Source organism: Sciurus carolinensis, chromosome 15, assembly GCF_902686445.1.
Source record: "Sciurus carolinensis chromosome 15, mSciCar1.2, whole genome shotgun sequence".
NCBI classification, from domain to species: Eukaryota; Metazoa; Chordata; class Mammalia; order Rodentia; family Sciuridae; genus Sciurus; species Sciurus carolinensis.
Genome location: NC_062227.1, coordinates 68,338,709 through 68,627,066, shown reverse-complemented (window position 1 = coordinate 68,627,066; position 288,358 = coordinate 68,338,709). Strand labels below are relative to the sequence as shown.

The 288,358-nt window shown below is 39.1% G+C and overlaps 1 protein-coding gene and 1 long non-coding RNA gene across 2 annotated transcripts; one reads left to right on the top strand and one right to left on the bottom strand.

Annotated features, from left to right (window-relative positions):
• Positions 1-52,947: 52,947 nt before the first annotated feature.
• On the bottom strand, positions 52,948-268,622 carry Phlpp1 (PH domain and leucine rich repeat protein phosphatase 1). Its single transcript, XM_047526484.1, has 17 exons — positions 266,856-268,622; positions 164,768-164,964; positions 158,099-158,224; positions 141,576-141,742; positions 107,913-108,059; positions 107,198-107,428; positions 101,858-102,060; positions 99,850-99,910; positions 97,271-97,366; positions 93,450-93,605; positions 80,700-80,900; positions 78,888-79,050; positions 74,153-74,283; positions 69,830-69,934; positions 61,271-61,465; positions 58,032-58,260; positions 52,948-55,111 (listed from the first exon to the last, which is right to left on the bottom strand). Exons 1-17 carry the CDS (start codon positions 268,399-268,401, stop codon positions 53,978-53,980), a joined length of 5,088 nt encoding a protein of 1,695 aa, XP_047382440.1. The 5' UTR covers positions 268,402-268,622; the 3' UTR covers positions 52,948-53,977.
• On the top strand, positions 77,210-79,808 carry LOC124965502 (uncharacterized). The gene is made up of 3 exons (XR_007105187.1): positions 77,210-77,263; positions 79,259-79,300; positions 79,479-79,808. It is a non-coding gene; the product is annotated as an uncharacterized LOC124965502 (long non-coding RNA).
• Positions 268,623-288,358: the final 19,736 nt, after the last annotated feature.

Below are 288,358 nucleotides of genomic sequence, written 5' to 3'. Positions count from 1 at the left end.
CCATATTTAAATTTCCTCTTCAAAATGTCTTGTATAGCTTTTAAAAATGTTAGCATGCAATTGAGTTTCCTCTATTAGTATTTTCACTTAGACTATACCCCCAGCCATTTGGTTTGGTTTGGCCTGTCTGTGTTTTATTTTGGGGGTTTTCTTTTTTTTTTTTTTTTTTTTCTTTTTTTTGTCTGCAACACTGTCCTATAGAGTCTCCCACACCTGGGTTGACCTGATTGCTCTCTAGTGATCAGACTCAGGTTAGACAGTTGGCCCAGAAATGCCATCCAAGTGGTGTGCGCACAGAGAATCTGTCAGAGCAGCTACAATAGACATCCAGATGCTAAGTTTGATCACATGGTAGCCAATTCTTTTTTAACTAAAATAAGCCACACAGTGAACAAATTTTCTAATTGCCTCTGTGTGACGAGAGCCTAGTGTGTCTTTCAATACATTTCTCATGAGCAGCAGCTTTCGTGATTTTTAAATCCCACTAAAAAAGCCTCTTTTGAAACCAAATAGTACCTTGCAAACAGAAAAAAGCCAAAATCTTCATAAGCTCTGAGTTTACAAACTGAATTCCAAACTGAGACAGGTAGCTGAGGGCAAGAGGCAGTGGGGTCACAAATCTGGTTTTTGTCATTGTTTGGAGGTCACTGGTCACTGACCCAGGCACATATCCCCCAACCTACTGCTGGTCCAGCCCAACCAGGAGTCCCAGGGCTGAGCTGCTGCTCCTATTCTGGAAATCACAGGAACAACCTGTGGACGCAGCTGTCTCAGTGTGTAGCCAGGTGTTGTCAGAAGGCACTTCTCCGGTTGGGGCGAGGTGACTGGACTGTCACCCAGGCATTAGGAAGAACTGGGGGGAAAGGGAAGATTTTGTCAATGTACTTTGAAGTGGTTAGAATTCCTTCCTTGTTGAAATTTCAGGCTTGAAAGATGTTTTATCTGAGTGTGCACATCTTACGACTGTGAATTTGATCTGACTTTATTATGACCAACTGTATAGATGAGATGTTTTCTGTTGGGCCGTCATTTCCAACTTCAGCAGCTCTTCCTAAGTGGGTCCTATTTCTCCCCATGGGTATTTTAGGGCAAGGGGCTTCTTATCACCTCTTCTCATTTTGGGAGATGTGCTGCTGATTTTTGAAAAGGGCTGAACATTCAATCAATAAGAGTTGCATAAATGAAACTGCTCCTAAGTGAACTCTATTTTCAGCCTCTAGCAGCAGTAACTTGAGAAATGCTCTTTGGGGGAAAATAGTCCTACAAATATTAAATTTGAAAACAAAAATTGGTGAATTTGAGATATGGCATGAAGTCCCTGAAGATTGACCTTATTGGACCTATTTTCAGCTGCCGTTTCTGGTCTCCAAACTAATGAACTGTCCTACTAATTGAATTTGAGATTCCCCTTTTGATTATGTATCAAATTGCAGAACCAAAGGACAGGCAGGTAAATGTGAAATGATGGGCAGGCGTGTCTCAAGTCAGACAAGCTTTGTTCCATCATTTGTGGGCACAAGAGCTTCACGTTCTTTGTAAAACCCCCCAGCCATGTCCAAGAACATGCTGTTCCCAGGCATCTCAGGGTTGTGCCTGGGGAGGGAGAAAGAGCCGCGGAGGGTCCCTTTTATTGCATTTCCCCGTGTTCGCACTACATGAGAATATGGTCTTCCTGTGACAGAATGAGTTGTAGAGAAGGCCTCTGTTTATTTTCTTCGACTTTGACTCTGAGGGAAGTCAAACTGAGTGGTGGTAAATAACTCTGCAATTGAGATTGCCCTGCGTAGTGCGACCTCAGGAGTGGCTGGTTTTGTAGAGATTTATTGAGACAGATTACACTCCAGTGTGTAAATCACTTTGTAAAAGTAAATCAGGCAGTTTTCCATACTTCCTTTAGGCCTCTGGGGAACAATTTAATACACTAAAACAATAATTTACAATTAAGAGGGACCCCTTGAGGTGGTTTTTGCTTAAGGAACTGTCTTCTCATTGAAAGACTCTGATTCATTATACTGCAATAAAGATGCCTCCCTATCCTGCCCGCTCTGGTCAGTCTTTGTTTATTTGTCCAGAAGGGGAACGTCCAGGCTCCAGGTTTGGAAGGTTGAAGGTTAATTCTCGTGTCTCTGGCACAGAGAAGGCGTAATCTATTCTCAGGAAGGACCAGGCAACGCCACCTGGGGATGCGTGTGTCTGTCGCAGGATTGGATCTAGCAAGGCTTCCCGCTTCAACCATCCGGACTGCACTTGACAGTGTGAATAAAGGCCAGCCTAGGATCCCAGCATTCAGCTTCCTTATGAAATCGTGAATATAAAACATTGTTTCTCGAAGATGTTTATCTTGCGTTTTTGTTTGATTTGGAATATGCCAATCTTTTAAATGCTCCAACATTTCTGGTTTGCAAAAATAATAATAACCAATCAGTCACTTAATCTTCAACTGCTAAGATGAGGAAGCAGAACTTGAGGAGATAATTGTTAACTATTTATAAAATTATACATCGAAATTAAGAAGACTCATTTAGGAATTGGTGGCTTAATTCTATTGAAAATGTAATCACTTTTAGCCTTCATAGTTTCATTCTTCTTTGGTGGATAAAGACAAGCATTCCATAAACAATGCCATTCAGTGCAACTTCATGTTCAGGAGAGGATTTGGGTGGTTCAAGATGAAATTAAATCACATGCTTGGGTAGGCTGCATTACCAGTGACCTCTGAACTTTATTCTTGGATTTCATCGTTTCTCATTTCTTCTACAGCACGGTGACTCTCCTCTCTACTGGTAGCCAGTGGCTGCACCGCCACTCTGTCCAGCTTTGTAATCCTCCAAGCCTACACTTGCCATCCCATCAGTAAATGAACAGGATTGACACAACCCTACTTCTTTTCTGTGCTCACGGCTCTGCTATTTTACTTCTGAATTTAATTTTTTTCTTTTCTGGCAGTTTCCCATTGTGCAATTCGAAGAGTAAGGAGCAAGCAAAGAGGCCGTGTGCATTGCACTCGGTTCTGCAAGAGGTCAGGATTCGCCTCCTTGCTGAGCAGCCTGGGCACCACTTCCCCGAGCCACAGTCGGGGAATAAGTTGGTAAGAGCAGTTAATTGTGTTGCTTTAGAAAACTGGGCTGGATTACAGCAGAAGCAGAGAACGCTCCAGCAAGTGATGGCAAGACCATGTGCAAACCAAGGCCTGATTTGTACATTTGTCAAAATATTATCTCTGCCTAGTAATAACATGGAAACCCTGTGCCATCCCGGTCCCTTTATTTTTCAAAGACGGGAATGTACAATGTGTACTGCTTAGAGCTGGTTTTTTCTTACTGTATATTATGAATGATTTTCTACCAGATTAAATGCTGTGACACCTCCTACGGTTTCGCACTGCTCCATCCTGCGGGTGGCTCCTCACTGCTCGGATTGTCAGTGTTCTCGGATTTTCCTTTGTTGAACGATACCAGGAGGCATGAGCTGCTGTGCTCTACGCTGTGCTTCCTGGCTTTCAGATTTCCTCCTGCATATTGTGGGCCGAGGCACTGCCCTGGCATAGAAGCTGCTGGGATGTCCTGACAGTGTGGTTTCCCTCACCCAAAATGACAGGCTTAGAAGTGATCTCAGGAACCCTCAAGTGTAGAAGTGGCTTATTTGACAGGTGCAATTAAGACCCAGAGAAGTCAAAAAATTTTCAAAAAATCTCACAGATAAGGAGATCAAAGCGCAGACTGTAACTCAGCTGCCTGGACCCCATCCAGGGCTTTTCCCATCCTACCCAATCACCTCCCAAAGTGCCCTAAAAGAGAAACTTCCAGAATCACACGAAAGCAAAACACATGCATGTGTGTGTGTGTGTGTGCATGTGTGCGCACACACACATAAGTACATTTCTAATTAAGCAAGAACTAAATGTGATTTGCAGTTACATTGCTAGCTACTTAAGAAAACTCACCACAACATTACATAGATCTCACTAAAATATTATAACGTGACATAATTCCGGGCTTACATTCATGTTCCTGAAAAGTCTGCAAAAGAGTCAGAGGTACAGACTGCAAAACTCTTGTCAAGGCCAGAAGCCCCTGTCTCCAGGTGCTGGTAGTGCGAGGCACCTGCTGGTGTGAATGCGGCGGCGGTGCCTGGAGTCTGGTGTGGAAGCACTGGCGTGAACTTCCTCCCACCCTCGCACCAATTCTTGGAAGACTCAAGAAGACACTACAAGTTTGTCCAAAGCCAGTGGAGTGAGAAAGCAACCAAATTTTGGTGACTCTTCACAAGTGTTGGTGTCTTCAATGTTGTCCCCAGCTCACAGTCAATCAACCACACAAAAAATATGCTTTGAGGCCTAAAATGACAATCACGTAATTGAGATGCTGCTGTTTTTAAGAGGTGCACATGTTCGAGAACCACAAAGTTGCCGACACCCCTCAGAAGATCTTTGGCAACAAGTTGTTATGTACAGAACAAGCTCCCGTGGTTGGGGTTCACTGGGGACAGCGGCGGCCCCCGTGACTTACTCTGAACAGCCACAGTTCCATGCTGGAGGGTTTCCGAGTAGTCGCAGAGGTGACTTCAGCTCTCATTTGCGCAGTGTTACCAGCACCGGCATGACTTCAGCAGGATGGACACACCTGATGACATCACTCTGTTGTTTTCCAGGGACTTGGGGGTTTTGCTGCTTCTGGAAAATAAACAAGCACTTACCATCTCGAAGTAGACAGATCTGTACAGTCTGAATCACTTTAGACCTTTCTTTGCAAGCAGTTATTGCAAGCCTGGAGTGTTTCAAATATCTAATAACCCGGTCTCGTTTTACAGAATCGCCTTCCTTAACAGTGGTAGAGGACTGTAACTAGTCCCCTTGATGTGCACACAAGTGCTCAGCTTCCAGATACCCCCACGGGGAGGGGCCTCGAGCTCTCATTGCCTCCTGCTTCAGAGACAGGGAAGCTGACCAGCACCTTCTTTTCTCTTTGCTTTTCCCTCCTGCGGTTCCCACCATTCTATCCTCCACACGGGCACTCAGGACAGCTCCGTGCCCATTTGCTGTGGGGCTCCAGGCACTCGCTGCAGCAGCTCCAGGCCTTTCTGCTCCCATGGAAAACCCTCCTTGGAAAAATGCCTGACCTTGGCTCGGGGACACGTGTTTCATGTGCCCTTTGCTTCCTGGTGTCTTTTTCTCAAGGCCGGGTGACAGAGGGCTTCCTGGGGCATCTTCCTTGGTTTGCTTTCTTGATTACTGTGTTTCATGCCTGGTTACAAAACCACTGATGTGTGATTCTGGAAAAAAAAAAATTCTCCATGATTTGGTTAGAACCCTGACCAAAATTATTTTGAATTTTTTTAAGGTTGAGCTAAAATTCACAGTTCTATTTCAGCAGACCTGTTGTCCACCAGAACTGGAGCTGTATTTTAAATCACCCTGGCCTCCACCTGCGCCCTTCAACGGCCTCCAAGTCTCATCTTCAATGGCACCACGGACCCGATTCTTCCCAGCTCCGTGCTTGTGTTGAAGAGGGAACGGGACCAAGGTAGGGTAGAGGAAAGATCTAGAACCTTCTGGGCCTCATCCACACACCCTGTGGAATGGACAGAAGTTTGCTCTGCCAACCTCTGGGTGGGATGAGGAGCTCTGTCAGGTCTATCAGTATCAGGCAAGATGTCCAAGCAAGTTGGGGGTGGGGGGACATATTTCCATTAACCCAACTCTGAGTACCTCTCCCCAAAAGTTTCTGGGTCCCCGCCAGCCTCCAGAGCTGGGTTACAAAGCAAATGAATTTCCAGACAGCACCTTCCTTGGGAATCCTTCCTGAAGCTGACCTGCCTGAACCTGGCCAGGTCTGCTTGACCCACCGCCCTTCCAAGCCCTCTCTTCTCCCTCCTTACAAAATGGTGCCCCAGAACATGAAAACTAGAGGGCCAGGCTCAGGGCCATGTGGCGCGGGAGTTCAACCAACGCAACAGGAACTCGCTGTTTCACGTCTTTCTATGAGAGGAAAGCACCGCTTTGGGGTCGGGAGGGGTTGGTCCGAGTTAGGTGTTGGGCTATTTTACAGATCTCTCCTCTTTTATTACTCAACTGTGGGGAGTCCTCACCTCCAGAGGAAAAGGATGCAGGGCGAGAAGCCCAGGGCAGGGGAGCAGGCCTGCGTGCGGGTCCCCGCAGCTCTCTGAAGGGGGCGCATCGCAGAGGCAGCTGAGCGCAGGCGTCCGCCCTGCGGAGCGGGGAGGCTTCTTTCCCACACACGCCGCAGGCTCATTCCGTGGATGGCTTGGACAACGAGAACCGACTTGATTTGTTTATAATGCAGAACTTTCCATCCATTAAATGAGCTAAATCAGTAGCTCCAATATCTTAAAGAAAATACGTGTAAAGCCCTTGATATGGTAAAAGCATTGCATTAAAAATACTCTATTAGCAAAGGCACCCTCAAGTTAACCAAATTTACATTTTCCTAATCCTTCCTGGTAACAGGGTGAAATAAAATACCATAGTGAAAAGCAAATAGATATGATTAATCATCATCCTCTAAGTCTTAGCATCGCCTTCCTCATTATATTTTCCCGAAATTGAGAAAGTAGATGACTCCAGTGACTGAATAACAAATCTTTTGAATCTTTTGCAAATCAGACGGTTTCCTTTTTTAGGAGGGTGGGGAGGCTTTTAATAAAGTTAATGGAGGACCTGAGTCATCAGCTAATAGATTACTAAAAATAATTACTGATGGATTTTTAAGGGATTCTTATAATATCCCTTGAAGAAAGTTGGAAAATGGAGACAATTGCTATACAAAAAAATGCCTGCCATTTACTTATGGACACGAAGATTTTTAGAACTTGCATGTGTAAAAATGAAAACTAGGGCTGGAACTGAAGCCCAATCCTGTCTTACTCTATCAATAAGTAGTAGTCACCTAGGGCCGGATCTGTCTGTTTGAGAGAGGCATTTGCAGCAGGAATTACTTTCATATGTGCTGATTATATATCAACATTTGAAATAATTTGTGGTTTTGATCAATCGTGGACTCATAATAGTTATAGTGATAAATCAATTCAGATAAAAATCAGTGCTTAGCACCCTATGGTCACTGAAAATGTTGCCAGTCTTAAATTCGAATTTGCATGCACATTTCTGTGGCAGAGACGTGCAGCAGGGTGGTGATCGAACACCTTGAAGCACAGGGATATTACAGCGGGAGAGCATTCTGCAGGAGAAGTGTGGGAAGGGAAGAAGAAAAAGAAACAAAACAGAAGTTCTGAGAGTTGAGCAGAGTGGATCAATCCTTTACAAAGGCCTAATGGTGGTTTTCAACTCTTGAGGTATTTAGATTTCCTTATTTATAATTAAAAGAGTTGGCCCAGTGCCCACTCTCCGGCATATACCCAAAGGACTAAGAATCAGCATACTATAGTGACGCAGCCACATGGATGTTTATAGCAGCTTGATTCACAATAGCTAAGCTGTGGAACCAACCTAGGTGTCCTTCAACAGATGAATGAATAAAGAAATGTGATATATATATATACACAATGGAATATTACTCAGCCATAAAGAAGAATGAAATTATGGCATTTTCTAGTAAATGGATGGATCTGGTGACTATCATGCTAAGTGAAATAAGCAAGTCTCCCAAACTAAAAGCCAAATGTTCTTTCTGATATGTGGATGCTAACACACAGTAAGGGAGGTTAGGGAATGGAAGATTAGTTCATTGGATTAGACAAAGGGAAATAAGGAAAGGGAGGGGAGAGGGGAATAGGAAAGACAGTAGAATGAATTGCACATAACTTTCCTATGTTCATACATGAACACATGACCAGTGTAACTCCACATCATGTACAACCACAAGAAGGGGATCCTAATTAGGATGAGGTAAACTCCATATCTGTATAATATGTCACAATACATTCTACTGTCATGTATATCTAAAAGGAATAATTTTTTAAAAAAGAAAACAGCAAGAAGAGTAGTAGAGTAGAGGATGAGTATTGAGAAAGGAAGGAGAGGGAAGTATCAGATATGGGGGAATAAATTTGACTGCATTATGTTCTGTACAAGTACATAGCATATTATTATATATAATTATAATTCATCAACAAAAAATTTTTTAACTAGAAGCCACCCCCTAAAAAGAAGTCGGGTAATAGTGTGTTTTTAAAATGTCAATATTGCCGGGTACAGTGGCTCATGCCTGTAATCCCAGAAGCTCGAGAGGCTGAGACAGGAGGATAGTGAGTTCAAAGCCAGCCTCAGCAATTTATCAAGACCCTAAGCAACTCAGTGAGACCCTGTCTCTAAATAAAATACAAAAAAGGACTGGGGGTATTGCTCAGTGCACCTCTGGGTTCAATCCCCAGTACCGAATAAATAAATAAAATAAAATGTCAATATTTACAACACATTGGAAAGAATATCTTTTGCAACTATTTTAACTTATGATAAAAAATTTAAATATCAACTGAAAAATGTGGGGAGATGTCTAATTTTATTTTGCTTTAATTGATATGCCAGCTACAAGGGAAAATCTTGGAGTGTATGGCTGCAGGAGAGTCAGGTCCCCTGGTGTTAAAGAGGAGCGCTTCTTCCTGTCCTGAGTGTCACCTGCCCAGGGTGTGGCTATGTGTTCCCTCCTTGCTGCCTGCAGGGGTGCATTTACATTCTCACACTACATGGGCATTTTTAAAGTATCTTGTGGACTCCTGTTATTGGTTTAAATTGTTTTTATAGAAATGTGACTGTAAACTATAAAGCTCCACATTTAACCCTTGGTATTCCTAGGCTTTATACATTAATTTTTAAAATTTTCTTTTTTAGTTGTTGATGGACCTTTATTTTATTCATTTATTTGTCTGTGGTGCTGAGAATCGAACCCAGTCCCTCGCACTTGTAGGCAAGTGCTCTACCTGAGCCACAACTCCCGCCCCTTTATACATTAATTTATAAAACAAATTCACAAATCAAAAATAGACTACAAAACCAACAAAATTAAAATTTTATCTAAGGGGCCGGTGGCATTACTTGCCGGTGATACATACTGCTCTCCATGGAAAGCGGCACCGGCTACCTGGGCGCCTGGTTTTGTTTCGTGTGTCATTTTAATTTGACATACTCGTATTCCAGGTGGGGGCTGGTATAGTGGCTCAGTAATGTCCTTGTCTTGTCTTAGTTCAGATGCTCCGGCCCCTTGGGACAGCTGGCACCAGTGCTGATCCCAGGGTGCTCTCTCCATTGCCCAGGATACCCGTATGATCCCTGGTGACAAAGATTGCAGACATGAAGGTAGGCGTCCACTCCTAGAGGAGGGGGGTTCCAAAGTGGTCTGCAAATGACCCCGAATTCACTTTCATTAAGATTTTTTTTAAGTTAGCATAAAAAAAAAAAAAAAAAAAAAACTACATATTGTAGGAACTTGTGGGTCCTTTCACTTCTTCGGACCCTCAGGGTCCCATGGGTCACAGTTGGAGACCCTGCCCCCACAATCTCAGCTATTGCCTACAACCCGAATGGGTGCAGATCCTACAGTTCAGGCAGGTCCAAGACACAGGAGAGAGAAGACATGGCATGGAATTTTCCATCTTGGCCACTGGACACGTCTGGAACTGCTTATTGTACCTGGCGAGGTACCTGGTATTTGCAGCAAGTACTTAATAATTTTTTTTGTTAAAATGATTTGAATAACAGATCCAAGTTATTACATCACTCACGATGAGCCTCTGATGATTGGTTTTGTTTCTAAAGGGCTCAAAAATAGTTTTTCTGAGATTTAGAGGCTTAGGAGCTTTATAGATCTCAACTGAACCCTCTGCAACCAAACTGCTGTAGTTCCTAAGCTCTCCATAGTTACATGAAATATAACAATATGTTTATGATCATAATATATTTCATATATGAAATGATGTAAAATATATAATATATTCCAAACTCCTCCCATACATATATTTGTATATAATGTGATAAATAGTATATAATATGTAAAATAGTAAGACTCTTATGTCTTATACATGAGTATGATCACATAATGTCATACAACATGTAAAATCGTTCATTTTCTGTGACTTAACCCCTTCCTGGGTCCCTCTAGGGCACAGCAGGGAACCAGGTGCACATGTCCATTCAGTCTCCTGAATTAGAGTGGCAGGCTCACTGGACAGCTGCTCATTCATTAAGCAGCACATTCTTGGTGCCGGCTGTATACTTGAGAGAAAGAAATTTACGGATCACTCAAAATAACCTAAGGTTCTGTTGGGCTCAAGAGCTACCCTGCTGTCCCTTGCTCATTAGGCCTAGAACTCTCTGATGTGAAAAACCCAAATTCTTTCATGCTTGATTCGTTCTCTCTTCATTTTTAAATTACAGAATTTCACTTTTAAATTAAAGACATGCCAGAAGTTTCTGAATTGAAATCTTTGAGCCCAAACAGGACCAGCTGGGTGGAGCTGTCTTACCGGAAGGAACACTGGGTAGTCTGGGACCCGGCCTCAATGTCCCCTCAGACTGGCTGTGCCATCCTGAGTAACTCAGTGGCCTTCTTGGGTCTGCTATTTCCTCTTCTATCAAATATGAGGATGGACTATATGAATTCCAAGTTCTCGATTACCATCATTGTAAAGGCAACAGGTAAAGGCTCCTTACAACCCCATGAATAAAGTAATTAAGATATTTATAGGGCTCTACCGTTTTTGAAACACTGTCCCTTTGGTTCCATGACAGTGCTTTGAGTTGTCACTGTTCCCATTTTGCAGATGAGACTTCTGTGATAATGAGGAGTGAAGTACAGCTGCTGAGCTAAGATCTAGGAGCCTTCTGTCTAGGATGTTGGCTCTCTAAATTTCCTCCCAATATATTGCTGATTTGCAGAGAAATGTTATAATTCAAACTCACAAAATTCTCTTTCTCTTCCTGGCTACTGTCTCTCCACATAGTCATGGACTTTATGGTTTCAGTCACTGGTTCACCAGGATTTATGGGCCACACTGGTGCAGTATTTGAAGTGCTGTGTGGGATCCATGTGAGGGCTGTGAACCCGAGCCATCCACAGGCAGCTTGGGAAATGGCGTCTTCACGTTGGGGCTGCTTCATGTGGGGCTTCTCCTTGTGGGTTTGGGACGCCTTGGTGGAACACTGTTTAAGGCCACATTCCAGGCCTGCTCACTGCCGCAGTGCCTGCTGCTTGGCAGATGAGTGAACGAAGGAACAGGTGATTATGCAGCCACATAATCATGACCAAAACTCGTCCAGGAAGGCTTCCCTTCCACCTCGCCCACAACTCTCCACTTCTCCCCTCCTGGAATGGTTAATTTGAATTGTCAACTTGATTGGATTAAGAGATACCCATGATTAAGAGGGTGTGTCTGTGAGGGCGAGTCTAGGAATGATTGTCATGTGGGACAGTGAACTGAAGTAGAGACCCTCCCTAAGCATGAGCAGCACCACCCAATAGGATGGAAGAAAAGAGCAAGAACAAGGAAGCAGATGCAGATGCAAGCTCAGCTCTTCTTGAACAGGGTGTTGATTGCGGCTTCGATAGTCTGAGGATATTGGACTCTCGCTTCTTCACTCTTCCAAAGTGGACTTGCTAGTGATTCTCCAGGGAGTTTCCAGAAGCCTTGGTCTCAGACTGGGTAGCACTGTTGACCTTTCTTGTTCTGGGGCTTCTGCCTCTTGGACTGCACAGTTGCTGGTTTGTCCAGCTCTCCAGCTGCAGACGACCATTGTGGACTATCCAGCCTCTGGTTCTGTAAGCCAATCTCATAAATCCCTTTTTCATAATCATACTTCCCATTGATTCTGTTCCTCTAGAGAACCCTGACTAATACACCTCCCCTCTGCCATGGCTTATACCACGTGGTGGATGCTTTCCTTTGCATTGTTATCAAAGTCATACCCACAGAGAGTTAAAAACCAAATGGTGCTGGAAGGCTGGTAAAAAACCACAGCAATCCCCCCCATCCCTCCCACCCTGATTTGCATAGCTTGGGGCACCCACTTTGAACTCTTCTAGCTATTGCTTCTGGCAATGACCTTCCATTACTGCATATACTCTTAAGAGGCTAGTTCTTGATTTATCCTTTTAAGATAGTATCTATCATCTGCTATGATGGATCACTATTTTAAAGTATATTATTATGACTATAAGAATATTACTTATTCTGTTGCGACTCTCCACCGATTCTGCCATCTGTCTTTTGTCTTGCACTAGGGAAGCAGCACCTCAGATAGGTCGGGGCTCCCCCTTTCCTCCAGAGCCCTGCTCCCTAATCCTGCCCCTTCCCCAGGTGAGCCTGGGGTTCCTCCTGTTTCCGCAGCTTCCCTTCCTGCTCCCAGGTTGCATCCACGCTTTCTCAACCCTAGTGCTTGTCTTCCTTGGTTTACTCCTTGGACTCTCCAGAGCTCCTTCACTTCCATGACAGAAAGAAAGGGAAGTCGAGATGGAGTCCTAGCACAACTGAAAATCTCTTCAACCTCACATTTGAGTGAGTTCTGCAGAGTGGAGATTCCAGGCTGGGCTCATTTTCCTAGGATTTAAAGGAAATTGCTCCTCTACCTTCTATAGCCCAGGTAGACAAGCCTAATGCTGATCTGGGTTTTTTTCTCCTTGAAAAGCTTTTAGGAACATTCCTTTATCTGTGCTGTCCACAGCATCATGCCTTGATGGAACTCTTCCCTCTGCCCACGGATTACTTGAGCAGCTGTTCCAATAAGGAGATTTGTGTTTCAGTTCTAGAAAATGCTCAGTGTATTTTTTTTTCTGTCCATTTTCTCTGTTGTCTTGTTAACCAAATGTTGGACCTTTAGACATAACCTTCCATGTCCCTTATCTCTTCTCTCATAGTTTCTATCTTTTTATTATCTGTATTCACTTATTCAACTTTATTAATCACCATACTGAATATTTTCATTTTGGCTATCATATTTGTTTTAAATTTCCAAGGGCCGATTCTTAATCCCTCATTGTTCTCATTTTACATAATTTTGTCTTTGTTTTGAAACTAGTCTCTTCTTGGTTCTAAGAACAGGATTTGTTCTTGTTTGTTTTCATTTTTCTAATTTTTCTCTCTTCCCTGATTAGTTCCCTTTGCACAGGTTTCCTTGGGCTTCAGGCTGGGCTTCTCCTCATGTGTTTGGGAATCCCTGGTGGTCCAATATTTAAGACCATAAAACACTAGAAACTCTGCACTCGTGGGTGGAACTTGATGATTTCTCAAGAGACCCCAAATGTCCACTTGTGAGTTCTTTCTCTGGATCTACTCAGGGTCTCCTGTCCCCTGAAAATAGCAGTCCTTGGAAAGGTGTTTGGCTAGTCGTGACCTGCCTTCAGTCGAGGACAGGCTTCGAGTACTCTCCTCGTCTCAGCCAGGCGCCTCCCCTCCGTCTCCACCCTATGGGATGGCAGATGGCATGAACTCAGGACCTCCTATCGGTTCTTCCTGAAAATAAGTCTCAAGACCCCAGGGAAGAAACAAATGGCTGGCAGAGAGCCCTGCGTCTCCTCCGCTGATGAGGGGTAGATGCCCCTCAGTTTTCACCCCGTGCCTCTGCTTTCGACTGAGTCCCTCGGCTGCCCTCGCCACTCTTACCCGCTCCCCAACTCTCAGGGTTCTTCAGGACCTCCTGCCTCTGATCTCAATCTCCGCATGTGCTTTGGGTGCTGGTGTTCTTAGTTCTGCTGAGTCAGACAACAGCTGTCCATCTAATTGTTCTGCAAAATGTCATTGAACTCCTTCTTCTGCTGACATCCTGTCTTTTGCATTCTGTGTCCTTCGGGTGTGTTCCTTGCTAAACTTCTTTGCTATTATTTTATCAAAAGTGTGAGATCCGAGTTGGGGGGATATGTGCTGACTGTGCTAGCTTTGCTCTGGCTGTGGCTTGTCAACCTCCTGCTCTTGCTTGTGACTTCGCCCTCTTTTCTCTTTGAGAAATAACTTTCTGGTTGCCATCTGGTTTTTAGTTTGGGGAGCTTCATTTCTCCCAGCTATCGGCGGTACTGCTTTTTCTCTTTTTTTTTATTTCTGTCGACTTCGCTCACTGGTACTTTAAATTTTGTGTTCACACTCTTCTGGAGCCTTCCCCACTATGTTTACTCCTCCTGTTATGGTTTAGATATGAGGTGTCCCCCAAAAACTCATGTGTAAAACAATGCAAGAAGGCTTAGAGGTGAAAGGAGAGTTTGAATCTAATCAGTACCTTAATCCACTTGAATGGACTAACCAGGTGGTAACTGTAGGTAGGCAGTGTGTGGCTGGAGGAGGTAGGTTCCTGGGGTGTGCCTGTGGGGTGTACATTTTGTACCTGGTGAGCAGAAATCACACACACACACACACATTCCCTCTCTCTCTCCCTCCCTCCTTGTTGTCCTGTCCAGAGCCGCTGCTTTCCTCTACCACAATGTTCTGCCTCATCTTGGGCCCAAGCAATGGAATGTGAACTGTGAAACCGTGAGCACCAAACAAACCCTTCCTCTAAAATTGTTCTTGTTGGGTCTTTTGGTCACAGCAGCAAAAACAAAAGCTGACTAAAACACCTCCCTACCCAGAAGTTCTGAGTGTTCCAACACCCCCCGGAGTGCAGACCAAACCCAGGACTCACACCCAGTACAGCCAGGGTCTCTTCTCTGGAAGGCATCCTGTTTCCCGTCCAGAGGAGATGCGAAGCTCACGTCCAGAGCCGCCTCCTCCTTCCTCCAGGCAAGCTGCGTGTTTCTTAGCCCCCTCTCCTGCCAGGTAGTGGGGCTTTTCCAGCTCCATCCACAGGCAGAGAACAGACATAGGCTTGCTCCTCTGGCAGAGGAGCCACCTGGCTTTGACCCTCACTGTCTAAGGAGGCTAGTCAGCCTGCCCTCGCTCCTCCAGGAGGCTTGACTCTCCAGATTGCTCCGCGCCCGGCCCCCACAGCTTCAGCCTCTGCTCACCACACTATTTCTGGCTCACAGAGGTTTTTATCTGTTTTGTTCAATCTCCCTGTTTCCATGGAAAGTAGTTCCCCAACTACCCTGTGCCTACCCAGTCCTTTATCACAGAAGTCTCTGCTGGGATTTCATGATTAAGGAGGAAGGTGCCAGAAAACTGGTCCCCCCGCACTTCCACGGCGCTCGGTGTGTTAAAACCGGGTGTAACTTGCTTACCTTGTGCTTGTGTTTGAGGTGGTTAATATTTGTAGGTGGTACATATATGTGCATAAGTACTTTTCCCCCTCTCACCATGGGCTTAAATATTACAAACGACAACCCTTATTACTGTAAGAAATTGTAAATGAGAAAAAATTTCTCATGTGGTACACTCACACAAAATGACTTAATCGATCTCTCCTTGACTTACGCAAAGGGAGTTTGAAGTTCATGCTTTCTGAAGGTTTTCTGTACGAGGCTATTTTTTTCTCCCATGCTGCGCATCAAACTGACTTTTTATTCAACTGCTAATGATGTTGGGATAATTAAGATAAGCCTCTGAAACACAGTGTGAGGACAAATAGAAATTCCACTTACATAGTTGAAAAGAGAAGATTGTCGTGTTTATTGTCAATGGATGCATTATGCAATCGCGGACCGTTCTAAGTCAACTCCTGGCCTGTGCTGTGCCTATATACATTTCACTTCACTCATTCCCATAATGTAGAGTAAATTGGCTCATCTAAACAGAACAAAACAAAAACACAAAAGAAACAAAGGCGCTTAATTGTAGGTGTCCCTTTTTAGGAATGACATCCTTTTAGTTGCAGCTTGTAGTAAAATCAGAGGGCTGGCTTCTTTTAGGCTATTTTCTCTCTGCTTCTTAAAGGTTATTTATGGCTTTGACTCTGACAAATCTTAACTTTATCTGGTGGTGTGGAAAGGAATTTGGAAACTTGGGAGTAAGTGGTAAAAAAAGACAGCACAGAATGCAGGATAGAATCTACCTAAAAAGACAGTCTCTGTGCAGAGGATGAAGATGGTCAAAGACCTTGCCCCACAACGTCTACGTCACCTAGGGGAGGCGACTTGTTAGAAATGCAGGTTCTCAGGTCCCACTCTGACCCATGGAGTCAGAACTTGCATTTTAACAAAATCTCCATTAAATGTGGAAAGCATTGCATTAAGAGATGTTTGAGATCAGACCTAATTGACATATTTTGTAAAGGAGAGAATGGACTTCTCCCAAGTCTCTGACTAGCAACATGACCAGCCACTGTTGTTTATAATAACTCTGAACCATCTGTAGTTACAATTAACCTGTAGTTAAGTTCCTATTTTTTGTCCTATTTTTGTTTACTTGCATTTGTTTTCTTTTTTTATTGATTGATATTACTAGATGTTTATTTAGGTTTCTTTTCTCTGAAAACAAACAAAACACACAAACAAACTTTCAACTTTATTGATCCCCTCTAAAACATAATATTTCTTATTTCATTAATGTCTACTTTTGTCTTTATAATTATTTTTTTCTTTCCTGGGGCTTATTCTGCTATTTTTTCAAATTCTTCAGTTGGCTTATAGACATTAAATTTTAGATTTTTTTTCTCCAAGGATATACACATCTAAGGCTACTAATTGTTCTGTAAGTACCACTTTAGCTGCACCTGACAAATATTGATGCAGAATTCTCAGTTACTGTTTAGTTCTAAATATTTTCTAATTTTCCTTTAGATTTTTTTGGTATATCAACAAGTTTAAGGGGTTTTACCATAAGCTTCCAGATATATGAGATTTTAAAGGTATCCATTTTAATTCTAATTTAATAGAATGTGATTAAAGATTAGTGACCTAACAAAATAGGTATGTTAAATTTTCCCACAGAAATAGTGAATTTGGTTGTCTGTTAATTTTCGTTTTAGTATGTTTGAGATTGCTTGTTTGTTTGTGACTTGGTTCTCAACCACAACTCTGCTTCTTTTATATTCACAAGGGTGGACACTTCAGGTGACTAAAGTGATAAGGAAATATTTACAGGAGGAAATGATATCAAAGCCAAGATCTGAAGGAAAGAATTCATCTATCTATTGATACATATGCATTGAGCAATTCCCGTATACAAATATGGATGTGGTAATTTTTAGTGATTATCCTATTCAAATACTGGTAGTCAGCAGTTAAAAACAGACTAGTGGCTGCCTTCATGAAGTTTACGTTTTAGCAGAGGAAGATAGACAACAAACATACAAGTAACTAATACAGGGTAAGTGGATGGGGAACACCTCATAACACCTGAGTGTCAAACCTCAGAGGAATTTGAAGCCACAAAAGATGACTAAAGAGGTCACTGAAAAGAGGGCACAGATGAGTTGTTTTCAGCTCTGTCAGACTCGACAGCCCTTTGGTAATAAATATTTCATAATACTCCCTTGTCTAATATTAAATCACAAGTAATATATCTACCCAAGTGCATAATATTTTAAATGGTACCTAATGGCCTCATTCTAATATAAATAAAACAAATCAAATCAAATTATAAGCATTTTTAATCCAGTCATGTCTGGTCATGAAAGCAACCCACTCTAGGAATCTCAACAGAGGTGAGTTAATGTAGGGAATTGGTTTTCAAGGTTTCAGAAAGGCTGGAAGAGCAAACAGAGAAAGGTAGGATTCTCCAGGATTAGTGACTTCAGGAAATCACTCCCTGCGGAAGAAATAACAAAACGGTGTTGTTCCAATCCCCCAAGGACCAGGAAGAGCTGTGGCTCCCAGTTCACACCACAAAATCAGGAAGAACCCACAGGTAGGACAAATGGTGTCTCCTTTTTACACCACCCTCACCTCTATTATTAGAAGACCCCCATGGGAAGTCAAAAGAAATCTGGAAGCTAGAACTTGGTTTCCAGGCCCTAAGGCGGAGGGCAGAGTTTAAAAGGGGTACAGAGTCAAGAGATGACTGTTACAATTTGCAACTTTTAGGCACAACAATATTTGAAGTTACAATGATTTTTGAATCTGCTTTTCAGTAAATTGGGTCTTAAGAGAAGGGAAACAATGTTCCACTAACTATTGTAGCTACTTTATACGACATTTGGAAATAAAAGGCTAGATAAGCACGTTCACCAGTCCCTGCAGTTTCCATGAACCCAAGGACTGCGTGCCGATTGGCACAGGTGAGGCAGTACTGGCTAGATGTTGTCACACGTGGCCAAGGCTGCTGAGACCTTCCCCAGGGGTAGGCCAATATTTTGTAGCAAAAAGAGTAAATCAACTCAGTAGCATTGTTAGAAGGTCCAGTGTTTATTATTAACATGCCCCAAAACTTTGTGTTTATGTGGGACTTGAAGTTAGGTTTGGGGCTTAAATAATTATAAACAAGTTTTTTGTTTTTTCTTTTTTCCTTTGATTTATTTTTTTACTTGCATGAATGTCCATTAGGACATCTAGCTTTTGGGTTCCTTGCCTTTTAAATGCCACTTGCATATCTCCCACCCCCCACCTGGACCCCCATTATTAAGACAACTAAAAATATCTCCAGAGATTTTCAATTCCCCCAAGGGACAGTACCACCCCTGTTAAGCCCACTGAAGTAGTTGTATACTTCGAAATGGAAAATTATTATGATCTGTTAAGTGAAAAATGGGTTGGAGAATGGTATTATAGGATGATTCCCTTTCATTACTTTAAAAAAGCATTTAAACATACATGTGAGAGAAAGGCTGGCAATCATCTTAGTCCATTTGGGCTGCCGTAGCAGAATATCATAGACCAGGTGACTTTTGAACAACAGAAACCAATTTCTTGGGCTGGGGTTGTGGCTCAGTGGTCGAGGCTTGCCTACCATGTGTGAGGCCCTAGGTTCCATCCTCAGCACCACATATAAATATATAAATAAATGAAATAAAGGTCCGTCGATGACTACAAAAAAAGAAAAATATGTAAAAAAAATTAAAAAATTAAAAAACAGTTTCTCACAGTTCAGACACTGAGAAGTCCCAGTCGAAGGCTTTGGCGGATGCTTCCCTTGTGAGGGCCCTCTTCCTGTTCAGAGGTGACCTCCTCCCTGTCCCCGGGGTCTCTTATATAAGGCACTCATCTGAGGCTCCTCCTGGTGACCTAGTCACTTCCCACAGCCATCACATTGGGGGCGAGGGTGTGGACTTAAGAAATTAAGAGGAACTTAATCTTTCAGTCCATTGCAACAGTATATAAACCAAAGTGTTGACAGTAGTTAGCTCTGATTTTTTCCTTCTGTGTTATTTGGTTTTTAAAATCACCTACTTAAGAAATGTTTAGGGTTGTTCAAGGGGAGGCTCAGCTGAACAAATCATCAGTGAGGACCCTGCTTCTCAGGTCAGCCCTGGTCCACAGGACTGGAGCACCCCAGATCTGACAACGGGGGTGGGCGCTACCGAAGCACCCAAGACACGCATATTCTCATAGTCTCCCAGAAATGCCACCTTCCTTCCTGTACACGAACCACTCTTGGAGCTTGCCCGCCTTCAGGGAGGGCGAAGAGAACATTCCCTTCTGTAGGCTGCTGGTCTGAACCAGGCCATGCACATTTTTGTCTTTGTATCACGTAGTTTTCCCTAAGACGAGGAGGTCCCTAAACTCAGAACTCGGCGATGCAGAAATATTTCACCCCCATGCCTGTACCATAAATCTCAGTTATAAACCCTAAACTGGGGGACCCGGTCCCAGCCTAAGATAACCATTTCTCATTTATCCACCAAGGCCTGACGGGGGCGTCTGTGAGATGCAGCCAGAGAAGGTGGGCTGCACGCTGGATGCAGCTGACAGGCCTGGCACTTTGAATCGTACCAAGAAAAACCTAGGAAGGATGCTAGGATAGGAACACGATGTGATGTTGGCCCGTGATCCCAGCATTTTCCAAAATGACAACCTATTAGGATTTAACCCAACACACTGTCTCCAAGCCAGACGCCAGATGCCAGCCCCAAGCCCTCTGCCCTGCCCTGGTCCTTGTCTCTGGATCAACAGGCAGGGTGTGGTTGTACCTGAAATGCACATTCCCTAAGCCGAATCAAGCCTGGACCAAGATCAGGGATCGTTTCCAGATGTGGGCTTCACATCTGGGCCAGCCATCAGGAGGCTGCTTATTTGAACAAAAGAGCCCCAAGGTCCAGAGGAGGCTGCCAAGACCTGGCGAACAGATGAGCGCAGAACAGACCTTCATCTAGGGTTGCAGGGGAGAAAGCGAGCTGCTCTCCCAGGGCCCAAGTGATGCTCGCCAAGCGAGCGCTCCGCTCTCCCAGGACAGGCACGCTCGGGAGGGCCCGGCCTGCAGAGCCCGACCTCTCACCCCTCCCTTCTTTCCATGTCACCTCTGAGTTGTCATTTTCTGGAACTCTTTTCAAAACATAGACTTTTACAACTCTGTAGTTGGTGGGTCCCGCCAGACCGCACCTCTATTCGTATGAACAACATGACTCAAGAATTTCCCCGCGTGAGGTGGAGAAGCAATGAACGGGCCTCTTAGCGGTCATCTTTGGAAGAAGCCAAGATGACAGGAACTTGTGAGCGGAATCTCACACCCAGGCAAGGGGAGATGTGCTCCTTTGCTGGGTTGTAATGGACTGAATTACACCCTCCTGCCCCCAAATTCATGTGGCAAGTCCTACACCAGGTACGACTCCTGGTGCCTGCATTTGGGGACCTCAACAGAGGGACTCAGGTTAAAATTAGGCCCTTCAGGCAGGCCCTCACCCAACATGACTGTGTCCTTATGAAAAGAGGTCAGGACACCAGAGGGAAGACGGCGGCCACCTGCAACCCAGGAGAGCGCCCTGGGAAGAATCTGGCCCTGCCAAGCCCTTGGCCTTGGCCTTCCAGCCTCCAGAACTGTGGGAAGACAGGTTCTGTCCTTTAAGCTCCCTGCCTGTGACATTCTGTTACGGCACCAGAGCTGACCTTTCGGCACCTGCCGACAAGAACAGTGAGCTGCCCACAGGAAGGAAACCAGGGTCCAGGCCGCTGAGAGGCAGGCGTGGCCCACGAGGAACTGAGTCCAGGGCGTCTGTGATTTATTTTCTTTGTGTCCTCATTGTCCTCGAACTGTCAGTAAAGTTCTACCAAGTGTCACACGCAGGTCATGGTTCCACAGCAAACAGTGAAGAGGGTCCTTGCTGAGGAAGGCCTGGTCAAGGGCGAACCACGAGCCTTCCTCTCCATGCAGAGGTGGGCAGCCATGCCACAGGGCAGGGACCTCTGAGGACAGGCCCAGGACAGGTGGAGGAGCCCACGCATGGCAGGGCAGCATCCTCAGGGTACACAGAGCCACTGGAAGGAAGTTTGAGGAGACCTGACTTCCTGGTGCAGGCTTGCTCCAGCAGTTTGGGTTACGCAGAAAGCATAGAGTGTCTAGCTGTGTCATCTTAGGGAACTTACTGAACCTCTCTGGTCCTGTCTTTTAGCAATAAAGTAGGGATTAGTACCCCTCATACAATGGGGAAGGCCTAGTGCTTCTTCATTCACCATGTATTTTTTGAACACCGACCACGTGCCAGGTAGTTTCATGCTATGAGGCCATCATGGAAGACAAGAGGGAAACGTCCCCACCGTGGTCGTAGAGAGGGAGATGTGCCCACAGAAACAAAGAGGGAAGCGATTCTAGAAGGAAATGGTGGCCCGGTGGCCAAAGACTTGCGAAGTTGGGGAAAGGAGAGGGGAAGACACGTTTCATTTACTCCTGAGCCAGGGCTTTGGGCTTGTTAAGGTGGAACTACAGCTGAGGCCTTGACAGATGACCCTGGAAAGGCTGACGCAACGGGAAGAAGAGGCTGGAAAATCCTGCTTGTTGGCGCAGGAAAATCAGGAACTCTGTGTATGCCCAGGATCCCGAGTGAGGAAAACATCTCCGGCTTAAAAAGAAAGAGTTTGGCAGTTCCTCCAAGTTGAACACAGAATGACCCTAGGATCCAGCCATTCCACTCCAAGGCAGATACTTCAAAGAATAAACGCAGGACTCAAGCAGACACTTGTACACCGACTCACAGCTGCATCATCCACGGCAGCCAAAGACGGAAGCAACCCGGGTCCACTGGCCGCTGAGTGGAGAACATGAGGTCCCAACGTACAATGGAAGACGACTGAACCCTAAGAGGGAATGCAATTCACCCAAATAGGTGGTACACGCCTGTAATCCCAGCAACTCGGGAGGCTGAGGCAGGAGGATGGAAAGTTCAAGGCCAACCTCAGCAACTTAGGGAGGCTCTGAGCAATTTAGTGAGACCCTGTCTCAAAATAAAAAATAAAAAGGACTGGGGTTGTGACTCAGTGGTTAAGTGCCCCTGGAGTTTAAGTCCTGGTACAAATAAATAAATAAATAATAAATTTTTTAAAATAAGATAAGGAATAGAGTGGAATTACGCACACCAAGCAAGGACAGACCTTGAAAACATTGTTAAATGAAATAAGTCAGATACAAAGTGACAAATACTATATGATTCCACCAGTATAAAGAACCTAGAAAACTCAAACTTCTAGAAAGTAACATGGTGTTTACCAGGGAAGGTGAGAATGAGTTATTGTCTAATGGGGACCAACTTGCTGTTTGGGGCAATGAAAAATGTCTGAAAATGGATAATGGTGATGGTCCTGAACGTACTTAATGCCACCAAACCGGACGCTTAAAAATGGAGGGAATGTAGTAGATTGCACGTCATACACATTTTCCCACAGAAAGAAAGAGGAAGGAGGGAGGGGAGGAGAGGGGAAGAAAGCAAAAATAAGGAAAAATGAAGTGAACGGGGGAGGCAAAGAGCTCGGCCAGGGTGTCCAGGTCTCTCCACCTCTTTCTTTTTTATGGGCGGGGGGGGGGGGGGGGGGGGGGGGGGGCACGGGTACCAGGGATTGAACTCAGGGGACGCTTGGTCACTGTGCCACATCCCCAGACCTACTTTGTATTTTATTTAGAGACAGGGCCTCACTGAGTTGCTTAGTGCCTCGCCGTTACTGAGGCTGGCTTTGAACTCTCCATCCTCCTGCCTCAGCCTCCTGAGTGGCTGGGATTACAGGCGTGCGCCACCGCATCTGCTTCCGCCTGTTTCTCTGTAATGGTTTCTCCGCTTCCCTTTCCATCCTGCTTCCTCTTCTTAGGTTTTGAGTAAGGTCAGGAGCACATGACCTGGATTCAAATCCCGGCCCTGTCACTTCCTGGGTGCGGTCTGGGGTCTGTTTCTGAAACTCCCTGACCTCAATTAACCACAGGCGATTGGGAAATAGCAGTCTGTGCCTCCGCGGGTGGTGTGAAGATAAAGTGAAGCCATTCCCTGGCCCCCTGGCAGGGAAGTGCCTGGAGAGCTGCTTCAGAGGCAGGCTCTAAGCTTGCGGAACTCCTGCAGTCCTGTGCAAGTTCTCACAGGGCCAGGACCCTGCTGGACGGTCACATGGGCTGGGGGGATGAAAAGGTGCAGCGGGACACATTGTTGAATGGATCCGTTTCTGTAGGACATGTATTACAAGCTACTGGGCTGTGGTCAGTTTAGTCTGAAATCACACGAAGCTGCTCCAAAATTCCAACACAGACGCGAGCGCCTGCCTTGCGCCCAGTAGGGGTGCCCCTCCAGGAGGCGGGGAGGACGCTGAGGCCCGGGGTTCTGATTGGCCAGCCAGCCCGCTGGATTCTGCTCCCTCTGTTCTGCCGTGGGTCTGTGCCATGCCTCCAGCGCTCGTGTTCCATGAAATGAGGCTGAACTGAAGGAAAATAAGACACAGGAGCTGCTGTGTGCATCTGTGACCTGGGGACAGGCCGCGTGGTCAGGACTGTGTGGTCAGGACCATCGGCTGCACCTTTCTGATCCCCCAGAGCAAACTGGCTTCTAGAGGCCCAGGACAGGTTGCCTCCTGAAGAACATCCTTTTTGAACAGTGACTTAAAACCCTGAGACATACAAGAAAAGACTGGAATGTTCAGCTATGTTTTTAAACCCTTTCTGTGGAAAGGAAAAAATGACTATCATATGCTAACGGCCTTAAATGATAAATGGGGGGAAAATTTACTCGCAATTCTTATGACCAAAATGTCCTGATTTCCTAATGTATAAAGAGCGCTAGAAAAGAAGGAAGGAGAGAAGGAATCCAATAGAAAATGTGGGTACCTTTCACAGAAAGCAATACTGAAATACGATTTTCACCCAAATTGGCAAAAATCCTAATGTTTAATACTACTACCCCCTGTGGCCATTCTGTGGAAGGACACACTCCAAAGTGACTTCCTTTGAAAGATAAATTGGTGTGGCCATTCTGATTGTGGAATTTGGCTGTATTTATCAGAAATTCACAAATACAGCATTCTATCCAGGAAGTCTTTCTTTTCCTGCACATTTAATGCCAGAATCCCCCTGGACATCTGGAAGACTTTATCTTAATTCCCACTCCACTAGAAAAGTGGACAAGGTCATTGATAATGCTCAATAAAAATGCACAGAAGGAAAGGCTAAGAAACCAGAAACAAGACAAGAAGAAAAAGAACCCTTGGAAAATACTAGCTCCATGGCCCCTTATATTGAGTTATAAATAAAATTCTCAGAAATTCATTTTTCAAAAAAAAAAAAGAAATTCAATTTTCACTCTCCCACTGAATGTGCTTACTACTAAATACAGAAAGATTCACAAATATTTCTAGAGAAAGTTATTTCCACTTAAATAAAAAGAAGAAAATAAAAGATTATCCCCCTTTCTGTATTTTTAAAAAAGTTATGAAAGGGTAAACTTGAAGGCGAAACCGTTTTACTTTTGTGTTTTAATCCTTAGTTCAGTATTTAGCCCAGAGGTACTCGATCAATTCTGAATACTTGTGATAAATGGATGGATGATTGTTTAGGATGGATGGATGGATAAATGGAGGGATGATTAAGAGACACGAACTAAAGAGGGGGGGGACGAGGGAAGGAAAGAAAAGAAGCAAGGGAAGGAGGAATGAATGGAGAAAGGAAGAAGGTTGGTTTGGGTTGGGTTGGTTAGGTGATAGATGGAAGTATGGATGGGATGGAAGAACAGATGGCTGACTGGTTGGCTGGATGGTTTGCTGGAGGTGATGGTTTGACGGGTGGTGGATGAAGGGGTGGATGATAGATGAACGTATTAGGCGGGTGATGCTGAAATTCATATTAAAGGACAACAAGACTCTTAAGTACTGAGACCTGGTTAGGGACAGAGGAGTTGTTGACATTGTTCTCTTCTAGGAAGGGTGGAATCACCACAGCTTTTTTTTTTCTTAATTAGTCTCATTAGCATCTGCCAAGACAGATGCCGGGCTCTCAGCAGTCATTCCTCTTGAGCGAGAGGAGGCCGAATCAAGAGAGCTTGATTGTCCAGATGCGGCAATTAACTGAACCCTCCTTGAGAATAATGAGTGTCCATGCTATTAGAAACCTTATAAAATAACAAGCAGTGAAAGTAAAATTGCAGACCATAGAAATGAACAAAAGAAGAGAAATAACAGGGTCATTAAAGTCAATCCGTGGGATGGGACAGGTCACCACACTGGTTATGGCCGGGGCTAAATTACAGCGGGCAGTGCCATCTGCCCCCGCATTGTTCTTGTCCCTCCCGAAAGCTTTCTATTTTAGGAGTGCCAAAGGTGTGCTTCTAATTCTGTTCCTCTCTACTTCTTTTTATAGTACTCAAATCTGGGTAAATATCAGTAATATAAAAGTGTGTCCTCCGCTGTGTTTTATCACCAATAAGTTGAAGCGTCCTGAATTTCCCACTGCTCTGGAGTTTGTCACCTGCCGTTTTCAGTGCCAGCTGCACCTGCTCGGTTTTCAGAGCACGTGCCACTTGCTGGACCACCTGCCAGGCCATTAGCAAAGTCAGTGCACAGATGACACACTGAGGTCTTTTTAGATTCTCTCACTTTAATGATAGTGAATAGCTCCTGGTTGCCAGCAGCCCCTCCTGATATTGACCAGAGAACTGGGAGCTGGGACCAGGTTCTTTTAGAAAATGGCAACCGGTGACTGGAAGTCCCAAGGTCCCCTTCGCCTATGAGGAAGACAGCCAGTCATTGCCCTGAGTTTGTTAGGGTCTCTTTGCTTCACCTGTAAAGGTGCATTCTCCTAAGGAATTAAATCAAGGGGCACAACAGAAGTTGCTGGAGCCCCACCCATATTCCCTTGCCCTTCCCCTTCAGTGCTGGCCGAGTCCAGCACCAACGGTCAGCATCCCGTTTCTGGGTGTAAGGACTTTTTCTTGCTCTGGTCCTCCTCTGCCACCTGTTCGGTGGCCAAAGCACCTGGGAACCCATGCGCTGGGAGCAGCCTTCCACCAACAACGGACAGGAGTCGGAGTCGAACTCTCAGCACCTCACTCTGAAGGTGGGATAACTCTGAGGGGCTTTCTTTGGCTTCTGCTCTTCTGGCTGCCTTTTCTTCCATATTCCATTTCCCTGTGGCAATTCCTGGGTTTATCTTCAAATAACTCAATCTGCCATCTTGGTAATTCAGAGGGAACCCAAACAAAGACAGTCATCCACCTCTACCAGTGGGATATTGTTGGGGAAATGGGGGGGCAGTTACTAGACTTCTGGCAGATTCCCTCACAAAGTCAGAAAGTGTGATCACTTCTACAGCCAGACCTGTCTGCACCGTTGTCTTCCATCTGGATGCCACAAACATCTTTGGCCCCAGAATGGTGACTAGTATGGAACCCCAGCTAGGTGTGTTCAGAGCACAGTAGGCATAAGTAGATGGAGGTTAGTGGGTGGTGGGACAGGGGCCAACAGAAGGGCCCATTCCAAATCCTGCTGTCCCCAGCTGGTGGGCATTCTCCCTGCGAGTTCCCCCTAATTGTGAGACAGGAGGTAGAGAGGGAAGAGTGACAGGGAAGCAGAGTTCTTCCTGTGTCCTACTCATCCCTTTTAGAGTCAGCTCGTCATTTCTTCTCTATATATTTTGATATTTCTTTCAAGGAAGGCCTGCGAGGAGTAAACTCAACTTGTATTTAATTTAAGTTTTCTTAATTTTGCCCTTACTCTTGAATTATAGTTTAGCTGTTTTGAAGTCTATATTGTAGTCTGCACTATAGTGTCAGTTTGTACATTGTCCTTTGTCTTCTGTCATACTAAAAAGGTTATTGTTAATCCAGCTGTCATTTTGTAGGTAATCTCTTCTCCCCTCTCCTCCTTCCCTCCTGTGTCCTCTTTCTCCTCAACCCCTCTCTCTCCCTCTCACTTCTTAATCCAGAGAGATTCAACTTCTTTTTCCTTTTCTAGCATCTGAAGGTTCAATCTCATGTGTCTAGGTGTGTCTTTACTTTTAATTTCAAGATTCCCACTACTTGAATATGAGAAATCATATATTGTATTAATTCTTTTTTAAAAAAATCTCAGCCATGATGTCTTTGAGAATCACCATTCTTTTTCTTTCTATTCCCTCTTGAAATTCCTATCAGGGATATGACAGCTCTTGTTATTCTATCCTCAATGTCTTTTAAGTTTTCCTTAATATTTCCTATCTCCTTCCTGGCTCCACCTTCCAATTTACAAACTCTTTCTTTAGCTGTGTCTAAATAGCTGCTTAATCAGTAGCTTAATCAGTTACTCAGTCACTGAGTGGTTTAAATGATCCTATCTTTCATTGCTAAAAATTTTACTTGTTCTTCAAATTCATATGGTTCTATTTATCCTCATTAATCTCTATGGGGTTATATTTCAAATAGGTATATATACTTTATCTGAATATTTTACTATCTGAAGTCTCAACATTCAGTGTGGTTGCTTATTTTCACTCATGGTAGAATGTGTCCTTTTGTGTTTGGTAATTTTTGTTACTGTAAGCATGTGTTCCACGGGGAGATCTTGTTTTGTTCTGTTTTGTTTTCTGTAGGAATCTCAGGAAGCTTGTTGTCAGATACAGGAGGATAGTTAAGATGTATTAGTCAGCTTTTATTGCTGTGACCAAAAGACCTGACAAAAACAGTTTAGAGGAGGAAAAGTTCATTTTGGTTTAGTTTCAGAGGTCTAGTCCCCAGTCAGCCAACTCCATAGCTCTGGGCCTGAGGTGAAACAGAGCATCATGGTGGACGGGTGTGGCAGGGGAAAGCAGCTCAGGTCATGACCACCAGGAAGCAGAAACAACTCCACTCCCCATTAGACAAAATATAAAGCCAAAGTCTTACCCCAGTGAACTGCTTTCTATATCCATTCCCTACCCACCTACGGTTAGCACCCAATTAATCCATATTGGTGGATTAAGCCATAGATTAGTAATCATTTCACCTCAAAAATGTCTGCGTTGTCTCACACGTGAGCTTTTGGGGGACACCTCAAATCTAAACCATAACACAGAACAACTAAGCCTCACCACCTCTGTAGCCTCCATGGCCCCTTTCGATCAGCTGAGCCTTGGAAACTTCGCTCTCTGCTACACACGGCCTGTGCGCATCGGTATCGCATCTCACACCACACTCCATTTTGAAGCTCGTGTCTGTTTCCTTGATTGACCTCGGAGCCCCTTAACATTCCTCAGGTTTAGCACAGAGCTCATAGTTCATTCATTCATCCATTCATAGTTGTTGAATTAATGAACTTGGAGAAGTAAATCCTAAAACCTCAGCTTCTTGGACTGGAATGTTATTTTTCATCCTCACCTCTTAGGATTTAGGGAAGTTCATAGACTCTAAGATGGTCACAGCAAATCCTTAATTCCCTGAGTACCATGGTGGACTGCAAGGCCCTCCTGAGCTGGAGGCTCCAGCAGAAGTAAATGACTGGGTTTTCCATGCTATTGGCAGCTGTTTGCTGTAATATTACTGTTGAGCTTTGTACTTTGTGAGCCAGGAATGGGTCCAATGGAAAAGATCCATGACGTGGTAACAATTTCAAAGTTTTCTGCATCCAGAACAAAGCTTCCACTGAGGCTGGCTCCCTTGGGCATATGTTGAACTTAAAATCCTTCAAACTCGATTGGCCACAACCAGGAGAGCATCTGTTGAGTTTCACAGTCTACCGTCCACTCCTCAGTTTCCAGCTCGACCCAACTCTCACGGAGGCAGTGACCCTAACACACGTGTATCTACACCTTCCTAGGGTCAAGTTGGAAGCACAGTGCTAAGTCGTAGGCTTAATGGAAATTTGACTCATTGAATTTCAAGTTACGGGTGGAATTATATTGGATGCTCAGCACTCTAAATGTAAAATATAAGGTACCTTAGAATACTAGAAATGTTTGACATTGGTAAAAACTATTTTTGGTTTGAGCTATATATTTTTTTCTTTTTTTGCTCAAGCCCTTTTTGGTGGAAAGAAAAAAGCTATGCTTTCAGTAGCTCCCAACAGCTGTCTTTCACTGCCCCCTAGTGGCTTCAGGACAAATCCTGAGAACGCTCACAGTCTCACTTTCCCTCATGGCTCCGTCGCTGATCTCTCTCCTTGCTTTTCTATTGCTTGTGCAAAAGATGTTCTTACATTTGCACAACTCAGAGTTACCTGAGGTAAAAGTAAAATGAGTTTAAGTGTATTTTTTTAAGAAAATATGTGTGCAGTCAGAGGTGCCTGCTTAGAAATGTAGGAAGGGACTTAGGAAGTAGAGCCCTCTCAGTCCCCTTCTCCAAGGCCATTTCATTGGAGGAAAAGCTTCTGGGACATGAGGTCACCACTCTGGGAACCCTTTCTCCACATCTGTTCCAACAGGACATGCCATCCCAGCTGCATTCGAGTACCTGGAACCTCCCAAATTAGACCCCAGCCTGCCTTCCCACCATGGTCACCCAGGCTGAGAACAGTCCCTTATCCTCAGGTGCTTCGATCCTGGTCCCACCTGCTGCCAGTGCTGCATGCACAGACACTAATGGGCTGGAGGCCCGATAGACCTGGATCCTGGACCCAGGTGCTGGTCTATAGTGTGGCCTGATCAGTGTCAGCACAGCTACTTCTGGTGAAACCCAGACCATGCGACCATGACTTCATCTGTGTCACTTTCGCCTGAATTTGTTCCTTTATCAAGACTCCACCTGGCTCCTGTTGGTTCTTCTGTCTGCCTCTCCTGTTCTGTCCTTGTGACACTAGTGTGTTCCTTACTTTTAAATAGCATCATGGGAACTTTATTCTCATCTCCTTTGTTCGCCAGCAGCATAGGAGAAACTCCAACCTGGTGAACTTCAGCCATGGAGGAGAGAACTTGCTGGCAGCAAAGAGCAGGGGCCTGAGGATCAGGAGTCTTGTTCCTTTGGTCCAAGGTCAGGGACGCATGTGCCTCTCGTGACCCATCACTAAGGAAAGCCCACAGTATGTGACTCCACTTCTATGAGGTGCTCATAGTAGTCACACTGATGAAGACAGGACATCTGAAGAATGAGTTCTGGAGATGAATGGGGACGATAACGGCACACTAATGTGACTGTGCCTAAAGCCACTGAACCATCCACCGAACAGTGATGAAGATGGGAACTTTTATGTTATGTGCATTTACAAGTTACCACAGCAACTAACGCCGTGAGATAGAGGCAAAAGAATAAATGAACCCATGAAACAGCACAGAAAGCACAACCAGCTCATACACAGGGTCGCCCAAGTGATGACAGGAGTAACAATGAGTGCGACAGGGAAAGACTGGTCTTTTCAACAAGTGATGTTGGGTCAGTCGAGTAACCCGATGAGAAGAAAATGAGCTTTAACATCGAGCTCACACCACGTGCAGAAACCAGGTCCAGACAGGCCACAGATCTAACTGTGAAAGACAAACAACGCCAAGTTGCTTAGAAGAAAGCAGAACATCTACAGAGCACTAACTCGAGGGAATGGAATGGTAAATGAAGCTTAACTGAAATTAAGAACACTTGTTTGTCAAAAGGTCACGTTAAGAAGATAAAAGGGCAAGCCTCGGAGTGGGAGAAGGGATGTGTGATACACACACCCACTAATGTATACAGTCTTCCATGAATCAGCAAGAAAAAGACAACCCAACCGAACACGGACTTGAGAAAAGACTTGAAGAGGCACTTCACAAAGAATGTACCTAGATGATCCATAAATGTATCAAAATGTGCTCAGCATCAAAAGAAAACTATAGTAGGACATGACAGTAAAGCTGACTATACCATGGGCTTATGAAATTTTGGAAAATGTAAAACTCATGTAGCATGACTTGGAAAAAAAATAGTCCAGAAAAAATTTTCAGTTCTGGGAATAAAGCTAAGGGCCTTGGAGAAAATATTTGTTTATTATCGCTGAGCATGTGCATACAACATCAGTTGCCCTCCCGTGTACCAGCAGTGAATAACTGGAATTTGAAATTAAATATACATCATTTATAGTAGCCCCCCCAAATTAATACTTGGGTATATAAACTTATGCCCAAGAAACAATAATCATTTAAAATAATCATTTTAAAATACACAGCTATAAGAGGAAATTACAAAACTCTGATGAGGTGCTGAGGCCGTGGCTCAGTGGTAGAACCCTTGCCTAGCATGAATGAGGCACTGGGTTCGATTCTCAGCACCACAAAAAACTAAATAAACAAAATAAAGGCATTGTGTCCATCAACATCTAAAAATATATATTTTTAAAATTCTAATGAAAGAAATCAAAGAAGATCTAAACAATGATGAGCTATCCCATGTTCATGGATAGAGAAAGACTCACTGTTATTAAGATGCCTGTTCTCCCCACATTCATTTATTGTCTCAGTGCCACGCCAATCAAAATCTAGGCAAGTTATTTGATGGCTATTGACAAACTCATTCTAAAATTTCTGTGGAAAGACAGAGACCAAAATAATACTAAAGAAGAAAAGGTCAGAGGACTAACTCCCCTCAGCTTCAAAATTTACTACAGAGCTACAGAAGTCAGTCCAATGGAATCCTGATGAAAGAATAGACAAACCAATCAATGGGGAAAAAAGCCGAGAAATAGGCTGACATAAGCAGAGTGACTCACCTCTGATGAAGGAGGAAGAACAAGTCACTGGAGAAGGAACAGGCTTTGCAATAAATGGGGCTAGAAAAATTGGACATTTACACACAAACAAATGTAAACACTGACTTTATGTAACTTCACAAAAATTAATTTAAAATGAATCGTAGGCCTGAATATAAAATGCAAAACTACCAAACTCCTTGGAGATAAAATAGGAGAAAATCGAGGTGACTTTAGGTTTAGAGATGACCTTTCACCTTCAACACCAAAAGCACAAACTATGAGAGCAAAACTTGATAAGTAGACTTCTTTACAATTAAAAAATTATTCTCACGAAAGACACTGTCGAGAGAGTGAGGAGACAACCACAGACTGGGAAAGAGTATTTAAAAACATATATCTAATAAAGGACCGTACCCAAAACATACCAAACCACACACACACACACCCCTACCACTTAAAGTGTGTGACAAGAAAGATGTGCATGGATACCTCACCAAATAAGTACATGAGGGCAAATAAACAGGAAAATGTGTTTAACATAAATAATTAGGCAATTGCAAATTAAAACAATGAGGCAACATGGAACACCTATTAGAATCGCTACAATTCAAAACACCGAGGACACCAAATACCGACCAACGTTGCTGGTGGGAATGAAAAATGGCACAAACACTTTGGAAGACAATTTTGGTTTCTTATAAAACTACATGTACTTTTACCACATAATCCAGCAGTTATACTCCTTAGAATTTACCCAAATGATTTGGAAACTTGTGTCAACCCCAAATTGTGGAAGTGTGAGGGGCTGTCTTCATCATAGTGGATGTTGACTGATTTTAGGGGCTTTGTTCATAACTGCCAGAACATGGAACCAACCAAATGCCCTTCAGTAGGTGTACAGATAAAATGCTGCAGTACATCCATATCATGCATGTTATTCAGCAATAAAATCATGGGCTACCACGCTACACGACTTTGGCTTGGAGGAACCTTAAATGTATATTGCTAAGAGAAAGAAGCCGTCTGAAATGGCTGTACACAGTGTTTTCTATCTGACATCCCAGGAAAAACAAACCTGTAGAGATGGTAAAAATATCAGAGGTTGCCAGAGGTTTGGAGAAAGGGAGTTGAGAGATGACTAAGTGCTCTGGGGGGTTTTTAGGACAGCGAAACTCTTCTGCATCATAGTGTCAAGCTACGCACAAGGGGTTCATCTGTCAAAACCCATAGAACTGAACAGATAAAGAGTGAGTCCTAACCTAACTATGGACTTTAGTTAATAATGCTGTGTTGATAGTGGCTCAGGCTCAACAACATCACATGTCTACACAATAAAGCAAGATGCTTGTAATAAGGGAACCTGCAGGCAGGGAGGGGACATACAGGGACTTTACGGTTCCTGCACAATTTTTCCTCAAACCTTAAATTGCTCGTAAAATTAAGCCTATTCATTGAAAACAGCAGTATGAGCAAAGTCAAAAGACTGGAAAAAATACATGTAATTTTTATCACAAAGGACTAATTTCCTGAATGAATAAAGAGATGAAAAATTGAGAAGAAAGGAACCAACAACCTAGATGGAAAAAATTGGCAAAAGGTGCAACAGATAACTCACATGCAAAAATGAAAATGACTCTTAAAGACATGAAAAGATATGAAACACCCCTCATAACAGGAGAGGTGAAAATTGTAATTATATTGCAGTGCTATTCCTTACCAGCTGGATTGGCGAATACCCATAAATGTGACAAAACATTCTGTGGTGAGGCCACGGGGAGCAGACCCTTAACCCTCTGCTGCTAAAGACTACAAAACAGCACAACCTTTGTGAAAGGGAGTTTGGCGACATTGACTGACATTGCCTTTGTGTTACCAGCTGACTCAGTAGTACCACTTTTTAGCATCTATCCTAAACAGATACTGGAGAAGAACCAAGTGACGCTTGTGAAAGGATTGTGACATGATGTGTGATAGCAAAACAGAAAACAGACAGAAGAATCCTAGGGACACACACTCCTCAAAGGATTCTGCACTTGGCCACTGTGCAAAGTGAGAAGGAAGGTCCCTAAGTCCTGAGGTAGGGAGGACTCCAGGACATACTGTTAGGTGAGGAAGAACAGCAGCAGGGACAAGGGGCACTGAGGAGCTTTTGTAGTACCCTACCTCTGGGTTTACTTTTTCAAAAAGAAACAATGGAAGAATAAAGAAAACTAGTGAAAAAGAGGCTAGCTACAAGACAGGCAGTGATCAGGTGAAGTTGACAAGAACAGAAGCTAGATTCCTTGAGACATATGCTTCCATATGTCAAAACTTATAGTTTTAACTTTGGGTCATGTAACTGTATATGTAAGTAAAAAACAAAGTTTTCAACAGGTATCCCCTTTTTCCTAGCTCGAGGTCACTCTGCACAAAGCCACAATAAACATCCCTACCCATCTGCCCTTATCCATCAGATCTTTCATTCTCATAGGATGGAACCCTATGAAGAAGTATTGGAGAGGTTGTGCACTTTTAAACTTTATATTACAAAATTACCAAGCATATAGAAATAGAAAGAAATGTATAACAAACATAATGTGTATTAAGTAGCAGGTGGAACCTCACAGCAAAGAATGACTTGGTATCTTCTAAGTGCAGAATTTTGCCTGCACATGCATGGTGGAATGTGCCGCAAGGACCGCAGAATAACATAATATGGCGACAGGAGCTGAGACTCTATAGGGTTAGCATGGATCTAAGTTGGGACACTTTGAGCATTTAAAAGAATAATGAATGCAATGCATTGATTAGGCATAAAAAACCATGAATCAATGATTATAGTAAAAAAATCATTGGTCACCCCTGGAGAGTAGTAGGGCATCCATCCATTCATTGTTCTGAAAATTGATAAATAAAGGAAAAGAAATCGACATTTTCCCAAACAAGGTGTACTTCAGAGCAACCAAATGGTTGATGAGGGAAACTTCGTTTTTATGAAAGAATTCCAGGTAACCATTCCAGAAGAAATGAAGTACCTAGAAAATCATGCTTTCTACCATCAAAGGAAAAAATAAATGTGGATTGCAATATCAGCAGATGCTGGGACCACTCGGTGTGCGGTAATGGGGATTTTATCTTGTATGGATCAGATGACATCCTCTGAACTTGCAGATCAACGGTGTTGCGCGTCAGTTACATGTCCGCGTGAACACACGGGCCCAGAGGAGTGTGTGGCTGATGGAAGGTGTAGCAAAGGCTGACCTAGGTTGACATGGGCTACAGCGGAGGCGGCCGGGGATGACATGGGTGATGCAATCGGCCGTGTAGGGCCACATGGGCTACGTTGCACAAAAGCGACATGAACAGAGGGCTGTTGCTCTGATAGTCCCACCCCTGAGAAACCTCCCCTGCTTTCCACTGAACTCGCCCACAGTTCTGTACGGTGCATGTACAGCCCACGCGCTGAAGCACAGGTGGTGTGACGGGGAGGACAGGAGGCCAATGCCATGGGGTAATGCTTGGTGCAGGTGCTTTTGCAGAGTTCTGTTACCCAGTCTGGTTCACCAGGAACTGGCACCACACAGGCCCCACAGAGAAGGAAATTCCAGACACCTCGACTGACCCCAGAGGAAGCCAGAGAAGCGGGGAAAGGGATAGGATGCGGTTGGATCAGCTGAGCCCAGGTCAACTCAGGCACCGCCACAGGGCCTCCTGGGAATCACCCACATGCCCAGGAAGCCATGATAGAAGGACGAATTCTCACCACACTTGTGTTCAGCACTTATGGGCACCGAGTCCCTTACTGGTAAGATGAGACGAAAGGCGTCGAGTGTCCAATAATGCAGAAATGGTTCAAGTTTCAGCTCCGATTTGGTGAGATGATAGGTAGGTACATGCTGCATAAACTGTACGGTACCATTCAGATATTGTCACCTCGATTATAAGGTGCTTTTAACTTGGTGAATAAGAACATGGTGCTTTCCATATGTCAGTCTCTAAAATCAAACCAATGTGTCACTGGACAGAGCCCGCTCTGAAATTTGGTGTAAGGGAGAAGAGTGCGGGGAGGAGACAGCCAAGAGGGCAGAGGGACCTTGAGGAGGGAGCTTAGGGCTTCTCCTCAGAGGCATTGAAATGCGCAGTGGTTAACCTTTGGAAAGCCAGCGGCCAGCGAGAGCACTTGGTATTTCCAGGCCCAGGCTGCAAAGTTAATAAGTTGGGCCCCACGTGGAAGAGCCGGGTCCAAGATGCAGACGCTCTGGCTGGTCACCCCACACTCCCACATCTCCAGCAGGTGGCAAGAGTAGAGCTCACCCGGGCCCTCCTCACCACGTCACCCCACACGGCCGTCTGGGGTGTCCTGCCAGGGCACCTCTGGGCCCTGTCCCAGGACCTACAGCCCATCTGTCTGGTGACCTCCCTCTGTGTCCCTCAGGGGCTGGTATTATTTTGTGCCTGCCGCCTTCTCAGACACAGACATTCTGAGAGGAAGATGTTCGTTCACCAGTAATGGGGCCCACCCTGCAGGCTCGTGTGGCCCCACCAGGCTGCCACCACCGGATCTGTCCTCTCTGCCCCTAAGGCTGCAGAGGTGAATGGGCTTGTCAGAGCTTGTTCCTCTATGTGTTCTGGTTCTCGGTTTAGTGTTAAATGGGGTCCTTGAGTCCTTTCCTCACCAGGAACTGAAACAAGAACCATCAATTTTCCCCTCTGGTGCTTCACCAGCTGTGATTTTCCCACGCTGGACACACGGGCCAGCGCAGAGTGCTTCAGAGACCGAGTGGGCCACCCAGCCAGGGATCTCCAGGTGAAACCCTGGCGTCGGGACTTTTGATTTTAATTCTATGTGGGTGTCCTAGGGATTGAATCTGGGTGCTCCACCACTGAGCTACCCAGCCCCTTGGTATTTAATTTCATTTTGACACAGGGCCTCACTGAGTCGCCCCAGCTGGCCTCAAACTTGCCAGCTTCCTGCCTCAGCCTCCTGAGTTGCTGGGATTAGAGGCTGCACCACCACGTCCAGGTGTCAGAGCCTTAGTCCTACGGACTCAGGTTCCTCCCTCAGCTGCCCCGCAGTGCTGTCCAGGACTTGCTGCCACTGTCCTTTCTTTCCCCAGCACTGTTGCTTCCTCCAGCCTCTTATCTGCCCAGACCAGCCCCTGTTCCACTGAGGAAGGTGTACCCGCCTCGGCCTCAGCCACACTCTGCACACTGCAGGGCTCGTGACCAAGTTGTCCCAAGCAGGTCTTTGTGGCTCTGCCCTCTGCAACACCCTTCTGGGATGGGGTCCCTTTGTGAGCCTAGAAACACATACCTTTTCCCTGATTCTCCAACTGCTTGGACCTGTCAGGCCCCCAAATGTCCCCAGAATGCTAAGCAGCATTCCAAGAACACAAAGACCTGCGGGGCCTCATTCCCTGTGACTGGTTAGTTCCCCCCACTCCTGCCCCCCGTAGGTGTCACTCAAAGTGTCCTGCACCTAGGTTCCTCCTAAAACCTGAGGTCGCCACTGTCCTCCTCTCCTGTGTCTGGGGCTGCAAGAGCTCTGGCTACTCAGGCCCTGCTGTAGGAAAGGGCTCAGGTGCCAGGTTCAAGCCTCTCCTTGGGTCACAGAGGGGCTTCTCAGCAACCCCAGCAGACAGCACTCGGATCTGCTTCCTTGCAGCCTTCCTGCCCCACCTCCTGTCCCTGGAGAGTAGCGCTTCCTCACTGACCCCATGAATTAATTGCCTGCCAGTGCACATTTACCAGGCTCCAGGGCCCTGATGTGTCGCTGCCATTGATACACATATGAATCAGCACAGGTCCAGGTGCATCAATCTGTTCACGACGCACATGAGTCCCAGGTGAGCCCCAAAATGTACCTGGTCAACTCAGAAATCCCAATTCAATTGCACAATGAGGTCACTACAATGCCTGGACCTCTTAGCACTGCACAGAGTGCCCTCCTGTCATTTCCGAGAACAAGCACGCCATCACAGGAGTGCCTCGGAAAGGACTTTCTATGGACTGGACTGTGTCTCCCTTCAAATCCTGAGGTGGAAGGATGGGTCCCCCAAGGCCTCCAAGCGTGTATTCCTTTGGAAACAGGCTGGTTGCTGGTTAAACCCCCGTGGTCACCCTGGAGCAGGGCGGGGTGGATGACCCACGGGGAGAAGGCCCTGTGAAGACGAAGGCGGAGATTGGCAATGGGCTTCGACAAACCAAGGGACGCCAAAGATGGCCAACCTCCACCAGCAGCCAGGAGAGCTGGCCAGAGGCATCACGGAGCCCTAAGGAGGCCAACTGCCTGAGCTTGGACTTTGCCTCCACTGTGGGTCAAGAACCGAATGCTAGGTAGGCTGCCTACCTTGTGGGTCTTGTTATGGCCGCCCTAGCAAACCATACAGCTGCAGCATTATCTGTCCCTAGTGCCCACTCCCCTCTCTGTTCCTCTGGCCACACAGTCTCATGAGACCCTTGTTTGCCTGGGCACACTGTCCTCCTCTACCAGAACATGCACTTTGCCTCTAACTGGCCTGTAACTCCCACCCCTGGAGAACCAAGCTCCAAGTACCATGACTCAGTCAGCGGTCAGGAAAGAAGCCTGACCCAGAGAGCAACTCCAAGCACGGGCTCCTCTCAAAGCCGCAGCTGAAGGCATCCCTCCCGGCAGCACCTGCCCACCCCCTTTGGCAGGGACAGCACCTCCTGTGGTGAATGTCCACGCTCCGGAATTCAGCCTAGTCCCATGAGACCCATAAGGAGGACAGGGCTCCCCTGATCCACTTCCCTCACCAAACCTACCTGCCATCTTCAGGAGCGTCGTGGCCGTGCCCTGCATTCCACAGATCTCAGTGTCCGACACGACGGCCCACCTTCCCCTCTCCTGGAGCTGGAGCCACTGTGTGTCAAACGATACAAAGTAGGACAGTACCCCACATCAGCTTGAGAAAAAGGACTGAGTTGAATAGTGTCCCCCAAAATTCATGTCCAACCAGACATGTGAAAGTGACCTTATGTGGGAACAAGTTTCTTACAGATGTAATTAAATTTCAGGGTGGTCACACTGGATTAGAACGGGCTCTGAAGCCAATATGACTGCTGTCCTTAGAAGAAGAAGGAAATTTGGACACAGACACAGACACGCAGGGAAGGCCACATTGATGGCAAAGACAGAGCTTGGGGGGAGGCACTGACAAGCAAGTGGAGGAAGCCCAAGAGGCTGGGGAGGCGGGAAGGCTGTTCTGGAGCCACAGAGGGAGGTGCTACCGAGGCTTGGCTCGGGACCGCAGACCCCAGGACCTTGTGTGGTGCTTTGCTGTAGCTCTGGGAGATCAGGGTAAGAGGGGAGCCCACGGCTGCCCCTTCCACTGGTGCCCTCCCTGATGTGTCTGTGGGCCAGGAGACCTACAGGCCCTGTAACCAAGCCCACTCTGATGGGATGGAGCAACAAAGGGGCTGTATTCTCTACTGCAAATTGCTGGATAAAGGTACATGTACGCAAGATGGACGCTTGTCGTCAGAAATGAGGGCGGGGCAGGGAGTGTCAGCCTGGTGGCAGCGGGTACCTGGGGGGGCCTCAAAGGATCAGGGGACTCTGCCTTCCAGTCTAACAGTGCTCTCAGCTCGTGCGGTGGTTCTCCTATGGCAACGTGGTTCTTCACACTTGGGGACTGGAAGTGGATTTTATACTGGGGTCAGCACCCAAAAGACGTGCAAGGCTTATATTCTTGAGATGAAAAGTCTTCTGGCAGTTTTTATAATCCAGTATATTCCACCAAGTTTTCAAAACCCTTAGAGCCGAGTTTGAATGAGGACATCTAGAGAGTGTAAGAGTGTGTGTGTGTGTGTGTGTGTGTGTGTGTGTGTGTGTGTGTGTAAGGTAGGGAGGGAGGGAATTTAATCAGTCTTTGGTAGAATACTCTGGAATCTTGCCTTCAAATAGTAATTCTCTAGTTCCTTTTCTAAATTATTTCCTCAGCATTGTCCCCAAGATCTACCCAGTGGAATTGCTGTGGAAACAGACTGTGCCCCAACATCCGGTTTGCCACAGAGCCTTAAAAATGACAAATTCTCACAAGTCCCAGGACACCCGGTGGCCCAGCCTTGGCTATGCACAGATGCTGCTGCAGAGAGAACCATAGACTCCTGCTTAAGTCTCCCCCATGCCTAGGGACAAAAGCCACAGAGCTTCCTGAATTCTTAGCTCAAGTCGGCTGGGCATGCGTCATGGCCCGCACATGCTTCTGCTGGCAGAGAGTGTACTGTTTTGAGCAGCTGCAAGTCTATAGGAAATAACCTGATTCATTTTTATGTTGCAGACTTCAATATTTGACATAAATTCTGTCAGTATTGCTTCTCCCCCTCAGCTCCTGCCTCTAAGATTTAATTGTGATGTATTGTAGTTGCAACAAGCCAGATCCATTGAGATCAAAAAATGAGATGTTAAAAAAAAAAAAACAAAGTAGGAAAACATGTCCTTTGTGGTTAATATTAATCTTGCAAAGGATTTTATTTCCACAAGGAAGCCTGCCAAGAGCAAGAGCAGAGGAGACAACGAGGATAAAAGGGACTCACTGAATCAGCGGCCTCAGAGGTCAGAAGGAGACAGAACTGGTCTCAGCATTTGGCAAAGAGACGAGTCCAGAGTTTGGGTTGGAGGCCGTGCAGAGCCACATCACATGAGACTCAGGAGAAGGAAGCAGGTCAGGCGGTGGAGCCGGGCCTGCCGCTCTCGGGAGCACCCCACGCTCCATGCCTTGGCTTCCCACACCAGATGTAACATCCAGGCTCCCTGCAATCACCCACCAAGGCCGGACTAGGTTCCCTGCACTTCTGCTCAGGTGTCCCGGAAGTGGCCCCTTTGCCACAGCCAAGAGGGCTGTGTGGAACCTGCTCAGTCAGAAGACTGGGTCTGAGGACCCCTCATCTGAGACACCCAGCACTTAGTTCATCAGGTTAAAATAGCTGAGGCCAAAAGATGGCACCAAAACCAAGTAAGCACCCACACCGGGCCCCAGAGACTTTCTCAAATATCATCTAACAGGAGGCTCATTCTGAGAAATGTGACGTGGGGTCAATTTGTCGTGTGAACACCATAGAACACACTTAGGACAACCAAGCTGTTACAGTGTCACCAGGTGAGACCCTCTTCACCTGCTCCATTGCTGACAGAGGCCATCTGCCGTGCGTGACTGCCATGGTCCTGAACTTATTTGTGGTGCCCTCATATTCCCCCTCCCCACCCTCCCAGCAGTTTCAGGAAAGGAAAAGGAAGTTAGTTATGTTTCCGCTGGACATTTGTTGCTTGTCACTGCTTGTGGGACATTTCAGGCAGACAAGACTCATGTGAAGCTTATAAACCAAATGTAGACAGTGGGCAAATAGATAATCAAGACCACTTTGGCTACTAGTGGGGCATACAGAAATTACAAGGCAATAGTGCGGACAGGGCAACTGGAAGGGGTGCCTTGGGGTGGCCAGAGAGGACCCCTCTGAGGAGAAACACCTGGGCAGGGGTCAGAAGGGAGGAGCAGTCATCAGGAGTCCCTCAGGAAGAGCGTCAGGCAGGTGAGTACAACCACACAGGTCTAAGTGCGAAGGAAGCTTGGCCTGCTCAACAGCAAAGAAGCCAGAGGACTAGACGCACAGCAGGCAGCCAGGGTGACTGCCCCCCAAGGGACATTTAGCAATGTCTCCAGACACTCATTTTTGTTGTTCCAAGTGTGGGAAGATGCTACTGTCAGCTAGTGGGGGGTGGGTGTAGAGATGGTGCCAACGTCTTCTGATACACAGGACAGGAGCTCGCAGTAGAGAATAAACTAGACCAAAATGTCACCAGTGCTCAGTTTAAGAACCCCTGGCCAAAGGGTGTGAGTGAGGGGAGAGTATGAAGTCCTGTGCACGGGGAGGGTGGTGGGTCATGGGACCGTCTAGCCCTGATGAGGAGTTTGGGTTTCATTCTAAAATGATGGACCACGGGAGACCTCTCCTCAGGAACCCAGCATGGTCTTTTGCATTTTAAAATGATAGGGTGGAAAATAGATGGGGGTGGGCCACAAAGGGACCTCCTACAGGAGCCCACATGGGAGAGAATGGCCGGTGAGGCAAGCAGTGAAGACAGAAAGAAGTGGGTGGTTTGGGATGTTGCTCAAAGATTAATCAGGACCAGCTGGTGGGTCAACTGGGTGGCGTGGTAAGGACAAGAGAGGAATCACAGATGTTTCTTATGGTTTGGGTTGGAGCGAATGGGTGGGAGATGGCAACATTTTTGTCATGAGAAAGGCAATATGGGACAGAAATCCAGAAGCTCTGTTCTGGACGGGATGAGATTGCAATGCCCACTGGACACCCAGAGATACCGTGGATAGAGGGTGGCCACCGTGTGCATGATAGGAAAAGTAGATAGGACACACTAGCCACCAGCAGAGTCCCAGTTAATGCCAGACTACTTGAACAATACCAAATTCAACACTGAAGAAAAATAGAAGGTATTTTCCTCTTGCTGTTTGCCTAGAAAGCGTTTGGTAAGCTCTAATCATCCATGATTCTTAGAAGAATAATTCGTTTTAAAGAGTCAGGACAATGCTCACTCTTTCTCATGTGTGATCTAAGCAGAAGATGTCAGAAATGCAGAATGATCAGCAGAAGCGAGTAAGAATCAGACCTTGAACTTTGTTTGTTTGTTTGTTTTTGGAATCAGGGATTGAACCCAGAGGTGCTCAACCACTGAGCCACATCCCCAGCCATTTTTTAAATATTTTATATAGAGACAAGATCTTGCTGAGTTGCTTAGGGCCTCCCTAAGTTGCTGAGGGAACAACTTTGAACTCGTGATCCTCCTGCCTTAGTCTCCTAAGCTGCTGGGATTACAGACATGTGTGCCACCATACTGGCCAGACCTTGAACTTCTTACTAGCATCCAAACTCCTCAGGCCTAAGAACACAGCTCCCTGTTGGGCTTGCCACTTCTCCATGGGCCGCTTCCCAAACATCCTCTGACACCTGCAGAGAGCACCCCTTTGTGAAGCCCTCTCTGTTCCTGACCTGGGTGGCTGCTTTTTCTGCACCTAAGAGACACTTTGAAATTAAGCCCTTCCCAAGAGTCAGGCCTATGCCAGTGACATCACACATCATCTCATTAAACCCAACCACTGTTAGAAATCCCAGTTAACAGTCACTAAAGCACTAGAAGGTGAAATTGCTAAGGTCTTAGTCTATAGCAAAATACCAAAGCCTGAGTGGTTCATAAACAACAGGCGTTGACTTCCCACAGCTCTGGAGACTAGAAGTTCAAGATGAAGGTGCCAACAGATTCACCGGGCCCACAATCTATTTTATAGATTACAGCTTCTCACTATGTCCTCCCATAGTGGAAGGGGCAAGCCTGCTCTCTGGAATTTCTTTTTTTTTTTTTTTTTTTTTTTTTTTTGCGGTACTGGGGATCGAACTCAGGGTCTTGTGCTTGCAAGGCAAGCACTCTACCAGCTGAGCTATCTCCCCAGCCCTGGAATCTCTTTTTTGTTTTCTTTGTTTTTAAAAGAGTCCTTGTGGCCTAATCACCTCCAAATAACATGACATCAATGATCAGGTTTCAAAACAGGACTTTTGGGGAGATGAGAACACTCAGACGGTAGGCAGTCACCTGTCAGGCACAGAACCAGGATTTGAAGTGAGGGCTGTCTGCTCCAGGACCCCTGCTCCTATTCTTTAAATGACTTTTCCTCTGCTACACTGTGAAGTCTTTGAGAAACAAAAATACTGTATGCCAAGCTGGGCTCAAGGTGAACACCAATGTCCTAGGTTTACAAACTATTCCCTATTTGGAACTCGTTTTGGCATTTAAAATCCTACCATGAAATTGCAGCTGTGAGAGTTCCATCTTTAGGAGTTCATAAACCACGCCACTGGAATCTGCTCACTGTACCACCTCTAAGAGAACATTTTGCAGAGATGAAAAAAAAACTTGATTTTGTTTCTCAAAGCTGAGATGTTTAACCCTTTAAAAATGAGTCCAAGCCTATATCAGAATTTTTCTCCTTACTAAACTTTCTTTTTCTCCTGGGGGTGGGGGTGGGAATAGAGCAGGTTTTTATTACCCTTCCCTGTGGGGCAATGCCTCGACCTCACCACTCTCCTCCCTCAGGTGCCACTGCCCCAGACCTGCCTACCCTTCCTGTACCAGAGCTGCAGCCAGCCTGGCATCTAGGCGCCAAGGCCACGCCCTCCTACCTGCAGACTGAACAGCCTAAGCTTCCCACCTCTAACTCCAATTGCTCACAAACCCTGCTCAGGGTAAGATGTTCAATGCCGTGTTATTTACAGAAGCAAAAAGCTGAAAACCTCCCAGATGGTCAACATTATTGATATATTTAAATAAATCATGGTACTTTACTTGACTGAATATTATGCAGTTTAAGAGTGTTTACTAAGAATTTTTAAGGAAAAAGGAAGGTACTCAAAAATAAATTTTATAAAGTATATTGAGCACAGAAAAATCATAATCACTATTTAAACGTGGGACTTAGCAAAAAAGTAGGAAGAAAATAAAATAATGTTGACGAGTTGATATCTGGATTGTGAGGTCATGAGCCAACTTTTCTCCTGTTTGTTTCAATGTTTGGGCATGCATTCATGTTTAGTCAGGAAGAGTGTTGTTGGCTATATTTTAAGATATGTCCTTAGCTTCTGGGACAAGAGAAGGCTTTGATCCTTTTCCAGCATTCTTGCAAAGACAGTTAGTCACACCTAGTGATAAAAAGAATGGCACCAACTAAAAACCCCAGGGGCCATGGTGCTTGTAAAGTTGGTATCTTCTCTTACACATAAAATGATGTTGAGCTGGGAACGTAGCTCAGTGGCAGGGTGCTCGCCGGGCAAGCACAAGGCCATGCCTTCCATTCCCCAGCACTGCCAAAATAACAAACTAACTCATTAAAATAAAATAATAAAATAAAAATGTTAGAAGCTTACCATGTGCCAAATACAGTGGGAGCCCCTGAAAGACTAATATTAGAAAGGCAAGTCTCTCCCATGAAGCTTAGAAGATGTGCCCACTTGGAATCTCAGAAAGAGAAAAGAATGTTTAATAGGCTGGACCAAAATCCTTAAAGAAGATATTTTCCTATTGTTTCCATTAATAAAAAACTTTCTAGAGATTTGAATGAATAACCATAACCAAATACGAGAAGGCGATAACCAACCTATATGAAGTCTCAAAAACTTTGTGTAAACTTGTCCACTGCCTCCTGGAGGGCTGGCTGTGACCCCTTTCCTCCTGAACAAAGTGCCACAGAGTGTAGCAGAAGACCCCATGACCTTCCCAAATATGGTTCGTACTCGAGACTTAAAGTTGTATTTCCCCCTTCTATAAAAAAGCAACACCCTACCCATAAATCACGTTCTGATGGACAGAGCCTTCCTTCCCCAGTGAACTAGAGACCTCACCAAGATGCTCTGTACTCTGCTTTGTGATGCCCTGGATTCTCCCCCAGTACAGACCAATGCCTTCCCCACATGATTCCTTGGGGAGACTCTTTTTTCATGGATGTCACTGGGGCAGAGACAATACAGATCTATCACTGGTAACAGATCCAGAGACTTAAAAAAAGTCTCTTTCTATTCCTTTTAAAATTAGTCAAATCTCATCCATTCAGAATGCAAAGGTCCACCACTCAAAATACTGACTTCAAGGTGAAAGCCCTCTGGAGAAACAGGGAGTTAAATGTAATGGAAGACGGCTCCACTCTCCTCGGACTCATGTTCAGAGGACTAATTCACCATGGACACCTGTCCCCGGAACTCTGCCCTGGGCAATGGTGCTGCTCTATGAGCCAGCCATGAATCACAGCTGGAAATGACCCAAGGTCCATGTGTCCAAAGCTTTCCCTTGCAAACTACGGTCCACAGAGCTTCAGGGACTTGTCCAAATCCCCTTTGGGGTCAGCAGGACAAAGACTGTGTCCTTTGACCAGACTTGAGTCTGTCTCCCGAGTCCTCTTTCTGCCTATGCCCTGATCTTGGGCTCTGCCTTGGCCCATTTCGTCCAGTATTAGCAAGAATTCTGCTGGGTCTTACAGTAGAAAACTCTCCAGTCATGGTCTGACCACCTTGAATGTTTGGTCTGACTCCTCTCCCCACCTCAGTGCTTGGCACTCTGTCCTTGCTGGATTCCGAATACTAACATTCTAATATTCCCTGGCCTTGGCCTCCCTCTCAGGTCCTTCTCACCCTCTCCTCCCAGATGGCTGAGCTCCACACGTGGTCCCTGAGTCCTCTGCCACCACCCAGCTCCGCAGCAGGATCTTGCATTCCAACAGCTATAGCCCTGTCGGCCAGCGCCCCCCGGCCCTGTGCCAGAAAGGAATACGATCAGGACGCACAACACACTCCACTCTGGTCTTAGTTCCACAATTACAGCCCTATAGACTCTAAGTGTTGATCTACAAAACAATGATTTAACAACGCCAGGAGGTTGGGAGATAAGGTGTGTGTACATGGCGCCAGGAGAGGAGGGCTGAGGGAGAGCAAAACTCTCCTGTTCCCTAGAAGGAAGTTGATAAGTGCAGAAACGAAACACCAAGAGCTGGCAAGAACGCCTTGTGTGGCTGAGGAGGAAAGCTGCCAAGGCCAGCCCAGACCAGAGCCACTGCCTCTGAGGACAGGGAGCCCCGAGGGGCGGGGGAGGGCAGTAGGGAGGGGCCTGCTTCCCTGGCCCTGCTCACCTGGGACTTTGAAGGTGAGTTCCAGGTATACCTTGGATACAAGTCAAAGCGAAAGGCTCTGGGAAAGAGCGGAAAACAGCCGCAGAAGGAAGGGCTGGTCCACGTGGGAACTGCGCGTGTCTGGGGACAGTTGGAACAGGGTGGGGAAGTGAGCCGGAGCTTCAGAGCTAGAACCAGGGAAGTCCTGGGCAGACCGGTGCCAGCGGGTGCCCTCGGGGGGAGCATGCTGCCCTGGGAAGGTGGTCAGGGGAGCAGGGGAGCGGGGGAGCTTTGCATGCCGGGCTGAAGATGTGCATTTCTATCCGGATGGAAGAATAAGCATCTCCCATTAGGAGAGGGGCAGGGAGCTGGGGTCAATCCGCGCTTTAGGCAGATTTTCTCCGCAGCTGAGTGGAGGACAGAACTGGAGTGAAAAGCAACTGAAGTGAAGGTGGCCCGGAAGGAGATCCCCCCAGTCAGTGACAATCAAGTTAGCAGCAAACGCAGGACTCCCAGTGTGTGGGGGCGCAGGGATAGGGTTGGCAGGACTTGGTGACAGATGAGAGGAGGTGGGGATGAAGCAGGAGGTGACACTGGTCCCCAGCACTGGGCTTGCAGGAGGGCGGGGCTTTGGACACACTGGGTTGGTGGTGCCTGAGATCAAGGAGAGTGTGGGGGCAAGGCCAGGTGACCCAGTGTGAGCCTGCTTGGGAGGGAGGAGAGACCAAGGGCAGGGGTTGGGCCACCACCCTCGTGGCAGCAGTTGGAATCCAGATCAAAGGCTGACAGAAGGAATGGCTTCCAGAGCTTGAGAAGGGAATGGTGACTGTGGCTCATGCCACCAACCTCTGAATAGGGCCACAGGGCACTGGGAGAGCAGGTGGAGCCAGGAGCCCAGGCACGAGGGGGCCAGGGGCTGGAGGCACGGTCCTGAGACGTGCAAACCCAGGCCCAGGGAAGAATTTTGGTTTGAAATGGAAGGGGCCCTGCAATACCTGCAGGTGACGAGAAGTGCCTGGACAGAACGGCAGGTGGTCCCAGAAACAGCAGGAGGATGAAGAGGATGCTCCTCTTCCTGAGCAGGAGGGCAGGAGGGAGGGACGTGGGTGGAGCTGGTAAGCGCAGGTGCATTTCCCTGTGGATGGCAGATCAGCTGCTGTGAGAGGGGCCAGGCCCAAGCAAGGCTTCCCTGCTGTGAGGAAAGGGAGGAGGCGCCCAGGAGCAGGTGAAGAGGGGGCCTCCCGGACTCCAGGCTGCAAGTCCCCTCCACAGCCCAGGTAGACACAGCAAAGGGGACAGAAGCCTGGCCTATCTCAATGACAAGCGGCTGGAGATTTCAAGGATGCTTCTAGAAGGAGTGGGGCTGAAGGGAACATCAGCCATCTTCACTGCACCAGGGCCTCGCAGCGGTTGGATGTCAGACCATCAGAGGGGCTTGCTCAACTCCCAGCACCCTCCCTTCCTCACCCCAAGAGGCCAAGGGAAGAGTGGCCCAGGCTGAGAACATCTGGGTAAGCGGAGGGGTCTCGGGCCTGCGAGGCGAGGTGGGCTGCATCCACCTGCCCCAGGAGTGGAAAGGTGAGCGAAATCTGATGCCACCTGTCCAAGAACAGCAGCTGTGGAATGGCTTTGACGGTGCCTGGTGGACAGGGCAGCAGCCGTCCTTCTGCCCCTCTTTGCCCTAGGAGTCTGCCTCTCGGTGAGCTCTGTGACGCAGGACTGTCCCTCTCCTCCTGTATCCTTGGTGCAGAGCCTCCCCGGGTGGAGGGCCCCACTCCTTAGCCCACGTTCTTTCACTCCTCTGCATCCCTCAGCTACATGGGTCTCTCCAGTAAATCGTCATCTCTAAAAACGCACTTCAGTGCTCCTCTTTGGGTCCTCTTCATGTGCTCTGCCCTGCCAGCACCCACTGTGGCACTTTCGCACAGAGTGGGGGCTCCACCGATTGATTCACTGGAGGGGCCAGCAGCTTACCCGGCGGGTGAGGAGCCTCCATCGTTGGAGCACCAAAAGAAAAACCCAAAAAGCCACACAGCAGGACAACGCAGGAACCAGGTGCCCTCTTAGGATCCTGTCCACCTGTGTTGTTCAGACTAGAATGAAATGCAGACAAAGGTGGCCTTCTGTGGTCTTCGCCATTTCCACCAGCTGCCCTCTTTCCCAACACCCCATCTCCCCCTTAGGATATGTGCCCAGAATGGAGGAGGAGCAGGAAAAACCCCACACGTTGTCATCTAAGGACTATGAGGACGGAATTTAACTTTGAAAAGCAGAGGATGGACTCACAAAAGTGTTTACATGAAAACTATATGTAGATTATATGCAAATTACATTGTAGGCAGCCTGAAGACATTTTGGGAAAAAGTCCTGATGGCCTATGGGGGACGGAGGTTCTGGGGACACACTGCTCCCGGTGCTGAGGTGTCAGTATGTGACACCCACTTAAGTAAGCTATTTATCCTCCTGAGGGGCTCTAGTAGCTTGTTAAAGGCATTATAGATCATAAGGCAAAGACAAGACATTCATTTTGTGTGCTTGACTTATTCCTGGCTCACAAGGCAATTTCTATTAAGAGGAAATTGGCTTAAGACTCTCCATATGTTAGCCAAGTACGGTGGTGCATGCCTGTAATTCCAGCAACTTGGGAGGCTGAGATGGGATCACAAGTTCGAGGTCAGCCTCAGCAACTTAGTGAGACCTTCAGCAACTCAGTGAGAACTTGTCTCTAAATAAAATATTAAAAAGGGTCAGGGATGTGGCTCAGGGGTAAAGACCCCTGGGTAAAATCCCTGGTAAAAACAAAAACAAAAAACAAAACCTCCGAATGTTAACTGGGGACCACTTTTCTTAAAGACTCAGAAAAGCAAGTGACTGTCGACGAGCTCAGGTCAAGGTCTGGAGGTGTAACGCTTGAGGAAACCATCTCAGTTGCCACTGTGACTTCCTCTCAATTAGAGGAAAGTACAAGTTTATGAGAATAAGACTGAAGAAATGACAATGCCTAGAAAGTAAGTGATTTCAGTATGGAGCCAGCCTTACTGAACAAGAGCAGCCATCCAGTCAAGCAGATGAGGATTCTCCAGGAGTCCTGTTGTTTGCCCCTTCAGTGTAGAGCATTGTGTTCTGTCTCAGAGTGAAACAAAGGGGCAGATGAACCCAAGTCACAGGTCCTTTAATTCCAGGCAGGGGATGTTGAAGCTGCATTTCACAAACCCAGATCACAGAGGGCAGCCTTAGGGACCATTTGCCCACTTCCTCCTGACAAGCATTCACCCAAGTCTTCTAGGATGGAGGGGACAATCTGTAGGGGCTCCATCTGGCTTCCGACATTGTGTGGCTGGCTCAGACCCTCAAGACCTCTCAAGGTCAGCACAGCTGTCCTCGCCCCCAATCCAGGCATTGCAGACCCAGTGCTGGTGACCAGAGCTGAGATCCAGTGCTTCCTGACACTGCAGGATGAGTTTCTGGTGAATTAGGAAAGTGGTTAGCAGTCAGCCTGCCTCCTACCACTAGCCCAGAGCTTCGACTGCCAGACATAGTTCCTGCTTCTACTGACCAGGGCAATGTGTTTAACAGACTTGGTCTGAACTTTATTCAGCTTTCCGTATTTGGTGGCATGGAGATTAGGAGAAAAAAAAATACACAGCAATAACAGTCAGCTCATGACAGATCAATGACAATAATGAAAACAAAGTTTGCCTATGTTCATTTGCACAGCATGTGAGTTAGAAAGGTGAATGCAAAGAAAATTCAAGATTCAATGGCAAGAAATGAGAAAAGTCTACCTTTTCTACCATACCTAATCTTTTCCTCCAAGAGCTGTTTCTCTGAGAATTTTCCATTTAAAAAGTACTTTTGCTGTGCTCCAATTGTTTTCTGACCACCCTCAGGTTTTTGTTTGTAACAATAAACTTACACTTAAATAAATATTCACTATTTATTAATTACTTCAAATACATCACCTAATGATTGCTGGGGAGGTAGACAGATCAGACACCACAACGCTCAAACTTTAAATATTGAGATTCTGCCTTCTGATGTGTCAGGGAGGAATTCTGAAGACTCTGATGAGTCAGCAGCCTCATCGAATGTGAATGATTCCCTTTCTCCCCCAACGCCCTGGCTGCAGTGGTGTTATTAAATGTTACTCCATAAGGTCCAAAGCATTGTACGCATGTTTTTTGTTTTGTCTTTTAACCAGTGGCTGAGGGGCAGATGTGGGAAACTGGGAACTGGATGGTGTTGGAGATACTTACCATGACTCTGGTTGCACCTCTTGATATTTCTGCGTGTTAATTTCTCATGGGAAACAGTGACAGGAATCAGTTTCACCAATCATAGAACCTTACAAAGCGGAGACTGCCACAAGTGCAGTGAACACTGACTTAACAAACTTCTCTTCCACACTTAATAGTAGTCAGATTCCTTCCTATCACATGTCTAGGAAAACAGTAAGAAACATCAACTTTGTTCTCACAGGAGAGTTGAGGTAGAGCTCAGTGCAGCCCATTTCCACCCGAAGTTGAATCCCCCAGCAGGTGGCGCTATCACAAAAGCAATCAGGAGAAATCAGGTTGGCCAGGTTGGGTCTCTGGGCCCAAAGACTGGTCCTGGACACCCTCACCAGAGCCAGTACTCCAGTGGTGGCTGAGGGCGGGAGGCTTGGTGGCACATGGCAGATCCAACACCAACCAGCTTCCAGGACCCTCAACCTGGGATCTTTTACCAGCAAAGTTACAAACCTCTGAGAGCTGTTACATTTCTGCCCTGACCTCTTCCTCCTCTTCTCCCCTCTAAACCTTTCCCATCATCTGCAGGAAGCCAGGAATACAGCAGGCAGTGAGGCCCTTCTCCCCAAGACCCACCTGTAGATACATACCGTGGCTTCAGACACTCAAATATGAAGTACTTTAATATTCAAAACCCACTTCAGTTTTTAAGCAGCTCTACACATACTACTAGATGATTTGTGTGAACAGAAATGAAAAATCCTCAGAAAATGATGGGGGAGGCTCCCGTGCAAGAGCATGGAACCCCATCTAGGCCTCTGGTCATTCCACCTGTGCTCAATGAAGTGACCTTCTATCTTCCTGTCCTGTGAACCCCAAGTTCCCACAGGGGTGAAGTCTTAGCCTTCCTCTCCATAGTACCGTCTAGGTACTGTGTGCACAAGGTGGCTTAATGATGCACTGGACGTAGAGATAAGTGCTGAAGGAACCGGGGCGGATTCATGAAGATGCCAGCTCTGAACCTCCTGCCCCTTCTTCTACATCAGCTACACAAGCCAGGAAATGAGACAAGTCCATGAGACATGCTGGTCCTGGTGGCTGCCCTTGGGCATGGTAATGGCTGCTGGACCCATGGGGAAATTCTGAAGTACGTCTTGGCTCAGTTAGCCACACTCAGCAGGTTCTGACTCCTCCGGAAGTGGACAGCAGGGGCAGAGTCACACTGTTGGCCTGGGTCTGCTCCTCCCAGCTACTGAGAATGCAGAGGCAGAATTGTGAGCTGGCGGCCAGCCTGGGTAACTTAGCCAGACTCTAATGGCAACAAAAAGGTGACAGTTACATCCTTCCCAGAGGGGGATCTAAGTACTGAGGAAGTTACACAGCCAGCTCAGATGTCCCACAGGGAATAAGGCACTGGTGGGAAAACCTGAAGCCTCACACATCTGCTCTGATATGTGCAGTGGACAAGGACTGAGGAAAGGAGTGGGTGGAGCTGGGGCAGGGTCCTGAGAGGGCTCAGCCATTGGCTCAGGCAGAGGTCTGTTTATATTTGGGTGACTGGGTCTCACCAGGCTGAGATGAGCCAACTCTTCTGTGGCCTTAGTGGTTTCCAGCAGATACCATGTACAAGTAGTTTGAAACAGAAATGAAATCATTACCAAGACAAGGCCAGTCCACTGACCATTGAGTAAGAGGTGGAGAGCCCAGCATTGAGTCTGCAAGTTACGAAACTGGTACTAGCCAGTACCATTCAGGGAAGATCTGAGGAGACATGGGAAGTTGGTCCATGTGAAACAGAGAAGGCAAGAGTCAGCGTAGAATAGGGACAGGAAGGGTACAAGTGGGGGACAGGAGACCCACAGTCTGTCAGTGTGCCTGACAAGTCAGCTAGGAACATGGGGTTCCCTGAGGACAACTGATGTGCCATCATTATTTCCTTAATGGCGAAGAATGAGCCAACCTGCTCTTTATCTTCAACTTGTTCATATGACTAGGGGCCTTGAGGAGGAGTGAAAGGAAACTTGGCTTTGTGGGAGGAGAACTGTCCCAGGTCTCTTCTCTATACAACCTCCGCCTATTCCCTCTTTAATGTCTACCCTGCATAATATGAAGAAACAGACACCGTAAGACCAGCTATTGACACTTCTAGCCATAAGGTCAATCTCACTGCCTCATTCATTGTAGTTAAATTCATTGGGTGTAAATTCATTGGGTGTATTTCCACAAAAAAAAAAAAAAAAAAAAATCCAAGTCAGTAATATTCAACATTTCATCCATTTGTTTCAAACCCAAGCTGGTGTGATAATCTGCAAGACACATCTGGCTGCTAAGACAAAAGCAGATGGGTCCAAACTTGTAAATTTTGTGTTTATTATAACAAAAATTATGACATGTCCATTTGCGCATTCTGTCTTCATATAACTCTGGGTGTGTGAGTGGTCTAGGGGAACTCTATACAGTCATGCTGGTTGTGGCAGCAGTAAGTAAGGAACACCATTAAAAAGTGTCTGCAAAAGTCAAGGGCTGGGGCTGGGAGAGCAGGGAAACGGGTTCAGGGTCCCTGGGTGCGGGCTCATCCAGTGACCTCAGAGCCACCTTATGTGAGCAGCAGCGCACCAGCAGCCTGGCCTCCGCACTGCACTGCAGGTGTGTGCGGGGCTGAGCAGGGGGCGCTGGCCGGAGGGGGAGGTGTCAGTTATTTAGGTTGTGTCCTTATGCCAAGACTACAAAACATTTTAAGCATCACTATATAACACTGAGCTATTTACAATAGAAATTTCTCAATCAACTGTTCTCTCAGAGAAAATTAGTGAATCCCAGTGACTTAAGTCACCTGACAGAGTAAAGCAACTCCTAGGAGTTAGTCTCCATATTCTACAAATGTCTATCATTTTCAAGACAAAAAAAAAAAAAAGCCTTTTCCCCCCAAAGAAATACAGAATTATAATATTATTAAATCATTTAGCAATGGCAACCTGCCCTGCCTTCCAAACAAACAACAAAAAGCCATTTTTAAAAAATATTACATTATCATTAACTGTTTCTCTGTAATATATTAAACCTTTTGTTCTTTGTCTTTACACATCTGATATGTTAGGGAAAGAAGTTAACAAATTTAAATCATATTGATAAAGCATCACTAGAAGAAAAGTAATCATTAAAAAAAAAAACAGGAAAATAATCTACAGATTAGCTGCAAAGACAGGTTGGGAACAGTGTCTGGAAGAAGGACATGGAGTAAAACCCCTGGTTTAATGTGAGCCTGGGAGACTCTTGCAACTGTCTTTCCTGGTTAGTTTATTTTTAAAACAGTATTCAGACGGGGTCATAACGGCGTGTCATAACAGTCTGGCAGCTGGTCCATCTGAAACTGCCGCTGCGGCGGCTGCTGCTGTTCCTGGTGATGTTTCATGATTTCTTTGACCTCCTCTTCCAGCTCTGGTGGTATGATAAACTGGTCATCAGGATCTGGCTGCGCTGGGGCAGCAAAATAGCCTCCGGGCTTTCGGAGAGGTGCGTCTGCAGCAACCTCTATCACGTTGTGGCTCCTTTCTTGGGGCGCTACCGAGCCATTGGCCCTGCGGCGCCCGATGGTCCCGACAGCAGAGAAGTCCACCTTCCTGGGCAGACCTGGCTCGTCTTCGTTGGCACTGGTGACAATGCCCTCGTCGCTGGCCTCGGCCGGTGCCTGCGGCAGGTGCTGCTGTTTCTCCTTCTCCTTGGCCCGGCTGCAGTGGATGTCCACTTCCACCTCCACCCGGCTGCCATTGGTGAAAACACCCTCGATGGGCTCCTCATCATCACTGTCAAGCCCGTTGTCAGAGAAGGCGCTAGAGAAAGTGGCGCTGGACAGCTGGCGCTGGAAGGAGTTGGACAGACAGACTGGGTGGAGCATGCAGCGCTGCTCGCTGGGGTAGGCAGGGCTGCTCTCGTTCAGGGCTCCGGACGGGGGCTCATCAGAGGCCGTGGAGCCCACCTCGCTGCTCATCTCGGAAGTGGAGAGCTCACTGCTGATCTCAGACGCCATGCCACTGCTGGAAGACGGCACGCCGAGCCCATCCGAGGGCCGGTCCTTGATCACCATGTTGACGGAGGGAGGGAAGATGCCGGGGCTGGGCGGAGGCACGCTTCCTCCGGCACTGAGCTCGCAGCAGCAGAAGCTGTCCTCCGTGACGCTGAGCTGCACCACCACGGCACTGATGCTATCGTGGCAGCCGTAGCTCTGGGCCAGAGTGCACAGCTTCTTGGCAGCCGCCAGGGCATCGGGCACGTTGCGCACAGCCTCCACGGCCTCCTCAACGGACAGGCTGTCCCACAGCCCTTTGCTTCCCAGGATGAAGAACTCGTCCTGGGGGGTGAGGAGAACGGACTGCACGTGGGGGCGAGGCACCACACTGGGGTGGAGGAAGGTGTAGCCCAGGATGCGTGTGGACTCGGTCACTCCGTTCACCTTGCCATCCTGGAAGAAGAAGGGTCCCAGAGTGAACACAAGGCACCCGTGGCACTCTGCAGTGTCCCCACGGGTCCCCTGACTGGAGCACAACAGGGAGAGTGCTGCGTGGCCACAAAGGGAAGAAGGTCTGCTCACCCTGTAAGGCGTGCAGGCCTGGCAGGGAAGGGGCAGCATACCTCAGCTCTTCTCTTTGCCACATTCGCACTAGGTGGCAAGACTGTCTTACCTCCAGCAAGTGTGCTGGCCAGCTCCTCCTGAGAAGGAGGAGCCTCTGTGAGGTAAGCAGTCCTGAGAAACACACAGGAGCCAGGCAGGGTTCACCTTCCGCTCCTCCCGCTAGTACAGGCAGCACGAGTGGGAGGTGCTGGAAGGGCCCGGAGAGGAGACAGACGCTGAGAGCTCCTGACGGGGGAGGAAACCTTGTGTGACTAGCTGGGTCAGAATGCTTGTTTGGAGAGGCAGATGCCAAAGAAGAAGTGCCAATTATTATTTCCTTGAACTTGACTTCCTGTTGGCAAATGGGGAAGGCAAAGAGTCTCCCAGATTTAGTTCAGCTGAACTCATGCCATTTAAAGCAGCAGCCAAAGTTCCACACCATGTGCCAGCAAAAAGACCTTTACATTTGTTTACTACATGTACCTGCTCAGTTTTTTCAGGTTCTCAGGCCCATGACATGCCTCCTCATGACCCTAGTTTTAATACGTCTTTCCAGAGAAGGATTCATTATGAAATGGAATTTTTAGTGTGTGTCTAGAATGAACAGGTTTTTCTTCCAGAGAACAGTTCTTCCTTTCCAACTCTACCACCTGCCTTTACTTGGGCTTTGCAAGGTGCTTGCCTGCTCTTAGGGTGTTGTCCCTGACTCCTCACACAACCTCACCTTGCCACCCTAAGCATCGTAGAAGTAAAATTAGTCAAACAGAGCTTCAAATGTAAGTTTAAACTCACTCCATTCTAGTGTCAGATCTGTCCCTAGAGTGTGGATTTGACAAGAACCACCACTGGTCTTTTGCCCACACTTTAGAATTCTCCCCATCAGAACCAATGGTTCTAGGTATTTGTGTGTGTGTGTGTGTGTGTGTGTGTGCACGTGCGCATACATTGAGGGCACGCTTCAAGCACAGAAGTGAAAAATGAAATCAAAACTCCTCATTGTTGAGCATTCAGCAATGCAGACCAAAGTGATATGAGAAAAGACACAGAAAACAAGAGAAAAAGGCTAACCTACACACTGCCTGCGATTCACCCAGCAGCAACCCTCCCCTTCTGATCACGCTGGGCCTACTGCTAAGCACTGAATTCAATATGTTCTGTATAGTATTAGCTGTCTTTGCTCCTAACATAGTGTCTACTACCAATTTTTAATCCTCCCTGCTCTGAGGACAGAGAACTAAATTCACACGCGGCCGTATTTCTACAGAATCCCACAGTATTTCTACATCTTTCTTATGGCCCTTACAATGCCTACCTAAAATCAGCCTAGGGAACCAGCCTAGGTGTCCATCAACAGAAAAATGGATGAAGAAAATGTGGTATATGTACACACTGAAGTTCTTTTATTTAGCCATAAAGAAGAATGAAATTATATTATTTTCAGGAAAATGGATGGAACTTGAGACTATTATGTTAAGCAAAATAAGCCAAACTCAGAAGTTTAAGGGTTATTATATTTTCTCTCACATGTGGAAGCTAGAGAGGAAAAAGGAAAAGAAAGATGATAGGGTGGGACCTCATGAAAATCAAAGGGAGATCAGTAGAGGAAAGGGCCTAGGGGTGGGAGGAGAGAAGGGGCAGGGAAGTGCTGGGGAGTGACACTGGCCAAATTATATTGTTATACTGCAAATCCTTCCACTATGTACCACTAGAACGCACCAATTAAAAAAGTGGGAGAGGGGAGAAGGGAAAAACAAAACAAATAAAACCCAGTCTTTCTCTACTGGACCACAAACTTCACTAGCCTGCCTTGAATCACACATGATTCTATGGGTCTTACTGACAATAGAAGACTGGAACTTTCTTATGAACAGATTTGTATCTGCTGTACTGCCTATCATTTTCCAGGCAAATGAGAGGTAACTGACACTTCATGGTGAATTAGTAGATGGAGCAGAAAGAACTACTGGAGCCCATTTTGGAAGTTTTACTAGTAATGACCTTATTATGCAGATTTACTCTAGTGTTTCTCAACAAAAGCACTATTGCCATTTTGGGGCCAAATAAATCTTTGTTGTGGGAACTGTCCAGTGCATTATAAGATGTTGAGCAGCATCCCTAGCCCCTACACACAATGGGCCAATGGCACTCTGCCCATTTGTGAGCAGAAATGTCTCTAGATAAACCACCCAATGTTCTATAGGGGACAAAACTTCCCCTGGGTGAGATCTGAATCAAAATAACAACTCATTAACATTTACACAGACATGTTAATGTTAGACTTGTAAGATAGGACAGACACACTAAAATTCCCACTGTAGAGAGGAGGAAATTAAGGCTAAAGTAAGTTTAAAGGTCAGAGCCTGCAAGCAGCAGAGCTGAGATGTGAAAACAGCAGTGTGATTCGGGAGTCACTCAATCAGAATCTCTGAAGACTGGCCATGAGGACTAAATGGGATAATGCCTATCAAGCACTCTGCATACCTGGCGATTGGTGAATCTTTCATTATTCTATACCTTATTCCTTGTGTGATATGGTAACCTGTACATTAGTCCTTGTAGTATATACATGTTCCCTGGATAGTATGTGTAGATAGCATGGGTTATATACTTTGTGAGACTACAGATTTAGAACTTTAAATTTTAATTTAGAATCATAATTTTAAGCCAACTTCAAAAAAGTCCATTGAAGGTAAAAGCTCCCTAAATGGTTTCTGCCATGACCTTCTGATCACTCCTCCCACGATCATCAGGTGGACCCCTCTCTCCTCACCTCAGTGATAATGGCCTTGTGCTGCTTTATTCTCTTTAGCTCTTCTTCACAGCTCATGACGTAAGATCTGGACAGAGGCAGTGGCTTTCCATTTCGACAGAGAACTGTTTGGCACTTGCCCACATTAGCAGAGGTCAAGGTGAAGGATCCTCCTGGGTCCACAGGGTCATGCTTGATATGACAAAGGACAGCAGCACCTCCAAGTTTTTGCCCAGCAGTTCCAAGTTTCCTGGAATCCAAAAAGGGGGGATGAAAACTCAAACCCATCATGTCTCAGTTTTATTAATTCAATGGGGAGGCTGCACCAATGGACAGGGCCAGGAAGGAGAAGGAACCTGGGAGTCTGACAGCCTCTTTCATCAAAGCACAAACCACTGAACTTCTCAGAGGAAAAGAGGCCCTGAACCTGACATCACACCCACATCGAGAGGCATCTGCTCCAAATGGGGGGAAAGTGTTACTTTTTCATTAAAAGTCACAGGAGTTGGTCTGGAAGGAAGGAGTCCTGAGACTGCCGTGTCGTCTGCTAACCCCACGTCAATCACTGTGCCCCTCCAGCACACACACTCCAAAGACAGCATGAAATTGACAGTTCCTCACTGTTCCCAGGAGGGGAAAACTGAAGGCATCACTTAGAGAAGGTATGAACTCAAGATGCTACACACTGATGTCCTTCAGAATAACCTGGCCACTCTCTCCCTTCTGAAAGACGCTGCCTGGTATGAGCCTAAATATCCAACTGCTCCTGTTTTTGCCACATACAGCCAAGACTTTCTGGATCAGAAATATCTATATTAGAAAGCGTACAAAAAGGCCACCTGGTAATCAAATACCAAGTGCTTATGATCTGTTCTTTGACTTATGACTATTAACTCATAGATTTATTGAACACATGAAGCACCTGCAAATTCTGACAATCAAAAGGCGCAAAGAACTCCAATTATAAGCCCTACAAATGGTAACTCCTCCCAGGTCTCTGCTGTTTCCACATAGAACAGCAGCAAAAGAGTTAAGAAAACCAGCCTACCCTGTTTCAGCAAGACAGACCCTCAGGTACTGTCAGCTCTTATCACACATCTAAGTGAAGCAATTGGTAATAGTAGCTATGAAAACTAGGGCTGCCTACTCACATGTATTAGATCAGGCACAAAAGAACATACAGTTCCCCCAAGGACTGAAAAGCTCATCGCAATCTTGTACCCTGTTAACAAAAAGAAAACAAGAGGCACACAAAACGCCCTGGAGATGGGCCTGCAATCTGGGTCACTACATTCCAATTTCCCAACATCCACAACTAGATTTGGCTTTAATGCCCTTCTAAAGCAGCTCTACTTTCTTCCTTTTAAAGGCAGAAATATTTGTGAAAAGTGGAGCTAGTAATCAGAGTTTGGGGCCCTCGACTCTTAATTCTTACTCAGCGCCTGAGTGTGTATAAAGAGCAGACCTCTTGGGAGGTTGCAAAGGATGTATGTGTGTGCACATGCTTGTGAATGTGCATGTGACACATCTCTCTCGGTTTTTTTCCCCCTAGAACAAGGTGGTGGTAAAACAAAAGCGTGGCTGGTAGTTAGAACACCCTCTGGAGTGTTCCTGCTTGAGCCCAAATCCAGGCTGCACCACCTACCAGCTCTTAGGGTACTTTGCTTCATCTCTCTGTACCTCAGTTTCTCAACAGTAAAGTAAGAAGGTAACCAGACCTATCTCACTGGAAAAAATGTATCACATGTACGGTATTTGGAACAATAACTGTACATATAAAGGGCTTGCTAAGTATTAGCTCTTGACATTGTTCAACGGCTAACTGTTCATACTCATTGGGAATCTGACACATAAGGCGATTCTGGGAGCAGGGACCCACTCCAGAACCCCTACAATGGGTCTCTGCAAGAAGAACCATTCATACTCAGACCCAGCTCCAGAGGTTACTGGGAACAGCCTCTGAAGCAGACACTAACACACTGATGACAAAACCACTTCCTCTGGTAGATTATCCGAGGACAGGAAAAGCAACAAAAGAGATCATCAACTATTACCATGACCTTTGGAGCACTAGGACACTTATCCCTTGAAGTCTCAAAGGAGCAAGAGTCTGTGGTACAGTATTTATAGACAGGCAACTCCTGCACAACCTACAAATCCCTTAAAGAGACTAAATGAGCAATTCTTTGAATGAGGGAGTCCTTATTGTTGACATCAGATCTGCTATCATTCTCCCTCCCCCACACCATTTTACAACCCAGACTGGCAGTCTGTGAATATCCTAGTCAGCTATTGGCCCACTTGTCCGTCAGCCTGTGAACATTCTCGGCAGTCATTGGTCCAGACTATCAGCCTGTGAACAATCGGCAGTCACTGGTCCACTCATCAGCCTATGAACATTCTCAGCAGTCACTGGTCCAGACTGTCAGTCTGTGAACATTCTCATCAGTCACTGGCCTGTTATTAGCCTGCAAACTACTGAACTACTTAAGAATAGCTCCCCCACCATTTTCTCTCTCTCTCCTCTTCGCTTTCATGCTCTCTCCTCCTGGCTTTCACTCTCTCTCTTTTCCTCTCATTTTCTCTCTCTCTTCCTGCAGGGAGACGCTCTGCCTGTTTGCTTAATAAAATCTCTTGCGTGAGTTTTTGCATCTGAAGTTGTTTCTGGGTGCTTTCACTTATACCTTTCAGTCCTATGGACCCAAACAACAACCCACCACCTGCAGTGACTGAAGCTGTGTGGCAGAAGCTGTGTGGCAGGTGGGAGTGGCAGGCAACTGAGGATTAGCAATGCTGCCTTAAACATCAAGTAAGGGGCAAAATAACAAAGAACGTTTCCACTCCTGGTCTAAAGTCTGACCACCTTAATTCCACAAAGGCTTTTACACTTCTCAAACCATAAAGGTCAACAAATGGGGATAGAAATGGCCCATTTCAAAGAGAAGGCCACACACCAGAAGGTCTAAACAGCCTGTGGAGCTCATGTGATTCTGGGGAGGGTGGGTGTTGCAGTGAAAATCTGGAATCAATACAGGCCCATAAGGTCCAATTCACTGAGAAACTACATTCCTGCCATGGACTCAGCTTCCTACAAAGCAGTCTCAAACCGGAGCACAAGCCCTCCTTGACCATTGGACAGCATCTTGAGCACCCAAAGTCCAAAGCAGTGCCCTGAGGTTACTGATTATTGGGCAACCACTTTGCTATCCAAAGGGCAAACACTTCAAGAGCAAGAGTGCATGCAGCAGAGTCCGTTTTACCTTTGCATAACAATGAATGTATTGACCATGTATTCTTCTTCATTTTTTGTTTTCTGCAGTTCTTCAGCCAAAATGTCACTCATGGTACATTGGAGAAGGTACGGCACCTCCACGTTGCGGTCTCCATCAAATACACCATACAGGGCCTCTCGGTTGTCACAGAAGTTATTCACAGACAGAGCTGCGACACACAACCTGCAAAGCAAGAACACTTTTGTGCTGAGTCTACCCATTTTTCCTTCTCTGTGCCCACTTGACTTACTTTTTTCCTTTCAGATTTGCCTATTCCAATTTGGTTGCTCTTCATGACTGTAGACATAGTAAGAAAAGGTAAACTAACCCCAGCTAATTTATATCAATTTCTACATTTGGAGAAGAATGATTAACACATATTATGCCTCATACATGCCTTCCCCATCCTTCTTGTCTGATTTTACTTTTCATGGCAGTGAAAGAAGGGGAAGAAGAGGTCAGAGAAATAATACGATTGTGAATTACTATCTATACATTCAATGATCAGTTATTAAGGAGAACCTCCACACTGAACCAAAATAAGGTGATGACTACAACACTAGACTAAAATAGAAAACACTGAAAGTATATAAAAATATACAAAAGGTCTCAAAACCACTTTTCAAAGGGCAGGAAAAAAAATGAAACAACTGTCATGGGACAAAGCTGGCTCTGCTTACTCCTGGGGAAAATCTGCATGCTGCAGCGCCAGGAGGAGGAACCCCAGGTGGAGGCCTATGGCCTCCCTGTGCTGAGGTGAGAAACTGGGAGCTGAGGGAAGCCCAGGAGGTTAGAATTCCCAGGCAAAGAGCACTGGTGGAGGGAGAGCCAGTTGGAGGAAGTGAATTGCTGGAAATCAGAGAACCCCACTCAAGCTCAGAGAAATTAAACTGTTTTCAAGTAATTTGCATCTCCGAAATTATCCAGAGTTAAACAGAGAGTAAAAATAAATGGGGCAGAGGACCCAGTTACAAGAAGCTCAACAAATGGCCAGCAAGAGAAACATGAAGAAACTTCACTGAGGCACATCAAAATCAAATTATTAAAAACCAGGAACAAAGGGGTGGGGGTGCAAAGCCGTGAATGAAACAACACTGAAGACTGTGGAGCATCATCTTTAAACTACTGATTTAAAAAAACAAAAACCCAAACCAACCACTAGACCAGTAAAAATGTCTTTGTAAAGTTAAATTGAAATTAAAACATTTTCAGATGCACAAATAAGAGAATTCAACAGCAGAAGGTTAGCCCTTATAAGAAATGTAAAAGGAAACCCTTGAGGCAGAAGAAAATGATATCTGCTGGAAATCTGGATCTACACACAAGAATGAAATACCCCGTAAATGACAAATAGGTGGAGACATTTTTACTGCTACAATGGGGGATGAGGTGGAGACCATACAACGGGTGTGTAGAGATCCAGAGACATCCTACAAGGCACACGAAGGCCTTCTGCCCTCCCCAATGACAGTGAAGAACTACCTGGCTCAAAATGTCAAAGGCATGGAAGTTAAACACTGCTTTAGAAAGTAACTAAAGTAAAAACACTAATGATGTAGAAATAAAACCTCTGACAACAGCAGCGTAAAGACAGGGAGGGAGAAGCAAGTACTCATCTGCAAGGTTCTTATATGTGAAATGATACAGTATTACTTGAAGGTAAGTTAAAGATTACACTATAAACAAATTGCACATGTGTGCACACACACGCACCTACACACTACAGAATAAGAACGAAGAAAAAAGACAAAATGTAATCATAAAAATAATCGAAAAGAATCAAGAAAAAGAGAAAAAGTAAATATAGAATAGATGAGACAAAAAACTATAGCAAGTTGAAAAATAAAATGAAGAGTATTACATGAAGAAAGATAATCATTCATAAAAATAAAGGAGTTAGTTCACCTGGAGGCCTCAACATTCTAAGTGTTTAGTCATTCAATAATAAAGCTTCAAAATACATAGAGTAAAAACTAGCAGAACTACAAGAAGAAACAGACAAATCCATTAATTATAGTCTATCACTCATCAACAGAAAAGACAGAAAATCAGTACAGTATTTGACTTGAGCAATTTTATCAACCAGCTAAACCTAATACTCTATCCAACAGCAATTCCAAATGTACTTTAACCAAGGCAGATCATATTCTGGGCCAAAAACCAAGTTTAAGTAAGCTTAAAGAATTCTAGTCAAAGTATATTTTTCACTATGTTGAAGAAACTTCTTAGAAGAAAATTTACAACTCTACAGGTTTATATTATAAGAATTAAAGAGGACTTAAATCAACAACCTAAGATTCTACCTTATGAAACTAGAAAAAGAAGAGCAAAACAAAACCAATGAAAGAAGAAAGGAAACATAAAAATAAGAAAAGTGAGTGAAACAGAAAACAGAAAAATGACAGGAAAAAGTCAATTAAATCAATAGCTAGTTCTTTGAAAATATCAACGAGCTTATAAACCTGAAACAAAATTGATCAGGAAAAAAAATTTATTAACATCAAGAATGAGAGAGTAAAAGGACATCAGTACAGATCCTATGGATATTTAAAGGTTAGTAATGATATTAGGAACAAGGTTATACCAATAAATTTGAAAATTAGATGAAACAGACCCTTTGAAAGAGATAAATTATTTAAGTTCATATAAGAAAAAAGAGATAATCCTACATGAAGACACTCACTGGCTTTACTGGTAAATTCTTCCAAACGTTTAAGGAAGATGTACTATCAATTCTATATAAATTCTTCCAGAAAACACAAGAAGAGGACACACTCATTCTATGAGGCCAGATTAACCTGGATACCAAAATCAGACAAAGACATTACAAGAACACTACAGATGAATATTCATCATGGAATACAGACATCCTCAACATATCACCAACAAGCTGAAATTCAGTAGCATATATGAAGAATAATACATCATGGCCATGTGGAATTTATACTGAGAATGGGAGGTTAATTCAACATTTAAAAAAACCAACCACTGGCCAGGTGCAGTGGAGCACGCCTGTAATCCCAGTAGCTCAGGAGGCTGAGGCAGGAGAATTGTGAGTTCAAAGCTAGCCTCAGAACTTAGTAAGGCCCTAAACAACTTAGTGAGACCCTGTCTTTAAATAAAAATATTTTTTAAAAGGCTGGGAATGTGGCTCAGTGTTTAAATGCCCGTAGGTTCAATCTTCGGTATAAAAAAATCCCCAAAAAACTAATCACTGTAACTCACCATACTACAGATTAAAGACAAAAAACTAGATGGTCATCTCTATGATGCAGAATAAAGTCTATGACAAAATTTTGTATCTATTTATCATTAAAACCTCTACTAAATAATTTTCTTAACTCAGTAAAGTGCATCTATAAAAATACCTTTAGTTAACATTGTGCTTAAAGAATGAATTTTCACCAAAGAAGATATACAGATGGTAAATAAGCATATGAAAAAGCATTCAGCACCATTAGCATTTAGGGAAATGAAAATTAAAACCACTAATGAGAAAGGCCAAAACAACATCATCTCACAATAATAAATTCTGGTAAGGATTTAGAAATACTAGAACTCTCATATGTTGCTACTAGAGTACAAAACAGTATAGTCAATTTCAACCTCGTTTGTAGATTCTTATGAAAGTAAGTATTACTTACCAATATAACCCAGCAATCCCATTCCTAGGCATTCACCCATAAGAAATGAAAACACAGAAACAAACCCACTCAGATACAGTTGTCTGATCCTTGACAAAGGTACCAAAAACAGTCTTTTTAAAAAATGGTGCTAGAAAAACTGGTTATCCATATCCCTGCACAAAAATCAACTCAAAATGGATCAAAGACCTAAGAATTAGACCAGAAACTATGCAACTCCTAGGAGAAAACACAGGGTCAACTACCCAGCTTTTAGGCACAGGCAATGACTTTCTCAATAGGAACCCTAAAGTTCAGGAAATAATGCCAAGAGTTAATAAATGGTATGGCATCGAATTAAAAACTTCTGCACAGAAAAAAAAAAAAAAAAAAAAAAAAAAAGAATGTGCAGAGAGAACCTACAGGATGGGAGGAAATTAGCTAGTTACTCTTCTGACAGACGATTAAAATCCAGAATATATAAAGAACTCAAAAATACACCACTGAATGAAAAAAAAAACACCAAATAATTAAGTTGGAATAAATTTTGTTCCTATAAAACAAACAAAACCAAATAACCCAATTAATAAATGGACAAATGAACTGAACAGACACTTCTCAAAAGAAAAAATACAAATGGCCAACAATACATAAAAAAATGTTCAACACCATTAGCAATTAGGGAAATGCAAATCAAAACAACCCTGAGATTTCATCTCACTACAGTCAGAATGGCAGTCATCAAGAATATGAATGATAATAAATGTTAAAAATGATGTAGAGAAAAAGGAACACTTTTACACTGTTGGTGGGACTGTAAATTAGTACAACCACTATGGAAATCAGTATGGAGGTCCTTCAACAAACAGGGAACCACCATATGACCCAGTCATACCACTCCTCAGTATTTATACCACTCCGCAGTATTTATCCTAAAGAGTTAAAGTCAGCATACTATACTGATACATGCATACCCATGGTAGCAGCGCAATTCACAATAACCAAACTATGGAATCAGCCTAAGTGTCCATCAACAGATAAATTAATGAAGAAAATAAGGCATAGCTACACAATGGAGTTTCACTCAGTCACAAAGAAGAATGAAATTATATCATTTGTATAAAAATGGATGAAACTTGAGACCATTATGTTAAGCAAAATAAGCCAAGCTGAGGTCAAGGGTTGCATTTTTTCTCTCATATGTGGAACCTAGAGAGAAAAAAGAAAAGAAAATTTGGGGAAACGGGGTGGGGGGTATCTCATGAAAATGGACAGGAGATCAGTAAAGTAGAAGAGGGGCCAGGATGAGAGAGGAGGAGAGGAAAAAGAGAAAACACTGGGGAATGATACTGGCCAAATTATATTGTTATATTGTATACAAGTATGAATATGTAACAACAAATCCCACCATTATGTACAACTGTGTGCCCCAATTAAAAAATATGGGAAAAAACCCTGTATACGACTGTTAATAGCATTTTTATTCATAAGTGCTAAAAACTTGAAACAACCTAAATATCCTCCAAATAATAAACCAAAATACATTCCATGCAAAGGAATCATACTCAACAACAGAAAGGAATGAACTACTGATAAACTGAATAACACAAATGAATTTTAAATGCTTTATACAGTGAAAGAAGACAGACTGAGAAGTCTACATACTAATTTCATTTATATAATATTCTGAAAAAGACAAAACTAATGGACAACAGATCAGGAGCTGCCAAGGATTGATAGCAGGGGTCAAGAACAAACTTTTAAAAAAGGGGTGTGGGTAAATTTTGGGGGATGATGAAACTGCTCTATAACTTGATAATGATGGTGGTTACAAGATGATATTCTTTCATCAAATTTGTAGAACTGTTCACTAAAAAAGGTGGATTTTACTGAGAATCTAATACTCCTTCTTACTATAAGCTAATAAGTAGGGAAAAAATACCGCAATTAAACACTTGCTATACCATATATATAAACTTGAAAATATAATCCCTGTCCTTAGGAGTTGAAGGATAGAGAGTAACCATTATCACTATTAATGGTAGCTAACAAGTCAGAGGGGTTTACTGTGTGTCACATGCTGTTCTGAGTACATATATCACACACAACACTTCGTGTGATCCTCATAACCACCCCATCAGGATTTCCCCTCATTATACAGATGAGGAAGTTAAGTTAACGAATTGAGAACTGCCCAAGGTCTCACAGCAACTAAGTATACAGCCCAGATTCTAAGCTGAGCAGTCTGATTCTTATCTCAGTACTTTGAAATTCCTGCTTCCATTTATTAAGAAAATTAAGTCATCACAAATTATATGGTAACTTGCAACAAAGTTAAATTTTATAATCATGGGGGGGTACTGGGGATTAAACCAGGGGTGCTTTATCACTGAATTACACCCCCAGTCCTTTTATTTTTCATATTTTTTATTTTGAGAGAGAGCCTCACTGAAGCTGGTCTATTTTTTTTCCCCCGTCTTTTCTTTTTGGGTACTGGGGATTGAACTTAGGGGCACTCGACCACTGAACCATATTCTCAGTCCTATTTTGTATTTTATTTGGATACAGGGTCTGAGTTGCTTGGTGCTCGCCAATGCTGAGGCTGGCTTTGAACTCATGATCCTCCTGCCTCAGCCTCCTGAGCCACTGGGATTACAGGCATGTGCCACTGTGCCTAGCTAAATTTATGATCATCTTAAAATTCTATCTTCCTTTTGTAAACTCCCCTTGCTAGTCATAGGTGTTGTATGAAGTAGACTTGGGGGAAAAAAATATGATTCTTTTTTTTTTTTTTTCCTTTTTCTTTTTAAAACTGTAGTCTGGACCTTGGGGTATATCTCAGTGATGGAGTGCTTGCCTAGCAACCCTGGATTCAATCCCCAGCACTGCAAAAACAAAACAAAACAAAACAAACAACCTCCAAAAAACCAGTGTGACCACTCTTAGGATTTCTTTTCTGGTGAAGCCTCCTGTGTGTTCTTTGGTCTGAGGAAGAGTCTAAATTACCCAATTGTAGCTCCCTGCTTGGGTTTCCCCAAAGGATCTGAAATGACCTGACAGGGAGGCAAGAGCACACCCCAGGGAGAGGGAGGGGAAGAGGAGACATTTACTGAGATCTGGAGGCAGACATCACCGTTCTCCCTTCTCTTCAAGGTGGCAAGCTGCAAGCTCCTTGTCGAAGTGACTACTTTACCTACAATGCCAAAATCGAAAAACCAGAACAACAAACTTGGTTTGTTGAGAAACTTCTGCTGGCAAAATCAAAGGGTAAGAAAGCCAGGGGATATAAAGCAGGGGCAAGGGTGGGCTGGGGCTTCTGGGAGCTGTTCGTCTTCCACCTCTTGATCCAGGTGGTGGTCTGAAGTGAGTTCACTTCAGGACAATTCAGAGTGTGCTTATTAGCACTTTTCTGAGCCCATATTATACTTCAAAATAACAAAAATAATAATAAATATTATTAAAATATTACTAAATATTATTAAAATATTATTCAAAATAATAAAAGTTCAAAAAAATTGCGGAAGGGGGAATTATGCCAGAAAAAAACCAGACCTAACTGGTTAGTTGTTTAATTCATATAGATGAGTAGGTATTAAAATATCCACAGATACTTTAAACATAATCTCAGATTTCACATCGGTGTTCTGAATTAGAAAGCATCTTCACGCAGGTCTATTAGTCCAAAAAGTGATCACCTCCAGAAAGGAGATTTGAGTAACCCAAAGAATATACTAATCCCCCAGCTAATAGGAGGACATAGAGTGCAAAATACCAGAAATACAGCAATGGCGAGAGCCCTGGAAGAACAGGGACAGCCTGCCCTGGTCACTGCCTTTGTTGAGCAAATGGAACAGAGGAACTACCTCTTTTCTGGAAGGCATTAAGAATTACCCCTTAGGAAAAGAGGAAGAGATCATGTGTCAGATCCAAAACTGGAGTTGATGCTATTTTTTGTGACAAAGAAGAGCAGTCAGCAAGGCAACAAAAATTCCACCTTTTACTCTCCATGAAGGATATTTGGCTAGGCAGTGGTCAGTGGTTCTCAATCCTGGACACACTTCAGAGCCACATGGGGAGATTTTAAAACATTCTGATTCCATGGACCTAGGCTGGGGAATTTTTTTTATTTTAAAGTTCCCCAAATGACTGATGCACCCAGGATTGAATATTAATATGAGCTATTATTAGATTTTCCTCCACTTTGGTTCTTCCTCTACTCTCAACACTGTGTTCTTGCACACTGTGTAATGAAATTATGACTACTCTAATTTATAGAATTCTATTTTCCTAAAACTAGTTCTTAGCACCTCCTCAAATAAAGAAAGCCTGAGAAGATTGATTACATTTCTCAGGAAAATCAACATTTGTATTTAAGAGAGGGAAAGTTGGTGAAAACAAGGGAAAAAAAAAAGAAAAAAAGAAATTAGGTTGGACCACTTCTGGAAACAGACAAGCAGAAGATATTACAGGGAATGGACATCAAGCTCCTACCAAGCTAATTTAGACTGCAAAAAAATAGCTCCATAGTCAGCATAAGTGATCTTGAATATGGACAATCAAAGCTATTTCTCCCTTAATACTACCCTGTTTTTGCTTGGTAAACAGGCTCCAGAGAAAGATAAAGGGGCTTTTCAAAGGAGAAGTGATGCATTTCAATGCTTAGGCCTTTTCCAAACACTGGAGTCTTACATAGATATAATGTGTCAGTTACACTGTATCCTAGCAACACCTCTCACAAAAGGAGAGTATGTGATGACAAGCAGGGCCTTAGCTTGGTGTTCAAACATAAGTCATGAGGGAGTCCAACATGTTCAAAGAAATTTGACATGAGAAAAGTATGTGCCACAGCACTGGATTTCTTTCCACCACACTAAAGGGGGACAGGCAGGAGGCAGTTCTTGCTCCAAAGTTTCATCCAACTTACTTGTTTTTTACCCCTGAAGCTTCTGTATAACCATGACTCCACACAGCTGGGGCTCCAGATGCATCTCCTGCCGAAGGCTGATCAATTTTGAAGCAGCGGATGTTACTAACAAGAGAAACAGGGAAAATAGGAATCATTGAAACCAAACGTGTGAGTTGCTACCTTTATCTCAGAAATGAAAAACACCTGCTAATCACTCTGTACTTACCAGTTTCTACTATTTACTGTGTCTAAAATATTTATTAGCAACAAGAACCATAATAATGAAAACCAAGGGGCATATACACATGGCATGAGAATTAGTTTTCAGGAGTATTATAAAAGCACCTATTGGAGATTGTGACACACTCTACATTAGATGGCTCTTCACTCCTGAGAATGAAAAGGACAGCTCTCAGTCTCATCATGAGAAAAGAAAATTCAAATATTAGATTATATTCTTTCACTACCAACATCTAAACTTGAAATGAACAAATTACACTGTGGTTAGGGTATGTGAGAGAAATCAACATTCATCTCCAAATCCAATTCCTGTTCGTATCATTCCTTCAAATATTTAACAAATAATACTGAGGACCTTTCCTGGACTGTTCAATGCTGCCCTCACTCAGGTAAGCCGTTTACACTAGGACTACCATAAAAATAAAATGTACAAAGTAAATGAGGGGTATTTTAATAAATAAAAGTTAACTACATGCATTTAAGAGGTTTCAATTCTTGTCTCACCTCCATTTTCCAATTGGTCCAATAGGACCCCATACAGAAATATTAAAAAACAAACAAACAAAAAACCCAAATGAACAACAAAAAACTCTCAAATGGGGTTTCTTTAAAATCAGTCTACTACGAAGTATTCAGTGCCCCCAAACAGGAATTCATAGCAGATATGAAGTACGTCTGTAGAAAGACTGGATACCATATGGTCAAATAAATCCTGCTTTGCTTCTTGTAAATTGCTGCTGGATTTTCCCCCATGTAATCTGAACAAGCGAAAAAGTGCAGGTGTCATCTCTTGACAATACCTAAATACTTTTTTCATGACTCCCAAAACTTCATCTGTTGGCATCTATGAACTCTTAAATTTAAACAAGTATGAATCTAATGAATACTCTTCCTGAGAACCAGTTAAAACTCTATGATGTAAACTTATACTTAAAAGTATTCATTTTGATTATAGAACTAGTTGGTGGTAACAGCTCTGAAATTTAAAAACATTTGGTTAAAGAAAGTTTCTACTTTCAATTACTAGCAAATATTCACCTGCCTCCTTATCCTAAAAAGCTGAAAAACATGTAAATCATACATGGTGTCAACAGGAAATTCACAAATTAACACTTCATTTTACAGTACAGCTATATATCCTCTCTTCCAAGTTTTCCATTCTACTACTAAACAAAACAAAAAAAGGCATTTCAAAAAAAAAAAAGATATCTGCCATTATTTGCTCTCTGTACAACCTGATACTAAATTTTATCCATCTAAAATGATAAGCCATGGGAGGGCTTCTTAAATCTTAAAGCTCTCACTATATCTTTCCTACCTTTCTGAACTCGAGGGAAAAGTGAAGGATCATGTCTAAAGATACTGGTAATTTTTATAGAACTCAGAGTCTTCAAAACAAACAAACAAACAAAACAAAACAAAACAAAAAACTCCATTTCCAATCCTGATCATTAAAAGAAAAATTAATCCTTAACCTCCCTGCCCCACTCAATGATCCTTTCTAGTGAGGCACCAACTAACTTCTCTGCCTAGCTAACCACAGCATGGTTAAGCAGTCATCAGAAGGAATCTGTATGTTCACTCTTGGACATCTTCAAAGGAGTTTGAGAATAAGAGCAGGAGTTCAGTCCCACAGGAGAGGTCCCATAAGCACTCCCCTGGCTCATATAGAACTAAGAAGCCAACCCTCTAAAGCAATTTATTAAGAACCCACACCCTTCCAGATGTTAAACATAAGGTAACGTTTTTAGGAATATGATTCATTGTCTGTTACTAAGATCTGAGAGCACAAGGCCTTCTCCACAGGAGTTCAGCTACCCTAGAAACCTTCACAGATTTTGTTTATGTGTGTATAAGGGGTGGAGTCACCCCCCAGGGTTTCACGTCTTTTTTTCTAATTACATCACGCATATTTTCTCAAGTTGCTTTATATTCATTCTAAATATAATTGGAAATATTCTAATGACTATCCCCGTGCTTAAAATGAAAACTATACTTCTGATTATTTTTTTAAAATAAAATTTTGCTGTCAAGAAGCTTGGTCTAAGTATGTGAATATTTTTAAAAGCCTGATACAGTAGACCAGTTGCTTTTAAGAAAAGCGATACCCATTGGCACTCCACTACCATGACCAACTTGAGGAGGAAAGTGTTAAGTATTTTAACTAAAATTTTTTTTAAGTCTCTGCTCAAATGAGTAGTTTTCTTATTTACTTACAAGAGCATTTTCTATTAAAAATATTAATGCTTTTTTATTTGGTCAAGGTTTCTAGTTTGTCATTTGCCTTTTAAATTTACTCTTGGTAATTTAAAAACTTTCATGTGTAAAACTTTCATGTATAAAATTTAGGTATAAACACATATACTACATAAACATCAAAGCCAATATATATTTATTGATTTCTTGAGACTTTCTCCCATTTTTTGACCTAAAAAGTCCTTTCTAGCTTGTGAATATATTCATATGACTTCTTTTTACTTTAAAAATTATTGTTTTTTATAGATTTAACTCATTTAACTCAGCTGGAAATAAATTTGGTTTATTTTGGTATGAGATAAAAATTTTTTTTCTGCAAATAGCTAGTTTTATTTATTAACAAATCATGATTCAATTATTTTTAATGGAAAAATTTCTTATATTTATAAAAAATAATCAAGAAGATGGAAATATATTTTGACACTCCATGTACCCTTAGACTTTCAAAGTTCCTCAGAAATCATGCAGGCCAGATTTCTTATTATACAGATGATCTCACTGAGGTCTGGACAAACTGAAGGAAAAAGGCCAAGGTTTCTCATACCTGATCAAGAGTGGCAAGACCCTGGTTCCCTGTCTTCTCCAGGACACTCTACTGGGCAGTGTTCTTCAGTTAGACACAAAAATCAGTTTGGTACTTAAAATGTCAACAAACAGGCACTAACTAGGTCAATTCTAGCCAGTAATCCCTGTAAGTGTTCTTCAAGTTTTGGCTCACACAAAACTGAAGTTAGTTTTAATGGACCATTCACCATAATTCTATTCTTCTTGTCAGTTTTTTTCTGAGATAAAGGATGAGGACTTTCAGCAACACATATTCCAATACTGTATAAGAATATATGACAGGCACAAGGACTAATGTGGGTCAGTGTTCAAGGCTGCCATTTTAAGATACACTACAAAAACCTAAAAATCCAGAAAAGTTTAAAGAAAATAAAGACTACCCATAATACAATTATACATAGAAAAATACTATTAAAAACTTTTTACATATTCTTTCAGGCATTTTCTTGCTGTATTCATGCACACTTACCCAAGGTGCACACATATATTTTGTAAAAAAATGGGCTTATACTGTACAAATTTCTTTGTAAACTTTTCCACTTAATATATCATAGAGATCTTTCCTATTAGAATGTAGGTCAGCATCATGATTTTTTAAAAAGAATTTTTTTGGTAGTTATAAATGGACAGCATGCCTTTATTGTATTTGTTTATTTCTATATGGTGCAAAGGATCAAACCCAGTGCCTTGCATGTGCTACAGAAACACTCTGCCACTGAGCTACAGTCCCAGTCCCCAGCATTGTGATTTTAATGACAGTATAATATTCAATTGTGGAGTAGAATTATTTAATTCTTCCAACAGACGTTTAGAGTTCTGTGATGAGCATTCACATAAAGACATCTTCTCTACTGATATTACCTTTAGCAATCTTCAACCTGTAATTCTTTATCAACATGGAGGATGAAGCAGTGCCAAAGAACTCTTTCCCAAACACAAAGAGAACTTCAGTGGATCTAGATGCTAAAGTTTCACATTCCCAGTTTTGCTTAAATAATCTGAATTTTAGCTTCAAATTGTCAATTACTCCCACATCATCCATCTCTTTCAAAATCCTTCCTCAATTGCATTAAGCATCCCAGCCTTGTGTGAGGGACTGCTGAGACTCCCACTGACATCTTGGCTGTTCTTTGTGCTCTGGTCTTCTATATCCTGCTAGGACAGCAGACAAGAGCTATCGAGTCTACGGGGGCTTCCCACTTTATTTCACGTTCTCACCAGGTTATAAATCCCACTGTCAGGGAACAAAGGTGGGACCACAGTGCTTAACACAATACTTACTTCAGCAGTTCCAGGGTTTTGTGATCAAGGGCAAGGCGGGGGTTTCCAGTCAGGTCTAGTTCTTGCAGTTTGGGGGGTAGGTTTTCTGGCAAAGTGACTTCAGTTAGCTCATTGCAGCTTAGGTCCACACACTGAGGAACAAACGGAAACAAGGAGATGGTCTGGGGAAATCCTTTAGTTCTATACTCTTACCCTCTGCAGGCAAATCAGCTCAACCATGTAATAACTGGTCAAATACAGAAAGAGCAGCTCATTTGCCACTCTGCCATGCACATTTAAAACAGATTTTGATAAATAATAATTTTTCACTTTCTTTGAAGAACACAAAAAATGCACAATCTTTTCTATTTACATCTCCACATTTTAAATTAAGCACTAATTGAAAGATCCTCATGTAGGAGTTCTTATCGCTTACAAATCTCTTATAAAATCTCTGAGCCTATTATGGCCATGAGGGCTTCAGCTGCAACATTAAAATGAACTCTGAAGGACCTTCTTAGAACAAAAAATGCAAAACAAGGAAAAGGCAGGGAACACACACTCAGAATGAGAAGATCATTTAACAACAACAACAACAACAAAAAACTATGTAAGAAAAGAAGGGATAGGTCAAGTAAGGATCTTGTCCTCAAGACATCCAACACACATCTGAACTCTCTCAACAGGTTCTGCCAGGTGAATTCTAAACAGAGGTACTGCCCTTCTGTTCTGAGAAGGAATCATTCATGGGAGCAACGATGAGTGCTCTGGATTCAAGAACACGGAGCACATGATTCACCAGGATGGGGTGCAGAGCTTTCAATGATCTGGCTTGAGTTAGGACCTTATTACAATTAAAAAAGAAAACAAAACAAAACTTTAAAAGCCTATTAACCATCTCAAGATGGTTAGAAGGGAAATTCTATCTAAGAAGTTCAGTATCTTAAAAAGTGGAGAACATCTTCCTTTTACTTGAAAAAATTCTTAAAGAATTTAAATCTATTATGGATTAGGCAAGGATAGAGAGTGGATAAAATGAAAACCTACAGTTTTGGAGAAATATATTCTCAGACTACATAATTCATATGTGCTTCTAACCAAAATGTTTCAACATATTGTGGCTCCCAAATAAAAACAATGATATAAAATGATATCACTTTGAAATTACATTTTATTATAAGAGCATCAGAAACACATTTTTAAAAGTTCAGAAAACAGAAAGCTCAGAAGATTTGCCTTCAAATCTGTCACCCAACACACACCTTGTTAGCATTCTGGGTTCCTCTCTTTTATTAGCCTTACTATTGATATTTTTAAAAATTCTTAAAATGTAGGTATAATTTCATTATATTTCATTCACTCTTTTATTATTCTATTGCAACCATTTTTCCTATCTTCGTTTCCATCTTATATGTTATGAATGCTAATGTCCTTCCAAATTTATACATTGAAATCTAATCCCCAATGTGACAGTCTTAAGAGGTGGGCCCTTTACGAAGTTATCAGGTCATGAGGACTCTGCCCTCATGAGTCAGATAGTGTCCTTAAAAAGGAGACCCAGGAGCCTGTTCACCCCTCCTGCCATGTGAAGACACCACACCACCATTTACAAGGAAAGGACTCTTGTTACCTGTTGGAACTTTGATCTTGTACTTCCCAGTCTCTGCAACTATTAGGTATAAGGTTATGTTGTTTATAAGTTATCCAGCCTAAGGTATTTTGTTATAGCAGTTTGAACAGCCTAAGATAACATCCTTTTAACAGCCCCATACTTTCAGTAGATGTTATTAAGTCACTTAACCTAAACGCTAATAAGAGGGAAATAGTTATCGCCTTTTACCATTATAAATAACGGCTGTATGAACAGTCAGTCAGATTTTAATGAAAATAGAGAATAATGGTTAATAATGGGCTCTGTTGCCAGCACAGCCAGTACACATCAGCACAGTGAGACAACAGATGGGGGTAAATGTAATCAACCTACTGACAGTGATGGAATGTGATCTAAAGGACTAATAGGTATGGGCAGTTTAGGATGTAGTGACCGACAAATTCAGGAATCAGTGAATGTCTTATGGTGTAAGGTCTAAAGACACTCTAGAGCAACAAAGAATTTAATGCAATTGCTAAAAACAACTTTTAATGTTACCAAAGATTTAAACTTTCAGAGTTCTGTAGATAACATGAGCTCAGAGGGTGATTATTTAAAGATAATATTGGTACATGTAATCGTAAGAGATGAGCTTCCACACCATCTCCCCACACAGGCCCATCTGCTCCCATGCTTCTCTGAATGATTCACTGCAGCCAGTGCCCATCTGTCCATCCAGTTTGGCTACCCTGGTTCTGACCCACACCACATTTCCCCTGGAGGACTATAACTGCATCCCCAACTTTATTTTCAGTCTGGCCTCCCTCAGATCCACTCCTCACACTGCTGTCAAGGGATGTCTCCCTCCCTTTCTCTTCCCTGCCCCCCAGTACTGGGGTTTGAACTCCAGAGTGATTTCCCTGATGTGGTTTACTACACACAGTCACACCCCATTTGTTTCTCAGTTGCTCCCAACTGCCCTTCAACCCGCCTACCAAACTTCTATAAAGATCCTTTGCCCTCATCTTTCATAAAAACTAGTTTCATCAAACCCAGTTTAAGTATGTCAATTTTGAAAGAGTGAGACTATACAGTCTTGGGTTTCCTACTAATCTGTTCCTTGTGAAGCAGGAAGCAAGAAGCAGGAATCAAATTGGTTCCCATGGCCACCTCCTGATAGACACTGTTTGCCCTGTTCCATAAAAGGAATTGACACAAGACTCCTTGACTGCTAGAAGAGTTCCTGAATGACTATTACATAATCTGATTCCAGGACCAGAGTGACTGTTCCTGGTTTCAGTCTGGGGAGTAACTGTGAGTCTACTAGGTCAACTAGTCCACCCAGTTGACACCTAACGGGTCTCTGATCTGTCTTCATTTCCCAAACATTCAGTCTTTTTTCTTCTGTCCATTCCAACCCAGCCATCTCCCCTCATTCTTTGTGTTTTTATGTCCAAGCTAATAGTCTCTCTTTTGTTGCACTTTACAGAACAACAAACAGGGCTTGCCTGCATCCAGCCATGCCAAGTCCGGCCCACGAGGTGAGTCTGGGATTGCTTTCCTTTCTAACTGATTGAGAGCTGAACTGTGCCCAAAGGGAGGGCTGTTTATTTTTTCAACTTACAATTGCCATTGCCCTCGAAAGTATGACATATTAAAAACACTAATACTCTATTACCCAGTTAAAACAGATTATAGAGATGAGCTCACCCAATGTACCTAAGCAGTTTATTACTGCAAACTAAACAAAAAACATGAAAAGACTCTTCCTTAAGAAAAGGTACAACACTGTAAAGGATGGTCACCCAGTAATTTAAGTCACAAGAACATAGACTTTGATACAAAGAAGTTGCTTTTTAAATCCCACATCACAAATTTTATTTGCCATGTTTCCATTGCTCAAAACGTACTTTGTCTGCTTACAACACACTTTCAAAAGGGTTATAGTAAGTCTCTAACTAGAAATTACCAAACTAAAAGCTTGGGTTTGGGGGCGAAACTACTACATTATCAATGTGGCCATGATGCAGTTCAGTGGAGGACCCGGAGGAAGAACCAAGTGCCATACCCTCTTGGCATCTCTGGGGTTTGTCAGTTACTAGTGGCCTTGGCGTGAATCAGGTCCAGGTCTAATCAAGCCAAGTTTGGTTTAAGTGGTCATGTGGATCATGTTTTCTCGTTAGTTGATTGAGAGATAACTGGTATCCAGACAGAGGTCTATTCTATTTATTGTTATTATTAATATTTTTTTGGAGGATAAAGATTGAACCCAAGGGTCCAAACATGTCAGGAAAATGCCCTACCACTGAGCTACACTCCAGGTCTAAGTTTTCATAACTGAAACGAACTTAATACCTTTACAAGATACTTTACAATTAATAACTATTGTATTTTATTATAAATTTAGGGGTATTAACTCAATAATAATATTTTAATATAGACTGGAATATTATATCCTAGAAATGTATCTTTTTCCATTAAAAATATACTCAAGGGTTCATTTTGCATGATTTTCAGAGGCGTATTTATCAGGAATTTTTTTTGAAAAGTTTAAATGTATATAAATACTTATACTGCAACTTAAAAAAGATTTTCACATGGGAAACATTAAAATATCAATTCAAACTTCTAGAACAAGATAACTACCACTTTTTAAAATAATAACTTATTTATTTTATTGGTTCCTATTAGTTATATATGACAGAAGAGTCCATTTTGATATATTTATACAAGGATGGAACATATCTCATTCTAATTCTGACTGGCCCTATGGATGGTGCATGATATTTAATTTAGGTGAGCTAGGGGCTGGCAGTGAGTTACTATTAACTTTTTCAAACTGTTCTCACAACTGACTCATCTTTCGAGGCACTAAGTGCCCTGGAAAAAAGCAACACCAATACTACTGGACAGATGGAGAAGGAGAATTGAGTGGCTATGTGGATAGCCTCATGTCATTCCAATGGTTAGGGACAAAGCCCAGGAATACAAACTGCCTGAACATCCAGTCCAGTATTTTGTTTTGAACTCTACTGACTCAAAAGTGTAGCCTTTTGGAGCAAGGCTGGAGCGAGGACCACTGTGAATCAAATTCATTGATGAATTAGGGAAGTCAACTTTCTTTGCTGACCTGTAACCTACAATTTATGAAATCAACCCACATACCTTGATTTCTGGCAGCTGCATAACTTCAGGGAAAACTTCAATGCAATTGGAGTGAGCAATCACAGTGTGCATGCGCCTACAGTTCATAATAGTTGTTGGAATGGCTTTCAGTTTATTCCCACTGATGTCAATTTCTTCGAGTTCCTCCAGTTTTGCCATTTTACTGAAAAAGAGAAAAATCCATCAGGGAAGGAGTTATAAAATAATGATAAGGCAATTTATAAATGCACACATACACACAAAATGAGAAACAAAAGAGCAATTTATTATGACTTTAAAGATTAAGTTTTACTAGTAATTTTCATAAACATCAATTTTTCATCATTGGTTTTGGGCATTGAAGTATTCTGTCACCTCCTTTCCTATTATAGAACAACAACTTAACTTCAACTCTTCAAACTGGCAAGAAGAAAGTAAGTGGATGTCCTTTATCTCCTAAAAATCTGTGTGTTTCCCTGGCAACAATCAGGTTGCTCTGCAGCTTAATCTGAACTCCAAAGTAAATCCTATTTAAATGGGTCAAAAGTCATCATTAATCCACATAACTGCTTTTAAGAAAACTTAGTCTGAGTGCATTATTTCTTTGTATAGGCAATGAAAACCCAAAGTGACGTGGGAACAGAGCAATAGCTCCTATTAAGATATGCTTTCCTCCTCAAACCCCACATCCAGAATTTCTCTGACACTGTTCAAGATCACAAGGTGGTGGTAAGGAGAAGGGATATGTCTAAAGTCATTCTGATCATCTGTCAAGGCCCAAATTCAAACTAGATTCAAACTGGACCCAAAAGACATTTCTCTCAACTCCTGCTAAACATCCACAAAGAAGGCATCTCTCCAACCTTACCTTAGTAACATTTTCTAATGTAACTTACCACTTTCATTTAAGAACGTTTTTTATTGTTCAATCATCATCTACAATCTTAATTCATTAACGAAGTAACCAAATAAAGAAAAATACTAGAATCAGGGTCTCGTGCCTTCTCCACAAGTTTGGAGGACAAAACAACACCTTCACCTTCATAAATAGTACAGCACCAACTACTCCGAAGAGCCACTCTCTACTCCAGAAAGCACAAGACCCCCCAGTTAGTATAAATCAATGCGCAACTAGAGTCACTTAGCTATGGTTACATTTGTCACAATACACTTAAAAAAATTAGCAAAAAAGCGGTATTTCTCTGTCACTTCTCAAATATTAAAGGTCATCTTATTTGCTTATGTTGAAAATAAATATATGCTTAAGATGTAACAGGAGCTAAGATTTTACCTTATAAAATCAGGTCTTTTGATGTAAGCACTGAACAGTCTATCAGGACATACTATGAACAACATTAACACATAGACTGTGAAGTAGTCCATCTACAACAGCCTGAATTCATAAGAATATTATTTGAGTACGTTATCTTTATATTTTGAAAGAAATAGAGAAACCAGTGGTTAACGGAGTGTGAAAAATGACAGAAGGAACAGAAATCAGGCTCAAACAAGTTTCCATTTCTCAACATAAAAAGAATGGGGCCAAACAATGACTTGACCATGGGGAATATTTGTAACCATTTGCTCAAGAGAGAAAGAGAGAGAGAGAGAGAGAGAGAGAGAGAGAGAGAGAGAGAGGGAGAGAGTGAGTTAACAGCCCCAAAACATTTTGTTTAGGGAATACAATCACAGCTTGTATAAAAGAACTGTGAATGAGGGAGAAACAAGCTTTTTTTAATACCTGTGAAACATTTCAGCTTGTATCTTTCCCCCTCCTATGAATTCATTTGTAGAAATGCAACCAAAAACATCACTTTACAACCCTCCATTTACCTTGCTGGAAAACTCTGAAGTCGGTTATAAGCCATGTGAAGGATCTTCAGACGGGGGTGTCCTGTTAACAAGGGCACACACTTATCTGTCAGGTTGTTGTTTGTCAAATACAACTCCTGTAAGATACTGTTTGTCTCTTCAGAAAGTGTGGCTGGAGGAAGGGTTTCCAGTTTGTTTGCAGATGCATTCAGAAATCTCAGGCTACAATGACAAAATGCAATAAAACCCCATTGATAAGTCAGAGCTCTAGTTAAGAACCTTCAACAAACTTAGAAGCTCCTTGCCTGATACCAGGTGTACTGAAAGCTGGGTTTAGAAACACGGATGAAAAGACAGATCCTGGCTTCAAAGAACTCAATTTAGTAGGCATGTGAATCCCTGACTACTTTCTATGATGAACACAATAGTTACATATGTGTGTTACATACAAAAAGATACAAATTGGCCCAGCACAGTGACTACAGAGGTAGAAGCTGGAGGACTGCAAGTTCAAAACCAGTCTCAGCAACTTGGCAAGACCCTTAGCAATTAAGTGAAACCTTGTCTCAAAAAATAGAGGGGAAAAAAATGGGGGCGAGGATGGGAGGGAACAGGGAAATCACGAACTGAAATTGATTTGTATGCATGTGTGAGTTCACTGGGATGAACCCAACTGATATGTATAACCATAAAGCTCTAATAAATAAAAAATATAGAGAAAGAGAGAAAAAAAGGGGCTGGGGATGTAACTCAGTGGTAAGTGCCTCTGGGTTCAATCCCTGGTACCAATTAAAAAAAGGGGACATATAAATCAATTTTTATGGAAGCACAAAGGTAAAAGGAAGTGATTATTTTTATAGCTCATAGGGAGTAGAAAGAAAAGTGATATGGAAAAGTTAATACTCTGATTTAAGGAAGAGAAAAACAATTGCCTATTTTTTTCTTAAATAAAGGGGTTCTTAGAGTAATAAAACAATTTGGTATAGATCATAATATGACTAAACGACACAGTGACTAAGTCCTTTTCAGCATAATGTCTAAACCACATGGTACTGCCATGCATTCATAACTGCATGAGGTAATGTGCTCTGGAGTAAAATAATGGAACATACGCAGCAGTGAGAAAGAAGAATTACAACCACAGCATTAACACGATGAATCTCAAACGAAAGGCTGAGCTCCTGAGAAAAGTCAGACACCATGGGACATTCCGTCACCATGAAGTCCGAAGTCAGGGAAAATGAATCTCCCGAGACACAAGTTGGGGTGGGGGTGACTCAGGTGGGAGGGAAGCAGCCTCCAGGAGGGGTGTCTAACGTCTCTACCATCTGGGTCTGGGTGTGTGTCACATTGAGAAAAGTCATCAACTGCTAAGCTTAGGATTTGGTTACTTTTCTGTATTTATATTATACTTCAATAAAATGTGTATTAATACAAGCAAACAAGACAATATATGTTCTGCCAGTTTCCAGATGATGAAATGAAGAATGGATAAAACACAAAGAACAGTTTTACTCCTAAGATAATGAGAGCCATCAAAATCCTTCCAGATATTGTAAAACAGTTAAATTCACAAATGCATACATGGGAATTGGAAGAGAATATTTGAGATGGGGTTCTAAATCACTCCAAAAGATCAGGAAGGACAGAGCAGAGGCCGACTGGCCATGGCCTGAGGCAGAGGCGGCCCTCCCACCTCAAAGGATGTCCAACAGTGCAGCTGCAGCAACAGAAAAGGGCGAGCGCTCAGCGCACAGGGCTCACTGTGTCCTGGGGCCGGCCTGCCTCGCCTTCCACACCATTCCCAGTTCAAAATCACTAGGGTTTGAAGTTTCAGCAAAGATTTAGGACTATTCTGCTGCATGTTAAGAAAAAAGAATAAAATCTTCCTTTAAAAGGGTGAATAAGGAAACACCAAGTAGTTATTTTAATCTTAGATTAAAAGAAGGCTTTATATTAGGAGTCCTCCTCAGGCCTCATTCCAAGCTCTCAATCTACTCATCTAACATTCTATAATTTTGCACATTCCCCACACTTACACACACGTACCAACTCCACCACTTATCTGAGGAAAAGCAGCTTCCCCAAAATAGAACATTTTCCATTTAAAAAACCCGTATTCCATTGACATTAAAAAAAAAAAAAGAAGAAGAAGGGAAGTTAAAAGAAGGGCTGTACAGACCATAAATAGTCATGGGAAATTACAGTCATATGTGCTACAGAGAAGAAAATAAAGGTCATTGATACAATTTATGAAATGGTTTAGAATTAGGAAGGAAGCCAGTTTCATCACAACAGTTCTTTTACGTATTTTTGTGAGACTATGTCTTCAGGCCCCATTTAAACCACCTGACTTAAATATCCTATTAAGAATTTCTTCACTGTAGAATTAGAATAAATTAAAACATAAGAAATACATTTGTATTGCCCTGAAGTATCTTGGACTAGGGGCAGCTGGGAAATCATCTGGCAACCTCATTAAAATACAATTCTCTGGGAAATAAGTAAAGAAACGAAGAGAGAAGCAAGAGAATACTTTAAAGCCAGAAAAGCCCAAAATATTGCCTTAAAAACACTGACAAGTCAATGCTCACCTCTAAAGCTGTCTAAGGCACTTTGAAAACCCATTGAATTATCTGAAGGAAGGCTTGAAAGCAACTTCAGAAATGATTTCTCGCCACCCTATCCTCTTTCTGAAATTTGCCCATACTTAATGAACTATATATATTCTCAATGGTAAATTAGGAGGGGAAAAGCCTGCATTGTACTTCTCCAGGAAATGAAACTAAGTTAACTGAAAGTACACGGTGCCATCTCAACCATATGCAGGCTGACTGAGTCACTGTGTTGGTTAATAGTCCAAGAGCAAACAATTGGACTAACAAGATTTTCAATTCTAATGGTCTCAGAAAAGTTAAATTCAATGCCCATTCTCTTAAAACGTTCTCTCCTCAATCTTACAACATTTCAGGAAGAGACAAAGTAAACTGATTTAGTGGACTAAGTGTCATCCTTCCACCAGGATTAACTACTTGAGATGTGCAAAATTTTAACAGTATGGATAACTGTTTAGTCAATAGATAGGCTCCATACTCCCACTCCCTGCCTTCAACCCTATAAGAAAGCAACATTCCTAAAGACCTGGGTTTGGTCACAAGTCACTGATGCAGTAACTATTCTTAAGCTTCTCCCTTACAGATCTTTTTTTTTTTTTTTTTTTTTTTTTTGTAAAAAGACTGTTTAATGTGCCAAAAAATGTTTCAACCATATAATCCTTCTCACTAAGCAACACTCTTCTTATTAGAGAAAAAGCAGAAAATGGTACTGCTTCTTTCATTTGTAAAGTGCTTTGCTGAAACCACAGCTCTTCCCTATTTTCTATCTTATCAGATGCTCCCTCTTCCCAGAGGTAATCCCTCATATATTAAAGAAGTCACACACAAAGGCTGAGAAATTTGAACTGCTTGGCAATGGTTAAACAGTAACTTAGTGGCACAACCAGAAATAAATCCCATATTCCATCACCTGCAACAGTCTATTATTCCCTAATACATCTCTCTCCAAACCTCAAATATTAAAAAATAAAATAATAAAAAAACCTTTTCATGAAGACATTTTCACAGGCCCCTTTCTCCAAAATAGCTGGAGGTCAGGCAGGGCACCTGCTGAGAACCTGAAGATCATGTGCACATAGCACTTCAAATTCAAGTGCACACAGCACTTCAAATTCAATTATTAAAGAAGTTAATCAACAGTATGGTGTTCAAAACCTTTTCTTAGCAGGAAGTACAAAAGTCAGAAAAAAGAGATACAGCTCCTGCCCAAGAGCACTTGAGATGTCACCCATATGAGCAGAGACAAATCCACTTCCTGCTCTGGAGCAATTGCTGTGTCCCTCTGCCTTGGCACACCATGTCCATCTGGCTCATCTGGGTTGCTGTTTTATCCTGTTTGCTTTTTAGAAATTTCCATACACCCTTAGAATTTTACAGCCTGATTCTGTCCCTGAAAAGATCACAGGCTTTGGTACCGTAATAGATTTACAATTTGTAGGCATGCCAGGTATTCTGTATTTAAATAATTTTCCTGGAGATCAGTGCTAGGATTTGTATTCCATTAAAAAAATCCAAATGGTTGAGACTATCCAAACCAAGCACAACTCTTACTTTTAGACAATTCCCTTGAGCTAGGCACAGAGGCACACATCTATAATCCCAATACTCAGGGGCTGAAGTAGGAGAATCAGAAGTTTGAGGCTGGACTCAGCAATTCAGCAAGACCCTCAGCAACTTAGTGAGGCCCCGACTCAAAATAAAAAATAAAAACTGAGGTATACCTCAGTGGTAAAGTGTCCCTGCGTTCAATCTCAAGTAACCACAACAAGAACAAAACAACAACACAAACAATTCCCTGATTTCTGTCCCCAAAACATTCCCAGAAGTATCAAACAAACCATTGTAATTTCTTATTGCTCACTTTTATAACACAGCACTTTTGACAATCTCTTCTATCTTCACAAGGCTGACAGTTAAGGCAGGGGCTTTTTAACATTTTATGATGGTAACTAAAAGTACAAAATACATTTTGCATGACCAGCCACACTATACATGTAACATATACATATGTAACGGAAACAAGTTTCATGAAACTTAACTAAGGTTACTGATTCACACTGATGTTTTCCATACTTTTTTTTTTTACAGTACATGTGAACCCCTAAGCCTCATACATGATAGGCAAGCATTCCACTAAGCTTCATCCCCAGCCTTTTTTTATTTATTCTATTTTGAGACACTAAATTACCCAGGTTGGGCTCAAACTTTGGATCCTCCTGCCTCAGCCTCCTAAGTAGCTGGGATTACAGGCATATACCACAGCAAACAACTACTATTTTGGGGCTAGAAGGCTGGGGATTAAGACCAGGTGTTTTATCACTGAGATACATCCCCAGCCCATGTCTTATGTATGCGAAGGTTTCTGCATACTTCTTTTCTTTGGGGAGAGGGGAACCAGGGAGTGAACTCAGGGGCACTCGACCACTGAGCCACATTCCCAGATCTATTCTGTATTTTATTTGGAGACAGGTTCTCACTGAGTTACTTAGTGCCTTGCTTTTGCTGAAGCTGGCTTTGCACTCTTGATCCTCCTGCCTCAGACTCCCAAGTCACTGTGCCTGACTTGCATATTAATTTATATCCTGATAAGTTACTATGATGTTTTCTTGTTTGGGTTCATTTATCAACAATTTTAGGGTTTTCAAGTATTCTATCATTTAAGTGCAAATACAGATGGTGTATCTCTTCTTCATCGAGTCTCATGTCTCTGATTTTTTTTTTTGTTTTAATGTGTGACTGGTATGTCTAGTAAAATACTGAATAACAATGTAAATAGTGGACATCCTTGTCTTGTCACCGATCTTAGAGCACTGATGTTTTCCTATTAAGAAAGTGCTTTCAGAATCATGGTGTGTAAGGAAGTAACCCTCAATACCTACTTTTTCTTTTTCAATTAACAATTTTATTAAGATATTATTCATAATTCACATAAGCATACACCTCATTTTGTTCACTCATTTATCAGGTAATGGACATGGACTATTTCCATATTTGAAGGGAGTTAAGTTCAATCATATATATTGATATATCTGATGTTCGGTCGCAACTGTCCTACTGTTTCATATTTATATATATTTGTTATTTTCCTCTCTATAAAATGTACATTCTTTTCTTCTTTAATATATATATATATATTTTTATTTAGGGAGTTTTTTCTAGTAGTCACCTTGCATTTCTACCTTATTAAATGATCATAGTTCTTTGGATTTTTATATAATCACTATCTGGCTCATCACTTTTTTTAAAAAAACTTTGAGATCTGTGTTTACTGCTAGAGGAATATAATGGAATACAGTTTTAAATATTAGTTCTCTTCCATTGTTGTGCCTTTATTCTTCAAGGACTTATATATAAATATTACTCTTTTGTGGTCAGTTTTGCATTTCTATTCTTTAACTTTCCAATTCTTTTTCTCTTTTTCATTATTTTCAACTAGATTTCTATAACTCAAGTCTTAAAGAATATTTAGCTTGATATAAAAATCTGGGGTCATACTTCAATCAAATTTTTAAAAAATATTGCTCAACTATTACCTTGCTTTGTATGTTTTTGAGAAATCTCATGAGTCTACATTATTTGCCTTTTTAAATTATTTGACCTTTTTTCTTGATATACTTAAGGATGTTAATCTTCTGAATCTAGTAGTTTTACCAAAATAAATCTGAAAATTGAAAATTTTGGTTTTTCCAGGCACTCGATCAATCAATAGTCCCTTTAAAATACACTTTAAGATACTTTCTTTGTTGGTAGAAAAATTCCTTGGATTACCATTCTGAATACTAGTTGTGTTCCATTGTTTTGTCTTTGCTCTTCAAGGGCTCATAATAAAATGTTATTCCTGTTTGATCTGTCTTGCATTTTCACTATTTTATCTCTTATCTTTTTATTTCTCTTTGCCTCATTTTCATTCCTTACATTTTTCTGCCTTTCTTTAATGTCCCTTACTAAATTTTTATTTGGGTCTATTCTCCCTTGGGCACCTTGTAATATATTACTCATTTCTGAGATAATCACTACCCTCTTTCATTTTATGGATTCAAAATGAATTCAAACTTATCTTTCCATTCTTTCTTGTTTGTCCATTTTTATTCTTAGTTTCTCAATTTTCTGTTTTTATATCCCAACATGCTCATTTGAGTATATTTAATTCTGCTTTGAATGTTGTCTTACGGTTTTCTTTGGCTTCACAATAGTGTGGGGGAGAATATTGCACAGTAGATGCATGCTGTTTTTTGTTTTTGCATTTCAGGGTTAATAATACAGATGTCTCTATTTCCTATTTCTTTCCATGGCATCAGGCTGATTCACAGGATTTGTATATTAATAATGCCATTACTGTCAGCAAGCAAAGACCTCATAACACTGAGAGACTTCTGTTTGGGCAGAGTAGGAAAGGACGGTGTGTCCTCTGATATTCTGGCTCACCTTTATTGTGAACTTTTGTTTTCCTCTTTTGCTTCTTTTCTCTTTTATCAACCCAACTGTCAATTTTCTCTAAGTAGCTGTACTTTTTCTGCATACTACCCCTTCAAATTATACACACTTTCACCTAAGCCTTGGATGGTAGTTGTAGGCTACCTTGGCCCTGCTGCCACCTCCCTCCTATCTTTCCCACTGTCTTCTCATTCCACCTTCAGTGGGCACACAGTCTCGGAGTGAAGCAGAGATGGAGAAGTGTGGGAGACTGCTTGCTCTCTGGTACTTATTTCTCTTGGTATTTACACTTCAGCCTCTGCTGCTAAAGGAGCAACAGTTCTCACAGAAGATGCCCTAGATTGGCAGCTCACGATCTGGTGCACCTCACAATCACCTAGGGAGTTTTCATTAGAGCACATTCTCCTCTTCAACCCTCTTAGTAAGCAGGGTTAGGGAGAGGCCTCGAAATCTAAAAGAAATCTCGCCAAGTTGAGAATCGTTTCAGGACAAAAACCCCTTTTAATGTACTCTAGTGGTTTCCTGGGATAGATGGAAATGCCCCACCACCAGCAGTGGAGCAAACTTGCCCACCTCACCCATTTGGGGAGCACCAGAGAAGTGGTGGTAGGGGTGACCAAGCAGCCCTCGGCACTGGCAACACTTCTGACAACCTGAGCCTGTGCTCTTCTCAGGTCCCAGGTTCACAGCTGAACTCAGGAGTGCGCAGGACCTCTGGATAAACCCTTCCTGTTTGTTCTGGTTAACAACACATGGAGTTTGTCACTAGAATCTAACCCTGGTGAGATCACATAATTGTCTGTTCTCCAAGGCTCCACCCTTCCCTTCCCCAGAACTGAGGGGATCGTGTCAGTGGGGAGTGGATGGAAACTCTCTTCTTCACAGTGTGCTAAACCCCACCAACCGATTCTCTAGTTTTGAAAAACTAGTCAGCTGATTTTGATGTAACAAGGCTAAGAACCACTACTTCATGATATTTGAGAAACACACAATAAAAGGAAGAGATGAGATATATTTGATATCCAGAAATAAACTACAGGTTCACAATTTTTCTATTAAAATTCTTCTTTTATGTAAATCTGCTTTTCAGCAGTAGCACCTGAGGTCACCTTCAGCCTTCAGTGTGTGTAGTGGACCCTCTCAACTGGAACCACACAGTGGGGACGCCTTGTAAACATGCTGATTCCCAGGCTATCCCCCTAAAGTCTATGTAAGTAAAAGTGAGATCAGAGCCAGGAGTACTCGTGTTTCATTAATTCTCTAAGGGATTCTGAAAACATGCTTTAAAAAATACTCTTCTAAAGTCTACCATGGCTCTCAAAACACCAGAATGTCACAAGGCAACTCTCTTCATTAAAAACAACAACAACAACAAAAACAAAAAACAAAAACAGTTAGGCAAATTAGTTCTTCAATATGCCAGAAATATCTGTCTTTGCCAAAATGCATCAGTTGTCATGCTCGATCGATCGCACTCTTCTAGATTTTCTGTTCCCTTTTAGTCCCTTTGATATTTACACATGTTCTGAGTCACTAAAACTTATGGTTTATAGTGTGACTAATGCTCTGGGGATACTTAATAAATACAAATGAGCAATTACCATGAACCACATTTGGTGCACTACCCTCAACTCCTGCCACTGAAAATACCTTGTACTGCTCCAACCAGGGATAAAAACAGACCCCGATGCCCGCCCACAACATGGAGCTGTAACTCTCCTTTAAGAGCATCCATGTTGGCTTTGTCAATCAGGGAAATTCCATTTGAAGAAGCTGTCTGGCCATATCAAATTTGTGTGCAGATGCTGACTGGACAGGGAGTCACTGCCAAGATTTCAGAAAGGAACAGAAGGATGGCAGTATCTCTAACAGCGCCTCATCCACTCTGGTGACCCACGCAGAATTACCTACCTTTCCCTTGCCCATCTGTTGATCACAACCAATTATCTCAAACTTTTTCAGGATTTCCATTAAGAAAATCCTCAACTAAAAGCAGAAAGAGGCAATATGGAAAATCCAGGCCAGTACGGTCTAGATTAGAATATCTGCTAGTTTATCCAACAGACCTAAATTCTCTTGACCATAAGATACTAAATCACAGTCCACTTCTCACTAATATATGGACCATATATAAATTTTGAGCTGCAAGGTTTTTTATTGCTTACTTTTTCCCTTAAAAACGTATTTATTTTGTCACATAGTAACTGTACATATTTATGGGGCATAAGATCATATTTTAATACATGCATACAGTGTAAACTGCCAGTTTATGAAAAGCAAGTCAAAATAAACAAAACTCAAAGATGCAAATACATAGAAAACTTGTAAACTGAAAATGCTGATTCAAGTCATAAGAATGTTAATACAATGGGTCTCAAGATTTCAGAGAAAGATGATTTTACTGAAAGCCATCTAATTTATAAAGTAGATTCATATCTCTTATTTGGTTACCAAATACCTTCCTGCTACTAGGAAAAGCAGATTAATACACACTATTCTAAAGCTGACAGTATCATGTAATTAAAACTGTGAGACTGATTTCAGAACACAAGATTCAGAACAAAGGAATACACCCAAGAAAAAGAGTCAAAATTTGGTTTTCTACTCTGCATCCAATAACACGTGTTTTTCTGATAGTTCTCTTGAGGCTTCCAAGTACTTGTTCTACTGAGAGCATGAACTAAACCATTTTAATTTATGAAGGCTTGCATTCAGGCACTTTCCTCAGTTACATAACCCAACACAGAACTGATAACATTAATTTATTGTCACAAAAAATATGAAAAAAGGAACAACTACACATTTTTAAGATTTGTATCTCGGAACAAACTGAATAGAAGGAATATTAAGGCAGTTTCATTATTGGCTGAAGTTATTTACCAAACAGGAACAGCAAATTTGTTCCATCCTACAACAAAAAAGTGTTCTTCCTCATACCACGAGGCTGAGTTCTGCCATGTGCCTCATCATTTTCTGGGTCTTCTACCCTTTTACTAAGCTTCCTTGTGCAGCTACTTCCTGCTGCATTAGGGTAAGCTCCTGGAGGGTCACACCTCTGCTGACTCACTTCTCCCTGCCCCACAGACTCCCACACTGTGGCTTAAACCTACTGGGGCAGTAGGAGGTCTGCTGTGCCGAACCATAAAACAAAACAAATCACAGCTGAAACCACCCACAAAAGACTATCGCACTCTCTCCTAAAAAGCCAACTTTTTAAACATCATGTTTTCTGGGATGGTCTGCTTCAATTACTGTCAATACTAGTTTATTTCTTCCCTCAAACTCATCAAATGAAATACCCAAAAGCTGTACATTTTCCTGATAAAGATTATGCCAAAATAAAGATTATTATTAATATCAACCCTCTAAGATTCAGTGGTTTGGTAAAAAAATAATTAGAAAATGTTGCCTTTCATGTTTCTAACAAATAAAATAATTTCAAAATGTGGTTTAAAAAGTGCTAGTCAAGCTGGGTGTGGTGGTACATCTGTAATCACAGCAACTCAGGAGACCAAGGCAGGAAGACCACAAGTTTGAGGCCAGCTTCAACAACTCAGTGACACCCTGTCTGAAAATAAAAGGTAAAAAGGGCTAGGGACGTAGTTCAGTGGTAGAGCACCCCTGGGTTGAATACCAGTATACCAGTAACTCAAAAAAAAAAAAAAGAGCTAATCGATCAATTTTACCCCACCTGCTTCATAACCCACTATGTCTGAAATAATTAGTTCTTAAAATATTCTTTCTGACAAGAAGAAATATCAATTGTTACCATGCTGGAAAGTAACTGCTATAGTGGTTGGAAAACAAAGGCAGTGGAATATACCTTCTTGGAAAAATCTCTTATTTTTGCCTTTTTAAAAAATCACATTTGTGTGTATGAATATATATATATATATTTGGGGGAGAGTATTGGAGATTGAACCCAGGGGCACTTCACCACTCAGCAACATTCCCAGCCTCTTCAAACCCTTTTTTAAAATTTTGAGACAGGTTCTTGCTAAGTTGCTGAGGCTGGCCTCAAACTTTGAGTCCTCCTGCCTCTGCCTCCCTAGTGCTGGAATCACAGGTGTGTGCCACCACACCCAGTTGACAATCATATTTTCTTAAATTCCATTACTTCTTTATAATTAGTTCAGTTGAAATTCATTGTAACTTATGTAAGCACAGTGGGGATAATTTTTTTTTTTTGAGAGGAAAATAACCAAAGAAAGAGGAAAGGCATACTAGAAATTTTCTAAATCTTGATCTGGGTAGTGGTTACAGGTATGAGTGTGTATAAAATTTCTTGAGAAATACGCCAAAGGGTTTTACACTTTAATGAATAGAGTTACATCTTGATAATTTTATAGGAAAAAGACGCAAAAAATACGAAGTTGGGAGTGAGGATGGATAATGTTTAAAATTCCTGAAATTCTCTTTCACTCATTGAATAAAAATTTATTGGGCACCTTCCTTAATTCCAGATACAATGCAGAATGCTGGGGATAAAACTGTAATTGAGCCCAAGTTGCTGGTTTCATAGAGTCAACACCCTAAGGGTAGGAAGGGCAGAGTGGGCAAGAAATCACAACAGGCATGCAGTGAGTCAGTGAAGAGTTGGGCACAGGCCTTCCCTGGCTATTTCACCCACACAGCATCACTCATGCTGAAATATCTAAAATTTATTTATTTATTTATTTTAAAAAAATATTTCCTTTTAGTTATAGATAGACACAATACCTTTATTTTTATTATTATTATTTTTTTTATGTGGTGCTGAGGATCAAACCCAGGGCTTTATGCATACTAGGCTCGCACTCTACCACTGAGCCACAACCCCACACCTCTAAAATGTACTTTTAAGTAAAAATATTCATTTCCTTCTTTGCACTTGTAGAAACACAAAATTAAATTTAACTTTTTAAAATTTTCATCATGAGAATATGCTCAAAGTTATATCCTTCATGTTGTCTCTAAAGTAATGGTCACTTCCTAAAAGTAAACATTAGTAGAGGTCAAAGTGATTTAGGTCACTAGCCTATGCAGCATTTTAGTATATGCACAAGGGCTTTGAAGCAAACAAAATGTTTCAAAGTAAGTTCACAGCCACTGTTACTTAAAGCTTTCTTTAAAGTTCTCTGTGTTGTAACTCTTCATAGAAAACAGAATTTCACATAATGGTTAGTTAATCCCTTCATCAAAACCACTTCTTCAAAAGCTTACTGATACAAGTTATTTAGAAAAATTGTTCTTCAAAAGAAAATATGTTACTTAAATATGAGGAGAAAGCTGTGGTAAAGAAGGACTGATAAAAATAAATAAGCAAATTCTGAGAAAACCCATCTCTGTCACAAAAGTCACAAATAACGAAAGCAGGACCAGTGAATCATAAGATAATTAAGCTACGCCAGGAGCAACTGGTACAAGCTTTGGCCAGGTGGCAATGCAGGAGAGTCCACTTCTCATCTGTTTTACACCTGGATCCCACTGCACATTCATGTACAACACAACCTACTTCTCTCTCCAGGGAACAGCAAAGTTAACAAGAAATCTGCAGGATATCCCTGGCTCCACCCCCCACAAAATGGTCAGAGATGTGGCTGGCAAAACAATTCTCTTCATAAATCCAAGCTGGATAATCAGAAAGCTCTCACGCATGTTCTCACAACAGAGAAGACAACAACACCAGTGAGGGGTACTGCACAGACCCCGGTGAACATGCAAGACAGACCAAGCACTTTACCTGTCCGCCTTCATGAGGAGGGTAGGTGGCAGCTCTACGAGCTGGTTATGCTGCACATCCAAGACCTCCACTGAGGTTCTTTCTAGTCGCTCAGGCAGCCTTGTCAACTGGTTATGTCCTGCCAGCAGTTTCCGGAGACTACTGTTACAAAATAAGCTGTGCGAGAAGGGACAAAAAACAAATGCCAAATTACTTTAAGCTAATTTGGGATAAAGTTTAGAAAATGAGTAAGAGCAGAATACTTAAAATTCTCCAAAAATCTCATAGACATTCAAAGCAACTGCAAGTTCATTTTAATATAAACTTGGACCTATTTATATTTTAATACTTTCTAGACTTAAAAAAAAAAAAAAAGAGGGCAGGGAAAATTATGAAAACAAATATGATGCAAAGCAGCTCTCCTTAGAGAAGAACAAGTTTCATAGAAGCGGTCAGTCCAGTTTTGTTAGGTTCACATAGTGGGCTCTGAATGACTGTAGGATTCTCCAAGGAAAGGCTTGAGTCTTGTATGGCCCTACATAGCTGGGTGTTCTACCCACACAGATGCTAAATAAATACAGCAAAGAAATCTTTACATAAAGGATCAACATTAAATAAAGGGTTCTTTTAGCCAACTTAAATTTTACAAATGCAACTGAGAAAATGTTACATTTTCTTTCAGTTTTGAAATCATAATCATCTCTCCTTTCTTCTGATTCATGTCAATATATTTTTGGTTTCTCTTCAGTTTAATCTTAGACCAAGGAACAGACTCCCTGCTAAAGACAGCAGAATACATTTAATCTACTATTTTCTTGTGAGTCAATCTGAAAGATTGGATGCATTTCTTCTAAGGGTTACTGGAACAAAATCAATGATGAATATTTGTTAATCTAATATAAATGTGCATTATGACCACTTCAGACTTTTCAACAATTGTAGAGAATAAAACAGGTGCTGAATTTAAACATAAACATCTGGGAGTGGTGGAAAAGGTCAGTTTATAATCTGCATCACAATCACTATATAGTAAGAATTGATTTATGCTGCAGTTAAAATGAGGCTTCCTCATCCACCTCCTGTTTTCTACCATTCTGGTCTCACTCACTGGTAACCACAGTTTTTTAAATTAACTTATTTTTATTTGGTAAAAAAAATTATACATATTTATGGTCTACAACATGATGTTCTGATATATGTATACATTATAGAATGGCTAAATCAAGCTGATTAACATGCATTATCTCAATCATTTGTTGTGGTGAGAACCTTTAAATTCTATTCAGTAATTTTTAATATAATACATTATTAACTATAATCACATCTTGTAGAAAGGTCTCTTGACCTTATTTCCCCTAACTGAAATTTTGTATTCTTTGATTTACAACTATTAAAAAATCACCCCACATTATAGCCTAACTTTATTCACTTTTAAATATCAAAATTATATCCTTTCTTGCAAAAATGTTAGCAATCTGTCCCAACCCTTGACACTAAGGTCACCATTAAAGATATCTGACTTTGTAGGCATCAGTGTGACAGGACAGACTATTCAGCCAGTGTGCAGTTACACTTGTCACAGGGCAGTCACTATAATAATGATTCCAACTCAATATTTCAGGATTTGGAGATATATACACATATTTTTTCTTTCATCCTTAATATATGGATAACTGAAAGGAGTGAAAAACTCCATTTTGATTTTTCCAAAGAAAACAGCAGATTTGATCGACTACAGGATGAATAATAAATGTTATTAGAGTCAGTTCAATTGCTTTTTATATTAAACATTAAAATACTATCTTTCCCCTTTAATGCATTTACACTTCTAAATAGTAAATTTTGTTAAACCCTTCACATACCTTACTTAGATAAATAAAATTTAGGTATTAAATCAATTCTAACAAATCACTGTCTTGCCTGAATAAAACAACAGAGCCCATAGAAAGTGTGCAGCTAAATACCATGAGAAAACAATACAAATTGTTTTATCCCATATTAAACACACACACACACACACACACACACACACACACACACACTGTTCAAATGCTTTGACAATAGAGCATTTGATATCTGCTTTGAATAAACATTTTTTTCAGATCCCCCCAAAGTCTGTACTGATACACAACCAATCTTAAGATTAATGAACTTTGGGACAATTGGGTGAAGTATTGGTTATCTTGTAAGTATTTTGAGGGTATGTGTAAATATAAAAAATTCTCTTTGGGAGCCTACCACAAAACAGGCCTCAATCACTAATGTGCTGTCTGTTGGATTAAGGTCAGAAGGGATAAGAGAAGAGAGAAAACAAGAGGAAAGATAATGTTAAAAAACAAATTTGCAACAAATTAATTTTCCCCATTAATAGTAGCCTATTTTTGTTTTTAATCTTCCTCTTCTAAAGGGGTGGGCACAGACACCCAAACACACATACCCACACCTATCTACCCTTTCAATAATGGCGATGGGCTGCACAGGGTTACATAAATGTTCAATGTGATACTCCTGGGCAGAAAGCAATTTCAAATGAATCAAATTTATAGATATAATGTATAGCTGAAGAACAAAGAGAAACTACCTGAGCTTTTCAGGGACTGAAAATGTAACTTAGATTTCTTTTATGAGATTTCTTTTAGGATTAAACCACAATAACCAAAAAATATATTAACGAGGTGAAGAGGAAAGAGAGAGATGATTATGACAATAAAGTACCATGGAAGAAAAATGTAACATTTTCTTAGCTGCATTTGCAAAAACTTAATTAGACAAAAGAATCCATTCTTTAATGATGAACCTTTTATTCTATCATAGTGTTATATTAACAGAAATATAATGCAAACTGCATAATTTTAAATTCTAGTAATCACATTAAAACAGAGTATAACAATTCTTATATTTTATTTGATCCAATATCTCAAATATTTTATAATGCAATTAACATACAATGTTGTTAATATTTTGCATGTAGTACATATATTTCACACTTAGAGAACTTCTCAATTAGAACATTACACTTCTCAAAACTCAACAGCCACTTGGCTCAATGATGAATAACCACTCTAAAATATTTACTAGGCATGTCAAGCATGTATATATCATTATTCTTGTTCTTTATGAATGCTAATCATACACCTAAAGATCATGAAAAGTAATCTAAAATAAAAGCTACTCCAAAATGGTGACATATTTTCTGCAGTATTTTTACTGATATTCTGAATTGTACATTGGTAGAAACAATTGATTTCCTCCATTCAGTGATTAGCTAAAAATGTTGAGAAAATAACTAGACATGAATTATGGCAGCCACTAGCCACAAATGACTACTTGATTTTAAATTATTAAAATTAGATAAAATTGAAAATTCAGTTCCTTGATCACACAGTCACATTTCAAGTGCTCAATAGGCACATGAGAAAAGATGAATCAAGTTTGCCCTTCAAATTTTAATGATCTAACAATATCCCCACTAAAGTTAGAATCTAAGGAAAACAAAATTATTTATAGGAAAGATAGACATGTGAAGTCAACAGACAAAAGTAGAAGATCCCAAAAGAACTAATATTCTGGAGGTGAACCACTCATTTATTTGCTGAGCCTTTTTGGATTTAATTAAAATTTTCCACCAAGCACCCTCACTTGGTGTGGTTTTGAAAGGTGTGCTTCAGAGTCAAAAGCTCAGTCTAGTCTTTACTCCATGAAGACACACATGGGGTAAAGATACCAAATAAGGTTTTAAAACTCTTTTGGAGGTTCATAAAAACAAGTTAAACACTAAAATCAGCATTTCTATTCATTGCTCATTTATTTTAAGATTCTCTCACTTGATCTGCAATGCTTACCGGGCAGGAAGTTCACATATTTGATTATGGCCAATATCCAAAACTTCTAGCTTTCGGCTTTCACATACCCACTCAGGCACATTTTCTAAGTGGTTTCTAAATATAAAAACATGTAATTATTTTTAAATTAAATTTGACCTAAACATGATTCTAAATTCAAAATGCCAAATATAATGAGATAAATCAAAAGAATATGTGCATTCACTTTATTTTAGAAGATGAACTGTGAAATGTTAAGAAGAAATATAGAATAAGTAAGAAAGAACATTGCAACATCATCTGCATCATCTCTAAAATCCAAATAAAATAAAATAAAAATTTAAAAATTCCTAGTTCCCAGATTACTTTCCTAAAAAGTGTATAAATCCAAGTTAAGGAACAAGAGGAAATCTTATATTGGGGAAAAATACATGAACACTTCTGGTTAAGTCAAAGAGTCAAATTACATTAATATTATTTTCAAATTTACATTTTTACACTTAACATTAAAATACTTCCAATCCCAGTTGGCATCATGAAAACAGAGCCATGAATAAAGAGAAATGAGAAGTGACTTTAAAATGACACCAGTGAAAAGGTACACTGACGGTAAAGACTCAATACTTATTAACTGAAAACATTTACTTGAGCATTAGATAGTAATTCTAATTACTAGAAATAAGTGAACTGAACTCATGGTGACTTTAATTATTAAATAAATTGACCAATAGGCAAAAACTGGTCCTCAAATATGCTAGGCAAGCGCTCTCTCGCTGAGCTATATCCCAGTTCCAACTATAATTCTTTACAAATAGATGAACGATTCTGTGAAAATATGATGCTCGAGACAAGAACTATACGATATTACAGCAAAGGTAAATATAGTTGTGATGTTACTGTGGTGGGAATTATACATGATTTAAAAATCATGTTCTATAATTTTGCTATTATATCATTTTTCAATTAAAATATAAAAACAGAAGGCGTTATTTTTTCTGTCTATATAGGTACACACTGTTCTGACTTTGAAAGCTAAAGATTGACATAATTATTTTGTCTTATAGTAATTAACTCCTACAACAACAAGACAGGAGAGTGAAAGTGTTCCTTCATAAGAGTAATCTCAACATACAGAAATGAAAACTCCTATAAATGATTAAAGTAACTCAGAACTTTATCTCAAGGAGCTCTAAAGACCTAATAAACACCATAGTAGACGACAGCTTGGAAGGTGGTGTGTGTGTGGGGGGGGGGGGGGGAGGATAGAGCATGTTCCAGTGAGTTACACAAGGAAGGTGAATGACATCTAGGTGGCAGAATTCGGAAACAAGCATGACACAAGTGTTGCCGTTTCAGGCTGACTTCGAGGTTTCAGTGGGTACACTTATCAATCATGTTCTATAAAGAAGAGGAGACCAGATTCACTCTATGGCCAGCTCTCTAAAATAATCTGTTTAAGATATTTATATGCAGCGATGTATGCAAACCCCACTCCTACACTGTTCTTATTTAGAAGGTGAAAATAACATCCAGAGCTGACAGGAGATGGGAAGAAAGGAAGAAACTTAATCATGTAATGTCTGACTTTGACTTCACTAAATATAACTGATGAGCATTTCTGTGGGAAATGCAAGAAGCATTCCTCAAAGAATTTTATCATTTTATAATTATAAATGTATAATAAAATTATAATTGTAATAATACTTCCAATAGCTAAATACTGACACATTCTTACATAATTATGAGTACATTTATAATTTAAGATAGCTAAGTATGTGTACTTTCATGACAAAAGGCAATTCTGTACAGCACGAATCACACTGCAGTTGGGATTACAAACTATGGTGACTGTTAACAAACATGAGAATTTACACATTGAAAGGACTTAACAGTCATCACCTTGAGAAAGCCAGACTCCCATGAGTTCAGAAATCTGTGGTATTTCCTTTGGAATTTCCTTTAACATGAATTTCAATCAATGCATTAAAATTATCAAAATTTAATTTGTATAAGTAGATGCTGTAGATAGATTCACAGCTTTGTGTCATCAGGGAAAAGTGTATTAAGTACTTAGGGAACCTGGAATAGTTATGAAAAGCTGCAGAGGCAAATTTGCATAAAAGGTAAGATGGTCAACCTATTGGAAAAAGTGTTCAGAAACCTAAGCAGGCTTAATGACTATTTTCTAAGAGTACTTGGCAAGAGGATATATGTACAAAATAACAAAGAGGAGAAATTCAAAGAAATATAGTACTCCAAAAAGAAATAATTAGTATCATTTCAGGGAAAGATGACGTGGTTGACATAATTAAAATCTACTGGACTTTCAAGTTATGACCCTCCACTAGAGCTTTCAAGCCTAAACCTGATGTTCAAATTGAAGTCCAAAACAACACCCTGATTTTTCTTGTATGAGCTACAGTGTACAGATGTATTTTAACAGAGAGATAATCACATAAATTTTTTGGAGAAGACCATTAAACAATTTTTTTATTGCTTACCTTCAAGGTCTACAGAAAGTGTTTATCTTATGCACAGACATAATTATCTAAACATCTTTTAAGTAGAGTCAAAGAGTGTTCTGAGACTTGTTTTCTTACCTTGAAACATCCATGTAGGACAGATGATTTGGAACTGGATAAACATCAAGTTGAACTAGTTCTTGGAGAGGAAAAAAAAAAAAAAAACATAAAAGCATTACTATCCAAATGACACAAAGACTCTTTATGTATGTAGAATATCATTATTGTGCTTTATTCTCCACTGTTTGTTTAGTTTAGGAACTACAATACACCCAATTGTTCAATTTTTAAACCACCGGAAAGTAAGGAGAATCCCTAATTTAATCAAAAGTTTTTATGCAGGGCTTGAAATAAGTCATTCATTCTACCTTCCTTCGTCTTTCCTATTCCTTTGCTGTGACTCTTCTCTTGTTATGTGTGCTGAACAGTATCTAAATGATTAACATTCAGGGGTCCTTTCATAAAGCCGAGTACCACCAGGCTTTTTGCCGTCCTCACCATATGAACAGCACTCTCTGGAGGGGCACAGATGAATCCTCTACTCCAAACTGAAAACACTTCTTCAAAATTTTATGAAATGTGGGCTGGGGTTGTGGCTCAGTAGTACAGCACTTGCCTAGCATGTGTGAGGCACTGGGTTCAATTCTCAGCACCACATATAAATAAATAAAATAAAGGTCCATTGACAACTAAAAAATAAAAATAAAAATAAAAAAACTTCATGAAATGTGACACCACTGTGTCCATCGAGGGTTTTGTGGCTTGGACAGAGTCATTTCTAAATGCCCTGCTATGTTAAATGCTTGCTGAGTAATTCACAGGTTCATCTCCTATCTGGTTGCCCACTCTGGTTCCAGTCAACTGTGAGAGGCTCATAGGTTAACTTTTTGCACCAGCTTTTTTATTTCTTCCAGTTATCTTACTTCCATACTTTCAGGTCTACACTCTGAGAAGAGGAATCTAAAATCCACATCTGTATCCCTGGCAGCAAGTTCCCTTTGCTCACATAAAGTCCAGCTCATAACCTGGATTAGCAGAGGAGTGAATCCCCTCACTCTTCTCCCCGTAATGCTCCTGTCCACTGCTTTCACTTTTGCAGTATGAAAGCATCATCTCCACTGAACCTCCTCCACTTAAGAATCTCCCCTGGTTCTCTACAGCTTACTATAGTAGGTTCAAAGTTTCACCATCTGACTTCAAGTCATGCATCCCATAATAACTGCTATGGGAGTTCAGAATTCTGTCTTCCTCAATTGCTAAACAAGCCAGATTCAGATTCTTGCCTTCCGTTTCACATGCCTTCACTATCCAAGCCTTGTATCGTTTCAGTGCTCAGCCCAACTGTACTAGAACCTGTACCTACTTGAAGTTTGGCTCATTTTTCCAATGAGATAATGGAAAGCATTTTTTTTTAAATTCCTTATCTTTTAGAATCTATGAGCTACAGTTACACTATGAACAAAGCAAGTGTTTGATAAATATTCTTACAATTTGTAGTAGTAAATACTTGCTTTTATTTAGTTTGCTGATTGCAGGGGACTGAGATCTTTCACCTGGGCAAACATATGCCCCTACGACCTTTTCATTTGCGGACCTGCCATGATTTTCAAATTTTGAGGAAATGTTTTATTAAATGGTTGGCTCTTGATTTATGGTATCCCTTTGGGTATATATCATTCAGGTTTATTTTATTCTGAGTTCTTATTAGCGCAACATGAAACTGCAGGTTGTGTACGGAGTCCAAAAATGGGCTTTCCTTTCACTCTTTAGTATTAAATTATGGTCCCAGTTTCACTATTTTTATAAGGTAGTCCAAGAAATTATTCATATTTCCCCCTCCTACTTTAAACAGAAGAAACAAATCAACCATGATATTTATCTATCACAATATGAGAAGAAACAAATTAGGAACAATAAAATCTTCCTTTTTCATCCCTTTAAATACAAAACCAGCTCTCTTCTTTTATGACTTTTATCTTGGTAATATTTGACACTTATTTTACTACATGAGGAAAGAGAAATCAAATGATGGCACTGGGTAAATTCTTAAAAACAGATGGGTTTTGATATGGTCTCTGTTACATACCATTGTAAGAGGCATAGAGTGCTTTTAGGAAATAGCCACAAATGTTTAATGTCACCAATTGATTCCTTTCACAGTGTAGAATTTCAATGTTGTTGAAGATCATAGCATCTAGATCACCAAGTTTATTATCTCGCAAATCAAGCTGAGTGATATGCTGCAGAAAGTCCACTTCATCTGCTACAAGCTTCCTAATTACGTTCAGTCTTCAGGGGGAAAGACACAGACAGAGACTATAATTAACTACAGTGCTATAAACAAATGGTCACACCCTAACACAATAGGGTAATGAGAAAGGATTCAAGCTTCACAGTGTTACAGTTCTCCATGACTTCTTTAATCTCAACATCTGGCTGTGCTTAACAGGACAGATTCACTGGCTCCTTTCAGCTACAATTTCAATTTCAAGAAGCTGTGTCACAACTTCATTCTGTGACACAAATTGGGCCATAAATCTGGAAGAGGAGCAAGCATATTGATTTTACCTAAATTCATTTCAAGAGAGAGAACAATCCACTTTTATAAACTTATTTCCAAAGAATTAGGTTGTGAAAGTACTGCTACCATACTGGAAAGAACATAGGAAACAGAGTCCAGAAACACCTATTCCATATATTGCAACTTCCCTGGATACTTAATGAACGAGAGGAGATGACCAAGCAGACAGATGAACAGTCATAAAGAAGGACAGAACTGAGGAGTAAACGTGGAAAAGTAATGACTGCAAGTTGCATAATGGATGGGAGCACTGGAGTCGGAAATGCAATGCTCTGGACCAGGACTGATTAGCAAAGCTACCTCCATCTAGGGAACACTAACTTAAAAAAGCAAAGTACAGAAAATACTGAAATGTGGCATCCAGGATTCACTGAAAAATCACAAAATGACAACAATGGGGACCAGCAAATCTAGGGTGGAGCAATGCATTGGGGAAAACTGTCCAAATCTCTAGTCATGCGTACTAGACCAAGTGAACCAAGTGAAGCTGCTATGGATGAACTGCCAGAAGACAAGTAGTAACAGGGACTAGGAACCAATATAACAAAGATAAAGGGAAGAAAATAGATGAAATCTCAATCCCAGTTTGATAGGGTACGTCTAACTCCTTTTAAAACAAAAGATGACAAAACCCTCTAATTCTCATTATAAAGCCAAGAAAGTTCTGCGCTTATATCCTTGAGTAGAAGAACACTGATGATAAGGATGGAGCAGTGAATTTCTGCCCTTCAGAAAAAATTTTAAAAGCTATGTAACTAAATTATGAAGAGTAATATCATAAAGCCACTGAAACACAAGGGTGAGTGACAGCAGAGCTAGGATTCATCAACTTGCAAGTATGGAATGTGAACCCTTCAAAGGTCCCCAAGATGACAGTTTGGACTCCTACTCTTTTTTTGCTGTTAGGTATAAGATTTAAAGTTGGCCTCAATTCACCTACCAATTCACACATTTCAACATGCTCAGATTACTAGAATGTGTACAACAGATTTAAAAAAAACAAAAACAAAAACAAAACATGTTGAAAACAACAGGCTACAGAAATTTTTTAAAAAGTCTTCCCCAAACCACCCTTTAAATAACGTTCACAATAACATTATCATCTTCATTTGAAATAGCCACACATACACAGTCATTTTAATACTAAAATAATGAAAGTGTTGGTTTAATGAGACAAAAGAAAATCTTTGACAAAAACAAAGTTAACATTCCCACTGTTTAAACTGTCAACACTTATAATGATTCAAATATCAGAAGGTTTAGGCTCACACAGTACTACTCCTATTTAGGATAAACTTTTTAAGAATATAAAATGGTTAAAATTCCCTTTGGGTGGTACAGGCATTTTATTTACTTCAAAAATATTCGCTAAGCAGTTCCTATGCATAGAAGGGCACAGTGGAGAAGTGGTATGTGCTAGTCCCAGGTGGCTGCTCAACACTGCGTAGAAGACCTTGAGAAAGTCACCCAACATCCCTGAGCCTAAGTCTAATCTATGAAATGAGGATAATACCCTCCTTGCCCTGAAGAGTAGTTGAAAGAATGGAAATGAGTAATACACATGCTAGTACTTCATCAACTGTGAAGGCTGTGCTGCTGCAACGGCTGCTTGGTGAGTCAGAGGTGAATGAAACGAGTTTCTCGAAGGATTTCATAATTTAGTCAGGGACTTGGATATGCTTTGAAGTTTTCAATGTAAGGACTACCAGTATATGACAAGTGCCATAATGGTGTCAGAAATACAGAGGATGCTCAAACAAGACGCTATGGGAAAGGGAAGCATCTCATCTGAATCCCAAAGGTAGGTGGAATTTAACAGGTGTCAATGGGAAAAGGAAAGCAGTCCACAGGAAGGGCAGAAATTCACTGCTCCCTCCTTATCAACAACTTGACAGTTAAGCTTGTCAACACTTAAACTAGCTGACTCCCTGCACAGTGAAATAAGTCCATCACAAAACACTTGAATGTGAAACCACTATACATTTCTAAAGTGAGTCTCAATGTTGAGACATCTCATTATGGATATAATTCGGCTTGGCAGCCCACATTATGGGACCACTGTGAGCAGCTCAGACACAGCCTCACCCTTAAGGGGCTTATATGATAATAGGCAGAAACCAGCTATAAGAGTCAGGTACCTTGAACTAGAGAATGAAGGATCTGAGCAAGATCGTACTTACTTAAGAGGCTGCGTAATGGAAGCAGATATATCAGTTAGGAAAGAGCAGCAGCAGTAAGAAGGGAAAGGAAGGGATTAGAGAGGGAAACTGGTGTGAAGGAAGAACTCATCAAATCTGAGGGAAGATGAGAGTCAAATGATTTGTGTCTGGCTAACTAACAAGGCGCTGCCCCTATCAGCAAAAATAAGAATCACGGGAAAGACCCAGTTGAGTAAAGAAAGAAACTGGACTCTGTTTCACAAGTATTTCATTAAATATGTCAATAGGAGAAACCAAAGAGAAATTATTCAGTTGTCAGCTAAAGTGCGATTGGACCCCAGAAGACAAAAGAAGAGTTACGGAGATTGGGTAAGAGAAATACTGAGGAGAGAGAACTGGAAAGAGGTAGATGCGCAGGGGTGTTAATGATGCCATTGAATAAGTAGCTTCAGGATCAAAAACATCAGCTTACACAACAGAAAAAGATTAAAAGAAAAATGATTGCTTTTAGTATAATGTAACATTTCCATTGGAAGGAAACTCAAACAATAAAATTGGTCCACTGTTGAATGAAATTCCCCTTAAATTATTCTACTAGCTTGAATTTAAAGTATTAAGGCAGATTTACAAGCAAATATGAGTAGATGTCTCCCTCCTCAGTTCAGGACCTGGAGACAAGCAGTTATCTGCTCACAGTCACTCGAAAGTTACAGAATGTCCAATGTCTATCCTGCTATTTAAATATCCTCCCTCTGATGTCATCAAAAAGACTCAGGCTAGAGTCAGAAATCTGAAGAATTTACAAGTCTCTTAATGAGAACTGTTACTCCGACATCAGTTTGATCTTATTTATAAGCTAATTCAGATCAAGAAAAATGCTCTTTTTATGAGTACCAGGTACCCTAGAAATCATCTCAGGCTGTCACTGCAGTTCAGTGCAACCCATCATCCTTGGATCTACTAAAGTTACACCACTGGGTGTGTAACCTCAAGCTCTAACGCAGGCTTGTCAGTCTCATCAGATTGAAGTAGCATCATCTTTGCCTTCTCCTTGTATACTAGTTCTCTGTGCATTAGAAACAAAAAGTAAATCTTTTGCTGAGCATCTATTATAAAAATAGTGAGGCCTAAACTCTGTAAAGGAGGGTTTTCTAAATCCAATTCACTCAGGGGGAAATAACATTAACAGTGTGGAAAGAAAGTCAACAAAGTGTTTAGTTCCCTATCCTGTCCCATTCCCCAAATTATTCAAAACTAAAGAAATTAGAACCATTTATAGTCCCCAAATTAAGAACTCTAGATCTGCAAATTGCTAACACTTCTCTAGGTGGTACAGGCTTGATTCCTTTAGTTTGAGAAAAGCTGAAGCCAAGCAATTCTTGTGGAACTGGAATATGTGAGTTTAACAGGCCAAACCACATGAAGGGAGAAGCGAGGGCAGGCAAAGATGATGCTACTTCAATCTGATGAGACTGACAAGCCTGCGTTAGAGCTTGAGGTTGGCAACAGAGAGGAAAGTGGGAGTGAAGCAAGGACAGACCCGCCTTTAATAAACAAAGTATAAAATGCCAAGAACCAAAGTTGAGCAGGTTCCACAAGCAGGGAAGAATCCCTGGGCAATAATAACAGAGCACAATGCTTGCTGGGAGTGCTAGGCGATTTAACTCAATTCTCTCCATAACTCTATGAACTAGGTTTTGTTATTAACTGTAATTTATACATGAGAACATATCTGCCCAATACTCAACATGGCTAGTATGCAGTCACCCCTGATTAATAAGGGAATTAGTTTTGTTGGAAAAGTATCACACTGGGCAAGTTAGCATTAAGGATGAACTCCTTCTTATATGTCGCTATGTAACAACTCAAGTCCATGACAGGTCCTTGCTTTTCCTTAAAAAGAGAAATTTTAAAAAGCTTTCTCCTTGTATACTAGTTCTCTGTGCATTAGAAACAAAAAGTAAATCTTTTGCTGAGCATCTATTATAAAAATAGTGAGGAGATTGTTCTGGTGGTTTCCAGTTAGGATTTAGTGTGATCAGATTCAAAATGCAAGTTCCTTTTGTCTTGCACTGGGAGAGAGTGGAAGCTATAGTCAAACTTCAGTATGACAGGATTACAGTTTTGATAATTTTTGTAATGAATGGTAAACTAAGATTAGAGTCACTTGGATGAAGAGAGGAAATTTTGAAAAGTAAAATAAATTTAACTTGATGAACAAATTATATTAAAGAAGTCAAGAAAGAAAAAAAATTTTAAGAAAGGGGGAGATGCTTAATGATGGCCAATGCCTCAGAAAGTCAGAGATAAGAAGAACTAAGAAAAAACAATTTCCAACTTGTTCTCAATGAAACAATTTTCATTTACTTTAAATAGCTTTCTGACTCAATGGTCCTATCTATCCAAGCAAATTAAAACTGGGTTTGATTTCACATGAGAAAGTTAAGACCTTCAAGCCATATATGATCATTTATCAATGAGAATATTTATAAAAATGTTTCAGGTAAGAGCAAACTCTACTATTAATCATTACTCTTCCCTCCTGGCAGAAATAGAAAAATAGGTTCTAGTTCAACTAACCAGTCTACTTGCTTTAGCTAATCTCACCAAAAGAGCTATAGGAATCCTCCCTCTCCACCAAATGTAAGTCAACCACTCTAATGGCATACTTCTCATAAACAGTTACCTGAGATCCACATGTTTAATGTGAGGCATTCTTCTTAGAGCCTGCAGCCTAAGAGTCTCCACACAGTTTCCAGACATACAAAGTTTATCCACAGCAGTCAGTTTCTCCAGTACCTCTGGAATGTCAGTGAATTCATTGAATGAAAGACCAAGATAGCTGAGCTGGTGCATGTTCTCCAACTCAGCAGGAAGGGACTGGAGAAAATTTCCATCCAACAAAAATGTCTGCAAGCTATTAAAGAAAACATACAGAATCATAAAGAGAAGTGTACATTTTATATTGTTATTATCAACATACATAAAGAACATATTACTAAAAAATGTACTACTCTTTGAAAATGCATAAGGACAGGGCTTGAGGCAATAATGGGGAAAAAAAATCAGAAATAACCTAACCTTTTATTAAAAATGGAACCTGTGATCAATTTTCTCAACTTGGATATGCATCTATAGGAATAGTGTGAGTTAACTGTGGTACGAACCAGTCCAAATACCCATTTTTCCTTGTTATTTCTTAAAATTGACTTCTTTCCCCCATGTTTAGACACATCCACCCATTCATCAGTTCTAAACAAGGTATCTTAATTATTACAAGATCCTAAAGAGTGAACTTTTAACAAACTCTTTCTACATAGATCACATATGTCTGATCTCCAGTTTTGGGGCCACAACCCAGTGCAGCTTCCCTGAGGTTTCTGAGGGAGGCCACCACATACTTGTGCATAGCTCCAACAGCTGCTGGGACTGCTCGCAGGGCATTGCAGGACACGTTCAGCTCCGCCAGGGTTGGAATACTGCAGACTGCTAATGGGAAGTCCCCTAGATGATTATTGGAAAGGTTAAGACTCTTCAACTTGGTGAACCTATTACAATAAATCAAAACAAAAGGAAAGAAAAATATCATAGATGTATAACATTACATGACTTTAACATAGCTGAGTCATATTCCCAACTTCAACTGAGGTGGAAACCGAGCCTCCAGAGGTTAAGGAAACAGCAGAGCCAGAACACACAGCTGACTCTAAGGCCACTGTCTTTCCTAAATTGTCAATATTATATTTAGAAACAAACTTGTTGCTCTAAAATAAAGTTGAATATTTGAGGAGGTGAGTTCCACCGGCATAAGATTTTCAGTTGTTTCTCAGTTTGTGTAATGGACAACCAGGTAAATGGTCCCTGTGAGAGAAGGCAAGAGAGCAGGCAAAGCTGGGAAGCTAGCTCTTCCTGTTATCTCAGAGAAGTCAAAAACTGCTTCTATTTTCTTAAACATAAATGGAAATAAGAACTTTGAACAATTTATCGAAACAACACTCTCCAAAGGTAGCCAGGACTTTGCAGATCCAAATTTAAGAACCAATTACCATTCCTTATCTCAATACAGCACTCGATCCTGCTGCCCACACACCCTTCTTGAAAAGCTCTCGTTTCACCTTAGCAACACTTCCCTCACACAGCCTCTTCCGACCCTCTTCTCCTTCTTCATTGTCTCCTCTTCCCACCATAAACTAAAACACTCCTCGCAGATACATTCTCTGCCAGTTTTGTATTTGCTCTGCATTGTCTTCCTAGGACATCTTCTCACTGAAATGTCAACAATTCTCTGTCTTATCACACGCAGTCTTCCCTGGAGCCACCCTGCATGTCCAGTCCTGGGCTGAATTTACCATCTTTATCCCATCCCAGTACTTCCTTCCTCCTGTTCTATTTTTATTAATGACTCTTTCACTTTCTCAGTTGCCCAAGCAACTAAAGCAATTGCAAAAGCTATCTTTAATTTTACTCCTCTGTGCACTCTTACATTTGGCCCACTGCCAATTCTCTACACCACTTTTATACGAGAAGAGAACCAGATAACTTATTACATTATATTAAATTTTTAAAAAACTGTCAAGGTCTACTACTACACTTAAAACAGACACATATCCTAGACCCAATTCAACCCAATCCACATTTTTAAGTTATCATGGTGACCTATTTATTGAATTCTATAATAAAAAGGCTAAACTTTATTCTACAAAGATAAATAAAAGTTTATTTTACACAGAAAGTTGACAAGCACCCAACAGTTTCAAAATGTTGCCTTGATTTTTTCTAATAGTTGTTTTCTTCAATAGGTGACTATAAACTTAATAGTATTACAAATTCTTAAAAATTAGGGAAGAATTACTGCTAAACTGAAAATCACTTTTAAGTTGTTTTACATTTAATACTTCAATCATTAGACCTTCTGAAAACAAAGAATGTCCTCTCTATTCTGATTTTCTATGAAATACTAATAAAACAGAGACTTGGGGCTGGGGAGATAGCTCAGTCGGTAGAGTGCTTGCCTTGTAAGCACAAGGCCCTGGGTTCGATCCCCAGCACCCAAAAAACAAAACAAAACAAAACAAAAAACAGGGACTCGTATTCCTAGTCTAGTAGTTCTCAAAGCCTGCATGGCAGACCCCCGAAGAGGTACCTGAGACCCTTTCCAAAAATCCCCCCAAGGGCAAAACTATTTTCTTAACAATACTAAGATTTCATTTGCTTTTTGCACTCTCATTTTCTGTCAAATGTTCACTGGAGATTTCCAGAAGGTACAGGTCCTTATAATAGTACACCATATTGAATGCAGAAATATGAAAATCCAGCCACATCTTTTGTAAAAATATACAACAATGACACTCTTCTCACTATTGGCTTTTGTTTTGTACAATACTTAACTTTTAATTGTCATTAACTTAATGTCATTAATTAATTGTCAGTTAACTTGTCATTCAGTAATGCAACGTATAGTTTATATAAATAAAAGCTGCCAAAAACCCTCAATTTATTCTTTTTCTTGGTATTGGAGACTGAATTCAGAGGCACTCAACCACTGAGCCACATCCCCAGCCCTATTTTGTATTTTATTTAGAGACAGGGTCTCACTGAGTTGCTTAGTGCCTTGCTTTTCCTGAGGCTGGTTTGAACTCGAGATCCTCCTGTCTCAGTCTCCCAAGCTGCTGGGATTACAAGTGTGCACCACTGCACCTGGCTAGAATCCTCAATTTTTGAGAGAGTAAAGGAGTCCTGAAATAAGAATACAAGATAAAATACAGAACACAAAGTTAAATTTAAATGTCAGATATGTAATAGTTGTTTTTTTTTTCCTTTATGTTCCAATACTGCAGTGGGACACTTTAAAACAATGCATTCATTATCCAAAACTCAAATTTAATAGTTTACATCAGTAACACCCCTTACACCCACTCTCTCAACCCATACAAATGAGGCAACCCTCCCTCAGATAAAACACCTGCCTTAGTCATCACAGACAAAACAGTTGTTCTCGGCCAAACAAAAGTGGTAGGTATGCCCCTTTCTAGGTCCTTTTCATCATTCGTCAGAACAGGCCATGATTTTAAATTTTGCATGCTATTAAATAAAAAAGTTGTTTTTAAAAAAAGACCCTCTGGGAAGGAAAAAAATCCACTAGATATTATCCAACATAATAAACAAACTTTTCACAAAGTGGGGGACAACATGGTGGAATAGAGGGCTGGAGTTATGGCTCAGTACTAGAGTGCTTTGCCTGGCATGTATGAAGTCTTGGGTTCGATCCTCAGCACTGCATATAAATAAATAAATTAAATTAAATAAAAAAGGTCCATTGACAACTAAAAAATATTAAAAAAAAAAAAAAAAAAAAAAAAAGGATGGGGGAATAGAGGTCACATTCCTGGCTGCTCTGTGGTGTAAAAGCAGACAGGCAGCTTCTCTGCAAGGTGAGTGACAAAACAAACCAAGATACTTTTAATAACAGAATCCATCAACACCACAGTGGTAGAAATGTGAGAGAAGGAGTTTAGAAAGTTCACAGTTAAACTGATCTGCAAGGTAAAGGACGATATAAAGAATAAAATCAGAGAGAAAATCAGGGAGTAAAAGATGGCTTCAATGAAGAGATTCTGTAAAGAAAAATCAAACAGAAATACTCAAAGGAATCAATGAACCAAATTAAAAATTCAATGGAAAGCATCACCAACAGACTAGATCACTTGGAAGACAGTTTCCAGAAATGAAAACAAATTACATAAAGTTGAAAATGAAGTTGATCATGCAGAAAAGATAATAAGAAACCATGAATAGAACTTTCAAGAAATGTTGGATAACCTAAAAAGACCAAATATAAGATTAGGATACGTGAAGGCTCAGAGATAAAACCAAAGGAACGTACAACCTTTTTAATGAAATAATAATCAGTTAAATTCCCAAACCTTAATGATGAAATGGAAAATCAAATACAGGAGGCTAACAGGACCTCAAATATGCAAAATTCCAACAGATCCACACAAAGGCACATTACTATGAAAATGCCTAACATACAGAATAAGTATAGAAGTTTAAAAACTACCAGAGAAAAATGACAGGTCACAATTAAGGGGAAATCATTCCAGATCTCAGCTGATTTCTCAGTACAGACCCTCAAAGCCAGGAGGTCTTGGAATAATATACACCAATCTCTGAAAGAAAATGGATGCAAGCCAAAATTATTATATCCAAGCAAAATTAAGTTGCAGAATTGACAATGAAATAAAAAACTTCCATGAAAAACAAAAGTTAAAAGAATTCACAACCAGGAAGCCTTAATTACAAAATATACTCAATAAAATATTTTATGGAGAAGAAATGAAAAATAAAAGTAAAAACCAGCAAAGGGAGGAATGATACTAGAACAGTCAATCAAAGGAGAAACTAATTCAAATTAAAAACCAGAAATCAAAATGACGGAATAAGAATAATTTCTCAATAATAACCTTAAACATTAATGGTCTAAACTCATCAATCAAAAGACACAGACTGGAAGACAGGATTAAAAAACAAGATCCAACAATATGCTGTCTCCAGGAGATTCACCTCATAGGAAAAAGGATGGGAAAAAACATCATTCACAAGGATTGCATAAACAAGCAAGGGTATCTAATCTCATATCAGATAAAGAGGACATCAAGCCAAAGTAAATCAGAAGTGACAAAGAAAGTCATTTCATACTGCTTCAGGGAATTATACACCAACCCAACATATTAAGCAGCCATATCAATGTTTATAGCAGCTCAATTCATAATTAGCTAAGCTATGAAACCAACCTAAGTGTCCTTCAACAGATAAATGGAAAAAGAAAATGTGGTATATAGATACAATGTAATATTACTCAACCATAAAGAAGAATGCAATTATGACATTTGCCAGCAAGTGAATGGAACTGGAGACTATCATGCTAAGTAAAATAAGCCAATTCCAAGAAACCAAAGACTGAAACGTTCTTTCTGATATATGGATGCTCACACACAATAAGGGATGGGGGAGGAAAGAACTGAAGTTCACTGGATTAGACAAAGGGGAATGAAGGGAAGGTAGGAGAGATGGGAATAGGAAAGAACTGAATGAATAGAACATAACTTTCCTATGTTCATTTATTAATACAAAACCAGTGTCATGTTCAATCACAAGAATGGGATCCTAATTATAATAAATTATAATCAATGTATGTATAATACATCAAAATACACTCTACCATCATGTTAGATATACAAATAAAAAAAGATATACAAAGAACAAATAGAAGAAAGTGGGGGATAGGAGAATTACAAAGCCAATAATTACTCAAGAAAGAAAATAAGAAGCATTAGTTTTTGGAGAAGTACAGGTCATTAACAGGTTATAATTCATTTGTACAAACAAATTTACTAGAATATTATCACTACTGAAGCAAATAAAAGCAGCAGTGAACTGAAAAAGCACAACATAGTTGATAGTTTTACATGGAAACAAGGGGTAAAACCTCTGAAGAAGTATCCCCATTTACTTTATGTCTGTATCTTTTATATTTTTAAATGGCTACCAGCTCAAAAGAAGAGGTTTGGTTATTCTCTCCATCAAGTCAATGACAGAACATTACCCAAAGAGGACAGTCCTTAATCCCAGAGGCCAAAAACTCCCCCCTGTATTGGCAAGATTTCAGTCCTTAGTTGTAAGACCCCCAACCCACCCCCAGTACTGGGGATTGAACCCAGGGCCTCATGTACGCTAGGCAAGGGCTCTGCCACTGAGGTATAATCCCAGCCCTAGCACCCCCGAGGCTACCTTCCCCTACAGCTACATGGTCCAATATGATACCACCAGCCCCAATGGCTACTGAGCACTTGAAATGGGGATAGCCCAAATTCATACATTCGACAAGTTTAAAATATATACAGGTTGAGTATCTCTTGTCCAAATGCTGGGAAACAGAATTGTTTCAGATATGGAAGCTTTTCAGATTTTGGAACTGAAAGTATAGACTGGTTAAGCATCCCTAATCCAAAATTTCAAAATCCAAAACTTTTTAAGCATCATGTCAGAACTCAAAAAGTTGTGTATCTCAGAACGTTTCAGATTTGGGGTTTTTAGGGATGTCCAACTTGTACAAGATTTCAAAAACTTAGTACAAAAATTTAAAAATGAATGTACAATATCTCATTAATTTTATTAGAACTGATAATTTTGACAGTGTATTAAATGAAATATATTAGTAAGAGTAATTTAATCTGTGTAACTTTTTCTAACATGGATGCCAGGAAATTTAAAGTTATTTTTGAGGCCTGCATTATATTTCCATTGGAGAAATGCTTTCTACATATTAAGAGCAAGCAGGACCCTGGAATTTTCTACCAAGTGACACCAACCCTATTTGCAAAGCTAGCATGGATTCTTCCCAGGCTCCAACCTGCCACCTGTGTGTGTGTACTTGTAAACCATAGAGTGCACTGCAGTGTCCACACCCCTGCAAGTGGGGAAGGAAACTGGAGATTAAAAGAGAGGAGGTGCAGACTAGTGGCCCTGTATCGTACCTGCCATCATATTCAATATCAAAGCCCAAGGAATATGAAGATTTAATTTTAATCTACTTCTACAGAACTAATAAAAGAATACTTGTCAGAACATATTTGATAGTTTGTTAGTCTGACTATAACTTACATATTCAAATATATGACATGTAGATCTACATTTAAACTTTTAAACTCTAAAAACCTGAAAGTTTTAAGAGCTGATTCTGATTTGCAAGTACCCTCTGATTTTCTTGTACACTCTCACCACATTCCCCACACTCCTTTATGTCCCTCCCAGTACAGCCAATGCCCCAAACTTGTCCCAGAGAAGAACAGAGAATTGTTTACCAAATAAAGCATGGATTATTTCTGAGATCCCAATTTTTGTTCTTGTTTTTGTTTGTATTTTGTACCAGGGATTGTACTCAGGGATGCTTAACCACTGAGCTGTATTCCCAGTTCTTTTTATTTCTTATTTGGAGACAAGGCCTTGCTCAGTTGTTTAGGATCTCACTAAGTTGCTGAGGCCAGCTTTGAACTTGTGATTCTCTTGCCTCAGCCTCCTAAACTGCTGGGAATACTGGTGTGTGTCACCATGCCCAGGTTCTTGATCAGAACACATCAACCAATGTTGCAATTCACCTGATTGGGGAACTAACCCCTACCCTTCTTGGAATTCTACTTTTTTTACTTGTAGATGTAGAGGACAGATTACTAGCACTTGCAGATTCAAAAACCCTCTTAGAAAAAGGCAGAGGGAAGGTCCTCATAAATTCATTTCTCCTGGTACTTAAAATGGGTGAAATAGACACCTAAAGGCAATATGTAAGTTCTGAAAGAAAGAAGATCAAAATCCTGAGTGGATGACCTTTCTTCATTTTATCATCACTTAAGAAAAAAAAAAAAAAGAATGAAGAGGAAGTACCAGAAGTCTCTATTTCTCTGTAACAAATACAGTATGAGATTTTGAGCTCTGTCATGCCAATAGATAGTCAAATAAATGATCATAGGAGCACAGAGACAAATTCTAAAATAAAACTGGTTGGTTTGAGAGAAAAAAAATATGTACATACACATTTGGTGAGATATTTTAAATAGCTATTTTAAGCTAATACTTAAGTTCTATCATTATATTCACTCACGTACAGATATTTCCTCTTAGTGTTCAATCTAGGAGAGAAGAATCATAGCATCATAGAATTATAAGATTAATAAAAAATATTTTAAACATGATGATACAGACAGTGGTTAGTTTAATAATAACAAAGGTTTAGAAGCTAAAAGGTTAAGAAAAAAACCTTTTGGGTTTTGTTTAAACATCTCATTACAGTACATACATACACACAGTGTCAAGGCTAAAGAAAATTAAAGTAGATGCTGTGGTGTGAATGTTTGTGACCCCTTACCTCCCAATTCATATACTGAAACTCACCCAAATGGGCTAATATTGAGAGGTGGGTTCTTCATTAGGGGATTAGGTCACGAGGACTTATCCCTCCTGAATGGGACTAGTGCCCTTATAAAGGATGCCAAAGGAATCTGCCCTGCCCCACCATGTGCGGGCACAGGGAGAAGGCACCATCTCTAGAGCAGAGAGTAAGCCCTCAACCATGCTGAATCTGCTGGTGCCTTGATCTTGGGCTACCCAGTCTCTAGAACTGTGAACAATAACTCTGTGGCTTGTAAGTCACCCAACTGCTTATAAATTATTTTGTTAGAGCAATCCAAATGGATTAAAACAGTGGGTATCCTCCATATTTCTCAGGGGTTATGAAAAATAGAGAGTAGGAGCTGGGCACGGTGGCACACACCTGTTAATTTGAGGGGAGGCAGAGGCAGGAGGATTGCAAATTTAAAATCAGCCTCAACAACTTAGCAAGGCCCTAAGCAACTTAATGAGACCCTGCCTCAAAATAAAAAATAAAAAGTGCTGGGGATGTGGCTCAGTGGTTGAGTGCCCCTGGGTTCAATCCCTGGAACCAAAGGGAAAAAAAAAAAAAAGAAGGGGGCCTTTGAAGTCATTTTCTTTTATTTCCCAAGCTCACAGATAAACTGAAATTGTGTGACTATTGCACACAACTTCATATCTACTGCTTTTCACCATCATTACTACTTTTAATCCCTCCCCTTTCTCTTTCATTATACCTTATTAAAGAGTTTAATATAAAGTGATACCTATTGCTCATGATTTTAAGCCATGGTGAAGGCTGGTCACACAGTGGTATACCTTTTCACTCTCCATTTCTCCTGTCAAGGGCGACATCATCAGCAATGGAGGACAATGAGTGTTTCAAACACTTTATATATTTAAATCCAAACCACTTCCAGTATAGCCCAAAGCTCCCAACCATCGGAAAAGATTGACTTTATTTCTTCCAGGGAAAGCAATTTGCTTTTGACAAAGAAATATAACTCATGTTCATTTGTCCTACAACAGAGCTCAAAGGGAAAACAAATCAAGTTAACATTTATGCAGTGCCTAATAAAGGGTAATCTTAGTTAATCATTAAAATGAAGTTACAAGACACAGTACAACAGTACTCCATTTAGTAAACAGCACTGGGTATTGTGGGAGCTTACACTCAGATTTGACTTACACCAAAGCTCCAAGGCACATTTCTGCTTTGTAAAACTGGAAGAGCAAATCAAGGATACACTTGATACCCCACAGAGGCAGAAATTATAAATGTAGTTTCTTTACAAGCAAACTTTGAAGTCCCTTTCAAACTAGGTATGCTAAGTTTCAAGTAACAAAGAATATAATTGTTTCCCAGAGTAGGACCTTGAGATGATAGAGGTCGAAAGAGGGGACAGGGAACAGATGGGAGCAGGGAGCTAATAATATCACTACTCTGCCAGGTTAACGACATTGCTTTAATTTGCATTGCCTACTCTATTTACCTCATAAAACAGAGGTATAGTGACAGCAGCACTATATCTAGACAGGAAATATGCTGCAGTATCTAAGGGTGTGAACTATTATTGTTCTTACCTGTTCCCTTCTCCAACTTCACAGTCATTTCTAATTAACTGCAAAGCAGGAATAGCACCCCTCAAAATTGCTATGAGGAAACAAGGCAATCATGGTTTTAGACCCTGTATTTGGCCTCTCTGAGACTAGTTACTAGCCCTCCAGTAGTTCTATTTTTTTTTTTCATAGCTTTACTGAGGTAAAATTGAAGTAAATAAAATGCACATATGTGAACTATGCAATTTGATCAATTTGACATGTATGCAACCAATACAATCAATATAAAAAGCATTTCCATTACATTGTTTTTAAAATTTGAAATCATGCACACTGTGTTTCCTGCATGATTTATTACATTAGAAATCAATCACTTTGGGACTGGGGTTATAGTTCAGTGGTAGAGCATTTGCCTAGCATGTGTGATGCACTGGGTTAGATCCTCAGCACCATATAAAAATAAATAAATAAAATAAAGGTATTCTGTCCATCTACTACTAAAAATAATTTTTAAAAAAGAAATCAATCAACTTAAGATATACAGAAACCCCAACCCCACTTGTGAACTATTTCAAAATTAAATGCACATGTACAAATCTCTCAGAGGTCAAGGAAGAAAGCACAAGAAAAGTAAACAAAAAGTGCTTTGAATTAAGTGATAACAGTTTCAGGTATCAGGGTATCTGGGATGAAACAGTGCTCAGATGAACATTAATAACTTAAAGTGCTTATATCAGAAAGAAGCTAAAATAACAAATTATTTTCAAATTGTGTAGTAGGAAGGAAAAATAAGATGAGCAGAAATATATGAAATAGAAAATAATATAGCTGAAGTTTGATAAAAACAAGTGTAATCAAGAAAAAAGCAAGAACAAAAATTAATATCGGGAGGGGTGGGGGGAAGGGAAAAAAATCACAGAATGAATCAAACAACATTACCCTATGTAAATTTATGATTACACAAATGGTATGCCTTTATTCCATGTACAAACAGACAAACAACATGTATCCCATTTGTTTACAATAAAAAAAAAAAAAGTTCAAAGCCAACCTCAGCAACTTAGTGAGGCTCTGTCTCAAAATAAAACATTTTTTAAAAGGGAAAAAAAATTAATATCAATGAAAAGGGAGCAATCTACATAACTGGAAATGCTAAAAATATATTAAGGTAACATTACAACTATATGCCAATGTAGGTGATAGTTCACATAACATGGTCTATATTAGAGAAGGATCTGGGTGCTGCTGAGAAGAAAGTGCATTCAGTCATTCATGGATGAAATATTCTTATATGTCTGTTGAGTCTAAATTGTCAATTGTGTTTTTTACTTCAATAGCTTCTTTAGTCTTTGTTTGGAGGATATATCCAGTGGTGACAGAGGCATGTTAAAGTTACCCGGTATTATTGTGTTGGGATCTGTTTGATGCTTCGAAAGTGAGAAGGGTTTGTTTGATGTACGTAGATGCTCCACTGTTTGGGACATAAATATTTACAATGGTTATGTCTTGTTGATGTATGATTCCCTTAAGCAGTATGAAATTGCCTTCTTTGTCCTTCTGATTAACTAAGGCTTAAAGTCCATTTTATCTGATATGAGGATAGAAACCTCTGCTTGTTTATGTGATCCTTGTGACTGATATGTTTTTTCCCATCTCTTCCCGTTCCATCTGTGGATGTCTCTGCATACAAGGTGAGTCTCTTGGAGGCAGCATTTCGTTGGGTCTTGTTTTTTAATTCAGTCTGCAAGTCTGTGTCTTTTGATTGATGAGTTTAGAACATTAATTTCAAGGTTATTATTGAGATATGATTTAGATTCCTGGTCATTTGGGTTTATTTCTAATTTTAAAAAAATATTTTTAGTTGTAGATGGACACAATATCTTTACTTATTCATTTTTATGTGGTGCTGAGAATCAAACCCAGGGTCTCACGCATGCTAGGCAAGCTCTCTACCACTGAGTCACATGCCAGGCCCCGCTAACTTTTAATTTGAATTAGTGTTTCCTTTGATTGACTATTCCTTTAGTATAGCTCCTCCCTTTGTTGGTTTTCACTTTTTTTTCATTTCATCTTCATAGAATATTTTGTTGAGAATGTTCTGTAGAGCAGGTTTTTTAGTTGCAAATTCTTTTAACTTTTGTTTATCATGGAAAGTTCTTATTTCATCTTCAAATCTGAAGATGAATCTTGCTGGATATAAGATTAATCTTGCTGGATATAAGATTCTTGGTTGGCATTCATTTTCTTTCAGAGCTTGGTACATTATTTCAGGACCTCCTAGCTTTGAGAGTCTGGGTTGAGAAATCAGCTGAGATCCAAACTGGTTTCTCCATACACATAATCTGATGTTTTTCTCTTGCAGCCTTTGAAATTCTATTCTGTCAGGCATTTTCATTATACTGTGCCTTGGTGTGGGTCTGTTTTAATTTTGTACATTTGGGGTCCTATAAGATTTTCCATTTCATTCTTTAGGTCTGGGAAATTTTCTCATATTTCATTAAAAAGATTGTGTATTCCTTTGGTTTGTATCTCTACACCTGTATCTATCCCAGTGAATCTGAAATCTGTTTTTTTTTTTTCTGTTTTCCCAGAGTTCCGTGACAGATGTGTCTCTCCTAACTGGTCCTGCAAGCAGTGGGAATGGAGGGGGAAGGGTAGAGCCAGGTGGGTTTCCATGACCAGTTGTCCCCTATGTAAACCTCTCTCCACATTTGATTTTCTCGGTCACTTAAGCACACTCTGCCATGCAGTTTGTGTTTACTGGGCCTGTATTTCAGGCCAAACTCAGGTTTGCGAAGAATCGTCCTCCTCAGCTGCCAGTCCTGCACAGCAGCTGCAAAATGGTTCCTTCCTCTGTCCTCCACAGACTGCCTAGAGAGATGGTGGCTACCCGCCCCCCAGGGATATTGTGCAGCATATCTTTCAGGTTTGCAGGGCAATGTACTTGATCTCTAAACACTCCATACCCAAACATGCCTCCATTCTCCCAAAAATGCATGTTCCTTTAATTCCCTTATCCCTCCACTATGCTCAAGGAGGGCCGCTCTGGCTGGTGCTTCTGGCCCAGCCACAGGAGTGGCTATGCCACTAGGGATTTCTTCTTTATTTTATTATATTCCACCTCCTGAGTACCCGATGTGCTTTGAATGTCCAGTTTTAAATTCCAGTAAATTCCTCCTGCTTTTTTGCTGTTGTTGTTGCTGTTATTCACCCACCTTGCTGAGAAGCTGTCTGTCTTCTTTCTTGGTTTCACTCCACAGAGCAGCCAGGAAAGCAACCTCCTCTATTCTGCTATCTTGAAAACCCTCCAGTAGTTCTATTTTTAAACATATTCCAAATGTGCTTAAAATGAGGGTCACAAATGATACCCAAGAAGAAACCATACTTGTTTTACTCAATTAGTCCAACTGAGGAAAATCAACATTTTCTTGAATTATTATTCACCACATATGGGTCAATTAAAAAAAAAAAAAAGATTCCCTAGGTGAAAGGACTTTCATTTTATACTAACAACCCCTGTTAACTTGTGCTTTCCCCTGGGAGAACATGCTAATACACTTTGGAAATTATTAGGCTACAGTATTAAGTAATGAAGGAGCTGCTTGAATGCTGAGATACAAGCCTAGCTCTGGGCTTATCCCCAGCTTTACATTAATTATGAAAAGCAGCGTCCCTAATGACTTCGAGTAGTTCTGCCTTAGGGGAGAGTTGCCAGACTGCTTAGTATCACTCACTATGTTTGCTTTTAAGAAAAAGATTAGTTTTATTTGATAACCAAACAACAAGTCAAAGTATAGAAGCAATTAACAGTATAGAAGCAGTTAACAGTCTCTCCTACTTCCTTCTAAATCTAATCCTTCTGGTATAATCAGTGTCAATAATTTGGCTTACAATCCTTCCAAAGCTTTCCCTTCTTATAAAATACACTCCCACAAAAACAGGAGATAATGCCTCTCCCTATTTTTCTGAAGGGGATCATACTACACATATGTTTTTCTATCATGTGTTTTCTCATTCAAAGCAAACAAATGAACTATCAGGACATAAAAATCTAATTCAATCTTTTTGACAGCTGTATAATATAGAGTACAAATGTACCATAGTTTATTACATTCTTCTGCTGACTGACAATAGTGTTCCCAGTTTGTTTATTGCTATTACAATTTTTCACACAACATCCCAGTAGTGTAACCACTTGTACATTGATTTTATTTTGCAAGTATCTGAGTATCTAATGCTTTATCTATAATCCTGACATCAAAAAGTTTCTGAAAAATGAAAAGATTTTGTTTTGACTCACGTGGTGCAAACTGACCTGAAATGATATGCATGTTCACTTGTCCCCTCCCCTCTAAAAATATGAATGCACTTACCAATGGGGTGTTGTTCCAAACCCTACTGGAAGTGCTCTATAATACACAGCATATGCAGTGTATTATACTGCATATATTATAATATATACAGTGTATGTATATATTAGGTTATAAAAACCTAATATATACATTAAACTTAAAAACCTAAAAACCTTTTAAGACTGAAACACGAATTGTGGGCATCAAGTATTCTGGATAAGGGATAATAAACCTATACTTCTAAAAGTAAAATGGGTAAACTCAAGAGTATATGTAATTTAAATTTTATTATGAACTTTGAAATTTAAAAAAAAGTAGTATGAATTAATATTCTCAATCAGTCATGTAGAGAGGGCCCTGTTCCCCAGACCAAATCACTAGCGTTTAGTGTTGGCATCCTTTTAATTGTTGCTAATCTGATTGGCAAAAAATATGGTATCAAGTCACTTCAAGTTGTATTTTTCAGTGAAAATGAACTTCTCTGTGTGTGTGTGTGTGTGTGTGTGTTGGCAGTGGGTATTTGCAAATGTTTGAAATACAAATTTCCTTTGCTCATTTTTCTGCTGGGCTGTTCATCTTCCACTCATCAGTTTCTAGGTTCTCCCTGAATATTAACTGCCATATACTGTTATATGCTGCAAATATTCCCTTCCTGCCTACTGCTTAGGTTTCCCTGCTCTGTTAAGTGTCAACTTTCGTAACACATACATTTTAAAGTTTTATTTGCTTAAATTTGGCAATCTTTTCCTTTATGGAGTCCATTTATTACCCTGCCTAAAAAAGGTTCTAGTACTCTATTCCAAAGTATTAACATTTATACTCTTTTGTATTTCCTTCTACTACTAATATTTTTAATAATTTACATTTTGAGTAGAGTGGCAGCTGCCTGCTGTTGCCTGGAATTCCACTGTCACAATACCTGCAGGTCTGGTAACACGTGGCTGCTGCCATTTTGAGACAATAGTCAGAACCTGTAGGACCTCTAGCTGGACTGACCGAGCCCTGCCTCCAGGACTCCTCAGCCTGATGACCACTTCCTGCCTCCAGGACCCCCAGACTGCATGACTGCTCCCCACCTCCAGGATCCCTCAACCAGATTGACCACATCCCTCCTCCAGGACCTCCAGTCAACCACACCCACACCCTGAGCTGCAGTTACCCATTTGCCAACACATTTGGAAGCCAGAGCGGCCATCTTGGATAATCCTGAAAGCTGTAACTCCCATCTTTAGGTGGGGCAAATCCCATCCTGAGATGCCTGCTGGAGACTGGAAGCTCATTGTCAGGTACCTCTCATACATCAAGCTACTGAACACTGGGAGGTCTGAAAACTATATGACTGTTACAGTGTAGATTTTCTTTTTTTCTCCTTATTGAAAAACTTTTAAGTTTTTATTTCTTTACTTTTCTCACTCTTTTCCTTTTGTTTCCCTGTTCCCTCAAAGTCTCTTTCTCCCATTTCTCATGCTAACAACCAACTTCTTTTGATTATGCTTCAACTCTATGATCTAGAACTTCTATATACTCTTTTCTTATCCCATGAACAGCTACATCCTAGACTCCTCCCCATCCTCTTTGTCCTCTGTTAGAAATTGCAAATCTATTTGTTATACTGTAGATAATAACTGAACTCAATCTGTTTATTATGACAATAATGTTAACATCTTCAAAGGGGTTATTTTGGATTTAGGGTGGCATTTGTCTGTACTGGGCACTGCTAATACTGATCTCCCCCTTAAAGAAAAGGTATGGAAACCTATAGAGTCACTATAAGTCTATAGGGGGGAAACTGCAATACCCCAGATGTGCACTGCTAGAGGGGAAGATACATGAACAACCTGAAAAAACAAGGGAAGAAAATGATTCAAACAAACCCACATTCTATGTTAACAGAATCCAGTGACAGCATGGTAGAAGAAATGTCAGAAAAGGAGTTCAGAATGTACACAATTAAAATGACTCATGAAGCAAAGGATAAGATAAGAGCAAATGCAGGCAATGAATGATCATTCCAATAAGCAGTTGAAAGAGAAACTACAAGAAGCAAAAGATCATTTCAATAAAGATATAGAGATTCTCAAAAAAAAAAAAAACAAAAACAAAAAACCCCAAATCCTTGAAATGAAGGAAACAAAAAACCAAATAAATGGAAAGCATCACCAATAGACTAGACCACTTGGAAAACAGAACCTCAGACAATGAAGATAAAATATTTAATCTTGAAAATAAAGTTGCCCAAACAGAGAAGATGGTAAGAATTCATGAACAGAATTTCCAAGAACTACGGGACATCATGAAAAAACCAAATTTAAGAATTATCGGGATTGAGGAAGGCACAGAGATACAAACCAAAGGAATGAACAACCTATTTAATGAAATAATATCAGAAAATTTCCCAAACCTGAAGAATGAAAGGGAAAATCAAATTCAACAGGTTTACAGAACACCAAATGCACAAAATCACAACAGATCCACACCAAGGCACATTAAAATGAAAATGCCTAACATACAAAATAAAGATAGGATTTTGAAGGCTGTGAGAGAAGAGCATCAGATTACATACAGGGGGAAACCAATACAGTTATCAGCATATTTCTCAGTCCAGACTCTAAAAGCTAGAAGGGCCTAGAACAACATGTTTCAAGCTCTGAAAGAACATGGTTGCCAATCAAGAATCCTATACTCAGCAAAAGTAACCTTCAGATTTGAAGACAAAAATAAAATCCTTCCATGATAAAAAAAAGTTAAAAGAATTTACAAATAGAAAGCCTGCGCTACAGAATATTCTCAACAAAATGTTCCATGAGGATGAAATGAAAAACAACAATGTAGGTCAGCAAAGGGAGGAACTACCTTAAAGGAAAAATCATTCAAAGGAGTTAAAAACCAAAAATAAGCCCAAATGACAAGGAATACACATCATGTCTCAATAATAACCCTGAATGTTAATGGCCTAAACTCATCAATCAAAAGACATAGACTGGCAGAATGGATGAAAAAGAAAGACCCAACAATATGCAGCCTTCAAGAGACTCATCTCATAGATGAGGACATTCACAGACTAAAGGTGAAAGGATGGGAAAAAACCTACCACGCACACAGACTCAGTAAAAAAGCAGGGGTTTCCATCCTTATTTCAGATAAAGTGGACTTCAAGCCAAAGTCAGTCAGAAGGGATAAAGAAGGACACTTCATACTGCTTAAGGGAAACATAAATCAGGAAGAAATAGCAATCGTAAATATTTATGTCCCAAACAGCAATGCATCCATGTATATCAAACAAATCCTTCTCAATTCCAGGAATCAACTAGATCACAACATAATAATTCTGGGTGACTTTAACACACTGCTGTCATTACTGGATAGATCTTCCAAACAAAAACCAACCAAAGAAACCATAGAACTCAATAACACAATCAATGATTTAGACTTAACATACATATATAGAATATTCCATCCATCAACAAGCAAATACACTTTCTTCTCAGCAACACATGGAACCTTCTCAAAAACAGACCATGTGTTATGCCACAAAGCAGCCCTTAATAAATGCAACAAAATAGAGATACTACCTTGTGTTCTATCAAATCATAATGGAATGAAATTAGAAATCAATGACAAAATAAAAAACAGAAATTACTCCAACACCTGGAGACTAAATAATATGCTATTGACTGAAACATGGATAACAGAAAAACATCAGGGAGGAGATAAAAAAAATTCTTAGAGGTAAATGAGAATGACGATACAACATATCAAAATCTCTGGGACACTATGAATGCAGTACTAAGAGGAAAATTCATTGCATGGTGCACATTCAAGAAAAGAATAAAAAGTCAACAACTAAATGACCTAACATTACAGCTCAAAGCCCTAGAAAAAGAACAGAACACCACCAAAAGTAGTAGAAAACAGGAAATAATTAAAATCAGAGCTGAAATCAATGAAATTGATACAAAAGAAACAATTCAAAAAATTGACAAAACAAAAAGTTGGTTCTTTGAAAAAGTAAACAAAATAGACAAACCCTTAGCCACACTAACAAAGAGAGAGAGAAAACTCAAATTACTAAAATTCGTAGGAAATATCACGACAGACACTACTGAAATATATAACATAATGAGAAGCTACTTTGAAAATCTATACTCCAACAAAATAGAATATACTGAAGATATCGACAAAGTTCTAGAGACATATGATCCTCCCAAACTGAACCAGGAGGACATACACAATTTAAACAGATCAATATCAAGCAATGAAACAGAAGAAGTCTTCAAAAGCCTACCAACCAAGAAAAGTCCAGGACCAGACAGATTCTCAGCAGAGTTCTTCATTCCAATACTTCTCAAAGTATTCCAGGAAATAGAAAAGGAGGGAACCCTACCAAAATCAGAACATTCTATAAAGCTAATATCACCCTCATACCCAAACCAGACAAAGACACATCAAGGAAAGAAAACTTCACACCAATATCTCTGATGAATATATATGCAAAAATCCTTAGCAAAATCCTGGGAAACCATATCTAAAAACCTATCAAGAAGATAGTGCACCACGATCAAGTAGGGTTCATCCTGGGAATGCAAGGCTGGTTTAACCTCTGGGAATCAATGAATGTAATTCATCACATCAATAGACTTAAGGTTAAGAATCATATGGTTATTTCAATTGACACAGAGAAAGTGTTTGACAAAATACAACACCCCTTCATGCTCAAAACACTAGAAAAAACAGGGATAGTAGGAACATACCTCAACATTGAAAAGGCTACTTATGCTAAGCCCACAGTCAACATCATTCTTAATGGAGAAAAACTGAAAACATTCCCTTTAAAAACTGGAACAAGACAGGGATGCCCTCTTTCACCACTTCTGTTCAACATCGTCCTTGAAATACTAGCCAGAGCAATTAGAAAGACTAAAGAAATTAAAGGGATACGAATAGGAAAGAGAGGAACTCAAGCTGTTACTATTTGCTGATGACATGATTCTCTATTTAGAGGATCCAAAAAACTCCACCAGAAAACTTCTAGACCTCATAAATGAATTCAGCAAAAGAGCAGGATATAAAATCAACATGCATAAATCTAAAGTATTTTTATACATAAGTGATGAAATATCTGAAAGGGAAATGAGGAAAACAACTCTGTTCACAATAGCCTCAAAAAAAATAAAATAAAATACTTGGGAATCAATCTAACCAAAGAGGTGAAAGATCTCTACAATGAAAACTACAGAACATTAAAGAAAGAAACTGAAGAAGACCTTAGAAGATGGAAAGATCTCCCATGTTCTTGGATAGGCAGAATGAAGATTGCAAAATGGCCATACTTCCAAAGGTGCTACACAGATTTAATGCAATTCCAATTAAAATCCCAATGACATTTCTCATAGAAACAGAGAAAGCAATCATGAAATTCATCTGGAAGAACAAAAGACCCAGAACAGCCAAAGCAATCCTGGGCAGGAAGAGTGATGTAGGAGGTATCACAATACCAGGCCTTAAACTCTACTATAGAGCAATAGTAACAAAAACGGCATGGTATTGGCACCAAAATAGACAGGTAGCTCAATGGTAAAAGATAGAAGACTCAGAGACCTACCCACATAAGTACAGTTGTCTCATACTAGACAAAGGTGCTAAAAACTTACAATGGAGAAAAAGATAGCCTCTTCAACAAACGATGCTGGCAAAACTGAAAATCCATATGCAGTAAAATGAAATTAAACCCCTATCTCTCACCCTGTACAAAGCTCAACTCAAAATGGATCAAGGATCTAGGAATTAGGCCCAAGACACTTCACCAAATAGAAGAAAAAGAAAAAGTAGGCCAGAATCTCCATTACGTTGGCTTAGGATCAGACTTCCTTAACAAGACTCCCACAGCGCAAGAAATAAAAGCAAGAATCAATAAATGGGATAGATTCAAACTAAAAAGTTTTTTCTCAGCACAGGAAACAATCAATGTGAAAAGAGAGCCTACAGAGTGGGAGAAAATCTTTTCCACACACACTTAAAACAGATCATTCATCTCCAAAGTTTATAAAGAACTTAAAAAACTTTACACCCAAAATACAAAGAACCCAATCAATAAATCGGCTAAGGAAATGGGCAGATACTTCACAGAAGAAGATATACAGGTGATCAACAAATATATGAAAAAGTGCTCATCATCTCCAGTAATTAGAGGAATGCAAATTAAAACCACCCTAAGATTTCATCTAACTCCAATTAGCATGGCTATTATCAAGAACACAAGCAATAATAAGTGTTGGCGTGGATATGGGGAAAGACACCCTCATACATTGCTGATGGAGCTGCAAACTGGTGCAGCCACTCTGGAAAGTAGTATGGAGATTCCTCAGAAAACTTGGAATGCACCCACCATTTAACCCAGCTATCCCACTCCTCGGTTTATACCCAAAGAACTTAAAATCAGCATACTACAGTGATGCAGCCACATCAATGTTCATAGCAGCTCAATTCACAATAGCTAGTTTGTGGAACCAACCTAGATGCTCTTCAATTTACGAATGAATAAAGAAACTGTGAGATATATATATATATATATATATATATATATATACACACACACACACAATGGAATATTACTCAGCCATAAAGAATAATAAAGTTATGGCATTTGCTGGTAAATGGATGAAGTTGGAAAATATCATGCTAAGTGAAATAGGCCAAGCCCAAAAAAACCAAAGGTCGAACGTTTTCTCTAATAAGATATATAATGAGGGGATGTGGCGGGGGAAGAGAAGAACGAAGGAACTTTGGATGTTATAGAGGAAAATGGGGTGGGAGGGGTGGGAGACAGAAAGATAGTAGATTGAGACAGTATAACCCTATGTATATAAATGATTACACAAATGGTGTGAATCTACTGTGTGTACAACCATAGAAATGAAAAGTTGTACCCCATTTGTGTACAATGAATCAAAATGCAGTCTGTAAAAATAAAAAAGATTTTAATGAAAAAAAAAAAAAGAAAGAAAGAGGTTGTTTAACTTCCTAGTATTACAGGAGTATTTCCTTAATGATTTTGGGGAAAGATTATTTTTTAAAAACTGTTGCCTTCTATTTTTGCAGGGATATGATCAGAAAATGTGACACGTAGAATCTTGATTTCACTGAGATTGTGTAAGGTTTTACCTGTGGACAAAAATATGCTTGATGTCTGAGAACATAAGAGAAGAATGGATATTCTCTGTTTATAGAATAAAACCTATAACAATTAAAATAAATTTACATTTTATTTTAATTCCATCTGATTTTTTTTTTCATATATTGTTAGGTCCAACTTTCTGGTAGCTAATTATGTTAGCACCTTTTACTAAATAATCATCTTTTTTGATACCATTCACATTTTTAAAATCTATACACCAGGGGAATGAAGAAAAGTTTAGTGTTGTTCAAATAAAATGAAAGAAACACCTGAATAAAAACAAATTATATTTACATTGTGTTTCTCTTTTCTTTTCTCCAACAGAATTTATAAAACTAAGTGCATACTGTTCCTCCTAAGAGCCCACCTTGAGCTTTTAAGCTGGCAAACTGCTTCAATGGGCCATCAGTTTCAAAAAGGAACATACTTTTTTGGTGGGAGGTACTGGGGATTGAACTCAGGGGCACTCACCCACTGAGCCACAACCCCGGTCTTATTTTGTATTTTATTTAGAGTCAGGGTCTCACTGAGTTGCTTAGTACCTCACGTTTGCTGAGGCTGGCTTTGAACTCATGATCCTCCTGCCTCAGTCTCCAAGCTACTGGGATTACAGGCATGTACCATCACACCTGGCAGGAATATTTTTTTTTACAGTTAGAAGGAACACTTTTGGGCAGAGTATCAAAGGACTTTTTATAACGTACATTAAACACACTTGTTCTTAAGAAACAATTGTGGAGTGAATGAAAGACCGTCAATCAGCAGCTTGCTTTTCTTCCTTGCACTCTTTGAATTATGACTCCTTTAGAGTGATGCTTTATTGGTTTTAATATATTTGTCCCCTTCCAGTTATAACAAAGAGCAATCTGCACATGCTATAGTAGTCTTGTAAGGAAGGATGCAGAAAGAAAGAAAAAATACCTTTTGCCCTGTGCCCTTGGACCTGCCTGTGTGGCACTGGCATGAGAAACATTTGCCTGGATTGCCTCAGCACTGCTGGGAACACTTACCCTTCTGAAGCGTAATTCAGCTCCTCTTAGCTCCCAAGCTGCTCTCCATGCCCCCGAAACTCTACAGCCCATAAATGAAATCTCATCTCTTCTCTGTTTCTTGGTGTGGTGCTTTTCCTGCCATTTTCTAAGACCTCTGAAACGAATCCACACGAATTTACGTATTCCCTTCTGTTCCAGGGGTTGAGCAATCCACCAGTCTCACGCCCAGGGGATACCTGCCATCATCTTCTGGAAGGTTTGGCAGTACAAAAATGCACAGGACCAGTTTTTCAACACTGGAGCCAAAATAGACAGAAACCACCTGATCTGAATTCTCATCACCATGAATGACTGTCGGAAGGGAAATAAGCATGAAATCTTCCCATACAACTAGAAAACAAAAATAAATGCACACATATTTTACTTGGATAAAAGTAAAATTCATAGCTACAAAAGGATTCAATCAAAATTTGAACAAAAGGATTACTGCAGATGTTAAAAATAAGAATATATGCCAATACCAAAGCTAAAATTTCTAAATGTCAGGGGAATAGCTCAGTGGTTGAAGAGTAGATGCTTTGCAAGTTCTGGGCCTTGTGTTCTATTCCCAGCACCAAATATTTCACAATATGATTTTTCCAAAGTAACATCTAAAGAAACAGAGAACATTCAGTGTTGGTTATAATGACAATGGTCATATTCATCTAATGGCAAATTAAAGCATTCTCTAAAGACAGAAATTTAAATTTTAATCATTCTTTTAAAATACTCAAAGAGGCACTTTCTGGTTACTTTCTACATGTGAGACCAGAAGCTAGGGAAGCCCTCTGGATACAATGGCTATTGCCCATAGGACAGGTATACAAAGGCAAGCTCCCAGGAATCCAGTAAGTACATTGTATAGAAAACCACTCCAAATCATAGACAGCATGTGGAAACAGCATTTACTACATCTATGGCATCCTTGCACTAACTAAATTCCTGAAAATAGTAAGTCTCCTACAGCACAAATTTGACATTTTCTAATTCTCTTATAAATTGGCAACATAAGAATTAAAAGACAAGAAATATGATAACATATTATACTTAAACATCTCTCAGATGACTGTGTATTTTATCCATAACTAATTTTTCCAATTTCTCATCAACCAATCTGCCCATTGCTAGACAATTTAATTGCAATACTACTGAAGGGATGTTTAATTATTAATCACTATCTAGTAGGAAAAATAACAACATAAAAAAGATGATTTCTGTAAAAAGGCAGAAAATAGATCACTACTTCCGCTTCTCAAAGCAAGGAAGCAAAATCCACACACAGTATACTTGAATAAAACCCCTGTCAAGTCATTCAAGGATATATAAAAATGAAAACCAGAGAGCTTCTATATCAAGGCTATCACATTACCAAAGAAATGAGAAAGTGAGCACAAGCAAAAGCCAGAGAGAATAAGAATGTCATGAAAGCGTGCTTAGACATCAGTAACTTAAGCTCCACATCACAACAGAGCCAGGCATAGCTCACAGTGAAACAAAAAATGCAACACCCACAAGTTTACTCAGTGTAATGAAAGTCTGGTGCTCCAAATGGGATCGAACCGTTCATTCACTGAACATTTACTGAGTTCTTACAAAGGAGTCTGAACCGTACCAAAGTGAACTATTGAGAAAAAAAGCAGAAGATAAAAACTTAGTGTGAGAAAAGAATATCTCTGCTTATAGGAGAAAAAACTTATTTTTAATGGAAGGAACAAGGACAAGAAGATTCACAGGCAACTGAAAGGGGAGCATTTTAAGAAAATAGTGTGTTTTGACTGTTATTAAAACCCAACAACAGAGCACCTCAAAATGAAGACGCTGATATTTACCTGCAAAAAACCATGAACTAAGTGAAAGGATCTATCCTAGCACACATGGTGTGTGTATCATATAAATAACACCTCCCCTCCTCTGTTGCAACACACTCATGCAGCAGGGTGAAAGTATGCATTCTGATAGAAAGTTTAAAATTGGGGGAAATTTTCATTATTTGTAAAGTCAGACTTTCCCTAAGGACTCTTCTTAATTATTAAATCCAAAAACACCAGAAAGGGAGAGATGGGTGTGCCCTGCTTTCACACAGGCCACCGTCAATATCCTGCCAGCTCTAGTGGCATCATCCTAACCCACCCACAGGAAATAACACCAGGCATGCGACTCCTCCCATTCAAAGCTCCATTGCTATGGAACTTGGTGAGTGACTTCAAAATTATAGTCACTCAGGAAAAAACAGAAACCTCATGGGTCTTTAGTTTACACAATTTATGTTGATGTCAGATGTGTGTGTTTGACATGAGGTAGAAGAGAGTGGGACAAGGAAGAAAGTGACTGGTCCATCAGGGTTCTCCCTGCAGCTACCAAAGAATTATTTCAGAAGTCATCAGCAATGCTAATCATGCTCTGGAGCCCAAGTTAAGAGGACACCTCAACATCGACAACCGCAGGCCTCTTATATCGTGCTTGTCACTGTCCTTAGGAGTTATGCAGAAGAGCAAGTATCTGGAAGTGCTGTGCTTAGCTTTACACTCTTAGAAGAGTGAGCCTAAAGCTAGAGGCCACAGCAAAGAGTTCAACTAAATCCACAGAAGAAGGGACTAGGGGCAACACAATAACCAAACTGGAATCAAGCCAAGCCTTTTAAAAAAGACACCATCTTCCCCTCATATTTTTTTAAGTGGGAAAAAAGTTAAAGAACATCTTAAATGACTTCAAGAAGTCAACAGGGCAAAGTATAATTTAATTTAGCTTGGCTGATAATATATCTTTTTGTTTCCCCTTGAGCTCCTCTTCAAAATGCACTGTATGAGGGAAGAGGAAAATAGGTCATTATTGCCAGAAATGAGGTTGGCAGCATAAGCTGAGGAGAAGACCAAAAGCTACATGATCTCAGAGCCCCAGAACTGTGTGAAGGCTTTCCTTTGATCAAATGTTCAGGGAAGGAAAGTGGGAATCCTGTGAAATGGAAAGTTTCCCAAGAGGATCAAAATTCCATCTGAAAAGCAAAGCTGTTAAGAAAGGAACTTGCAGTAATAAGAATAGTTAACTGAAAAAAGAACATTCCATACATTCTATGAAATTCCTTAAACATTTGGCAAGTCCCACCAAAGCCCAGTAGTGGAAATTCCTTTTCAAGGTTCTTTCTGAGCAGCACTTGTATTAAGAATTTTTTGTTTCTTTTATACAAACTATTTAACTTTCTTTTTTCAGTGGTGAGCAACTCATACATTTAGAACCTTTAAAAGAAAAAAAATTTTATTTATGTATTTATTTATTTGAAAGAATTTTCAGAGAAGCTCAAATTTGTCATAAGTACTGCAGTCTATGTATGGCAAATGACCTGAAAAATATTTTAGCATGCCTCTTCTCACTCCAGTATACTGACGAATTATCACTATTTCCAGTAAATAGTTCTCTGATAAAAACGACAACTAAAATCTCTCTTTCCACATAAACCTGAAAATCTGAACTTTTGGTAAGAATATATAATTAACATTAGTAACCTTCTATCTCTAGAATGCCAAGATCCCCAAAAGAACAGAATAGGAAATAAGGTCATTTGTTTTCCACTCTATAGGGACTAAAATGTAGGAATTTGAGCCTTTCTAAAAAGAAAGGTACTTGATAAATGCCAGGCATAATTATGAGTTTCTCATTGCTCATTTCTCCATAACTTTCATTCTAATACACCCACAGTCTTACACACCCAACTCAACTTCATTCCATCTCTCCCACTGTTCTCCAGTTTGAAAAAGTCCACCCTTCCATCTCTCCTACTCTTTTCAGCTAAAACAAATTTGACATCTAGTCAGAGCTAAAAGCACTTCTTTCATTCAAGTCTTTAATTCACTCCCTCCTTGACCGAAAGGTAATTTTTGCCTTATTTTAAGTGACATAATACTCATGTATAGTGCAGAATCTAAGACACAATTTATACACTCAACTTCATTGAAATTGACCTCTAAGTGCCAGATATTGTTATGCGATTGATCAACAATCATCCTAAATGACCACTGTCCCCTTGAAACAGGCACTTGAGTACTACATATACCTTTCATTGCTCAAGACATTTTGAGAGTTTTCTTTTTAAAGTTTTATGAACACATCCCTTCAATTATCCTTGGTGATGGGAAAACCAACTCATTTGAACACACACACACACACACACACACACACACACACACAATATCATCCATCCCTGGGCTAATTATGGAGTGGGAAGAGGGAATATAAGCATAATAAAGTTTCATCCCTACTCTCAAGAAATTTATCAATAAATAGCAATTTTAGAAATTTTCAGATGTTTATCATAAAAGGCAAAACTGAAAAGTGAATAGGTCTAAAGAAAGCTACCAGTTCAGAAGAGGAAAAGGTCACAAGGAATGAGGTGACAACCAGAAGCTTCAAGAAACAGAGGAGTCCCTGCAAATATGCTTTGAAGGGCAGGTAGGATTCAGTGGGTTGGGCCTGTGGTCTGGCAGGTGGTCAGGAGCACAGAGATGGCACATTCTTATATGAGGAGTGGCAAGAGAGTGTGTGGCGTTTCTAGAGAATGGTGAGCAGACCCAAAGATTTTTTTCCTTGAGAAAGTCAATATTATGCTGTCTATTTTAAACCTAATATCTCCTTTTCTAACTTGTCATCCTTTGTTACAAATCTTTTCCATGTAATATTTTCTCAATTGCCTCACTGAGTGCACTGTCTTCTCATTATACCTTCAACCAAAGAGAAAAATAATAATAAATGGCGAGTCTCACTTTCTTCTACAAGTTGATACAAACACCTCTTGCAAAGAAAGGGATTATACTTAACACATACTTGAGTGAACAACTAATGATAATTCCCACCACCATTCACTCATCTGTTCATTCATTAATGGTGTATACATTTAATGGTCTATCTAGCAATAGTAATGACTTCCAAAGGAGAGCTGATTCCTGCCCTTGAGGAGTTCAAACCAAAGAAAACAGGATAAAAAGATAAAACTAACTAACAAAGACAATAAAGTCAACTCTTAGAGTATCTCAACTGTAAGTCACTAAGACAAAAATCAAATGTAACATCAAATGTTTAAACGTTAAAGCAACACTGCTATCCCTATGCATTCTAACCTCTATACAACAAAGGGCTCTTTTTAAACTATTGCATAGAATTCTGTGAAACTGTTAAGGGACATTAGTAGCAAACAATAACAAAATTCAGTATTCAAAGAAGAAAGTTTTAAAAAGCTGATGGTACATCTATCCCTTTGGCGGGTGGTGGGGTTCAGTACCACGTATGGTAAACAATCAACATTAATAATTCAAACACCATTTTCCAAGTCATTCAAGATACGAATTTTTACTGAAACTAAAGTTAGTACTCTCCCTACAAAGATAATTCCACTCCTGAAAATGCCAGGCCCCTCTAGATGTACTACTTTGTACCAATTTACCTAAAAACCCCAAGAACAGGAAAGCAGATTAACTTCCCTAATTAGTGGATGGAAATGACAACAAGCAACCATTAAAACCAAGTAAACACTGTAACAATTTCTATTTATGAAGTAGTTATTTTATACTTTATCTTACTTCCCACATACAGAATTAAGCAATTTAAGCGTATTTCAATGATCATCAGTTTGTTGAGTATTTACTAAAACATGGGCTTCTCTCTAAAAGTGGTAGGTAAAAGTGACTAGTAAGTTAAAGCAGTCTAAGAAAAAGACATTTAACTTCAACTTAAGTGATAAACTTTCCAAGTACTATGGATTAAGCTACCAAAAACAGGCACAACCAAATTAGTATTAAACTTTGCTTTTGGGTTTATCTTTTGTACTGTACTTTCTAAATTTTGCAAGATATCATAATAAAAGATCTCTCTGACCTATTATCTCCTATGAAGGATGGCAAAGCATGCCACCCCCAATATGTGCCTCTTTATAATAAGGATTATTTTGAGCTAAAGAAAAACAGCAGATGTAAGAGGAGTGCTCTGACCTCCCCTTTCCTTTCTGAAAGCAAGAAAGCAAGCTCCCATGTGAAAGATGCCCTCCCTCTCCCAGGAGGAAAGAAACATCACCAGAGAGAGGGAATCAAGACTGAGAATGCTGCACAAACATAGCTTGTTAAGAAAACTGTTACCTCTCTTTGGCCTCCTCACATATTTTAGTTAATTTCTCATAATCACCTCTCTTTGTTCAACCCAATGTATTTGCACTTAGGTCTTGTCACTTTTTTTTTTTTTTTTTTTTTTTTTTTTTTGGTGGTACTGGGGATTGAACCCAGGGCCTTGTGCTTGCAAGGCGGGCACTCTACTAACTGAGCTTATCCCCAGCCCTCTTGTCACTTCTTTGGGTATCATCTCCCTATAGGGGCTCCCATAGACGTAAAAAAAAAAAAAATGTATGTTTTTCTCCTGTTTATCTGCTTTATGTCAATTGAATTCTCAGGTCCAGATGGAGAAACCTACAGGATACAGTTTAAGTTTTCCCTCTCCAGCACTCACAAATGCTAGCTGCTGCAAACGATACTACCTGTAAAACTTTAATAAATGATTTAGAAACTGAAAAATTGAAAGTAAAATTTATCAGTATGATAAAATGTTGAACACTAATAAAATTTAGTACAAGTAAATAAATAAATGATAAAAAGCAAAGCAATAAAGTTAAAAAGAGCTAAAAACAGGTCTCAAGATAAAAAGGGTCAGGGATATAGCTCAATGGTAGAGTGCTTGTCTAGGATGCCTCGGGTTTTATTCCCCAGTTTCCACCCCCTCCCCAAAAGTGCTATAACTTATCAACACAGTAAAATGTTTAAGCATCAATATAATGCAGCACAAATAAGTTCAAGTCCTCAAATTCAAACCAGCAAAAAGCTGTCCACTTGATTGACTCTACCCCAAAACTTATTTTATTAAAAATCATTCTCTATTGCAAATAATCTTGTATTAAGACCATCTGGGTCACCTAAATGGAAATATAGTTGCCATATAAGTGAAGTACTATATATTAATAAAACAGATGTAAATAATACATTACAGTTATTAGTGAGATATATATAGTAAGAAAAGAAACCAGTTTTAAACCCACCCAAAATTACTCTGATGTTTGCCTCTCTTTATATTTTGAACACTAACTTAAAGAGTTCCAATGCCAATAAAGGAAAAACAAACAGTGGTTGTTCCAAGAACAACGTTTCCCCTCTAAAACTGCTGACCTGTGTGTGTCCATCAGCAGGCTGTCTTTCCAGATTTAGAATGCTGGTGCAAATACCAAGTTAAATGTTCTGTCAAAATAGATCATTTGTTTAAGGTGAAAATTTGCAGTAAGGAGAAAAATTAAGGGAGTATGTGCTTAAGACAAAAAGTTTCAGAACTCCTATCTTTTATAACTGCACTATACTTGGCATTTCTCTCTGGAAATTTACCCTGATACTAATTTAAACATTAATTTCTTGAGACTTAGGTGAAAACACAGAATTAAATTATACTTTGGTAGCTCTCTAATGTGCTCCCTATGAAACACACACTACAGATTTATTAGTATTAAGTTCCCGACTCATACATATATATATATATAGGCAATTAAACATATGGCATATCTCAAAATCATCACACTAACTATATGAACATTTAAAAGGCACACTAATCATTTTTCAAGTATAAATATAAGTTCCTTAAATATATATTGTAATTGCAATTCCCAGCATTGAATATATGCATTATATATACAAGTATATAGTATTTATTAGACACTTATTACATTGAAAATGTCAACAAAAATATCAATAACATCAATCTCGGACAATGGGGTGAAAGACAAGCACCTTACAGTAATCTAACGTGGTGAAAAGAAATTAATCTAAAAGTCCTGATTTTTTTCTGAAGGGCTACACAACAGCAGCTTCACCAGTTCCTTAGACCCCATATACCAAGTTCTCTAAGACTACCTCCCTCTGCTTAAAACAACAAAAATGACAAAATAGACACTTTTGTTGCCTTGTGAAACTTCCACCTATAATGAATTAAAGTCATGCTTTATGTAACACACTATACAGTAAAAGCAAACAGTACATAGATGGCAACAATGATTTGCTTTTTAAAAAGGAAGGAAAGAAGCTAGACACAAGCACATATCATGGGATCTATTTATACCAAGTATAAGAACAGGTAAAATGACTGAGGTGTCAGAAGCCGGAAGAGTGAGCAATACTGGGACAAAGAAGGGGCTCAAGGAAGGTTTCTGGGGTTCTGGTAATACTCTTGGTTGTCAATATGGGAACTGGTCACATGGAGGTATGCACATGGTGGAAATCCACCAAAGTTGTATACTCCTCCAAGTGATTTTTCTGTATTTGTTATAACAAAAATATTTTCAAAAGGCTACATAAGGAGGAGTTAACAGCCTGCAGATTCTCTCCCCAATACTAGCAGGAATATTTATTCCCTAGAATAAAGTGAATCAGAGAGAAAAGTCATTAGGCACAGGAAAATGGGGGGATGGAGGGAGGACTCTGAAAACAGGGAGATTAAACAAAAATAAATCTCACTAAACCTTGAGATTCCAGCTCTTTCTCCCTCAGTTCCCTGAATCTTGGCATATATCATTCAGGCAGAAGACCAAAGGATTCTCTCAAGTAAAACTGACACACCCTAGAGAAAAGATTCACAAACTGACTTTGCTATGTACGAGGCAAAAAGAACAAGTTCCTACATAGACTCCAGATAGAGGAAGCCTCCAAGAAAAAAGGTATGTATAAGAATGCTAGAGCTCTGTCAGAAGGACAAATACTAGGAAAAAGTAAGCAAGAGAAAGAGATGGCTCTGAAGCCAGCACAAGAAAGAAATGTGTCCCTGCACGTAAGGACCTCACTGCGAATAACTGCTCCACGTTCTTTACAACAGAAGTAGTAAAAATCAATACCTGCATATTGAGAGGAGAGGGAAAGGAGACGTTTGTGCATGGGAGAGAGGGTATGAGACAACATAAAAGAGCCAAATCCTTATCTTCTATGGGAACGAGTCAAAATATAATGTCCAATTTAAAATCAAAACATTGTAATATATGTATAATATTTAGAAAAATGAAGGGAAAGAGCCAAATGACTCAAAAGCGGCTGCCTGGGGAACAGGACTTGGGTGGAGGATGCTCTGGAGCTTTGGGCAACTATTTCTTATTATAAAATCTTTGTTGTTTATTAAGATCTAAAAAAAAACTACATATTATATTACTTAAATGGAGAAAAAAGCATAAACTTCTCAAAATACCAAATAAAACCAAGAAATGTACAAAACAATAGACAAGAAAAACAGTGGCTGGACTACAGTGGGGAAATAACAACAAAATAGTTATTCTCAAAGAATTACAGGAGTCCAGCTGAGGGCTGAGAAGGGAGGTTATTACGGCAATGGGGGAAACTGAGTGTGTAGTAGGAAGTGGGGAGTAGAAGAGAAACGGAGAGGTTCCAAAGGTAGAGACAGAATCACAGATAAAGCAGTTAGATTCAAAGTTACAGAGTTACCTGTATCAAAAGATTACAGATACAGGGGTTCAATTAGGTGACTAAAAGAATTAACAGGTGAGGCAGGACTTGAATCTTACTGAAGCCAGGTCAATACCCAACATATCTTTCCAGTGGGAAGATATACTACTGGTTCTTTAGGAGCACCATACTCCTTTATGTGGTTAAGAAACATTTAAATCTATAGATTTTAATTTCTGGATTATGAAACATTCAAATAGAAAAAATGTAGAAAACAACAATGATCAAATATCCACTATTCCGTTTTTTCAAATATTAACATTTTTGCCATATTTGCCTGTAACTTCTTTTTCTTCTTAAAGAACAAAACATTACAGATAAAATCAAAACCTCTTCAAATCATTCTCTAATCCCAGCTTCCTATCTCCTTCTGAGAGATAACTGCTAACCTGAATTTAGCATTTAACACACACCCCCAATAAGGTCACATCCCTAAAAAGGAAACATTAGTTTGGATGAATTCTAATGTCCTTTTTGCTCTAAGACAACAGGATCCTGTGGTATAATGAAAAGTTCCTAATTTTCTGTAATAGAAATGCCAAAGTCTGCAGCTGGGGCTAGAGCTCAGTTGGTAGAGTGCCTCACAAGCACAAGGCCCTGGGTTCAATCCCCAGCACCAAAAAAAAGAAAAGAAAAGAAATGCCAAAGTCTATACTTCTAAGAAATACACAAAAATAGCCCAAAATAATTTTAAACCTCAAAACTGACTGAATAATGATGTACCCTTCAGCAAGAAAACTATTAATATTATTATAGAAGTTCCAGTGCCAATATTAATATCATTATATAAGACATATAAAAACCTAAAATCAAAAATTCTGTGGCAGTTTGATTTCATAAGTCTCCATCAGCTACAGGAACAATAAGGAATCACTTGAGCACAATATCCTTACTGGAGTCTTTACTGTCTATGTAATTAGTTCACTGCAGTAACAAACTGCCCCAGGTGTCACTGTACTTAACCTGCTAGGCAATCACTATAAAAATACCCTTTAAAAAATTTGTAATGCCACTTTTACTTAAGAATGTCCTTGATAATGCAGGGATGAGTGCATCTTTTTAATTTTCTGGGTCATAAAATTATTAGTACTTGTAAAGCACTTCTAGTGGATACCAAAATATGATAATTATCTCAAGGAAAACACCTACATGATGATTTGGGAGCCAAACTAGTAACTATCTTCATGGAATACTATTTTTACTTGAAAGAACAACTGACAAACCATCATTATTCATACATGGCTATCTGGCAGATACTTTCTCAAAAGTGAAGTGAGACAACTGCTTCAGAAAAAACTGATGGTACCTGTTGTCACTGGTAGCCTTCAAGCTTTCAACTTAAACTTTTGGAAAACTTGTTTCTGCAGGACATATGACAACTTCCCAATACTTAAAGATTTTTCTTATTAGAGCAGTGGTGATATTAAGAAAAGTGACTTCTTGAAATTGAGTATTAAATGTGCTAACATTTGGAACATCTGTATTATACAACAAACCAGTATTTTCCAAACGACCAATACCTAATGTAATGAAATGACCCATGAGTAAAAATTCATGCGAAACGCAAGACAGTCCAGTGGATCTTAAAGAACTATAAAAATTGACTGATGGAGTTTTACGATTCTATATTGGACCTAACATTTAAGAAATGACCACTTGTCAAATTTTGGTATAGTATCAAATAAGAATACAATTACCTGAAAAGACAGTTAAAATACTCTATTTTCCAATTTTATACAAAAGTTCTATAATAAGCAATTATTAGATTGCTTTTTCTAGGTGTTAGAAACCATAAGCACATCGCAGTGGTTAATTATCATAGTTTAATCTCTAATCTTATCAGTCACTTAAAAACAAATGAACCTTCCACTCTTTATTTAACTCTTTATTTAAAAGAGTTGTATTCTTTTGCAGGTATAGTCTCACATATTTGCAACAAATACGTAGGTATCAGGTGTTTAATTTACCATAGAATCAAGACTGATCACTGCTCCTAAAAGGACAGGAAATGAATACGATAAATTCCTAAATATGTTTTAGAGACATGCAAATAAGTCCTTTCTCTCTAGTTATAAAGGAGCAGATTCTATTTATTTAACATATGTGACTCTTGAAATCTATACACTAATAATGGATTTAAAACATGGTTCTTAAATTTCTAAGGTAATGTCTCTTCATAGAAAAAAAAACTGACCATCTATAAATTTTGAAAGAATTTAAGCCAAACAAATTCCTGAAATTAGAAGAAACACACTAAAGGCTACTGACTTGTGGAATAAAGGTGATTTTAAATGTTCTTATATAAATCTATTCAGTTCATTTCAAAGGGAGGAACCTTGCAAAAATTTTTACAATGAGAATTGGTAAATAATATCCTTGGTAGTCAACAAAGTCCATTATTCTTGTCCTCTAAAAGAGGAAGTTTATACACTATATTTTTTTAGTCAGAATATTCAAGAGAAAACCACCAGCAGCTCCTCCAAAGCCCAGATTTCTGCAGACTCACCTTTGCAGTTCACCGAGTCCCCTAGCAGCTGGGAGGTTGGGATTTTGCCTTAGGAAGTTTTGTTTTAAATTAAGATGAGTGAGGTCTTGGCTGTAGAAGAGGTTGGCAGGGAGATGTTCCAGGCTACAACATGAGAGGTCTACTGAGCTGATGCGCTGGGATGCAACCTAGAGGGGGATAAAAATACAACTTAATATTAATACTATCTACTTATCCTAAGACTACTTTCTATGGACAGAAACAGATGACACTGTGCAAGGAGCACTGTTAATCCAATAATCCAAACCAACAGTATTCACTTAGCATAGAACTAAGTCAAGTACTATAAAAGCAGAAAACAGTGTCCTTGCTGGAAGGTGCTCACAGTAACATACCATAGACGAGGAGGGTTCCAAAGAACACAGATTACCCTATTAGGTTTAGTGATTTCACTACCTCCTCCAAAATAGAAATATTGTTCCTGAAAATATCCACAGTGAGAGAATTCGGAACAAACTGATACAAAAGTTCATAAAGTTAAGTGACAGACACTAAAAAAATCTAAACTGAACTTTAGAAAGCCCTTACATATACTGATTTAAAACAGTACAAATAAAGAAAAGTAGTATCAATGGTTTTGTATGCATCATAATAATAATATATTGTGTCACACAGATTCCATCATCTGCCTGCTACAAAATTCTCAGGCTCTTATGCTACAAAATCAGTGTGATGCTTACAAATTAATTGTGCTTTGCTTCATGTAGGTATTCTATGTAAAACTTATTTTATATCTAAATGTTTACACCTTCCTAGTTAATGACCCTACCACAGCCAGGATCCCAGGACTATTACAGACCAACTTACATGCATAAACAGAAAATGCATTGGGTTACCTACCTTTCTTAAATGTTTTCTTCAAATGTTCTGAGCAATACAATCCTAGGTTTCATTAAAGCAATGATTTCAGCCCATTTCCATACATCGTGACCCTTTCTCTCTTCACAAGTCATAAGAATATAGTTCTAAGCCTTTATTTGACTCTCCTCCGTTCTCTGCCGAAGATTTATGGCAGAAACTTCACTTCTTATCTGTGGTCTACTCAGTGTCCTTTTCTGTTACCAAACCCTAGGTTTCTTTTTCCTAATCACAAATAAGTAGAACATGGTCCTGAGGTGTGTGTGTCTCTGGACTCAAGAGTGTGTGGATTCACATCCCAGCACCATCTGTGAGCTGAGCTAAGGTGAGCAGATCACTGATCTCTCTGAACTCCAGTTTTCTTGTCTGTATAACAGGGATAAAGATGGTTCCTAGTTCTACCTCCCTGTCATGGAAAAAACATTCAATGTATTACGACTACTTCTATTACAAAACAGAACCATTCCCATTTTATATCCATTGGAATTCAGGTTTTCCTGGTACTAAAAATGGATTCAGAATTTACATAATATACTCTTCTGATATTTTAAAAAGAAATTACTGTGCACACATGAAAGCTGGTAAGAACAAGCCTAGGCAGGGCTCATCTCAAATGATTTTAGAGAGATGGTCTGGGTTTGTATTTCAGCAACTTATTTCATCTTTCCTTGAATTTTCACCATTAAATAAGAAATCCCAAACAGATCAAACCACTCACATAAGCTGAAAGATGTGAAAAGAACCAGAATTTTAATGAACCTAAAAGGCAGATGCAAAAGCACTAGAGCCAGAGAGAATTCCTGCTCACAAGAAATGGACAGGAACTTGTGAATAGGAAATGGAGCTGAAAGTTCTAATCAGTGGAATCATTCATTCAAAAATATGTGCTGAGCATCTAAAGGTGTGCCAGCCCTTGTATTTCCTGAGGTGCATCATAAAACAAGGAAGTCTCTACCCTGAATGATTACGCATCAAGAAGAGAGGGAAATTAAGATACCAAATGGTAACTCTTACAATAATAGAAAATGCAGAGGCACAGAACATGATCTGAGCTCAGGGAAGCTTCCTGGGCAGATCATGTCCAAGCCTACCTTGAAGTTCAGGTAGAAAACTGAGTTTTTGTATGCCCCAAATCCTTTATCTGCTTTTTCCTGTAATGGTCCACATAAATGGGATCCTGAGGGGAGTTGCAAAGGATGTTGATCCTCTGGCTACAGGGAAAGTTGAGCAACCCTACTGCCCCATCTGCTGAAGCCACAGACTGATCAAACAGGTGTCAGCAGGGGACTCAAGCCAGGTCTGTCAGAGACTTCTCTGGGATTTATATATTCTGAAGTCAGAGCAGAGAGAGAGAGTCTGCCACACAGAGTCACAGTAAAATAAACTGGATCTGTGTGTATCAATCTGAATTGATTTTTTTTTAAAAAGGCATGAACTGACAAAGAAAAAGTTACAACATGCTACATATAATACCACTTCCAAAAAAACATTTTAAATACACAACTCCATAAAGTATACAAGAATAGTGAAGCTATAAAATCATAGATTGGTCATATACCAAATTAATGACAGCTTCTAGACGGGCAGAGAGGGAAAGGGAAAACAAGAGATTTCAAGTTTATCTCTAGTGCTTGCTTCCTTATTAGAGGGGCAACAGAAGATATGAAGCAACTACACGGAGATATTAACAACTGGGGAGGCCAGCACATGGAAATCATGGTATCATTTTTTGTACTCTCGTGTGAGTACTTAATTTGAGGGGAAAAAAAACAGATGAGAGCAGTCTTCTGACTTTCCTTCTGCTGTTTCAGTTTCTACTGTGTGGTACACCTGGAATATTCTTCCTTCTACAACCAAAACACTCCCTTAACCCTTAATAGGAGGCAAACAATGGCCCCCAAAACACATATCCACATTCTAATCCCTAGAATCTGAATATTATCTTACACAGCAAAAGAGTAAATTTACCTCATATGCCAAAATATGTGATTAAGTTAAGGATCTTGAGAGGAGGGTGATTAACCTGGATTATCCAGGTGAGCCCGAAATATAAATCCATGTGTCCTCATATACCAGAGAGGAGAGGGGTTTGAGATAAAAGAGGAAAAGGTGACATGACCACAAAAGCAGAAACAGAAATGATGTGACTAAAAGCCAGAGGACAGTCGGAGCCAAGAGAAGCTAGAAAAAGGCTCCCCTTGAGCCTTTAGAGAGAGCAAGGCCCTAAGACATCTTTATTTTGAACTCCTGGCCTCCTGAAATGTAAGAGAATAAATTTTTGTTCTTTTATGTCACCAGGATTTTGTTAAGTTGTTTAAGCAGTCATAGGAAACTAATAACAATCCTTTAATTTTTCCATGGTAACTTCCATTCCATTCACTCATGTTCACTGAATATCTACCATGCACCAATTACCGTCCTAGGTAGGCACTTGACACGATTCAGTAAACAAAATGAAGGGCCCTGCCCCCATTAAACTCACTTCACAAAAAAACTATGTTAAAAATCGGTAAGTATTATATGAGAAAATAAAACAGCACAGGAAAGGAGGTCAGGATTGTTGGGAAGGTGGTAAACTGCAATTTAAATAGGCGGTCAGGGTAATCACTACTGAAAGGGTCACTTTTCAGACAAGACGAGGTAGCTGAAATTTTTATTTATAAGAATATTCCAGGAAGAGGAAGTAGCCAGAATAAGGGTCCTAAAATAGGAGTGGGTCTGGCATGTCCACAGAACACGAAGACCAGTTAGAATGAAGGAGCAATGACCGACAATAAGGTCAGAAAAGTAACGGGGAGGGGTCAGCAGCAGATCCAGGGGTGCCCTTTAGGCCACTGTTATGAGTCTACCTTTTAATGTGAGCAAAATAGGAAACAGGGAAAGGTTCTGACATGATCACCAACATACTGCATAACTTCATCTGTCTCTATACACCACATACTCTGTAAGGTCAGGATTTTCCTATTTTGTTCACTGAGAAAAATCCAAGCTTAGCCCTTGGTGGGACCCTCAGGAGGCACCTGCTGGAAGAAGGGTCAGTAGACTACTTCACAACTCCTTCCTTTCTCACCAGGTTTCCTCTAGCCTATCTAGAACACTTTCACCAGGAGACTACTCTGAAGACAAATTGTATTTCATCTGAAGCATCATACTAAATACTCCCTTTGGGATACCTAAGAGAAAATGATTAAATGTCAAGTTGTATCTGCTCCTTTCTTCATTCTGTACCACAAGCTGTTTCTGCTGGAGCAGGGGGAGGAAGTGCCATCAACAAGGCTACAACCAGCAAGAGCAGTCTTGTGGGAACCACGGCAGAAGTAGTAAAATCTAAAGTGAGAACATAAATTCAATGTATCGTGACAGTCCTGGTGCAGAGCTGCCAAGGTGACCACAAAGACTACTATAAGCTGTGATTCTGCCTCACCCCATGCCCTGAAGCCAGAGCAGGAGATGTAAGTGCTTCAACCCAGACCAACCTGGGCACATTAGGCCTCTACTACAAAGAAAGGAAAGCACTCTTGCTGGAAGGTTCACTCGATTCCCAAACGAGAAAACTATCAGCTAGACTTGCCAAAGAAGCTGTGGCCCTCCTACACCGCAGCTATTAAAACTAAGATCCTTCTCAAAATAAGGCAGACCTACATAAATAATAAATATTAGTAAGAAAGCCACCTGGATACACCTCATCAGAGCCAGCAGCCTTTATCAACCTAGCTTCCCCCCTCGCAAGTAGTAGTAACAACATTCAGAAAGTCAACATTCAGAAAGTGCTTCCCTTGTGACAGACTTTAAATACATAAACAGCTCAGCATAGTGAGGACTTTCCCTGTCTCAGAGACAAAGGTTAAATTGAGTGAGAGTGAGTGAGCCTAAGGCCATGTGGCTAAAGAGGCATAGGACCAGAGTATGAACAAGAGAGCCTTAACTATCAACTCCACACCATCAGATCAGGGACTAGAATGCATCTCAGATCTCACAGAAAGGGGGAGCCTCTAGCTCTCATGCAAAATAACATGACTACAGCAAGGGAAAGCAGACCCTAGGAAAAGCTTAAGCCTTAAGAATAAAGACAAGGTGGTGACAATGAGTCCTCTTCAAGAGAAGCAAAAGGGACCATCTGCTGACCAAACACAATTTCCCAGAAATGCAAAGCCAGATGGGGCCATCGTTCCTCGAGATCATGGGCTCTGCACACTGCAACCTCACATGGCTTGTCCAACTGGGTAGCAGCAATGTCCTCAAACAGTAAACACCTAACCAACCCTTTAAAGGTTACAGGAAAAAGTGCAGAGGGTTACACAACTTTGGAAACAAAGAAAATGGCAAATGTGGGAAATGCCTCAAATCTTTGTTACAGAAGGGACTTTAAGAGGGCCTCACAATTGGAATATAAAATCCTTGGCAGGCTAGGGATATAGCTCTGTAATAGACTGCTTGCTTGCATGAAGTCCTGGGTTCAACCCCCAAGACTAGAGGTAGTGAGGGGATGCTCTGGCAAAAGCTATTGTATTTCTATCATATCCACAAACATCAAGACAGTAGTTGACACAGAGTCAAGGCCCGAGAATGGACTTGACAATAAGAAGGACATGTAGAGACAATCCTAGTACTCATGAGGTACGCAGCTTTGGACAAGTTACTTCATCTACCTGTCCTTCAGTTTCCTCATGTCGTAAGTGGAATAAAGAATACATGCCTGGTCAACTCAACAAGCTGCCACACTAAAAATAACTTCTCCTATTTTAAATAATAAGGAAAAGTTCTGTAGACCAAGTATCCCTAAACCAACATCTACAGCTACAAGGAATAAAGATCTATAAGATAAAACAACAACAAAAAACTATAGTATACTGGCCACTGCTCTTGCTACCTTGAGCAGTTACACAGATAAAGCACAATCCAACGAAGACCAGCACGAACTACATACGAATATATTCAAGTTTTATATCAGTTCAAAGTAACTATAGATTGGGAAATTAGTTCTAGTCTATATTAACAATTACAATGAAAAATTTAAAGCCAATACCTTAGTTGATTAAATGGGACTTTCCCCTCATGAACCTACAAGCTTTAGGAGATATATCAATACGAACATGAATCCCCAAACCTGATTAGGTTGTTTTCCTTCCCAAATGATTTGGAAACACACACCGGGGAAAGGTTCATTAGGTCTCAAAATATTTTCCCCAAAGAACACTGTAAAAATACAAACAATAGAAGTTTCAGATTGCTTAAAAGGCTTTTACACATTTTCTTAACATACTACTCTGCCTGACAATTTCCTAAGTCATTTTTTGTGTATGCTTAGGACCACTTGTGCTCACAATTTTTATTCTCGGAGTCTAGCTGAGGCACATTTCTAAACACACCTATCCGTCCTCTCCCTAACATATCTCCCCCATGCTTTCAAAACTGTCACTTTCCCCTGCAAAAGCACTTACACTCTGCATTACTCACATTATGCTTGATGGCTCACTTAGGGGACAATAGTCTTTCTAAGGCAAGGGAAAGTTCGCCTAACATTCATGTGATATTTTGTCCCCTCTGTACGTACCCTTTTTATGTGCACAGAATGCTTGAAGTTAAGAAAAATGACTCTGAGAGCCTGATCAAAGCAGCTGAAATAGCACAAATAATTCTGCTTGTATAAAGTAAAAGATTGCTGTGAACTGGCATCATGAGTCATTAATTGCTCTGGTCCAACCTTTAGTGGCTTGGGAAATTATGACCCTGGCTGAAAGGACAGTTTCTGGAGAATTCACTAGACTTCTGTAAACAGTCCTTAACCTCAACTGACCTAGTTTTAATTCTCATTCTCCACACCCTCAAAATACTTTGAGAAAGCATGAAGGGAGAGAATATATTTTTGGAATACAGTTTATTACTCTATCAGTTAAGCATTCTAACAACTTTACTTATTTTCAACTTTATCCTTATCAACAAAAGAACCTTCAATTTTAATAAAAAATTTAATTCCCATTATTCCACAAAATGCAATCATTTAAAAAAAATTCTGCAGAAATGCCTTATTTTGACCATAGGCCTTTTCTCAATGACATCTCATTTATCTTACACTGCTTTTTCTTAAAAGGTTAAATGATAGAGGAGGAAATGTCAGGAAGAAAATATGCAAATTTACACAATATTCTAAGTTATCAGAAGCAATGAAATGGCAAATCAATGAAGACAAACAATAGGAAATCTGGAGTGGCTATCAATAATAGGCAAAAATTAGAGATGAGATTCTATAAAGGCAAGTGCATTTGGAGGAAGGTATGCTTTTAAGATGAAGAACCACTGGGCTGGGGTTGTGGCTCAGTGGGAGAGCACTTGCCTAGCATTTGTGTGGCTCTGGGTTCAATTCTAATCACCACATATAAAAAAATAAAATAAAGGTATATTAAAAAAAAAAAAAAAAGATGAGAGCTATAAGGTACCAATTGAAATACAGTTGCAAGCTAGAGAAGAAACAAAACACTGGGGCCATTGTTCAAGTACCAGACTAGAACAAAAGAGAAAAACCAATACAGAGAAATACAACTAAGAGTTCTAATTAGGCATTCCCATCTCTCTCTGCCAGGGCATGAACAAGGAGGTGGATGAGAGGTCGGCATCCTCATGCTATCAGGCTACCCTGGGCAAACTGCTCAAAGCTTGTTTCCATCATTTGTTCTTCATGAGCCAGACACTGTACCTGGTACTGAGGCACAACTATTACTTGAGATGCAATCTTTATCTTCAAAGGCTTAGCCTCTTGACATGCACATCTAAACTATAATTCAATAATGTCTGTGCAAGAGTGCAATGAAAGCACACGTACGGCAAAGAACACAGACCTCAGAGCTCCCTGCCCACAGTACCAGCTACCAACAAGGAGTCAGTCCCCGTCACATATAAAAATGGGCCATGAATTCAAAGACACTCCAGCTGTGTTTGTCCACTGAGCTCCCTGTGTAGCCTAAGATGAAAATGGGACCTGGCACCTCACTCTTTGCAAGTCAGAGGCAACTGAGTAGGGTCACTGGAAACGGCGCCAACAGCCTTCCAAAATCACGAGCAGTGTCAATCTAAGTTATCTCCGCTCCACACACATAAACCCCATTGTGCTTCTCAGTAAAACAAAAAAAATAGAGCTTGGCTTGGGTGGAGATCAAATCTGAACCCAGAGTTCCTTCCTCACTTCCTTATTGGCAAAATATGCGTAAACAATGTCTTGAGACTGTTACTACCTGAGAATGTTTCTCAAAGTCATGGCAGTGTTCCTCCATCGGTGGTACCTGCTTGACAAGGAGGAACAAACCACAAAAAACTTACATTCTAACTTTTGACTTCAATGCACACAAATATACATGTACATACACATTACAAATGTATTTGAAATAAAAACAAAATTGATGTTTAAGTTCTAAGTCTTATACCTAAGGTCCAGTGTGTGTAATATACAGAGTTCACAGGTTCTTTTGTTAATTATTCCACTTTTCCCTATTTTACAATACTCTGGATTAAAATACTGGGGATTCAATATAATTAAGTTTATGTAGAAACTAAATTTTTAAGGATTCTTTTTTGGGGGGGTGCAGGGGGTACTGGGGTTTGAACTTGGGGGCACTCAACCACTGAACTACAACCGCAGCCCTATTCTGTATTTTATTTAGAGACAGGGTCTCACTGAGGTGCTTAGCACCTGTTTGCTGAGGCTGGCTTTGAACTCACAATCCTCCTGCCTCAGCCTCCTGAGCCATTAGGATTACAGGCATGTGCCACTGCACCCAACACTTTTAAGAATTTTCTAACCTTACAACCCTCAGGTTAAAAAGATTCAACTTCAAAATATAACATGTCCATATACAGATACATGATTAATCATATTTATTAAGTTTCTGATATATGAATATTTGACCAGTTTTCAAAGAAACAGACAACAATAGTTCCCTCAACACTGAAACCAATTTAATCTGACTTGGATGACTCGGAAGGCACCTCAGATTCCTTAAATATACTTTGTTCATCATTTAATATGATCAATAACTGCAATATTTAGAGGTTATCAGATAGAAGAAAGAACAGAATTATCTTTTGTTATTTATTTCAGAAAGGAAAACAGGTTCACTGAGTGGAAGTTACAGAAATAAAGACTTCAGCTCACTTATGAGAAATAACTGTCTTATCTAAAGACACTGTAGACATGTGAAACACTATAGACATGGGGGCAGTGGGAAAGTGGGTGTCTAGGAGTCTACAAGGTCATTTTTAAATTCTAAATTTTAAGTCAGTGAACTAAGAGCCACCTGATGATGACTAGACCTCAAGGTTAAAGAATGCTTACAAAAGAAATGCCAAACTATCATTAGGGCAATTATTTCAGAGAACTACAATTAATGTTACCTTCTTAGCAACTACCTTACAAGGGCCCTTCTTAATCTTATAATGTTATCGTAACTTTAAAGTACAGCTGTAAGTTCCTAGTTTGAAACCTAGAATGTACTCTATTAAAGATGGCATAGCCAAAATCCATGTGTATTTTAAAATACTAATTATAGTAGTACAGATTCCAATCAACCTTCTTTAATAATGTTTTTGGGGAACTATTTCCAGAGTTCCACTAGGAACATGAGGAACACATTTTCATTTGCTGAGATGTTGACAGTCCAAGTGGACCCTAGACTAGTGCCTGGCACAAAGGAAAAAGTGTGTTCTCTTGCTGTCTTTCCTCTCTCCATCTCCCTGTTGGGCAGGAGTAGCAACAGCTCTGCTAATTCCAACACAGCTGGAGAAGGAAAGTAGGAAGGGCTGAGCCGACAGGAGGAAGGCAGGCCCAGGAATAAGGGGTGAGTTTAAAATGGTAAAAGCCTAAATACACAAACAGATGCTGCTCTACAAGTCCATGCTTCTTTGTCATGAGATGGTAAGCTAATGACTCATGAGGTGTCCTCATTATATAAAACCAAATCATAAAACTTTGGAGGAAATAAGATTATGAAGTTTTAAACTGAAATAACTTAGAACTGAAGTGAAAGTCTCTTTTTCAGGAAAACTAGGATTTCAGAAGCAACAGTCTGAATGAGAATGAGCAACGTAGAAATGGGACAGGAGGAAATGAAGCATAATTGTAACTATAGAGAGACTGTTCACTCCTCCTAACAACCAGTTTTATGTTTAACAAAACTAAGATTTAATGTAACCCAAGATATTTCATCTTTAGCCTAAATTCAAAGTAGAATTTCTAAGTTCCTTTATGTCTAAGTTCCATAAATTCCTATTATATCTGTAATAAAGAAAGGCTCCACAGTATTAATTTTTACTTAACAAAGTCAATTGGCAAGTTAATTGTAATATTTGGTAACTTGATCGAATTTCCACAAGAAAAAGACATGGAACCAGTAGGAAACAATCTATACTGATCAGTACTCTTTCAATTTATCTAGCACTCATTTTTTATCTCTTTTTCATACTGCTCAGACATCTGTGACATGATCGTGTCTTCACATTTTACACAGTTTTTGCCTTTGCACATATTTTACCTCACCCTGAAATGAAATTTCCTCTCTTGTATTCATGTTGAACTCCTATTGAGCCTTCAAGACTCAGCTTGCTCCTTTCCTCCTTAATCTTCCTATACCCAAATATTCCCTATACTGTATTTCTTATCTTTTATCACACTATCACTACAGACTTGGTACAAAAGCAATCTTCTCAAGATAGAGGTCACATTTTGTAAGTGTAAATCTAATACTTAGACCCTTAGTTCCACTACAGATTCCCCTGTACACTTGGTGGACTGTCCTTTATTCTTTATCTAACAAATGGGTATAAAATATGAAGTAATAAGGGCTTCCAGAAAAGCCCTGGACTCCTCAGTAGAATGGGTACTGAGAACAAAACCTCTTACTATTATAGGACCAATGTAACAAACTACAGCACAATTCCTAAGGGACAAATGACAGACCATTTTGACAAAAAGAAGCAGGCTCTCTAAACTACACTTCAAGAGGCAAAATATATATAAAAAATGACAAAGTCATACCAATGGTTCCCTAGCAACTACCTCTAATGACACGAATCTATCTCAGTCCTATTATACTAGAATCACTTGACTTAAGAGGCCAGTGGGATGTTCTTTGAGTTCACATTGGACAGTAAAACACTATTTTTAAGCACATGAATCCAAAAGTTCAACTTTATATCTTACTATCATCATTTCATATGATCTTTAAGTGCATGTGTATGAAAGGAAGCCCTGACTTTCATGGCAGTGACTCTCTTTTTCTATGGCCTAGAATTAAAATATTATGGCTGAGAATTACACAGCAAAAGAGATAACAGTGACAGTGACAGTCACCTGCAACAGCCAGCATGTCAGCTGCTGATCAACCTGAGGGGAGCCCTGATGCGGCCTGGCTTGATAACACGGGGTTGACCCTCACATGTCATAACCCAAACTGGCCCGGTGTGAGGCTCCTGGAAGAGGTCATGTGATGCCTTTTCCTTTCCTCTACAGAAGAGAACTAATACAATGGGGGTGGGGGGGGGCTTTTAGAAATAGTATAGGTTGAGCATCCCTAATCTGAAATCTAAAATGCTTCAAAATCCGAAAATTTTTGAGTGCCAATATGATGCCATAAGTGCAAAATTACACACCGTCCTTATGTGATGCTTAGAGCCAAAAAAGGCAAGCACACCAAATGTTATATAAAATAGCCTTCACACTATATATGTAAGTTATATATGAAAAGTATGTTGTGTTTAGACTTGGGTCCCATCACCAATACGTGTATATGCAAATATAAAAAAATATAAAAACATCTGAAATACTTCTGGTCCCCAGCATTTCGGATAAGGGAGACTCAACCTATATTCCTATATTCATCATTTTCAATTCAGTCATTAACTTTACACTGTACCAAAGAGTAAATTATTGAGAACAGTCTGTCTGATAAAAAGTTAAAAAATCATTTCATGTCCTTTTCTACCACTCTCTGATATCACATATTACAACATTATTTCAGGAATAAGACACCTGAATCACCTCTTTCTAATCTTTGTAACCTGAGCAGACAATTTGTAAAAGTAATCATAATTACCTGAAATGTTCATTCTTTAAAACACACACACACAAGAAAATACTTGTGAGTGTAATAACAGATATCTGAGGTTTTCTGTGTCATAGACACACAGAACAGGGAGCATACAGATAAAACCTAATGGCCATGAGCTGATAACTGTGCAGACTGCATCACAGGTATGTCAGGATTAGAACACATTTTCCATGATAAAAAGTTAAAAACACCTACATGTAACATTAAATCAGTGATCTGAATTTGCTTTTAATCTTCCATGAAATAAAGAGACAGATTTTAAAGTGGCATTAATATAGTGTCACAGAAGTGACTAAATCTCTAAATTAAAAATAAGGCTAGAGATTCACATGAAAGGCTAACTTTGAAAAGAATTCATAGGATCAATCAACATATCTAAAGCGAGGACCTCAAGGATGAACAGCTAGGTCGACATTTCATTAACGGTACCCTTATATTTGATAAGGGTTCTTCCACAATTCCTGATGTCCCCTCAACTACTACCTCAACTTTTCTACATCACTGCCCCTCCAATCACTTTGAAAACATGATGGACACACGTGCCTGGTGAACAAAAAGAGCCCTGTCCTTTTTTATACTGCATGTTTACAGCGATGTTTACTGAATTTTTAAAGCACACTGTGCATCAATATTTTAGGGATGACTTCAAAACCAATACTGTAATCCTCCCAAAGGAGTTCCTCCTTAGTATCCACTGCTAACACACACCCATTGTTAACAACTCTAAAGGGACTCCCATGTGTATTATTTTGACAGGCAATCTTAAGTGCTAAAATTATGCTTAAAAAATAAGCCTATTTTGGAAGAACATAGCTAATTAATATGCTTATAAACTTTCCTCAAACCAAATAAAGAACAGTAACACTTCTCTTGTAGCTAAAATCCAGAATAATATATGACAAAGAATTTTCCTTTTAAATTGCTTATCTAATTCATTTTGACTGAAAAATAACTGGAATTTGTGTCCTCCCACCATCAGTGGGGTGTGACAGTCATTAAAAATCAGAAACTAAAATTTTCCTCTCAGTTGTTTATTTTTTCTTTCAGATCCTTATCATAATGAATCCACACTTAAACGTAAGGATGCTATCTATATTCATGCCAAATTCCCCATAAGCATATATTCTTGACAGAGCGAGATCCTCTCTCTGTTCTACTCTCCCTGAATGCTGGGTTAAAGTCCAAGATAAAACTATTAAGATTTATCCTCGGGGTAGGGAGATAGCTCAGTCGGTAGAGTGCTTGCCTTGCAAGCACGAGGCCCTGGGTTCGATCCCCAGCACCGCAAAAAAAATAAATAAATAAAAAAATAAAAGATTTATCCTCAATACAATAATTTTAAAGAGGAGTGTGACCATATTTTATTTGATCAGTTCATGTCAGCATATTTTCTCTTTAATTAACTAATTACAGTATGTATATGCACTGCACTTCAGCACCTAGATTTCAAGTACTTCTTAGTTGGAGACACAATAATCACTGGAAAGGGAAACTAGCAGAAACACCCTCTCCCCCATCCTGCCACCAGCATGTTCTCCCAGAACTCGAAAGTCCCACTATCCTCCACCATCTCCTACCAAAGTCTGATATCTGAATCTGCTCATAATTTGAGTAATATAGGCGTGAGTCTTGTTATAGACATGCTACACTACTAGACTACAGAGATGGCAAATTAGACAACTGGGAATAGGAAAGAGTACTAAACAAGCTAAAATCTGACATTTATGATCATCAACAACAAGTCAGAAATCAACACTTTCACATCCCATGAGAGATAGTTCATCAACCACCTCTTGTATTTTTGCCTTTCTGCTCCTTTTTGGAGTGGAAACTCTCTGGAGTCCAAAACTATATTCCACCATAGTTTTAAAGTTATAAATATACGGAATCTAATTAGAGCTATAGTTTCTTACTGAAAAAACAATCTATGCAGCAATCAAAATAAGAGCCTGGAAACCATTCTTTATTTCTTCCTTTTCCCATGTCTTATATGTGATTTGTCAATAACACTGTCACTAAATCCCCAAAAACATATCTACTCATGTGTCTCCAATTCCACTGCAAAATCACCCTCACCTCCCACCTACACCAACATGGGGGTCAGGCCTACCTGCTTCTATTCTTGCCCTCTACAGCCTAGTTACCACACATGTCAGATCATACCAGTTTTTGCAAGAAAGTTCTTTAATGGTTTGCCATTTCTTTCTTTCTTTCTTTTCTTTTTTTTTTTTTTAGATATTTGAAATACAAGTTTATTCTGAAGCTAAAGGAATGACAGTAACAAGATTCACCACTGAATATTGTGATGTGACTGTAGCAGTCATATTTGAAAGTCAAAAAGGAAACAACTGCATTCCAAACAGCTAAATATGCAGGTCGAAAAAATGAAGGTTTTTTTTTTTTTTTAACTGCCACATTCTCTCTGAAGCCTTCATCTCCTTCAGCATTCCACAAATGAAGCACATGTCTGCTTAGCTAGATTTTAGTAAAGTGGCACACACGTGGCACCACTGACATCACAGGACAGTTGCCTATAAAACTAGACTTACGTTGCTGGGTTCCAGCTTCATCTTCTCACAAATGGTGTGCCATTTCATTAAAAATAAAATCCGAACTCTTAACAGTTCTATAACGTAAGACCCCTACCAACTCGGAATTCCCATCCTGTAACAGTCCCTCATTACAATCTCAGGGCCTTCACACTATCTTTACCCTCTTTTCAGAAATCTCATCCCAGTAAGTCTTCAAATAATCACATTCTTTCACTGAAGTTTCATTTTAAATGTGCCTCCTCAAAAAGTTCTCTCTCCCCCACCATTCTCTGTCACATCATCTTGTATTATACATTATGATTACTTGCAATTTTCTTTCTTGTCTACTTACTTATCATCTGTCTCCTCCATATGAGCCCTACCAAGAAAGAGGAACTGGACTTGTTTTCTACTATATCCCCAGTGTATAAAACACAACTTGACGAAAAGAAGGTGCTTAGCAGATGCATGCTGAATTTAGAACAGTAACTAACCACTTGTGTGTATATTTAACATGCAAGACTATTAATCTTTTTGTTACCACAGTTTCAATCAAAATAACCTGCTGCAGCATGCTTGATATTTATGATTTATATTTTATCCATGTTTAAGAATTTATACCTCTAACTTGTTTCAAAAAGTTTATAAAGCACCAGACATCTGCTCTAAAATGCATTTTTACTCTGCACTTGGCCTGAAAGATTATAACATCTCCTTATGTAAAATATACTGTTACACTGTGTGCATGTATGAATACATAAGAACAAATTCCAATAGTATGTATAATTATAAAATACCAACAAAAAGAAAAAATAGAGATGTTTTAAAAAATAAAACAAATAGACAGATGCACTTATCTTCTCTAACAACTTTAAATCTACCTGCAAATCTGAAGGAAAAGTGTTGCCTTTCCCACATTCACCTGTAGGGGCGCTGCCCTATACATTCAGAACTTCCACTGACCTGTTAGGTTAGGAGAATCTTTTAAGTGCTATCAAACAAAACCAGGACACTGCTTCTTTTCTAGGTGGAGAAACAAATGTACCTCAATGGCATCCCGCCATCAAAGAATGGCATTCACTTGATAATTCAAATGTGGCCAATACCATAAAAAGACTTTCTAAACATTATTTTCTAATTTTCTGTAACTGTTTCACAAAATTATTCTCTTACTCATCCACTTCACAAATAATTACAGCACAAAGCAGGGTAAATCATGTTAACTTGGATAACAAACTGGATTGTAAATTTTAAAATATGAAAGCAAATTCTGTTGCAATGCTCCCGAACCCTAGGGAGGTCTCACCATTTCAAAATCAAGGCAGTAAGGACTACAACCCACCCCTTCAATTCACACATAATAATAAACAAGATGCAAAAACAGTTTTTCACAGAGCACCTTAAAAAAAAAAAATCAGCATTCATTCATCTTAGTTACATTATTCTAATTTCCATTACACATACACAAAGGTGCATTATGGGACATAATGATCTTATGAAATCAGAAAAATATAAAATGAGCAAAAGAAGATGAAAAAAATTTAAAAACTACTAAAAAGGCAGAATAAAGGTGAAAGAGAGATGGCACAGAATTAGACGGCTTATATGAAAATAGACAAAGAAGAGAAGTTTGTAACAATTCTCTGAGCATTCTGTGGTTTATACTTGTCCTACCCTAGGTTAGTCCTTGAAATACTCTCAATCTCATGCTTTTTCACCTCTAACACTAGTAAGATAATCGGGCCAGTATACATACTGAATTTTTTAAAAGTATGAGCATAACCTGGTAAAATAAATAAACAAATAAATACATACATACCATTTTTAACAAGTTGCTTTTCAGCCACAATTAGTTTTTTAAAAACTAAAATTGCTAACCACTGGTAGTATCTAGGGGGAAAAAATTTGTATGTTGCTATATTTTGAAACTGGGTAAAGCAGACACCAACTCTGTAGTCAGCAAAAAACTGAACTGATTCTTGGGTAGGTGCTTGCTTACCTTGGAGACTTGTCGCAGCCACCTTAGGTATTCCGTGAAAGTATCAAAGCAAATGTAGTAAGTCTGGCTTTGGGGTCCAGAGGAGCTAAATGCTAAACAGTGCTGGTGCTTTTTCACTTCTTCTACCTATAAAAACAAGCAGAGAGGCAAAAATAAGAGAGCAGAACTAATGACATTTTACTACACCTTGGATCAGTGGGCCAACAGACTTGCATCTTTCCCCTTATATGCTCCTTTTATTATTTAAAACAACTAAGTTCCTACATCTGACAACTAATTTGAGTCACAAGGAAACCAAAATCTTTATTAGTAGCCATGCACACATCTATAATCCCAGCAACCAGGGAAGCTTAGGCAGGGGGGTCCAAGTTTCCCGCAGTCTCAGCAGCTTAGTAAGACCTTATCTCAAACTAAAAAATAAAGGCTGGGGATGTAACTCATTGGTAAAGTACCCCTGGGTTCCATCCTAGTTAGATTTCCTCACCATGGTGAAATTCTCTTCTTCCTATTTAAAAGTAGTACAAGTCTCCCTTATTCTTCTATATTCTCACAATAAAGTACTGGGGTTCTTATTTCCTCTTAGGAGAATTTTTCCTTAGGGACTTTTGCTTTTTTCTGAAGTAAAACTTTTTTTTAAAAAAAAAGAGGTCCTAAAACATGTTAAAGTTTTTAAAAATTTAATGTGAAACTGAGATTAACCTGACATAAAAATCCCATGAGAACTTTCAAGTCCTAATAATGCAGTAACATAGTCAAAAGAACCAAACTTCTACTCCCACTGAATTACTTACAGGGGGAAGAGTCCAAACAATAAAGTCACATGGTATTACAGATTCCTATGTTTTCTTTACAAAAAGTACCACAAGCCAAGTCACACCAAATGTGTAGAAAGATTTCAAAGAAGCCATTATCACACAGACTATTTTCTCAGATGAAAATAAATTGGAAATCAATAATGAAAAAAAATTTTAAATTTAAGTAGGTTTAGAAAATTAATAGCATGCATCTACATGACACACTTTTAAGCCGCAAACTTCTAAATGTCTCACAGGTTTAAAAAGAAATCATAACCTAAACATTTTTAAAACTGGACAACTATAAAAAATGTTACTTATCAAAATCTATACAATGTAATAGAAGTTGATATGTGAAGGAAATTTATATTTCAAAATACTCATGTTGTTAAAGAGGGCAGAAAATTAATTTGCTTATTAGCATGGATCTTAAGAACCTAGAGGGAGAAAATCAAAGCCAAAAACTGAATAAACTCAAACCAGAATGAAGGGGTTGATAAAATACAGAAACTGGTGAAATGAAAAACAAATGTACAACCAAGACCAATGAATAAAATGAAAAGCTGATTCCCTGAAAAGACTAATAAAATTGATAAATCCTCTGGCAAGTTCTATTAAGGAAAAAAAAGATTCATAAAAAATATTAACATCAAAAAAGACCTGGCTACAGATTCACTAGAGATTAAAAAGAAATTATAAACAATTTTGTGGCAAATTCTTAGAAAACAATGCATTTTACCAACAATAAATTGGGGGCGGGGGAATAAATAGTCCATTTAAGAAACTGAATGAGTATTTTTACAAATTTTTCTCAAAAAAAAAAAAAAAAAAAAATCAGGCCCAAATGGTTTTACAGGTGAGTTTTATTTCAAGAAATATCATTCCAAGTTTGTACAAACATCCACCAAACAAAAACTGAAGGCCAACACCCATTCTACAAGGCCAAGATAACCAAAGCCAGATCAGAATAGTCACAGAAAGGAAAATTACTGGCAACTTCAGTCCTCAAAACTTTCTTAAACAAATGGTTGCATCAGAATCCAGTAACAGAAAAATATACCAAGAACAAGTTGAATTTACCTCAGATAAGAAATGAAGGCTTAACATTACTAACTCTAAAACCATCAGTCACATTTACATACTGAAAAAAAAAACTATACTATCATCTCTATGGCTGCAAAAAAAAAAAAAAAAACAGTTGATAACATTCACCACCTGTTCATCATTCATTTTAAAAACCTCCAATAAACTAAGAACATGAATGATAGTTATCAAAATCCCAGGCAAACATCAATTGTTAATGATGAGATTTCCCTCTTTGGCCAGGCATGGTGGTGCATACCTGTAATCCCAGTAGCTCAGGAGGCTTCTGGCAAGAGGATCCTAAAATCAAAGTCAGCCCCTGTAATTTAGGGAGGCCCTAAGCAACTTAGTGAGATCCTGTCTCTAAAGAAAATATTAAAAAGGGGTTGGGATGTGGCTCAGTGGTAAAGCACTCCTGGGTTCAATCCCTGGTTCCAAAAAAAGTGTGGGGGAGATATCACTCTTTAAAATCACTAATAAGGCAAGTATCTACTGTTCCTATTCAACATTCTAGAAGACAGGACAAAAAAAGAAAAAGAATTAAAATTGCAATATTTGAATATGTAAGACTAGCTACATAATAACTCAAGGGAATTTATGGACATTGTAATAAAATAGAACAAAATGTATCAAGATGCTGGATATAATATTTAAATATTAACTATATTTCCAGGCAACACAGAAAGAAAACAATTTTTTCAATGCCACTTAAACTAATCTATACGATCATAAATCAGGCAAGTGGTTTCTTGGGAATGGAGAGTAACAGGAAGAACTAGAATCAAGGGGCACAAGGAAATGTTGGGGAAGTAAAGGGTATTTTCACTATACCTTGACTGTGGTAATGGTTAAGGAAACAAACGTACTTATCGAATTATACTTATAGGAGTTTACAGTTATCAAATTATTATCAAAATGTGCGTCAGTAAAGTATTGGTGAAGACGTAGAAAAAACAAGAATACTTGTACATTAATGTGAAGGTAAAATGGTACAACAGTCTTGGAAAACAACTGGGTATCATCTTGTAAAAGTAAATATGTATATGCCCTAGAGCCTAGTAACTACACTAAGTGTGTATCCAAGAAAAGTATTCCTCAAGAAGCTCATTATAGAAATTCTGGATTGAATAGTTCTTCCCTGTCCCTGTACAGGACTGTCTAATATTTACATAGTATTTTAATCTCCAATCGCCTGCCCTTTAAGTGCTCAAAGTATTGCTCGCAGCAAAGATAGTGGTACTCATGGAGCACTCTATCCACTTTTCCACATTTCCCAGAGACCTGGAAATAAAGGAATCATGTAACTAATTCTGGGCTACTATGTGGTTGACAGAAGTTGCATTTGTCACTTTTGCATTCAAATACACAAGTCAGTGAATGATACTTCAGTCACCTCTTTCACAGTCATATATCATAAATGTTAAATTACGAAAGAACAGAGCTTCTATCAAGTCATGTCCCTGCACAAGTATATGAAAAGGGAAATCTCCACTCCCCAACTCCACCAATTTACAATGGAAATGTAACGGGAGTGAGAAATAAATGTTTAAAAATCACCAAGATGAGGGGAGACAGCGTAATTTAAGCCCACATTAACTGATATTTTGACTGTTCAATCTTCTGACCATCAAAAACACTCCTACATATTACCAAATGACACTTGGGCACAGCAATTCTGCTGCAAACAACTGCCTAAAAAAAAATACATATCAGGAGGCTTATCATCAAAATATTGTCACTGGCACTGTTGATAACAACAAAAACCTGGAAGTAACCATCAACAGGAAAATTACTTAAGAAACTAGGGGAGAAAGTAGAGTGGCATTTTGTAGAAATGAAAACCATAACATGAGATCTTATTTTATGAAACATAATACTGAATGGAAAAATTCAATCACAGAAGACCACAGTATATTTTTTTATTAGTACCAGGGATTGAATCCAGGGGTACTTAACCCTGAGTCACATCCCCAGCCCTTTCTATTTTTTTATTTTGAGACAGGGTCTTGCAAAGTTGCTGGGCCTGGACTTTGAACTTAGAATCCTCCTGCCTGAGCCACTGGGATTACAGGTGTGCGCCACCATATCCAACTTATAAAATTTTTACACAGGTCAAAAACAAGAAAAATACAGTTGCATGATAAAATTTATTTACGACCACATGTTTTAGGACAGTGGATACCTCTGGAGTTAGAGGAGGCAATGGGACAGATGTAGAGAACTCAAGTAGAAAAAATATTGGTATTCATACTACTGTAGTTTCTAAATTGAGCAATAGATTGACAGTTACTCCATTTGTTATGCTTGGTAATTTAACAAATATTCAAGTATTAATTAAAATATTTTCTAAAAATCTATTTAAAATTTTATAAAGGACCAATTAAACATACCATAAATGTGCAATGAATAAAAATGTATCTTTATTAAATAAATGTTTTTTTGACAATTAAATTTTGAGAGCTTTATTTAACAACAAAACCATTTTTTGTTTGAGAATGCAAATTAATGAACATGTTTTAGTATGTGTAAATTAGATACCACAGCAATTACAGCTAGGCTATCACCACCTATATCACACTTTATTTCTAGTTCTCCTATGTACACAACTTTTTTAAAAAAGCTCTACCATTTACTTTCAGTTTTTCCTTTAACAATGAAACAGAATGAAAAAAGGGAACAAACATTAATGAGAATGCAGATTACAAAAAGTGAATTACTTCTTCCCAACTCAGTCAACAGTTTTCAAAGACTCAATTTTAACATACTCACTTATTTTTAAAGGCATAGCACAAAACAGGTTTTACCAGGTTTACATGTGAAAAGAGGAAGCTGTTAACTTTCAATTCATTCAATAGTAAAAGTCCATCCAATAACAGGCCTGGGAAACAGGACAAGTCTCCAGCTCTGAATGAAAATGCTAATTATAAATGGATCTTCTGACCTTATCTGAACATCCCACATGCTTTCCTGCCTCTGCCTCTCAGCTCATAATAATCTTTCTCACCATCTCTCTCCTTTATATGTCAAAAGATTTTTTCACCCTTCAAACTCCATCATTAATTGTTACCGCTTTCAAAAAAAAATTCCCTATTTCTCCTCACAAAATCAATCTTTCCTTCCACTAATCTCCCACAGTGCTTTTCTATTTTCTGCACTACTCATACACAAGATATTATTGTGTCCATCCTTTATCTTCTGATATGAAATTATAAAACTATTCAAAAGCAGGGATGGTGACTTACCCCCTCTTGGTATTTCTGGGGTACCAAGCACAGTGCCTTCCACACAGAGGATATTAATAATAATGATAATAGGTTTGCCTATGTAAATCCCCAGCATCAAAGAGAAGAAACAGTGGTATAGCATTAAACATTAAATATGTATTTTAAAATAATGACCTGTAGTGGTAATGTTATGACTAGGTTTTCAGTAATCTATCCAAAGTACAAAAATCTTAACAAGTTTTAGTCATTAACTTTTCAATGCTCAGACAATAGTTAAGGAGCAATGGTTTCAAAATGGAAGACTGAATATATCTAATACTTCTCAGTCAGGTCACAACCTATTTTTGAAAATGATCAAGTGTTAGTATTTTTAAGACTAGAATGTAGAACAGTAGAGGGGAAAACAAGTGACACAGACAACTTACAAGGAAAGACTAAATGTTTATAAACTTATGAGTGATGAACGGGTTTACTACATAGCAGAACAACAAAACCATTTATTATTATACACATTCTTACCATCTTCATTCCCTTGTAACAGATCAGACACTTGTCAATTATTTATCAACAGTTGGTTTGTTATTTTTCCTCTTTACATTCTTTATCTCCTGCTTCTTTTCCCATGCCAATTCAGCAGGGGGAAAAAATGGTAAAAAATTTCACATGCACTCAAATTTTAATAATGCATTTTCTCATCTAAAGTTTCTCTCCCATTTATTAACAAACTATATCATTTAAAAATCAAGAAACATTGACATATGTAATTATGGTGATGGTACCCCCTACCAAAACTTGGAGTTTATAATAGTTAACAAGCCCCCCACCCACTGCAAAAAAAAAAAACAGTAATGTCAGAAATATGTCAGGTGTATCTGAAACAAGTAACATTTCATGTCTAAAATGTGACCAGTCATAGCAATAAACTAAAAATGATAATGCTCTGGTCACTGAAGAAACAGAAGTAAGTGAAAGTGTAATCTTCAGCATTAGAAGACTTTTTAAAATTATATTTTTATTATATTTTTTATATTTTTTGTTGTAGACGGACACATCTACCTTTATTTAATTTATTTATTTTTTTATTTGTTTATTTATTATTTCTGTGGTGCTAAGGATCAAACCTGGGGCCTCACACATGCTAGGCAAGCCCTCTCCCACTGAGCTACAACCCCAGCCCACATTAGAAGACATTAACCTTCAGTAAGTATGCTTTCTGTTTCTAGGACCAGACCCAGGGATCAGTTTACCCGCTACAAAATACATGCTCAAGATATCAAAAGATGTCATCTCAAACACAATGCATTTATAATCTACATTCTAAACCCTAACAGTGAAATTTTAGTTAATCAGGTAAAATGTCCTTACTAATGAAGCTAACATCACCAGTACCTTATATAGCCAATGGCTCTGCCCATAACTCCCATAACCAACAAGTTCTACCAGTGGAACACAACAGGAACAGAGGAAGGCTTCAACTGAATCACACCTCTACTCTTATTACAGAAATGGCTCCAAGTAAGGTCCTTACTGATGCTGGGAAACCTTTTAGTATTTTGTTTTTAACTTACTTTTCCACCAATTAATGGCAGAACATGCATCTTTCCGGTTAAGCTGTCTTTCACAGATGATACTATCAAGCAGGTCCCACACAGGATAACTTGACGTCTTGTCCATCGGTTCACTGGCAACTGCATTTTGCCTTTACGGACATTATACATTCCTGAGAGCTGAATTCGTTCTGAGCTGCTGGTGCTGTGAGGTTTTCCTAAAACAAACACAAGCAAACATTATTTTTTTTTAAATGAGCTTTGTTTCCTCCTCATCTACATACCAGGAATTAATTGGACAAGAGAATAATTACAGAGAAACAATCTAACTTATAACTAAAGCAATGTGACAGCTGCAGTTACAGAATATAGAAAGAACTACTACAGCTACTCTACAGGTACATGTCAGTATCAGATGAAGAGATTCTTCCTTAAAATCTAAGAGACCACGCTAATGCTTCTGTTTTAACCCAAATTTTATTTTTGTCTATATTTTTACAACTAATTTTACATTTAAAAAGAGATGAACTCACAATTTATAGATGGCTACAGTTAAGTATATCAAGAAAATATCATAGTACAAGATAGGAAAATAACACCTAGCATTTAATAAAACTAATTGATTTTAATGGAATAATTAACTGCTGATATTTTTCCTTCTACATATATTCAGTGTATATTTACTATAAAAGATAATAATGAAAGATTTTTCTAATAAAAATATACTACTCCATGACCACAGGGCAGGCAGGTCCTCAAAAAGCCCAAATGTTTTCTCTGATAAGTGGATGATGATACATAATGGGAGGTGTTAGGGGGTAAGAGAAGAATGGAGGAACTTTGGATTATGTAGAGGGAAATGGGGTGGAAGGGGTGGGGAAAGGAAAGATAATGGACTGAGATAGACATTATTACCCTATGTACATGTATGAATCTGTATACAACCACAGAAATGAAAAGTTGTACTCCATTTATGTACAATAAATCCAAATGCAATCTGTAAAAATTCTAAAAATAAAATAAAATAAATCACATAGCAACCCATGAAAAATGGGTACTATGATGCTCGTGATTCATGGAGAAGAACATAGACTTGGAGATAGAGAGCTGAGAAAGAAGAGTCTTCATTTCCCAAATAGAATTTGAAGTTCTAAATTTGGCAGAACTACATTCAGGCAGGTCCTATCAACTTAATGGGAGAACTACTGTGATTAACAGAACATAGTGAAAGAACTGGACAAACAACATTAGAAGTATATACCCAGTTCTAGATACTGAATAGGTAATGTCAAAGAGTACTGAAGCTCAGAAATCAATAAGGATACACATCCTATAGTAGGACCCATGTTGGAGTGATGTACTTGTTTGGAAGTCTGACTAGTTGCTAAGAGCCAAGATAAGAAATGAACTTAAGAGAAAGTATATTTTTACTAACATAAAAAAAAATAAGTTAATTTTTGTCAACTTCATTTGGTAGACATCTAATGCCCATTAGAGAGGGAATAAGAGCGACAGCACCAAATGCAGATCTCAACAAGCCTCAGAGATGATTGAACCCTCGTAATACAAACCTCTCGGCCAAGATGTTAGGAAATAACAAAAGAATAGGTTTGGGTTTTTTTGTTTTGTTTTTTTTTTTTACTTGTTTCTGTCAGGATATCAAAATGTTTTATAAATAAACACTTTATACTTCATAATTTTATGAAGGCTGGACCAGAATGAAGTGTAAGAGTGGGAGAGCTATTTGAACCAGGAGCTCAGCAAACAACTACACTGGTAGAACTCTCACTAGAAAGTGCTATGATGTTGTCCACCAGATATTAATGTCCCCACAAAAGAGAAGGAAGCCCAAGAGACTACACCCAAGGCTGCCCGTGATGGATCAGCTCCCATTCTGCAGAGGCTCATTTATACCACAAAGGATGATGCCTAGGCTTCCCATCCAATAGCTCCTTCATACATGATAGACTCTTCCTGAAGGAAAAAAGTAAGAAAGAAGAAAAAACTCAGAGGAAAAAAAGGAAGAGTGAGGGACTAAAAGCAATATACCAGCCACTGGGTTTACAAAATCCAATTTCCTTGACTGTAAAATAAACTTCATTCTCTAACAAGGAATCTGATCTACAGTCAGTCAGTCTGTCTGTCTCTCTGTCTCTCTGTCTCTCTCTCTCTCCCTCTCTGTCTCCCTCCCTCTCTCTCTCTCTCTCTCTCTCTCTCTCTCTCTCTCTCTCTCTCTCACACACACACACACACACACACACACACACACACACAAATACAAAGAAGCAGGCATTTTATTTAGCCACAGAAGAGTGGCTTCAAGGACACTTCTTAACCTGTCACATTTATGCACATCGATGAATAATTAGAGCCTGGAGAAAAAGAGCACTCAGTACATAAGGGACAGTCTTTTGATTGTCCAACTCCATATACATCCTAGACAAAGCCCCAGAGCAAATCATCAGACTGAACTTAGGTCAGAAGGATCTTTAAGAGTGTGGATATATCAACAAAGACTGGTACTTTATTCCCTAGTCAGAAAAATTCCTGAGTTCCAGATAGTCCCAGTCCAATGGTAAGATCAGGCTGTCCTTGAAAAACCCTAAAGATACCAGTCTGAATCAAATCCCTCATCTTGCACTCAGTGACTTTCAATATCTTTGCTGTCTGTTCTCTCCCTGGGTGTTCCATACACCCTCAGACTCGGCTGTGTACCAGCTGGACTCTGGGGAGTATGAAGATGAATGAGGTAATATGTACCTGGGCAACTGCCCAGGAGCACGCTCCTTTGTGTCAGGCTTCCTTATTCTATGACATAAGGAATTATCTTAGCTCTGGCTGCCAATTCTCAAAATTCTCATTTCAGAATAATTCCAATTGTTCAGTATGCTAACAAATGCTGTTAACACCAGTGTAACCAATGCCTGTCAGTTTAGGGGCTGGGTAAGTTGTTATAAATTTTACTTTAGAAATGTTACTCTAATTCCCTACAAGTTAAAGGCATTTACTCAGGAGAACAGATAGCAAAAGCAAACACTACAAGCTGAGACAAGAGAAATGACTACAACAGAGACAGATTTTAAAACATACTCATGAATTTTCTCCTTTACTCACTTGGCACATGAAAGGCATGGCGATCTATATTAGTCTATTTTTTAAAAAGAAACTTGCTGCCAGGCATGGTGGCACACACCTGTAATCCCAGCGGCTCGGGAGGCTGAGGTAGGAGGACGTGAGTTCAAAGCCAGCCTCAGCAACTTAGGCCCTAAGGAATTTAGCAAGACCATTTAAAAAAATAAATAAAAAGGGCAGGGGATGTGCTCAGTGGTTAAGCATCCCTGGGTTCAAAAATTAATTAATTAGTTAATTAATTGAAGTCTTACAGAAAGTGTTAGGGCTGGGGATATAGCTCAGTGGTAGAGTGGCTGCCTTGCATGCCTGAGGCCTTGGGTTCCATCTCTAGTACTGCAAAAAAAAAAGGGGGGAGCAGGGTGGAGGATGTTCTCTGTACCAAACTGCTTAAGGCAGTGTTTCCAAGACCACATTTATCAGAATTCCTTGAATTTCTGTCCACTACAGTAGCCCTTCAGATTTGAAACCTTGGTAGTCAAGGCCTGAGAGTTGCTTCTGGTAACCACCATCAAAGACTGGTATGTTCTGGGGCCATAAATCTAGAGTGATCTACAGGTTATTCCCCAAAGTCAGCTTATCTCCTCACTGATGTTTTCCTCACACTCATGAATTCAGGATTTCAATCCTTTCTCTTAGATCAGCTGCTTCAAGGTTTCTGTGTCATCTAAAGTCATCTGAAAAATATGATGAAAGCTATGGTCTCTAGGAAAAGAAACAAATATGCACAGACATCCAATTTGTCATATAAATTGGCAGAAAATAAAAGATGAAATTACTCAAAGCAAGGGTCTATTCCTATTTCTTCAGCTCACATTCCAAACATTCATTTTACTATGAACAGTATTTTATAATTTTTAAACTTAATCTTTTATACTTATTATTTTCAGTGTTCTTCATTTCTTTATATAGATCTAGTTGATCTGATATTATTTTCCTTCTGCCTCAATGACTTTTAACATTTTCTGTGATGCAGGTATGCTAGTGATAAAGTCTGTCAGGTTTTGTATACCTGAAAGTCTTCCTTCTCCTTTATTATTAAATATTTTCACTGGGTATAGAATTCAAGTTTAACAGCTTTGTCTTTCAGAACTCTAAAGATGCTCCTACAATGTCTTCTAGCATGCACTGTTGCTGATAAATCTGTTGACATTCTTTTATCCTTTATGCAGAGAACATTCCCCACTTGCCTTACTGTCTTAAAAAGATTTTTCTTTCACTAGTTTTTAAACAACTTGATGTTTTTAGCATACTTTTTCTTTATGTTCTTAAACAAAGGTTTTCCAGTCAAAGTTTAAAAAATTGGCAGCTATGCTATTACTTCTTCCATAATTTTTCTTATTTCATGAGCCTCTTCAGGGACTCCAACTGTATATATATGAGATCACCTGAAGTTATCTCACAGCTCACTGATGCTCTATTTTCTCTCTCTCTGTTTCATTGTTGGTAATGTCAATTACTGTTTATTAACCTTTTTAAATTATTTTTTAGTTGTATATGGACACAATACCATTTATTTATTTATTTATTTATTTATTTATTTATTTATTTATTTATTTTGCTGAGGATTGGACCCAGCACCTCACAAGTGCTAGGCAAGTGCTCTACCACTGAGCCACAACCTCAGCCAGCCCCTAACCTTTTCTTTTGCAGAGTTCATGCTACTGTTAAATCCATCCAGTATATTGTTCATCTCTACAAGTTCAACTTGGGAATACGTCCCTCCCCCTAATCTACATATTTTTTCTCTCTTTAAATATGCTAATGCTTCCTTTTATCTTCATGAATATATAGAACTATAATAGCTGCTTAAATGTCCTTGTTAACTAATTCTACCATTTGTATCAGTTTAATCTCACTGAGTTTTCTCATCAAGGGTCAAATTTTTCACACAACTGATTAGATTTGTTTAGATGCCTTATTCACTCTGAGTTTTACCTCACTGAATGCTAGATATATTTGTGTTTCTATAAATATTACAAAGCTCTGTTCTAGAAAATAGTTATTTAGAAACAGTTTTGGTTCTCATAAGGCCTGCTTCTAAGATTTGCTATAAATGACCAAGGTAGTCTTAAGTCTAAGACTAATAAAAAATTAGCAGGCAATATCCCACTGAGTGCTTCACTTCACACCCTGTTAATTATAAGGTTTTCCACTCTGGCTGGAAGGAACATACACCATTGATGGCCCATATGAGTCTCAAGCTTTGTGTCGTCCCCAGCCTTGCATACTTTCCTCACATACCTGAACCAATCAGTACTTCTTTCACATATTCAAAACTCTACTTCCCTGAGCAGCTCTTTCTTTTCTAGCACCCAGCCCTGTGAACTCAAGATGCTTATCCTTAAGAATTTCCAGCTGTTTAAATCAGAAGACGGCTAAATACAGGTACAAGCACAACTATACTGTCATCCAATGTCTTTGTTAAATACTTCCTAGAACCCATCTGCATGGTAATTTAAAAACATATCCACAAATTCTTTTAAAATCTTCCCTTGAAAAGGTGGTGCCTCATTTCACTCCCTTTGTGTGTGAACTGCATTCAGTGGCTTGCTTCTAACAAATAGAAAGTGGCAGAATCAACAGTGGCAGTTTGTGGCTTCTGAAACTTGGTCAGAAAAGGCACAGAGCCTTCTCCTGGCTGACCCTCTCCAGGATTGCTCCCTCTGGGAAAGTCAGCTGTCATGTCAAGGGGACAGTCACACAGCCCTATGAAAAAAGGCCAACAAGGTGAACAACTGAAATGCCTGCTAACAGTCAACAAGGAACTGAGGCCTCTTTCTGCTATGTAAACAGCTACAGAAGCAATTCTCAAGCTACTGTCAAGCCCAGAGAATTGCAGCCCCTAGGACATCCTGCAAATAGACTGCAAACCTCCTGACAGACTCTAAGTCAGAACACTCAGCTAAGCCATTCCTGAATTCCTAAGTCAGAGAAACTATGAGATTAAAAAAAAAAAAAAAAAAAAAAAAAAAAAAAAAAAAATTTGCTGATGCGAGCCACTAAGTTTTGGGGCAATAACTAATACGACTTTTCTATATTAATTTCATTTCATTTCTATTTACTGAACACGGTAAAATTTTTATTCCTTCATTTCCCTGAAAAAGTCTACAAAATTTTTCTAGTTTGTATAATAAACTAGAAAGGGTCTGTTGTAACCAGATAGAGTTAAAAGCGAAAGTAAGAATGATACATTAAGCTATTACAATAATTTCCACAATGTTGGAGAGTGAAAGAATACATGTTAATGCAGCACCAAGGACTAAAAATGTTTGCTCCCCACATAGAGTTAATGCAAGAATTTACCATATCTCTGGAGTTGAAAATGGTCTGGAAGGAGTGAAAACACTCAACTCTTACCTCGCCTTCTCTCTTTCCAGCTTTGACTGAAAACGTGCTAAAGCATGTTTCTTATTGCATATAAATCCTTAAATCCTTTTGACTGCTTTCAGTGTCAGAAAGAATGAATTAAATTACTTGCCTAGGGTCATTTCAAGAGCTAGCAGAAGGATTGAAATGACTCCATAAAGAAGTCTAGAGACCTGAGCACTAGCTGCACCTGGGAATTTTGTCTCAGAACTGAGAGGCTAAAGCTCTCAGTTAGAAGTGCTGGCAGGAGCTCTGAAGCAAATTTAAGACTAGCTGCTCTTTAGCTAATGGGTATGACAACCAGCTGCTAATGCATTGGGGGAGGATTATTGATGTATCAGATCAAAATGCATAAAGTCAACCACCCAGGAAATCTTGCTTCTTTCTGACAGCTACTCAATTTGATTAGGTTTATTTATATCTCTCAAATTACTTTAGACCCTTATCCACGATAAATGTCATGGTTTGAACCTTTCCCTAACTCCTAAATTTCTGAATACTACTAGAGATTATAATTTATTCTACTACAGAATAATTATAATTAATTATAATTATATAATTATGTAATTATAATTTAATTATATAATTAAATATATTTAGTATAAATATATACATATAAATATATATTAAATATATATTTAGTATAAATATGTATATAATAAATATATATTTAGTATAATTATAATTTATACTACTAGAGAATATAATTTATAATTATATTATAATTTCCTTTATAATATTCTTTAAACAGTACTTGAAAAATGTAAGTTACCCTTCAGTACCTTTAACAACTTAGGAAACACAAGGTTGAAGCAACTAAAAGGGGGGTGGGGGAAAATCCACAAAAAAAAAAAAAAACACTTGAAACTTAATTATGAACTCTTAAAATATGCAAAATCAAAGTAATGACATTATTACTGTAACTGTACATAATATATAGCAAAAAATATTACAATATTAAAAGGAAATGTCCAATGAAGACTAGTTAGAGCAGAAGGCCTCAAACTTTAGCATATACCAAAATCACTTGAAAGGCTGGCTAAAACCCACCCCCCACCCCACCCCTGGCGTTTCTCATTCAACAGTTCTAAGTGGGTCCTAAGATTCTGCTGATGCTGCAGGTTGGGGGACCACAATTTGAGACTCAATGGGGAACATGAACCTGGGTGGAAAGAAATGAGAGAGGCAACCGCAAGGCAAGGAGACTGGAGAACAGGTGCTACATTTCCCATTCTCCCTTTCTTCTCCCACACTAAGGAACTAGCATCTTTAAAGTTCCCTCCATTCCATCGTTCTGTGGACACATGAAAAGTACTCTTTAGTTTTCCTTAATACTTGATGCTCACATCTCTTCTTAAGAAGTGTGTTTAAAGAAGGTATCTTCTTCAAATATGGGTTTCATTGCAATTTTGCATTCAGACATATAACCCATCCTTCCTTCTCCATGAGTTTCTTCAGTTCAACTCCAAGAGTAATATGTGGATAGCTAATGTGGCCTCCTGATATTAACTTCATATCTGGCAAAGAAAACAAATTTGAAATTTTTCAAATTAACCTTCATGTGTCGGTCCAATGTCACCATCTGTTACTTTCTAGAAATGGTAGTTTCACATTCCTTGTGCATAACCTCACACAATACCTTACGAGTCTTTTCACTGTCCTCTCAAACTTATTTTATCTGATGAGTGATATTTTCTATGGCTGCAACAATAACTGAAACAGTCCACTAACTTTTTATTGTTGTCATTATCAGTATAATGGATGACACACTTGTTCAGGTTCACAGGTTTGTTACACTTCTGCCACATTCAACATTGTTAAGTTACTGACAATTTCTGTTTTCTGGCTAAAAGCCATTACACTTTGGTAGACGTCAGAATTTTAGTCACCTGCCCACCTAGCATTGGTACTTCTCTGAAAATAATGTCACACATGTAAAATGCAATGGATGAGAAGCTGAATTTCAGGGAACCAAGGAGGCTGGGCAGCAAAAGCAGACCTCAGGGTAGGCTTAATTCAAATTTGGCCTTCAGAAAACTTACAAATAGCTATCTATCATATGGTCTTAGGGATCTCGAGAATGACTAAATTTTAAATCTGAGAATACCCAAGATTCAGTATATCCTCTTTACTCTTAACTGCTCTAAAAGAATAAATGGCATAATCAGCTACCTACTTCAGACACAAACTGTGACTGTGTCAGAAGTGATGCATACTGCCGTGGGCGTGGAAATCAGGATGATGGAGCTAGGCCCTTTCACAGTTCCAGGTGAGTCACACTTCCACTGTGAGATGCCTTTTATTAGGACTGTTGTGATGCTCCATTCAGGCACACACATACTCCTAAGTAAATACTAAAATAAAAATTCTAACACCAAGCATGAATAACTTTTGGATAAACCATATCACTGTTTCTCTAAGACATAGTGAAAAACTATATTTCAATTTCCTTTGCTGCTAAAAACAGACTTCAGCCAAGATGACTTCAGAAGATTACAAAGACCAATGTCTATGCAATCACCTAAGTTGCAGTATAATTCAAAAGTATTTTCCACAGTGGTTCTCTCTGGGAGGTAGGGTTATGGAGTTTATTCCCACCTCAAGGTACATACTTATACTGTTTAATCTGACTTTTATAAACAAAAACAGATTCCAAGAGCAAAACAATCTCCTAAAATCTTTATTTCTGCTCCTCTACTGCATTAGATAATATTGTTAACTACCCTTTTTCCTTACAAAGTTGATTAAAGATGATGAGTTTACATTCAACCATTCTAAAACTGACTTTAAGAGGCTCATCTTGTATAAATTTCACTTCATAAATGTAATACAAAGCTGCTCCCCCCGTCCTTTCCATTGCATCACAATCTAGCTAGTCAGTCTGAAAGCTGCTCTCCCGCCCTTTCCTCGCAGCCATTTCCCCGCCTCCCAACTACTTGTCAGTCTGTGAACATCCTAGCTAGCTATTGGTTCATCAGTCAGCTTGCAAGTATCCTTCTTCATTACTGGTCCCCTGTTAGCCCGGGGAATTCGACTGCTTAAGGATAGCTTCCCTCCATCTTTTCTCTCTCCTACTCACTTGCTTTCTCTCTCCTCCTCCCTTTTCCACTCTCTCTAGCGCGCACCCTTTCTCTCTTCCTCTCTTTTCCTCTCATTTCCTCTCTTACCCTGCTGGGAGACACTCTGTTTGCTTAATAAACTCCCTTATGTGAGTTCCCGTGTCCGACGCAGTTTTAGTGGGTTTCTTACAATAAATGTTTAAAATTCACCTTTTCCAAACAATGACTCTCTGAATTTATTAGGAGTCTCTAAGTATATATATCTCAATCAGTCCTAAATCAAAAGTCAATGAAAATAAGCATGTGTGTATATAATCTCAAAGATATATAAATATATATCTCAAAAGCTTATGGGAAACTTCAGAAATTTTATTTCTTTTTAAATTTTTTTGAGATGGGGTCTTGCTCTAATACCCAAGCTAGCCATAAACTCACAATTTTCCCAATTTGGCCTCCTCAAGTAGCTGGAATTAAAAGTACCACATGCCCACTTATGAATTTTATTTTAAACCTTCTCAGAACCACTCACAAAATCCAGAGTTCCCACCTAATTTTTTTTCCCAATTAATATTATAAAAACAACTCCATTATCAAGAGTTTAAAGTTTGGGGTAAAACAAACAAACAAAATAGCTATAATTCACTATTTTCACAGAATTATAAACCTTGTAGACAATTATTAAAATTTGCCTTTTACATACTCATAGGCATAACATATACACAATTATATATCCTGCTTTATTCCCTCCAAATTGTATCCTACAGTTCTCCAAGTTGCCAGTCTTCATATCTTAAAGACCTGTAAAATACACCTTAAGTTATTGATTCCAAGTTATTTACTTCCTCATAGCTGACAATTATTTCTGATTTTACATTCTACAAATTGCTAAGTCAAAGAGCATGAAACTTTTTTTATGGTTGCAGATTCCTCTTTATGTTACTGGTTCTTTTTAGTCTACTGCTCTCAAGCAGCCCTAAATTTAAAATTTTTTTTTAAAAATCAATAAAAATAAGCATGCTTCTACTACTAAATATCTTCCTCACAGGAATGGTCACCTTTCTAGACAACCTGAGAACATGTAAAAGAAACAACAGACACTGAGTCACATTAGTAACTAACATGAATCCACATCTATGACCATAATGGAAGTAGTTTTCTTGTTGTTGATACCTGTAATTGGATATGAATAAGACACCTGAAGTCATTATTTGCTAAAGAATGACCAAAAGAAAATAACAAAAAAGAACGGGGTGGGGGTAAAAGCCTGTAATTTTTCTGGTAAAGACTTTTGTATTTGTACTTAAATAGCATTCTGATTTTATCTAGCACTCTATATTGTTTTCCTCTCTGTTCCAGAACCATCACCCCCGCCAATCCAAAACACTTTTTCAACAAATTAAAAAAAGGAAGAGAGAGGTTACTCCATCATACATCTCTAGCTGATTGTGACTCTGAAGAACAGGAACACACCTAGCAATAGATTAAATGAAAAGAAAATAGATGCTATAGACTACCATGTATTTTGCTATGCTTGCTACCATAAAAGCACAATGATACATATATTTCAAGGTCATACCTTTCAATTCTAAATTATCAAAGCAATAATTCTAAATTATCAATTTTAATTTTTATGTGGCAATGAAATAAAAAAAGTCCTTACTCAAAACAATGAAAGGAGTGCAAATGACTTAGAACACACCTGTAAACTTAAATCCACATCCAAAATAATACAACAAAAAATGTACTTAATTTTTATATGAAGATACCAAAATAACAATATGCTGTCTTGGTAGAGACTGGTTAGATGTTTTATAATTTCATTATATCTTCCTGGATACACACAATAATTACATTTCTTTACCTCTCTTGCAAATCAGCTGGAGCCAAACAACTGCATTTTGGTCAACAAAATGTGGGTGGCAATATATATATGCCACTTCTACATCTACCTATTAAATTGTCCACACTACCTTCCACACACTCTTCATCCATTGACCAGCTTGATGAAGTTGGTCCAGAAGATTCTGAGAAGGCTCTAGGGGATGAATGTGTCATAGATGGAAAAAGTCTAGCTACCTGAGTCAAATGGAATGGAGCTGACTGACCAGAAACATGAGCAATGAACTTGGTCTTCAGAACAAAAGAAACCTGTATTATGTTAAACCATTAGATTTGTATATTTGGTTGTTACAATAGATAAAATTCCCTAAGGCAGTAACATTGAAGTTAAAACTTCACCCTCACTGGAACTGAAATAAAGTGCTAATATATCCCATGAGCCAAATGCTAGAGCTGGAAACATCAATATTTACAAGTAAGGTGCCAAGCTTCCATTCTTCTGATATACAAGCAAAAAGGGCTGTGAACGGAGCCGCCTCTCACAAGGGAAGGGCAGGAGAACACAATACTAACACATTTCTTGAAGACTGCATAATGAGCAGCCAATTCTCAAGTAAAGAGCGACTGAGCAGTAGCTGAAAAGAAGGTAGAATGTCCCTAAAAGTAGCAAATGACTATCTTTCATTGGATTAGTCTCGGAACCCTAAGCTATTTACATATTAGTTACTTAGGATAACTGAAAACCACAAACTGGGTAGCTTAAAACAATAGAAATTTTATTTTCTCACAGTTATAGAGTCTAGAAGTCAAAAATAAAGGTGTTGATGGGATTCATCCTGCTGGGAGCACTGAGGGAGAAGCTGTTCCATGCCTCCCTCTTGGCTTGTGGTAGATCTAAACAACCCTCCATACTGTGTAGCTTGTGGCAGCATAATTCCAATCTTTGCCTCTGTCTTCAAGTCCCTTCTTGGTGTTATCTCTACTTATTCTATTATCTTCTCATAAGGATGCCAGTCACTGGATTCAAGCCCCACCCTAATCCAGTCTGACTTCATCTTAAATAATTACATCTGCAGAGACCCTAAGATCACATTCCAAGGTTCTGGGTAGACAAGAATTTTGGGAAAACCATCCCTTACACTACTAACTTCTGATCTAAACCAGTCTAATTTCTTGGTTTTTATGTTTAATTCAATAATTAAATATTTCTAGTACTACCTTTGCTCAGTATTGCCATATGTATTCTCAATAAAATGCACTATGAGTATTTAATTTATAATAAACTCAATCACTAAAATCAAGCAATCCTTACAGAGCCCTAAATGAATTGCTAGAATACAAATTTTTTTTGACTTTTAAATATTAAAGGCAAATGCTTCAGAAGACAAAAGTATAGTGCTGCTAGGGACCATTCCTGGAAATTCAAGCTTCTAAAGATACATGAAACATCCAGTCCATTTTTTGTCCCTAGAAGAACAATATCTTGGCTAAAATCCAACAATCTTTGTATCAGAAGACCATGATGGTGTTAATACTTTGGTTCTCTGTAAGGTAAACAAACCTTATTGTTTATTTAACTATCTTCAATTAGTTCCCTTGTTTCAACTCTTAGCACTTGAAAAGAACTTAAAAGCCACAGAGATTAACCTTGCAAGTATCACAGTCTTACATACTCAATTTTATTGCTACCTACTCTCAACCAACTGGATGATGAATTATAATGTCAACACATGTACAGATGATCTCCCTTTTACCTGTAAAACACTGAACAGAGCACAAGTATTGAGCATATATATTCATTTAGTCAACATATAGGGTTAAAAAAAGGTGATTAAAAGGAACAGTCCCACAACACTGAATTAGCTGTGGTATGCTGAGAAATGCTAATCATTTTTTTAAGTTACTTAAACAAATTTGAGGTCATCCCTATGGAATTAGCAACTATATATCCATAAAAGTAGAAAAGTTCATCCACAATCCCTCTCTCTCACAACCTAAAACAAATCTTGTCAACTCTACTCCCAAATATACTTCAAATCTAAAAGCCACTATCTTTTGCCTCTAGAACAACAACCTCGCAATTAGTTCCCTTGCTTCCACTATTTAAAGTCACTGTGGGAGCTATCCACATCCCCTATTGTCAGTTGAACTGTACCCCCCCAAAAGGTATATGGTACATATGAAAATGACTATATGCCAAATGGCTCTTTGCAGATATAATTAAATTAAAATGAGGTCATACTGGATTAGAACAGGTCCTAATCCAACGACAGTTATGCTTGTAATGAGAGAGACATTTAGGGTAAGAAAAAGGCCAAATGAAAATGGAGGTGGAGACAGGATGATGCAGTAGAAAACCAAGGAACACCAAGGATAGATACCAGCAACAACCAGAAGTTAGAAAGGGCAAGGAAGGCTCCTACAGCGGAAACTTCAGCAGGAGTTCTTCCAGCATCCAAAAGTATAAGAAAATAAATTGTTGTTTTCAGACACCCATTTGGGGGTATTTGTTATGGCAACCCAAGGGAAAAGGTTTCAGCAGGGCCACACTCCCTCCAGAGATTTGTGGGGGAGAATTCCCTCCTTGCCTCTTCTCTTCTACCTTCTAGAGGATACTGGCATTTCTTGCTCGTAGCTACATTATTCCAATCTCTGTCTCTGTCTTCACATCTCCCCCATGTGTGCATGTATGCGTTGAAACTCTCTGGTCTTGAATTTGTAGTTGAATTTAGCACCCATCTAGAAAATCCAGGATAATAATCTCCCCATCTCAAAACCCTGAGTTTAGTCACATTTGCAAAGAATCTTTTTCAAAATAAGGTCGTGTTCATAAATTCTAGGGATCAGACTACAGACATACCTTTGGGAGTCACTCATTATTAGTCTATCATACCAAGCACAGGCCTGGAAAATTCACGAATATATTCAGCAAGTAAATACACTGTTTTTGTAGAGAAAGGAGGTGGGAGATAGAGTAGAAAAGAGGATTGAAAAAATTAAGGGAAGGTGAGAAGAGGAGGAAAACACATTATGAACCAATTCTCCAGTGGCATTATATTCTCTACCAGGTGAGACGCTACCTATCTTCAAGACCCAATTCAAATGATAACTTTTAGGCAAAGCCTTTCCAATCCATGCCTCCCAAAGGCGGAAGTGCTCCTTGTCCCATATCACTATATTCACACAGGTTTACCCTAACCTCTCCCACCGTATGCTCCTCACTACCTCATTTCTCATGACTATGAACAGGTATCTATTTGCATATAATGTGATGTTTACATGATTATATGCATGGATGAAATCCAAAGTATAGATTCATTACATTAGACTTTCAACTTTCCAAATTTGTACCTCTAGACAAACCCTAGTTTATAGTCCAACTATCTAACGTTACCTCCACTTGAATGGCTCCTCCTACTATTCTAAAGCAGCCCATCTTCATAAAGGAAATTGCATTCATTACATATCTTGAGTCAAAACCCAAGACATCTTCCTTGAATTCTCTCTCACACATACTCCAAACCCAATCCAAGCTTCACCTCTGACTTATCTTTAAAATACATTCAGAATTCAACCACTTATCAATCACCATCATCTACACTGCTAGATATACCATCTTCACCTCTCTCCAGAATTCTTCCATAGCTTCTTATCTGGTTTTCTTCCTTTTGTGCTTTCCCCATGCTATAGTTCATTCTCAACACAACAACCAGAATGATACTCTTAAAAGATAAGATCATGCTCACTCCTTTGCTTCAGTGACCTTCCAACCGTCTGTAGCAGCCTGGCAGGTTCTACTGATCTGGCTCTCCACTAACTTTCTGACCTACTCTCCTGTCACACTTGCACTTGCCCACGTCCTCCCAAGGTAAACATGGCTCCCTGTCTCAAGGTGTCTGAACCAGGTATACCAAATCATTCTGATCTCCAAATATAATCACAGGTTATTTCTGATCAAGTTTGCCTCCTCTTCACCAAATCATTCATTTCTCAGGCTAAATAATACCTAAAAACTTCTATATTGAGACTGGGTTTTCGTATTTGAAATCTGGAGACATATTAGCAATTATAAGCAGTTTTAAATTATACATACATATATATATGCATATATATATGCTTAGTTATAGATACTTAATACCAGCAAAATTAATTCACTAGAACTTATTGGTTAATGCATACAAATAAAAATTAGATCATATAGTAAAATTAAACTACACTGTATTTCATCAGTTTAGATAAAACCTGGCAGTTATTAAAAAGGGAAAAAAATTCTGAATATTCTGTTGAATATTCAACAGAATAGTAAGGAAACACACACACACAAAAAGTAAACAAAAATCTGAAAATGACATTTATTTTCATAAAAAGCACACGTCTTAAAATTATAGCATAAGTATGGCCCACAACAATAGTTATTATTTTAAAACTTCAATTTTGGCCAAATCCCAAACTTTTATTAAACAGAATATTTTTAAATTTTAAAAGACTACTGACAGGAATTTGGAAATCTGAGGGAAGAAGACTTTTTCAGATTTGTTATATTCACAGTAATGAAACTCTGCCCTTTTATTTTAATAAAAGTTTTCTCTTAAAAGTATACATTTAAAATGGAAACACAATCCTTACCTATCCTACAAGGCCCAGCTCAAATATTTCATTGCATATGCCTTTCTTTGCCTACCAACTTAATTTTTCCTTCTTTGGTCTTTCCATAACACCATGTACTTCCAAGTACTTAGTATTTAAGGCATGATTCATATAATGCGTAAATGAATAATTAACCTTTCTGTCTTCAATGAGCTTCAGGAAGAATTATGCCATTCATTTTCGTATTCTCAGAGGACCAACACTAAGGGCAAATAAACAGTGATATTCAAGAAAAGTCTGAACAAAAAAACTTGAGACAAAAAATATACAATTTTTTTATTATTATTATTATTCCATTTTTATTTTTTATTCATTGTACACACAAATGGGGTACAACTTTTCATTTCTCTGGTTGTACACAATGTAGAGTCACACCACTTGTGTAATCACACATGTACAGTGAATAATGATGCTTTGTCTCATTACATTATCTTTCCTTCCCCCCACTCCCTCCCCACCCCTCAATTCCCTCTACACAATCCAACATTCCTCCATTCTTCCCTTACCTCCTTCCCCTGACCTCTGTTATGTATCATCATCCACTTATCAGAGAAAACATTTGACCTTTGGTTTTTTGGAATTGGCTTATTTTACTTAGCATAGTATTCTCCAACTCCATCCATTTACCTGCAAATGCCATAATTTTATTCTTCTTTATGGCTTAATAATAGTCCATCGTGAATAAACTACAATTCTAAACTGGATATAAAGAAACTGCTTCAACTATCAAAGACATAAAGGTAATATAAGCTATAAAAAACAAATTAGCTAATAAACTATTAAGAAGCCTTTTCTTGCAACCAAATAAGCTTATTACATAACTTGTACATCAATTTAAACTTTGCATATTTTTAGGAAGAAAAACTACTTACTAGTTATTAATAGAAAAGTATATATATTATAGTGATCAAAAATATGCATGAAACTATGACTGATTATTAAAAATCCATTTCTTATGCTTAAAAGGTACAGAAATCATAAGCCTTAGAACAAATACTCAGTACACACAAATGAAATTTATTAAAAACTTTATAGAGTATTCCCCTAACTTTATGTCTTTGAGTTTTAGAATATATACAATGAACAGAAAATATAACTTACTAGACAAACTAATACTGATCATGATAAGGATGCCGCTTCACCATCACTAGCTCTTACATTTTGCCAGTAACTATGTAATAAAGAAGAATTTCCTTTTTGTATGATAAATAAACATCTTATGATTACATACTGCAATAGTCCCTAAAGACTATTAACTGGAAAGAAAGAAAACCTCTTAATATATTCTTTTACACTAAACCAGAAAAGTTCATTATGAAAGACATCAAGGGAAATTTTGTTCATTGAAAAAAAGGAGTTTAAGTGAAAAGCTGACAACTTTGGAGTAGGTAACATTAATTTAAACTAATTATGATAAACTAAACATTCATCTCAGGGTTCTTATTTCTTGAAGTTTCCTCAAATAGTTCTGATCCTGTTTTATCTCCTATGGACAACACTTCAACTCATATAATCCCAAACAAATTTATAGGGAAAACAAAACGGTATTTAACAGCTTAAGAGTTAAAGAATATAATCTCAGACTAAGATCCGAGAACAAAGCTCTGCTTAGATAAATAGAAAAGTAAGAATTTCAAAACAGCTATCAAGCTAATCCTCAAAGATATAACTTCAATAATGCAAACAACATTTAGATATGCCAACAATAAGTAGTGTACCCACAATATACCACAAAATCTTTACTGTCTTTTAAATTTTCTGACAAAATATTTGTCTTGAAAGTTTTATCTATAATTCAGAAGAAAAGGTTTTCTCAAAATCTTAGGGCCAATAATAACAGCCAAAACAACAACAGAAAAAAGCATCAACTAACCAAACCACAAGTTTCCCTGAAAGTGTAGTACTTGTCCCTTCACCTCCACAGCTACAACCACTTCTATGCTTTATACCTTTGAAGAAAAATGGGAAAATCCGAAGATAAACATAAAAGAATAAATACCAGGAAAAAAATGACATAAAAGGTTTCCTTTCCTTCCAAATCTGTAAATAAAATTCTTTTGGGAATCACTGTAAGAAATCAGTCTAATAGAAGAAATAGAAGTAAGGTAATATAAATTGCTGGTTTTCCTAACAGACTTGAGTAAATTTTTACCTATCAATTCTCCATTCTTCTATATATATATAAACACACCCAATGACCTCACAGTGAGAAGCTATTTCTTGTGGTCCACATAAAGACAGAACTCCTCAGAGAACTCCTCAAAGGCACTATATAAAATCCCTGTTCGAGTTTTTTGTTTGTTTTTTTCTTTTCTCTATAGATAGTTAAAGAGAATCCCATAGTAAAGCAGAAAAGTTCATATGCAATTCAGAATATAGTAAGAGAAACAGAACCATTATTTCTACTGAAAGATGGTATTTTAAGTCATTCAGAAGTATTCATACCTTCATACAAAGAAAAAAATATTTACAGGAGACTGAATTAGATAAAAATATATTTGAAATATATTATATCCTATGATTTGAAACTACTTTTTTAAAAACCCAGTGGCTATCCATGGGGGGAGGGGGTAGATCTTGACCTCAAACCATATCCAAACATCAACATAGGGAAATATTTTCATGACCTTAACAAATGCAACACATTCTTAAAAGTGACACAAAAAGGAATAATCATTAAGGGAAAGAGTTACATTAGATTACATTAAAACTAAGAATGTCTACCATCAAAAGATGCCACAGAACAAACCAATCAACCAAAATCTGCAACATATATAACTAACGAAGGACTAAAATCCAGAATATGTAAGAAGGACCCTTACAAATTATTTTTTTTAAAAGGCAACCCACTAAAAAAACAAAGCACTGTCCCCTGTGACCTTACACCACACAGAGATATCTACAGAGTCAATAAAAAGTGTTATGGGGAAACACAACTTAAGATCACAGTGAGCTCACGCTATACACCATCTAGAATGGCTGAACCTAAGACCAATAACACCAGACTCACCCATTCCATTCCTAGAGACTTACCTAACAAAAATATATATGAACACACACTAAATGATGTACAAGAATGTTTATGGTCACAGTATTTGTAATTGGGGGGGTGGGGGGGGAGACAACCTGGAACCAGCACAACTTTACATAAACAGTAGTAGTGTAAACTGTGGAATAATTATTCAATATCACAAAACAACAAACTCCTGCATGTGGAAATGGATGAATTTCATAAATCTTAAAAAAGAGATGTTAAACACAAAAAAGAATATACATGATATAGTTCTGTTTATATAAAGCCCCAAACAAGCAGAACTAACCTACAATGGTAGAATCAGAAGAGTGGTTATTCCAGAGGAGCAGCACCTGAGAATTCCGGATGCTGATACTATCCTACCTCTTGTGCTCTACGGCAGTCATTCATGATTATGACTTGTGTACCTTTCTGAATGTATGTTATATTCTAATAAGACTTGGGTTTTTTTTTTTTTTAAGTAACCTAATTTTAAAAACTAATGATGGGCCAATTTTTTTATTAAGATTTTCATTATGCAAAGTGTTAAGACTAATATGAACCCTTAAGACATATGCCTTCTGGTGACAACAGACTTCCAAAACTAAACATTTTGAGATTACTTCTAAATCTGATTTACTTGAGAGACTTCAAGGCATAAAGTAAATAAAAACAAAATTATAAGATAATTAAATCACAGTAGCACTCTCCATTCTCCTGCCTAGTCTTAAAATTCATCTTTAGCCACTCATTTTAATATGCAACCCTGACTGAGCTTCTTCCCAGTCCTAACTTGGTAATCTTTTCCCATACTAGCCTTGTCTTTTTCAATCCTGCTACTCACCTGCCTGAAATAGCTTCTCTGAACTCCAATTGAGTTTTTCATTTCAATTCTGACAGACTGGACTCCCCAACCCAGAAGGCATAATTAGAAGTTTCCAACATTGTTTACAGGTCTTGAAAGACTTTCCAAGTAGTTATCTGTCCATCCAACTAAATTTCAGCCTCCTGCAGAGGGCATTTTTAATCCATTTATCCATTATCTGTGCCTGGCACACAGTAGAAAGTGAGTAAAAACATGTATCTATGCATTTTTCAAATGACAGTTATAGAAAGAGACCAAATTACTTCCAATTCAACCTATTGGTATTTATTTTTACCTAAGATACTTAGCCCCAGTTAGGAGATCAGAAATGAAGTTACTTTGATTCAGCTGCATTTTGTAGTCGAGGCTTAGCAAGCTCTCTATATATCCTACTTTAGTTAGCCATATGGTGTTCTAGAGCCACAAATACTATACCCATGATACTCAGAACAGTTTCAGTCATCAAATGTATTCCATACGGGAACAGGTTAATCCCAGTGTGCTCAGGCTCACTTTGCTCTTTCCCTAACATGGAATCAAATCTACCCGCTTCCCCAATTTCCCTCCACTGCTCCAAGAACACTCGGGGTTCTCTCATTTACTCCCTGGGTTGCTCCCCTGTTCTACTGCTGCTCAGACACAGTCCCAGCAGACCTGCTGTTCCCCAGATCTGGGCACACAGTATTTTCTCTAACCACTGGTGAGTTAACCTTTCTTTTTTTTCTCTAGGCCTCTCTTCCCATCAAAAGTTGTTATGGTTTGGATCTTAAATGTCCCCAAAAATCGATGTGTTAAAGACTTGGTCCCCTACTTATGGTGTAGTTGAGAGGCAGTGTAAGTGTTAGGAGGTGGAGCCTAACTGGGGGAAGTAGGTCACTGGGGACATGTCTTTAATGGGTTTATTCTGTCCCTAGCACATGTGTCTGTCTGTCTGTCTGTCTGAAGAGACAGAAGGTAAATACCAAAGATTTAGAAAGAAAAAGGAGACATTATAGAAATAAGAACAAATGGAAGTGTGAAGAGCATGAGCTTTGAGTCACAGACTGTCCAAACCCAGTCCCATCCTGGCAGAGGCTGGGCTATTTCGGGCAAGTTCCTTAAGAACTCTAAGGGCAGTTACTCTTAATAGTAGAATTGTTTTATTCGTTTTAATGTTTTTATCACTACCACAATACCTACAACAATGTCTTTTGCATAGTATAAACTCAACAGTTACTGAATAAATGATGAACACACGTGAACTTATCTGTGACTCAACTTCCTTAGCTATAAAATGAAGATTATATCAAATCAGAAGGTTGTTGTGAGGATTATATGAAACACAGGTAAAGCACATAAAACAATGTCAGGCACCACAGAAAGTATGCAATAAAGTGACCTTTTTATTATGACTGAAGAAACCTGAGCAAGCCGAGAGAAGTATTTTGGCCATCTATATGTTATAATAAGCAAAATTAGCAATAATTTACTTTAACGGGTATAGCATTGACAACTTCTAAAATATGGATATAAAACTTATGTGAATATTTTGGAATTTACAAAGCTCTTATACTTAGTAAATATGATCATGACTGTAGTACCTTTTTTTTTACTAATTGAGAAAAATTAACTAAAAAATAATCCTTGAGGCTTAAAATCAACAATTTTACAACACAGACTGAACAAGGCAGCTGAGTCTGGACACCCTGGACAGCATTTTTAAACGATAAACATTAGCACACTTGGTCAAGTAGCTGCTCCCAACTAAACTGTCCAAGTACTTTATAATTGCTTTTTTTTTTTTTTTTTTTTTGGTGGTGCTGGGGATTGAACCCAGGGCTTTGTGCTTGCAAGGCAAGCACTCTACCAACTGAGCTATCTCCCCAGCCCAATAATTGCTTTTTAGCAAGTTTGTCTAACTTGTCTAAATGAATTAATAATTTTGGTAGAGAAATTATTACATAAAAACAATTGTCCATGTAATGCATCTTTTTAGCTCCAAACCTACCATGTAAAACATGTTACCTCGGCAAAGCTACAATTAAGAATTAATTGCACTGGATAATTATATAAGAAATTAATTCAACTCCCAACCTAATTTGTACAGATATCAATAAGGGAAATTTCTGGTTAAATGAAAGTAGACAATAAAAGGATTTTATAAAATTAAATTTCAGCTGATTTCCCCTTGTGCTCCTACTATCAGCTGTGACAAAAGATCCTTACTCATAAGTTCTTTGAGGTAGAGTTTACAAAAACTCACTACTAAATCATGCTAAGAGTTCAAGTAGCCAAAGAAGTCAACTTAGTATCCAATGCCTACAAGGCACTCTAGAAAATAAGACTCTATCACAGTTATTATTAGGATCATAATCAGATTAGAGAAACTCTTTAAATACCAAACCAAGTAATTAAAACCAAGTTAAGGACCAAAGTTAGGGCGTCTTTTACAATAAAGATCCTTCTCCTTTTTATATGTTCTCCTGAGGAAAATGTCCCATTCTTCAGTCACCTTTACTTTCACTTTCCCCTTAAGAATAATTTTAACTACACACAGCGAAAGAAGTTATGGCTCAGTTTGTATACACTACACATGATTACTCTAGAGGCAGATAAGTTGAGGCCACCACTGTATATTGTAGCACTATACAATGCTACCTAATACTAATAACCCTAGATTGAGTTTTAAACATGACTAAGACTATACTTGCTATTCGGTTATCAAACTACTAAAACCATATAGAGTTGGCCCATATAAATTACATTTTATGCAATACAAACTCTAAAGTCTTAATTTATTTGCTCTAATTATAGCAGCAAAGGGTGAAAAAAAGGACACTTTAAAATTTCAAATGTATGTTCAATAAACCAGTTTTAACACAAGAACCAAGAGCCCATGCAAATATAAATGAATGAATACAATATTCAATAAGAAACAGGAAACATTAAAAATATTTTCCTCAAAATACTTAATACAAAGAAAAAAGTAACTTTACAAGAAGCTGGGTAGACAGCACCTTAATCAAGTTATCAAAGTGAACATCATTAGTAATGATGCAAACAGACATTGTATAAGAGGATCCAATGGAAAAACTAATAGCATTGCTTCTGTGATATTCCTAGCAAAGATGCATAACCTCAATTTAAGCATGAGGAGACTTCAGACAATTCCAAATTGTGGGAAATTCTGTGAAATAATATGCCAGGAATATAAAGAAAAGTCTAAGGACTTTTTTTTTAATGAATTAAAAGAGATTGTAGGGCTGGGGAGATAGCTCAGCTGGTAGAGTGCTTGCCTCAGAAGCACAAGGCCCTGAGTTCGATCCCCAGTACCGCAAAAAAAAAAAAAAAAAAAAAAAAAAAAAAGGAGATTGTAGAGGCATGGCAACTAAATCCCACATATGATTCCGGGCTGAACCCTACCTGTTTTAAAATTGTTGGGACAACTGGTGAAAAGTAAATTGGATCCCAGAACAGAAAGATAATTTTCTGATTTCCATGATTATCAGAGAGTTATGCAGGAGGATTTCCTTACTTTTAGGAAAGCATTTGGAGATGATAGGGATATCATAACAGTAATATACTCTTAAATAGTTCAAGAAAATAAGTTATAAGCACTGTACTTAACTTTGACATTGTTTTCACTGTTTTTTAAAATGAAAAACATAATACAACAAAATAAGGGTCCCCCAGCATCTTTCAACATCAAGCAATTTAATGCTACTTAAAATATTACAAATAAATTCTAACCCTCGAGGGTCAAAACATATTACTTCGTTACATAACAGAGGCATAATTTTTACTGCAGGTAAATATTTTATTAAACTGAATGCTATGAAATAAGCAACAGGTATATACAATGACAAAGGCTACTACAAAAATAAAACAAGTACCATTATCTGATAATAAAAAATCCAAAAGCATCTAAGATTAGGTATACAACACATTTGATGATAGGAGAAATCCATGACATAACTGGAAATGCGTAGACAATGGTCTCAATTTTGATTCTCAATACTACACTCATGCAAGTGAATGTAAGAATGTTTAATCATTTTGTAAAACACTAATACACAAAGGACTCATAAGAGCACAAGAATTTGAACACTAATTCTAAGACGCAGGTTTTGTCAAGTAGACTGCATTAACAGTGCTCAGAAATTCCCATTAGAGTCTTGAGAATCAGGAACTCCAGACAGCTAGAACAGAGAAGAGTTTTGGAGGGGGGGGGGGGGGGGGGGCGGCTGTTCTAAACACGGAAGGCTTACATTCTGGTCTAAAGCTGCTTTTCATTCCTACAAGAACAACTATCCACAGCTAGAATGAACAAAGAACATTCTGATAGCCCTTGCTTTCCCCACCCTCTCTGCCCCTGAGAGCTGCCCAATATGTAAAGGGCTTCCAGTGTGTTCTCCTCCCAGTGGATTCAGTCACTAGTGGAAGAGAGGGAAAAGAAGGTATCTATTCCCTGACATGCTCCCCAGAAGGCAGTCTCCCACTGGCTTTGTCACTGTTCTGAAGTTCTCTGAAAATGCAAGAGAAAGTTCTCAATAAAGACTCTCTCTCCTGCCAGGTTGTATAAACCTCAACCTCTCCCTCCACTCATCCATTTGGAATCTGGGATAACAGCTGTCCAGTGCCAACCTCAGGTGCTTAACACTGTACTAAACCTTACACCCTACCCACACTCTCCTCAAGTTCTCCTGATTCAAGTGTATTTTCTATTTTCTGTTGGGACCCTGACTGCTATATTTGTTCACAAGGAGGAAAACGTTTCAATGAGTAAAGATACGTTCTATAAGAAACGGCGAGATAAAAATAATAAAATTCTCAGCAGTATTTTCCATATAAATAAAGATGAGATAAAGCCAATGAATGATGGTTCTTCTATATGGCTACAGAACACACAGCATATAAAACAAATGGGTTAGGAGTTGAATAGAGAGATCAGTGACTGACAGAGGGATACAGCAGGAAGACCACCTACCATGAGACAACCATTCCATCTATTCCAGACTGCCACTAACAAGCTACACACCTTACCCACGTCCTCCATGTCTACTAGTGTACAGCAAGTATCCCACTGTGCAACTCTGAGGGCTCTTATAGCTTGAGAATTTTCTAAACAGGTATGTCCCTCTTAGGATGGAAAGTTAAAGAGAACTGGATGGAGTTTTCTGTATAGGGAATACCACGGCATCTCAGTAACATTTTGTGATCATCTCTGGATCTGGAGGTTCTCAAAGTTTCCCTCCCAGTCATAGCTGCTCGTTAGTAAATGAAAGCACAGTGACATAAACCAAATGACATATATTAAATAAAATTTTATTTTTCCATTTCATACAATAGCCTATTTACCACTTCCCTGGATTTGTTTTCCCCCTTTCTCCTTATTGGTGATTATCAAAGACACTACTGCTTTTCTTTCTTTCTATAAAACCTCCCTCACTATCTGTGAACTCCATTCTATAGACTATTTCAAGACCAGAGAAAGGATGGGAAATTCAAAGAGGTCAATTTTGCTACTTAATAATTCAACCAACATGTTTTGGCTTGGGAAGGATGTTAACCTTAATTCTAATTGCTTAACTAAGATTTGCCGATTTTCTGAGTTCTTTTTTTGTTTTTTAAATATCAATATGTCTTTAAACAGATATTAAGTAAATGCACAGGGAGATCCCAGATCATCTGCTTTCCTGCTACTAGGTCTCATTACCAAACTTTTTGATTCTTATCAAAGCTGACTTGATCAATGATTCAATTACACATAGTAACCACCTAGAGAGCTCAGTCACAGAATTCAAGAAAGTGACTGGAAAGCAGCATCTAAGGAACAAATGAGCAATGAAAAAGAGAGAAGAAAAGATTCATTTTTGCATATAATTTTTGCTAGAGTTGTCAAAGCAAGTCTGTAAACTCATAGTGATATCAACTCTTCAACATAAATATAAAATATTTCTGAAGACTCTTCAAAGGGTCATTCCTTTTCTTACCAATTTAATACAATCTACTTTAATAAATGCAGGACAATAAATCCTGTGGAGACTTCTGAGTCAACAAATGCCTGTGAACTATCTCAAAGTTTAAATTTTGCTACATAAAATCTATCAGTGTAAGACTGAGGAATACAAGGGAGCAAAGACGATGTATTTTGCTTAGACAATAATCTAAGAAAGACACACAACAGGAGAAAATGGAGAAGCAGAATCATGGAGACCTACATTCAAAGTCTTGAGCAAGTTAAGTGCCCTGGTAAATAATCTGGAAAATATAATGCCAATTTCTATGGCAGGTAGTGAGGCTTTAACCCTGGGCCCAATATTTCAGGATCACATGAGAACTTCTTAGAAACACACATTCATGGGCCTTACCCCTAAACTACTAAATAATAAACTCAGGCTGGATGGTGTCCAGTCACCTGTGTTTCAACAAGCCCTTCAGGTATTCTGATGTATGCTCCACTTTAAGAAACACTGGCGAAAGGAAGAAATTAAGTCAGGTTTGCCTGGGGAAAAGCATCAAGTATTTTTCCAAAGAATTATCTAGACACGTACTGAGTAGCTACGTAACAGGAAATAATTAGACATGAGTGGTCCTACATGACTTCCCACTGGTCAGGCTAACACCTCATAATGAATTAGTGTTCATTCTAATAGTCTCAGGTTTTATGAATTACATCCCATTCATTATAATTGAGCTCCATCTCAGGTACACTAATTCTGGGATTCTTCATAATTTTGCCCTACCAAAAGAAAACTATATAATTAATGTAGGAAGGCAAAGATACTTAGAAATGGTTGAATGTCTTATAATCAGGGACTCAAATTCCACCTACCACAAGCTTTAGAATACTGGCAGGAGGAGGTGACAAGCTTTATAATTAGCTTCTTGGCTTATTGTCTCATTTCCTTCAATTCTGCTCAAACATCAACAAGGCCTGCCCTGACCACTCCCTCTAATACTGCAACCTGCCCCTCCACCATTCCCTGGCACCTCCTTACCCTGCCCTACTTTTTTCTTTTTTCCACAATACCTATCAACTTATGTAAGTTACTGATGTGTTGTTTATTGTTTGTTATCTCTTCCTGCCAATAGAATAAGTTTCATGAGGACACAGAACTTTGTTTTACTTATAGATGTATCCTGAGCATCTACAACAGTGCTTGGGACAAAAGAAGTCATTCAACATCTGACATAGTACCCTCAATAAAAAATTGTGAAGTGGATGGATATTTAAGATACGTTTTACTGTATTAAGTGTTTTCATTACAAAAGAATAATTTCTTCTTACCCAAACAGACTGAGAATTAAGAATTTTATCATTTTACTTACCTTAAGTATCTGAAGATTTAGTTGAAACAAATGAGTTAAGATCAAAGTTAATTATTGTTTAATAAGATCAGACATCTGTATCTCAGTAGGTCAATGTTCATTGATAGCCTGCCTATTTACAGAATTCCAAGAAACAGCAATTTGGGCTTGGACTGCAAATGAAATGGAAAATAGAAATTCTCTTCCCAAGCAATTAACAATCCAGATGACACTATGCAATCCATAAACAAAGCCCTAATCAACAATTTTCTGAAAAAGGGCAAATACTTACCAAGTTCACTTCTATCTTACAGCAGATGGCTGACCAAAACAGTGCTCTGTTAATGTTTTTAACAAATTTTCCACAATGACTAATCATGCTCAAATGCTTTCTCTTGTCTTTGCCTATGGATGGAGTTGCTGACACATTCTATCTAAAGGCACCTACCTGGTTGGGCTCCAGAAAAGGAACTGAACTTTTTCTATTCTGATAACCTTCAACTCTTCCCTATTTCAAATGTTCAAATACTTCCATCTGCAAAGTTCAGCCAAGTTCACAAACTATCTGCCAAAACAACAAAATACCAAAAGACCTGGGACCTTGGCAGGGAAAGGAATGAAGGTTAAAGCTATGTTTGAATGATTCCTTCCTCTCCTTCACTGGGTTCAAAGTCTTTCTTTAACCTATCAACTCATTATGGAAGCAACACAAGACAATGGTTCAACAACATGGATTGTGAAGCCAGGCAGCCTATTCTATCGTTTACTTCCTCTATTCACCTCTCTAGTTTCTTCCCTATAAAACGGTATAAATAATAGTACCTTCCTCATTAGTTTGAAGATTAAACTAAGGTAAATGTGTCTGCAAAGCACAGTGACTGATACTTGATATTTGCCATTACTAAAATCTCTGAATATTATCTCTAAATTGTACAAGCTTAAAATTTACTTTTAACCATGTATTTCCACAAAATCCATTGTGACTAACAAATCTTTGATTTGTCAAGGAAGTGATCACAACCTATAACCTGCTTAATAAATTGAGGGCTCACAAAGGAAACTAATAAGAAAAATGTTCAGTATATGGGAAGTAAAACAACAAGTGTCAATGTCAAACAAGAATTTAGAAAGCCACTGATACTCCTTGAGCAGAAGGATGACAAGTGAAACTGTACCCTCTGAATATTCCTTTCACAGGACAATTTAGACGAGAGTCTCGCAGCAGAAACTAGTAAGATACTTGCACAGCAGCAACTGGGAGATAATTCAGGTCAGAGAGCAATAAGGGGCAGATTAGAGGACAAAATTAGAAAGGAAAGAGTAGGTAGGCCACAAAATCTGAGAGTAAGAGGAGATGGAAAGGGACTTTGATACTTTCTGGAGGACAGACAGAAGATTTTAAATTTGTTTAAAAACAAAAATAAGAATATGCAACAAAGACCTCTGTGATGTGTGCTTCAATCCTGGTTCTACCTCTCCCTAACTTTATGAACTTGGAAAAAGTCTACAACATTTATTATTAAGCTCTTTAAACTAAAAGTTTCACAATCCTTATTCTTAAGCCCTACTGAAGCAGATTTCAAAATGAGTTGGATGGATAATGAAGAGGCTGGAGACTGCACAGTGTAAGGTCCACAGTTCCACTTTACTCCTTACTCTGTTGCTTTAAGAAGGAAGTGCTGTTGCCTTCCCATCTACTTCATCTTTAACATGGTAGTTACTAAAAGTATTGAAACTCTCTAGAAACTAATCCTCCTCAGCACTGCAAACACTAGACCTAGTGTCTGCTTTGAACATTTAAATAACAAGGACAAGTTGTATGAGTTCTTTATCCTTTTCAACAATTGGGGGGAAAAAAAAAAAACCTGGTTCTTTAAAGCATTAAAAAAAAAAAAAAAAAAGGTAATAAACACTGTACCAAAAAATGCTTATAAAAACTCATTCTCTCAATCTTCAAAATTCCAGACTAGTATACCACATTCTAGGAAGGACTTAAGGATTTTGCATTTCTCCTGGTTGGGGCAGGACTTGGAGGGGCTTAAATACATTGTTGTGCGTTTACACAGGTGTGTGTATGTGAACATATATATGTATATGTATATTACATACATATAATATGCATATAACATTTTTAATTAAGTTTTTAAAGTAGGCTTATCATGTAACTCCATGTAAAAAATACTGATTTCTTTTTTTCTCTTTTTCAGGACCAGGGATTGAACTCAGAGTGTTATGCATGCAAGGCAAGCACTCTTACCACTGACTTACATTCCCAGACCTGATTTACTTTTATTAAACAAACTTAGCTGTCAAGAAAGCAAATTAATAAGTCATGGCAAAGGTCACTAGATGTGAACAGCAATAACAAAGAACATCCTGAATATCAAGAAACCATACTTACAAGACGTAGGCTTAGTGTAGTATTGGACAAAAAGAAAACTACAACCCAAATAGCAGGCCAATAGACCCTAGTCTGAGAGATATTCAAACACAGCAGGTAGAGCACAGAACTACCAACATAATGTGGGAATTAAGAGTATAGACTTTGGAAATGGAAAAACCTGTGCTTGCATCCTGACTCTACCTCTCCCTGTGAACTTCGGCAAGATATCAGTACTCATCTGTAATACAGACAACACTACCATCTAAATTCTGTATCTGTGGCATCTGGCATAGTGTCTAATACACAGCAAGCATTCAATAACTTGTAATTAATGCTAACATGAACAGAAAGCTTCAGGTTTAGCAAATACAGGTTATGGTTCTTTTGGAAGAGCAGAACAGTCAGTATCAGGAGGGAATGGCCAATGCCAATTCATCAGTAGATCAAGTTCTATCGCGAAGTGAATCTGAGAGTTAGAATGAGATGGTTCAAATAAGTAGGCAAGCTGACATAAAGTCAATCAGCAGTAGATGGTACAGATGCAGTTCTTAAGATTTATTCATTAGAGTTAGAAAAAACCAGAACCAGAATAATTTTTCAGAAATGATTTTTCTATGCAAACATCTAGGTAACTTGCCAATCATGATAAGCACCCCTTGCAACGGCATTCAGTTAAAAAGTCTTTAGTTTTTCTAATGGAACTATGCTCTCATCACTGTTTCATACCATATATTTTATTCATAATTGCAAAGTATTATCTTTGTCACTTACAAAATACCAAATATAAGGAAAATACCTTTTTTTTTTTTTCATTTCTAAGTATTGAACCCAGGGGTTTTACCACTGAGCTGCACCCACGATTCTTTTTTTTTTTTTGGAGTCAGGGTCTCATTAAACGGCCCAACCTGGCCTCAGATTTGTAATTCTCCTGCCTTAACCTTCCAAGTTGCTGGGGCTACGAATATGTGCCACAGCACCCAGCCCCTATTTTTAAAAAGAAAAAGAAGAAAACTGGGATTATTGAATTATTTTTAAATTTTTCAATTCAAATTCAGAGTTTGACAGTAAAAGGGAAGCAATTTTTTTTAAATTTGTTTATTAATGGGTGTTCCTACCAGGTTTAGAGAACCAAATATTTCAAAAAATTATCAGAATAGAGTCATTAGAGGTAAGGAATAGATTAGAAGAAAGCAAGAAAAGAGCACAAGTGGTAATTTAGTCAGAAAAGGGTAGCAAAATCAGAATTTATTTTCTCCAGGAAAAAGGGACAAAACTTAACAACAACAAAAAATTCATCCTAAAAGGACATTAGCAAAATCAACCATTTCACATCAGTATCCACAGAACACAAATATGATAATAAATTACATCTTTACTATGATTCTGAAAAATAAATATTAGAAATTCAATAAGCATGCCTAAGAAAATACTCTTTTCTAAAATGCCTTTAGCTCCAGCATTTCAGAAGATGGGAAACTATCCAAGGCTAGAAATAAAGTTTAGTATCATATATTCCCCTGGAGTTTAGTCTCCTATTTCTGTAGCACTCATAAGGACAGGATAGTTTGTAGCAGAAAGGGGAGTGTGATTCAATCTTTCTGATTGGAAAAACATACGCTTACATTTATAATAACTAACAAAATCTCCTTGGTTATAGGAATCCAAGTTGACTATATTCAGACTGGAAAAAGAGAAGTTATTTTTATAATTTCTTTATTCAGAAAAAGAAAAGGTCTCAGTCCAGGAAAAAATAGTGTGCTCATTAATTACCTGGGTTAATGATTAGAGTTATAAGAGTTATAAAACAGAAAAATTGTTCTGATCCAAACCAATTAAAATTGGCTTCCTTCAAATCCACCTATTAACCACAAAAATTATTAACCCTTCTGCCATTATTAATTAGCCATTTTGACAGAGTACTATTTTCAGCTGGGTATAGTGGGACATGCCTATAATCATGGCAACTCAGGAGGCTGAGACAGGAAGATCTCATGCTCAAGGCCAGTCTGGGCAACTCATCAAGACCCTGTCTCAAAATTCAAAAAAAAAAAAAAAAAAATTAATGGTGGGGGAGGCTGAGGGTGTAGCTTAGTGATGAAGCATTTGCCTAGCATAAGCAAGGCAATCCCCAGTACCAGGGGGGGGGGGGGGGGGGGGGCATTAGTCTCTATGGAGACAGATGTTTTTAGTCACTTCAGAAGTTCCCTACTCCTCTAGTAGAAATCCAGCCTCAGAGAGAACAACAACAGCATGAAGCTGTACTATCCTGCTTTCTTAGCATTATTTCATAATGCTCAACTAATAAATTTGGAACATTTGTCTAAAGATCATGGAAATAACAGCAAGAACATTCAATGATATAGCAAAAGAACTTTCACACTGAAATCAGGAAATTGCACTTCCCTTCATAGCTAAAAGTTGAGAGCAAAGCATCCCTCCATAGAAGCAAGAGTCAAGCTGAACCACAAGAGAAACATGGTTGAAACTTTGCATTTGGAGTTTATTATAATGATTACTACTTTTCTATTTTTTTAAATTACATTCAAGTAAGCATAAGGGAGTAGAATTGAGGTTTTTCACATTTCAAGAGGCAGCATGTGGCTTCACAGTAATATCAAGCTAGCAGACCTGCCCTGCTCCCACCCCCACCCCAATCACTCCAAGTGCACAGCCTTATTACTGACTTTACTTGTAAGAAAAAAACTGGGTATCTGACAGAGTTTGTATTCAAGTAAATCCAATCATCCCATAAAATTCAAAAGAACTATAAATCAACAATAATTACTAAGTGCTTCCCAGGGCAACAATGAAAGTATGTCTGTCTCTGCTTGCCTTAGAAACTGCTGAAAAGAACCTCTCAGAGCTTCAGGTCCATAAGTCCAAGCTCCTGCCAGATCTCTTGCCAGCTCCTCAACTTAGCACCCCCAAAACAAAGCCAGTTTTCCTTCTTGCAAAATCTACTGCCTGTCCCATTTCTAAAGTAGTAAACAACATTCTCCCAGACCAAAAAGCTCCAAAACCTGGGGTCACTTTGAAATAGTCTCTCTTTGCCACATATACCCAGTTAATAACTTCAACCTGCAGAATATCCCCAGCATGTCTTATATCCATTCTTTCCTGTTATGAATTGGATATGAGTTATCCCCCAAAAGTTCCTGGGTTAATATAAGAGGTAAACAGATCAAGAGAGCTGAAACTTAATCAGTCCACCTAGTTTAAATAGGCAGGTGAGCATGACAGGGGGATGTGGGTTACTGGGGGAATGTCCTGAAATGGTACATCTTCTTATAGCCCCTTCCCCTCTCCTCCTTTGCTCCCTTGGTTGCCTTGAGCAGAGAAGCACTCCTCCACCATGCCCTTCCACCATAATAATCTGCCACACCTAGGCCTAACTGCCACACCTAGGGCCCAGAGCAAAGAAGTCAGCCAACAATGCACTGAACCTCTGAATCCATGAACCAAAAGAAACTTTTCCTCCTCTACATTATTTTTGTCAGGTATTTTGGTTACTGCAATTAAAAACTAACACAGAAACTGGTAACAAAATGTTGGGTCACTAATGTGACTAACCTGACCATTTGGTTCAGAAGCCTTTGCAACTGGTTTGCAGGAGGAGTTTGAAGATGCAGGAGAAACCTTTGAATGTTGTAAACAGAGCTTACATTCTGGTGGGAGCTCAGAAGACCAGAATATAAGTAAGCCTTCAGACAGTAAAGACAATGCTCATGAGGGGAATGGGGATGCTACCGGAAACTGGAATAGAGGTCATTTGTATCACATTCTGGCAAAGAATTTATCCACATTTTTCCCAGGTCCTGAGGCCTTCTGTGAGGCTGACTTTAAAGGAATGGACTAACTAATCTGGCTGAAGAATCTCAAGGCAGCACAGCATTCAGGCAGTGTCATGTATATTACTACAGGCTTCTAGTCAGGCTTACTGTGAGAATCAGGAGCAAAAGCAGAGCAGAAGAATTTTAAAACTTGCAGTTTGACCAGTAAAGGGCATGTAAAACTGGGCCAAGGAAGTTGTGGCTGTTGAAGACATTACCTCCACCAAAGAGAAATTAAGTACCTTGCACAGAGACAATAGGAAAATAATGCCTTGAAGGCATCTCAGGAATTGGCAAGATGACAACCACTGCAAACTCAACTGTATAAAAATAAAAATTCCTTTGAGAAGAGACCACAGGGGCACCCCGCTCACTCAGGGGAACTTAGGAAGTTGTTTCAGCATGCTCACCACCAGGCATTCAGAGGTCATTACAGTCTTGCTGCCAGGTGGCCCAGCTACTGCTCAAGCTGGTATGGACCTTGGCATCGTCCATATGGTGCTGATTCTGAGTAGGGTACGAATGCGAAAGTTAGGGGTTCATGGAGGTTTCCACTGAGATTTTAAAGGAAGGCCATGGAAGGCCAGGCAAGGAATAGCAGGGTTGGAATCCCTGCAGCTGCCCCTGACAGTGTGACCTGTAAAGTTGTAAAGGTGAAACCACGTTGCAGTGAATGCCCCCAAGATGCCAGTAATGTGGCCTAACTGCGGAGGAAAGCTACTGGTTGTGGTGAAAGCCAGGCTAAGAGAAGCCACAAGCACCTCAACTAGCAAGGCCGAAGGGGAGGCAGCAGCCCCAGTCCACCACGTGATGCCAGATATGGAGCTACAGGACTTCTTTGCCAACTTGGTTTTTGGCCTTGTTTTGGCCCCATCCCTTCTTTCTATGCCCCTATTCCCCGCCTCTGGAACATGAAAATTTATTCTGTGCCACTGTATATAGGATATAATGATCATTACAGGGGTTCCCAGCCAAGAATTTGCTTTAAGTCTCAAAGGAGATTTTTGAACTTGGGACTTTGGGGCAATGCTGGAACTATTAAGACTCTGGGATTCTTCAAGGTGAACTACGTGAACTTTGCAATGTGAAACTGACATGAGCTTTTGGGGGGGAGGGGTGGAATGGTATGGTTAGATACTCCTTTGCTAATGTGAGTGGTAAAGTGATTAGGTCATGCCCTTCCCCCTTCCCCTCACTGCTTCCCAGGAACCCAGTACTTTCTTCCACCACACTTTTCTACAATGATGTTCCATCTCAACTCAGGTCCAAATCTATGGAACCATCCAACCATGGACTGAACCTCTGAAACCATGAGCCAAAATAAACCTTTTCTCCTCTGCCCCATGCATCCAGGTTCAGGTTCTTGATCTGAGCTCCCCATATCCTATTCAACTATTGCAACAATCACTTAAGTAATTTTGATATGTCCAATTTCTCCCCCACTACAGATCACCACCCCCAGAAGTTACTGTGTGTACCTTTTCTTATCCCATTTAAGTCTGTGACTTATTCTTTTGGAAATGTCTTGTTTCAATATACTTTTTTTTTTGGGGGGGGGGTATTAGGGATTGAACCCAGGGGTGCTTAACCACTAAGTCACATCCCCAACCCTTTTGTTTTTTTGTTTTGTTTGTTCTGAAACAGGGTCTTACTAAGTTGCTGAGGCTGACTCTGAACTCACAATCCTCCTGCCTCCTTCCAAGTTGCTGGGATTCCAAGTGAGCATCACTGCACCTGGCTCAATATATTTTTGAATGTTCCATAACTTGTTCTTCCATAACAAGAATCAAATAAACAGTGAATACCTTTTTTTATGGTCTTGGGTCATCATTATTATAAGGGTATCAAGAGTATAATAAATAATATTCATAAAAATGTCCACAGACATTACCCAGTTCCCAGGCTGGCTTTATTATTCCTACTTCTGACATACATGAAGTTTTTATACTTAACTTCGACAGTTTGTCTTTTTTGCTGATCTCCTAAATTAAGGTTGTGTTTTACAATTGATAATGCTGCCTGACATCTAAACATCAAACACATGAGATGTATTTAACTTTCTTATTTATAAAGACTTGTTGTTCTAAATTTATTCAAAATTTATGGAAGGCAGGGACTCTCTTTTATGCAATTTATATTTTCTATTACTCATAGCTACTGTTTAATTATTTTATAATTCATAAAATCACTATCTTCACATAGAATTTATTTTTTTAAAAGCCAGTCAATAAGAGTACTTACAAACAGGAATTCATCTCCGATAAATTATATACCAAGTCCATTAAAGTTGTTGCTATAAAAAGCATCAAAGGTTTTTATGTTTAGCTTTCTTATATTTATGTATATGTCTATGCATATGTATGCACATATGTGTATATGTAAAACTTGATTCAAGTGCAGTCTTGAACTATTTACCTTCATCAGTCAGACTTTCCCAGCCACAGAACTAAACAGCTATATGACAAATGGACAGGACTTGGTAATAAAAAACGATGGTACCTACAGCTAGAAATCAGAAGTGCAGAAGATTTTTATGCTATATAAGAAGACTGATGAAGAATGGTTTTCCAAAAACAAAGATATTATTTGCTTTCACTCAAAAACAACTACATAAGGTTGGGCATGGTGGCACACACCTGTAATCCCAGCGACTTGGGAGGCTGAGGCAGGAAGATTGAATGTTCAAAACCAGCCTCAGCAACTTAGCAAGGTCCTAAAGCAACTCAGTGAGACCCTGTCTCTAAAGAAAATTTTAAAAAGGACTAGGGATGTGGCTCACTGATTAAGTACCACTGGGTTCAATTCCTGGTACCAAAAAGAACAAAAACAAAAACAACTATATCATTTGATCACTATAGCTACACACACACACACAAAGATTTTTCAAGCAATGCCTCTCAGAACAACTTATATACCATCTACTTATATCAAAGTACTGTCATTGTTTGTTTCCATGAAAGCAAACCAATGTAGTCTCATGTATGTTCACTAATGTTTAGTGGGGAAAAAATTACACAGTGTAGTTCAGACTTTCAGTTCATCTTGTTCTGTTCCCCCACATGGGTTCCTTTGACGTGGCATCAGTGCTTCTCTCCCTGTCTGGTTCACTGCTTTGACACAAAGCCTCACTGTGACTTTGTTTAATTCTGTTTTATGGGCTCTCCTGCCACATCAACATCTTCAATGACAGGAAATAAAGCAAGCCACCTGAATGGCAAATTAGAGCCTGTTTTTCACTCTTCTATTATTTGCTAAAACCAAGATGGAATGGCCTGGGAGAACTGGTTCTCTTCCCGAAAAAAAATAAATGTAAGATTACAAATATATTACATGTATGTATAAGAAATGTGTAATAAAATTACAGTTTAACACGTTCATGGGAAGAAAGACAACTACATGAAATTTCGAATACTCTAAATTTTGTTCAGGGATGGGGGGGATAGGGCTAAAGATTGAACCCAAAAGTGCAGTACCACTGAGGTACAGCTCCAATCCTTCTAATTTTTTTCAGACAGGGTCTCCCTAAGTTGCCCAGACTGGCCTTGAACCTGCAATCCTCTTGCTTCAGACTCTGGAGTTCCTGAGATTACAGGCATGTACCATCATAACCAGCTAAAAAATATTTTTTTAAAGCTTTCTGATTTTTCTCAAGTTTAGGCCAGTTCATAAACATATACAGTTACAGTGTCTAAGAACAACAAGAGAAGAGACAAGGCAAACAGTGATGGCAGTAATCAAGATATTCTGAAGTTTCTACTTCCCTATATTCCATATACGGATAACCACATTTGGTTATCTGGGGTTAACCACATTTCAAAATTTGAAAGCAATTTACTAGGGGGAAAAAGTGGGGATGGGTGGGTTCAGAGGCATTCTTTGGAATCCAGGTTTATCCATCCAGTCAGTAGCTCAAACCAAAACTGCTCCTTACCAAGGACATGGTATGGTTATTTTAAGCTCAAGATTGCTATTTTTAATCACATAAGATATAACCAGGGGCTGGGGTTGTGTCTCAGTGGTAGCACTTGCCTAGCATGTGTGAGGCACTGGGTTCGATTCTCAGCACCACATATAAATAAATGAATAAAATAAAGGTTTATCAACATCTAAAAAATTTTTTTAAATGTAACCAGTTTTAATTACAATTTATGGTGATACATATCACTGGAATGAAGAATAGCCCCTAGGTTTAGATTTTAGAAATTTTTTTAAAAACTGTCCATTTTGAAAGCACACATGAATCACATAAAATGATGCTCTGTTATAAATAACATACAAAAGGAAAAACCCTTTGCCTTTTGCCAGAAGGCACAATTTCAATGTAAACTGAGAAGAGGAGGGACTGATTTCATGTTAGACTTGCCTGGAAATTACTGTGGGATTACAACTGCCCTGCTGGTCCTGCCTGGTCCCAGCTGTCCCTAGCAAATTCACCTCCCACTGCTACCACCTCCGTTCCTGTTTTAATACCTTGGCTTCTTGCACCCTCAGTATCCGGTTCGTGTAGAAAAATACAAGTATGCCAAACTACACAACACCTGGGCAATGTAAGAGGATCCTTTCTCAGAAAGACAGTCCAGTGTTTATAACAACCAATTCAAAGGAAGGGATTTAAAGAAAACAAACATAAAAAAAGGACTCTCCGCTGAGATTCAGGAGACCACAGCTTTGGACAGATTACACTACTGGTGTAACTTCCTCATTGACATTATTATTGAAAAAAAATCAAATAACATAAAGCAAGCATGAAATGTACTAGATGACTACTACACCACTGAGTGTGATGAAACTAGATATACTCCCCCTAAAAGCAGAAAACGTCCAAAGACTGAACTGAGAAAATACTTTTAACTAGCTCCAATTAACCTACATGATTAACCACACACATCTCCATCCTCGGATAAAAGATACCAGGGGAATTCATGGGACTGTGGGCTCCTCCACTGGTACACCCAGCGTATTTCTTTCTCCTGATGAATGGTGGGTTTAAACCAAACATGTAATGCTAATTGTAATTATTGGTATATGAAGGCAAAAATGTATTTCTATGAGAATCAAACTGAGTACTTTGAAAAAAATCAACAAAGTAAACCAATTAATAAAAATATTAAAACATATTTTTTGACCCAGCTAACCCACTCCTCAGTTTATACCCAAAGGACTTAAAATCAGCATTCTACAGTGATGCAATCACATCAATGTTTATAGCAGCTCAGTTCACAATAGCCAGATTGTGGAACCAATCTAGATGCTCTTCAATAGGTGAATGGATAAACAAACTGCGGCATATGTACACAACGGAATATTACTTGGCCATAAAGAAGAATAAAATTATGGCATTCGCAGGTAAATGGGTGGAGTTGGAGAATATCATTCTAAGTGAAATAAGCCAATCCCAAAAAACCAAAGGCCGAATGTTTTCTCTAATAAGTGAATGCTGATACATAACAGCGGGGGAGGGTGGGGGTGTGGTGAGCAGGGAGGATGAAGGAATGTTAGAGTGTGTGGAGGGAAATGAGGAAAGGGTAGGAGATGGGGGAAAGGAAAGATGGTGGAATGAAACAAACATCATTACCCTATGTACATGTATGATTCATGAATGGTGTGACTCTACATCGTGTACAACCAGAGTAATGAAAAGCTGTATGAATCAAAATGCATTCTGCTGTCAAGTATAACTAAATAGAACAAATGATTAAAAAAAAAACAGACTTGGGAAGAAACTGAAATAAGTGGGGGAGGCTGACAAAAATCTAAACTCCTGAAGCAAGAACTAAAATAACAGTTCCATTCCTGATTCCGCCAGCCTTGGAATATTACACTAGAAATTGCAAGTTATCCCTCTCAATTTCTTTAAAATGACAGTTCAGAGATATCCTACCTCCATTGCTCTATACAATGTCTAGGAGGAGGAGAGTAAAAGAAATTATGGATAAACACTTAATGCTGTGTTTTAACCAGCTTTTTTAATTTAATTAACCAAATACTAATTCTAGTCTTTAGATAAGAGATCTCACACTAAATAAACTTAGCATAAACCATTCAAAGGCACAGAGACAAAGGTCATTATGTGTTTGACATAACTGGCACCTTTCAAAAAGAGGCTGTTCAGCAGGGAAAAGTCAGAGAAAATTGAATGGAAGGGCCACCAGTGCCCTTTCTCCAAATTAATCTCCCCAAGTATAGTTAATATTAAAGGTAATTATTTTCTAACAGTCTTTAAGTGGGGTTACAGGCAAAGATAATGATTATTTATTCATCTGCTTTGTAAATAGCATTCTTAAATTATTGATGGTTTTTCTCCTTAATATTAATCAGGAGAATTAAATATTTAAATGAAAAATTTGTTGAAAAAAAAAAGAATAAAACAGTAAACCTCAGAGGCCAATAACTCTGAAAATGAGGCACAGAGAGATTACTAACTAACCCACTAAGTTCACAAAGCTAGAAAATAAGACACTCAAGACAGTCTGACTGGGGCTGGGCTGGGGCTCAGTGGCAGAGTGCTTGCCTAGCACGTGTGAGGCCCTAGGTTCAATCCTTAGCACCACATAAAAAAATAAAGGCATGCTGTCCAACAACAAAAAGACAGTCTGATTACATGAACTTAACTCTCAACCAAAAATAAATGACAGTAAGAATCACAATTTTCAAATGGATAGTGATAATAAATAACAATAAACTTGATAATTTGATTCACAAAGTTCAAAAATGAGATGCATTAGATTCATCAGCCTACTTAGAGAAATACAACAAAAATACTGAAAAACTGGTTATCTTTTAAAATATGTCACTCTGACAGTGAGGATCACTTGGAAAAATGACCTCCCTATTAACATCAGCTACAAATGCCTATATTAAGAAATAGGATGCTTCTCTTACAGGGAGATGCTCTGGTATCAGCATACAAAATGAACAAGACACTGGGGGGCTATTGTTGACTAGTTAAGTTTGCTATGGAACAAAAAATTAATGATGGCCTGAGCTAAGGAGGGTAGGGGTAAAAAGTCAAAGATAAGAGATTCATTTAGGAAGTAGTTGCCTCTCTGTAATTTACCCATTGTTATTACCTGTAGGTTACCACTGTCAAGATTAAGTGCTTACTGTGGATCAGGCACTCCGCCATAACAAAAAGTACTGAAGTATATAGTTCAGTGCCAGGCCCAACTAACACAGTCTCCCAGACTTGGTGCTTCTTACTCATCTCCTGGGGCACTCACTCCTGCCATACGCTGGCATGATTTCCTCATCTCTGAAAGAAAACTGTCAGGTAGTATCTTCCTTTTTTATTTGGGTCCCAAATCCAATATGAAAGCTTATGATCCAGGAAAAAAAGCAAGCCCAAATCTTAGCAAAACAGCCTAGTGGACAGCAAAGGGAAAGGCCTATGGCATTCAGAAAATTAATTTTAAGTTAGGCTCTTGCTGCATATAAGGAAGATTTTTCGCCCACCTTTTATTTCCCATACACATTTTTAATCTAAAGTATTGTCATTTTTCCTATCCTAGAACAGATATTTCTAACATACAAACAGTATACCCAAAGGACTTAAAATCAGCATACTACAGAGATACAGCCATAACAATGTTCATAGCTGCTCAATTCACAATAGCCAGATTGTGGAACCAACCTAGATGCCCCTCAATTGATGAATGGATAAAGGAACTGTGGTATATATATACCATGGAATATTACTCAGCCATAAAGAATAATAAAATTATGGCATTTGCAGGCCAATGGATGCAGTTGGAGAATATCATGCTAAGTGAGATAAGCCAATCTCAAAAAACCAAAGGATGAATGATCTCACTGATAAGCAGATGATGACACATATAGGAGGTGGGAAGGGGGCAGGAATGGAGGAAGGAGGGATTCTATAGAGGGATAAGAGGGGTGGGAGGGGTGGGGGGGGAATAACAGAATGAATCAAAAACTATTACCCTAGGTAAATGTATGATTACACAAATGGTATGCCTCTACTTCATGTACAAACAGAGAAACAAGATGTATCCCATTTGTTTACAATAAAAATGAATTTACAAAAATTTTCAATTGAGAGATTGGGAATGTAGCTCAGTGCCTACCATGCAAGAGGCCCTGGGTTCAGTCCCCAGCACCACCAAAAAAACAAAAACCTTACAACTAAGGTAGGTCAATTTGTCCGATACCATCATACCCACGTGGCTATGTGCACAAAGTCACAGTATGGACAACATTAAAAAACAGCATTCTTTTTTCTATTTCAGTCCTGATGTACTGCTATTCCTACTCTAATAAACAGAAAGAACTTTTCCCCATGTACACAGTATTTTTTTCTTTTCCCTGATGTTAAATATAATTTGCAAATTATAAATAATTAAATTTTGAGAGCATTATCATTTTAAGCAACAGAACAGAGGAACAGAGTAGAAATCTTAATATTGCTTCAGATTTTGCAAATTCTCTCTGTTCTCTAATGATGATTATAAAGAGTCTTAAATGGCTCTTTATCTGCTGCCTGTGACGTCACCATTGGCAGCAGCTGCTTGGTAATTGTCTGGGGGAGAAGCACTGCACATCTCTGAGCTGTGATCACATGCATTCTCACTCACTCCCTGTCTTCCAAACACAGTATTTAGCAAACAATATAAACAACGCATCAATTAGAGCCCTTTAATACTGAGAGTCAAACAAAAAAAATACCAATTATCTGATTTTCTGTTTTACAACTACATAAATTTTGGAGCTAGATTTATTTGCCTTAAAAGTTATAATGAGCTTTCAAATCATTCTTCTTTCCTCTACATTTGTATTGATCTTTTATCCACAAATATCTACATTTGACTTCATGATTAATTTTGCAGATAGTGCTTCAATTTCTCAATTATTGCAACTCTGTCAAAAAAGAAACCACAATTACAAAATTCAAAATAAGATTCCTATAATCTGTTGATTTGAGTGTCAGTGAAAGTATAATTCTGCTCTGTCGCAATTCTCTCTCAAAAAGTCCAATTAGTACTTAATGAAACAACAGGAAAATACAGGTCCAAAGATATTAACACATGTGGAAGAGTCTATACATTTTGCCAACAAGTGAGGTTTTATTGGTGATAATTTTCTCATCAACACAGAGACAAATTTATGGTTTTAGTAATTTTTAAATTTGTACCACTCCCTTAAAGCAAGTTGGTCTGCATTAAAACTAACTAAACTTCTCTTTCTTCTAAAGAAGAAAAGGAAGAAAGGATTCTTTCTTCTAAAGAATCCTTCTAAGGATTGTGGAAAAGGTCACAAAACCTGACTAGAGTTATCATAGTGCACCAAACTTCATTCTAAATCCGTACAAAAAAACAGAATTTTGTTGCAGTGGCTCAGGGGGCTGAGGCAGGAAAATTCCAAGTTCAAAGCCAGTCTCAGCAATTTACCAAAGCCTTTAGCAACTCATGGAGACCTGGTCTCTAATATAATATTTCAAAAGGGCTGGGGGTGTGGCTAAGTGGTTAAGCACCCTTGGGTTTAATCCCTAGTACCAAAAAGAAAAAAGAAAAAAAAAAAAAAGAATTCTGTTACTGTTTTCTTTCCTAGAACTTTCCCGTGAAAACATTATACTAGAAACTTTTCCATCCCTGTTTCCATCTTCAAAGATAATAATGCTGTAATACTAGATTTCCAACACTGGCATGAAAAATTTAGGGACAGATCATTCTTATTTGAGAGGCTATCCTGTGAACTGTAGGATGTACCACTAACCAGTGACAACAGAAGCTAGGAGCAATCCTCCTAGTTTTCAACAACCAAAAATGTCTCCAAACATGGTAACATGTTCTCTGAGAGGCAAAATTGCCCTAGCTGAGAACTACTGCTTTAGAAATCCCATTGTCTGCCTCACTATGAAGCCTAGAAGGAGGAGAGTAGGTTCAAAGAATGAGAACAACTTCAAAATTCTTCTATCTTCAATGTTGATAATGAACAACCTTGAAGACCAGGAACCTCTTCCTGGAGCCACTAGTACATTAAGCTCTAACCCAGCTGCTTCAGCTCTGATTGGCAGACACAGGCCCTGCTCCTTGCTGAAATCACCGTTGTTTTTTGTTTTTCATTCTCATGCCGTTGAATGAGAGATGAGGCCAAAACTGTGAGAGTTTGAGTCTCCTAAAAGACAATTATAAAAATTATTATTACTTCAACTGTGCCTTTAGTCATTCATTTCACCTTGCATGAATGATGTTTTAGACTAAGAAGTGAGTTATTAGGCTGTATTCTAAACATAAATTGGTAAATGCCCTAAGAGAAAAGCAATTCATGAAAAACTGCAAAAGAAAAGCTTTTCTTTAAGGTTTGAGTCCCCTTAATAATGGTGCTATTCATGGATCAGAAGACATACTGATTTCATGAGTGTAGCACAATAGCTTCTTGTTATAATAATCATTACAATATACCATTAATCTAAAGACTGGTGGGGAACAAAATCAAAATCTAGTAACTACAGGTGATCACCTTTGTTTTTTTAATAACTCTGGAAAAAAAATGTTGATTAGCAAGGTTTAGCATGAGTATCATTGATAGCTACCACTTCCATCTTCTGCAAGAACCATGTTTTACTGATCCCTGTTACAGTATGGATATGAAGTATTCCTCAAGAAGCTCCCGTATTAATGCAGAAATGTTCTGAGGTAAAAGTGATGAGATTGTAAGAGCTGTGACTTGATCAGTCCATACTCGTTTGAATGGACTGACTGGATAAAAACGGTATGCAGGTGGCGCATGGCTGGAGGAGATGGTCCCCGGGGAGTGCCCTGCAAGGGCTGTCCTCCCTCTCTCACTGCTTCCTTGCTGCCAGGGAGAATAGCTTCCCTCTACATCTCCCCTCCCTGTTATAGTCTGCCTCATCTTGGGCCTTGAGCAATGGTGTCCGTCCTCCATGGACTGAGACTGACCTCTGAAACTGTGAGCTCCAAATCAACTTCTCCTACTCTAAGTCATTCCTGTTGGGTATTTTGGTCACAGCAATGCAAAATTGACTAAAACAATCCCTGAAGTAGAGATTCTCATAAACTTCCATCAAAGCTATTTACTTACTTAAAAGAGCTGGAATCAACCTAAACTGTGGTTAATTATTAAAAACATTATGAAAGTAAATAAACTGATTTTATTCTAGCACAAACAAATGTCAAAAAGCAGACCACTGGAAGTCAAAACCAAATTGCTCTTCACTATAAAATCATTTGATCTTAATCAGTCAAAAATTACCAGTAGAGTGCTGGAGATATAACTCGGCAGTAGAGGACCTGTTTTAATCACCAGTGCCACCAAAAGAACAAACGAACAACAACAAAAAAAACCTGAATACATTGTTCTTTGCCATGCCATCTTTAATGACACTAAAAGTCATAAGTCCCCGTTATATCTCCTACCTTCAAAGACTTTATAGGGAAGTTATATCTTATTCAGGAATAGCTATATTTAAGTCAGTGAACAGGATAAAATCACATTATTAAAATTATTCTTATAATTTCTTTCACACATACAACACATTACTTAATACAAAACATGGTGTACATATAGTTGAATTCATATTCATATAAATTTCTATATGATATGTCCTCACTGTATTGACACATTCAAGCAAGAATATACAAGGTAGAGAGAGCTCCAGTATTTATTGCAGTCAACCTTCTGGATTCACAGGTTCTGTATCCAAAGTGTCAAACAACTGCAACTGAAATTATTGGGGGTGAGGGGGGAGTGGGGGATAAATTACATTCACACTAAAAGGGCACACACTTCTTGTTCTGGTCATTGTTCCCTAAACCATATAGTATAATAAGTATGTGTTGGGACTAATGACACGTTAACTAACTCAGGCTGACTCCTTACTCCCTGGTGAGTGAGCAAAATCAAGGCTCAAAGGCGGTTTTCAAAGGTTCATGGCGATAAACCGGGCCACCATCAGGGATTGGTTAACAACAGTTTCCCGAACTTGATCAGCTCGTGCTTGCCATATAGTCCTATGGGACTCTCACCTGCGTGAACCCACCCACCCACCCGCCTTGCTGACCTTTAAGCTGATTGGTTCCCGCCTAGCCCCCACCCTACATAAAAGCTGTGTGACCTACTCAATAAACGAGTTCCTGCTGTGACTGGTCTCCCTGACGCGTCTGATTGTCCTCCACCCGGAGGGCTTGGAGCGGGCGGTCAGTCAGCCTACCTATCCCGGTCTGACCTTGTTGGGGAGTGTCCCCTTCCCTTGTCGCTGGTCGAGAAGACCAAGGGGGCTTAAGACCCCGACAAGTATGACATAGTATTTACATTTTATTAGGTCTTATAAGTAATCTTGAGATAATTTAAAGTATATGGGAGAATGTGTACAAGCTTTATGCAAATATAAACCATTTTACATAAGAAACTTGAGTATCCCTGGATTTTGGTAGAGAAAGGGGGCAGGAAGGATTCCTTGTTCCAATACCCTGCAGATACCAAGGGACAGCTATATTCAATCTTTTATAGGAAGTCACATCTTTTTATGTTGTAACTGTGGTCAACCTGGAATTATTCTACCAAATTTAACAGTGAAACTGTTACACCTTATTCCTTACATCTATCATATATTTTTTGTAATTCCATATGTAACTGTTATTCTGTGCCTGAGGCTTCTGTTTTCTTTCCATGAGTCTCACTTGGTCTAGTACACAAAGCTTGCCACATGCACATATGCAAACAAAAATCATGATTAGGAGACAACAGCTCATTCAAACTCATATATATTTGCTGAGACGCTCCAACTGAGCCGGGTGAGTACTGATGAAATGAAATGGAAATAGAGCAAAATATGTAACAGACAAATTGCTCTGAAAAGCTTGCAATCATGACTGAAAATACATCATTACAATAGGCCTTAAGATACCAGAGAATTGTCATGACCAAAAAAAAAAAAGAATGTAAAATAACAATGTAGGTCATCAAATTTCCAACACTGCCACCAAAGATAATCTGTGATAGAAACAACTGGCACAGCTTCTTAGGAATCTCCATTCCAATGAAGAGAATTTACAACTGAAAACTTCCCAAACATATTCCAAACAAACTAAAATCTGGTGCTTTTAGGTACTTTTTTAAGAGAACACAGGAAACCAAAGTTCTGTTCATCGGAATATCTTTCTAATGAATATACAAGCATTAAACTGGAGCTTATAATGCAGAAAAGTTTGTCTTTTAAATCTAATAAAATTTCAATTGCAGGTATTTTGAAAAACATACTGAATTTAAAGATTAAAATTGTTAATTCTGCCCCCCTCCCCCGCCCCGCACAAAAAAAAAAAAAGAAAGAAAAAGAAAACTCACTCTGTCCCAAGTGGTAGGGTACCACAGCTCTACCGTAGCTCTAATTACACTGGTTTTCCTGTGGAGCCAGGAAGAGTAGCACAAAATCATACCAGAACACAGTGAAAATTAAGAGTTAGAGAAACAGGCTGCAACAGGTCATCAGAGCAGGAAGGGTCTGATGTGGAACCAGGAACAAAGCTAATGCAAGAGATACAGTGCCAGGTTAGGCAGGAACAAGACATAGCATTTCCAGACAAGCAAGGAGAAGCAGGATCTGTGGGAACATGGCAAAAGCCTAACTGCCTGCTACCCACAGGTAGGCCCATGAGGCAGGTTAGGTGAGCAAGACAAAAACAGTAGGAAAGTAACTCTAAAACTCCACTGAGGTAATAACCATTTAGACAAAGAAGCTTTTCTAAAACTATCAGTCATTGAGTATTTACAAAGTACTTTATATACCTTATCTAATTTAATTTGGTTCTCACAAAAATATGAGGCAAATATTAACATTTAATGTTATTGGGTCCACATTTTAAACGTAAGAAAACAATTTTAGAAAAGTTACATAGCTTTCCCAAGCTCAAACAGTTAGTTGAATGATAGAGCTCATGTCCAAGCTGAGTCCTTTCTGATTCCAAAGTCAGGGTTCTCCAACTGACAAGAATAACCTGCCTGTCACTTCTAACTGCATGCTTTTATCATTTAAGCACACAGTCCAAAGGTTAAAAAGTTTAAAGCTACTGGCAGCACCCTATTAAGGACTCCATTTGCATTTAAAAGTCTGTCAAGTGTCCCTCTATCAGGGGGTTGAAAAGGAGGTATCAGAAAATATGAGGAAATCCAACCATCACAAGGTAAAGAGAGAAAGCAGTATAGTTGAGATTCAGTATGCAACAAGAAAGAAGCTAGACTGCTCTGGATGAAAATGCTGCCTGCACATGCAAAAAAACAATCTGAAAGATTAACAGCAGTGGAGGTCAAAACATGGCTCTCAGATCAGGATCGTCAATATAACCAAGGAACTTGTTAAGAACTAAGTTCTCAGCCGGGCGTGGTGGTGTATGCCCGCAATTCCAGAGGCTCGGGAGGCTGAGGCTGGAGGATGTGGAGTTCAAAGACAGCCTCAGCAAAAGCGAGGCACGAAGTAACTCAGTGAGACCCTGTATCTAAATAAAATATAAAACAGGGCTGGGGATGTGGTTCAGTGGTCAAGTGCCCCTGAGTTCAATTCCCAGTCCCCCCTCCACAAAAAGGAACTAAGTTCTGAGGACCTACACCAGATCTACAGAATAGACAAACTAGGGTAGAACCTAATAATCTGTGTTTTAAGAAACCCTAGGGGTGATTCTGATGCCCATGCTCAAATGTAACTACAGAATATAGAACAGAACAGAGTATTCTGTAATGTTCTTAAAAGCAATACATAACTAGGAGCTGGGGTCATGGCTCAGTGGTAGAGTGCTTGCCTAGCATGTGTGAGGCACCGGGTTTGATTCTCAGCACCACTATAAATAAATGAATAAAATAAAGGTCTGTCAACATCTAAAACAATATTTTTAAAAATAAAAGCAGTAAATAACTAATGTCAATGAAGAATTATACAAACCTTAAGTATAACTGGTGTGCTGAAGTATGACAAATTAGGCTAAATTCATTACAAAAATTCTTAAACAGTTGCCAAAGGAAAAGGCTGGGATCCTTGAATTGGTGTTAAGATCAAAATTAGTATTCCTAAAGAAAAACATTCATTATCCATTTTAACAATACTGTCCATTTTTAAATCAATACTGCCAATAAATCATATACAGTATTTCTTATTTCTTACTGTAGTCATTACCAAAATCAAACAAACAATGAAGTGAAATAAAGAGAACACTTCTTAATACTTCAGGTGTTTTAATGTTCAGTCACGTGAAAAAAATTAAGACTTTTCGCTCTCAGAAGCTTAATGATATCTGGATAACTGTCATATACATCACATATCCACAACCCATTAAATTCCCAAAAGTGCAAAAATGACTAGTTTATGCCCAGAATTACATATAATTACACACTGTTAAAAGCAGACAGACATTTGAGATAATTTCAGTCAACCCTATTATTTTATAAATTAGGGAACTGAGCGCCAAAAGACTCATGTGGAGAGTTGGCTATTGAGCTTCCTGATCTCCAATTCAGAGCATTCTCAATCCACACTACTCTGCCCCAGCCATCACTTAACTTAATACAAAAGAACACAAGAATTAATAATTTTTTTACCAAGTTCCAAAAGCCTCTAGAATTAATATAAACTTTTAAAAAAATGTTATTCAGCTGTCTTCAAGAAATGAGAGGAAGATAAATCATGACCTGACAAACTGCATACAAAACAAGACCTTTTATTTGCATCTCAGCTCCAGCCACAACATTATCTGTTTCCACCATAATTGAATTCTGTACTATGAAAAGATAAATCAATTACTGAGTAAACAGGCAATTGTATAAATTAGTACTTGTTTAATCACAAATTGTTTTGACTAGTCACTTTATTTCAGTAAGGATAATCACAAGTATGACACTCATCCCTCTGAACAATTACAAAGCACCACTGTGAGTCTCCACGCAGGGGATTTAACAGTGAGTGGACCAATGACAAGTCCTGAGAAGTACTGACTAATGAGAAGGGTGGTGACATGACAAACTGTGCAATGGAACAGGTGACTAGAGAGATGGGGGAATGGTAAAGACCTTTCTGAGTAGGTGACAATGATCTAAGACCTGAAAAAGACTTACTAGTTCTGGAGGAGGAAAGGTGATTGCAAGTATGAGGTCTAAGGCAGGAGTGAACTTGCCTGTTCAGAGGCAGAGTAACTAAAGCAGGCTACCCAGGGGAAGAAGGGGTGGAGCTAAGACTGAGAGCAGGCAGGAGCAGGTAGACCTGGTAGGTTTGTTTGGATTTCATTCTAAGTGCAACAGGAAACCCTTGGAAGCTTTTAAATAGGAGCACAACAGGATCTAATTACATATGAATACAACAAAATCATTACAAATCCTAAACTGTGTTTGAATTTCTCACCAGCAACCATCATTCCCTAAATTAAAGATGTACAAACCCATGGCTAACCTCATGGGACCACATGAGTAAGAAGGTTTAATTTAAAATATCTTCAAAACACAGTATGAGCAAAATGCTATGGAATGACTCTAAATCTACACCATATCATCAAGCTATAAACATTTAAAAAATAAACCAAGTTATTCCACATATTAAATTAGTCTATCTCCAGATACTTGCCTGTGTACTATCTAGAATAGCAGCAATAAAACAGTTTTGTACGGTGCCTTTAAAACCCCTCCAAAGAGCAAACTTAATTTGGTATTCTTCTATATTTTAAAATCATGTAATCTTACTTAGAAATCTGTATCTCAAAGCAAAACAAGAGCAAGGCCCTAACATAATAGCCACAGTATATAATGTCAGAGAAAAGAGAAAATTCAAAATTATGAATCAATGATACCCTCATCATTCCCAAAATATCCTTCACTTTCAGTTGAACAAAAGCTACTTTCCAATTAAAGTGAAAGCTGTATTTCCTCTTTTAATTAGGACCTCTAATTACAATTATATGATTTTTAAAAAATAAGAGAACATTCAAAAACTGTCTGCCTAAAATGCTCTTCAAGCCAATGATTTTCAAAACTTTTTTTAATTTCTAAAGGTTTTCTAATTATTTCCTCAGAAAAATAGATACTAACGTCCATGTCATGATGGTCTGTTAGGTACCAGGAAGAACATTAAAGGCACTATATGAAAGATTCAGGCTGATAAACAAATTAACAATAACAATACAATGTGGTAAATACAGTAAGTCATGCCCGAGTTCTCCAAGTTTGGGTATATGCCTGTACAAAGAAAACAAGCTGATTCACTCTGTCTCCTTGCCATATCCCAGAATATAGAAATTCTATCAAGTGACATCAACTAGACTTAGGAAATTCTTGGGAGACAGTATCTTGTGAGGATTTTTCAGCAAGGGAGTAACACCAACAGATTGGGCTTTAGAATAACTTCTGGCATTACAGAAATAGAATGGGAAAGGAAGACACCATACACAGGATATTTTAATGTGAAGGCTAAAGACAATGAAGGCTTGAACAAGAACTAGAGTCTAAAAGCGACACCTTAATCCAGGACAAAAAGAGTTTCAAGAATAAGAAATGTGAAACACATGAAGTCCAGTCATGGGGAATGTGGAAAATGATAACATCAAAAATGAATCATAGACTATGATATCAAATGTAAGACTATTGCTCCAGAAGAAAACTAGGAGAAAAATCTTGTAACTTTGGGCAGGCAAGAAAATATCTGAGAAATCAGACTTCATAAAACTTTTAACTTTCACTCTTCAAATGACACCATTAAGAAATTGAAAAGGAAACAGAATAAACAGAACAGAATAAAATATTTTCGGGCTAGGGAGATAGCCAGTTGGTAGGAAAAAAAAAAAAGAATAAAATAAAATATTTTCAATACATATATACCTAACAAAGATTATATCCAGCATATATTTTAAAAAACACAACTTAGTAACAACCCAGTAATTAGACATCCCTGGACAATGTGGGTGGGCCTCATCCAGTCAATTATAGGTCATAGAACAAACACTGCTGTTTCTCAAGGAGAAAGGAATTCTGCCTCAAAACTCTGAAGTAAAAATCCTACCTCAATTTCAGTCTATCTTACAGATTTTGTACTCTAAAGTGCAACATCAGCTCCTAACTGAGCTTACACCTGCCAGCCTACCCTACAAACTTGAGAATGCAACATGGGACACTTAAACAGCAAAAGGCTCCAGCCTTACAGTTTCCCTGAATTTTTTGGACTTGCCAGTCCCCACAAATGAGCCAATTCCTTAAAATAAATTACTCTATTTATATATTTATATATTGTTTCAAAAAACTAATCTCTACAATCTCTCTAGGATATCACATTCTCTCTCTGAGAATCCTGTCTCAGCATTATTATATAAAATCAAAATTTGTATATTGTATAAATAAATTATATAATATTTATAGAAAATTATAGAAAATGCAAACCATCTATGAAATAGAGAAAAGAAGAACTGAAGAAAGTACCATGAGAAAAATTTCAGGGATAATGGAAATACTTTATATCTTGGTTATGGTGGTAGTTTCATAGGTATCTGTGTGTAAAAAGTTATCAAAGCATATGCTTTAAATGGGTACAAATTTACTGTACAATAAATCATACCTCAATAAATTTTAACTAAACTGGGCAACTAGGTGAATGATATTCCATCAGAGACATAAAAAAGAATGTATAGTGAAGTGGCTTTAGCTTTAATCATGTTAAACTATGTTCTTTTAGGATGTCCCATGGTAATGCCAAGAAAGTCAACAAACCAGGCTTGGTGGCACACACCCATAATCCTGGAGACTTAAGAGCATGAAGCAAGAGGATCTTAAGTTGGAAGCCAGACTCAGCAACTTAACAAGACCCTGACTCAAAATAAAAAATTTTTAAAAATTAAAAATTAAAGGGCTGGCAGTGTAGCTCAGTGACAAAGGGTCAACTCGGTTCAATCTGAAAGGAAGGAAAGGAGGGAGGGAAGGCCAGTGAAAGGTGAGTCTAGGCCTCCAAAGACAAATCTGAGCTGAATGGAGTTTTTGGAATTATTTGCACAACAGTAGTAAGAATGGCTAAGGGATATGATAAAAACAGGGTAAGTCAAGAAAAAGAACACCTCACCATTTCTCACAGAATCTGCTACTTGTGACCTTAAGGAGCAGAGTTTTAGTAGAGTAGTAGGGTTGAACTGAACAGTTTTAGGAAAGGGAATTTTTAAATGTGACAACAGTGATTATGGGTTATTTTCAAAGATGATACCTCTAAAAGGGAGAGAAAAAGAGGTTGGTAAGTAGGAATGAGAACCAAGATGGGTTTTGGTTTTTTTGAAGAGGTATTTTTGCTTACTTGAATTTTGTTCTTCTATTCATTTGATCTGACATACTATGTTTTGTTTGTACACAGAAAACATTCATGCTTTTATGGACTGAGAAAATCATCCCAAAATGTAGACAATTTGATGAGATTAAGGCAGTTTTCTAATGGTAAATTGAGAATACAGGTGGAATCGATGTTACCTTAAATAGTCATCCTTAAATAGTCATTTCAACCATCCGTACAAATCCTCAAGACAATTTTTAAATTTGCTCTAACTGTTCGTGTTTGTGTGTCAAAAATGTCTCTTTTAAAAGAAGCGGTGGGATCATTACTTTTGCTCAGTCAAGGCCAAGGGAAGAGTAAACTGTCAAAGTCTTCACATTCATCATCACATTTAAACATTTAAATACCGTGACTTTCCAATCCATTTGCAAATGAAGAATCGAAAGCTCAGAGAAGTCAAGTGACCTTTCCAAGGTCAAAAACCTAATGGTAGCATACTAAGGCTCAAAATAAAGTTCCTGACTCCGATCCCCTTGCATTTTCCCCATGCCATGCTGTGCCTAACAATATTGGGGGGTGGGGGCGCATTTCACCAAATGTTTGCCTACAATCTTGACTGGTCCTCAACATACCACAGGGTTCACTGTCCTCAATTTCAGTATTTTGATTTTCTCTTTTGAGTTTATTTGTGACCATATTCAAGATATTTATTTTTTCTTAGAGGCCTTCTAAAGAACAAAGAGAAAATCTATTTTAAAAAACATTATACTCACTCTATCTTTCAAACTGCCTGGTAGACTTATGAAATGGTACGGTGTAACCTAAGAAACATTATGGAATCTGATTGGTTTTAATCTCCCTGATATCTTAAAATATTTGCTATTCATCTCCCTAAAAATTATTTCATTATTACTAACCAATTATTCTCAACTATGCTTTTAAAGCAGAAAAAAGAAAGATTAAAACAAGAGAACCACAGAATCACCTGTAAAAGATTCTGTAATAATGAAAAAATCTTTTATGTAAAAGATTCATAATAATGAAATAAATTATTACTATTTTATCATTCTTCAGTTTTCTAACTGCATTACCCAAAGTATTACACAATCTTTCAAGAGAATTTCAGATTAAAGATACCTAACTTCATAGTCTGCTTTCAGTTTCCATTGAAGAGTCGAGCATTCAGCACTTTTTATTTTCTACCTATAATGGCAAAGAGAAAAAAAACTAACAAAACATGTCACAATCAAATGAGAAATGAGTGCAAAAAAAGTGATGAAAACACTCCAGTCTAATGATGATAAAATTGATCATAACCAAAATCCAGCCTGAGTCTTCAAATGAAGATATTCTACATAGATTTTCCAATATTTAAAAACTGATGTGTGACTAATATACTTGTAAGTATACAAAAAAGTATAGTACAGTGTTCTCATCCAAAAAGTCATTCAATATAAAGAACCATATCATATGATATTTTCCAACAAGAACTTAGGCCTCCTTTGCAAAAATAAAGGTTGGCAGTATTCAGTCACCTGTTATGATGTTGATATATCAAAATTTACTTCATATGTTTCCCTTATGGACCATAAATTGATATACATTGAAAGGGAACTAAAAGGCAATACAGGATATGGTAATGAAAAATATTCATTAGAATGTCCATACTAATTGGTTTTTGCAAATCAAGAATTAAAAATGTACTGCAATTATGGAGCAAAGATAATGTCCTCTCCTCTTCAACAGAAAGAGCTGACCAAGATTTCTAAATAATTTCTTTAACATGGCATTTGATTAATTCAAATGCAAGACAAAAAGCAAATGATAGAAACATTTGGTATCTCAAATCGATGTTAACAAAATAGATACATTCAAGATTCATGAATAACAGTTGATAAGTAAACCTGATAAATGCAGAATAAGAATTTGAGTTTGCTAAATTCTTGTTTAAAAATTATAATAAAGTGGTTTTTCACTATTTATTGTTCTATAAATTATTTCTAAACGTAAATCAAAAAAATTAAAAAGGAGTTAGTAAATGGTAAATGAACTATTTTTCCTGGTTTACAGAAAATAAAGCAGTTTTGAGATGCTTCTGTAAATGTTTAAAATATGCATTTTGGAACCAGAATATATGAGTTTGTTTAAAAATATTGTTGTTTATCTTCTTTCCCCACAGCAATCACATCTAATCATTCTATTTTATTTCAAAGTTAAAAGTCATGTTTTAATTGTGTTTAACTATTTTTTCTCTAAAATGACAGGCTTCAAAACCTCTGGTAAGATGCCAGGCATAGTGGCACACATCTGTAATCCCTCTAAAGGTGCTCAGGCCTCACTAAATTGTAGGGGCTGGCCTTGAACTTGCAGTCCTCCTGTCTCAGCCTCCCAAGCCACCAGAATTACAGGTATGCGCCACCTCGCCCTAACAGTGTCTAAATGTGACAGTTCTACAGACTTCTTTTTAAGGTCTCAATTTATTGTCATCATTATTATTAGAAATCATTTTATAAATGGGGTATTAAATTTCCAGAAGTTTATTTTCCACCAAACTGATAGTCAATAAGAGTAGCAGTCATCACTAACAAAATGTCATTTCTATCACCTTCACCCCAGAGAACACAATATTTAAACCGTTTTCTTAATGTCTATACAATAATGGTAATTCTAATACATAAAGGCTTACTAAGGTATACATTATTTGCTTTTATCCTACTGGAACCCAGTTTCTGAGACTTTAAACCCTGGTATTTGCTTTCAACGTTTTTTCCTGTCTCCTTTCTCACTGCCTGATAATCATATAATTTCTCATCCACACCCACATACTTGCCTGACTCTGTCACTGAATGCCTACAGCAGAAGCCTCTTTCCCAGCTGCATACTTTCAATATCACTTCGTAAATAAACTTAGCAGAATTATTCTTAAAGATAATAAAATCTGGTCTAGGTAAGTTTTAGTGCCATCATTTGGAATATTCAGAGACTCCTCAGTCTATTTCTAATGTTTGCTATATTCTGAATAAGTACAGTTGTTACAGAGCCTTTTGTTGTATTATTCCTGTTTGTTTACAGAGTAATGCAATCATTAAATTCATATTCCAGAGAATTATAAAACAGACTCCTCCATCGCCAGCCAATGATATCACTGTTGAGTTGTTTTCTATATAAATTCAAACTGTACTTCCTGCCTCACAGGTCATGTCTGGTTCCGTTTTTGGATCCTCTCCATTGTGTTCAATCCTTTGGTTCTCAAGGTGCCGATTCACTGTCCCGGGACTTAAGGAATGGGAGATCTGAGTTTTAAGGTTTTTTTGCTTTGTTTTTCTTTAAACATAGAAGCTAAAATGTTTCATCCAAGCTGTGGCTTCTTTACTACATTGCAGCTTTCAAACTTTTAATCTTAGATTTCTTAGGTTAATTTCTAAGACAAATTAAATCAGTGTAAATGAAAACAAACTTACAAAACAGGGATTCTTGGCAACATCCCCTTTTCCCATATACAGAAGTGCTAATAGATTCTCCAATAGCTTCTCCTTGGAGATTCTCATCTCCAAGGAGCCCTAAAATGACTGACACTCTACGTGGCTAACTAGATTCAGCCAAATACTGCATTTTAGTATCTTTCATTCCAAACCACTTTGTGGATATGAAGAGGGCAGAACTGAAATGGGCCACTCCCAGAACTGATTGGTTTTTTGCTATAGTACTTATTAAGCCAAGTAGAAAAAGAGCATAATTTGTCAAACATAAAAAGCAATACACTCTTATCTTCTCCTCATGCCTCCAAACTCTCAAACAGCTATTACCTATTTATCTATTTAGAAATGCAATTAAAGACAAATATTTTCAGAGCCAATTCAATTCCTGCAACCTAAAATTTCATGGCAGCAATAATTCTCATGATTCATTACCATTACCTAGGACTTCATGCCTATGCTACAGGTGAGTCATGCTTCAAGCTATTAAATCATTTCATTTAAAGCTCTCGAAAACTGAATTGGGTTTTGCCATGTATGAGCTGTACCTTTTCATAAGAAATGATCAACTCTAACAAACTGAAAATGAGTTTCCTTCTCTCTGGCTGTACATAGTAATGGGTGTATTATTCCAAACTCTAGAGTTTTTCAAGTGACAGTAGGAATTGTGGGTTTGGGCTTTCTTAATCCAATTGCGACCATATTATTATTTAACTTTCCATTCCTGATGGAAAATTAATTTTATTTACCTGATATTTCCTTGTTTCCATATTCTGGGATACTATAATACTATGATTTTGAACCTGATACCCAATTTACATCAAAAGTGAATTGTGTGTGGTTTTTTTTGTTTGGTTTTTGGTTTATCAGTTCATTTTTTGTGATGCTGGGGATCAAATCTAGGCATAATAGGCAAGCCCTCTACCACTAAGCTACACCCCCAGCCATGAAGTATTTTTCATTTGCTTTATCTACGTTCACTCACCTTCCTCCCCTTTCTATAATTCAAGAGATGACTGGAGAAGTTAGAACTTAATCTGCAGACGGCAGTTAATTATAGAATTTACAGGTCCCAGCTTGTCTCTACCTTCTAGCCCCATGAACATCTATAAATCTATAAACTGTAAGACAATTTATTTTCAAAATCTTTTCACTTATATTCTTTACCCACGATTCTCAGTTTGTGATTAGTAGTTTGATTTCAGAGATGAAGGCTTTTGTGTTGAAGTGATATTCAGTACTTAACACCCCTAGTTTTCCCACCCAAGTTCAAAAACAGTGAGAGAAAGACAGGAAAGCCAGACAGAGATAAAAATATCAGCTTCATTATTAATAAAGCCTAGGTTAGAAAAGGTAGCTTAAATCAGTTAGTCAAATGATCTTGGCTCATATTTCTCCTCCAGAATTTGGTTAACTTATCCACCCAGCCACAGGTACAGGACACCTGCCTCTATAAAATTTACAGCATGAACTAGCAGGGCAGAGTGCAGGCTCTGCAGGAAATGATGAACTCGACAAGACAGGTCCACTTCCGTTCTCCAAATTCCAAGAAGATAAGTCACTTCTCCCCTGGGGGAGAGTTAGGGTTCCTAGAGAGGATGGGAGCATTACCCCAAGTAAATGCCCCTCTCAAACAAGCAAGCAAGTAGAGTCAGAGGAAAGGAGTTCTCCCCCAAACACAATTTGCACGCCCCCAAATTCAGTGACATTTCCAAGTCCCCCACATGTTGTTCTCTCTGACTGAAACATTTTCCCTCTACCTCATCTACATCCTATTCAACTTGTATTACTAATTTCTTTAGTTCTAAGTCACTTACCCATTTTGAGAACATTTCTTTATTAAAAACTATCTGATATACTCTGTAAATCTTCTTAAGCAAACACATATAAACCTTAATAGACTGCAATGCACTGAGAAGCAATAAACAACAGAGGGCCATTAATTCATCTTTCACTCTTCCCTGGGGCTATTTCAAGATATATGACCAAGCTATTATGACTTATAGAGTCAATGACATTACTGATGTCAATGTACACATCAAATGAGTAAAGCTTAATTTAACCACAAACACGAATTTTAATATTTTGTTTCCACATCCAAATGCATCTACTAACATACATATATGATATAAGCACCCCTCTTTGGAGATCACTCATGCAATGGGGAGTAACATCAGAGCTAAACTTTAAGAAAGAAAACTATGGCAGCAATGAGAGAAAGGGGCAAATAACCACATATCCAAAATGGAATGGTAGCAATGAACATGACAAGACCATACATGCAATGGTATAATTGACAACATTTGAGAAAACGGTAGATTAGGGGGTGTTTTCAAAAAGGGAAGTGAGGGATAAGGTAGGATTTTGGATGTTTCAAGGTTATAATCCTGGGCAAATAGGAAAATGTAATAGCAGTAACCAAAAAAGAAAATGCACAATACAACTGTATGAAGGAAGGACATTTATTTTTTATTATAATTATGAATGCACACTAACCGTACAAATTCATGGGTTTCACTGCCTTTCCCGTATCTGCAGATTGTGCTTTGGTCATGTCTGTCCTCCCCTTCGCCCCTTTCTTGGGCCCCCTTCAGCCCCCTTCCCTTTACTTAATAGTCCCGCTTCTACTTTCACAGCACCCTTTCTTTCCTTTTTTTTAAATTAGGGAAGGACAGTTGGATGAAACAACCTTGATAAATATTTACATTTAAAGGACAAGCAGAATATACACTAATGGAGAAGATGAAAATGGACAATGACACTGGAAAAGAACAAGGACAATGAAGTAACACAGTAGCCAAGAAAAGAGAAAAGCATTTCAAAGTGGGTAAGATGTCCATTTATGTCAATAATTAAAGGAGACAAGGGACAAAGACAAGGGACAGAGTGGATGTGGCCGACAGTTAATTAGAATGAAAGCTAGTATCTACTGAGTGCTTACCACATGCCAGGCACACTGTACCAAGAGTTTTAGGATTACGATGAACTCAATCCCCCCGAAGAAACCCAGAAAGTAAATGCTGCCATCCCCAAATTGCAGCATTACATCCATAATAAAGTAAAGGCAGAACCAAAATCGGGTACGAGTAAGAATAAATGAGAAGGAAGAAAAGAACAGTTTGCCTATAAACAACCAAAGGAATAAAAGGTAGACTGGAGGTGGAGGTAAGAATGACTTGTGGTGTGGTGTGGTGTGGTGTGGTGTGGTGTGGTGTGGTTTGGTTTGGTTTGGTTTGGTTTTTAAAGATGGAAGCTATCTGAGCATTCTGAAGTGTTCACTGATTAATATCACTAAATCCAGATCCTCACAATAGGAAAAATATCTTTGACGCTACTCACATTTAGAGAGGCTAGGGACATGATATCAAATTGTCCAGGAACTGAAAGAAAGGACACAGCAGAGAATAGCATAGTGCTACCAAAGAATAGTGTCATTGTGCCACATACTGGCTTGCTGAAAACTGAGAAACTAAATAGGAAGGATTGACCAAGAGTAATATCTGAGAGGGGATCCACAAGAAATGGCAGCTGCACAGCAGTCTCAGGCTTCCTTCTGCCCCAACATGTGTATGGGATGGATGATGTGCTTCAGTGTAGACGGCAAGACACTGGGCAAACAGTCACATGACTTTCTGCAGGAAAGACACAGGAATCTCACTAAAAGACTATGGCTGAGGACAGCAGGTGTTCAGGAGCCCACTCAACACTTTGGAAAAATTAATGATCCTTCCTCCTTTTGGTTACCTGCTTCCTTCCAAATTCCACAAGAGGTAAGAGAGCAAAGCTACAGGTCTTTACACTGCAATTATTCCAGAAGCATATGGAGTTATAGAAAGAAAAGAATGTTCAGAAAGGAGTGGAAAAGACAAGTTACTGCAACCACCTGAGGAAAACAGGTTGACGACATGCAGCAGCACTCCACAGCCTGGGAGCTCGTTCCCATCCTGGACACAACAACTGCGAGGGCACAAAAAATGAGCAACCAAGTCACGCTGGGAAAATTTTGTAAGAAAATTTTAAGTGCCTCTGTGAATCACTGGAATAGTAGATTTTGTGGCTTCAGCTGCAACATGGTGTTAAAAAGTGACAACTGTGTTTTGCCTTATCTAGTGGCGTACGGTTGTAATCCCAGCTACTGGGGAGGCTGAGACAGGAGAATCTCAAGTTGGAGGTCAGCCTGGGCAAGTTTTATTTTGAGATATCATCTCAAAATAAAATCTAAGAGAAGGTTGGGGTTATAGTTCAAAGGCAGAATGTTCCTGGGTTCCATCTCCAATACCATGAAAATAAGTAAATAAATAGGGCTAGCCAGCTCAGTGGTAGAGCATCCCTGAGTTCAACCTCTAATACCACCTAAAAGAAATAAGAAATAAGAATAAAAAGAAAAAAAGAAGAAATGGGGACATAGTTCAGTGGTAGAGTCTGCCTACCATGTGCAAGGTTCTGGGTTCAATTCCTAGAACCACCAAAAAAAAAAAAAAAAGTGTTTTAGATATCTTATTCTACAATTCATATTTCCATAATTCCCTATTTATAACTCATACTTCAGAACTCTTTCCCATAGATACCTCTATCACAATCATCACAGTAAAATTAGAGAGTCAACTATTTTCAAACAGATTATAAATATGCAATACAGATATTTCCCTGGAATAATATATATCCTACTTGGATTAATAGTTAAAATTCAAGGTCATAAAATTAAAGAATTATTCTAACTTTTAAAATTTAAACTCCAAACATAAACCTACATGAAAACTATGTAATACTAAGATGACAAAAACACTTGGTAGGTTTTGATTTAAGTTAGTTCATTGGTTTTTAAAACTTACAGAAAACTACAAACTAAATGCAAAAGGCCTCAGTCATAGTTCAGGGTCAGTTGATAATTAATTGTGGAATCCTCAGGATTGATTCCCTCTATAGGACTCCAATAATAAATGAATGAGTTGAATTAGACTCAAGATAGATTAAAAGATTTACAAAAGCAGAAAATTTTCTAAAACCAAACCAGGATTCCATTTAGTTAGACAATGAGGAATACTCATGGCACCTACATTTTACTGTTGTAAGTTTATTAGTTTTTAGATTATCTAACTATAAATGAGAAAAGCTTAGGGGCTAGGGATGTTGGTCAGTGGTAGAACACTTGACTAGCATGCACAAGATACTGTGTTCAATCCCCAGCACTGCCAAAAAGGAAAAAGAAAAAGAATATAGATACAGAATGTAGGAAATGTTTGTGTTTTCTAGATTTTTAAAGAAAAAAAAAATGCTTACAAAAATGTATCATATTTAGTACCACTACTTCAAATTTATGAAATGTCTATTTTTCTTATATTACTGATAATCTTAGTGGGGACTGAAACTAGGACCTAGTACATGCTAGGCAAACTACCACTCCCCCAACCCTCTCTTTTAGCATCTTGTGTATATAAATGAACTATTTAACAATCACCATTCCTCTAAATATTGAAAGAGACACTATATTAAGTTTTGGGGTTGTGTGTCTTGAAATGGGGTCTCACTATGTTACCCAGGCTTAACTCCTGAGTTCATGTGATCCTCCTACCTCAGTTTCCCAAGAAGCTGAGATGTACACTACCACACCCAGTTTGCTTTTAAGTTTTAACTTACGATTTCTCTATCACCAGAGAACATGCACATGTGCAGGCTTTTCCTCATTAAAAGCACCAGTGGGCACCCCCATTCTAAAGGGATCACTGCGAATTTCAAGTTTTTGCTAAGCAGGCCAACAACAACAAACAAAAACCCCACCTATGTCTAAATCTTGTTTAATATTCACCCTTCCTTTCCCCAAATTTTAGAATTCCTATAAAATTAATGTTATCTAGTTTACAATGTAAAAAAATAACAATGATATAATATACACTGTTGGAAATGGAGGAAGGAAGAGAAACAGGACCCTAACAAAGCCTTACACTGAGGCCACAACTACTCTGATGTGGGAATTGATATCTGTAACACTCAGGAGGACACCAAAACTTTGTAGAAAACATAAATGGTGAAACTAGGATTCAAAACCAGTTCTATGTGGCTCATCAGTTCACAAGCCAGAGTAAGCAGAGAATCAGCAACAATAAGACTAAGAGACTAATGCCATATCTGTACCCAGATTAGTCACAGAGTACAACATGGACTGCAAACTGAAAATGCCTACAGAACCAGGCAAGTAATATAGAAGAATTCAACAGGATGGAAGCAGGAGACTGTGTATAACATATAAGACACAACTGCTGCTTCACTTCATGCAGGAATGGGGGCCTGGTTTTGCCAGAGTGCTTTACTGCAAGAGACACTAAAAATAATCTCATTGTTATTAGATATTGACGACTGACTTCGAAAATTAAGTACTCCACTGTTCAAGCAATACACATCTGTGGACCACTAGTGTCCAGCCCCTGGAACTGCCAGTGCTCAACCCCAGTATTCTGGAGGCACTTCTGTCACTTCAAATAAGTCAAAATAGTCAAATGTGGAACCCAAGGGGCAAACAGGCTGAGGTCCAAGAATAGCTGGAAGACAATAAAATTAGATGAACGGCTATATCTATATAGCCTAAGCTGAAATTAGTTATTAGTTATATGTTTCATTCTTCGTTTTTTAGTTTTTAATTTCCCAAAGTTAAAGAAAGAGCAAGAGGGAATGAGGGAAGGATGACAGTAATGATTTTAACCTACTCTCAACTGAGTCAAGTCACCAGTTAAAAAAACTCTATAACATCATCAATTCTGAACAAGATTAACTTGGGTAATGTAAAATTAATCATTTTGTATTAATCCTTGATTTTAGATGACAAAGCATAAACAAAAAAAAGTTAAGTATATCAGTGGGATTACAAACCAAATCTTGAAATTAAGGTAAATATTTTGTATCTTCAAGAGATTTTGAAAAAAATTAGTTAAGCCAAAGATGTAAATCACAATATACCCAGTACAGCTAACTCTTCTAATCTCTCCATGCATTCTCAATCTGTCACATTTTCAAGGAAATATGTTTATGAATAAATTCAAAACATCTTAGCTGCAAACACAACAGAATCTCTCAAAGTAATAAGCCTGAAGTGAGTGGCAATCTTTTAAGTTGTCAAAGAAAATATTTTCTAAACTTTCTATTTAAGGCCTCAAGACAATTCTTTTTACCTATGTTCTTTCTGAAGTAATCATCTCACTAAATGGCATGGCTATTTGATACAGTCCATACCACTGCAGGCACTCATACCCTTGAAGCAGATTCTACCATACCACTTTGTCATCATATTTAAGGGATATTTTTTAAATGTACCTGCTCATCTTAAGGACTATTCTCCCCATCCTCTATATTCCCCACAAAGTAGACTCATAAATTCAACAAATTCCCTGTGAATCTTGTTTTTGATTCCCAAACATCACAGTCTCATCTATAAATATTACAGAGGAATCAGACACAAATTTTCCTTTTTGTTAGTTCAGAAAGACTTGGATTCTACAAGAATCTCCATTCTACACAAGGATTTAACCTTACAACCCTCCTCTCACTGAAATCATCATGTGAAAGAAGTTAATTTGCATTTGGTTCATTATCTTTAAAAGGGAAGAATTTTCAATGAGGTGGGAGGAAGAGTTTTGTTTTTTGTTTAACTGTTAAGGAACTAATTCACGCCAGTAACAGGTTTTCCACGTGTGGTCAGTAGCTGAAATTTTCTTTTCCGAAACAGGTTTATTACTGGGGAAAGTTATAAACTTAACAACAAGATGTCTCAGCTCTGCCTCAGACCAATTCACTAAGTAGTACCTAGAAAGTTAAGATGACAGAGGCTCTGTATCCTAGGAAAGAAAAAGAAAAAAAGAAAAAAAATTTCTTGGTTCAATAATTATAGGTTTTCTCTGACTTCCCAGAAACATACTGTGCAATAAAGGTTTTGCTTTTGTTTTACCTTAAAAAAAAAAACTTATGGTCACTAGAAGAATAATTTTAGAAATGTATAATTCCAGCTTCCTTTCATTTATGAACTATATCAAAAGAACAAAGATGAAAAAGTAGCTGCAGCAGCAGAAGAGAAAGAAGAGGTAAATAAATGGAGCATCATTCAACAGCATCTGTTGAATATAAAAGGATGCCCACTTATAGCTGATAATCTTGATCAAGTTACTTAGCTTCCATATGACCATTTGTTCATCTTGGAAATGTCAGTTTACTGGCCCTGATTTGAAAGATTTAATTTGTGTTAAAAAAAAAAAAACTTTGTTATTAATTACAAAACGCCACACTATGATTTACTTTGGTAAACGTACTCTAAAAGACTGAAAAACAAATAACTTTACATTGGTATTTTTTCAAGTATTTGGAGGAAAGAGCATTTGTAACATACAGAAATTCAGTTCCCAGAATCAAAGTTCCAGCTATCTCTATCACCCTATGACCTGTGAGGTTTTATTTTAAAGTGTCCATAACCTGGAATTTTCCACAATGAGACTAATTGAACAAATTTCTTTCCAACTGTTACCGGGTAGCTCCAATACCAGTTGGGTGAGTAAGAAGCTGGGCTCCAACTCTAGCTGTTCCAGAAAATACCTGGGACTCAAATTGGTAGGAAAAAAGTTTTTATTCAGAGTTAACTTTGAAGGAAGATAGAAGAAATTTGTTTCAAAAGTGCCAACTTCAATATCTCTGAAGGTGAGCAGAGCTTTGAAAGGAGAAAAAGGCAGGAAATATACATATGCAGATCTCATTAGCCTATGCCACACAGGTCTGAGGAAGGGATGTCTCCACTCTGGGCTTCCTTGGCACTCAGTCAAGGTGGGCGGTTGCAGCCCTTCAGCTTCCATTCTCAGCATGAGGAAGTTGTTCTTAATTCAGAGGAGGCGTCCCCAAACTCTGTTTCAAAACCCCAAACACAAATGAAAAAGGCCTTGCTCATAAAACCTAACGCCTTAAGGACCCAGAGCCAAATGGGCAAGATGAAAAGGATTTTGCACAAATATTCAGGTTGCTCTGTTCATACAGGTCTACAAACAAGTTTAAAAGCAAGCCACAATGAAGGTTGAAAGTTAAAACACAAAATTAGAAAACAGCACTGGGTAAGTAAGCACCAGGGCAATAAGGAGTTCTCTGCCAGCTGGGAATCCCAGGAGTCCTGTTAAGAATTTAGACAAGAAAAACAAAGCTATAAATGGAGTATACCTCTACTTGCATGTTGCCAGTTTTAGGGATCAGCACCCTTTCCAAGCTAGACGAAAGAAGAGTGAAGGATTTCAGAAGTTAAAATGGGGCCACCCCATACAAATAGGTCTAGAAGTATCACCAAGTCCTGTACTAGAGAGATAAGGGAGAATTTAAAGCTTATCTTTTTCAAAACCTCAAAGAAACACCAAAATCTTGTTTGAAACACAGCAGGACAAATCACTGCAACACCACAAATACAGCTCTAATAACAGGAAATGAGATAAACTAATTAAATTCTCACTTGAGTTCATCCTACCCAAGAAAACTATTTGATACTACACGCAATGGCCCATCTCTACTTTGCTACATGTAGGTTTCTGTTCATTCCAGTAGTTCTACAAACTAATGACAAATTACATAAATTTGGGCCTTGTCTTTCATATAATGCATAACCTGATACCTATTGCAGTGCTATGCATAACATGTTCACTTTTGTACAAATGATCATATATAATCACATGCTGTAGATGTTAAGCTATCTGAAAAGAGATTTTTAAAGTCATGGTTACTCCTGCCCATTCAAGTCTCCCTTTTATATACCATTTTACTCCAATCAGAAACTAGTATCTCTTCTCAACTCCTACAGACAAAAGCCGCCATCCAATGCCCTCACACTGCAAAGAACACAGCAGACACTGCTGGTGACTCTTCTACATTCCCCTTTCGGATGAAGCCCCACTTTTTACATATGCACCTTCCCTGTGCAGTCATGAGTTTCAAGCAAAAGTCAACACAATCCCAGGCTCCAACAACTCGATTCTGATTTCCAAACCAATCACACTAACTGGTTTAGAATGTCTGTGATAATTCTTCCCAATAAAATATGAGAAATCAGGGCTGGGGATATAGCTCAGTTGGTAGAGTGCTTGCCTCACAAGCACAAGGCCCCGGGCTCAATCCCCAGCACCGCAAAAAAAGAAAAAAAAGAGAAAGAAAAATATGAGAAATCTAACTGGGGAATTCTGGAAAATATTTTTTAAGAAAAAAAATCACTGTCTTTCTGTATCCCTCTTCTCTAAACACTGTCATTTCTGAAAGTGCTATCGGCAGTTGCTGAAGTAGCTTACGACCAAGAGGGAAGGCTGCCTGAGAGTAACACTCCAAGTCAGGGATGGCAGAGTTAAGGGAAAACTCAAGTTCTTATTGACATCACTGAGTTCCTGATCACAATGCACACTGCTTGGATTCAACTAACTTCTGGGTTCTCAGCTCTGTGAAATAATAAATCTCACAGCTGATTTGATTCAAGCTGTCATTACCTGCAGTCAAAGATATACTAAATGACCCACACTCTGATGTGGGTCTCCTCTCCCACTGAACACATGGCAAGATTAATCTTCCTGGCATTGTTGGGGATGGGTGGAGACCACGGCACTTTTGTCCTGTGAACTGAAGCCCTCTAGAACTCTCTTTTCCCTCTGGTAACCAGAATGTTCCAGACAGTGTTTACTCCAATCAGCTGGCCCCCCTGGGCAATAGTGGTATGCAGAGTTTCCCACTCCCCTCATGATGATTATGTACAACATGAGCAGAAATAAATACCTGTTTTAAACCACTAAAATCATTTAAGAGTTATCAACAGAAATTTATTTCTCACAGTTCTGGAGGCTAGGAAGTCCAAGACAAGATCTGGTGTCTTAGAGAAGCCCTGCTTACTTAGTTCATAGATGGTACCTTCTCACTGTATTCTCACATGGTGTAAGAGGTGAGAGATTCTCCCAGGCCTCTTTTAAAAAAAACTCTAATTCCATTCTGAACTTAATCACCTCCCAAAACACCCACTTCTAATACCACTACCTTAGGAGTTAGAATTTTAACACATAAAATTGGGAAGAAGGGGTCACAAATACTCAAATCACAGCACTGTACAAACATTTCCCTCTTTATTCCCTGTGCAAATCTTACAAATACAAATTAGTATTGGTAAGAACCTCTAAAAAGGAAAAGAGTGAGTCAATGAGCTGACAGGGCATGAAAGGATTGAATTTTGGATGTTCTGATTAGTTATGGGAGTGCTTTTCAAGTGCGTACATATCTATACAGAATGATCATCTATCCAGGGGACAACAAAGAAAGGAATATAAAATGTCTAAACTATATCCTAACAAAAAAAATTAGCTCATTTGACTACATCAGTCATTTCAAACTGCTGTTATCCAGCTGGCTATCTCAAAGACAAAAATCTATCAATTGTTAATTTCAAGAAACCTACTATGATCCTGGAGGCACATATCAGATATCCTAGGAAGACTAAAGCAATCTTATGCTTTCTATCACACGCCACAAAAATTGACAACCTCACCCCATATTCCTTCTCTTGATTCACATGTGGAATTTGTTACATTGCATGTGTCATGGTTACCCAAACAGCCAATTCCAAGGAGGAAAGGATGGCTTCTATTACCCTTTGATACAATAACTGAGCAGTCTTGCCTTCCACTATTTCTCAGGGAGGCCCTACATTTCATACAGCAGGTTCCAAGTAGGCTAAGCTTTCTCAAAACACCTTCAGTCCATTCAGTCATGCTCTTCATAGCACCATATGTCTCTTTCTCAGCATGACTTGTCTCCTACCAGAAAGTCTTCTGTGACAATCAAACACATTTTATGATGGTGACAGGTGACACTGATACTAAGGGGGGGTAAAAAAAACAAGCAGCTCATAAAATTAAAGTGTGAAGGTGTAAAGGCTGCAACTTCCATACCTCTGAGAGAATGGCCAAATTTGCAAACAGGACCCCTGCACACAGTGCGTACACAGACAAGCACTGTCACCCAACCACCACCACATGGTCCTGTCTCTAAGCACAGTATGCCAGAGTGACAAGACAGGTGAAAGGGAATGCCTGTCACACAAGGACAAAACGAATTCCACAGCAGAACAGCTGAACAAGAACTGAGCACAAGTGAACAGCCAGAATCTAAGACAGCACAGTGGGGACCTCTCCCCGCTGGGAAGAAGGGAAGGTGGTTCAGCAGTTCAGAAGAACAGCTGCAGTATTCAAGACAAGAGGGGCAGGAGTGCGGGCTGAACAGCTCATCAGACGACTGTGACAAAATGCTTTTATCACAATCCTTACTGGGAATCAGGAATAGATGAAAGGGGTTAACCGCCCCCCAAAAGAATTATCTTCAAGAAAAAAAACATGGCCTCAATTCCAATCAAAAGTTGCTCTTTCTCTGTAAGAAATCTTAAAAATCAATTTCTCAAATCAAGCTTGAAGAGAAAAAAGTTGTAACTTTGAGAAAATGCACTGTCATTAGTCTAATTCATTTGAAGGTGCATCAACAATAGTCACAACATGTCATATGAGAAAGAAGATGAGGCTGAGCTCGATGGAGGTGGTCACCTGGGTATCGTATGCATGCTCCTGTTTCCCTGTTTTTGCTGCAAACAGTAACTAATGAATCTCCAAAGTCCCACTACTGAGTACAGTCCCTAAATACAGCTGCACACATTCCCTGATACTGATCAAATTTTTAGGGGTAATAGAGGACTCAAATGTCTACCAGAGAACAGGACTCAAATACCAATGATGCATACAAAGTGCTTAAGGACCTTATGAAACATTATTTGGGTTCAATAAATTATATGTATTATAATTGCTTTATTAAAATTAATCCTTGGTTATTTTCCTCTAATCAAACTATATATACAATATTGAAAAAGTCTTCTTATATGATTTTGGGGACTCAAATGATTAATAATCAGAAAAAAGTCCATTTTTTAAATGATAAAACATTTAGAATAACATAAATAACTTAAACAACTTCATTTTAACATAAAGTATAAACGCATATTAACCTGCCAATTTTCTGGGGTATGAGTCCAATATAAACTCACATAAACCACACTTATAATTTATTCTCCAAAATGTTCAGTTTCTATCTTTTTAAAAGTGGGAATCATTCATTTGTTCTACAAACACTGATAACACACTACAAGCCAAGCACTGTTCTGGGAATTAGGAAAAACTCTGGCTTTTACTCTGAGGCAGAAACCACTAGAGGGTTTAGAGATCAGTGAGTGATATGATCTGACTTCAGTTGTATCATTTTGGTTGGGAGGGTAGAAGGAGAGACATAGAAAGTAAAGAGGGTATTAAAATAAATCCAAGTGAGAGATGATGGGGCCAGACAATATTTTGTTGAAAGGCACAATCCTGTACATTATGTGATGTTTAAAAGCATCGCTGGCTTCTACCCACTAGATGCGAATAGCCCTCCACCGCCATCAGCTGTGACAGCCAATATGTCTCCAGAACACTGCCAAATGTTCCCTGGGACACAAAAGGGCCCCGAGTTAAGAACTACTAGTCCAGACAATATACCTGAAAATGACAAAATATTCCAATTTTAATTTGAAATTAAAAGCTTTAATTCATTGTGATGCAAATTAGAACTTCAATAAAATGAAATAAATAAAAAATCTTGGCATTAATATAAAAACATTCCACTCATAACAGTAGAAACCCATTTTCTTTTTCACTTTACTTCCCAAATGCCTGGTACACAGGTGCTCAATAATTTGAATTTAATTACAGACATCTTGAGAAGCAACTTTCCCAGAAAAAAATCTGTTCACAACTTCAGTTTAAGGTGGGGAAAAAAATTTTTTTAATTATTCCTATTTAAGTCTTAAGATTTAATTTCACTAAATGTAAAACCAAGAGTGAATGAAAATGAGTATGTGAACATCAGCACTTCTATGTGTGGGAGGGAGCCTCAACTCAACTCTAGGCATTAGGAATATAGCAATGGAGAAAACATGCTGAGTTTCTTAGACCCATAACAATTTCACCTCCATCGCTAGACTGGAAAGCCAAAAGAAAGCAGGAGTAGTACAGTGCCCACTCTCTGAGACTGCAATCTAAGACTTAAACACCTGCCATCTGTACAAGTACATACCCAAGAAGGAAAACAATGAATAGCTATAAACTAGACAGATAATAGGTGAGATCATTTGCCACCCGTTTTATTTATCAGCAAATATGACTAATGATAAAGAACAAGACAATGCAAAAGAGAAAGAGGGGAAAAGTAATTTAAACACAGAAGTTTAAACAGTTTTTTTCAAGATACAGAAACAAAACTGCTTGGGAATATTGTATGAGAATAAGAGGTGTTTCTCTTCCATAACTTATTCTAATACCTATTCCCTTGTATGCTAGAAAACCCCTGGTACAACATGTACTTCAAATTTAACTAGAAACACTCCCATATTAGAAAAATGACTTTACTTAACTGTATGCTTAAACTAATAAAGTACTGCAACACATTATCAGTACCAATGACAGGGAACAGATGGACATGAGCAATGGGAACATGAGGTTAAGGGGAAAATTCTACAAACGGGGCCCAGTATGCTGACCCCACATGCTCTCTTTTTGAAAAGCAATTTACCTGCAGCCTTGTGTGGCTTAAGTCCACAGGATATGTTACATTCCTCAGCAAACTCTGTTATCTGCAGGAGAAACGCAGGCCCCCAAAAGCAATAAAAATAATACAAGTTACTCTGAAGGGGGGGAACTTTTGTGATCCTTACACAGACCAGATCCCAGAACTTAGGAAGATTAGGATAATTCTCCCTAACCATAAAATCTTTAAGAACAGGTTCCAAAACAGGCCAAAGTGACCTAGAACTGTCATGCACAGTGGGAACTTGAAAGTCTGATATCATTCTGCTGTCAGTCAAAAGTCAAGAGGTGGACCTGTACCGAACTCTCTGGAAACTTCCCTGTGACCCCCCAAAACAAGTGAAGGGCAGGAGAGGCATGCCATCCTTCTCCTCTCCAAGAGGACCCATTCTCTCCCCCTAAGAGTGTCCCCTTTTCCTCTTCTCTATCCCTCCTAATACTCATGCCTGTTACTCCAAACAACATGCCTGAAATCTTTCTGGCATGATTGCAAAAACCAATTTGTGGCAGGTCTCTGCCCTGTAACACTACCTCACCACAAAACAAAAAGACAAAAATGATGCACTATTTCTCAATGTAAACTACTGAGTATTCAGTCCATCTTTATTCCACTCTAATACTTGGTTTCTTACATATCTAGTCCAGGGTTCCACACATCAGGAATCTTCCTATCACAGGCTATTTTTCTGTTTATAATTTTTAGAAATTTATTTCATATTAGGATACACTGTGCAACAACATGCAACTTATTTGCCATTTTCATTTAGTTTTCAATTATTTACTCTTCTACTGAAGATTTCATACAGATTTTGGTTAATTTCATTTTGTTTTTAACTGCATGATCATTTTCAACAAGGATCTGAGACAGGAAGAGATCAAACACTTGAAATGATCCCACATATCCCAGTGAAGTCTAACCTTGACCACCCCAATAACTTCTCCATTCCACTTTTCAAGATTTTACAGCAAACAAAACTCAAAATGATCAAACTTCCCTTGAGTTACACAGTCACCCTTCATCAAAGCAACATCCTAGCAACTCCAAACTTGTGCACTTCTTATTTGTTCTCAGGAGTCCATCCACACACCACAAGCAGACTCTCAGAGCAAAAGAGCACAAATCTGACTGTCCTCCTTATAATATACATATCTCCTGAAAAAACTAAAGATACAAGCAACAATTCCACATCCACTGGTAAAAAATCACAGTCTAAACTAGACATAAAATAATACTCATTTTTTAAAACCCTGTGGAAGGAGAGGGAAAACTGCATTCTTTGGTTTCTTCTCCTTCCCATTTGAATTTTAAGGTGGTCTGTATCAATTCCCACCTTCACAGCTAATACAATCTCAAGACAACCTCAAGAGCTATTCTTTACTAAAAAAAAAAAAAAAGAAAGAAAGAAAGAAAGAAAAAGGAAAAAAGAAAGTCCTCTAAATGCATTCAGCTGAAGGAAATAAATCCTTTGGAGCACATTACCATCTATTCTTCCAATGCCTCCTACCCTCATCTGACCTGAAATGCTTTTTCTGGGTGTTTTGTAAATAGATGACAGAGGTAGACACATTTTCTTATATTTACCAAGAGTTATCAATCCATTGAGTCACTCAAAAATCTCCTTTATAGCTATCTTCCTGAGTTTGCTTTTCGTTTGGGGTTTTGTTTTGTTTTTAAGGGGCAGAGCAGGAAACAGGGGGGAAAAGATCCACACAGCTCCCCCAACAACGTCTCCCCTCCCCCTCCTGAGAACTTCCTGCAATGAGAACACTATGAATAGGGCCTGGCATGCAGACAGGAAAGATAGTGCAGGACTAGCAATGCTCTGAATAAAGCTTCTATGCAGCCCCGAAATTAAAGGGATTCAGGAGCAACACAAAGGGCCTGGCCATTTAATGGATTCAGTCTTTTATTTTACAGTATAATTAGGCGGCATACAAATGAAAGCCTTTTTCCAAGGAGCTGGACTGAACTAACAAGGCCAGATAGTCTCCTCTACATGCTAGCCACTTTCCCCCTTGAGTTGATGTTCTTACTCTTAGACAAACATTTCAGGAAGAAGTTGACCAGATAAAATAATTAATCTACCCTTCTTAAGAAGTATAAATTATCTCATACCTAGAGGTTAAATGCAAGTTTTCCCCCCTTTAGAGGTTCCCTTACACAATTTATTTAGCGATTGCTCAGGCAGGGAAAACTACCTCCTTCCTCCAATGAACATTCCATATGCTTTACTTTTTTTTTTTTTTTTTTTTTTAAATAATAATGCTAACAAATGTTTTCAGACCAATTCCGCCTACTAGGCTTATAAATATGAGAAAATCTGTCATACTTCTCAGATGTGCAGTTGTTTTAAGCATCGTAAGAATCAAACCAAGGTTCAATTTGGATCACTGACATCTGAGCTATAGTACACAAAAATCAAAGGGCTGCTGGCAGTGTATGTATTTTTTTAAATGCAACTCTCATTCTGGATACCTGAGAAACAGCATTCAAAGTGAAGACATAAATCAACTCCACAAACTTCTGTGTTCGCCTTCTCTATTATACTTGCACTCCCACTTTCTCTTTATTTTCATTCTTCTGCCCAGTCTTCCTTTCCAAAAGGGGTGATTTGGCATCTAAAACTTAAAAAGGAGGCAGGCTTTTGGGTTTTGGGGATTTTGGGGGGTTTTGTTTTGTTTTGAGATGCAGCAAAAGAAAATGTATTGATAAATTACAGAAAAGAATAGAAAACCCAGTAGCTTCCCAAAACCTCCCTACACTAAAACTGAAGAATACAATCTTTCCAAATAACAGCAAGTCATATAAGTAATTAGAAATATATAAAAAGAAGAGCAATAAATGCAAAAGACAAAAATTCAACAGTCAGAAATACAGAGACAAGTTAAATATGAGAAGAGCTTTTTGAAAAAACAAAAGAGCCAGGGTAGTGGTGCACACCTGTAATCCCAGGGTCTCCAAGTTTCTCAGGAGGCTGAGGCAGGAGGATGGCAAGTTCAAAGTCAGCTTAGGCAACTTAGTGAAACAAAAAAAAAAAAAAAAAATTTTAAAGGTGGGCCTGGGGATATATACTGTGCCACTGGGATCAATTACTAGTACCACCAAAAAATAAAAAGTACCAGGTTTTCAAGACTGTAAAGGCTTTTTTTCCTTTTCCACTGTGTATATAAAATGAAGTGGTTATTAACAACCACAAAGCAACAAATACAGTATTGATTCCATGCATGACTGTACGTGTGTGTGTTTGTGTGTGTAGACTGGGAGAAGGGAAAGTGGACAGAGAGGGACAAAGAGACAAATTATCACTGGATCTGTTTAGACTGTAAGTCTCATGAGGACAGGAACAATGTCTGTGTCATTCACGTCTATGTCCCCAACGAGGACACATCTACACATAGGTATAGGTATGATCAATACCTCTGCCAAAAAAAAAAAAAAAAAGGTGAGTGTCATGGGCTGAACTGTGCCCCCTCATTGGGGAAACCCTGACCACTAATAGTACCTCAGAATATCACTGTGTTTGAAAACAGAGTTTTGAAAGAGGGAAACCAGGAAGGAAATAGCGAAATTAAGGAAAAGGTTAAAGTCAACCAAAATGCTCAGTGTTACCTCTTAAGTTTCCAAAAATTTACACTTCTCCTATATGCCTTTCCATATTTTTACAAGCATGTATGTTTTTTATAAGCTCGAAGAAGAGGCTTTTCTGTCCTGTTTCCCACCCTCAAGAGGTTGGGAGTTTAATAGTTTAATAAAGTGATAAATGAAATCCTACACTTCTCCTTACACATTTATGTACTTAAGAGTACCAATAAACCTATGGGTCCCTCTAAACATGTACCAACTAAGTGATAATGTAATCTAATTTCAGAGGTAAAGTATGAAAAATTTAAAAAAACAAGTCAATAATAACACCTATGAATGAATAAAGTTATCAGAGCTAAAATATTCTAGGGTCTCTTTTTGTTTTTACAGGCTCTTCAGGTCACATAGTCAAGTTAAATATTTAAAGATAATCACCAAAATAATATAACTTTCAGGAGAATGGAAAAGGAAAATAAGCACAAAAGAAAACTACCAAGAAAAGAAAATCAAAACCTTTATTAAAAGGTACAGGGGGAGAGCACAAATTTTAAGTTAATGAATAAATCCAAATGTGAATAAACACTAAATTTATAAAATCTCAAGATTAAATTTTAAGCCTGTTTTTTTGCTATTAAGGTCAACTATAACAATATAGAATGAATATAAAAGAACACAAAACATGTACACCAAGTAAACATTAGCCACAGAAAGCTAGCATAATCATATATTAAACAAAGTACCAAGGAAAGAGCTACTACTAGAAATAAAAAGTAACCAAGAACAATTAAAAATAAAAAAAAAAACCTACCAACCTAGCCTCCAAATTCATAAATGAATTAAAGGGGAATCATAATCATAGAAGAATTTTAAAATATTGTTCATAATGGTTGAGCAGTCAAAAGTTAGACTACCAGAAATCTCAGTATGACATAATTAACAAGGGTGATTTGATGAACACATCAGACCTAAGGAACACCCAACAATTAGAATGCACCTTCTTTTCAAGCACATATGGAACACTTATTAAAAAAAAAAAAAATACCAAGCCACAAAGTTTGTGAGGCACTGGGTTAGATCCTCAGCACCAAGTAAAAATAAATAAATAAAATAATGGTAATGTGTCTATCTACAACTAAAAAAAAAATTTGTAATTGGATTGATATTAAGAAGCTATTACTTATAGTCTTAGAAAAAAAGAAAGACTGAAAGTTAACATGATAAATACCTGACTCTAGTTAGGAATAAAATGAAAGATACTCCTAAGAAATTGGTTGACAGAATTAAAAATCAGGGCACAGATGATTAAATATGGAGGTATAGGACAACAAAAGTTTCAACAAAACCTACTGCTGATTTTCCAAAACAGTAATAAAAGTTACAAATTCAAGAAATACTTATTCTATTTTATGGAATAAAATATTGCCCAATTCTACAATCCAAAATAAAGTCATTCAAGATTTTTGTAAATAAATCATTTTAATATTTCTCTTGACAATATCCATGAACCCATCTATATTTATTAAAGTCACATTCTAAGTTTGAAAGAGAAATGAATATTAAACACTCAGTACTGTGATGTTCTCTCCACTACCCAAACACCTTTGGGATAGGAAAAGGGAGAAGGGTGCTTATCCCCTCCTTCAATCTCTTTAGAACAACTCTACGGAGCCTCACTGTTCCCCTGTGAAGGTCAGGGGAAGGACACAAGACACCTGACTCATACCAGAAATTCTCCAGGCTATGGTGACCTGCTTTACTGACAATGGAGCTAAGAAAAGGGACTATGCTGGGAATGGGGGTAGAGGATGTATAAGTTACACAAGAGCCAGGTGTAGACTCAGGCAAGGGATCTAGACTTGGGTGTGGAGACTGGCAGAAAGGTAGGTCACTAGAAACTCAAGAAAATGAGGGCCAAAGGAAGATCCCACATGTCAGTACTCCCCTCAAAACACTCTTAACCTAGTAACACAAGAGAAATGCAACCTTGAAACCTTGGGAGGGGGTGTAAAGCAGAAATAAGAAAGGAAATGACTATGCCCCCTCCCCCCACACTCACAGTCTTTTAAAACCTGAAACAGATTTGAGTTTGCATGAGGCACACCATAAGTGTGAGAGCTTAGAATAGAGATTATTCAACTGAACTGTTTTTTTATTGTCTGGAAGTGACAGTAAAAATACAAAAAGAAAAAAAAAACTACAAATCCGTGGTAGACTAATATTAAAGAAAAGGAACATACAAAGGAGATCCTTGAACTCTAGCAGACTACAACAAATGTTGAAGAAAACATTTTCTTTGAGTATTTTCTACAAAAACATTATCTTCCCATATCTGAGTCTATAAGAATTAGAAAACCTGAATAGATAGGTACTACCTATAATCTTTAGGTAAACTGAATCAGTAGTTTTAAAGCTGTCAAGTCCAGAAAGTTCAAGCAAGATCTACCAAACATTTAAGGAACAAATAGGTAACTCTCAACCTACAAAAACTTCTAATGCCAGGCAAAATGGTACATATCTGTAACCCCAGCAACTCAGCAAGACAGTTTCTCAAAAAAATGTTTAAAAAATTTTAAAAGGGTATGAGAGTGGAAATGTGACTTAAGTGTTCAGGCATCCCTGGGTTCAATCCCAGGCACTAGGAAAAGAAACTGTTCTAGAAAATGGTGTTTCCTGTTCGGGTGCTACTGCCAAACGTTCTGGTACTTAAGAGTTGGGATGCACAACTTCAGCCACCGACCTAGCCACGCAGCAGCCTGCACACTGCACCTGGCCGTTAGATGAAGCGCTGGGCCACCGGGCTCTGTTCAGTGTTTCACGTGGTAGTTCTGCTTTATTGAAGCGCTGCCGAGGTATTCATCTGTCCCTTCCATTTATAGTTCTCTGGGAGTTATAAATTTTGGTTTTTGTTTTGTATTTTCTTTTGCATTTTATATTTATCCCTGAACATGTTTTGTATTTTTTTTTCTAAGAAAAGAAATTCTTTTGTGTATATATAGATACTTGCATGATAGACTGTAGCCAACGTTCAGTTCCTCAAAAGGTATTGCGCTGCTGTCAGGTGTTATGACTACATCCATCATAACTGTATTAAACACATTCATATGTAAATAAACGTGGGACATTTGGCCCTTGTGCGTCAAAAAAAAAAAAAAAGAAAACAAAATTTAAAAAAGGAATGTTCCAAAAAAAAAAAAAAAAAAAAAAAAAGGAATGTTCCTCGAATCACCTTTTAAAGCCAATATAACTTTGAAATGAAAATCAAAGAAAGACTTTCAGGAGAGGAGGTTTAAGCAATTTAACTTTGGTGAAATTAATAAAAATACTAAATTAAACATTAGCTAGCTAATTAAATTTAGCAAGAGAAATTTTAAATCTCAAGAATACATGATTACTCAACATTAGAATAGCCTAAATATATAATTCATCACATCCCAGAGACTAAAAGGGGGGAAAAAACACCACCATAACATCACTAGGTATCAAAAAGTAATCCACAGAATCAATGATTTTTTAAAACAAAATATTCATAACATTCTTGCCTACTTGAAGTTTAATTACCAGAAACTTAAATGGCAAAATACATTATCTTTACAGTAAGGAAGAAAAACTCCACTTCCCACCACCACTTTATTTCAACACTAAATTGGAAGAACTAGCCAGTATGGGGGGGGGGGGAAATTACATTTATAATACCTGAAAGAATACCGCTATTTCAAAGGCATGTGGTTGACTAAACAAAATAATTCAAATAAATATACGAATTACTAGACCTAACAAAAGCTCAGCAAGATTGCTAGAATGAAGATCAAAATGTAGAAAATAAATCACACTGCTAAGCATCAGCAAGTTTTAAAAATTTTAATCCACCATTTCTAATAGAAAATAAAAAATGAAAACACAAGTTAAACAGGAATAAATCTTATAAAAGCATGTACCAGGTTCCTGAGACCATCAGGTGTACCCAGGTATACAAGTTAAAAATCACATCTGAAGCAAATACAACAAAATGTTAGATTCAACAAAGCTGGGGGATAGTTAACACAGATGTTCTCTATATTACTCTTGTCCTCAGGTTTGAAATTGCCTGTAAAAAAAATTTTAAGTATAAAAATATTGTAATGCTAAAATAATTCGGGCAAAATCAAGCTACAATAATTGCTATTTAAACACATATCATTAAATGTAGCATTTATCTCACACTTTTCAAAAACAGTTATAGGCAATACACAGAAAAAAAGAAAATCAAATTGCATAAATAAACCAAGAGTATTTAACAATATAGGAAAGTACTAACATTTGAGGAAACATCACTATAAAAAAATTACCTGAGCTTTCCTTCCAACTATCTTCCTCCACTAATTAACATATACAGCAATCTGTAAAGCATATATTTTAGCCCACCTCTTGGGAGCTCAGAAAAAAAAACAGCCATCTATATTTAATACCTCTGACCCAGTCTGTCTCTGAAACAGTTCATCTGAAACTAGTACAGCATTTTCACTTCAAATCCTTTGTTTAAATCACAATTTTCCTCCAGATTGCAAAGGCTCATCATAGATTCACATGTAGAAAAGACACAGTGCTAATATTTACTACCAGTAACTAAAAACATGATTTTTTTTTTTTTTTTTGCTGGACTGGGGATTGAACCCAGGGTCTTGCAAATACTAAGCAAGCACTCTATTTCTGAGATACATCTCTAGTCACTTTTTTTGTGTTTTTTTTGTTGTTGTTTTTTTTTGTTTGTTTGTTTGTTTGAAGACAGGGTCTCACTAAATTACTCAGAGTAGCCTGGAGTCTTCTATACTCCTGCCTCAGTTTCCTAACTAGCAGGGATTAAAGATATGTGCCACTGTGCCCAGCCCAGTAACTAATATTTTTTTTAAACAATCACGAGGCCTGGAAATGCACCACAGTGGTAGAACATTTGCTTAGTATGCACAAGGTCCTGAGTTCAATCCTCAGACCACAAATGTGTGTGTGTGTGTATTTACATAAAATATACATAACTGCAAAAAGGGACAGCTGTTACATTAACAATTTTTCTTTTAATCAGGAATTTCTCATGGATTTGGTCTAGTAATTATCATTTCATATTGAAATGTTTTGAAAAATGTAAAACATTTTGTAAAGTGTTGATGTCAAGATCCTCAAAAAAAAAAACTCTACTTTCAACATTACATACAGCTCTTCCTAGTAATACTCCACACCTCACTATGTGAAGATACCATAATGCTGTCAATAAGAGTTCATAATTTCTCACTATCCACAAATGCCACTGAACAACTCTGCTTAAATATGCATTAATATAACACAAATAGGATTTTAAAAACCCTACAAATGAGATATTTTAAAATAATTACTGTTCTCCAAACTATGACTACATTGAAAGTTCTATCACCAATTTACATGTCATTAATGTATGAGTTAAATACTTACATATCTGGGGACTAGGGAGATAGCTTAGTTGGTAGAGTGCTTGCCTTATAAGCACAAGACCCTGGGTTCGATCCCCAGTACCCAAAAAAATAAAAATAAAAAAAAAAATACATATCTGGACAAAAATTATTTCTAATATTATACAGTGTTTTATTAATAACACCATGATAACAATCACTTTTCATCTCTTTTTCTTTTTTTTTTTTCTTCTCGATGCTGGATATCAAACCCAGGGCCCTACACATGATAGGCAAGCACTACACCCCCAGTCCCTAATTATTACCTTTCAATAATACATACCAAAGGAAGAAATATAGGTACCAACATCACTGAATTTTCAAACATGGATGTGCATTACATGTTTTTCTCTTCCTGTGCTTGCTCTAACTGGTAGTTTACTGGTTTCATTCCTCCTTCACTCATTCAACAAGAATTTGAATACCTAACTGTAAATCAAACATTCTGTTTAGTACTAAAAGAATAAACACCAATATCCATAATTCAAATGAGAGTGGCATGAGCATAAATTCATATGACACCCTAAGTCTTATGACAGATGTACAAAGCACAAGAGGAACAACAGCTGGTCCTCTGACCACTGAATAAACCCATTCTTTTTTTTTTTTTTTTTTTTTTTTTAGTTGTTGATAGACCTTTATTTTATTTATTTATATATGGTACTAAGAATGGAACCCAGTGCATCACCTGTGGTAGGCAAGCACTCTACCTCTGAGCTACCCCAACCCAATTCAATTCTTAACACAGTAAAAAACACAATATTTAAGGAAAATGTAGCAAAAAATAAGATGCTAACTATTGTACATGGAATTGAAGATATACCACACAAATATAATGACTTCTGATGCTCTAAATATTCACAAACCCATAAGCCCATTTGGGACCAGACTAAAAAAAGCCTACGTGAAGCACTGTGGACGTGGTGGGAAGACAGGTGCCTTCTGCAGGGAGGTGCCCCGACTCTCCACTCACACCCTCAGGCACTGTCAACATGAGCCTAGTATGTTATGCCTGGATCTTCTTTCTGAGTTTAAAAAAAATAAATCTTGATCCTTATGGGAAAAATTTACAATGTTTAAATAATGGTAATTAATTTTAAAATACTGTCTACCAAACAAATCAGGTCTGTGAGCCACACATGACCTAAGGGCAACAGTTTTCAACTTTAGCTTTAAGTCCTCCAAAAGATGATCAACTTAACTCTCATTTATGCAGATAGTAAAAGTTAAACTAAACTTAAAAACAAAAATTTAAAAATGTACATGCTCAAACTTTCAATAGTCTCCTGTTAAACAGTACCTCAGAGATTTAATCACAAAACAGGACAAGTAACCAGGTTTTCACAAGTAAAATAAATGCAAGGAAAAGATGGAGTTGGGGTTAGGGGAGAGGGAGAGAAAGGAAACCTAAAATTAAAAGAAATTTAAAGCCAGGCAAGGTGGCACAGGCCCATAATCCAGCCTCCTGGGTGCTGAGACAGAAGAATCTCAAATTCGAGGACAATCTCAGCAATTTAGCAAGATCCTGTCTCAAAAATAAAATAAAAGGGTAGGCAATATAGCTCAATGGTACAGCCACCCTGGGAGGGAGGGAGGAGCGAAGTAGAAATTAATTCAAAAGAGAAATGAATCACAAGGCAAGGACCACACTTAGATCATAGCTCAAACTAAAAATTTAAAACAACTGGAAACTTGTAACACTGACTAGATAGTTGTTGGAAAATAGGAATTAAGCCTAAATTTTTTTTTAAAAAATAACATCTTTTTTTAAAAAGAGTACTTACCTTTTGAGATACTTAAGTCTTTATTTATGAATGAAACAGTACAAGGTCTGGGTTTTGCTTTAAAATAACCCAGGCAATAGAAAGGGGGTTCTAGACAAAGCAAGACAGGTCTTCAGTGGGTAACTGTTGATGCATGGCAGCGATGACATAAGAGTTAAATACGTTATATTACCCACTTTTGTAATTATTTTAAAATGTTGCACAATAAAAAAAACTAAAAGAAAAATGTTATCTTTTTGTATTCAGTATCGCTTTATCTCTTCAAAAGTGAGGAAAGATTTCAAAAGATTATCAAGAAAGGGAAAAAGAGAGTAACAGCTTCAATAATAACTATAAAGAAACCAATTAGCCTGTCCCTTAATTTAAAAAGAATTAACTTTGTACACAAATGACCCTGGGACTTCTTCTTATCTATGGATTAAAAAGTTGAAAAAAAATCCTAAGAAGGTATAATATCATTTAATGTCTCTGTATCAGGACATAAAAATTGTAATGTTGTGTTCCAACTTCATTAAAATGGAAGTTGATTGCTAAAGTGCCAAGAGAACACACTGAAATGGTGTTTTTAATTTCCTCCATCAAACATGCTCGCTGATGAGCACAGCTTACTACTGCTGGGGTGAGCTCGGGGAAGCTGGAGCGCACACAGGGAATGCTTGCATGCTCGTTCAGTGAGAGGAAAGGGAAAAATGAGAGTTCTGGGATGGGGCAGAAAGAGGGTAAAATAGAGCATCTTATAAAAATTAATGTGAAGCCAGTAAAATGCCTTTATGCTCAGATCATGGCCCCTTGAAACCTGGGAGCATCCTTGAAGTCTCAAAGAATACAGTCAATTTAATCTGTAAGGAATTAGGTGGCTAGGAACCCCTAGGAAAGATGAAGAAAGTCATACGTGCAGAAGGACAAAAGTGGCTGTTCTTAGTGTCTATTAGATTTAGCAAATATAGAAAAGACATGGACAGTTATTTTTATCCTTCCTTTATCCCTCCTACTGATGATAAGATAAAAAGAAGTTATTAAATGATAGTCATGGCACCTACCCTTGAAAAAAAGCTAAACCTAAAGAATACCCAAAAACACAATGGAATGGTTTCCTATTATTCTTAAAATCAATTCCAAAGCTGTGGCTGCTAAGGTCTTTAAAGTCAGACACAACAAAGAATGTGTATCTACCAATTTTACATTTAATTTAAGCTATGATGAACACCGTACTCTACAGGTAGAAAATGGCCCCAGATCACACACCTACGATACTTAGGATTTCCCTAGACATCTCAATCTCCCTCACTACACTACACTACACTCTCACTGGTCCTTCCACTTGTGGGGTTCCCTACCTCAAGGCTCTCACACATACTGTTCCACCATCTTGAAGGCTCTTCCATGTAACCAATACAGCAAGCCTCTTCAAACCTCAGCTTACACAAAGATTTGCTGCGTACGATGTTCTTCCCTAGTGGCACACATCACAATACAATTAATGATTATTTATATATCTACTAAGTTTCCTCCTTACTGTGAAATCATGAGAGCAGGAATCACATCTACCTGATTAAAGACTGGCACACAGTAGGCACAAAGTCAAGAAAGTTTTGTTAGGAAAGGAAGGAAGGAGACCTCTCATTGTATTCGCTCTGTTTTATGATATTTGTGTCCTTGTACAATTTGGCTCAATCTTCTGAAAAAGCAGAGGAACTGGCTGACTCATCTTTTCCCTCAACCTTCAAAGCACCTTCTACCATCTTGGGAGTCAAGCAATCCACAACTGTTTGAATAGACTGAGTAGATTAGGGAAAAAGGTACCTCATATCAAAAAAAAAACAAAAAAGTTTGTTTACCACTGATCAGTGACTTTTGAACACAAACAAAACTTTGTGCCAATAATTGCTAGCCCAGTAAATATAAAGTTCCTAAGTAAATAAACAAAACTCTCCAGCTATCCCATTAGAACCTGGTGGAATAAGTAAGGGCCTCCCACCCCACCCCACTCCCATGCCATTATTTCTGTTGTTCAGGAATTCATCATGTTTCATATGAAGTTAGTAATTACTGTTCTTTCTCAAGGGTTTCCACCCTAGTCCTCAAAATATCTTTATTAAGAATTTACAGGGCTGGGGAGATAGCTCAGTCGGTAGAGTGCTTGCCTTGTAAGCACAAGGCCCTGGGTTTGATCCCCAGCACCCAAAAAAAAAAGAAAAAGAATTTACAGGAACCAACTTTGCATTACAATATAAAATAGTTAGATGATCCAGGGATTTTAGTAAACATCTGAGCAATGACATTCTTTAAAAAAAAAAAAAAAAAAAAAAAATCATGCTAGTTTTTTTAATTTGTTTCAATAACCACAATTTGAAACCTCAGCATCTAATTCGGTAATGAGCACAAAACAGAAATTCAATACTTACTACAATTAACAAGAGGGGAAATGGTAGGTTTAGTATGGTTTCTTAACAGTTATTTATTATTTACAATAATTGTCCCTCTATACTATCTGGCTTATATCTACCTAAATTTAAATTTTACCATGTCTTTATGCTCACTTTATGAACAGATTTAAGCTCTAAGCCACTTTGATAATCTGGAAATGGAAAATGTACTCTTCAGAACCAGCTCTTACCTCTGCAATATAATCAACACGTAATTAAAAAAAAAAAAAAAAACAGATCTCAGAAGTTATGCATAAATGACTTTATAAACAGAAAGGAAACAAAACAGCAGGCACCATTGTCACAGCTTTGTCATTTAAAACTGGCTGTAACTTCCCTGAAGGCTTTTGACCATCCTGTCTCCCCCATCTACCCCCCCCCACACACACACACACCCTTAAAGATTAGAGTGAGAGAACCACAAACTGTGCTATCAAAACAAACCTGCCCAACACAGGCACTGCAAAACCCATAAAAGAGTCTAGCAATCAGTAATCCCCAATCTTCAATGCAGTAAGGTACATTACAACGGCCTAAGAAAGGGCTGCCCTCAAGAAATTTCAGCAGGGGTTGAAATCTGAACTAAGATTTCCCAGTAGATGGGTACACACTATGAGTTGGTTGATTAGCTCAAGAAAAAGCACATTACAATGAATATCCTTACCTTCTAATTCACTAAGAAAAATGAAGACAACTGAGGCCCAGCTCTCTGAACTCTAAAAAGAATCTTTATCTTTACTGCTCCTTCCAAAACAGGCTCAGACAAACAGATGGTCCTCTCCACTGAGTTCTAACTCCATGAATGCCCATGATCCCACAACTTTTATCTCTTCCAAGACTTTGGCTATTTTTCCTTCCCATTCATCCATCCTCCTTAACCTCTGCCTCCCTCTTTTTCCCCCTGAGGATAAAAAATACATTCCAGTTTCCTCCTTCAGGACCACTTCCCTTCTTGCATGGAGGTATACCTTACATCGAGTAAAGCACACAAGCTGGGAAGGTACAGATCAATAAATCTTCATCCCAGAAAACTAAACCCCTGACTAATACAAAGAACAATACCACCACCTGATGGCTCTTCATGCCCTTTCCCATCAATGTCACTCTGAAAGGTGACATTATGATCTACCACCAAAAATTAGTTTTGCCTGTTAACTGGTCTTCATATAAACATAACCATGGAGTATGTCTCTTTCATGTCTGAATGCTTTCACTGATCATAATCTACCACCCCTTTTAAAATGAAGGTATTCCAGCCAGGTGCAAGGGTACACGCCTGTAATCCCAGTAATCTGAGAGGCCAAAGCATGAAAATCACAAGTTAAAGGCCAGTCGGTATTAAAAAAATAAAAATAAAAAGGACTCAGAATGTAACTCAGTAGCACAGCACCACTGGTTCAATCCCCAGTACAAAAAAACATTAAAAAATAGTCATTCCTCAGAGCTGCTTCCTATGCTCACTCTACCTGCTCTACTTAAAATTTAATTCAATCCTAAAGCTTCAAATTACTACCTGAACACAGAAATCCCCCAGCTCTTCAGACATACCTGTAATGTCCTTCAGATACCTCAAACTTAACACCTCAAATTCTAACTCTTCATCTCTCCCTTGCACCCTAAAGCCAATTACTACTCCTGTATTCTGTGCATTGGCTAATGGAATTTCAGCCACACGCACTAGAAACCACCAAATTATCCTGACATACAAAACCCGATCAGACTTGTTCACTCTGTATCTATGGTTCTCAACATGGAGACTGTAATTAGTTCAGGAATAAATTTTAAAATCCTTAATTATCTGCACACACACACACACCACAGAGTAATTTCACCAAGACCCAACAATCCTCCTATGTCCATGGTGTTTCATCTGCACTGACCTCATGCGGACACTCCTCATGGAGCTTCTAGATTGCCCCAGTTTCCTGCCAAGGTAGTCCTATCTCACCCTCTCCTATTCATGGTTTTTCCTTCTAATCTCCCAGATCATCTCCAACTTACCTTCAACAGCAGCAGAAGTGATTATTTCCAGACAACATCACTGTACAAACCTCAAAAGTAGCACACTTTGCAGTCATTCTTCCTTCTCCCCTGCTATGCTGAACTCCTCCAGGCAAGCGCAGCATACCATCCTTTCACTGGCTCTCCAGTTCCTAATAGAAAGCTTTAGCACAAAGGCCCTACTGGGGGGCTGGGGTTGTGGCTCAGTGGTAGAGCGCTCCTAGCATGTATGAGGCACTGGGTTCAATTCTCAGTACTGCAAATAAATAAATGAATAAAATAAACAACTAAAAAATATATATATATATTTAAAAAAAAAAAGACCCTGCTAAGGCAACCTTCATGTCTCCAGTAACTTCCTCTTCAAACCATCCTCCAGCTGGCTGCCAGTGAACACCCTAGAACACAAATATAATCATGTCACTCCCCACTTCACTGCCTATGAATTCCTTACTTAGCATGTGAGGCCTTTTATCTTGTGGCCCCCAACCTCCCTTAGTCTCAGCTCTTCCTGCTTGTAATGTCATCACCTAACACTACCACTACAAGCTACTCACCATTCCTTATCCACACTCTGCCCTTTCAATCATAATTTAGTACCTGACATGCCCATTTCATGTATGCTAGTGGTCCATTCACTCAGGGAATCCTGCCAAGGAAACATTCCAGGACATTCCACTTACATGGAGTTTATTTGCCTACCTTCTGGGTTCTCTTGGCACTGTGTAAATGTCCATTGGGGCATTTCAAGGTTTATTATCATTGTTTATATAAATCTTCTCCCCACTAGATAGGAAAGCATCAACATTCAAAAAGACATACATCCTGAGAACTTCACAAATTAAATATAAACACCCTTTCGACCTCTTCACTTCTGCGGCATAGTCAGCACTAGCATTTACTTTGTAAATGAAAACTATAGCTCTTATAAGAAAATTAGGTCAATAAATAATGTTTACATCACCTTCCAGAAAGTTACCACACATATAGTAACCAACAGAAAAACAACAAAGCTTTAATGAGATTTGGAAGCTGTGTGTCGAGTGTCACCATTTACCAGCTAAATCAATGGCTGCAGTCAGTTTAACATGTGTTACCATTTCAAACTCATCTAAGCAAATCAGTCTTCCAGGTTAAATCTGTAAATATCAAGAGCAGGAGACAAACCTTCATTCACTATGACACCAACTCCTAACTGTGTAGTGCTTGGTACTCAAGGTTCACTTAATTAATTAGTAATATCCCCTGCACTTCTTTTGCTTCCCACTATAATAATTAAACTGACCCACAATCCTTCCATTACCCAAACCACAAAGTTTCATCTTTGAGCTTCTATCACCAAAACAGCTACCAAGTACTAGGAAAATATCAGTCTCTTTTTCTCCCTCCCATCGCTCTCTCTTAGGCTTTCCAAGTCTTCCAAGAACCACATAAATTTCCCTTCCCCAATTTTTAATCTCCCCCACTCCCAATTCATTCAGCACAAGCATTTCTCAAACTGTATGGTGCTGATGAAACACCTACAGATCTTGTTAAAATGCTGATATTCAAGTAAGCCTGAGGTGGGACCTGAGATTCTCCATTTGTAACAGGCTCCCAAGAGAAGCTAAGGATGTCAGTCCATACATCTCATTTCAAGGAGCAAGGATCCACACAATGCTGTCCTGTAATCAAAATGCCTAGCAAGCAGTCAACAAACAAACCAGATGACCATCACCAAGAACTTACTAAGCACAGGTTTCTATGCTAGGAAAGAAAAGATGCCCTTTGGTTCCTTCCAATTCTAAAATTCTAATCTCTCTCTGTGGTATCCATAAAGTTGTCACCCATTTCACACTCTTTAGACCTCTTCATTTCTGCACCGTAGTCAGCACTAGCACTAGAGGACTAGGGATGAGCTCAGTGGTGGAGCGCTCGCCTAGCATGCATGAGGTCCTGAGTTCAATTTCCAGCATTACAAAACACACACACACACACACACACACACACACACACACACACACACCAGGAAATCCTGGCAAAGCTATACTCTAGCACGTTACACTACAATTATTGGGATTCATTAGGTTCTGACTTAGTAACTATCTATAGACAATTCTAGTTTAGTCTATTCCAATTATATAAGCATTTCTAACAGATAATGGAGATACTACACAAGGTGTAAGTATAAATGTGCTTATAAATGTAACTTAAATGACCACTACTGGGCTGGGGATATAGCTCAGTTGGTAGCGTGCTTGCCTTGTAAGCACAAGGCCCTGGGTTCAATCCCCAGTACTGCTTAAAAAAAAAAAAAAAAAAAAAAAAAAAAAAAAAAATGACCACTACTACTTCCCTTTATTCATTCGTGTTATATGGATATGGGTGCCAGCCAGGTTAATGGGTCAGTTTCTTAGAACCAAGATGACTGTGAGACATTTTGTTCTGTGTTTTAATTGGGGAAAAGGTGTTATGCACATCTACAGAAGCAAGGACAGCTCCCAATTCTCCATTAGCAACTATAAGCTGATTCAGCATCTAAACTGACTACACTAACTACAAGACAATCCCTACTCTCAGAAATGGTCTTTTTGTGTAGTATCTTTAGAATAACCTTATTCACTTAAGCAGTTCCAAGACACATGTTTACAGAGTATTTGTAATCATGTCTTTAGACTTTTGGTAAACACTAAGTCCATCTTGGTTACGGAATAAGGTATCACTGAGCTTCTGCTTAATATTCACAAGGGCCAGTAACTATTCTCCTTATGATTACATTGCTGCTAATACTTCTGTGAATATCCCCCATGAAAATCAGCTTGTCAGGTATTGATTGCTCTAATGAGTTAACTGAAGTCTCTCTAAAATTTTACATAAAGGGCAAATAGGTGCAAAGGATGGTGGAAAATACACACTGGCAGGTAATTAGCCTGAATATTGATGAGTTTAAATTAGAAATATGACTTCTTTTAGTAAAGAGGAACCTGAATTTATATCATTTGCCATAATTTAAAAACTAAAAAAATGAAGCTCTTTTCCAGGGTTGTCATGCATGTTATTACATGAGACAATGTTTCACAGAGTCATTTGTCTTCTACCTCAGACAAAAATAACTCATAACAACTCATTAGTAAAGACTTAACTTGTCATGTGTGTAGCACAGGTTTTATAGCCATGGATAAAAGAGCTAATAAGTTGTTTTGTGCTTATGTGGACACTTAAAGAGTTCTTTTTCTTCCTAGACAACACAAGAAATAAAAATTTTAAAAAAACAAAAAAATTCCGCATCATGAACAGTCAAAAATCCAGACCGATGTTCAAGATTTTTTTAAAAAATACCCCCAGGTCACCACCAAAATTCATCATCTTTCAAATTATACATTGATATATGGTCTATATGACACTAAACTAAAGGACCTGCCTTCAGAAGATAAATACAGTATTTCCCATAAATCTCATAAATCCATAGAAAAAACAAAATGCTAAAGGCCTTATTAAAAAAGGAAATAAGAGAATGTCTTTCAGTATACTACAGGTCCACTGCCAGGTTTCAGTGCAACTTCAACGTGCGTACATTTGCATTTTCTTTACAAAAAAGCAAAATAAATACTCAACTCAGAACTCAGATACTCATGAACTATGATACCAAATGGAGCCCAAAATGATTCAAGCAGATAAAAAGAACTAGATACCTAGGTGTAACTTAATAAATTTCAAAGATTAAACTGGAATAGCTAATCCTAACAGTCTGACTAGACCTTGAACCAAAACTTCATAGTTTCTCCAAAAACAATTTAGGATCCCAGAATTAAGGCAACAGTCTACCCATTCTAGGGGTGTACCCCATGGAGTTAGCAGTCTCTCTCCTTTTCTGCCATTACAGGAACCTGTGAATACTGCACCTCCATGAGAACACTTTCATACTTTCCTGTAAATGTTACCTTCTTTGTTTCCAAAAATAAGCCCTCAAATCTACAAGTATTTCAAAGAAGTCTAGACAATTCATAGTAGTCAGCTTTGAATCAAAAGCACCTTTGACAGAGTAGATACCAATAGGAATGAATGAATGAATGTGGACAGTCTTCCACATTACTGAGGATCAGTGCTCAACCAAAGTATATCCCATCTTCCTTAAGGAGCCCTAATAACTCTAATTACATCTGCGGCAATTTACTATTGCTAAAAATAATGAAACCATATTAAATTTATGTAATATCTCAATTTACAAAGCACTTTCACATATATCATCAAATCTGAGGCTCAAAGTTCTTTAGATAGACTTTTTAAAATCATCTTTTTTCTCTGTAATAAATAGTCTGAAGGAGGTTAAAGGTTTTATTATAGGTCTCAACATCAAGTAAAGATAACCCACAGTCAAACACCGGTCTTCAGTTTCTCAATTAGTGCTTTCTACTCTAAGTAAAAGTGCCTAGTTCACCCCAAAGTGACTAGGGCTTGGTCTGTGACACTACTACTGTGGTCCTAGGCACCTTCACTCCATTATCTCATTTGATCCTCTCAACACCCTATGCAGCAAGAAGGGATTACGTCTGTCTATAGAACTCAAGTCCAGAATCCTAATTAGTTCAAAGTCTGCACTTCCCAAATGCTGATGTGATCACAGAAGTGTATTACGGATAAATTTTCTATATTAAGCAAGTCAGAGGGGAACACTCACCAGTTAACTCTGGCATTAGATGCCAGGACTTGAATTTTGCTTCCACCTTGCTCACTGTACAAATCCAGACAAGTTACCAAACTGCTCTGACACTGGGGAGAAAAGATCTATTTCATAGGGTTGTACTGAGTATTAGTTAATATTTATAAAGCACTTACGTGTTTAGCACATAGGGTGATATAAATATTCATAAATAACAAAATACTACACAATTTCTTGGACATTATATAGCAGGATACAACTATGCTGAGGCAGTTTAATGCTTTTGCACTTACTGAAATTGGAAAAAAAAAAAAAAAATGGCCACTGGTTAGTCATTGTGGAGGAAAGAACCTAATTAAGTTCAGCAACCAAATTTTATTTCATTTAGTATCTTACAGGAATAGGCCTGGAGATTTTCACTTTAAGTGTTAATATATTTAAATCTAAATTCTAAACAAAGAAAGATGATTTGGAACCTCAGCAATACAACTAAAAGCTTGCTGGAAACCCAGTTTGCCACCAAATTGAATCTTATGAGCCACAACATACAATAGTACTATTTGTGTCTTGGTCACTTAAGATTCAGTCACTAAACCATAAAAAGCTACTTACCAAAGGTGGCAGATGTTGTAATTTGAATTTTCTATATCTGATATCCCCTAAGTTGACTTTATCCTTCCCTTACCTGCACTAAAATGACTTCGTCTTTACTGGGAGTTTGTCTGAACAGCACCATAGGTAGCATTAGAACAGTGGTTATGATCAATTGAACCTCCTTCCCAAGTCAACTAAAGAAAGCCTCAACGTACCAATGGTGAAGTTCACAGATTTCAAGGGGTATGTCAGCCAACCTTCCTTCTTCTAAATTGAAAATATAAACATGTATTTCATAGTGACATTCAGAACAATCCCAGAATTCCTCCAGAAGGGGAAAAAAAAGGAAGTTCTCCAGCATAAGTAAGCAGCTAAGATTGCTGCCTGATGAAAGATAAATTATTCAGAGTTCAAAATTTGGAAAATGGGAATCATGTTTTTAAAAACTACACTTCTAATTTCTAGTTCAAAGCCAGCCTCAGCAACTTAGTGAGACCCTGTCTCAAAATGAACAAAATAAGAAGGGCTGGGGATGTGGCTCAGTGATTAAGAGCCTCTGGGTTCAATCCCTACTACCGAAAAAAATAAAAATAAAAATAAAAATAAAAAACACTTCTAATATGTAAAGTACATAAACTGCATCTAAGCAGTAGTTTATATAAATTCAAGCTGCATCCTAGTCACTTTGAAAAGATAAAGAATTCACAAGAAAGGAGTATTGAAATAAATTCATGAGTTGCCATCCTAAAAGTCATGGCAATTCTGGAAAAATTATGGCATAGGAAATTGGAAAGTAAAAAGACAGAGCTGGGTATAATGACGCACACCTATAATCCCAGCTACTTAGATAGCTGAGGCAGGAGCATTGCCAAGTTCAAGGACAGCCTGGGCAATTTAGTGGGACACTATGCCAAAACAAAATTTTAAATAAGAGATTGGGGATACAACTCAGCAAGGCCCTGGGTTTAATCCCCATTATTGTAAAAAAGAAAAAAAAAAAGGAAAAAAATAAAATAAAATGCGGTGATAAATCAGCTAACGATTCTTCCCTCTCTCCTTATTTTTCCTCAACAAATGCAAAAGTCACTAAATTATATACTATCTCAAATCATAGTAATCATATCATATATGACAAAATTTTAATCCTCTATCAGTTAAAAAAAAATTTGGAGGAAAAATAGCATTTTAAATCAGTGAAAAAAAAACAAAAATTATCCAATTAAAAAAATGTCAGAACAATTTAACTTATCTACTTCCTATCTTACTCAAAAAACGGATTAAAATTTAAAGCACAGAAAATATACCTACAAAATTCCCCAATAAAATACTGGAGAATTTCTTTAAATCTTAAGGTAGGGAAGGCTTTAGTAAGTAGGTTCTGAAAACATAAAGGCAAAGACTGATATAAAAGTGAACAGATAAAGAAATATTAATATCTTAGAAAACCAAACTAGTTTCCCTTGTGTGCCTCTAAAGAGATCTATAAGTCGGGGGTGGGGGAAGCAAAAGCAAAAAAAAAAAAAAAATGGTGGGCCAGGGGAGATTTTCAGTATGGTAAATTACCAATAAATGCATGGGAAAAAGTTGAACAAAATTAAGAAATGCAAACTTTTTTAGAGATTTTTTTTCCCCAAGACCATTTATGCCACCAGTACTCTTCATCCATAAATACAACTACCACCTCCTGTTACCACCTACCTTAACCCCCAGTGGGGAACACGTGCATGCAGGCAAGTGTATGTATAAGGAAGAGAATGAGTCTACCAATTATAGCAGTGTTTATGCAGGAGAGTTCCCTGTTAACTTAAAACTGAATGTCAGCTGTACAACAGCCACACCACCTCAGAGAGACAATCAAGATAAATCTCTCCTGTACTTCAGCATCTGGAGTACATATTCTCTATGCCAGATGCAATGTAATTTTACCCTTTTGTACTTCTGCACTATAAAAGAGTTCCTTTCCTCAAATTAAAAATGAACAATAATCTTTGGGGAATTAGTTGACTCAGTAAGTTAACTTCTATATTACAGGCTAAAACTTTTGTTTTAGGTACATGATTAAATTAAAATGGAAACAAATCGATATTACAGGAAACTTCTCATAACCCTGAAAGTATCTGGAAATTTGTTCCCAAGGTTCACAAACTGTTTTTCTGCTAACAGGAGCAGGACATTTCTTTTATCACTCTCTAAAAAGAGAATTCAAAGCAGTGACAGATTTCATAATATAGACTTACAAAATCAGTTCACAACAAAAGCCCAAAGAATACTGAACAGAGTTGTTTCAATTTTTCATCACATGAAGGCAGAACTGTGTACATGTACTAGGATAATATGCTATATACAATTAGTTGTGAGATGACAGCTTTTTTAAAAATTAATATAATGTGTCTTTTTAATGCATGTATGTTTGGGATGAGAATTTGTTCTCAAAATCTATTAAATTTTTCTCCCAATTAATTTTTTAAAATTTAATGATTCCTCTTTTCCAATATTTCTATTATTCTAACAATTTCAACTTCAAAGTACTGGATGAATCAACACTGATTTTCTAGCACTGTATCTCTTCTCGGCCAACCGTCTATAAAAAGTTTTATCGTAAGTCCCCCAAAGGGTAACGTCACTGATGAAATCTAGTTTTCCTCTGTTCAATAAAAGTATCCAGATGTTCCATTAGAAGCTCTCCCCTTAAAATTTGTCAAAGTGATGTGCAACCTCTCACTGATCAGAGAGAAAAAACTAAAAAAACCTTGTAAAAAAACCGTGAAGTAATACAGAAATCACCAAATACCCATGATTTTTCTAATTTTCTAATTTTCATTTGAATAATAAATATCAAAAACAGGGCTGGGGATACAGCTCAGTTGGTAGAGTGCTTGCCTAGCATGCACAAGGCCCTGGGTTCAATCCCCAGCACCACCAAAAAAAAAAGTAAGTTTTCTAGTTCACTATGTGGAAAAAGGAACACCAGACAAACTAAAAATTCTGGGGCTGATTTGATGAATGGTCCTGGATCACACTTAACCCCTACAGGTTTACTTTCCTCATCTAGAAAAAAACAGATATTGGACTAACCTCTGTGGCATTCTAAACTCTGTAATCTAATAAAAACAGTGCAAAAATTTCATTTTCTTTAAGTGTTTTATCCCCTACAATGCACTGCAAGAGAACCACGGCTTACCATGAATTAAAGCTAATTAACCAGCAAATTTCACACATTTGGATCCCTCTAAAAACAGTTATTACAGTAAACTTTGTATACTGGATTATAAAGAGAGCTTACTTTACAAGTCAATTTTAAGAAAATAATTTTATTTGAACTTAAAGAGGGTGTCTTTGTTTTTAGGTGGTGGTGCTGGGATTGAACCTAGGGCCTTGCACACACTACACTAGCAAGGCTCTACCACTGAGCTACACCCCCAGCCCCAATCGTACTTCTTGAAATTCATTTCTAGCATGTTGAATTTTACTTTGGGAATTAAGGCTCACAAAAATAGGGTGGAAAAAAACATTATCTATTCTCTTTTAGTTCTAATCTACTAAAAAGGAGGTGTACTTTGGTTGCAAATCTCAGGCTGTCTTGTATTAGGTCTAAGCCTGTTCCCTTCCCATAAAATAAAGACAGGTTCATGTCCTACAGAACTCAATAAACTTTCAAAAACTTTCTAAACAACGGGCTCTCCAAATGTAGTCTCACAATGCTGAGAGTTGGAAGACATCATCGATTTATTCTACTTCAATCCCATCATTTTTATAGATAAGGAAATCCAAGCCTAGGACAGGTTAAAAAGAATGTCCAAGGTCATTTTCCAATTCTTCAACCTGTTTTTTTGTGTAGTTTGGTTTTTTGGTCTGGTCTGGTCTGGTCTGGTGTGGTCTGGTCTGGTCTGGTTTGGTTTGGTTTGGTAAGGTGAATTGAACCCAGGGGTATTTAACCACTGAGCCACATCCCAAGTCCTTTTTATTTTTATTTTGACACAGGGTCTCACTAAGTTACTTAGGGCCTCACTAAGTTGCTAAGGCTGATCTTGAACAGGCAATTGTTGCCTCAGCCTCCCAAATAGCTGGGATACAGGCATGTGCCGCAGCACCAGACTTCCAACCAGTTTAAAATACAGTACATTTTCTTTCAACCAGACTGAGATAAATGGGTATAAAATTTTCCCCAAAGTTGTTTTTTTAAAAGAAAAGGGTTACTTTCACTCTAAACACACACACACAAACACACACACAGCATCAAGCCAAATTCAAGACCCACAAGATATAGCTTCAACATTAAGGTACCAACCAAACAAGCTCTTAAAGCACAAGAATGGGAACTAAGAAAGAATTCCTCAGGAATACATTTCTCACACTCTAGTAAAGGTCAAAAACTGGTTCTGTGAATAAAATTTCAATCTTTGGACCATGTTTCAGGAATGAATTGAATGTAAAATCCAGATAATTATTAATATCCATTGAAAACAAGTACAAATCATACCTCTTTTTTGCTATATTTAAAAACATGTCTGGTATTTGAAAAGAAAGCCCAAATGTTCAAACATATTATTAACTGAGGCAGGTATATGAAAAGATTCATTTTCCAACGGCTCTTCATCAGATATATGAGTCATAAAAAATGATAGCAACAAATACAAATCCTTTCCTGCTTGAAAAGAATGCAGGAAAAAACTAAAGAAAAATATAATTCAAATTATCTCAAACTTTAGATTTCTAAATAGATTTGACTCATATTAAAATGGGTCCAAAACTAAATGATTTCAAATTTTATGAACTAAATGCTTTCACATAACTGGAAATGAGACTAATTTACTTTTCGTCAAGCTTCACTTGGGAATATATGTGCCAAAAATTCTGGATATCTCTTGTTTGTTTTTAACTATTTGCAAACTCATAAAATATGTACAAGATACAAATAGAGCATTTCACCCAGTTTCCAACATAACATTTGGTTTACAAATGCAGAGTCCACTAGATTGATACTTCAACAAGACACTTTATTCTATCATTAAATATATAACATATATAAACAATCTCAAATACAAAAATACAACAGGGAATAATGATTATAGCATGAATGTGACTTTATGGGATGGTTATGCTTTATTTCATTTAATGTACTTAAAGGTATACCAGGCCAACTGCTGATAACACAACAGAACCATTCCAACTCCAAAATTAAAGTCTAATAATCTTCACTAATCAGTAACTGTTTTTATGTTTGATAAAAAGGATAATATCACACAACTTGAAAGAGCTGTTATTTCAGTTAATCAAATATCTTAATGTTCTTTGATCAAAATATATCACTAAAGACTCTTCTTTCCAGATCCTTGAGTTTCAATTTAATGAAATTTTCTAAATCCTAGAACTGAAGTTTCACACACAAACAGTAAGTCATACAGCCTTAGGTTATAAATACCTAATGCATCTAAAGAATCCACTTGGTCAACTCTTTTTTTAATTATACAATCTTTAGAAAACCAAAGGTAAGTATAAAAAAGGGTTTGTCCTAGAAGCAAGTGACATTAGGCCAAGATTCAAAACCCCTCATTACCCCTATTCCACCAGATGCATGTGATTAAAGGGTGGAGTGGGTTTTAGAAGGTGAGATTTTATTTCCTCATTCTGTTTCAGACATTTTGATAACATCTCTTTCTCCTTTTCAAAATGTCAGGTGTCTTTAAAGGAATAGTTTTTCTATTGAATAGGATTCCAGGATCTCTCAACTTTCACAGTACAATTAAACCCCTCTCCTGTCCAGCAGACTGAACCATGTTAAACCCTGGCACACAACAAAATCATTAAATCTAAGATGCCTCATTTGACAGATGTCTCATTAAATTCATTTCAAAGTTGAGGTAAGAGATGTCTCTGAAAGGGGAGGGGGGCTCTTAACTCTATGAAAACTTCAAGAACTGCTCTCTCAAAGTTGGCAGAGTTGACTGGTATGAAATAAAAGATATTAATAGCATGTGGCACATCTAAAATCTCCTGCCATGGGAGAAATACCTCTGTGTATATACGTGTTTAACACACCCCTGGGGACCAAAGAAGATGCAAGGCTGAAGAATCAGGGCACACACCTCCAGCTGCTTGGAAAAAATTCCACAAACTCAATTCAATAAATGTTAAACAAAAATGCCAAGTATCATACTAGGTCTGGATCATATACAATGTTAGTGAATGCTAAGGTACTAACAAATCAAAAGATAAATTCAGGGTTCTGAGAATGAGAAACAACAAACACATCCTCAACAAAAACTCTGGATAACTAATCATTGAAGGTAGCAGATGTGGCAGTCTTATTCTTTTTTGTGTGCTGGGAATAGAACTCAAGACTTCACATATGCTAAGCATGTGCTCTCCCACTGAACTACATCCTAAGCCAAAATGTGACACTCTTATAGCAAGAAAAAGATACAACCTTCAACACTGAAATTTTACACAAACTCATTTACACCTATCTCCTTTCTCTATGATCATTTTAATGAGCACAAAATACACACCATTTTAGGAATAAATATGAGGAAATTCAGGAAGAGCTAACTATATAACATGAATTACAAAAATGGTATAAGAGCATAGTAGTACCAATAAAGCACTATTCATGACTAAAGTACAGATAATTCTACTTTAAAATAAAAGACGGATAAGATCTTAAATGATGGGCTATTTTCAGTACTTTAAAAGCTGTTTTAAAGGAACTACATTAATCACAATCCCCTCTCAAAAGTTATCCTCTCTTTAGATATAGTTCTAATTTCCAACTTCCCAATGGAGATTCACAAAATTAACAAATCAGACATACTTGAATAAGAGAATAAAGAATCATCGTGTAAACTTTGCGTCATTTCCTTAAATATAAGTATCAATATTTGCAAACAGAATACTGAGAATACTTTTAGAACTTTTTGTATTGTCTACCTATTTTCCAGTTTGGGTTCTTTACATTTTTAAAGGCAGAGTGATAAAAATAGAATTGTCCACATTTTACAATGAATATCATTCAGGACTAGAGAATTGTACCACCTCATTACTAGCAAACACACACAGTTTCTAGATGCTTTTAACCAAGTGAAAAAATTCAAGTGCAAATGAAATTCCACTTCAATTCATGGAAAGTGATATGAATTGCAAAAGAGAGTATCCTAGCTCTCTACTCTCAGTCCTGCCAAAAACTGAAAAACTACAAGAGTCAAATATCTCTGTGCATCAGTTTCTCCATCTGAAAAGAAGACTGATATCCACTCCTCCCAAATGAGATGATTTATGTGAAAGTCCTTTAAGATTTTGAAGATAATAAAATTCAATGTATTACAGATGTTATCAAACCAGTTACCAAGAAAAAGACAGCATGTACTTTACATCAAAAACAACAAATGTAAGGTATAAATTAAAAAAATTCATCAAAAACAAAAATAAACCTTTTGCACTTAAAAGCACTGTTTCAGCACACACTGGTGTCACATGTTCAAACCATGTTGCTCAATACTACTGTAATTATAGTAATAAGAACCTGCTTGTCAATATTACAGTATAATGCTGCACTACTCCTTCTTGGTTTCCATGTAGAAAACTATGTTAAGGATTGATCATGCCCAGAGAGAAAAAGAGAAGAAATATGAGAGGGTAAGGAGATTGTTTTCCAAGCAACCTCAAGGAATCACACACAAAAACATCTTGTTCACTAGGTACAATGTGTGTATTCGTCTTTCTGTTAACATCCTTTCTCATTATTAAATTAGAACTAAAATAGCTATATTAATAGACCTAAAAGGTATTAGAAAAAGAGTCAAAAAATATAATTTCATATGCCCTTGCACAATGACACAGACTCCACAGGGAGTCTAAAACATGAGCTCATTCCTGCTTAGGAATCCATAACTTACGTCAGGCAACCTAAGTTCTTAAACTTTTTTTAATTTAAAATTACTCTTTCAAGTAAAATTGAAGTTGTCTGATTTTAAATGTGACCATTATCAGCATATGAAAGTAACCTCAGATAAAATTTTCAAATTTTCAAATACTTGAAAATTTTCTCATACTTGAAACAGCTAAGAGAATCATTGTGTTATTGGTGCAATAACAATTTTCAAAATAAGTGTTCATTATCAACTCTGTAATTAGATGATACCTTTTATCTACCTTCAACTTCATTAAAGACTTCTTTTACTTTACCCAAATAAATATTTAACTAGTCAAAGCAACCATAAATGGCTTTCAAAGCCTTTAAAGAACAATCTGAATTGGTTATAAATACTAAAATGTAGTTGAAAGGTGACCCTCAGGAGGAACAAAGTTCTCTACTAGATAAGAGCTTCTTTAAAAAAGTAACAGATTAGATAAACCAGATAGATAATAAACAATAAACTCAATTTAAATATAGGAAAATATTCAAAAGGCCTGGAAGGCAACTTCCTATCTAGTCTTAACTCCACCTACGCATAATCAAAAAGACGCAATAACTCATGAATAATTATATATAAAATTATAAAAACACATAAGGTACAGAATTTTTCAACACCCTCAAAGGATGTCATCTAAAACAAACATCGATTTTCCTTTTCCTAAGAAAAAGAATTAACAGCGTAACATTCTCTTTCTGCAGTGTCCTATATTCCATTGGAGCACAGAGCTAATTTCTAGGAATCTCTTCAGCTTGGTGCAAACCTTCACACTATGCTAAATCCTGACAATGTTCTGGTAAGAGATCACCTTACAGCAAGGCCCTTTTGTTTGTCAATAAATAAACTTCCCTGCAAAAGTTCAAGTGAATTCACCACATACTAAGTTTTGTTCTATAACAAAAAATGAGTATCAGTGCAGAGATGTTTGGTATATTCATTTACACTTAAAATAAGCTCAACTTTATTTAAAAGCCAAAATAAGGAATCAGACATCTTTTTAGCAATCAGGCATCCTCCTTGTAGAACACCTGTATGCTAGGTTCATATTCAAAAAAGCATGCATACTGTGTGTGGCATCCCTTTTTGTCATCTTTATGAACGTATACACAGAGACATATGTATTCATGCTGTGCATGTAGAAATAAAGCACTAAGTTCAGAATGAGGTAATGATTACAGCTTTTCATAGAGAATAAAAATTAACATGCCGGAAATGTAAGATTTAACTAAAAGACTTGTCATTTTTACATTGAATTAGGAAAAAAACAATTGCTTATCACTCACAATATTTTAGAAACTCTTGGAAGAGACAAAGAGAATCAAACATTTAACTTCCATAACTGTGACACCCACAACTTTTCCCGTAGTCAACATGTACAATCACGAAGAGTTCCTTCCACATAAATATGCTCAAATATTATTTATATATACTTCACTTTATATCTGCTTCCCTCCAAATCACTTAATTTTAATGACTTTATCTTCTCATTTTAAAATATCGTCCTTCCAAGTGTGATTACTATTTAATGCTTTTGAAAAATAATATTTTCCAAATTACATGAGGTACGAGAAAAATATAATTGTGCTACCACATTAAAAAAATCACCTATTTTCTGAACAGAAATTAAAAGGCATAGCATACTGCAAATGCTATCAAGATTTGATTTTCTTTATAAAACAAAGATCTATGAAAAATTCACTTAAGAAATTCGGTAAAACTTCAATGAAACTTACAAGAACATCTCATCAGGGATATGGTATCAGTCACCCAGACTTCAAGGTGGGAGTAAAGATTTCTTCATTCAAACTAGAAAAACTGCCACTAGGATACAGGTTGGACCAAAACACATTAAATTTGAAAGAATAGCTACAGATTAACAAAGTTGATGGTATGATCACTTTTCCACCATCATTCCCCGAAAACCTCAAGTTGACAAAAAATTTAATTCTCCTGATTTAATTCTGTAATGTGAACTTAAAATAAAATGTCTTATGACTAAGAACTTAATTCTTCAAACCAGAGGAGGAAAATGATGCAAACAACTTATAAAACTCAAATACAACAACCAGGATCTACAGTTCCCTAATTTAGTACCACTCAAGTCTCTAGTCAAAAGAGAAACACTACATTACTTACCCCTAGTCAAGTATCTGATTTGGTACCGAAATAAGAGTAAGGGGGATTTTAGATGACTTGTGAAGAGACAGTAACCACTTCAATTCTTACTACAAACCTTATTTCAAGTTCTACTGCAATATATAAAGGCTGGGAGAAACAGGCAAAAAATGATTTTTGATGCAAGAGTCAAACGTGTAAAGGAAATTGAAGAAAAGCTCTTTAAAAAGTGCTGGGGAGAAATATCACTAAAAGGAAGGAGCACATCTGTCAGGTGGTCAGCAAGGACTCCACCGGTCAATAAGCACGGCAGAGGGTGGAACAAACAAGGGCAGCAGTTGACAAGGAGTGAGCTCAGAGTGGCACGGGGCTCTACTTGGTCTATGAATGGGAACCTGCGGGCAATCGAACGTGGGGAGGGTGCTCTGGAGCACTTTTGCTGGTCATTCTCCTCGGGTGTTGGACTGTCCACGTGAGCGTTGCCTGAAACCCAACCGGCCGGAGCAGAGGCCTGAAGTAAGCACTTCAGAGTTAAACGTGGGGCTGCCCCTTGCAGGAGTCCCTGCTTGCTCTAACTTCCCGGTGACTCCGCCACCACCGCCACCTTGCTTTCCAGTCTCGGGCCTCGAGACGGACTGAACTCGCAGGTTTAGAGATGGCTCAACGCAGAGCTAGACTATGAAAGCTGAAAGCGGCACCAGACAAAGGCGCTCCCAGGCGCGCACTTACTCCGGACTGGGCAACCCGAACCGCTTCTGGGTCCCGGCCAGGGTGTGCACCCACAGGTCAACATGCAGGTGGTTTCCTTACCTGCGTAGAAGCGGATGAGGCAGCCGATCTCCGAGTCCATGCCTTCCTCCTGCACCCGCCACAGCTCCCCAAATCCCAGTTGGAAGAGGTAGTCATTTTGAATCTGCAAAGGCTTTTCGTCCGCCTCCAGGCGCCGGGTGGTCTCTCCGTGGAGCTGCACGTAGAGCGTGGGCGGCGGAGGCGCCTTCTCCGCGGTCGCCCCACTCCTCCGGGGGGTCGCCGCCTCCTCCTGACGGCCCTCGCGGGCCGCCCCTCCCGGGACGTCGACGGCCCTCAGGGCTTTCTGCTGCGGCCGCGGCGGGGAGGCGGCCGGGGAGGGCGGCCGGGGATGCGCAGGGCGGCCAGCGCGCCGGGTCTGGCCTGAGGCCACCGTCGGGGCCGGCGTGGGGTCGGCCTCCAGCTCCTCCGACGACGAGGAGCCGCCGCCGCTGCTGTAGGGGTCCAGCCGGTCGGACACGCTCTCTGCGCTGGGGCTCAGGCTGAAGCTCTCCGTGTCGGAGGCCGGGCCCGCGGGCCCGCCGTCTAGACGCCGCGGGGCGCACGGCTCGCCCGGGCTGGAGTCCGAGGGCGCGGGACTGGCGCGTGAGGCGCGGCGTATCCAGTCGCCCGGGCCGCCGGCGGGCAGCGGCAGGTCGGCGGGAGGCGCGCGCGGAGAGCCCCCGACGGCACCCGGCCTGTTCCTCGCGGGAGGCGGCTCCTGGTCCCGCGGGTCAGGCGGCGCGAGCCGGGACCCGACGTCGGGGGGCGGCTCGGCGCGGGCCGGGGCGGTGGCAGGTACCGGTCCCTGGCCCAGCACCTTCACCACGCCACCGCCTTTATGGCCCAACTGCAGCAGACGGGCGGCCACCTCGCCGGCCGTGGTGTCCAGTGTGCAGAGTACCGGACGCAGGTAGGTCGAGGCCATGTGGCGGTCGAAGACGTGCACGCAGCCCCGCTGGAGCTGGTGCCTCACCCAGTCCCGATCCGACGGCTGCAGCTGCAGCATCTGCCGGTGCTTCAGGAGCAGCGTCTTCCTGTCCAGGCTCCGGGTGCACAGCGACGCCGAGGCCGAGCAGGAGGAGGGGAGGCCGGCGGCGCTAGGGGAGTGCGAGGCGACAGCAGCCGAGGACGACGACGACGAGGACGACGACGAGGACGACGAGGCGGCGGCGGCCGCGGACAGATTCCTCTTCAGCCGCCCTCTCCTCAACAGCAGGGAGTTGGCGCCGCCGCCGGCACCGGGCCCCGGGGCAGCCCCACCAGCGGTGGGCTGGGGCGCCCCGCGCCGCCGCCTGCGTGCCGTGCCCCCCACCCTGCCGGGCAGCGGCCCCGGCTGCGCCTCGCCGGGGCCCTCTTCCCGCGCCCCGCCGCCGCCGCCGATGCCGCTCGCAATCGCCGGGGTCAACGCGGGCTCCGGGCTCCGGCCGCCCCCGGCCGCCGCCGCCAGAGCCGCCGCGGCCGCTGCTGCCGCCGCCGCCGCCGCCGCTGCGGCGGTAGCCGCCGGAGCCGGAGCTCGGTCCTCCCTGCTAGTGTCGGGGAGTCGCTGCGCCGCGGCGGCGGGCTCCATTGCAGTGGGGCTTCGCGTTTCCCCCCCAGCTCCGGAGGCAGCGGGCGGAGAGGGAGGAGGTGAGGCGAAGGTGGGAGACGGCACCGCCGCCGACAAGGGAGAAGCCAATGGCGTTCGGCGCCGCCGTTCCAAGGGATTATGTGGCAATTCGGAGCATTCCGTCGGTGTCTCGGTGTTCCATCCCGCGCTCCCGCCTCGCCACCACCGCCCCCCCACACGCGCCCTCCCCGCGCGGGTCGCGGGCGCCCCAGCGCCAGGCCCCGCCCGCTCCCCCGCGAGCCAGCCGCGGAGCCCGGCTCATTGAATATTAATCAAGCGCGGGGAGCGGGAAGGCGAGAGGCAAGCAGGGCGGGGACTCCGCGCGGATCTCATGAATATGCATTGCTAGCATGACGGCATTCCAAGGAGCAGCGGGGAGAGCCGGCGGACGGCAGGGAGGCGGGGCTTCAGGGTAAACAAACGTGAGGCGTGCGTGCGAGGGCGGGGCGGAGCCTTTCCCGGGAGGTTCCTGGGCGAGCTCGGAGCGGACAGCGCGGAGGGGCGCGCGGTGCACCTCGGGAGTTGTGTTCTCGCTGGGGTCCGGCCTGCGGGAGGGAAACCCGGCGAACTACAAGCCCCAGCGGCCCTTGAATTCTGTCGCCTGCTTGCCGCCCGCAGCCCGCCTTGGCCAGCGGGTACTGTGCCCTCTGCTGTTGAACTCTGTGCCAGGGAACGTTCGCTTGGACCTTACTCGCCCACTCCTGCTCACCCGATGACTTATTTTCCCCGCTAATTGGGGGCGACGGCTTTCAGGACCCCTAAATCATACGGAAGCCCTCGGTCCTCCCTTGGCCGGGCGAGGTACAAATACACCCCTTGCCCCACAGGACCACAGGCCCGTAGGGTGGGCCTGGCCGACGGCTATAGCACTTTCTCGGCGCCCGGGAAGACAGGGAGGGTCTGGAAATTCTTAGACGATGGTTGAAGCTGCTTGGTGGCAGTCGCTCAGCCGGATCCGTCCTCCCCTGCTCCTCTTCGGAGGAAAGTGGCAAAGGTCTGCGGTCTCCTTTCCCAGGGACCTTGAAGTTTGGAGTAGCTTAATGACACAGAAAACAGTGGATAGTGCCAGAAACGTTAGGTTGGAGACGTGGTTGGATTCCGGATGGGCTGCGCTTGGATGCTTTCTCTTGTCTTCCTTGCTTTTTTTCTTTCAGCATTCAAGGGGGGGAAAATTATTTTCTACTGCTACAATGTTTAGTTATGGCCTGGGTGGGGTTTTTTGTTTTTGTTTTTGGTCAGTTGAAACATTGTTGGCTGGATTAAGGCAGTTTGCTATAAAAATAATTTAGTAAGTCTTTTAAATTGAATTACCACGCTCCCTGAGAATGCTTTATAAATCTGAATTGTCATATGACACTTCGATAGTTATAACGACCTACCATACAGGTCCTGCCTTAACTTCGATAAGATTACCAAACTTGGTGGGGAGAGAGATATCTACAGGAACTGTAGCAAAGAAAGTTGTATTTAAATTTTCCCCGCAATTTAATGGAAGAGGATCGGAGAAAGCTGCAGAACAAAAATAAACATTTTTCATTGATTCCTGAAATTTTCAAAAATGAGTTCCTATATTATTCTTTGAAAGTCTTACCCCTTGATCTCATGAAACTAATTTCTATTCCATGTAACTTGAATCAACAGTAATTTTTTTTAATTAGGAAGATTACAAGTTCCTACATGACAGATATTAAAGTCAATTGTTTTAACAAATAACAATAGAAATGTGTTCCCCTCACATTTACAACAATCGAATGTTAGACATTATTCCTACCTTCATAGAGTTTATAAATTAGAACAACATTCAATAAATGATGCAGAGTACATGGGGGGAAGTATGGAAGGAAGCTCTTTGGAAAAAGAAATAAGACAAAAGGAAGTCAGAGAACATAAACCGAACTTTGAATGAAATATTCTGGAATAAAAGAAAATGAGTACATATTAAAGTATAAATCTCTAAAGAAAAGAGGTAATGCAGCATAAGTTTTAACTGTACTAATCCATATGTAGGCCAACCCTAACACTATGAGTTGTAGAAGTGGAAAGAATGGTATTTTAATTTAGGCATCCGTTAATAAGATTAAAAACAAAACACATGCAGCCACTCTGGAAAGCAGTGTGGAGGTTCCTTAGAAAACTTGGAATGGACCCACCATTTGACCCAGCTATCCCACTCCTTGGCCTATACCCAAAGGACTTAAAATCAGCATACTACAGAGATACAGCCACATCAATATTCATAGCTGCTCAATTCACAATAGCCAGATTGCGGAACCAACCTAGATGTCCTTCAATTGATGAATGGGTAAAGAAACTGTGAGATATATATATATATATATGAATATTACTCAGCCATAAAGAATAATAAAATTATGGTATTTGCAGGAAAATGGATGAAATTGGAGAATGTTATGCTAAGTGAGATAAGCCAATCTCAAAAAAACAAAGGATGAATGATCTTGCTGATAAGTGGATGATGATACATAATGGGGGGTGGAGGGGGGCAAGAATGGAGGAAGGAGGGACTGTATAGAGGGAAAAGAGGGGTGGGAGGGGTGGGGGGAAGGAAAAAATAACAATGAATCAAACATCATTACCCTATGTAAATGTATGACTACGAAAATGGTATGCTGTTACTCCATGTATAAACAGAAACAACATGTATCCCATTTGTTTACAATAAAAATAAATTTTAAAAAATAAAAAATAAAACAAAGCACATGATAAACTTCAATACTAAAACATGGAATTTTTACATCTCTTTATATTCAGTAGTTCCTTAGTTAGTCTCCTACAAAACCACTTAAATTTTTGCTATATTAAGAAATGTATATTATTCCCATATATCTGCTTTCTAAAGTTCTATTTCTTTACCTAATGTAACAAGGCCTAGGTAAGTTTCTTCTAATCAAAAATTCTGTCACCATTGACCCAATGTCCATTAGTATACTCTGTAAGAAGTTATGGTTGGTTATTTAATCAATGATTCCTGTCATTTGGCTTTATACAGTCACCATGGCTCTGCCTTTTTAATTACTTAAGAACTTTGTTTATTCTTTCAAGGTATCATAACCAAAATATATCCTCCAAGGGGAGAAAATTAAGGGAAGACATTGCTCAGGGAGTTTAGTATTCAAAGTAGTGGAGTCAGGGAGAAGCTGGGGAGACATCATATACTTGTGGCAGATAGGAACTTGGTATCAGGATACCTCTTACCAAATTGATGGGGTGGAGGTTAATAAACATTGTTAAAGTATCTCAGCACAAAGAAAAGGAAACACATTCCCACTTCAAAAAAATGGGGGTTGAAGAATACAGTTTTGCCAGATTTCATGCATAGAGTATTCTGAAAGATAGCATTCCATTTTACTCAGAATAATAAAAATCGGAGTAGAAAGCAGAGCAGAAAGGGCCACAGTGTGATCCTTCCATCCCCAAACCTTCATGAAATTTCTAAACTTGGAGGTGAGATGAGACAAAAAAAACAAGAGTTCCTAAAAGAGACAGTCTTTTTAACACCAGATCAAACATAACCTTGTAGTTGAAATAACAAATTGATCAAGAGCAAGAATACTTGCACTTAGAGCCTGTCAGTGTTATGGAACTGAATCTAGACCATCTGTGCCAACCCACACTATACAGTTTCTCTGAATAAAAAGTTTTGATGAAAGACAAATGCTTTCCAGATACCCATGAAATAGCAGCTTCTTCCACTTAAAGCGTGGGGAATATGCTAGTATCCCAAACCACATAATGCTCTCCCCACTCTAAAGTGTTCCAAACATACACTCTAATAGTGTGTTTCTGACTAGCCACTTTTCAAAGAATAACATATTAAAATGCTAAAAGATAATTCTGAAAGGAAACATTACATATAAAAATTGTAAACCCTGACGCCAACTCGTTAAAATATTTTCACAGCTAAGTTGAGAGAAAGAGAAAATAATTTTCAATTTACTGCCACAGTTTACTTTCTGCTGTGTGATTTATAACTGCCTTGCTATGTTCTGCATCTAGGTTAATCCTGTTTGCATCCTCAGATCTAAGATAAAAGGAACTATCTTTGGGTTGGGTTTTTTTTTTTTTTTTTTTTTTTAACTGGTATAAGCAGTTGGAATTTTAATGGAGGCATGAGTTGATAGCTGGGATGGTTTCAATCTGAATTGTTAAGGGCTCAGCTGTGTCCAGAAATAAACTCAGAAAGATGTGATATACAATGTAATACATTTAGTTAGTACATTATGAACAAGGAATCTAATTATAGTTTCACATTTTTATATCCCTTGAGCTACTAGTGGTTTACCAAGCCTAAATTGCTCGCTGTTTACCCGTTCTTTTTTACTATGAGGAACCCATTTAGCAAATTACTGCTCTAGTGCACTAAATGGGCCCCAGGTGGCCAAACTGAATTAATATGTTCCCTGTTCACTGGCAGATGAGACCTTATGGTCTCTCTAAAGTCTTACCCCTCCCTCATAAAACTTACAATTTGAATTCTATAAAGAGTTTAGATCACCTCTCTCATCTCAGGTAGTCCATTTTATAGATATGACTTAATCACTTTTCAGATTTTAGTACATCTTTTTTATCCCATAATTCTTTATCTTTTTCCTGTTTCTCACATCCTGCTTTAACAGAAATAAACACTTGTTCTGCATGTCACAATAATGAAGTTTTAGACCAGAAATAAAGGCCATGTAGACCCACCCTCTCCTCTAACAATGTAAATTACCTGTGACATTCATTAAGTATTTAGAGAACTTTTAAGTGTAGGTATCATTCACCCTGAGTTAAAATGGTATAGACAAAAATACCTGCCCTGATGAAGATTATGTATAGCATTGTCTGGTTGGTTGGTTGGTTTTTTTCCCAGTCTTCAGTTAAAATCACAGTTGTTGTTTTAGGCAAATAGGGAAAATCTAGATTTACAAATTATGCATGAATGTAAGTATCTCTTCCCAAATTATTTATTTCCTTTATAAATTAATTTGTGTGATTGTTTTAATAACAATACATTTTAAATGCATTAATTTGTAAAATTGATTTACACTCAGATTTTTTTTCTTTTCTTTTTTTTTTTTTTTTTTTTTTACGGTAGTGGGGATTAAAGCCAGGGCCTTGTGCTTGCAAGGCAAGCATTCTACCAACTAAGCTGTCTCCCCAACCCTACACTCCCCAGCCCTACACTCAGATTTTTAAAAACACATTTTTGGTTCTAACTTATTCCAAGCACATAATACCTCTTCCATCAAGACTTATGTCTAACAAATACCCTTTGTGCATCATCCCAAAATATTTCTTCTATTTCTTCCATGACTAAAAATGGGAAATATTCTCCTGATCATGATTCCCCATACTCCCAGTCATCAAGTATGCCCTGAAAGAGCAGCATAGCTGTTTATTCCCCTTTTTGTCCCACAGTAGTGAGATTGTAGGAGACACCATGAGTTCCTAGGAATGTTTTCCATTCCCCCTCTGCCTTCTGCCCCATCTGGTGGTCTGAACTACTCAGCATGTTGGTTTTCCAGGGCTGCTGTAACAAGCACCATGAACTGAGTGGCTCAAGAGAAGGGAAATGTGCTCCTTTCCAGTTCTGGAGCTGGCAGGGCCGTGCTCTTCCATGCTCTTTCAGAAGGCTCCCTGGGAGGCTCCTTCCTTGACTTCCCGGCTTCTGATGGTCACCAGCATCGCTTGGCTTGTGGCTGCATCGTTCCAATCTCTGCCTTCTGGCGCCCGCCATCACACAGCCTTCTCCCTGTTTCTCTCTGTCCACATTACCTGTTCTTACAAGGACACCAGCCACGGATCGGGGACCACCCTAGTCCATCATGGCCTCATCTTCATTACATATTCAAAGACCCTGTTTCCTGAGGTTCTGAATAGATATAAATCTGGGGGCACATTCCAATACAGTACACTGGGTGTTTTGGATTACTCCTCAGGAGTACCAGTCTGAAAGTTATTGGACTTTTAGACTGCAGATTAGTAAAAATCTCCCTCCCCAACCCACACAATTGACAACCAAACTAGGTTTGCTAACATTTTACTGATTCATTTAAATATTTGTTGATTCTCTGTTATATGCCAAGCATTTTACATAGGACTGAGTATATGATTGTAAACAAAACAGTCACAATTATTGCCCTCCAAAACATTTTTGGGGGAGATTGGTACTGGGGATTTACCCCAGGGGAAATTTACCACTGGGCTACATTCTTAGTCCTTTCTCTTTTTTCTTTTTTTCTTTCTTTTTTTTTTTTTTTTTTAATTTTAACTCACTAAATTGCTTAGGGTCTCACTAAGTGACTTTAGAGCCTCACGAAGTTCCTGAGGCTGGCCTCAATCTTGTAATCCTCCTGCCTCCACCTCCCAAATTGCTGGGATTACAGGCATGTGCCACCATGTGTGGTGCCTTTCAAAACATTTTAAAATATAAATACCATTAACATAACATTTTTAAAAGGACATTTCAACACAAAAAAAGGTAGGAGGGTTGGGGATATAGCTTAGTTGGTAGAGTGCTTGCCTTACTAAGCACAAGGCCCTGGGTTCAAATCCCCAGCACTGCAAAATAAGTAAATAAATAAAGGTAGGAAATACAAATCTTGGCATTAGTGATGGTCCTTTGAAATAGAACAAAATTAACATTGAGGGAAAACTCCTTTTTCCCCCATATTACAACAGAAATCCAGAAAAATGCCATCACAGATCAGAAGCAGATCTCAGATTGGCCTTTGTGAATCGCAGTGTTAGAGCTTCCAAAGAGTGACTGTCTCTCATACCCTTCCATTCTACAGCCAGTGACAGATGGTTAGGGTAAACGTAGAGAGTGACTTTCAAGAATTTAACAATTTACCACCATCTGTCCTTATATTTATCAACATACTATGAAACATGACCACCGCACCATTGACACATCATAAGTGTGATCTTGCCATATCTCTATGGTAAAAAATGAGATACTAGAAACCAGTCGTACTCACGTGGGTGTATTAATAAATTGGAGAGATGGATGCCAGAATGACATTCTCAGTCTCCTACACATGCCGTGGTTTGAAAGGTAGTGCCATGCAATGGTTTTGGAAATTTTAATAAGAGTGAAAGTTGGAAATCAGAAGTACTAGTTCTACACTAACTAGTGAAAAATGACCTTGAGAAGCCATTTGACCTGAAGGAGGCTTCATTTATTCATTTATAAAATGAAAGAATTGAACTAAATGATTTCTCTAAAATCTCTTCTGGCTCAAAGAAATTTCTGATTCTGGCTGAGAAGCAAAACTGTCTAATTTGGAATATTGGCAAATGTTTCCGTGAGTCACAAAGCAGAGGCCTTCACATTTAGATGCTATTAATTTGAAATTAAAGGACTTTTAAGACTGATTCTTGCCATTTAAAAGAATTTTTAATGAATGTAGAATGACAGCAGGTTGATTTGACATTTAAGAAAACTGCTGGGTTTTCAATCCTTTGAAATATGAATTTATTGTGAATAGGAACCGATACATGATAACAAGATCCACAGTTTCTGATCCCCAAACTCCAGGGACTGTCTCAGTTTTCCCTTATGGTCATGGATGGGTATAAATCTCATTAGCACAAAGCAAGGTCAGCGCACAGAAATACACTGCGGAGGTGGGCACCAGGAGGCGGGGCAAGGGCGTTGAAAGCAGCAGTCGTTCCTGATGCCAAAACTTGGAATCGACACCAATACTCCGCAATTACGAAATGGACAAAGAAATGATGGCAGAGTCCTACCCTGAGATAGTACTATGACAACAAAACTGAATAAATTATTACAGTACCACGCAATATGAATTAATCTTCATAGTGTGTTGGGTAAAAGAAGCCTGACTTAGGATGGTTCAACCTTAAATATCTTGATCTTTATGATGATACAAAAGTGATGGGCACATGAAGTGGAAACCACACTTGGAATTCTGAACTTGGCTCTTCTCCTAGGCTAGCGATATGTGTGTGGCATCCTCTTGAGACGCTGGGCAAGGCAGCCCCCTGCAGCTCCCACACAGCCGGGGGTCCCCGGGCTAACCAGCCAACACCTTGGTGCACTGTGTGGCTCAGCTGTGAGGTTGGGTAGGACAGGCATTTTCAGATTGTGATATTTTCAACTTTTGATGGGTTTTTTGGAACATAACCCCAGTACCAACCAAGAAGCATATGTACTTACCATATGACTCCATTTAAGCCGAATTCAGGAATAAGTCAAAGTGATCTGTTTATTTTTAGGGCTTCAATTTAGATTGTAAAACCAAAATGAAAGGAAAAGAAGTAAATAACATAAACCAGCTTGCAGGGGAAGAGAGAGGAGTGTGACTGGGAAAGAGAACCTGGGGCTTGAATGTAAAGGAAGGGAGGGAAGAAGGGGAAAAAATTAACATTTTTAAAAGCTTCAGAGACCCCACCAGTGTTCCGGTCTTGACTTCAGTGGTTACCTGTGTCTCTCCTCTATAGAGATATGTTCAGCTGCACGTTTGTGTTTTATATACTTGCCAGTCTGTGTTCTATTTCATGATAATGATATTTTTAAAGATCAACAATATGTTTTTTTGTAATCTGAATTTCTTTTTTGTCCATTTTCTTTCTTTTTTTTTTTTTTTTTTTTTGGGTGCTGGGGATTGAACTCAGGGTTTAGTGCTTGCAAGGCAAGCACACTACCAACTGAGCTATCTCCCCAGTCCATCTTTTTTGTCCATTCTTATGAGTTTAAAGTTGTATTTCCTACAACTTGCTTAATTCATTAAATTTTATTCATAAATTAAAACAACTGATAAATTATAAATTTAATGTAATTTAAAGATCTAAGGATGATAATTTCATTATAGGTTTGTCTGTATACCTTTAGTAAGAGTAAGATGAAGGAATGAACAAAAAAATCCAATGACATAGTTATTTTCACATATTTCCTCTGACTTTTCCGTGCACTTTCATGCAGTAGTAGAAATAATAACATAGTCATAATTTTTATGCTACTTTTCTCACTTAAAACGAGGCTATCAGTACTTTTCCATGTTATTAAAAACTCTTCATGAACAATTTCGGTTTTTATTTTTGTTTGTTTATTACTTTTCAAGGTGCTGGAAATCAAACCCAGGGCCTCACACATGCCAGGCAAGAGCCCTCAACTACTTGAGTTACTCCTCCAACCCGAATTTTAAATTTCTAGGTAAAAGTGCATTTGAGCAAGAATTATTCTTTAAGCACTTCATAAAATATCAATTAGTAATCAGGACACTGGCCTTTAGTATTTCTGTGCCATCCTTATGCCATTGTACTTGTTGAAACAAGAATGTGACAATAGCCAGTATGGCTACACTCTTCTTTCCTTACCCCGCCCCATGCTTCAAATCCCAACATGGCAGCATTTAAATCAGGCAGTGTCTCAAGCCTTTTTTAGGTGAGTTATGAGTCAAAATGAGAAAACGTTTACCATGCTCCTATAACATGTCAGGATAGGGTGGCCAGGTTTAGCAAATAAAAATATGGGACACCCAATTTTTTTAAATGTTTGTACATACTCATATGAAAAAAATTATTTGTTTTTTGTCTGAGATTTGAATTTAACAGGATGTCCTGTGTTTTATCTGGCAACCCCATACTAGGGCACTGCCAGGGCTGGCTGCTATGTTTTCTAATGTAATCCCTTTGACGCTTCTGAGAGTTGTATAGGATTCCATTTTAAGGAAGAGCTTAGAAAGTTTCAGTAATTTTTCCTAAGGTCACACAGCTAGAAAGGGGCAAAGCAAAGGTAGAAACCCAAGCTCTGTTACCAAGATGAGGACTTTAAATTTAGTGACCTACCCCCAGTACTGAGGTAACGTGGACCCACTGTCCCTCAGAGAGAGGGGGTATTTGGGTGTTCATTTGCTGTTATCGTTTCTTTTTCAACACTATTCATCACTGTCTTGTACTATCATGTAAAAAATGGGAACTGGAAAGAAAAAAAAAGAGTACTAGACCCAGGTGGCAGGACAAGCCACTGAAAGTGACCGGAAAGGAGGCCCAGGAAGAGAGACTTCAGCTTGCACACTGCTCTCACCGACTCTTTGGGGGCAAGGAGATTCACCAGCGCCACTCTTCCGCTGACAATCTATGAGACGGTTTTATTTCAATCACTTCTAAGAACCCAGAGAAAATGTTTGGATTCGGGGTTTGGTGGCCCTTTATTTTCCCCCATACTTTTTTACTGGTGCTTAAAGTTGCACACAATGGTGGGATGTTACATATGCATACATGGACACAATATAACAATATAATTTGATCAACTTTTTAAACTTAAAATAAACAAGGGTGTATTTTCCAAATGGGTTCCTCTAGAGTATGGGAGAAAACATGACCAAAGCTGTGGGAGGCATCTGCACCTCCTCCATCTAGGCAGGTCCCCAATCCCAGGTCCCCAATCCCAGGTCCCCAATCCCAGGTCCCCAGCACAGCCACAAATGGCTCCTTTGCTTCATCTCATTGATCCTTTTTTTTTTTTTTTTTGGAGTTGTAGATGGACAACAAGCCTTTATTTTATTTATTTATTTTATGCGGTGCTAAGGATCAAACCCAGTGCCTCACACATGCTAGGCAAATACTCTGCCACTGAGTCCCAGCCCCAGCCCCTCACTGATCCCTTTTGACCTTATTCCTTCCTTGCCCACACAAGCAGACTCATCCTAAACCAGTCAGAGGAGCAACTCTTTTGTTCAGGAGGTAAAACTTTCTGAGGCCCCAAGGGAGGAGGTGACAAAGGTAGCAGTGTTTGAAGGCAGAAGTGCAGGGGACCAAATGGAGTGAAAAAGGCAAGATGACAGAGTCCCTAAACCTCTGCTATACTCCTGAGATTACCCTGGATGTGGTGGTTCTTTCTTTCTTTCTTTCTTTCTTTTTTTTCTTTCTTTTTTGTGATTCTGGGGATAGAACCCAGAGCCTTGTGCTTGCAAGGCACGCACTCTACCAACCGAGCCATCTCCCCAGCCCATGGATGTGGTTCTTGTCATAAGCTCCGGTGAGTCTGCAGTAGGGCTTCAGAGGAAGGCACAGACTCCCACAGAGCCAACCCTAGGCCCCAGTCCTCACTCCAGGGAAATGTGTCTGGTCAGTGGCTGAACCAAGTAGGGTGAGTCTCTTCTGCACTGAGAGGAAGCGGGTGTCAAATTCACGCCCAGCATCTGGCAGCAACTAGCAGCTGCACTTCACTCTTAAGTCCTAGCCTCAGGCTTGCATCCCGTCAGCCCTCTAAGCAGTGCAGGGCCTTGGCACTGGCCAAGATGGCGGTCTTACACAAACTCTGCCAAGAGGTAAGCAGACGAGGAGCATCAGAGAAGAGGTGACCAAAATGGGCTGAACTTTCCTCTCATCTTGACTGAACTTCAGGTAAATGTCCTGCTGCCTATAGGCCCCTGACCTCTTTTTACTTGGAACATTTATTTGAGAAAACATGTCCTTTTAAATTCTTTCTCTATTCCTTTGAAATACATGCAAGACATTTTAAAAGCCTCTTCCAGCTTTACGACCCATGACAGTCTTTCTCAAAGACCCCGGAGACACCTCCTTGAAATGTAACCAACAAAGGAGGTGGAGTCCCTATCCCCCAGCTCCTGGGGGAGCAGGAGCCTAATTTCAGTGGATTTCTTATTCCCAGATGCAAAACTGCCTCCTATTCTAAAGATGAGAGTTTATTTTTCCTTTGGATAAAGTCAATTAACACAGATGGCCTAATATTCTCCAGTACTTTTCCACTTGTTTACCGCCTCACTGAGAATCCTACGCACCGTTCCTTCAGCAGACTTGAGTTAACCTTGAATAAAGTCCTGTTTTACTTTGGTGCACTTTTTGTTTTGGAAGAGAAAATCTAGTTCTTGAGTTTCCTCCAACTTTTAAACAGGTTATAATTTTTGCATATTGGCATCACACTTGTAAATCTGAAGTGCCTGAGAAAAGAATTGGACATAGATTAAGGCTGCAAAATGGACACTTAAGAGATATGACTTAAGAAAATGACTTATTTCCCCAAAAACATCATCACAGCTTTTCCAAGCTTGGAGCCTAACTTGACTTAAAATAGCCAAGTTCAGATAAATTAATATATGTGGGGACCAAAATCTTTTAGAGCAATAGAGCACTTCACTCAGGCTAAATTGAAATGCTCTGGGGCACAAAAAATTAATGATGCCTTTTTTTTTGAGACAGGGTCTCACTAAGTTGGTGAGGTTGGCCTTGAACTATGGGAGGTCCTCCTGTCATGACCTCCCAAATTGCTGGCATTATAGGTGTTCTGCCATCCGCCCCCCCACCTCCCCACCTTGAGATGGATTTTAAATTTTAATGTGAAAGATAAAATAACAAACTTCTGAAAGTGACCTTGGGGTAGGTAAAGATCTTAAAACACAAAAAGCATTCCAACATAAAAGGAAAGCTAATGGTAAAGTAGGCTTTTAGACAATAAGGAGCGCTCATCAAAAGACATAACAAAAGGAATAAAAGTGTCAGCCACAGACCACTTGGTGACGAAGGATTTATATTCAGAATGTATAAAGAACTCCTACAAACCAGTAGGGAAAGAGAATCCTGTTAAAGTAACAGGTGAAACAAAACACTTAAACAGGAAGTTCACAAAAGAAGAAAACATCAGAAAGCCAACTGTCAGGTGAAAAGGTGCTCACCTTCATTACTAATCAGGAAAAGCAAATTAAAACCACACCAGACACTCCTATACATTTTAAAAAGTTAAAATTAACAATGATGATATGAAATGATGGTAAGATATAGAGCAACTAGAACTCTCACCCATTCCACCCTGGAAAACTCAATCTACAACAGAGAAACATGCATCTGTCTGATGGCTTCCCAGAAATTCCACTCCCAGGCCTGATATCCAAGAGAAATGAGTGAATATGTCCACCAAGAGATATATACAAATATGAATAGGCAGAGAGTATCTTCATTCATAAATAACCAAAGATGGAAAACTCAAATGATCATCATTGGGAGAATGGAAAAAGAAATTGTAGTTGCAAAGTGAATACAGTTTTAACATTGGACTGAGCACAAATAACTGATTTATTTATTAATATTTAGGGGGAGCACTGGGTATTCCCAGGGACTCGGAGAGAGGGAAATGGTTAAATGATGATCAGAGGGTATAAAAATCTCAGTTTCTCAAGATAAATCAATTCTGGAGATCCTACTACACAGCACAGCACACAGAACTAACAATGCTGTATTGTATACTTGAAATTTTCTAAGAGGGTAGATCTCACATTTAGCATTCTTACCACAGAATAAATATATACACACACATATACATACATAACTTGGATAGGAGGAAACTTGGGAGGCGATAGATTTATCTTTGACCTGATGGTGGTGATGGTTTCACAGGTGTGTGTGTGTGTGTGTGTGTGTGTGTGTCCGTTGCCAAATTCATTGAGTCACATACATTAAATACATACAGCTCTTGCCCTGTCAACCATACTTCAATTACCTGTTTTATAAAAAATAAAGTAAAATACAGATAGCTAGATGGATGATGCATAAAAAGGAAGAGGCAAGGCAGTACCTGAAGAAAGAAAGGTGACTGGGTGAGCAGAATTGAGATAACTGAACTCTAAACCAGCAGTGAGGAAAACTGAGAAGCAAACCACTTTGCAATGCAGAACCTCCGAAGGATACAGGATTGGTGGCACCAGTCTGGATATGTAAGAAAAGGTGGGATTTAAAAAGAGGTGGCCCATGCCTGTAATGCCAGTGGCTCTGGAGGCTGAGGCAGGAGGATCGAGAGTTCAAAGCCAGCCTCAGCAACAGCAAGGTGCTGAGCAACTCAGTGAGACCCTGTCTCTAACTAAAATACAAAATAGGGCTGGGGTTGTGGCTCAGTGGTTGAGCCTCTGAGTTCAATTCCCAGTAACCCCTCATCGGACCCCCTGCCAAAAAAAAAAAAAAAAAAAAGAAGAGGCTGTAAATCTAAGAGGCAGCCATATTGCTAACTCTCAAATGCCCTTGACCTCCTGGGAAACTGTCCTTTAGTTTCTTCTCTGAAAAATTAGATAACAGAGAGAGCTCTGGGACGGGGAAGGCTAAACACAACTGAAGCTGGAAATCCTGTGCTGAAGACGGGCGGGCTGAAATGGTACATGCTCCACCCTCTTGCTTGGCCAGCTCCCAGACCCGGGGCCACCAAGTGCATTTGAACGTGGGCAGCCCTGAATGGGGCACTGAAATCCGGCTCCTCTCTCCAGTTAAGGGTCCCGGTGCAGGGTGCGCCCTCATTCTCCAGAAGGCACCACCTGAGGGCAAACAGACTCCTGCAGAGTGGCCTCCCCCAGAGCAGGCGCCTTCTCCTGGTTTTCATCAAAATCTGGCATGGATTTGCGGTGGCCCTCACTGGGAGGCTGGCAACTGAACTTACAGTCTTCATGAAAGATCCTTCTCACGGGTGTTCAACAGGCCTCTTGCAAAAAGCCAACAACAGCCCAGCCAGGCTACAGTGCAGCAAGGCCCACAGTTAAAAAGGTGCGAGACATGGCTTCACCCCGCCACGGCAGGCAGCTGAGCATGACAGTCCAGGAAACCCTTCATCAAGAAAACTGACTTTCATGGGCTGGGGAGATAGCTCAGTTGGTAGAGTGCTTGCCTTGCAAGCATAAGGCCCTGGGTTCGATCCCCAGCACCAAAAAAGAAAACTGACTTTCAGAAGCTATTCATGGCTGTCCTCAGAAAAGAGAACTTGAAACAATAGCAAAAGTATAAAAAAGAAACACAGTGGTGCAGCCATTGTGGAAAGCGGCATGGAGATTCCTCAGAAAACTTGGAATGGAACCACCATTTGATCCAGCTATCCCATTCCTTGGTTTATACCCAAAGGACTTAAAATCAGCATTCTACAGTGACGCAACCACATCAATGTTTATAGCAGCTCAACTCACAATAGCTAGATTGTGGAACCAACTTATCTATCCTCGATAGATGAATGGATAAAGAAAATGTGGTAAATATACACAATGAATATTACTCACCCTTAAAGAAGAATGAAATTAAGGCATTTGCTCATAAATGAACAAATCTGGAGAATAGCATGCTAAGCGAAATAGCCAATCTCATAAAACCAAAAGCCAAATGTTTTCTCTGATATGAGGATGTAATTCACAATAAGTATGGGGGGGTAATAGGGAAGAATAGAGTTACTTTGCATTAGGCAGAGGGGACTGAAGGGAGGGGAGAGGGTGTAGGGGTAAGAAGGATAGTAGAATTAATCAGATATTATTACTCTAGGTGCATACATGACCACACAACCAGTGTGGTTCTACATCATGTACAACCAGAAGAATGAGAAGTTAGACTACATTTATGTATGATGTGTCAAAGTGCATTCTACTGTCATGTATAACTAATTAGAACAAATTTTTAAAATTTTTAAAAAGAAATGCCCAGCACCACACAAAAAAAATTTTTTTAAAAAGAAACACATATCAAGAAAGTTTTTTGAAATTAAAGTAGGATAGAAGAAATGAAAATTTCAATAGGAAAATTTGAGGAAATAGGAGAAAAATACAGAAGAAAATTAGGGAAGTTTAATCTCCAAATAACAAAAAACAAAGAAATGAGAGATAATTTTCTAGAATTAATGGGTGTAAGTTTCACGGTTGTCAGTAGATGAAAGCATCAAGTACTCAGAATGGTACATTTAAAAATAGATCTATATCTAAGCACCTAATCATGACATTTTAGAATATTAAGGACAAAGAAAACAAAGTCATAAAGCTTCCATAGAGGAAGAAAAAAATCAAGTTATATTCAGTCTGAGAAACCAGAGTTTTCAAGACCAGTAGACAATGGCATATGACCTCACACTTTTGAGGGAAATAACTCCCAATACAATAGAATTCAACTCCTAGTCAAAAAATTGTAAGTTAGGAAAGAAATAACTGAATCAAAACAGACAAAAAAGTTAAGACAGAATAAAGATGCTTTCTTAGGTCCTCAAGGTTCCCCAAATTTTACCCATCACACTTTGTTTTTCAGGAAGCTGCTACACAGTTCAGCTTCAAGAAATGAAGGTAGGGGATCCAGGAAACGCGAACTTCAACTCAAGCACAGGGAAGACCATCCCCAAGTGGGGGGTGAAGGGAGACCCCCCCATGGGAGCTGAGCCTGGAGGGCAGCCAGTCTAGGAGGGAAGTTCAGGAGGCTCCTGGGCCATGTCTCCCCAGAGAAGTATATAAAATGCCTGGAGAGGGGGTTCCACACAATAAAGAAACATCCCCTCTTCCAGGGAAGATTCTGGAGCTTAATTAGCATTAAGAATACAGGCAACTGAATGAAAAACCAAGACTTCTGGAAATTCCGAAAAGACAGAGTTTTGGAAGAAAGTAAAAGTCATTAAAGTACTATTTACCCAGCTGAATGCAGTTACATGGTCACAATAATTGTTGAAAATTGAAATCATGACTTAACTATTCTGAGAGGATGGGCAGATTGGCAGCACATCAAGGCCACGGTGGGAAACTAGAGAATGCTGGCACCACAAAGGAGCAAGAGGAATCAACGGTGGTAGAGGAAACACCAAAATAGCTAAAAGGGTCTAAGCTTTTGCCTTTAGGAAGAAGGAAATAGAGGAGCAGAAAGTGTTGATTTAGGAAATAAAATGATTGTAGTCATTAAAGAAAGTGGATGTGTAGCATTGACCAAAAAAATTAAAATTTAAAAATCAGATGGACCATGTTTTTTTTTTTTTTTTTTTTTGGAAGGAGGGAGGAGAGGAAACAAGTTGACTTTGCAATCCAGTTTCATTTGCAGAAGCAAAATACTCAGGTGATCAGATATAGGACACCAGAGCTAAGGAGAAAAGGTGAGGCTTGGAAAAGAGAGTTTGTAATTATTTAAATTGGAAGAGAAGAAAGAAGCTCTATAGGAAAAATGGGGTTGAGAAATAAGAGGGGCGGGGGCTGTGGCTCAGTGGCAGAGCGCTTGCCTGGCATGTGCGAGGCACAAGGTTCCATCCTCAGCACCACGTAAAAAAATAAAGCTACTGTGTCCATCTACAACCAAAAAGGACTTTAAAAAGAGAGAGAGAGATAAGAGGGTGCTAAGAAATAAGTGTCATTTAGAGTGTGGGGAGAGACTTCATTAAAAGAACAGACAAGAAAAGCAGGAAAATGGGAGTTTGGGGAAGGGGGCAGAGATGGTGGTTAAGGTCAAGTGTGTGTGTGGGGGGATACCCAAGGAGACCCAGATCATTAAATAAACGCTGGAAACATGTCTAAACAGAGAATCCTAATCTAAGGATTAAGTTCACATCTTTTAACAAGCTTTAACTTCTCAGAAAGGTTTTGGGTTTTGGAAGGATTGTGTGTTTTTCCAGGACACCACACAATAAGTATGGCCCTGTTTTCAGTAAATACACAGTTGTCTTTGATGGGGCAGGAACACAAACCCTGCATTAATAAGAAAGCGAATCTTAGGGCAGATTGTCATTACCAGCTCCACACAAAGCTCTGTCCCTGTTCTTTGTCCCCACAAGGGATGGCATTGTCTGTCAGAGATGAGCACTTGAACTAAAGTTCATGGCTTGGCTGGGATCTTCCTTCTGGCTGGCTGTGTTCCCCAGGATCAGCTGCCTGTCATAGGCTGCGGCATATTGACACCCCAAACAAGACAGAAGCACAGAAAAACAAACAACCGAAGCTGCTTTTCCTTTCTGGAGAGTCAAGACAACATTCAAAACACCAAATGTCATCTTAAATTTCCTCGGAAGACAAAAGCACACTGGGTGCAAGATTCATGATTCCATTTTGCCTACTAGAATTCACAACTTGGCTTGAGGACCGGAAGTGTAAGTGGTAGCAAATGCTGCCTCTCTGCTCCACACACATCTCTCCTTTTCTCTTTCTAGCAGTCTCATCTATCCATTTTCACTCCCTCTGAACAGATGCAAAAGATGAACAGAATGGTCTAGCTTTGTGGTTTTTAAAAGCCCACCATAACACTCTGTGGCTGAATTTTTCCATTTGCCTCTGTAAGTTATTGCTGTCTTCCAGACATTTCCATCTCAGACATGTCAGAGGCACACATAAGTAGAAGAATGGCATTGGTTTAGAATTAATTAATTTAGAGTTCACACAAGTCTGTTAACAACACCCCCAAGAACTTGGTTGGCAAACATCTTTTGTGCCAGTATATTTCGCAGTTTCCCTGAGGCAAGTATAAACCAAATGAATAGTATTCTGGGGATAGAGAGGTGGCCCCTGAGTTCCTAGGCCAGAGCTGCTAGGGCACAGCAGGGGAGAGCCCCTCAGCACCTGCTATCTGCCCATTTCCCCAAGCCAATGCCAAGAACTTCTACAAAGCAGCAGATGACTAAAACGACAACCTAAAAAGCATATTTTGAAGACAAAGGAGGAAGCGATGGAACTGACCCAGATTAATCAGAATTTATGATGCTTGATAAGCAGTTCTAGGGATAGAATGAGGATTCATCTGTGGGGAGTGTGCTCAAACCTAACATCATCTTACACTTCTGTCACTCATTAAAATGCTTTTCAAACAAACAGTACCATAATGAGATCTGTCTTAAAAGACACAGGAATATTTGAAGTCCACTGACAGATCAGTAATGGACGGCTTTGGAAATAGAAGACAAGAGACTTTTCTGGAATCTAGTCATAGTCTCCTGCAGGGTCCACTGAGAACTGACAGAGATGCCCAGGGTGAGGACAGAGTGTAGACGTGGTTTATTCCAACCCCAGCAGCTGGGCAGGTCGCTTGGCCAGTGTTCTCCTTGCTAACACCCCCTTGCTAACGCTCCCTTGCTAATGCTCCCTTGCTAGAGTTGATCCCATAGGAGTGATGCTTTGAAAATGGCAGGGAACTGGGAGTCAAGGAATTTGGACCACCCTCTAGAAGCTTCGAAAGGTAATGAAATGCTTCTCCCCACGGGCCTCAGGAAAGAATGCAGGCCTGCCAACACCCTGACTGTAGAACTTCTGACCTCCCAACTATAGGAGTGTGAATTTGTGTTTCCAGCCAGTAAGTTAGTGGTACTGTATTTTAGCAGCAGTGGGAAAGCAACACGTTACCTACAACGTGTTCTGGGTTCCATTTCTCATCCCTGCTGATTTTTCCCATAACCCAAGGCCATGTAAGGGGTCAATTATTTGCCCATGGTTATCCCTGACCTAAAGTTGCAAATAGGGTGTTAGCGATCAGCAGCAAAAGATTATAAATGCTAAAACTTCTACCTTTATTTAAGGGCTGAACGCCAATGAATTTCCACGGAAAGAATTCAGTTTTCTCTAAAACTCTTGAAAATGAGTAATTTTTAAAAAGGAACGTAAGACCACGAATAAAGATCATGGGATGGAACATTTTCTTCCTAACATAGAAACTGCTTAATAATATCCTTACATGGGATCGTCTAAAAGAAGGGGAGGGGAGGGAACTGGAAGAGAAAAATTCAACATGTTTTGCCAAAAGAAACTGATAAAATATTGAAGAATGGACATTTGGTTTTCTGTAGTATTTTAAAAATTCTTTTAATGAGCCCCCATCAGCCCCACTCGGTTGTTGAGGTGTGATAGAAGGAGTGTTGCAGGAAAACTTAATGAGCAGGGGCCTGGGATTCTTCCCAGAGGCTCCTGGTTCCAAGGCTAATGGTCTTCAAAACACATCACGGCTGATTACAAAGGAAAAACAAGCCAACCAAGCCAACTTCCCCAAACCTGAGAGGCAGCCTTGGCTGGAAATTCAGCTCAGAGTCTAGTCCTTGGAATCAGACACACCTGGGAGAATTCTAGCTCTTCCCCCTACCCAAATTGTGACCTTGAAAAAGGTCAGCATCCTCATTTGAAATAGGGCCACTCCAACACATGCCTCAGAGGGAGTCAATGAAACACAGGTACAGGACACAGCCCGAGGGCACATA

Coding starts and splice junctions, on each gene's coding strand:
- Phlpp1 (XM_047526484.1), bottom strand. CDS start 268,401: ATGGAGCCCGCCGCCGCGGCGCAGCGACTCCCCGACACTAGCAGGGAG. Junction 97,367..99,849: donor TCCTACATGGATGTTTCAAG/GTAAGAAAACAA, acceptor TTTTATATTTAG/AAACCACTTAGAAAATGTGC. Junction 58,261..61,270: donor ACATTCATTGTTATGCAAAG/GTAAAACGGACT, acceptor TTTGGATTCCAG/GAAACTTGGAACTGCTGGGC.